The sequence below is a fragment of the Argopecten irradians genome, chromosome 14, assembly GCF_041381155.1.
Source record: "Argopecten irradians isolate NY chromosome 14, Ai_NY, whole genome shotgun sequence".
Classification (NCBI taxonomy): Eukaryota; Metazoa; Mollusca; class Bivalvia; order Pectinida; family Pectinidae; genus Argopecten; species Argopecten irradians.
In genome coordinates, this window is record NC_091147.1 from 21,580,940 (window position 1) to 21,861,854 (window position 280,915).

Here is a 280,915-nt window from a genome sequence, read left to right on the forward strand (position 1 = left end):
TCCATTGTGGTGACAGGGCAGAAAAAAATACAGTGCCGTCAAGAAAACCGATTTCGGCGGACTGCAGAATAAAATGGCTGATCTCGCTGGATTCCTTTGAAGTGTGGTCTTTTGTAGTTAAGTGACTGATAAAAAGTATCTTAAATTGGTGTAAATTTCATACGCGATTTTCTTAAACTCGTCTCGCAAAAATAGTTATATGTAAGACTCGTTTTTAGAAAATCATATATGAAATAAACACTCAGTTTTGATCCTATCTATAATGCCTTTACAAATTTAGTAAAATACGGTACTTTGTTTTCCTTTCCAAAATCTTCTATAAAGTTTTCTATTTCGACTTTTATATTTTGGATAATATCTATTTCGTTCCGATATAACAATTAGTTTCCATACTGGAGCATAATAATTATGCTCCAGTACGGAAACTAATTGTTATATCGGATTACACAATTATTGCGTTTTCGATCAGCAATGTGTCATAACTGTAGCAGCACTCATCTTTGAACATTTTATGAAGACAATCGTCGTAAGTGGGATCATTCTTGTCAAAACAGTTAGTATTGACTATGAAGGAGGACAAAGATACAGATTCAACGTATTTTAACAAACACTTAAGTCAAAAATGAAAACTGCATGGATGGCCATCATTTGCTTTCAAGTTCCAAATTTGATGCATTTCATAAAATAAATGTTAGCAGTCATTGTTTTCGTCAATGATACAGTGGAAACCATACTAAGCAGACGTGAAACGACCTCTCCGTATTGTTGTATGTCTATACAACCACGCCAGTCCGACGTGGATAGCCCACTTACATGGTCTGTGGATCTGACCAAGTCTGACGTTCCGTTATAACCCAGCCTGGTGTCACTGTAGGCGATAAGACAGAAGATAAGACAAAGAAATACAATAGATTCTCGTTATTGTCCTCCAGAGCATTGACAGGTATGTTTGTTTTTAACATTTTAGTTAAATCCTCTAATTGTATCGGTCATCGAGCCATTCTATTAGTTTTATTAATTCATCCTGTTCCAAGTTCCTGTTCTTACTTGTAACACACTGATTATACGTGTAACAGCAAACTTTGCAAGATTGTTAACAACGTAACTATTCAATACTGATATCTCATTGTTCGTGTCACAATAGATGACGCAATAAATTATATCAAGTTGCATGTAACACGATTCTAATTTTAGAATATTCCACAAGAAGATAACATGATAGCCGATTAAGCCACCTATTCAAAACAGTTTTAAAGATGACGTTTCAATATCACGTCAGAAATACAATAACACCGTTAAAATGTACGAATGTAATCACGGTTATTTTAACCTACTTACTACCAGTAAAAAAAATTCATGTAATTTTAATAATTCTAAAAAAAGTATTTCTTTCAACGAAATCGTCAATTATCTTCTTTGCTTTATGTTACTACATGTAATATTATGGGTGAAAGCAGGTTTGAATAAAACAATGACTTCTACAAAAATTTTGCATAATGATATTGATTTAGGATTTATTATGGCCAAATCATATTGAAATGTTTTTGATCAGTCAGGTTGTTGTAGCATTCTGTCACGGTATTTAAGATGTTTTAGTAAATCTCTCCTACTGTATCATTGGATATTACATGGCGTCACAATCGATACTATCCTCGACATCAGCCTCAGGTGTTCCGAAACGATCTCTACACACCTAGACTATCTCATAGTAAAACTGGAGGCAGTAGAACAGAACAGGTACTGTAGTCCTCTGATGAACATTAAAGGAGCCGTATAAAGGGACACTGTGGCTGACTGTGTGGGTTTGAAGTTGGATGTCGCTCTCTCTGCAGTTTTCGAAGAAAATCTTTGCAGGCCTGTGATTGGTTCAGATTTTCCCCACTGAGCTGCCTTCAGTTTTATGTGAGATTTCCCAGGAGTGTAGCGATCGTTAATGATCGGAACCCTTGGAATATCGAGGATGAATACCTATCCTGAAGTATCTGTACATTATATGTACATGTTCTGCCGTTGTATTGTCACTCTCTGAGATTCCTTGTATTTCTCATTTCTCCTTAACAATCACTTTATATCATATCTAATAAATAACATATGTATAAATGAAAAATCTTTAAAAAAAAGGTACATAGGGTAGTTTCGAATATCTAAAAATCATGCATGCTACTTACATAAAATTTTAACAAAGAAGAATTCGCGATTTGTTTGTATATTTTAACAGTAACTTGAAGTTTCTGGATAGGAATTTTGCGAAATTAACAATAAACCTTGAAATCACGAAAAGATTGTCTCTGACCCTCGATAATCCAGACACCTTCGTTCCCATCCTTAACCGTCCGATTAAGGCATTTTCCGGACTGCCGAATTCAGTGTTCTTAGTCAATTAAAATTCCTATACGAGCTACGCATCTTGACCTTGTACTGAAATAAATACGTCGTTGGTTATGTTTTTTTTTATATAAGTACGGTAAGAATATGAAATTTCTTTTTTTTAAATATGAAACCAAAAGCCATTTCTGTTTACGTATTATATTGGCCTATATAGCTACCAATCTTGATATGTCTTACGGCAAATGTTTCAAACTTTCTAACCAAGGATCTAATATCTGCGTCCTTGTACTACATTATTTGTATGTTAGATACCGAAAACGTCATTATCTATATTCGGTTACGTTCGACATTCTGTTCAATGCCTTCTATTCCAGGGTCACAAAAACTAGTTCACCATCGTAAGTAGGACATCATGCTGCGGTTCTCTGTACTTATGTCCCTTTGTGTGGCTGCTCTGGCTATGCCTGCAGACAAAGGTAAATGAGGTTAATAAAAAGGAGGACATCATAAATGTTATCTTCGATGTCGGTGTATACGACCTCGACATTTTTTATCACGCCCAGTGCATGTAATTGCATAGGGACCTCCTGAGCCGAGATAAGGGTTTTCATGAAAATAGCAACACAATCTTTGCTTTGAATTTGCGGGTTTTTTCATGGGTAAAAGAACATATTTTTAATAGATAGCGTAAACAATCCCACGCCAATTCATAAAAATAGATAACTCTGCATGTTTAGCTTTATCATTCCAAGGATAGTTTAATCATAACTCGGAATAGCAGATTAAGGTTTTAAATATGTACAGTGAAACGTTATTGATAAACTCGTAATTGGTGCGTTACTGAATACGTGTGAAAAGGCATTGAATGCAACCTCATTAAACCCCCCACGAAGTTAAATAGGTATACCGAAATAGTACTATCCGTCTGTTTGTAGACACAATTTTTATCCAGCAAACTCCTCCTAAACTACGGGTCAGATTTGATAAAATTTTGGACACAGAACCTGACCTTAAGGGCAATTGAGTAAGCTATATAGGGTTCTGTGATGCCCCTATTAATGATGTTATTGTTAGATTTGTGCAGCGTGAGCATTAGTCGTCCACTCTGGCGACAGTTCTGGTAGTTCACTTTAATTTTAGATCAGAGTAAATTTTGAAATTGAAATTTTACAATATATAAATTATATTTACTCATGTGTTACAATATGTCTGCCGTGACGGTTCCTAAGAAATACGTAGGGCGTTTCACCTTGTATTTTCTGTCTCGGGTCCTGGAAGGCTCAGACTATTGGTCTCATACAGAATGACTGAGGTTACAATAATAGTATGCTATTATTCCTATCATTTACAGCTCCTCTTAACCTCTTCAATTATCAGTGATTTCAGTGATTCTATTCAGATAGAATGCCTTAAATAATATGAAATAATAATGATATCAATTGTTTTGCAGGTGCCATCCGAAACTATGATCAACTAGTGAGTAACCTCCAGAACATCCTACATAATATTGGAGATTATTTCAAGAGACCACATGGTACGAATCAATTTCTTAGCTTATTTCATCACATTAAATCATTCTTGCACCATTCACTAATTTTTCATGGGATATTTCTCAGCCAATCCCTCTGACCAATTGCGCCAGATAACCCATCTGGATTGGAATTGTCATACCGTCATGATGGTATGCCGCGTCACAATGGCTTACACCGTCGACAAATCATCATCAGATTTGACCGTCAACGTACCACTGCATGATCATGCTATGTGGAAGCAAAATAGTGATACCCTTCTTGATGCGTGACAACTAAATGCCATCAATGTTGGCGAGCATCGGGGTAAACTTTTATGAATCACGTGGTTTTGATTCCGTTGTCACAAACCAATGCGGTGAAAGATAACACAACTGATCATGATAGTGTTCACCTACACATTTATGAATACCGCATTCGGCTCCATATTGATAGAACGGTGCTAAAATTGATAAAGATGTATGGAACGCTTTATTGGACCAAATTGAGTAAGACTGACATTTCAAACCATGAATCGAATTAAAAAATATATCAGATAAAGAAAAACTATATTATGTTATATATTTTCTACCTGCATGTAAGAGAAACTTAGATTGAAATTAAGTAAACTTGAGTCCTCAAAAAGAAAGAACGACATTTTCGGGACAGTGACGCTTATTGGGTTGAATACATTGATTATTAGTACTTTTTAAAGGTCTGACGTTACGGGGTGAGAGTGATCCGGTTCCCACGGCGGACGCAAGTCTTCTTCATCAAGTTGGCGACTTCTTCAAAGGAAGGTCGCTAAACTCAGGTAAGGTATCATACAATATGTTGTGGTAAACATAGTTTGTGTTCAAGATGTTAAATATATCTAAACTAACCATCGATTTCACATATAAATTACGTCATACAATATGTTTTGGTAAAGATTTTTAACCTGTTTGTTTCCATATACCTATATTTATGAGCTCTTCAACATATTGACACACTATCTTATCGCTTAGGCCTCTGTGCATTGCGTAATTGTCGAAACACTTTTAGAAGATATAAAATGGTATAGGAATATCCTTATGGCTTTGGCTTTTTAATGGGATTGGTGAAATAAAAAACAATCTACAGGGTTCGATGATCGTGTTTTACAAACCCTGTTAACTGTTTTGCACCATTTATAACTCACGGAAAGAACACATATTCGTTCATTGAGTTTATATTTTTGTATTAAAACTTCAGTAAAATCTATTCTATTTCTTTCTTCTGTTTTTTTTTTTTTTTTTTTGCTTAAAGACAATGCATTACGAAGTGAGACCGATCCCGTCCCGACAGCGAACACAAATCTTCTTCATCAGTTCGGCGATTTCTTCAAAGGAAAAAGATCCATGAACCGGGGTACAGTATATACTTTGATGTTTGTTGTTTATTTGTATTTGAAGATTATACCACATGAAATGTCTTGATGGCTTCACCATGGTTTTTGTAGCAAATATCTCAAAAACAAAGGGATTCAAGTGATACGGACTTTTTATAGCTATAACATCTTATTTGACATATTTACCTCAAGTATTTTTTTCTAATATATTTAGAGTTACGCGTATATTCAATTGAAACTTGAATCTGATCTGACAAATAGTTCATTAAATAAGCCCAAAAATCACCTAAAGAATAGAAAACATTTATTTTGCACTCTTACAGCACTAAGTTCGTTATAATTGATTTATGAGTCATATTCTTTTACTATCCGTTTGGTTTTTCAATTAAGTTGTGAATTTTCTGTTCGTATGTCAAGCTCTGTTAGGAAATATTAAATACCATATTTGATTTCAAAGAAAGTATTGTTAATTCGGTCGTTACATTGATACCGAACATTGATATCACTAACTCAAATAATATTTATTACATTTATACATTTTACAGGTATCTTAAATTATACACTATATACCGGTATGAACAGTACAAATCCCCTTCTCATACATGTGTTAATCAACGTTATGTGACGTTATATCACACAAAATATGTCATTTCGTACTTCAGTGTTTCGATCATTTATCATTTATATGCTATGTGGCCTCGATAATGTAGCCATATGCTTATTCGCACTATATGAACCGACGATGTTGCCATTATCAATACGATAAGCACAATATTGTGTTACAGGTAAATTTACAGGTAAATCATTACGTAGCGAAACCGACCCCGTCCCAACATCTGATGGTACACTTCTACATCAAGTGGGTGACTTCTTCAAGGGGAAAAAGTCACTCCACACAGGTACATATAGAGAGTGTAAAATGTAGTTTTACTTATATTTGGTTTCTAATAATTAATTTCATTGCTAGAAATAACAGACGCGTACCCAATATATTAGATTATTATCTACATGAATCTACAATCAATATTCAAAATCATTTTAAAGTTCACGTGTAATGAAGGTGATAATGTTATTCATTTATTATGGTAATGTGTCATGGTGGCCATACAGTTCTGTTCAAATATTGAACTGGTATCCCAATGGTTACATTTTCACATTATGTTGAAACTTTTGATGAACATTATTCCGTCTTTGCATATTACAGAGTGAGATCCCTTGCGGTAGGTATCCATTGTTACGTCATTATTTTGTGAGCGAAGTTCACGTCGTTTTCCCCTAAAAGTATAAAGTTGCGCTCGCAAACACATGACCTGACAATCAATACCTACCCACAAGTGCAGATAACTATTTAATATGTAAATACAGAATATTTCCCTTGAGAAACTTTGCAAGACTTTTAAAATAAATTCAACTTAATGTCTTGTACATGTACTTTTGTATGTTGTTTAGTTTGGTTAGTAATTGATGGTTTTTCTGCGATGATACCGTTATGACTTTGTTATGCTGTTTGATGATTTTTTTTTGCCGTAACCCGACATATGTTTATTAGGACAACGACTGAATTTTGATAGCAATATTAACTATTAATCGTTACTGTTTTTTTACACTATTTTCAGTCCACCAACAGCCGTTGAGTCCACAACTACTGAGCGACATTCTTCACGAACTAGGCGACTACTTCAAAGGAGGAAAACGAACCATATAAATCCACTGCTATCCTTTTTGCGTATATTTTCATATTAAACTTATTGACGAGTCTTAAATCTAATGACTTCTCTACTTTTTGTTTGAGATATATGCCCTTACTCATAAAGTGTTGATTTCCCTATGCAATTGATACTGCAGCGTCAATTCAAAATAATATGTTTTACAGTTTGTTTTTTTTAAGTTTTATGAGGTGTCCAAAATCCTGGAGTAGTCTTAATTAGTCCGAGTTATCTCCCTCTATATTACACTGAGTATAGCGGTAACGTGTTAAACAATAAGCTAATGCCAACACTAGGTCATTTAAGAAATAGTTTAAACCAACATGCTTTCGCGGCTTCTTCATTTCGTGATTTCCATTTCAAAACCATATTACGAAGATTAACATTGGCAAATATTAAACTTAAAGTACAATGGTTATCAATATAAATGATGTAGATATCCATTCACGAGATACGTTTTTACAAAGTTACTTGTGTTGGGAAATTGGTGAAAGTAAATCGCACTCTGAAAGATGGTTTGTAGTATGTCCATATATAAATCCATGGAAAGGCGACAGTGTGAATTCTCGAGTATGACTTTGGTGATAAAGTAGTTCACTTTTGGCTTGGACTTGAGTTATAGTTGCTTCAGTCTACTCTATCCAAGCATGACAGAACACGTTTTTTCTCTTAGATTTATGTACGATGTCATATTCAACACACTACGTTGGTGCAAACGATATTCGACACAGATTAAAAGTTGAAGTTTGAATTATGAAAAATCAAGAACTAAAACAAATGATATATTTGTTATTATATTATTTCGTTACTTAATGGTAGCACTAAAACCAAGACGTTACGGGTTTATTGTTGATAGTAAGCATGCTTGATACATATTATGATACGAATACAATTGTGTTATATGTGATATGCCACACAGTTTGTGCTATTGAAGTATTTCTGAAGAGTTATCAAAGAATCTACCATGAACAATAAAATGAAATGTATGTAATATTCATACATGTTGTATATAATAACTAATTGATTTAGATTTCAAAAATACTCGAACATTCGTTCAGAGGATTGGTATTAGAATATAAAAACGTTATTCGAATATTTCTTACAGAAGTCAGCGTTCCAACGTACAGTAACGTACTAAGCTATCTGATATACCCTTTTTATGGGTTTTTTTATGTTTATGCATTAAGCATAAAAAATTGACAACGCTAGTAGAATAGCATTCCTATTAATTGACGGCTCGTGATAGTTTTTATATCTAAAGTAATATTCAAATAGTCAAATGTTAAACCGACTGAATGTTCGAATAGTAAATTGGTGAAAATGGACATCCATAATACTTTTGCTCGTTTATTCTGTGGAATTATGTTTTCAGTCTAAATCTATTAACTATACTCAAGCATACAATATATCTGTAAAACATCATTTAGTTTGTTCAATGTAAATTAGTTTTATTCGTAATGTCGTTGTACATAAAACTATTAATGCGAAGTATATAATCCTAAAAGTCAAAATTTTACTTGAAACATTTTCGTACAATGACTCCAATAAAATTACTCTGTAGTTCAATGCTCTGACAATATCACCAAACATTCTTTTAAGAAATAAATACCATTTCATTACAGAATAATATCAAATTTGAATAGGTATGTTCAATCGTGTTATGTAGAATATTACGTATAGTATCCAACATCAAAGTATGTCCTCCATAAGAGTTGTCCTAACAACAAACGTAGGTAGAAAAAGCTCGTCCGTCGTAAGGCTGCTTTGAACATCTGCCAGGATCGTAAAGTTTTAAATCACACGTAACTATCCATCCACAGAACGCCACATAATTCCTTCAAGGGTCACTCTAAACCCCCGTTGCTATGGACGCTACCTGCCTAGTGACAAGTATGTAAGCTCTCACAACGGTTAAAACATTGCTCTCCTGAAACGCTGATGTTGGTTAAGTTTGTATAATATCACGATTAGATTAGATGACTCACATATGAAATACGGTTAATAACTTTTCAAGTAAGACATTTCCAAAACTCTAATAATACAAATAAATAATTGTTACCTGATATATTGGAATACACACGATTGAAAAAAAAATACATTAAATTATCAAACCTTAGATTAAAATGTATTCATACTTCTTTGGAAATTCAAATAGACTATACATTTACCCATGGAAGCTATACTTGTATATAACATATGCCTGCTACAAGTTAAATGAAATCATATGCCGTATATACAATAATGTATATACACTGTGATTTTATATAAAATTTATAATACAAATATTATATGGAAGAGCGTCATATTTGACCATGAATTTATATACTGTGAATTACTTTTATTTGCTAAAATGTCCATAAAACCTATTCTGTAGAAGTTTAAAGTTCAATGTCAATTTAATCCTGTCACATCGTCAAGGGTTATATATTCCCACGCGGGCCTCAACAATAGCGTGTTCGGACACTGTAGAAACCATTATTTAGATGTCGTTAATCCTTTATGCTCTTTCGCAGGGGTCATGATGCGCTAGCAAAAAGTCAGCTGTATAAATTAATACAGTAAATCAACAAGCTGATGGCCGTTACTACTAAAACAGTTTTTACTTAAGCCTTTGTTTTATCAGTCATAAATTACATTCACAGTCTGTTTAATGACTATTTAAACACGATAGTTAATCAAAGTTCCGTGTCCAGCGCAGCAACACACATTATCACCATAGCTTTCCGTATTCTAAAATAGCATTTGTCACTAAACGAGATTAGACTATTTATATATCGGACTTAAAAACATGTCGATTATTTGTATCCATCTCATGTGCTTCTTTTCTTTCATTCCATTTCATCCTAAATAGCGTTCATTGCTCGGTAATGAACAAAAGCTTAAAAATTCTCCTTCTGGTATGAAAATCGTTCCGTGTTATATTTCATCAAAGTCATTGTTCAGTGGCATTCCGCTTGGTGCACATGGCTGTAGTGTGCGGTAATTTGACCCATGTTGCATGTCCTCCAGACATATGTCTTCAGAATATCGTCAGCAAATTTTAGATATATAGCTCCTATATCACAGTATCTTGTGAATATACGCTTTGATTTCACCAGTGATAGTGCCCAACAGCTAAAAGATGTCAAAGGCAGGCTACCAAATTCCACATACATTTAACACGTTGAGGATAAATTTCCATTTCCTTAGTAAGCAAAGGTAGCAAATTCACTGTCTCCGGTCGGGGGTCGACTTCCAACTAAAAAAGATAAAAATAGAAAATAGCTAAATAAATCTAGTTATACATCTTGAATTAGCTAAGTATATTAATGTTCGCATCAGCAACTTGAGTAAGTTTCGTATAGTCTTCAAAATAATGATCAAGACAAAAAAGAAAAGGTGAAAATAAGATACCAAATCACCAATGGCACATATCATTTAAGAAGTCTTTGTTGACTTGCCTCCAGAAGATGGTGTCTGGTTAGCTTTCTTGTGATCATGTTCATGACCTTCGTTGATGAAAGCGATGTCCTGATTGGTCAATTTTGACCTACCTACGAGGTCATCGTCTGACGCATGTTCGTTTCCGGTCAGGAAGTACGTCCCAATAGGTCCAAACCCTCTTAGTTCTATACGCCCTCTATCTTCTAAGGTAAAGCCTTTTCCTTTCAGAAGCCTATAAAAAAATATATCACATCATTTAATACCATAGACAAGTGACTAAAGACTACAAACAAAATTTTAAAATGGTCTGCTGTTTCAACGTGTTGTTTGAAAACATAATTCTTTGGTTACAACATGAGCACACAGCATACACATACCGCAGCCTCCTAAAATACGCACTTATTTTAAAAAAGCAAATTCAAATTTCAAGTGCACATAAACGAGAGGCCGTGTTATCAAATATAAATTAATTTCTCTGGCTGTTGTTTTAAGTTACTTTTACTTAATTAATGAGGCAACCAAAATTTCTTGAAATCAAAATGAAGCAATATGCAAAAACTGATTATCTTATGTACAAAATAAGACTATTTAAAAAAAATTACCTGTAAGTCGACGGACTGATATGGATTTTCCCCGGTTCACCGTGACTTTCCATTTTAGAGGCCACTACCGCTGTTTCCCCCAAAACAATAAATCGTGGCAGTTTTGTGCCTACGACACCACAAACCATCGAACCAGTGTGAATACCAATTCTTATCTGTAATAAACCGAGATTAGGGATAAACCTGGACGACATTATATAAGAAAATAAGCGAACTCTTCTACACTTTGTTTTCTTTTCTCTTCTGTCATTTTCCCGATGATATGAAGTTATTTAACCATTAAATCTAGTATCAAAGACAATAATCATAGGAAAATGACATGTTTGGTAGGTTACAATTTAGTACAAATACTATAAAGAAATACACATTAACATGGTGCAAATGTCACCGAAAAGAATATTATGTGTTGCATGTATCTGAGTCGTGACACCTAGGTGTCTTTGACTCAATAGTTCAATGAGGGCGTCCTTTTTAGGATCATTCATATATATGTTTGTTCTGTCAGTTGATACTAATATAGAAATACTCTTGAATGATAAAGGAATCTGATCAAATTGACACTGTGTATATAATGAATTTGGCAAACAAATTGGTTTTAATTATGAGATTATTATTTGTCTTGACTTACATTGTTTAACTGTAAAATTGACATAGATTACAAAATGGAAATAAATAAATAAATAAATAAATAAATACAATAAATAGATAAATAAATAAATAATGCATTCTTTCAACTGCTAAATCCTTCATAAATCTAATGTAGATAAATCCAACAATTTTGTCAAGTAATACAAATATATACCAACAAATAGCTAAAACATACAAAGCACCAGTCACCTACCTGGATTTTAGCACCAGTCACCTACCTGGATTTTAGCACCAGTCACCTACCTGGATTTTGGCACCAGTCATAGGATTTGAAACCTCTTGTGATAGATACATCATTCCGAGTGCGGTGTTGGCGATCCTTTCGGCGTGGTTGTCGATCTTTTCCGGAACACCAGATATTACGAAGTAGGCGTCACCAATCGATTCCACCTTCAACATAGTTAAGTCATTTTGTAATAAACGACTGCAAAACAATATATAAATTATGTCGATCTTATTCATTAAATTAACACATAATATTACTTTCAAGTTATATCAAAGATATTGAGTTTGCTTTTGTTATTTCGTTTATTATAGATATAACACGAAGCGGTATACGATAAGAGTACTTCCTGATATCTCTGTGGTAAAGCTACACAACACAAGCATACAAAATGCATTCAAGTCGATCTCTCTGTAATCAATCTAATACATTGGAAGCGCGTCAATGTAAAAAAAAATGTCCGCCCGTTTTTTTTTTTTTATTTGTTTGGGTTTTTTTTTTGTCTTTATCGTCATAAACCCAAAATATATTGAAAAAAGGCTTATAATTTAATTCAGATACCCAATCAGGTACTAAATAGACATAAATTTATGTGATTTTACTGAAATTTACAATAAAACAAATTCAGTTGCGCCGTATTATAAATTATTTAATAATTCAGTTTGACCAATGCTATATACTTACTCTGTATGTATCGTGTACTTTGGTAACCTTGTCGAACCTTGTATACAGTGAGTTTAGGACCCCCACGACGTCCGAAGGTTTACAATTGGCCACTAGGTTCATAAACTGTACCACGTCACAGAACATGGCCGTCATCTCGGGGAAGTATTCTGGAATAATGAAATGGATATGGGCATCAGCTGATGATTCAATTTCATTTTTGTTTTGCAATTATCCGTGTGTCGTAGATACTGTAGTTAATTGAAGCCAGGTTAGAGCACGAGACATAAACGTCTTTTGTCTGCCATTGTTTTTATGATATATGTATATATATAACTATTATGACATAACTATAAACATGTAAATGTATGACTTCTTATGTTAAATACTGGAAACGTGTAAGCATATCTACCTGATACCATTATAAAATCAACTCCCAAGTCCCAATGAAGCTTTGAGGATTGCTTCAAATACATGAAACGTTGATTAAATAACTTTATCTTTAGACGAGGAAAATTACCGTAGGATAAATGAAATGAAAGTTTAAAATCATCACCACTGTAAAGTGAATGAAATGTCTTCTATATTTTAAAAGGTACTGCTATATGATATGAAGCAAGTACTAATGTATCAGTGTACCTCCATGGTAGGACTTCCCATCTCTGATCATGTTGGCCACCTGTCGAGGGAGGAAGGCGTGATACAGCGAATCGTTCCTTCGTTTCTCACTGTCTAGACTTTTCTGCAGACAGGCCAGTTTTTCTTTGTCTTCTATACTTAATGCCATCAACCGCTGCTGTTCGAGGAGTAGCGTTGTGTCCTGTTCTATCACAGTTGTCTGACCAGACGAAATTCTGTTGTTTCCAAGAATAGGTGTTTATGGATCGAAATATGAATACAAAATGTGTCCATCAGCAGACAATCATATGTTTAATTGGCAGTCCTATATTAATGTTTTTGATTGAGGCACGCTTAAATACTTTTTCTACATTAGCCAAAAGCGTCATTAATATTGAGCAACAAAATGTGATTTTGTATTGTTAGAATGTCTCAATATTAGAATGTATGTTTTATATGTAGCGCTCTTTCAAGGTGTTTGAGCTGTCTAGTCACACAATAAATCATGGTAACTTTTTGGAAATTATGGAAATTTCAATTTCTGTTTTTTGTCTTTCTTTTGATAAACTGAAGATGTATGGATATTTCAAATCAGCCATCTGTCACTTATGATTTGTTAAACTTTATGTTATTTTATTTATTCAAAGAATAAGCTTGGAACAAACATTCACACTTTTTCATGTCAACCAACTACTGACCTGTATGTAAGATCGGTCAACAGGAAGTCACGTGTTGCGTCCCAAATAGGTATGTCGGCCATTTTCATCTGACGTGTTTCAAGATCAGGCCATGATCGTACCACGGGGGAACAGATGAAGAAAAAGAAGTTCCTATCCATCAGCATAAACATCTGGCCTGTTGTATATCAAGTTGTTAATATCATTTGGGAATGTTGCAGGCAATCATTGCAAAGAAACAAAAATAAAAAAAAACTGAGAATAGAAATGAGCATTTACAAATATCAACAGAAAACACTTGTAACTAATTAAATATACAGCGATACCTTTCTATAAAAACACTGAAAATGAGACAAAAACAAAACGGTCACTATAGACAGTTTGTCCTTATAGATAGGTTGAGACTTTCGTTCCAGTCATTAGGTAAATGTAAGAGAAAAAAATGCACGACATACCTGTTATTGGATATAATCTTGTATGAACTTATATATAAATAGTAAAAGAGATATATTTGATAACAATATAAATACAAGAACAAACCTTTGACTTGGAATGGATCATATTGAACGAAATCTTTTGCAAGTCGATCCTTTTGTACTTCTAGGATAAACGGACACATTATAAAGTTTTTGATGTTTTCAAAAGTAAAGTCGGTGCATCTTGGATATTTGAGAGTAAAGAAGTCGGTGACTTTGGCCATTCTGCTCCTGATCGAAGGCATCATCTTCTGTAGCCTGACACCTGTCTGGTACAGTTTCATGTCAGAATCAAATATGAGATGGAAAGGAAAGACATCGATAAACATCTTTGGGTTGATTGCATTCTGGTGTGGATAGCTGGCCACAAAGCCCTTTGAGAAGAGACTGATCTTTGCAATCGCTTTCCATTTTGCCTTGGCGCTACGGTATTTGTTAAGGGGTAAGGCATCCTCTCCCTGTGTCCGGAGAATCTCCTCAATACGAGCACGTACAGCATCGACATCCTAAAAAGAGAGGAAATAAAAAAGAAAAGAATATAATTTATCAATAATTAATAAAGCTTTATTTTTATTTTCAAAACGTGTATTTCGGTTTCAATGGATTGGTATGGCTCTAATGAAATCCACTTCAATATACTCATTTTTTAAATGAAGAACAACATACAATAAATGGTAAAAAGAGATAAGCGTATTACCGTTTTCAGAATTTGTCGTTCTGCGTTCTTAGGTGTTTGTGCTACAAATGTTGGAGGGCCTTCTGTGTCTGGCTGTGCTTCCGGTTTTTTAGCAAGAATATTCATAATAACGTGCTCCCGGTATCCTCTTTCCTGCGCTACTGTCTCTGCTGTTACGGATATTACGGTAACTGTAAGCTGCATGCCATACTGGGACTTCGCTACAGCTGTGAAAAAACCTGAAATGCAGTGAAAAATATGATATGTAGTGAGATCGACATCCACCTCTATCTTATTTAATTATTTTGATGAATATTATGTCACACATTTTAAAATAAATGTTTGTAAAAAACAATGATCACAAATATTGGGGGTCCAAAGGCCCAATAAATGGCCACACCGCAATTATCAAATAAGGGCAAAAGAACACTTTTAACATCCTTTAAAATACTGACATGACCTTTTAGTTATAAAATTTGCAATAAGTTATTTTCTTGAAATGAAAAGTCTGATAATTATAGATAAATGCTTCAATGAATGAATAAATGAAAATATTTTTATTTATAATCAATTAATTGATAATTTTATCTAATTAACTTACTATTTCATTTTATATATTTATATTTGTATTAGTTAATCAATTCATATACAAGGCAAGGTAATTTGCAATCAATGTCTGCCAATATTGACCTGTGATGAAGCAGGTATATCCGGGTCGGACCGAGTAATAGTGAAGTGTCATCCTGTCCGAGACCGAGTCCGCCTCACACCGGAAACTGGGCATCACTTCCTCTTGATATTCCTCCTTTAAATACGTCTGCACGAAGTCGAGATTCTGGATAAATTCTAGCGTGTTGGCACCAAGGTTGCGGATTAATTCGTCATACGAGTTCTTTATCAGGTATTCCATAAAGTACTCCCCAACCAAAGTAAGGAATGGATCTCGTTTGAGACCTGTCAAGGAAATGAAAGGTGTAACACTCATATGTATATCTAGTTTGCATGTACATTATTTGGAAAACTGCATTTCTACTAACAAAGTCTAACGCGAAATATTATATGCTAGTTCACCAAATGGTAGATTTTTTTTGTTTAATGCAGAAATTTAATATTCGCTATCAATTGATATCTAAAGTATTTACATTGATATCTAAAGAATGTACGCATGTACATTGATATCTAGAGAATGTCACATCAGTAATGAGGTAGAAATAGTTCCCTCGATCAAGGATACTTTGTACAATTATTAGTGAACACTTTGATTTCACGTTTGAACTATCTTGCAACGCCACATGATATTTCATTTTATTTCGCGACAAGAAAGTAGTTTACAATTTTTAGTATAATGCCTTTAAGTATGTAAATATCAATCAACAATATCATCTCTGTTTTAATTTAGTCCCCTTAACTTACCCAGGATATTAACTGCGGCATTGATAAACTTTTGTGTGAGGCCGTCATCATGTTTTTCAGTGGATTGGAAGTCACCGCTGTGGTTTACTTCTCTCCTGAAACAACACGAGCACAATTTATGGTACATTTTATAAATAATATTCATACTTCTTTTAAAGTTCCAAATTTACTTTCATACTACCCTATAAATCACTGTGGTTGGAATAATTAACATTGCTTATAATGTAATACACTTTTCAAAAATTAAGAAAAACGTCCAGGAGTTATATTCCAAATGAAAACTAAAGAAAATATTTTCGATAAAGAGGCGTTTTCTACTTTGTTTTTAATTATCAATGCCTAGATGTATATAAATATGTATATATCATATTGTGTAATTTATCATATGTGGGTTTGAATTGGCAAAAGTAATTATTCAAATCGTTTATATCTTTTCTGAAGTACAATGTTTAAATTGATAATTACATGATCATATTTTAGATGCAACCCGTAAAAAATAATTTCAAGTTTTCAAAAAGGTAGAACTCAATAATACTATTATCAATTAAAAAAACTAACTTCTATTTTACTCTGCCTACAAATTCTTTATATTTGAGAAATTATTTAATCCATAAAAAACGTCCTTTTTACTTTGTTACCATATTGAATGCAACGTTGATTACATATTCGCAAAATTGTGGAATTGATATGTTATTACTAGATCGATTTTTTATCAAAATGATAGCTTAACCTTTGCCTGGACTACGGTGTGTGATCTAACGGTCCATATAGAATAGTTCCAATGTGTTTCTCATGAGCGATAGTTAATAGTCATATTTACATATTATGGCCAAGTTTCAAGAAACATTTCTTAACTTTAAATTCCCCATAGGAAAGCCTTTGATATTTTAAGGAAAGCTTTTTAAATTAAGATTTTATCTTAACTTTACTTATGCTCGCCTATGGGGGCGTGGGATTGATTAAAGGTAAGAAATGTTCGTGAAACTATTCTCATATTTTTATCCAATTGCCTGTTTGCGCAAAATGTTAGTTCAAGGTATACTCACAAAATAGATTTCCATTGCGCTTCACCATGTCTGTCTAAAACATAGCTTTTTAGTACCACGTTTAGATGTCCGTACTGAAATTAAATAAATAAAAATAAAAATAAAATAAATAATAAATATATATTTTAAAACAATTATCAATTCATCACATAACAACATGTTTTCAAAGTTAAATTCGTCAAAATAACGATTAAAATAATATATATTAAACGATCGTAGCCTTCACTAATAATAAAAAAGAAAACAGAAGTTTTTTTGTAATTTAAAAGCAATATTCCTTATACGACTTTTGCTGTTTCAACATGACGTCATAAAATAAACAATCCTGGTTCCTTAGCGACGCGAACATGTTTAGACTGATGCCAATTGATGCTCCAACATCAATGTAATAATTTTATATTGAGCAAACAATACAATTAGTGATAATCATTTTCATCATTTTCTCACAGCATTTATAAGAGAAAACATATTAACACTTGAGTTTATGATGATATAAAATATTTTCCATAGAAACGCCTGTAAGAATTAATTTTTTAAAGTGATTTTAGATCAATTTAAAACTAAAGATAATTTATTTCTGATCGTACTGAAACAGTTTTATACGAATTAAGGCTAATGTTACTAATACTTTACCATATTGATTAATTTGAGTCCTGCTTTATCCAAATCAGAAGCGTGTGTCGTCCATTATGTGTGATGTCTAGCCGTGCTCCTGTCCGTACGGTGTAATGTCCAATGTAACACTGACTTACGCCTCCATATGTGTTCCGACTCAGAACTTTATCGGAGACATTCCTCTCCTTGCCTTCCCGTGTCCCCAGTGAAAACCCAGTCACGTGACTGTTGCTGTGAGCCAAGGTATATAAGTTTTTTGTTAAGGGATATAAAATGCTGCGTTGATATTCCTACCTGATTTGAATCGCGTTGTATTCACACAGTATTGTCTAGTAATGTTCCCATCGCATATTATTATCTAGGTATAAAATTTGATATAAAATGTTATATTTCCTGTGTGATTTTCAATGAAAAACCAAACATAAACTTAAATCCGAACTAGAAGTTTACTGTAATTTAAGTCTTAAATTATCTTGTACATCAGTAAATAAAAGTAAATAAAAATTATTTTGTTTAGATTTCATTCATTGTAAATGTTTATTCCTAGTTTACGAATATTATCCTGTTTCAGATCATTTGACACTGGTAAACGGATAGAAATCTTATGAATCCATGTGTTACGTCAGAGAAAAGGTTTGTGGAAGCGTTCCAGATAAAGTTCTAAATGTCTTACTTATAATTTAATCTAAAGGTAGAGAGACTTGATCAAAGAACATGTTTTAAGATTTGATGCGAATAAGAGGTTGATTGGGGTATCACTTTCAAACAATCTAAAGGTATGACCTTTATTGTATTTCATTATTACTGGACATTTTATTGATTATATTTTAGTTGTTTGAATAAGGAGTCTATTACATGCGAGTCTATTACATTAACAAAAAAATTAACTTATGATTTTTTCGTCCACAACTTATATTAGTTTATTTATACAATGAAGGCGCTCCATTTGTTATCATTATTTAAGCGCCCTGGGCGCTAAATACGGCATGATATCGGTAGTTTTATTTTAGCGCTTTACGCGCTGTTTGTGAAGCGCTAATTCGTGTACATCGGTAGATATTGTAAAACGGTATTTCTAGTAATGTACCAGCAAATTACGCTAATTTATATCGGCGTTAATAACTTATAATTTACAGTTTTTCACATTTCCGCTAGACTTTGACTGTGCTAAAGTAAGTACGATTACTTAGTACAAGTATATTAATGTTCTTGTTTAACAAATATAGAACATATAACATATATATGACTCCTCGACTGTTAACAATGTCTGTGTTTGAAAGTGGATGCTTTATACCTTACAAGGTCATTCAAATCGATATATTAATGCATAGAATTGTAACCAGTATTATTAAAAACAAACTACAATTTTAATATTCATTTATACATCAGGTTAGAAAGGTATTCCGATATTCTGCGAATATATTTACTGCAAACTTGAACGCCATATCACGTTTTATATTGAATGCGTTGAGTCAGTAGGCGTATGATCGTAACTCTATTCAGATATTGATATCACATTGCATTGACACGAATCTCAAGCCTGTGAAAGCAACTTGGTGATATGATATGATATTAGATAACGCCAACGGAAAAGACAAATATCTGCTTGCAGGGGGAATTCAGTATGTTATTAATCATAGCAGCCACATGACGACTATAGGAACCATAGCTTTAACAATGGTTCGCCAAGGACATGTCCGTCATTTTCCTGCCGTAGTAACAACTGACTCTAGGTTAAGTATGTGCTGACATTAAATATAACTACGATAAGGTCACTGACATTTGTGACACGTTGTCATATATATGCTATAAATGAAACCCCTACCTAAGGATTAGCTTCAGTTGAAAGTTGTATTTTCAGACAAAACCTTCATAATGTACGTAATATTAATTACCATGTAAAAATGTGTCATTGCGATGACTAATTTGAGGCCCATTGGATAGTGCTTCCGTGATCAAATATACATGTGTACATTCTTTCTTTCGTAATTTGCAACAACCAATTAGTTTAGAGGAGGATACATTCGTGGTTTAATCCGAATGTTGTCACCTCGTTGTATTTTCCTGTTATGCAGTATTTCTATGAAGACAAATAAAAGGACAATACATTTTCTCACCTTTGATAAGACACTTCGACTTACAATGTACGATGTCGTTTTTCGTATTTAGTATTACAGTGTATTTATTTATGCATAGTAATACATATAGATTCAAATAGTCCTTACATGTGTAGTTTATCATGTATTGATATCTTATACTCCCTACATCCACGGAATAAAACGCATAATAAAGGCAAAATACTTTAATTATAGAGGCTTTTAAAGTTATTTTTTTTTGCTCTACTTCGAAGCCATTGCTTTGACCAAGCCCTATATAAAGCACGACAATTGTCGCTTTATCTCATTTAAATGTTTGTTAACTTGCATTGTCAGCAAGAATTATGTATAATATCACAAATTTTAGTATGTTTTATCGCAATGAGTGACATTTAATAAGAGCGTTTTAGATAAACAAATATTTAAACGATTACTATATAATAATATCATTCTGCATTAATTTTGTGTTTAGATTCACATCCTATTAAGAGCCAGTTTTATTTAAAGAGGAAAGCTATAGTACCAAGAGAACCCCCGACCAGCTGCAGTATCTGGCTATTGTGCTCTGTATGACACACAATGTGATATTTTTCAACGTATCATACCTTGAATTTATTTTAAATAATATTTCAAATCTTTATAATAATGATCAGTACAAAGGGATTTTGATTTACATTTTGGTATTTTCTACCAAAAATGAATACAAAATATTGTTGTCATTGATGTCTCAGACACTTTTGACAAATGACATGGATAAGAGGCAATATTGGAAACATATGAAATGTATGATTGTTACCTATGAATATAAATTATTGCAGTTTAGGTTAGTGCAAAGTTACAACAATTAGAGAACAAAGTAAATGGAAAACATAATTTATTTCATTGTAAAAATTCGATGTAGTTGAATTTATGTTTTGAAAATGATGTATACATATTTCATCGTTCCGACCTCTTACTAATTATCATATCAACTGATATACGCTGTTATGATTCACATTGTTACTCAATAGTCGGAGGCCTAAAACATACATAAAAAATATAAGAATGAAATCGCTATAAAGTAAAATTGCGTATTGATTAGAATATCATTGAAAATTCTAGATTCCCACAGTTAAAGTTACTATTTTCATACATGTGCATATTATATTTACAAACATATATTAAACCATTCATTCTACACACACATTCACTCAGTGACGGTCATTGCAAAGTCACGTGATCATTATATATCACACGACTTCCACATCTGGCCGCCATATTTGTAAGTTAAAAGGTCCCAAACGAAGGCCTATTAAATATATACACCACACAACTATATTTCAAAAATGCTTGTACACAGTAAGCAAAGACAAACCAGATTTAGTTATTTTTCACAAACCCTTTGTAAGAAATACAACTTTTTTTCTCTCTTGCAGAAGACCAATCTATAGCCTACTTATAAGATAAGAGGTTTTCCTTATTTGAAAGAAGCATAAAACTATACCGTGGTTTGCTCGGCCGGTGTACAAGTTACAAGATGCAGTTTAACAACCATATAAATGAGACAATGATTACAGTTCTGAGTCTAGTCCTAGGTACACTATTGTAAAAGTCCAGCTTTTCATATCATGTCTGTTATCTATACACAATGGGATGAGGGAAACACTTCAATATAAATATAAAAAGAAACAATCGGAAAACGCAACCTATTTAAATATTATATTTAGTAATTCATGATTGACTACATGATTGATTTGTGATTCTGGCGAGGTAACTCATAGTTTTTAATTCACATTTAAATGCTAGACTTATACAAACGTTTTCAAAATATTAAAATTTTCAAAATTTATGAACATGTTATGCCATCAGTTATGTAAATATAATTATATTTTAGTAATTGAGCTCGCCAATTAATTAATTAATTAATCGATCTAGCCCACCAAATTCCACAAACATCACTGAAAAATCACGCAATTCGAAATGATATCCTCCTATCCGTCATTGAGGTTTGCAATTTTTATTTTGGTATTCAATTTATTGTCTTAGTTGGCAGACACGTATAACACTGGCATTGTCATATTTATGTGTTTCTAACAAGAGGACGCTCAGCGTATCGTGGTTGGTGAGGTGACAGATTCCTGAACACATGCCTTCTCTGTATGGTTATACACGCCTACAGCACACCGCACTATGGCTACAGTTCGGTTGGAATAACAGACAGTATAAAGACGTGTTAATTCTTTTCCAGGAAATACGTTACTTCCATCGTCCTTGCCGATACAACTTGGGAATCTATCTTCACAAGGTTCGCATCCAGCACCGAAACACTGATTCTGGATGTACTCACCTGCAATGCAAAATTTACAGCGTCATGTGTTGATTAAACATTTTAAATTGTATATTGAAATATGTCAACTATATCTATTTATATCGATAGAAACACTGTAATATATATGCTAGTCAGCCAGAAATAGGTTGGAAATTATCGAAGAATTAAGACCATAAGAAGAGCAAAACAACTATTCAAATATCGATATATGTGTGTGTTGGGGAGTTAATTTCGTAAAACTAAACAAGTACCCTTTTGTAAATACACTATACCAAATTTTCGTGTTTCAATAAGTATACCGATACTTTATTGAAATAGAATAAAAATAAAAGATCAAGTAACATCTCAAAGTTATTGTTAAGTTGAGTTTACCCAGACAAAAAGTTAACGACACCTGTTTGCATTAATGTGTATCCGGTTAGAAACGTACATTTGCAAAATGCAATGACATGTTACTTACATGGTGCTCTTGGTTCGTATCTATCCTGGCAGGAGACTGTAGTAAATATCTGACAGCCCATACTGGAGGAGACGAAGAGTTTCGGGTATTTGCATTCTGCCAGGTAAGGCTGGACCATCCCGCGACTAACTCCCGGGTTACTGCAGTTGAAGTACCGGGCACAGTTTGTGGGATCAGGAATCAGGTCAAACGGCCTATCCGTACAGTGACTAGAGAGCAGGTCTAAGAAGGAATACGACGCGATTTAGTAAAACAGCAAGTTTAAGGGGAGATAATGAGATAATGCAACCTTTGGTATGGTTATTAAGAATTATTTTCTATGGTTAAAAGGTTAAATAAATTTTACTGAAGACACACTTCATGATAGTTTCTTTAACTGAAACCTCGTTAATAAAATAGTCTGGTATGTGTAGTTTCTATGATTTATGGAACAAGATAATGACTTCAAAACTGAAAGGTCTTGAAGAATGGAAGCAACAAAATCAAAGGAATTGGGATAGAGTAATGGTTATGATATGAACTTTTTGGAGACTAACTTTCACTGTTAAAATATATTACCAGTAGCTTATTAGTATATTATCAAACTGAATTGCTTAGAAATGTTAAATCAATAAATACATTATCATATTTACAAAAATCATCTTGTCCCTTCAAAAGCATTAACAATATATTACTGTCAACCTTTGAAACTTTTGTGGAATTAGAATTACTCTCCAAACTTACTCGGATTTATCTGGGGTGAACAACTTCTGATTGAATGATCGTACTGGGAGACCTGACAAGCCTCTACTGAAACTGTTCTGTTTTGGAAACATTGTATATAGAATTCTGATGACGGACGACCAGGGAAGGGGTTGTTACCATCCGGAAGTGAGACACAACTCGGAAGACGCTCCTCACAAGGCTGACATCCGGGGTAGTTCGGTGGACAATGGTTCTGGAGGTAGTCACCTAAACGAGAATATAAAGGTACGTGTCATCAAATTCTTCCAAGGAAAGTGAAATGTACTTTGTTTACTTGAGATAATAAATACAATGCTTGAAATAAAAACTTAGATAAATAGATAAAGACGTCGACAAGACAATAAAAAGATTTCCATTAAAAAAATCTGAAACTGTAGTTTTGTTTTCTTTGTCACCAAATTAAATTTAGCAAACCTCCAATCATCATTTTAACGATGGCACGATATCAGTAAATCAAAAACAGCGATAGCTAACTAATATATATGCCAAAACTTCTTTGACAATATGTAAATAACCCATTGATGATATTTGGTTTCTAGGTAGAAATCACTTACATGGAGCTTGTGGTATGAATTTGTCTTTGCAGTCGACTTCTGAGAAGTTGCGACACGTGTCGGTAGGACCGTCGAAGAGCTGTGGATATTTACATTCACGGAGGTATGACCCACCGATCGCTCGCCGACAGTCATAGTACTGGGCACACTGGTAAGGATGGGGCTGGATGGCATCCTTGTTGTTTAGGCAGTAAAGTTTTACCATAGCTGAAATAGGGAAAATGTAGTGAGTTAACACACGGTGAGAATTCGTTTAACGAGATAAGTGACTAGATCCGAACTGGAATTTGTATTTATTAAAAAGTATCACTTCTAAGTTTAAACTATGCACCTAATAAGTTAAATGAAACGAAACTATTCAGATGAAAACATCATTTAATATCGTTCATTTAACAAACTAAACCCGATTTAGACAATTTAAGATTTATAAATTTCAAAGACGGAAGTAGCACATTGCATTAATTTTGAAATCCTCATACTCAATGGGATCTTCCAACAACTGTTATCTGAAGAAGTTAAAACCGGTGGTGATTGTGAACTGAACGTAGAATCCAGTATTGACAATGATGAGTCTGGTAAAACCCGATATTAAAAAAATTAAGAATATTAGATTATGTCTTAATATCGAAAGAACCTCACCTTCTGTTACATCATTAACACATGCGCTCGTGCCTGGGTCAAACAGCCGTTCACATTTTTCTATTGATACTGTACGTTCTTGCAGACAGACGATGAAGAATTTGGTCATCGGACGACCAGGATACGGGTTGTTTCCATCCGGCAATCCAGCACAGCTGGGGATTCTTTCTTCACAAGGCTGACAATTTGGATCAGCAGGGTTACAGCGGTTTTGTAAGTAGTCACCTGTAAATAAAGTTTACAATATGATACGAAAATGTGCCATTCTGTAAAGTTTCATGTAATGGATGTAATATGCATGACTGGTTACGTTACAATCAATACATACAACAAGAAATAACATAACTTCATGAAAAGACAAAATCGAAAAAATAACGAAAAATTTTCTTCACGTTCTCAATTTCATATATTGGAAAACTGTACTTATTTTGGTGTTGATTTGCTAAAGAAAACATATTGGTCCGATAGCAAGCAAGACGGCAGTGTTGTTTTTTTTCTTCTAAAAAGTCGTTTAAAAAATAATGCAGTTGTATAGTTTGCACAAACAAATCAGTTTACAAAGATCCATGATAATTAAGTCCGTGCGACAAACGGAACAAGCTTTCATAAAAACTATTGTACATGTACTCGCTCACTGTGTAATGTTAAGCCACCTAATGCATCATGTTGATGCATCTGGAGGCCTAAACAATGTCAACAAACATTTCCTGTGTACTTGTAATTACAAATACACTTCTTTAATTACAAAAACCTTACATGGCAGTTTGATGTCTTTACGTGTGTCACAAATGACGTCGGTGAAATTCTGGCATGCAAGACTATTAGTTTCAAACTGCATAGGGTACGGGCATTCCCTGAGGAAGGTCTGAGCTCTGATACTGGCATTACCGCAATCGAAATACTGGGCGCAGTTCAGAGGATTGGCTTTAATGACACCTGGATTAGCGACACAAAATCCCCGAATAGCAGCTAAAAAAAACCAATTTTGTATTAAACATCATTATAATAGCTTCTGCTTTTGCACTTCGCTATACTACATGTATCATAAGTGTCGCGTTGAGTAGGCCAATCGTCTTTGGGCGCCGACGATGGTGTAGGAGCTTTTATATACGTTTTAGGACTGAATTGAAATAATTGTGATATTAAGATAAAATGGAATCTTTAAAATGCTTGATTTGCTGACGATATCACTAGAAATCGCTGTAAAAATAGTAATAGTGTCACAGTTAATTAAATGCAGTTCATTTACCATTATTTAAAAGAATAGTAAGAATATGAAATTACCTGCTGTAAGGGCGGTTGTACAATAACCAGTAGCGGGGTCGAAAAAGCCATCTGAGCATGATCGCACGGCAACAGTTCTGTTCCGGAAGCAAACGATGTAATAAGTAGAAAGTTCACGACCCGGGAAGGTATGATTACCGGCCTCTTTTCCAATACAGCTTGGCAGACGCTCTTCGCATGGACGACACCCTGGTTCTTGTGTTATAGCACATGTGTTCTGGTCGTATTCACCTGGAACGGTTGATAATAATCGTTATAATCACTTGTGACATATCACTATATATATTGCAAAATCTGTTTAGCTATCTATTTATCCTTCACCGTCTATGACTGGTGCGATTTAATTAAAACTATTGTCATGGAAAATTAAAGACAACGACATGCAGACATGAAGTGAAAATGACGTCACAAGAGCTTACTAATGATGGACTCTTCAGCACCTTTAATTATAATACTTCTATTATAAAAATAGTGCAATATTATTGTTGATGCAATTTCCTTTCGTCACATTTTATGGAACAACCATGTTTTAGTTTCGGAGCAGCTTAATGCAGACATTAAACTTATAATTCTAATGCGCTTAGCATTTTTAACAATGTTATAAATTTATAATATATCACTTATAAGTATAAAAGTCTTACTTACAAGGAGCTTGTGGTATAGGAGCGTCGCCGCAGTCGACCTTATCGAACTCGTCACATGACTGAGTCGCCGTACTGTACAGGAGTGGGTATTGACATTCCTGGACGTAATCGCCGTAAATACTCACTTCAGCGCTACAGTCAAAGTACTTTGCGCAACTTCCGGGATGTGGGACTTTGACGGTAGGATTGTAAGCACAGAATGGCCTGGGATTTGCTAAAGGACAAATCATAAACTTGGTATTTAGAAGAAGTATGAATGTTAAGGCTTAATTATTACCTGTTAAAGGGATTAATTAGTTTTGTTTAGTTTTATTATTGACGAAAGAAACTTAAAATATGATGTTATTATCTAATCTACTATGAAACAATTGGAATGATTCCTATGGAAACAAGAACGTCATCATATAGCCAACATATTCTTTTACGTAATATATACAGTAATTTTGATTCTTACTTGTGTCGATCTCAAATTGGCACATTTTTGAGATAGGGTCGAAGTATCCTTGCTCGCAGGTCCTGACAAATATCGTGCGGTTTTTGAAACAAGTAATGAAGTAAGGTGTGTTTTCACGGCCGGGGAACGTGTTGTTTCCGTCAGGGCGCCCAATACAGGGCGGAAGTCGTTCTGCGCATGGCACGCAAGCGGCAGATCCAGGTGTTGGCACACATTTGTTTTGAAGATATTCACCTGCGATTGTATACATGAATATAAGTCATGGATTGTACATAATGTTAGTAATTTTATTTCACAACTTTCGTGTTTTAGATGGATATTCATAGCAATGGGTTTTAACTATAACTAAAACATAATTACTTTATCAGCACGCTTCATACGACAATTACGATAATATATGCATCTCTAAACGAGTTATTTCATTGATTAAGTCTTTGAAAAACGAAATTTGTGTCACGTTATCTTCTAATGAATTAGAATATTCCTTATACATTTACTGAAACAAAATTCGTCAGACAAACTACAACTCAGTATATGGCATATATGAAATGCAGGCAAAAAGAGAAATTCTTACATTATTTCAATATTGCGACTACATGATCAATACAGAGACTGAACAAGCAATACTTTTAAAGGGTGTCATTAATACTTACATGGTTGGATAGGCTCAAATCGCGTATCGCAGTCGACGGTGCTGAAGTCCTGGCACGACTTAGTTGTCCTGGAGAACAGTAGAGGGTACTGACATTCGTGAAGGTTTCTACCATAGGCGCTTCCAGGCTTACTGCAGTCGTAATACTGGGAGCACAGCATCTCATTGGCTACCAAGTCGTTAGGTTTAATGGCACAATATGGCTCTGGGTCGGCTAGTAAAATCAAAAGTATGCTCAATCATCAAATACAAAATGCAATGTAAAAAAATCTGATTAATCTGAAATGGATATAAAAGAGTACTACTAAGTAGCACTGAATCTCTGCATCATTTCAAGTGATCAATTAACTTTTATTGATTCATAAACTTTTGGTGATCCATTAACTTTGAGTGATCCATGAAATTTTAATTATCCATCAACTTTACTGCAATGCCTCTGCACGCCTATATTACTACTATGAATCTGTTAGCAATTGATGTCATTCCTGAATCACGTTCCTCAATAATGTTCTAGACTATCTCACCGTATCATTGAATTTGATTATATCTTATACAAATAATATTTCATTGTATTTACTGAAATTGTATGCGAGTGTTCGTTATTTAAATTTCCGAAACTTGTATAAGGTTAATATAATGTATACCAACATTGCATTCAGAGAGGCTAAGCAGGATTATCATGCGTTTTAAAACAATGGGGGTGGTTAAGCAATCACTATAGCAAATTACCTGGATCGAACTTAAGAGTGCAAATCCGAGCGGCATCGTCATAGTAACCGTTGGCGCATGCCTCCTGACTTAGTGTTCTGTCATCCCTACACACTATATATTTTGTAAGCTGTCCGGGGAAGGGATTGTTTCCGTCCGGTAAACCAACACAAGATGGGAATGTTTCCTCGCAAATGGTACAACGGTTGCTAAGACAACGCATGTTAGCTTCGTATTCGCCTGGTCGAAGATATAAAAACACATTTATGTTGTCATTCATGTTGATTAAAAGAGGTTATTTTTATGTCTTTGTCAGATAATACTTGTATCTTAATTTTTGGTGGTTTTCTTTTGTATATTCTCGTAATAAAATTGTTCATAAATCATTACCATTATAACCCTTAGTATTTTCAAATGTGAAAGTGTCATAATAATTACCTTCATAAAATCCTTCCAATTTAACCACGTGGTATACTTACATGGTGCTTTTGGTACCGGTCTGGTGCCACAGTTTACATTGATGTATGGTCTACAGGCGTTCATCTGATCATCAAACAGTTCGGAGTAGGGACATTCCTGTTTGTAGTTACCGAAGTCGGTGTGGAGCTGTCTACAGTCGATGTACTGGGCACAGTTATCAGGGTGGGATGCCACCACGGTCGGGTTAGCCTTACAGTACGGACCAGGGTTCACTGATATATGTATAAAGGGGAAGTTTGTATGATATGTCTGTAAAACTTAAAATATGATAGTAGAGAACGAATACAAAATATTCTTCTTTATTTCGTAGCAGGATATTTTTATAACAAAAAACACAAACATAGATTTGCTTGAAATAGATATGGATATCTGACAGCTTACCATAAAGGGAATATTTTTAGCGAAAAAAATGAAACTTATATACTATTCTTGATCAATGGATATCTTTTTAAATGTCCCTTCATCTATAATTCTCTACAAAAATAAATGTAGATAAATTTGTATTTAATCATGTTTACTATTTATACTTACGTGGGTCTAAAATGACAGAACAGGACCCAATGATGGGGTCAAAATATGGCGCTGTCTCTGGGCATTTTTCAACGGCATACGTCCTTTCGTCAGCACATTGCACGAACCATTCTGGGCGGTTTGCAATGGCGTGTGGTCCATCTCTCTTTCCAACACAGCTAGGGTGTTCCTGCTCACATGGTGGACATGATCCGTTGGGTAGAGTACACTGTCTAGTCTTCTCGTAGTCACCTGTAGCAATGACCAGATTGTAGGATATGTTTATAAATACAACAAAACTTCAATCAATACATGAACTATACATGTGTCTTCACATCTTTTTCTGAATATGTTGATAATCAAACGAACACTTAAATGATGAATTACGAAAGGATTCACTGATAGACGAAATCTCCAAATAGCTTTCTAATGCATAGATACAGATTCAAATCCGTCATTTGATGCCAAGATATTTTAGGTAGATCTTTTGTAATTGACAGATGTCTTTCAAATAGACAAAGATTTGTATATTCCCAAATCAATATAGTTTTAAGATCGATGAAATTAGACACTTCCAAAGAATATATTCAATAATCTGACGCGTGGTCCATGTAATGTATTCATATTTCACCATGATTTAGAACATCGTTTTACCTTATGTACGTAGATGGTGAATTGGAAGTGATCCTACCTCAGAAGTTTTGAAAAAAAAACATACATGGGGAACACATGGTGCAAATATAATAATACAAATATCGTTTTTTACTTATGTACGTACATGGAGATTTGGGTTCCATCCGGCCTCCACATTTGACCTCCCTATACGGTTTACAGATACCGTCATTGCTGTCGAGAAGAGTTGGGTAAGCGCATTCTTCCTGGTAGTTCCCGAGTTGTGTGTTCTCATTAGCACAGCTGATATAGCGAGCGCAGCTGTCGGGGTGGGGGAAGATGGCGGTGGGATCTCTCTGACAGAATGTCGCTGGGTCAGCTATAGATAGAGAAAATGTTCATTGATAGAAATGCAATTAGTTGTATCATCAAAGTATATTATTTATAAAAGCTCATAGTACCATACAGATATGAAGCTACTCGAAAATATTTTTCGAAAAGTCAGTAATGATAAAATCAAAAACGCCAAATGATAAAAGAAAAATATGCAAGCAAAAATGTCAACAATGGTTTAACAAACAGATAATGAACGTGTTTACCTGTAATCGTACTTTCTCTTAACATGAACGACAATGTCCATAAAATCATGAAAAAACAATTATAAATAACAATTAATGGTAAAGAAATATTTCCCTTGTAGCAGTTGTTCACAGTTTTCAAAAATAATACATATTTACATTACTATTTCAGAGTGTGCCTTACAACATTGTGCCATGGAAAGCATTGTTTCCCCACGAACATGTAATGTGCACTTGTGTTACAACATATGCAAACGAAAGCAGTGCGGTACATCACTAAAGCAACAGTCAAGACAACAACAACTTAATGAAATCACCGTATAACAGACAATTCTTTTTTCTTATTGTAGTTACTAATGAAATATTAATCTGTGTATCTGTAATAGTTTGCATTGTTGTTATCATAAACATTTAATCCAATAACCTCTGTTTCAACACATAATTTGGGTTTTCGCTTGATTTCTTGGAATATTACTTTGAGACCGTTGATTAAAAACTGCATGTTAACTTCATAGCTGAATATTGACTAAATATTAAATATTTTCATTTTCAATTTTTCCATTTCTATTCTTTTTTGTTGGACATCAACTAAGATTAAATGTAGACAAGATAACCGGTACTTATGCAAAATAAAATAGTGTTATTATAGTCACAACCACGTCAAATATCTGTATCTTAGAATATGTGGGCCAGTTTAAAGTTAACTATGATACAGGTAAATTTGTCATATCTAATTACAGGTACTAAATACAATATAGAACTATTCTAAAGAATTTGTATCTGAATTGCTCACTACCTCATACCAACAGAAAGAACGACTATGTAAGTCTAAAAATGCTAATTACGAATTCAGCTGCGAATTATCCTGGGCATATGTACAATGCATATTTTATCAGATGGTTAAGACTTGTTCGAGAAAAACGTTTGATTAATATGAGTGTTTCTATAAAGCGGTATTATTATAAAGGTTGGACATGATAACAACAATACAACGATAATAAAAAAAACAATTATAAAGCACACTGAGCAGATGTGGTTAATGTATTTTGAAGATTAAAATGAATATATATAAATGTAAAAGACATTTTGGCACAAAATGCGTAATTACATTAAAATTGTACAACAATATAAGCTTCAAAGAAAGTAAAGCGACCAGTTTTCCCACATAACACACGTGTACAATATGATTACATTGCCAACATGAAATAAGCAACTTTATTCAGACTAATGAACTAAAGGAAGGATAAACTGTCAGAAGGATAGGGTAGACATTTTACGTAGATCCTGCTATATAAAGTCAAACACTGTGTATTTCGGCTTTTTATTCTTGTTAGAATGTTATCTGCTTTTTGTACTAATTTGTACAATTACATTTTTCCTATAATGTCCTATAGGGAGATATCGTCTTGTTTATTTTTGATGATTTGCTTTTACTTAAGTTAAATGGCGTTGTTGTTTAGGTCAGAAAGCAGAAACACAGTGCTTGTCTTGAAGCAAGAGGAGACTATGTTGTCATTAGTATGGAAAATCTACTGCTGTCTGTCGATCATTTCTAAATATATGTTAAACTTGTGTCAAATAGTAACCTAAAGCTTTACAATCGTCGATAAAGACACGTCACATTAAGACATACAGGGCGGTGCTAACAGTACAGACGCAGTGTATGCAGAGGTAGTATATGTGAATACCAAGCAACGCATGCGCAAGTGTAAATCTATCAAGCAAGCTAGGCGGGATATAGTGTCTGCTGCGTGACGTGCAGTTGGCTATACAGTATCTTACTGGGGTTAATTGGCGGAATACATCGTCCAGTCAAAGGGTTGTAGATCTGTGGCGTACAGGAGTACATCTTCATGAAGTTTCCTCCAGCACATTCGAAATATATGTCTTCAGTGCCAGGCAGGGCGTTGTTGCCTTGTAGTAGGCCAAAACATTCGGGTAAGGCACGACACAATCCAGTCGCAGGGTCAAATAAGGAAGTGCCACAGTCTCCTTCGAATGCGATTTCGCCATTTCTGCAAGTGATGTACAGTCGGTTGTTGTACGGTATAGCAAAGTTTCCGTCCCCAGCACATGACGGGAATCCGCACTGACCCGTGACGGGATCAAAGGGAAATGGAGCGCACGATTGGATGTATAGCAGAATACCATTCTCGCAGTTGTAGTAAACGACATTATTGTCGAGCATGGCATTGTTTCCGTTTGGTTTTCCTACACAGGATGGCGATGCCTGACAACTGGATGTGATTGGGTTGTATGGTAAAGGATCACATGTTCCACTTGAGACTCTAAGACCGCCTTCACATCGTATCCAGTCTGAGTCTGAGCCAGTGTAGGAAACATCTGTGCCTGATATCGGGTACGTCCCATCGGCGAGTTGACTGCAGTCCAGCGCTTTGCACTGTCTAGATTCCTGATCAAAGGTCGATGGTGTACATGAACCAGTCCTAAGATAGTACGAATTCCTACAGACGACAAACTCCGATAAAGACCCAGCAACGGCATTGTTACCGTTCGGCCGCCCGGTACAGCTCGGTAAGTTACACATACCGGTATCTAGGTTAAAGGTTTCTGGTGCGCAAGAGGCCGACTCAATGTAACGGCCATTTCTACAGGTGAAGAAATCACTTGGAGCCTCAAGCATGGGGAAGTTTCCGTCTAGTCCAGTACAATCTGGATGAGTCAAACATTCTCTGGTCTTTTCGTCAAAAGTGAAAGGAGCACACGACATCTTGTCCACGTATTTACCATTCTGACAAATAAAGAACTCGGTTTTCTGTCCCGGTATTATGTAGTTCCCGTCAAGCAGGGCAGCGCATGGTGACTGAACACAGACACGGTCCATTGGGTCAAAAGTGTCTGGTGCGCATGAACCTTTGCTGACATACTGTCTGTCCATGCACGTGAAATAGTCTGTATCTGTTCCTGCGATCGGATGGTTGCCGTTTTCATATCCACCACAGTTGTAAGGGGCAACACATTGTCGTGCAACTGGGTCGTATGACCCTAACGCCCCTCTACATTTGTCGATGCTGACAAACATGCCGCCGCTACATACAAAGTATTTATCCTCGGTGTTACTAACAGGGTGACGTCCATCTGTCCGCCCGACACACCCAGGGAACCGAATCTCGCAAGGCTCACAATCAGGCTCAGGGCAATACTGATTGTACATATAATCGCCTGTAAGAGCAAGCTTGTCAGTATGATACATCATACGAAACATCATATACATACGTAACTCAAAATGTAAATGATGGTATGAACATAGTAGGTATCGCATAGAGGGTATCGTGTATATCATATAAATTTAACGTTCTAATTTAGAAAAAAAATAATATCACATCCGACTAGAAACATCGTGTTATAACATTACATAGCCCATTAGCTGAACTATTCAAATACAGAACAAGAACCAACGCACTGGAGAGCTAAAACAAATGTTCATGTTTATGTAAAACATGCGAAATCATCGTAAACAAAAAAGTAAAATCTATCTTTTTATCGTGCAACTTCCAAAGACCGCCGATAAATTTTCAAACCACCAAGCTCTTGAATTTGCTACTTAAATGTCCAATCTGGTTATCTGCATTATTTATCGTTCAATATTTACCGCTTGCGATGAAACTTACATTCAAAAAGTAGAATAATCTGGTAAGATTTTTTGGGTTTTTTTTGTTTTGTTTTCAACTTTACTTTAACTTTGATCACTATTACTACTAAATGGTTTGAATTTTAAATTTCAGTTGCTTATACGTGGTAATGTATAATAGTATTTTATAATCATATTTCGTTCGAAAAAGAAATCTAACCCTGATCACTTATTCTGTAAACATATTAATCAACTTCCCTTTAAGACGTTATGTACAATTAAACTTACAGGGGTTCTTTGGTTCGAGTCTCCAACGGCAGTTTGCCTCTTTTGGGGGTACGCACTGCAAACGTACGATGTTGAAAAGCTCTGGATAGCGACATTCTCGTAGGTAGGGCCCGAATACAGGGTCTTCCAAGTTGTCACTACAGTTATAATAACGTGCACAGTCGGCCACGTGAGGGAACACTGTGGTCGGGTTCTTTCGGCAGAAGTCGTGCACGGAAGCTGAAGGAGGTAAATAATAATATAATTAATTGATATAACGTTTGGATTTGTTGCAAACATGCATTGCGGTAAAAATGTTTGTTTTTTAATCTTTTATTAATAATTTGATTCGTCTTGTAATATACAATGACAAACCTACTGTCGCGTTACGAGGTTGGCAATAAAAGTAAATTTTGATGATTTTTCAAGTTCCTTACCAGGGTCGAGTTGGGTAGTACATCGGCGGAGTGTTGGATGGATCGTAGACCCCGTACCGACAGATTCCGACAGACAGCGTCCGCTCTAACATACAGGAGATGTAGAATGAGGTCAGCTGGCGGTCAGGGAAGGTGTTATTACCGTCCGGCCGTCCGACACAGCTCGGGGACCTCTCCTCACATTCGAGTTGACACATAGGTCCATTGCACAGGTTCCTAGTGTTTTCATACTCACCTGAAAACATTAGAATGTTGAACTACCTGAATAATTACTTTTTTCTTGTATCTTTCTTTATTTTGGGAAGTAATTACAAAATAACCATGCGCAAGACATCAAAGCAAAATCTTTCGAAATCCAACCGAAATTAAGGAAAAAATGACTAAAGAAAAAGAAAAAAGTCATATAAAGCTATTTCAAAATTATAGAAACCATGTTTCTAAAAGGCATTCCGTGTAAACTTAAGATGCTGTGAATGTTCTTTTCTAAGAGGTCAGAAATAAAAATCACGCTACTTATATACTTACAATATAATGGCAATATGTTTGACATTGATAAACTATTCTTACATGGTGATTTTGGTTCATAGCGGCTCCCGCAGCTGACGTCGATGAAGTTACCACATTTACTTGTCCTGGTGGAAAAGAGCTGAGGGTACGGGCACTCATCCATCATACTGGCCAGCCCGCGGGTAGGGTCCACCTTACTACAGTCAATATAGCGAGCACAGTTGGTCATGTCGGGTAGCAAGGCGCGGGGGTTACTCACACAGTCTCCTCCGCTGGGCGGAACTCCACCGCCAGTTCCAGGGTTAGGGTATGGATTGACTGTAGACGAAACGATTTTTTGGGGTTTATTTTGGACATTTAGAGATGGAAAAGTTCCATAAACAAATATTTACAGTACAAATACACGGTATACGCCGATTGAGATTTCTTAAAGTGTTGGAAATCATACCTCTAATTCCAACAACAGTCACATCAAAAACTATTAAGGTAAGCCAACGGAATATTTTAGCAGGAACGAAAATATATGAATATTGTTCAGCATAAACACAGTAGAAATTGAATAAATTGTGTGTGCTAGCGAAACAACAGACATGTAGATTTTATCATATCTAAATATCATTATCATTTTTTTTTATATTTAAGTCAGCCTACCTGAGCCTCCGCCAGTCCCGGGGTTAGTAATGGTCGGATTTACAGGCCCAGTTCCACCACTGCACGATTTGGTCCTGGGATCAAAAACCGCTCCATTTGGACAGGTGGAAACAGAATCTACGGTTCTGGATTGGAAACATTCGATATAGGCTGGAGTTCCCTCCTTCCCTGGGTAGGGGTGAAGTCCGTCGGATAGTCCGGCACAGCTCGGGTAGACCTGCTCACACACGGGACAGTTGGCCCCGGAACACGAATATCTCTGGTAATCACCTTGATGAAGATAAAACAAGTTTAAGCTTATTAAATACGTAAATGAGTATGTATAAATACAGACTATACGCTTATTGAAAACTTGTAACTATTCTTCTTTCCTTTATTTATATCACAAATATTTTTTGTCATGGAAAAAAAAGAAACACATATTAATCGCTGTAATTTACCATCAAATTGTCTCATTAGTTACAGACGATATTAAATACAGCAACAGATAATTAGTTTCAAAATGGTAATGTTTACATTTGTTGATTGGCTGTGACCGGAAGCCGCACTGCACATCCCGGAAGTCCATACACATCGATTGTATTTCTGAGTAGTACATAGGGTAGGGACATTCGTCTTCGTACTTCAGGAAGTTGTTCCGCTGACTGGTTCGTGTACAGTCGTACACCATTGCACAGTTTGAGGGGTTGGGGATCTTTCCTCGGGGATTTTCTCTGCAGAATGCCTCTACAGATACTGTAATTCAAATGTAGATTATATCAAAGCGTACCATAGGTCATTGGAAAAAATAACCACACAACAAAAACAAAGGTAAACATATGATGGCACATAAATATAGATGATCCTATTAAAATTGATCAAAAGTGCACCGATATTTTGTTTCAGCCAAATTCAAACGAAAGCAATATGCTTGTAAAATTGATAATTCATGAATCTTTGTTTTAAATATTCCAGCCATAGAGAAAAACGACAACAGCATCACAAGAAATATTAACAATTTTGAGACAATGCGGTCCAAAGTTTCGAAATCTTTTTTTTTTTTTCTAACACAATGATGTATTTTCTGGTAAACTTTTAACAATGGTTCCTTACAAAACCTAAAATTTCACTATGAACTTCATAATAGACTATCGATATAGACAGTATACTTACAAGGATCGAGTTGAGTTGTACATCGTCCCTGAGTGGGGTCAAACAGTCCCCTAGAACATGTTTCCACTGATGTCGCCTTGCCATTTTGGCAGACCACGAAATAATTTGAAAGGAGTCGACTTGGATGAGGGTTGGGACCATCTTTCTTCCCAACACATCCGGGAATCTGATCCGTACATTTCTTACAATCCGGACCCGTACATTGGTATGCCTTATAGTCGCCTAGGAAACAGAAGTTTATAAATAGGTCATTTGAGAATTATTAGTGTTAAGAAATCGGATCATGCAATACCAGAGAGGATTCTGAATATATCTTAAATCAATAAACACAAGAAGGAGATAAACAGTGACGAAAGTTTTTTTTTTTTTTTATAACAGTAACGAAAGTTTTTTTTTATAAATAAATGATACAAAAACTTACTATAGCTAACAATGTGATACAAAAATAAGTCAATACCCTGTCATCTTGTCAAGAAGCTACTTACATGGTGATACTGGCTGTTTTCTGTTACCACATTGAACGTTTCGGTAGTCGAGACAATCAAAGGTTACCAAATCAAATAGTTGTGGGTGGGTACACTCCCGGAGGTAGGGCGTTGCTCCGGTAAACTGGCCTGTGTTCGGATTGGAACAATCGTAATACTGAGCACAGCTATCAGGGTTAGGGAGTCGTGCTGTAGGATGGTTTAGACAAAACGAGTCCACCAAATCTGAAACGAGGACGTTTAAAATTAATTTTATGGTATAAATAGGAAGAAAACACCATACAAATTTATAACGTACCACAAGTTAATGGTTTAGGTCCTAAATTTAAAGTTTAATGTTTATTTTTATTACAGAATTGAAAAATTGATATCAATATTTTATACAAATAAATCTTTTTGTACAACATTTTCACAACAATTATATCAACATATTCTGGTAATGGTTGCTGGCTTGGGCTGCGTGAGAGTAGAAGTACACCGGAGTACCCGGATGATATTCTCATGATCAGGTCGTATTACTAGTTAGCATACTCTTCTAATCCCCAAACAATGATAGCTGTTTTGACTGTTCTGCGGTACAATGTGTATTGGCTCAGCATGTAGATAGAGTGACCACTTCCTTATACTTATGGCCACTGTCCGGACGCACAAGACAGATTGATGACCATTTTATCACTGGCCGTCAATGTGTATATCGTTACCTGTCCATTCTACAGCAACATAACATACAACTGAAGACTGACACAGTTGTCCCCCTTTACACTTAGTATTGTTCAGAATCACTTTGACCATTTGGTGGCTTTTTGGATATGAATGTAACTACAATTTAGTGATAACAGTTTTGTTTTTAAGGCGTTGGGGGCATGCAATATCACTCTTAATTCTCTCTAGCTAATGTACAGTGTAACCGCGCTCAGTGGACGCTAACACGACCGACAAATACCATATATGGGTATTCTAGCCCAATATAAAACATGTTTTATACTTTTTCATCAGTGTAATTAATAACTTTCATAACATTATGACACTACGATTCAGGGCTTGTCTTGATGTCATTTTATTAAAAGTAGTCCTTCTTTTATGTTCAGCTAATTATAAAAAGCGGTCAACCGGCAAATAGCTCAGTCAAAACGGCAAAAAAAATTGAAATCCATGTCATATATATATAAACTAAGAGTGATATCTAACAAAAAAGAATTAAGTTCCCTATGTTATATATTTAATCTGTGATACTACAACACAAATATGACTTACATTTTCAGACATGTTATCTTCTAGGCTGTTGTAGTATAATTAATAGCAACGATCAAACATAATAATTTTACGCTTTTATCCCCGTTGCATTCAGAATCCTCGCAATCATTATCATCAGGTTAAATTTCCGACATAACATAATGAGGTTAAAAGCAGAATACCTATTTGGACAGCTACCAGCATAGCAACAATACTGTTTTGGAAAACACCTGTATAGTTATTTTGTTGAAATGTGCTTCCATATGCACAGTTTTTAGTATGATCTATTTACGCCGACATTGTCATCGCGCGACAGGCCGTGAGCAATGATAATGTGTATTATTTATACTGCGTACATGGCATGCACTTTATCATTAGTAAAACAGACACAACCTGATGATATTCCTAGAAATATGTTACCACAGTAATTCACGTAAGATGTTGTCTTGATACGGAAGTATAGAAACATTCCGAATAAATATTATGCTAGTTTTATCCTTTATTCTGCAGCAAGATTTTCGTTTCGAATTCATAAAATATATTGGTTATTATTATGATCAAAAGTCAATGGGGACGCATTATCGAGACACTTGGAGTCAGTACACTACGTCAAGCGTTTTTAAGTGTCCTAACACAGGAGAATTATATACATTATCTAACAGAACTGTATTTGGACGCTACATCAGAATATGAGCTCCGAGTGTGATCGTGTGGTGTAGTGGTTAAGCCGCTCGCTATTCATCTAGCCGGCCGAGGTACGGCACGGACGTGGAAAGATCAGGGGTCACCTGCACGATCACGTGGGTTTTCTCCGGGAACTCCTGTTTCCTTTCACACTAAGACCCCTCCCGCGCTTACTTGCGAGCCATCGAGAGTGATTTATATAAGTTGTATAACTTGTTTCTCAATGTAAAATAAATAAAGTTTATATATTGGAGCTCCGTGGAATTATGCATCATCTAATAATGTAGTTTAACTTAAATAGGCTAGTATATTTACCCCAAAAATAAGGAGTAATCTGACAAAATTGCAAAAGAATTTATTTATACACATTTTAAATCTAGAATATACTGTCTTACTATATTAAAAAGTCCCAAGAATTTTGAGAAGGGGAAAAGGCTAAAAATAGCCTCCAAAGATGACAATAGCATCCACTATTTTCCATAAAATGCAGCAAAACGGATAAGACGTTTATAAGTGTTTCTTATCAATAATAATTGCAAATCGTTATTTTTCTCTTGAAAACAATCTTTTTTAGTTCTTGCTTGGTTTTACTCGAAGCACAGTATAGACTTCATATTAGATTAATTAAAGATTTACAGCAGATGTCGCGATATGCGCATGCGCGTGCTTCCGGAAATCAAATCTCGATCATCCGTTTTCCATCGTCCTCCGTCGTCAGCAGTATGTAAACTTTTCACATTTTAAACCTCTTTTCTAAAGTTCTACTGGTGATATTGAGCTGAAAGTTGTCTGATATGATCCTTACATGGTCCAAACTAAACATTTTTTTCATGGGTCGATACTAAATCTAAGATGGCCGCCACGGCTGCCATTTTGAAAACACAATTTTGATATTTTTCAAGTTCTGGAAGTGCGATTTTGCTGAAAATTGCTTGAAATAATCCCGACATGCTTCTAACCAAGTGTTGTTATTTCATGGGTCAGTACGAAATCCATGGTGACTACAATAGACACCATATTGCATAACAAATTAAATAAAAAACATCTTCGTCAGTTCTACTGGAAGGGCAACCTAAGAAGTGTTGTTTTTTCATAGACACTCAAAATATCTCAAAGTGGTCGAAGTGCACTGTATGAATTCCGGAAATAAGCGATCGCCGAAGTGAGATATATTGTTGAAGAAAGTGACCTAATTGGATCAATACGATGTTTACTACATATTATCATTATTATGAAAATGGATGTGAAATGATTAAGACTAAATTATCTATGAAATAAACTGAAAATATTCTAACAACAATACTAATTAACACATAAAAATGGACCGAATCAGCACAGTCATCTTGCCTTGAGTCGGTTATCCCGCTAATTTTCATACAAGAATTACCCGTAGACCTTAACTCTAAGAAAATGTATGTATTTTCTCGCATTTGGACTATTTCTCGTTTCAAAACTGGTATTCAAAGATAAAAAATAGACATTTAAAAGTAGTGTGAGATGTGATTTAAATATCACCCTTCGACAAGTTAACGTATGGTTTATATATCAAGGATTTATAAGCTATTTACGTCCTCGACTTTATAGCACCTTCACTGTATGTTGATAGCGATTTTGGCAACAAACCATACAGTAGCCTGAGATTGATTGCGATTGTACTCAATCCAGGCATTTCTGCGAGTAACTTCACGCCCATTACGTTTGATTGTTTCCCCATACATCCATTATTAAAAAAAACCCAGTTCTGAATCCTTTTGTAATTCATCAGATATACTATTAGAATTTTATAAATAGTAAACTCGAATGAAAGTTTTGGTGTTTAGAGGTGGATTATGTGAGTTTAAGAATAGGATACCAATATTTATCATATCATACCGGTTGCAAATACAATATTGTATCTAAGACAAACCTACAAATCTGGGTTTTTTTTAATCGCTAGCTTCGGCGATCGCTATTTCCGGAACTCATACACACTCCGACCACGGTCTTGAAAGCAACATACGTGTTTGACCTGGCCTTTGAATAATTTTCAGACAGTTTTCAAAAGATTACTGAAGAAAAAAATAGTATGTCAATATCTTCATCCAGTCATGACACATATAACTTTATAACCATTTATAGCCAAAGTCAATACTGATACAATGATGTTCGGTTTTGAATTAGCACTAAAACAATAAAAAAATTAAAATGCCTTTTCATTAATTTAATAGATATTATACGTGTATTCAAAAATCATAAATAATGATCTTCTATGAATCGCTTTGGAGGATGTAGACACTTGCACGCTCTATCACTAATTTCCAAGTGAGCGACCTATGACTCACGAAACACAGAGGTTTGAGAATAATTTACAATTTATACATTAAGTATGCATTTTCACGAATGTCTCTGATGTGTGTGTTACACCAGAGATAAACGGCAATGCATGTGTCCCGCAATGAGCATAACATCTTTCATTTTCAGTCAGCCAATGAGATTAAAGCGATTACCTTATACAAAATCCAATTGAGGACATTTTTGTGTCATTTTTGTTTGAAACGAGGCTGCTATCCTCTTAGGGACGACACTTTGTTGTTTAGGATGATTTTGAACGACAAATGATCGATCTTTCCAACGGTAGTACTGCAACCGTTTTTCTGAAGACTGAATATCCGCTGAGAACCGAAAGCCTTTAAATCAACATGGTGGGGGAGATTTTTTGTCTCGGCGAACTTTCCCCCTTCTTGTACTACGTATGATATATCCATGTAGAATATGAGTTTTACCGAGTTTTGATCTACATCCTTAGACCTAAGACCTCTAAAATGGTCTATGAACACTCTGATTGGTGGGTTTTTTGGTTACCGATGGCTTAATGATCACTTTTCTGTTCGTACTTATTCTTGACTATCAAGTAGTCCACAAAGTACCAGACGTACATGTACACTGAAAGTATTTCTAAAAAAATCAGAATTCAGCAATAAAACTTATTTTTCATTTTTGAACCTTTGTTGAGTAGAATTTCAAATAATGACCGAGGGGGTCCTTAATTTTTATTTTAGATATGTCGTTTCTTCAACAAATGTCGTAATTTCGAATGTGCATAGTAATCAAAAGAAAAGCGTTTGTCAAAGAACGGCACCCTGAAATGCAGCGTTTGTGCAATGAAGTTCACAAAGGAATATTGACCGTCACGTGACCATGTATTATCCAATGAGAATAGTGGAAAATAGGAAGGTATTTAATATATATATATATTCTGTTAAATAAACATACATTTTGCACATATCCTGTTTTCTTTATATCCCTGGTTGTGATATGCACGATCTTGATCATAAAAGCCGACTCTTCAATCATTTCCCATCCTATGGCTCAGGATAAAATTAACTATAAGTAATTGTCCCAAACTCGGCTCCATTGTCCTGAATACTGGAATGCGTCATGTATATTAATTTTCGAAATTAATATTTAAAAAAACACAAACTCTACATACATATATATAATAAATGGTTATGAAAGCGCAATTCCGATTCGCTAAAATCTCGTAAACTCCTGTGAAGATGGAATCCAGCATATTTACGTTCAATGTTAAGCAAGCACTTTTATTTTTCTGTTCGTGTGCGTGTATGTGTTTTATTTTTCATTTTCCCGGTTTTTAGAAGTTTTGAGCTTTGTGTTAATGCCAATAATTTGTAAAGTATTAGCATTTAAGGGTTCATTTGCTATTTTGTTTACATTTTAGGTTTGAAATAATTATGAGAAAACGATAAATCTTTTAGTAACCGATATTTTGAATTACTTGATAAATTCGGTGTTAACTTAACACAAACCTTATAAGCTATACAGTTAGGAAAATACAAAACAGAAACATATAATACTTGCTAAGAATGAAAATTGAATAAAAATATGTCGAACCAAATCGTTAAGTAAAAGAAATTCAATACAAAGAAATTCCATACATTTATATTAGACAATAACATAGACATATGTATACCTACATATATTAGTGTTTTAATGGATCAATTGAAGTAAATTTAAACTCACTTCCTGGGTGTATATAACTTATTATAAAACTACCTGATTATTGAAGAAGATAACGTCAGAATGAGTTGTGAAGATACAACAGCCATGAGGCAACTCTTTGGTCACGTTAATGTATCTCCTATTCATGACGTCACGCAAATCTTTCATGACGTCAAGTAATTCTATAGTGACGTCATTTCTACTAAGCAGTAATATTTTGCGAGTCTTGTGACAAAACAAAGAGATATTGATAAAATTTCGTATACAATACAGCACAAATTTATGATGCATGTTATTACTGAACTACAACAACCTATATATGTGCCCTGAATATCCCTTACCTTACATGTATGTGTACATGACGGAAAAGTATGTGCTGTCAGAAAGATTAAGCCAAAATGTTGTTTTCTTTTTAAATTCGAGACATGTTATACACATTAAAATAATTAAAACATAAAATTTATAAATTACATCTTATAAAAATAAAACAGAACATATTTAAACAACGATAAATGTCCTTTAAAAGTGTTATTTGATCTTGCAAATAAAGTACGCAAAACCTAAAAACGGCAAGGAACGGCAACCACAGGCTTCCATACAATATTTCTATGGCTGTGACCAACAACTTTTTATTCAATGTTTACATTTCAAAACCGCTAGTAATAAACATATCGTGACACAATTTCATCAATGTATGATTTGATTTCGTTATTACCATTCACTGATTTAATTTAACAAACTTACTATATCTAAGTCAGTAGGCCCTAATCTATTTTGTTTTGATAGTGCTCAAGCGGCATCACTCGGTCGAAGCAGACGATTTTTTAAAAATTGTTTCCACTATAGAGTAATAATCACATTTTAAAGTCATAGCTGTCGTAATTGCACATATAAACAGTTAATACTGACTTACTATGATAATCAAGATGTGATTTATAGTGTTTAGTTGCATTACAATCGTTTCAAGAGACAGTGGCATGTCGTGTCGTCGTAACCGGAAGTTCACCATTTCACATGTATGGAGGACCATACACAACACGTAAAATAAGCGAAAATAGGCAAACTTTGACAATCAATCTGACAACTTTCCCATTATAGATTCTTTTGGGACTTTTTACATATAATTCAAAACACATTTTTCTTTCGATTGTACTAAAAATAAATTCTTTTGCAATTTTGCCGGATTAAAACCAGTATCTGGACTAGCCTAAAAAGCTATAAGTAAAAGAATAAACAAAAATCCAAAATTAGTACACAGTTGGTAATTCGGAATTTAATTCAGTTCATGTAAAAGCGGCCAATATCCAATAATAGAATTCGAAGGATTTGGTGTTTGCACTTTATGTATTGCATTCGGTATCCCTCTCTATCATTATAGAATCCACGTTAGATATCACAAAACAACTATATATATTGTTTTCCTGCTGGTATGAAGGTGTGTGGCTGAAGTTGGTTAATGTGTGTTTGTTAGTCATTGATAAAGGGGAAATGAATCACAGTAATTTTCCCCAATGCTTAGGACAAATTTTGGCGATTAGGAAGACAAGTTGCAGGTGGTAGACTGCCATTCACCTTAGGTCCGTACTAGAACCATCTCATCCTCGATACTCCAGGGGTTCCGATCACTTACGATCTCTACACCCCTGGACTATCTCATAGTGAAATCGAAGGCAGCTCAGCTGAAAATGTTTGACCAATCACTGGCTAGCAAAAATTTCCTTTGAAGACTACAGAGAGAGTGACGCTTAACATCAAAGCCACACAGTCAACCACAGTGTACCGTTATACGGCTCTTTTGATGTACATCAAATGACTAAATTACCTGTTCTATTATGTTGCCTCCAGTTTTACTACGAGATACTAGAACCATCTAGACTATGGTGTTAACAGTACAGCCTAAACATGTCAAAGAACCGATTGTATGTATTATGTATTGAAAACAATCAAACTGCAATATTCAGAAGAAAAATATCATAAATGATTTAATATCTTTTTCCATATATTTCAATGACGGGGACAATATTAATGTCAGATACTAAAAAGCATCAAATAAAAGCCTTAGACTTTTTTCTGGATGTCCCAACTGGAACAAAAAACATCGTCAACCAAATATAAACAAAACATTACATTTAATACAAAACGCATACAAAAATATTGCTATCATTGGACATGCCGAATTAATGGTCAAGTAGGCCTATAACTCACCACCTACTTGTTTAGGTATATGGCACATGTACTTTACTGAAAGCCTTACTGAGGCCAACAATATATTGACCTCACTAATAACTTGTTTGTTCTCGTATGCCGATGACGAACCAATTTTCGGGCACATGCGGTTTTCTTAAATGTCTTTCTATCAGATATGTACTATTATATACATATATCTATCTAATAGGTAATCAGGAGTTGTCTGATAGTACATTTATGAATTATAGATGTCATAGAATCTTATCTAATCTAAATTGCGATATTACTGGATTCAAGTTAACCTGTACATGTATTTGCACCCCGAAAATCATAAAGATACAATGTACTAGATGTGTGTACGTGTACCAAACACAATCCTGTACGATACATTATCTATACTTTAAAGAAAAGCTAAAGCTAGTTTGAAGTGATCATATTTATATAACATTAATTAATCAAAGTTGAGAACTAGCAATGAACACAGTATTTTTAGACCTGAAATCGACATAATATAGCTCATGTTTTTCACGGATATTTAACTGATATGAACGGGGTTTCAAAATTGATCTCTTATTATATGAGGACATTATAAAATACCATTTTCCTTATTTTGAGCATCTGAGCGTTATCATCTTGGTAATACGCCTGCAGTTCTTTCTGCTAATAACCCTAAAAATGGCCAGACGTAACCGGTCTGCCAACTCTATCCACAGCTTGAGATAGTAATATGTGGCAGATTGCAATTGCTTACTTTGTGTAGCATTATATTTTGTATGGTTTGTTTTAAAGCCAATATCGATTGTCATCGTCATTGCTTTTGTTACATTCTAATATTGATGTATTTTCAAAACAATAAAATTATAGATTGAAATAAAGCATAATATGACATTTATCAATTGTTTCAAATGTTTACTTTATTTATGGATGCTCTGAACTATCAGAAATCATGAAATATCTTAATCTTTAAATGGCAATTATCTTTAGTCGTCTCTCTGCTTTGTGGCAGGCGCATACATTATGAGACTTAAATAAGGCAAATGAAGAGTTGGCAAACTGGTCTTTAACGAGAATCTCAATGCTTCACTTGTGTCACTTATCATTAGTCAAATCCGTCCACGAATAGAATTGTGCATTATATTTCAATACGATGCATATTGTGATCACAAAGCATACTAATTTATGTCAAAATTATTTATTGATTTGTTCGTCGAAAATATAGGAGTGCACATGATACCGCTACCTGATTTCACTTTTAGTATATTTTTTTGTTTTATTAATATGTATCTTTTAACATAAACATAATTTCCAAACATTCTTATATTTCAATATATTTATAATTAATTCACAATTTCAAATCCATTGAGGATCACTTTTTCTATGAAATTGTAACAGGAGAGGAGAAAATGTAGCGGCCAGACCGGGATTCGAACCCGTAATGATCGACCCAGTCCAATCGCGCTACAAAATCATTACGTCGTTGCATTAGCCAATCAGAAGCGACGTTATAAGCAGCAACGTCAGTTTTATTACTTTTTAAGCAATGAAAATACTTAGCAACACTAACCGAACAAGATTATTTCAATTTATCCTTATACACAGAACAATGCATTAAATTGTAATACAAAACCAAATACGAAGCACTACTCGTGTATGACTACTATTGCCCTATGGCAATAGATAACGCCATGTATCTATATAAGTCTGTGTAATTAGCGTTCTAACGGCGTAGGTTAACAGGCCTCTGTCAGACCAGCGGTTTACATTAACTCGCCGACCCCGTAAACACGTGGCAGTATCAGACAGCGCGTATGGAAATGTGACATACCTTAACTGCTTCTGTTCGTGAATCGATTTGGCATTGATTGAAGAGAAAAAATGAATGATTGATGCGTTCACCATACAGAACATGGCTGATTTCAATCGTGGTATAATTACTGTATAATAGACAATACGGTGTTGTAATTTTTAAATATTAATTCTGTTCACGTTAACACCTAAACATTTTAAATATATTTCTTTTTAGAATACATTTGATAGACTTCAACAGCTAACGTAAAAAACGTCTATTAACTAGCATGCCATATTATAATTCTATAGAAGACATAATTATATAAGTATAATATATTTTGTCTAAATCCTTAATTTTTCTATTTAATAAAATATGTATTAAATTGAAATGAAATACAGAAAACTAAAGTGGACAAATCACCTCCATTTATCCTCATTTAATATTGATATTAAGATATTATGTATGATACAGGTATGCTGTGTAAAACGTTGTCATTATCAAGACTTTTTTCATTCCCCGATGTCAATTAGGTAAACACAATAGTTTTTGATTACACACAAACATTTTGATTGTAATTTTCTGTTCTTCATGTTTTCCTTATGTGGCCATAACATACCATGGTTAAATGCATTGATCGGACGAAGAACGACAGAAAGTAGAACAAGCAAATACACATTATAACAACAGAAAGACGTGTGATGATTGATTGACAGGTCCTCTCAATAATCATTAGACGACTTCAACGACAACACATAAAAATACCTGCAATTATTTTACTACAGAATTTTTTCCTGTACATAAATTTAGTTAGATTGTTAATTATTTTGAAGTTATAAGAATAATGCACGTGTAATTTCATTTTTGTCACCTTTGAAAACTATAAGGTTATTTCAAGTTTATCGGGCAGTTTTTTTTATATAACAAGTCTTACGCAGACTTCAGTCGAGTAATTCACAGGCATATGACAGCGTGTATCATTGGTCATAAAATAGCCCTAACAGCAGGGTTGTGTGGATCACAATGTGATATCACTAATGTGGCTAATGACCCTGGTAGGACTGTCCGTACCATGTCACAGATACATCGGTCCACTACCATCACAAGTACATTTCACTGTCGTGAGAATATACACTTCCATATATAGCAACACTGTGTACAGAGCTTGGCTCTCTGCAGGGCGACCACTTCTAGTAGTCTGTATTTAGCGTCTATTTTTGTATCTTATATTGTAAAATGAAAATATCTGGATGTGCTACGTATGTAGTGTCACTTTTGCCCATACGAACTTAAGACTTTTAAATGGTCAACTACAGATGTTAAAATCCGACATTTACATTTACAAGAATTAATGACGATTGTATCCCGACGAACACAACTATCTTTAAAAACCGTAGAACAATACATATGAATCTACTTTTTTCAGTTGCTACAAAACAATATCGGAACAATGACTGTATAATTATTTAATCGAATAAAAAAGAAAGATATTTTTAATTGTTTTTGTAATGAACATGTTTACCTTAGTGTGCTAGGTAAATAGTATAATCTAATAATTCTTGTGCTACATTTTTGTACTTTTGTTGTGGACATCACTGTTAAAGTGCGGTTTTTATAGGGAATTAATTGCATATTCAAAGGATTGTAAAAATAGACGGCATTTCTCTTTCAACATGGGTTAAATAACACAAAGAGTGAAGATTACCATGCAGACCATAGATACTGCTATGTCCTTCAGTACATCATTATTAATCCTATATAAAACGTATATAATGAATCACGGAACAATCGAGAATATATATGTAAAAAATAATTTTAAGAGAGCTACATGTAACTTAATTACAGTAAAATTAAAGTACGAATGCTTTTATATGAATACAAGTCGTCATCATAATAGACAGGGTGCACTTTAAGAAAGTTAAACTATGCTTGTGAGCTGACAATGTTAAACAGTAATTTTACCGTAATTGAAATATATCGAGGTTAGTGACATTCTATATTTCTGCTTCGATTTGTCATTGTTTTCATTATGTTTTTTTTTCATATTTTATAACTTTCTAAAATAATGATAAAATTCCATAAATTATGAATACCTGTGTTCATCAATCAAAAGTTCACATCACATTTCATGTGGATATGACTAGTCTTCAATTTCAGCAAAATATTAAAACCCTAGCGAAATAGAAAGACTTGATAATTATGTATGCCGTAAAGCTTACCTTTAAGTGGTGGACACGATGATTCTGGCCACCCACACGTCTTGTGTTTCATGTTAAACTCCAGTGAAGCGGGACACCTCTGGAGAAATATTTCCCTACTTCCAGGCGAAGATTTACATTGGACATAAGCTTGACAGTCCCATGGGACTTTTGCATAAGCGTCGTTGTCTCGACATAGTCCTCTGAGTGTGTCGTCATAGCGACCTTTTGGTAGAATTAGAGATTGTCCAAAGCACGTACTCACGAAAAAACTTAACAACACTAGTAATAATCCATAATTTGGGGCCATTCTGAAACAAATAAAAAATGAAAAGTTGTAAGTTTAAAACATACATCAATTATTAGTAATATGAATATTTCACTTTCCATATAAAAAGATTTATAACACTAACGCAAAACCAATGTACATGTAACAAGACTTGAGGTGAATAATTACTATTTCACTTGAGCACTTGTAGATAAATATTGAGAGTTAAATATGACATCAAACTTAGCAGTTGTCTGCTTCAGATACATTACCTGGTGCTACCAAACGTATTGAACTGATTAACTTATCACTTAAGAAGTGATGGTACTCATATGTTTCGTGAAAGCATTTTGCTATCTTATATTGGTAAATACTGAAAGTAAAAGACGATACATTAATAATATTTTAAGGAAATCAGGGATGAGTTTTTTATGGTTTCAGTCCCACCTTGTATGATGTCTTACGTATATTTAAAGATGGGGAAGGGAGGGTCATACTTAAGGTGAGTATTGATGGACTACTTTGGTCTGAACTAACCATATATGACGTAATTTAGGAGATGGCTTTAAATTCCCGGCAGCTTATAAAACCATAAAACCAGAATCTGGTTACTTTTGTCCATTTTTTTTATTTTAGATACACACTATCAGAATTGCCTTTAGTATAAACAACAGTATGTAAAAGCGACGTAATATGTTTTCAAATCACTGAAAACGTGTTATTGTAATTAGGAGACTAAAAGAAGTGGTTTAATAAATTATTAATTTGTTATTAGTATATTGGAAAGATGTTCCTCATTTAATTCATAAGATCAATACATAGTCACAATCATAATAGTTGATACATTATTGAACTTTTAGGACATATTGGGCAAACACGTGACATTAATACAGAGACCTATAATGCACATAGCAATTCAAGCGGTATATGGCTTTAACATTTAAAGTGAATATAATCAATTAAACACATGCCTTACGTTTTAAAGTCGTTAACAAAATTGCATTCGACTTACGTTCCTTGAAATGCACATTTTCTATAACTACATACATTATCAGGAAATGGAATATATAGGCAGTATTGGAGGTAATTGAATCATTAATGACGCGCCATTTCTATATCGACAACAAATGGTACGTCACATTTTCGGCGTTATCGCAAAAGACATAAGTAGTCTGATGCATTGTAGTAGACTAATAGTATTATGTCTGACTCCTTAACCAATAACCATAACGGTGAATGAGCATATGGTGTGTGATGTGGGTGATGACGTGGATAGTTACGTCACAAAACAAAGTAGGAAGTACACCTAGCCACAAATGATTGATAATCTATTACAACAACGATATAACTTGCTTAAATTAATTACTTAGAATAAAAGGTCGTTGAGTAAAAGATAGCTTATACGCGTTTCCTGTAATATCTCTCTAGCGAAAACATGTATTATCATTTTCAGGTGTTGACTCCACAAAAATAACTAATCATAGTATAATGTAAAGATAGATGAATGATATGCTTTAAAACGCTGACACGCACAGTACATTTCTTACTCATGTAATTGATTAACATTTCTTACCCTTTCTTTAGAATTTGGAGACAAAATTTAATTTCTAGGATAAAAATTCAAATGAACAATACGAATCACATTTCAAGTCATAAATTACAACCATACGCTGTTCCTGTCCAGCTATGTGAACTATGGTGCTGTCAACTCTATATAAATATATATATTACTGTTACACAAAGACCTATAAGCTAAAGTCTGGAACACAAAGGCTATGTAATTGAAATTTGACATCTTACATGTGTATACATAAAATAAAATTCAGCACATCAAAGAAAGACATTGGTAGTCTGTTTATAGTGGAGGTGTTATATGTCATAGAAATAATCATCAATCTTTTCAAATTTAACTTTCAACTTTCTGTACTATCAATTAGGTTAGTCTTTTAACAAAGGCTTACGCAATAAACTTGATAATAAAACATACATAATGACTTGTATTTATATCATGAACATCCTTACTTCTACCTGGTCGTAAATATATTTATTTCGTTTATTGTTTTTTTTATTCTTAGTGTTGTTTTTCTTTGATATGTATTGCTAAATGATATGTGTAAGGATTTGTACGGACAAATACACATTTATCTTCGCATTTTTGTTTAAAAAGCATGCAAACGTTAACGTCGCATATATTTACACGGAAACTTTACAATTAAGTCTTCCGCTGACTAGTAATTGGCTGGCTCACCTGAACGCAATTAAAATTTTCAAAACGCGAGCATTTCAAATGTGAAGAGAAAAATGATTGATTTACAATATTTATGCAGATTTCTATATGAGTATTCACTTTATAAATTCAAAGTGATTCTTTAATGAATGAGTAACGATAACTGAATTTTGATATTAATTGTATAGTATTGAATAGTACGGGCGGAAATACATTACTTATGCTATTTTTCATTTCTATAAAAGTTGCAAAGATTTACTGCACTTTCTTTTGCTTACAGTCTTTTACAAACTATGATAGTGTCACGATTTTGCCGTACAGTGCTATAATAACAAAGATTTGGTTCTTGAAATATTGAAAAACGTATCAGTTATATAATCTCTGAAAACAATATTCGCTATAATACAAAACAGCTTAAATTTAATGTTCTTGCTTTTATCTTCAATCGAGAAAATTATTTACCTGCGTAAATAATCGGCTATACGGTATTTGATTCTAAGCAAAAAAATAAGCTCTACAAGTTGACATTTTAGGTATATTTTAGTATATTAAATAATAAGCAACCGATTCAACTTCATTATCTTTTTGTATGTTAAATTAATCTTTTTTACCTGTTATATACCAAGTACGATAACATATTCGTATCTTGTTGTCTATAAATAAGATGTTAATACGAAATATAATAGTCTTTGTCATCGGTTAGTATTTTATATCTTAAGGTTAATAAAACGGCGTATTAATCTGTCCTGATGAGTGATTATATCAATATAAACGTCAATATCTCGCGGGAATTATAAACTGGATTGTAGTATATTGACCATGTTGATTATTATATGAAAGTGATGTCTCAATATGTAAATGATATGATGCGTTACTAAAGTCCATATGTCTGTTGCAATGTTTTGTTACATTCAAGATTGTGCGTCTATTTGTTTGACAGCCGAGGTTTTCTACAGGAAATAATGTTGCCTTTCAAGTACGACGTCTCGCTCCATATCAGCCAGACTTTATGTAGAATCTATTACTTCACTGCTTTGCAATAGTACACTATTGTTATTTTTTAACCATATGCAAAAGACAATATAAAAGTGTTAAATATAACACAATAATGAGAACTAATTATGGAATCTTATATTTCAAGTTCAAACACAAATGAGTTAATATGTTATTAGCATTAAACGAATTATACATAAACACATGGTATTATGCGTTATAACACATGTATGTATTCATGAAATATGACCTTTGATTGTCCTACTGGGTGGTTTATACAAGTTGAAACATAAAAGTTGCATTTGATATCAGAACTCTAGCCTACGCATAATCCATCTGATAAAAAAACATCATGTTGGCATAATGTATGATATGAAATATCGTGTACATATTCAAATATAAATTGTAATAAAGTAATACTTTTATATGCTAAATATCTTATCTCATAAACAGTCAGAAAATTGTCGACATGGTAAAAGTAAACATCCAACTAAAGGGTAACAATGGTCACAACTTTTTAGAATAGAAAGTTTAAAATATTTTCAAGGATTGATTTGAATATAAAAAAACTATATCGAGCTAAGATACAAGAATCAGAAGATACTCTAGATAAATCGCGAAGTAAGTCAATCCTTATTCATTATAAATCAGTACAACTCCAAGATTCTTAAGGGACTTAATGAAATTAATGCACTGTTACGACGTTTCAAACGGTGTCATTCATTTTGACGTGATGAGAAGGTAACATGGTGTTTAGCTAATGAAATGTTTGTTACAAGCAAGATTGAATTATCTAATGAAATGTTTGTTACAAGCAAGTTTGAATTACTTTGTTTTACGCCAGTGTAACACCCATGTATTTTTTATATAAGAACCAGATGCCGTAAATATAAAGGTAAATTGTCGTGTTCCAAGACCAAAGGGAATTAATACACCCCCTCTTGTCAGATTGAGGTCTCGAATACTTAAACCGTGAAAAAGGTGAAATTATAGAATGCTGAAAGCCTTAACCATTTCACCGCTGAAGCCAACTTAATCTGTGAAACCACTAAAATGAATTGAACATCGAATAGTTTGAAAGATCCATATTGTAAAGTAAGTCATCAATGTAGTTTTAAAATATCCTCCTCAGTCTATTTTTTATTTAACAACTACTCCCTCTTATGTTTAATGCGTAACGTAATTATATATATATCCCATTCTGTTAAAGCTATAACATCTATATTTCAATAATGATGAGTGTTCCGCAAAAATAATTCCTTTTTCTGACAAATTTATTGTAGATTTAATACCACATAATGTGTCACTTTTTTACCTAAATATATGATCACATGATTGATTACTAATTATAGGCACGACCGGATTGGTGTGTACAGAATAAGAAATAAACTTAATGGTGTATTGCGAACTCGCCCGCCCCCGAACGCTCGCTGTGAATGTCACTGTGAATGAAGTATTATTCAAATAAGCTGCATACACATATAAGTATATATCTTAAGTTAGCATTATAGAATACCTATTACGTCGTCTTTCGTATTTGAATATCAGAGTTACTTGCCCTTGTGGTTGGTTTTGATTAAAATGCGATTTGTTTGCGAGCTTAACTTCATTCCTATCAGAGAAAATGACGTGATTTTCATAAACAGGATAATGACGACAAAATGGATACCTATCCGCAAGGGATTTAGCTCTCTAGCATACGTTATAGCCATAATAGTATCAACACATTCATGCTATCAACATATTCCTACGCATGTTCATTTCCGTAACCATTTAATACAGTTAAAAATCAAAACATGCTGACAACACAGGCCTGGTGGTAATTTTGCCATTTAGAGCAAACGGTTTTTATCTCAGATGATACCAGAAGTGTCTAAAATATATAATATATCTAGAGAATTAGCATAAAAACTTAAATCATAGCATAAAACTGTCAATCATATCTCTTTGATCTTATAATACAAATCTGTTGTGGTTTTACATTTGCTTATTTACACATTTGCTTACCAGTGTATAACAATTATGTGAAACAATGTTCAATTGTATTTTTTCCTTACTTTCTATTGTTTTTGCACAAGAAGGCACTGAAATACACTTTTTTGTTTGTATTATTTATGTTTAATATCATTTTGACAGATGATTTCAAACGAAAGAAACGTGATATCAGCAAAAATCACACTTTGATATCATGACTGGTATATCTATTTGTTTAAACGTTTCGACCTCACACATCCAACCCACATGAAGTGAGGTTATACATAATGCTGGTTTTTTTTTACTTTTAGATTTTAATGATGGATCCTATTTAAAGCATTCTGATTTATTTGTTATGCATGATGATCTTTAGTACATCCCAAAATTGTTTTAATTTTTTGTCATTTCTAAATGGAACAATGTAAAAAAAAATTGTTTTATTTTTCATATAACCATTAATTAAGTGTATAATATTCTATAGCCATAATTCATCGGTCTCATTTGCAACATAATTTCTAATTTTATTCTGAAAGTTTTTGATCATCCCTTGATGCCTGTGTCGTTCTAATAAGCAATGATAAACTATATCCATATATGTAAAAACACAACTTTGCTTGATATACCATTTCTGAACATGGCATATAATTCTTGGTGTTAACACCTTTATCAATGAGAGGTTCCAACTGAAATAATGTCAATTCATGATTGATATTATACTACTTTTTCATATGTAGATATAAAAGATAGAAATATTCTACCCAAGGGTCAGAAAATATAATTATACGCGAGGCTTGCCGAGGGTTTTACAATATTCCGGGATCCCTAGGGTAGAATATTCCTTTATCATGCAACTGTCCTACATTCTGACCGATAACTACTGCCGGATAAACTTGTGCTTTATCCGTCAATACGAAATGCTTTATCCGTCAATACAATCACGTGAACTTGTTCCACTTCTAACGAAACCTTTTCTAACTTTAACTTTCAGGTGAATGAAACGTCATTCAGTCCCGCTAAAAAGTGACGTCACATTCACCGGAATTACGTCATTTTAACGATATTGAAACTTTCGTATATCGGCGTCATCTTTTTCTTGGCTCTTGGCAAAAGTATGTATTGTAAAGTAATTCTGTGATGGGTAATTATTGTTTTTTAGTACTTAGAAGTACTACTTAGTAGTAGAATAAGGCTTTATAATAAAGCATCATACGACACAGTAAATATAACGGGATAAACAAATACAAGGTATGAGAAAACAGTCTGTACACTCTAACTAGAGGAAGGGAAGCTACAGGAAATACACCTACTGTAAACAACAACAAGGTTGATTATGTAAATGTATATGTCAGCGTTGAAAACGTGACAAGATTTCTTAATTTGATTACATAGCACAATCTTATGTATTTGAAATCTGTTTTGTAAACAACAACTTGTAATATAAAATTCATCTATTTGTCTTACGCAACATTAGCATGTAAAATGGTAACAGTAGCCACCATTCACTATATGGCGGGCGCATATATTTTCACACACAATTAAGACAATAGATTCGGGGTCCGAGCGGCACTAAACAATTACATATATATAAGAATGTCAACAGCATAATAATTAAAGTACTGTTTTGGCGTTTTACATTAACCTCTTAAGAAATGTTTCAATTTAAACTAAAGCAGTTCATCAACATGTAAAATGAAAAGTACGAAACGGAAACTGAAAGTTTGGAAAACATATACAGTATAATAAAATAAATCTTTTTTGTTTGCTGTTGTTGTATTTTTTTTTTTTATTTTCAATTTGTCTATTCTTCCTATGCGCATTTTTGTAATATTTTACAAAACAGTGAAAACACCCCACTTTTACACACACCCTTCTGTGTACCACCATTGGTAGTCGCACCCTCAAAGACCAGTAATGTGTCTAATTGTCCATTCACACTTAGCCACATGTAGTGTCCTTCCTGACATTTACATACACACACATTCCAGAGTTATTATAGAACACTTAATACCTGCTTTTTCAATCGTATCGATTGATTAATTACCGATTATGTACACCACATAATTATATTTTGTAGAATATTACAAAATAATAAATAAGAAAAATAGACAAAACGGCAACAAATTCAACAAAACACAAACAAGCACATATGAAACAAACAAACAAACAACAAAATGCTTTATATGATACACTGTATACGTTTTCATAACTTTAGTTTCGTATTTTTCCTTTTATTTACATGTATTACCATACGAGTTTAAGTTGACGTTTTATGCTTTGGGAGTTCGCTGTAATTGTTTACACCTTGCATCAGATAAGATATGTACTTAATAGCATATATTGTTGACGTCAAAACAAGGGTGGCACCGTCTTGGACGTTGTTTTCTGTTTACATATGCACAGGTACTATAAAAGGAAAACATGTGTAAAGCATCAGGCTAAGGTAATGACTGCTAGTGAAGGTTGGGGACAATAATACCGGGCCGTATCTGACAATCCCTAGTCTGTCCAAACCACAAACCTGACTTGTAGGTTAGTATTTATTCCTCAAACACACTCGACATTTATTTGTTTGTCTATGACGCTCAGCCGATAGATGTCGATGACCTCTTTTAATATATATAATCATGTTGTAAATGTTTGTTTTTAAGTTTGTTTGATGAGCATTACGCTTTGGTTTTGATCTGATTGGTTTCCGCCATATTAACAGCCATTGGCATTTTAAGGACTGGCAAGTTCAGCAAGTGGAGAAACGCACCTGGGGCAAAAGCACCGAACAATGGCCAGTACCTGGCAACTGGGTTTCAAACTTTCAATCCAGAGGTTTTCGGCTTGTGGTAACATTTCGAGGCAGCTTAGTATTGTGAGGTTAAACTAATCAGAGATAAATACCACCATCAAACATCAATTACTCGTAATCCTATACGTATATACAATTATATACTCTAAATTCAATCTTACAATATTTACATGATGTATCTTCATTTTAATATTAGTTAATGATAATGCAATTATATTCATCACGAATGGTATTTCATTTCTACATTTAATTATTGTGCCGCTTCGAATGTAGAAAAGGGACAATCGCAAGAACAAGTATTATTTCCGCAATTAACCACTAATTTCAGTAATAACTGTCACTATAACAGTGTCGCAATAACCATGCGGAAGAACACAGATTTGTTCATTCAGATACGTGATAGGTTATTGTATAAAACAATGGATAAGTCGTGATGCGGTTTAGGATGGTTCGACCTGGCAGGAAAACCTTCCGCATATGTAATCAAACAGCCATTAAATTAGGTAGACCAGCAAATAGAGAGAGGGTGATTATATATGATAGAATTAACCTATTTGTAGACCGAGTCATAAATAACCTATATATTTCAAGTCTAGTTTTATAATGTGTTAAGATATACATTATGTTAATAGAAAATCGGTCTTTCATTGTGAATTGATCTACACAAAACACTAGGTGGTTCTACGTCTGTCACTCAGGACCGCAGTAGAGCGTTATGTGTAGGTCATTTGGACTTGACCTCTTTCAAACCGATGTACAGAGTAAGTCAATCAAAGCGAAAGAAGGAAATGCGTTTCTAATGCACAATAGGCGTACAGGTATAATTTGATTTGGAATAATTTGGCACTGTGCGGATTTGACTACTATAGACAGTTTCAATAGCATAAATTAGAAATTCTTAAAGGTTAGAGGCTTTCACTTACATTCTAAATTCAATGACACATATTATATGTTTTATTGTTTTTTCATTCTGGTTTTTTAACTAGATAATGAAGGTTGTATTGTATAATAGACTAAATTTACATTAACCCCGAGCGGTATGGCATTAACACACACGATCTTTGAGCAAGTAATGTGGAATACAATTAAAAAGTATAATAAGGTTAATGGATGGAACAATGAAAGCAAATCTTAATGGAAATGTAACATGATAAACATATCAGTATGATAAACACAGCCGGACTGGGATTTAACACTGAAATATTTTAAACTCATTACAATCACATATGATTCTGAATTAGTTTGTATTCACGATAAAAAGTCGTGATGCCCAGATATTAACAAATCATCCATGAAAATATAGATTTGAATGTAGAAGTTTTTGTCAATGATATTTTTAGGATAAAATCATCCATATTTTTTTTACATCACTGCAATGCTCCCATGAATTCTAAGTGTGGACACGTGCATACATTGATTGACAGAAATCCGCACAAATTAATTCATTGACGACTGTTCTTGGTGTAAAACCTTTATGCAAAACGTAATTGACTTTTGTAAATGTGTCAGTATAGGCCATAAGACAGTGACATGTGAAGAATTTATCTGCACGATTTTAAATTTCGCGAACGTTAAAATGTTAAAATCGATGTAAACGAACCCCATGACAAATAGAATATCATGCCTCTGTACATGTGTTGATGATGGTTATATCGATTATATCGGCCCCAATTAAGCTTTTGCTGCTAAATTTAATCATTTATATGCAGTGTAAGCCATTCTATCAAACCTATAGGTGACAGTCCATCAATCACTCCGTGTCTTTTACTTTAACACCAGGGGTCATACATGACAGTCAGCTTTTTTCGTATAATAAAATATTCCTGATATCGTTAAATATCCTTCGCATTTAGTTACTTGTTATGTAAAAGGTTTTTTTTTCTGCAGACAAATTCGCGCTGTGAAGTTTCCATCTTTAGCAAACACATAATATAGTTAACCTATCGCAATCTTCCGTATATAAATGATTAAACAAGTCAATGTGTAGTAATATTTCAAAAAAACAAACATATTGTACAGTTACATCGGTATGGTAATTAAACAGAAACTCCATTGATGAATGGAAGTAACACAAATATAAAGCGTATAGTGATAATGTGTATCTGTAATGAATTTACAAATATTGATTATGTGAGGCAGTAATCGAAATAAATATTCAAAAAATGTCTATCTTGTTCTGGACAAAAGGCTTTCTTTACGTTACTGTACACTTTGGTACCCATCAAATCACCAAAGACACATCTGCTAGGGAATGTCCATACAGAGGTCAGCTAAGGTCACATACCGATATGTAGAGGCTAGCTTACATGCGTGACGTAATGACTGGTATTTACAATAAATGTAAGTCATGATTTACACATTTGTGCATAGTAAATAGACAGTAGATGACCATTGGTCTCGGGGCATATAAAATATGTCTACACACCGCCGCGATATAGTTCCGACTTTTTACCTGGCCTAGTGATTATGTCCAAGGTAAGATTTGACCATTTGTTCCTAGAATTGACATATCACTGTACAGGTGCCATAAATCTGACTGACTACTTCAATACACATACAAATGACCATAACTGTTGGCCATTGAGTAAGACAGTCGTAGATAAAATCCAGCTACGACACTTCTCTTATTCGACAAATATGCGTAGTTCTATAGGAATACTTCCTTTATCTTTTTATAAATGATTTCTTAACTAGGTTTTTACATTTTTCTGTTCGTTTTTAATTTACTATTAATTTGTATCCGGTTCTGTATCGCCTCCATCACCACTGCCTTATCGGTTCAAATGGAATAGATAATATATTATCATAATATAGTATAGTATATATACAATCTAGATACAAAAAGAGTAACTTTTCAACTCCTTTATGACACATTTTACCCCGTTTTTAAAATATTGCTTATTGTGATTTAACGATTTAAGCACGTTACCTCAATCAACACCCTTTGTCTATAAATACAATATAACAGTAAAATAGAGGTTATAGTTTACAAAGAAGAACCATCATTCCGTATTCTAGTTCCCTGTATTTCACTTTGGAATAAAACATAATTATTATTCTAAAATCTGTCTATAATTATTGAAATATCTTCAATTACACCGCCTTACTGTTAGATAAAAAGGGACATGATAATTATATGTCTTTAATATATTTATATCTAATAGCGCACAGTCGTTAGAACCTCTGTTCCCATTTCGTATTCCGAATATTCCTTAGCCTACAGAGACTCTTTGTTCTTCTTTTGAAAAACCGATTGTTTTAATTATCATTATATACAGTATGAGACAATTCATCACTTTGAATATGAAAGCTGAATATATTACTGGAAAATTATTAATATACACTATCCACGATGTCTGTATGTCACCGGGGCGTTGACCATGTTGTTCGAAAGCGTCACGAGTTATAATACACACAATCGTATTCCATACTGACGAGTGCAATCATCCCAGAACTGATAATGAAAATCCATGTGTCCTGTATTACTGATTTGCTTTTTCTTGTATTGCCTTGATCATGAGGAGAAAAGTCCATTATTCCGTGTAAGTCGTTCATGTGAAATTCATTTTAACTTCATCTCTCTTATATAGTAATGTCACAAATAAAGATTTAGAAAGAACAAAAGTCGCATGGAATCCCCGCTCTAAAAGTTCCGTAAAGTAAGCAATCATTATCACATTGTAACTTCAAATGTCCAAAACCTAAATCCAAGACAGGATCGAACACCATCCGGAATCACAAATATAGTTTAGATATGCGTATGTCCATTATCGGAAAAAACAGTTATATAGATATGTTATTTTCCTCTGAAATTAAAATATAAAATACAAAGAAAAGCAAAAACAAACAGTATCCGAAAAATTAAAATTCTCACCCACCTGCCATCAATGACCATATAGTCCGTTTTGTTGTGTCCCTGAATTAGATGTTTGTGTTCCCGTTTACGACTCCGGTAGAGTTAGAGTGCTAGTTGATGTTAAGACAGAGATTCAATGGGGAATGTTCTCCTTACCTCTCACAAACGCCGTCACACGCACATACTTTGGTGACGTACAGCGCATGACATCCCCATCATGATCAGCTGTCAAGTCTTTGTCGCCGTAATGGTTTTACCTGTTCTGATATCTGAGTTACCTGGCCTGGTCAGGTGAGAAGGTGCGTGTATTGTAACGCATGCACTGCTGCAATAGGGACAAATTTCTTGTTATACAATAATTATATATACATGTTCATTTTGACAAAATATTTATCTATACAAACTAATATATTGTTAACAAATGAACGAATACAAAGTAAAAATACAAAGTCGGATTGACGATATATACATATATAGCGTGAAATCATTTATTTCCTTTGGGGTCAATTTTCATGGTAGACAATGTTTTACTATTTCGTTTGGATTTAAATTCGTGGGCAGACACGTGAAGAATGTTTTTTTTTAAAGTCCGCATGTTCACATTGCAATTTAAGCTTTATGCACGGCTTTGGATAAAACAGCAGTTATATCAAGATTGCCTTCCATTTCGAATCGATCATTATGATTGGTTAGAAAATATGTCTTCCTCTTATAACTGTCCTAATACTGTAAACATAACTTCGTACTGTATATTCATGTCCCTCTAAAGAGATCAAACTTCGTGGGGACGTTTTTTTTCAATGCGTTAGGTTTAAAACCACGAAAAGTAAGCCATACTACACATATAATGATTCCACAGTAGTTTAATCTGTCTGGTTCCAGTTTTACAAATATACCTTAACTTATATTCCTCATAAGACCTTAACTTCTGTTATAGTTTTATGGGAAATTTGAAGTTAAGGAATGTCCTTAAGGTTAGCAAACTGCCTTACTTATCTATAAGACATGTTACAATTTGGGATAGCTTATCGTATGTTTTCGTTAGAATGTATAGCATTATCATATAATTGAGTTCGCTTTGTTTCTTTCATACTGAATCCGACTTTCTTATTTGCCGATTCTTTTTCTTCAAAAAATCCGAGAATGACGCGAAACCACGACCTTGTAATGACGTCACCGAAGAGACGTCTACGTTGCGTACTACATTGGGAAAATAATTTCTTGGAAAATCAATGAAGTCGTACGTTTAAACGTATTCTATTTTATCAAGTAGTCTTAGAAGTTAATTGTAAGTATCATTGTCACCATTTTGTCATATGAAATAGATTTTTTTTTGCAAACTGTTATTAGAATCCACCACGCAGATTTACACAGTTTGCAAACAAAATTTCTTTCATACCCCGATGAACTTAAAAATAATGACATCAATGCTTAAATAAAAATGTAAAAAACAATTCTTGTTTCCCAATCAATGAAGATTTGTAGCTCTCGTAAAATGCGAAAGGCAACTAACAAATAAAAACGTAGAAGAAATTAAGAATATATAGTCAATTGATTCATAATGTTCGGAGATCGTGATATAAAGTCATCAGGGTCACTTCGTTCTTATCAATTGAACGTGTAGAAGGTATTGTATTGACTCTCTGCTACATTTTAAGATAAACCTCGTCTGCTGATTAAAGATATCCTTTTATTCATATCATTTATATGATATTCTAAGTTGTAGATTTGAATATGTTTTATTCCAGTGAAGGTAGTCAGTTAAGGAATCAGCACAAAGCATTCGTTTGCATCCAAGTTATGAAACACTTGACATATCCATTTCAACAACAATACATTATCATCACCTTCATGACATTGTATATCATGTAGGTCTCTCTGACGGTTTGGGGTCAACCCCACTTAGGCTAGCATGATTTTGATTTTTATTGTCTATTTGATAGTAAATTATAGTAATGCTATTATTATATGGTTGCAACTATTTTGCATTGGTGATAGAGCTACTTTCGCAACCATGAAAACCTCACAGCATTGAGAGTGTTATCGGTTCATAACGAACGATAATATTCCCATAGACAATAGTGTATGTCTCATACAAAAGCAATTGTTGTTCTACGAGATGGTTTGTGTTATTTAATGCTAGAATATTTTGATGGTTTGTTATTTGATAATTTTCCGCTAACGTCCAATAATCACCTGGTGGTATCAATGAAGATATTTTATGTGTAGTATTAATATGTAGTGTTTAAGATACAAGTTATTTTATGTAGTGTATGCTTTTTATATTACGAAATTATTGTTTTTATGTGTATTTTTTGTTGTTTTAAATTATATTTTAGCATACATAAATCGTGGCAACGAGTTCGCACTACTACTGAACAAACCAGTCATCAAGCTCTCTATGTGAAGCTTTCACCATCATTTTTTTACAAAATATACGTAGCCAAATAGTGTTTCCTCCTATTAAAATTAAAGTCAAAGGGGTCAATTGATATGTTAGGGAAATATTGAATTTTCAGAAATAATTTCAAACGAATTACGTCATCTTTAACGATCATGGGATGACGTACCAAGTGAAATTCGTGATTTCCAAACGCAGGGCTAATCATATTGCTTTAGTACATGATATTGTATGAACATTAATCTATATATACGATACATGAGTCATATACACTGTATTCCGATACATACATATGTTCCTACAACTATCAATCTACTTATATATCGAAAATCATGATTCATGAAATGCATAAAATATATATACCATATAGAATATTTCCGTCACTGAATAAATTTGGTTCTTGGGAAGAATTTAAATGTATTAAATTCTGCTCTCAATTTTCCTCATAAATAAATCCAAAGCGACTCTATCTTGTAATAACCTTTGATATGACTTATCTGACATGGCTGTCGTCTATAGACCATCGACAGTCACTGGATGTGTCAATTACGTTACCTCGTCTTGTCTACTCACTTCCGGGGCGTGACAATGGATGTCACGTGGTGTGTGCAACGTCATTGTGGTCTCATAGTAACAAATATGTGCCAAAAACAGCTCGTTCATAAAAAATACGGAAATGTAAATAAACAGTGACAGCGTGATTAACAAGGATTTGGTCATAAACAAACAATTACCTACTTGTATTTTTGTCTTAGACATGGCGATCATGACCTTTGCATCTAATGACGTCATGCAGCCATCAATTGAGGTTTTGACAGCTGGCATATATGGCCGTGTCTATCTATGATTATTTGTATTTCAAATAAGGCGACAAATAATTAATTATATGGCAACTATCACGCGCATAATTCTGATTGATTCGAACAGGTTTATGGTTTCTTTACAGCCGATGCCTGGATATTTACATTGAAGATGTTTTCATTTACTTAGCAGTGACATTTTCATACGATACCGAATTATTCTTAAACATGAAGAAAAGGACATTTAATTTGATTTCAAACTTCATAAACATATATACATACAGTGTTTATTTTATTATTAAATATATGAAATTCATATCAAACAATGATGAACTCTTTAATCATTCCATGTACATCCTCTGTGGCGTACACGAAAACATCAAATTGTAAATTTGAATGAAGTTCTGTAAGGAAGCTAAGTACAACCAATAAAGGATATCCATGTTTTTCTAATGAAGAGGTTATACAATTAGCCATGATATATTCATAGTCGCCATATTTGATGTATTGTAGACTCAAGTAACACACTAGTGTTCGCGGACAGAGGTGACAAATCAAAAGCTTGTGGCAGGTTTGCGGGCTGGGATCAAAGTATTCATAGAGTGGGTTCTGTGGAATATCAATGACAAATGTAAGACTTTATATGTTAATGTTCATTCATGTATTAGTGAGAACAAATGAAAACTAACCTACGCTCAATGGTCAGGTTTTAGACGGTGACATCTAATGAATAAGAGGGAAAGTAATAGTCGAAAGATGAAGAAAAATGACATAACACATATTTTCGGAGAATTTGTCTTTTAGTTGTGGAAAGCAATCCAGCGATTGTGATTATCAAACGTATGTGTTGAAATTTATATCGTATCTTTGATAGTTACTTCATGTACCTGACTAGCTCATTCTCGATACTCCAGAGGCTACTGTCACTATTGTGATATTTACTCCTAAACGTTATGTCCTACTTAAGTGATAGGCATTTCAAGAGAAACAAAATATAACCAATAGCATACTTTACTGCAGAAATAAAACTGTAAGGACGTCTAACTGTCAGTTAATACGTTGCTGTCATTGGTTATTGTACTTCAGTCAGGTAGCACTATAAAAGAGACAAGGGTTTTCTCCAACACAGGTTCCCAATGCATGAAGGTATCCAGAGGAGACTGTTCTAAAATGACCTCATTTGTTAACAGGACGTTAAATTACTCTGCAAACCGGCACTTCAATAAAGCTAGGCGTCATTTAAGCATATAGGACCATTTTCTTACCATTTTTGGGTCCCAACTGCCAATTGAAACACTAAAAGATGACCATTGTGTCATCATTTCTTTGATCATTTGGTGGCTTTATCATGTGTGTCTGTACTGATTTGGTAGCAATGCGTGCCCCTGACTAATCGAGGTGATGTCTCTCTGGTCTACAAACCGGTAGTAGTAGCTTATAGATAGCCACTTAGGCATTGTTGTTTACTTCTTCTTTATCTCTATACCTAATACAGCTTCATGGGATCCCTATAATTAAATACCGTTATATAGTCGGGCAAAGAAAACCAGTCTAAATGCGTTCATTGGCCTTCCAAAAGTTCTCACATATTAATACGACGGCCAAGTTCTGCTTAGTGTCCCAGTTCTGACCATTAAAGTAAAGAAAAGTTGAAAGCATTGAAAGCGAGGCTGCGTGGAAATGTAACCACGGACATAGTGAACCGGGAGGAACGTTTTAGAATTTTCATACTTTAAATTAATTTCTTCGCGCAGATGACGAGACGTTGTGTCCACTCAAACATAAAAACTCATTTAGATGAGAGAAAAGTTGAAACACTTATTTTAAGCAGCTACAATGGCTGATGATTACGCTCTCACCCACAAAAGCTCATTTGTTAAAAACAGTTCTCAAGACAAAAACAGTACCACAGGTACTAGTAAAATTTGGTCAGCCTAGGAACCCAACCTTTAGTGGCCCTTCAACGAAAAAACCTAAATTAGGTGATAAAACTAAGTCTGCTTCTAAAACAGATGATAGGGTAGGTGTGGGGTCTCCTTCTTGGTCTTGTTTGTAATTACTGCAAGAAAGTAGGGCATGTTATGTCTGAATGTTATTCTCTCCAGCGTAAGGAGCAAAGGCGTAAACAGTCAGTTTCCTTCTGTGTTAGCTATGTCAAAGCCTAGTCAGAAACTTAGTGATATTGTGGAAGATTCTAAAGTGTCTGTTGAGATTAAGAGCTTCAGAGTCTGATAGCGTCTTGGAGAAGTACTCTCCCTTCATTTCTGAAGGTTTTGTTTCACTTACTAGTGATATTACCAACTTGAAACCTGTGAAGATTTTGCGAGATACTGGGGCTTCTCATTCTTTGATATTAGATGGCGTAGTGCCTGTCTGAGGAGACCTCATGTGGTAGTAGTGTTTTTGCTTCAAGGTGTAGAGTTAGGTTTTGTTAATGTGCCTCTCCAATTGATGTTAATATTTAAAGTCAGACTTGGTTACTGGGCCTGTCACCATTGGTGTTAGACCGGAACTTCCCATAGAGGGCGTGTCGCTCATTTTAGGCAATGACTTGGCTAGAGAGAAAGTTAGGGTAGATCCCTTAGTGTCAGTTATTCCATTTTATTCCAGATAAAACAGATGATGCTGAGACTATTCAACAGGAAAAATTTCCTGGTATTTTCCCTTCTTGTGCTGTAACTCGTTCAATGAGTAAGAAGGTTTCTGATGTTGCAGTAGTTGAGGATCATTATAGTCCAGGGTTAGGTGACACTTTCTTGGCTCATGATATAGAGGATGTCGGGAGCAAGTGTGATCTTTTGAGCAATCATGTAGACTTTGATAGTGATAGAGTTGTTCCTAACAAGGGTACTTCTTTGTCTGACATGATGAGTAAATCATCTTTGTCTAGAGAGGAGCTTATAGTAGAACAGGAGAAAGATCCTGAAATCTCCTAATTGTGAAATCGGGCTTTGAGTGAGGAAGAGGCTGAGAAAGTCCCGGATTGTTACTTCCGTCAGTCAGGTGTGTTGATGCGCAAGTGGCGCCCCCTGATGTGTCTCCCGAGGAAGACTGGAAGGTTTGTTAATCAAATAGTTGGTCCCCCACCGAGGTATAGGCAAGATATTCTGAGTTGTCTCATGACGTACCTATGGCAGGGCATCTAGGTGTGACCAAGACTTATAACAGGATCTTAGATTCACTTCTTTTTTGGCCCAAGTTGAAACGGGGGGGGTGTGGCTGAATTTTTGTAGGTCTTGTCATACTTTTCAGGTTGGTAGGGAAACCTAATCAGAAAATCCCTGATTGCACCTTTGCACCCCAATCCAGCATTTGAGGAACCATTTAGTAGAGTCATTATAGACTGTGTAGGTCCTCAAACCCAAAACTAAGTCTGGGAATGAGTATCTTTTAACTATTATGTGTGCTTCCACACGCTTCCCTGAAGCCATTCCACTCAGGAATATTAAGGCCCCTAACATAGTCAAGGCTTTGGTTAAATTCTTTACATTGGTTGGTCTTCCAAAAGCTGTCCAATCGGACCAAGGTTCGAATTTCATGTCTGGTATTTTTCAACAAGTCATGTACCAGCTCCAGATCAAGCAGTATAAGTCTCTAGTGCTTATCATCCAGAGTCTCAGGGTGCTTTAGAAACGTTTTCATCAGACATTGAAGAATATGATGAAATCTTATTGTTTTGAAAACAAAAGAGATTGGGACGAAGGTATACACATGTTGTTGTTTGGCGTTAGAGAATCTGTACAAGAATCTCTTGGCTTCAGTCCCTTTGAACTTGTGTTTGGACATACTGTACGTGGTCCTTTGAAAATTTTGAAAGACAAAATTTTGGACGAAGATTCTAAAGTGAATCTCTTAGAGTATGTGTCTAACTTTAAGCAAAGGTTGACAAGGGCATGTGAACTGGCAAAAGAAAATTTGGCCGTTACTCAAACCAAAATGAAAACATGGTATGATAAAGATGCCCGTGCAAGAAGTTTTGATCCAGGTGACAAAATTTTGGCCCTATTACCAATACCGGGTCAGCCTTTGCAAGCTAGATATTTTGGACCTTATGTTGTTGAGAAAAAGGTCGATGATGTTAACTACATTGTACAAACTCCAGGGAGGCGCAAGAAAACTCAATTATGTCATGTTAATATGCTTAAGAAATATGTAGATAGAGAAGAGAGCAAGACCTCTCAACCTATTGCTACTTTGGCCTCTGTACCATCACAAAGTGAAAGTACAGCTGATATTTGTAAATTAGACTTAGATGGTGGTGTACAAGATGTAGGTTTAGACTGTGGTGTTAAGTTACGGAACTCAGATGTGCTCGCGAACTTGGACAAGAAACTGTGTCATCTATCAGAAAAGGAACGCAATGAACTTAAAGATTTGATACTTGAGTATAAACATTTGTTTCCGGATACACCAGGCAAAACAGATGCTATCTATCACGACGTGGATGTAGGCGATGCGCCACCTGTCAAGCGACATCCTTACCGTGTCAATCCTTTGAAAGAAGAACACTTAAAGAAAGAAATTCAATTACATGTTGGACAATGATATTATTGAACCAAGCAAAAGTGAATGGAGCTCTCCATGTGTGTTCTGGTGCCAAAGCCAGACAAGACATACCGGTTCTGTACTGACTTCAGAAAAGTAAACTCTGTCAGTAAAACAGACTCTTATCCAATTCCAAGGATTGACTCGTGTATTGACAAAGTGGCAAAGCCAAGTACGTAAGCAAGTTTGACCTGTTGAAAGGATATTGGCAGGTGCCATTAACAGAAAGAGCTAAAGAAGTGTCGGCATTTGTAACCTCACAAGGTTTGTACCAGTACAAAGTTATGCCGTTTGGTATGAAGAATGCCCCGGCAACATTTCAACGTCTTCTTAACAGCGTGATATCAGACCTGGAAGGCTGTGATGGATACATTGATGACGTCATCAACTACCACGACACGTGGGAAGACCATCTACGCGGGATTCGTGAATTCTTCGAAAGACTCACTACCATGAAATTGACTGTAAACTTATTGAAATGTGAATTTTGTCATGCAACTGTTGAATTTTTAGGCCATATTGTAGGACAGGGGCAGGTTAAACCTGTTCAGGCCAAAGTAGAATCAATTATAGATTTTCCAGCTCCTGGAGGCAAGAGAGAGCTGATGAGGTTTCTTGGTATGGCTGGATACTACAGAAAATTTTGTCAAAATTTCTCTGTTATAGCAGCTCCACTTACTGCTTTGTTAAAGAAAAATGTCAAATTTGTCTGGTCAGACGAATATAAGTCTGCCTTTGAGAAATTGAAAGCCATATTATCAAACTCACCAGTTCTGACTGCTCCAGATTTTAATAAACAGTTTAAATTGTTTGTTGACGCCAGCGATGTAGGTGTTGGTGCTGTTTTGATGCAAGAAGGTACTGAACAAATTGACCATCCAATTTGTTATTTCTCGAAAAAGTTTGACAAACACCAGAGAAATTATTCCACCATTGAGAAAGAATGTTTAGCATTGATTTTGGCCTTAAACCAATTTGATGTGTATCTATGCACTACAGTTGTGCCTGTGTTGGTCTTCACCGACCACAACCCTTTGACATTCATTGGGAAAATGAAAAACAAAAATCAAAGAATTCTCAGGTGGAGTTTGACTTTGCAAGAGTACAATCTTGACATCAAACATATCAAAGGGAAAGACAATATTCTAGCTGATGCTTTATCAAGGATTTAAATATTACTTGATATGTCAAGAAAGTTTCCTTTTCAAGAAAACTTTCTTTTCTTTAAGGAGGGGTGTGTTATGTATGACACTAAATACATGTAGTTATGAGATAAGGGAGATAACTCCTATAGCTTTTTTTATCAATACATCCTATGAAGGTCATATCATTGATTTAGGTTATAGAACTTTCTAGAATATAATCATGTATAAACAAATATGTTTGTAAACATGTTGATTTTAAGTAGAGATCTAGAATGATCTATTTCCAGAAAGTTATGTGTGTTTATTTGTTTACTGCTTTTAGTTAGATATTTCTAGGAGTAGAAGGTTCTCCAATATTCTTGAATTAGGGTTTAGCTATATATACTCCAGCTGTCCAAGGCTAATCAGAACTGTAATGAGACCTGTAATAAGACATACCAAGAATTGTACAGCGCCATATAAGATTCTATTGGGAGAGCTATTGTGACTTTATCTGTGGATTATTACAACACTTTGTGTGGATTTATTCATATTGCCTGGAACTTTACAAATCATCGGTGGACATTCAATTTCCTTGTGGATTTGTGATTATTGTTAATTTGAAACCTGGAAGGATCAAGGATTATACCAGGACATTCGCATACAGATAAGTAACACTTTAAATCATCGTACTAGTCTTGTACCACCACCAATTACTTTAGATATCGTAAACCATCTCTGTATAATATTGTATATATAATTAAATTGTGTTTTGAATTTAGCTGCTGGTTTCTCCTTTCTGTTATTCGTTAATGTAACAGAATTGGGGGCTCGTCCGGGATCGATATTCAATTTGTGAAATCTAACTTTGAAAAATTAATTAAGAAATTTTCAAAATTTGTGTACAAACTTTGAGTTTACATTTGAAACCAACAGCTAGATAAATATGACTACTATGCAGGTAGAACAGTTTGTTAAAGCGCCATCCCTGGAAGTTCTTTTGCAAGTTAGTAAGAAGGATTTACTGTTATTGGGTAAACATTTAGGCCTTACTATCAAAACTAATTTGAGGAAAGCTGAAATTAGGAATGTAATTATAAGATATTTTGTTGACAATGGCAAATTTGACTCTAGTGCATTAGATAGTATAGAGGAAACAGTCACTTCAGAAATCCAAATTAGACAAATGGAACTTGAACATGAAATGAAAATGAAACAAATAGAGAATGAAATGAAAATGAAACAAATAGAGAAAGAAATGAGAGAAAGAGAAATAGAAAAGGAGTTAAGAGAAAAAGAAATAGACAAAGAAAGAGAGTTAAGAGGAAAAGAAATTGAGAGAGATCAGATGTTAGAGCTAGAGAAGCAGAAAATTCAAGCTGAAACAGAACTTAGAATGAAAGAATTAGAGCTAGCTTCTCAAGACAGTTCAAGTAATCTAACTTTTAGGGGTTTACAAGGAAACAGAGGTTTTGATGTCAGTAGAAATATTAGGTTAGTTCCTCCTTTTCAAGAGAAAGAAGTTGACAAGTATTTTCTACATTTTGAGAAAATAGCTGATAGTATGAAATGGCCTGAAGATAAGCTTACAATGCTTCTTCAAAGTGTCTTGATAGGTAAAGCTAGAGACATTTATTCTTCTTTATCTGTAGATGACATTTCAAATTACCAAGTAGTCAAGAAAGCTATTTTGAAAGCTTATGAGTTAGTTCCTGAGGCTTACCGCCAGAAATTTCGAAACTCGAGAGAAAGAGAGATGAACAAACTCATGTAGAATTTGCCAGAGAAAAGGAACAATTATTTAATAGGTGGTGTGATTCTAAAGAAATTGATGAGGATTTCGGTAAATTGAGGCAATTATTGTTGATAGAGGAGTTTAAACGTTGTGTCCACACAAACATAAAAACTCATTTAGATGAGAGAAAAGTTGAAACACTTAGTGAAGCAGCTACAATGGCTGATGATTACGCTCTCACCCACAAATGCTCATTTGTTAAAAACAGTTCTCAAGACAAAAACAGTACCACAGGTACTAGTAAATTTGGTCAGCCTAGGAACCCAACCTTTAGTGGCCCTTCCAACGACAAACCTAAATTAGGTGATAAAACTAAGTCTGCTTCTAAAACAGATGATAGGGTAGGTGTGGGGTCTCCTTCTGGTCTTGTTTGTAATTACTGCAAGAAAGTAGGGCATGTTATGTCTGAATGTTATTCTCTCCAGCGTAAGGAGCAAAGGCGTAAACAGTCAGTTCCTTCTGTGTTAGCTATGTCAAAGCCTAGTCAGAAACTTAGTGATATTGTGGAAGATTCTAAAGTGTCTGTTGAGATTAAGAGCTCAGAGTCTGATAGCGTCTTGGAGAAGTACTCTCCCTTCATTTCTGAAGGTTTTGTTTCACTTACTAGTGATATTACCAACTTGAAACCTGTGAAGATTTTGCGAGATACTGGGGCTTCTCATTCTTTGATATTAGATGGCGTAGTGCCTTTGTCTGAGGAGACCTCATGTGGTAGTAGTGTTTTGCTTCAAGGTGTAGAGTTAGGTTTTGTTAATGTGCCTCTCCATTGTGTTTATTTAAAGTCAGACTTGGTTACTGGGCCTGTCACCATTGGTGTTAGACCGGAACTTCCCATAGAGGGCGTGTCGCTCATTTTAGGCAATGACATGGCTAGAGAGAAAGTTAGGGTAGATCCCTTAGTGTCCAGTATTCCAGATAAAACAGATGATGCTGAGACTATTCAACAGGAATTTCCTGGTATTTTCCCTTCTTGTGCTGTAACTCGTTCAATGAGTAAGAAGGTTTCTGATGTTGCAGTAGTTGAGGATCATTATAGTCCAGGGTTAGGTAACACTTTCTTGGCTCATGATATAGAGGATGTCGGGAGCAAGTGTGATCTTTTGAGCAATCATGTAGACTTTGATAGTGATAGAGTTGTTCCTAACAAGGGTACTTCTTTGTCTGACATGATGAGTAAATCATCTTTGTCTAGAGAGGAGCTTATAGTAGAACAGGAGAAAGATCCTGAAATCTCCTTATTGTGTAATCGGGCTTTGAGTGAGGAAGAGGCTGAGAAAGTCCCGGTTTGTTACTTCCGTCAGTCAGGTGTGTTGATGCGCAAGTGGCGCCCCCCTGATGTGTCTCCCGAGGAAGACTGGAAGGTTGTTAATCAAATAGTTGTCCCACCGAGGTATAGGCAAGATATTCTGAGTTTGTCTCATGACGTACCTATGGCAGGGCATCTAGGTGTGACCAAGACTTATAACAGGATCTTAGATCACTTCTTTTGGCCCAAGTTGAAACGGGATGTGGCTGATTTTTGTAGGTCTTGTCATACTTGTCAGGTGGTAGGGAAACCTAATCAGAAAATCCCTGTTGCACCTTTGCACCCCATTCCAGCATTTGAGGAACCATTTAGTAGAGTCATTATAGACTGTGTAGGTCCTCTACCCAAAACTAAGTCTGGGAATGAGTATCTTTTAACTATTATGTGTGCTTCCACACGCTTCCCTGAAGCCATTCCACTCAGGAATATTAAGGCCCCTAACATAGTCAAGGCTTTGGTTAAATTCTTTACATTGGTTGGTCTTCCAAAAGCTGTCCAATCGGACCAAGGTTCGAATTTCATGTCTGGTATTTTTCAACAAGTCATGTACCAGCTCCAGATCAAGCAGTATAAGTCTAGTGCTTATCATCCAGAGTCTCAGGGTGCTTTAGAACGTTTTCATCAGACATTGAAGAATATGATGAAATCTTATTGTTTTGAAAACAAAAGAGATTGGGACGAAGGTATACACATGTTGTTGTTTGGCGTTAGAGAATCTGTACAAGAATCTCTTGGCTTCAGTCCCTTTGAACTTGTGTTTGGACATACTGTACGTGGTCCTTTGAAAATTTTGAAAGACAAAATTTTGGACGAAGATTCTAAAGTGAATCTCTTAGAGTATGTGTCTAACTTTAAGCAAAGGTTGACAAGGGCATGTGAACTGGCAAAAGAAAATTTGGCCGTTACTCAAACCAAAATGAAAACATGGTATGATAAAGATGCCCGTGCAAGAAGTTTTGATCCAGGTGACAAAATTTTGGCCCTATTACCAATACCGGGTCAGCCTTTGCAAGCTAGATATTTTGGACCTTATGTTGTTGAGAAAAAGGTCGATGATGTTAACTACATTGTACAAACTCCAGGGAGGCGCAAGAAAACTCAATTATGTCATGTTAATATGCTTAAGAAATATGTAGATAGAGAAGAGAGCAAGACCTCTCAACCTATTGCTACTTTGGCCTCTGTACCATCACAAAGTGAAAGTACAGCTGATATTTGTAAATTAGACTTAGATGGTGGTGTACAAGATGTAGGTTTAGACTGTGGTGTTAAGTTACGGAACTCAGATGTGCTCGCGAACTTGGACAAGAAACTGTGTCATCTATCAGAAAAGGAACGCAATGAACTTAAAGATTTGATACTTGAGTATAAACATTTGTTTCCGGATACACCAGGCAAAACAGATGCTATCTATCACGACGTGGATGTAGGCGATGCGCCACCTGTCAAGCAACATCCTTACCGTGTCAATCCTTTGAAAGAAGAACACTTAAAGAAAGAAATTCAATACATGTTGGACAATGATATTATTGAACCAAGCAAAAGTGAATGGAGCTCTCCATGTGTTCTGGTGCCAAAGCCAGATAAGACATACCGGTTCTGTACTGACTTCAGAAAAGTAAACTCTGTCAGTAAAACAGACTCTTATCCAATTCCAAGGATTGACTCGTGTATTGACAAAGTTGGCAAAGCCAAGTACGTAAGCAAGTTTGACCTGTTGAAAGGATATTGGCAGGTGCCATTAACAGAAAGAGCTAAAGAAGTGTCGGCATTTGTAACCTCACAAGGTTTGTACCAGTACAAAGTTATGCCGTTTGGTATGAAGAATGCCCCGGCAACATTTCAACGTCTTCTTAACAGCGTGATATCAGACCTGGAAGGCTGTGATGGATACATTGATGACGTCATCAACTACCACGACACGTGGGAAGACCATCTACGCGGGATTCGTGAATTCTTCGAAAGACTCACTACCATGAAATTGACTGTAAACTTATTGAAATGTGAATTTTGTCATGCAACTGTTGAATTTTTAGGCCATATTGTAGGACAGGGGCAGGTTAAACCTGTTCAGGCCAAAGTAGAATCAATTATAGATTTTCCAGCTCCTGGAGGCAAGAGAGAGCTGATGAGGTTTCTTGGTATGGCTGGATACTACAGAAAATTTTGTCAAAATTTCTCTGTTATAGCAGCTCCACTTACTGCTTTGTTAAAGAAAAATGTCAAATTTGTCTGGTCAGACGAATGTAAGTCTGCCTTTGAGAAATTGAAAGCCATACTATCAAACTCACCAGTTCTGACTGCTCCAGATTTTAATAAACAGTTTAAACTGTTTGTTGACGCCAGCGATGTAGGTGTTGGTGCTGTTTTGATGCAAGAAGGTACTGAACAAATTGACCATCCAATTTGTTATTTCTCGAAAAAGTTTGACAAACACCAGAGAAATTATTCCACCATTGAGAAAGAATGTTTAGCATTGATTTTGGCCTTAAACCAATTTGATGTGTATCTATGCACTACAGTTGTGCCTGTGTTGGTCTTCACCGACCACAACCCTTTGACATTCATTGGGAAAATGAAAAACAAAAATCAAAGAATTCTCAGGTGGAGTTTGACTTTGCAAGAGTACAATCTTGACATCAAACATATCAAAGGGAAAGACAATATTCTAGCTGATGCTTTATCAAGGATTTAAATATTACTTGATATGTCAAGAAAGTTTCCTTTTCAAGAAAACTTTCTTTTCTTTAAGGAGGGGTGTGTTATGTATGACACTAAATACATGTAGTTATGAGATAAGGGAGATAACTCCTATAGCTTTTTTTATCAATACATCCTATAAAGGTCATATCATTGATTTAGGTTATAGAACTTTCTAGAATATAATCATGTATAAACAAATATGTTTGTAAACATGTTGATTTTAAGTAGAGATCTAGAATGATCTATTTCCAGAAAGTTATGTGTGTTTATTTGTTTACTGCTTTTAGTTAGATATTTCTAGGAGTAGAAGGTTCTCCAATATTCTTGAATTAGGGTTTAGCTATATATACTCCAGCTGTCCAAGGCTAATCAGAACTGTAATGAGACCTGTAATAAGACATACCAAGAATTGTACAGCGCCATATAAGATTCTATTGGGAGAGCTATTGTGACTTTATCTGTGGATTATTACAACACTTTGTGTGGATTTATTCATATTGCCTGGAACTTTACAAATCATCGGTGGACATTCAATTTCCTTGTGGATTTGTGATTATTGTTAATTTGAAACCTGGAAGGATCAAGGATTATACCAGGACATTCGCATACAGATAAGTAACACTTTAAATCATCGTACTAGTCTTGTACCATCACCAATTACTTTAGATATCGTAAACCATCTCTGTATAATATTGTATATATAATTAAATTGTGTTTTGAATTTAGCTGCTGGTTTCTCCTTTGTTATTCGTTAATGTAACACCAGCAAGCATTACATTACTAAATGTATCAAAACCAAACCATTAGAGTGCTCCTGAGAGCTGATTTTGTTAAAAAAAAGACCGATAAGAAAATTATTTCAAAATGATTTAATCGGAATTAAACTTTCGAAAGGTGGGGAGAGATAATCTTTATCTTTCGTACATGTATGCGCCAATGTTGGACCTACTTAACGTTTCTTTGAGAAATGTTGTAGCCAGGAGGTCCAGACGCTTGGACATTATTTATACACTAGACCTTCAGAATCCCGGGTTAATGACGATGTGTCAACTCGTGATAAAGTATAAATTACTGTTAATTTTATAAAAATCTCTCATGCATGTCCATGGAATTAATTTTCTCGGAATAATGAGTCTATGGGTATTGTGTCTAGAAGCATTAGAGAGGTGTAAGATTTATATGCCTTTTTTAATCTCTTTGTTTAACCATATCCACGATGACTGAGGTCACGTTCATGATGTTATCGTGTTCTTTTTACTACAATATTAATTAAACACGAATTTTAAATGGTAAATGACTTCGTATCCATGGTAACACTGCTGTATAGATTTGAATTAAAACAGCCTACCAAACCGATGGCAGAAAATATATACATGTAGTTTCATTTATTTTATCACGATTACGATTATTGTGAATTCCAAAACGTTTTCGTGCACATTTTTTTCGAATTACACTAAATCCTTCCAATACAGAACTTTCGGGTGAAAGCTTCATTACAGGTAAACATGAAGATTGGACAATAAAATAATCCTTATTATTTAATAGTGATCACTATGCCGTTTATTACTCAGGTGACTGAATTGTGATATTTCTTTCTTTTATCTTATAACCAGAAAAGATGAAAATTAAGATAAAACTACGTCGTCTTTGCCGATGACACCAATGTCTAACAGACCTTAGTTAACGTCATTCTGGACGTTACAGAAAATTAAAGAAAAGGCGAAAACAGTTTAATTCTACTGCCTTTTATATGCCTCTTCTTTGATTTCCTCTCGTTTGTGGGTAAAATGACGACTGTCACATGTACATGTCAGTCGCTATTCACTAGCATACAACTTATCTTTAAAACTAGTTTTAGATGATATTATTTTAGAAAATTGACTCTTCCTCTAGGTTCGTACTCCTGAGATAGATTTCTATTGCAATTACTGAAATTGTGGCTAATACAACTCAAACGTCCATAAGATAACTCAAACATAGCTGGTCATGTCAGTCTGTATGACAGTCAGTCAAATTAATTTTAACATTATTTTTTTTAACTTTTTAAATCTATCGCCTCCGGGATATCAACATATTTAACCCAGATTACTTTCAATGGCACGAACCAATCATATTCATGCTGTAATGTAGTATAGCGACGAGTTTTAATCAAGGTGTTCTCAATTATATACATAAACAATTAATAAAACTTTATGTTTTAATATTAATTTCCTCATTTTTGCCTGGTTGTGATATTATGCCATTTCTTTTCAATTTTTGGTTTCTCCAATCATCATTAAGTTAGACCCATTTGGATATCGCTAACAAGAAGAAAGTTGAATGTTTCATTTCTGATGTCCTATGAATTTAAAGGGTATTGGTATTTCGCTTGTAATTGTTAAATTTGTTTTCAGAACAATAACAACTCATAAAATATCAGCATATTAAGGAAGCACACAAATGACAGTATTCTACATAGATGACTAAACTGCCATGGGTTTGAAAGTTTTATATTCAATATCCGGCTGCAGATGTTTATATTATTACCTTTGTACATGATGAAATTTTGTATTTAACTGTGCTAGTCTGCAGATTAGAGTATAAACTTTAGGTGGAGCATTTTATATATGTCGGTCTGTACATTTTGTCACGATCTAGCGAAGGTCGAAGGACGCGTGACAATCTCTCCGGTTGTCATCATTACTGTTATAAAGTAGATAATGGCCGAGATTTTTATAGTTTAATAAATTAGTTATACGATGATTTCTGAAAACCAACATAAACTACCATAATAAGTGTGTTAAATATATAGTTATAAGGAAAAGTATGAAATTGCCTAAATGACTTTCTTGCTTCAAACCACATAAACATGATTAATATAATTGTCTGCCAGTCTATAACTGCACTCAATTATCCAACGTACAAAGTAAAGGCATATCTACTTTTGGTGCTTTCTGCATGTTAAGATATATGAATTTCCCCACCATATAAAATAATGAAAACCGTTACCCTAGTTCAAACTTCTGAAATCAATAGCTATAATGTATCACGTGCATCAGAGTTTGGTGGTGCAGAGGAAATCACTTGTATGATGGGCGAATCACACTTTTACATAATTTTAGGAATGTTTGAGGAATTTTTTATTAATTTGAAATATCTTGTTATAAAAGCATGTGCACTGTGGAACATTTGACTTACCCATGAACATATTTCAGTAGGTTTTTTTTCCATAAAAAGGCGTTGTAGTTTTCAAAAGTCCATATATATTAATTTTGTTGAGTTGACACAGATCGAGAATTTCAAAACCGAAAAACAGCAGAATTTTAGCTGATATCTTGTGCCGACAGATATTAGCTTACTTTTTGGAATCATAATCCTGAGCAAAGTATATTTTATGAGACAAAAATGAGGAAACTGATTTCCCGGTAAGATGGTATGAAGGGAAAATCGCTTAGAAAACTTTACATTGTATATTGTGTTACATAAATGTACTATTTCTAAGTGTCGCGTTGTGGAGTTGAGCGTGGAGAACACTTCCCAAAACTCAAGATCCCATCCATAAGAGAAATTTTCAAATGCCTCTATTGGATACTGATCCTCGCACCCATGCATTGTTTACCGATGTGCGTACTTCGTTTTATTGTCATTGGATTAGTGTCATAGTGTTCATCGGAAAGAGATCATATGGAAGAGATGACATTACAGACCTCAACTTTAACAATAATTATGCATATATAATATAAACCAGGTGTTTCGGCTTTATTCCAGACAAGTCACCTGCAGACAGATACGAATTTTTCATTATTTTAGTTTTACCATATATATGTAATTACTCTGACGCCTGGCAGCAGATAATTTTGATGTTATGAGTATTTGTCTTTGGGAACACTCATTCACAGTTGTAGACATTCGGGGATGGATGAGTAAACAGCACGACACTATAATTACCTATATCTAACTCAATAATTAGGAAAATGTTAAACACTACATATATATATTTCGAACTTGTCAGTGAATAAAGATTTAATTAATTAATTATAAAAAAAATGTATAATCGTAGAGACGTCTGTCTGAATAAAATGCAATCACAAAACATATATGGTTCGAAATAGAAATTAAATTGGCGAGTAGGACCACACCAAAGCACATAAACATTTTAAGATATACTGGGGTACTAGATTACTGTCATAGAGGGTTTACAATGCAATATATATATATATTATACAAAACACGCTCCATTTAGTTTAATACTAGCATTGTAGTCTACCCCAGAAAAGTCTACTGCCGCGGACATGCAGCGGGAGACTTCACAAAGGCAAGGTTCTATATGTTTAGACTAGTAATATTAGATGGAAATAGCGGTAAAATACGCATGGTCACTGCATTTGCTACGAGTATCCATGGCATTAGTATTGAAGTGATAGTCTAATCATGATCATTGCCATGGTATTTTTTTTTTCCATGACCACGAGAATAGTCCAAACAGGAACTAATGGCCATGGTGATTTATCAATTTGAAAATACTATCTAGCATCACATAATTTGTTAACACCAACATAACAATAATAATAAAAAATCAATAATTCCATTTTAGATAATTAATGGGTATTGGCCATTCAAAAAAATGATAATGGTGTGATTTGATGGGTTCATGGAAAATGAGGGGAAAGTTTCAAAGAAACTTGCTTTTGGTAATGGTAGCAGGACAGTTGGTACAGTTGAGAGTTCGGAAGTCCTGGATTCGAGCCCTGGTACGACCGCTATATATGCCTTCTCTTTTTAATCAATGTGCGAGTTTTAATTGAAAATAGTGTCATCCACAGAAGTGTTAATGAGTGGCAACAGACAAAGACACAGTGTAGTGAAGTATTTATTTTACCATGACCATCACAATCATTAAGCACTTAACATAACACATTAACGATTATACACCTGACCTAGTTGAGGGCCCGGGGCCACTATTATGCTGAAGCCTGATATTAAATTATTCAGACAATTGTAATACTGTTATCTAAATCGACAAGATCGCCTGTCTATCTCCGCCAGACATTTTTTTATTATTATGTCAAAACTACAACTTGCGTAATTTACATTGTTTTTATATATATTTTTTATATATACATGTAGCAGCTTTTTACAACGTGTAGTATGTCTAGCACCATGGGTAATTTACAGTATTACTTAAGTGAATACATTCCAACTGTTCACATTCATAATTATTGTATATGGCAAAGTATTCAAGTCAAAGTACAATAATTGTATTGAAAACATTATCGAGGAACTAAAAATGTCTTGTTTAACTGCGAAAGACGTGACGAGAATTATCTGGTACCAATTTATGGCAATTACATGTAGACTGGACGAGGCAGACTACATTAATAGTAATATCTTGTCTATTCCGTGCGAATTGTTTTCTCATATCAGTTTGAAGTAAAGAGATTATATTCCAGAATCATGTACGTTTGTCAATCAAAAGGATTGTAGGGTTTTTCTAGGTCAGGATGAGGTTTTAGACAGGCGTTCTCGTTTAACTATAATCCAAAAGACATATTTTGAAATTCCAATCATTCTGAATGAAATCCAAAATGACGGTCTACAAAATAAATCAATATAATCAGGCCTGTTGTAAGCAAATAAGACCCTAACCACATTAAACCTTCATTTCTTCGGTGGGTGCGGGTCTTACTTGCGGTCACATACTATAATAATGCTGGAACAGATCATCATGAAATCAGTTAGATATCTTAATAGTTTCATAAGAATGTGTCAAGTCTTAATGATATGGAAAACTTAACAACTAGATCAAATAACATTCTGATATAGTTTTGTGATAATAGCAATCTGATTAAAATCATATCTTCGATTACGCTCTGATACTCTACGCTCCAGTACGAAGCGTAGAATATCAGAGCGTAATCGAAGATATGGTTTTAATCAGATTGGTGATAAAGTGTGCCTACACGATTAAAACAGCAAAAATCATAATCATAAATGCTATCTATCAAATTCAAAGAACTCGTACACCAATACACGCACTCGACCATATATATACTTAGCATTAATCTAAGGATACAGTTGAAACTCCAGTTTGTGAAACGAAACCCTGGTTAATTATTGTACTTAATGGATATTGTATTGTCACATCAAAAGCGCAGCAAACGACTTCAGAGTAAAGTCAATCAAGGTCAATGACGAGACGGAGATACATACATGCCCCTACAATTTCACAAATGATCGTATGTATGATGAATATTAGTATAGCTCAACTCGAATTAACACCTTCCGTTCAAAACCATCCCGATGCACTATACTACATTAAGGGGACCCCTAGTACCTCATCTATGGAGCACATTCCGTGAACATCTGCATACTAACATAGATAGATGTGATGGTAATCTGGTAGCCTCCTGGGAAAGTAAACAGAGTTAATGCGACATATTTCAAAAGTACACTTTCAACTGTATAAAGCCTAGACTTCACATAATTTTAGGGTTTCAATAAATGTCCTTGTAAACCCGGTTAAATATCTTTAATGGCATATATAGCAGCTAGATAATGAACTGAATGGAATGGAGAGATATTTTCAATTCTGGAGACATTTATATAGTAAATAGTAATATAGTAAAATACAACATTGGTTTTGCGGGAGGGGAGGGGTAGTGAGGGCACTGGATTATTAGAAACCATATGATATTTCTTTCTTTTTTATGAAAAATGCAAACATTCAATATCTTTTCCAATTTACAAATATACTTGATCATTTGTCTTTTTTATCCATTTTACAAAATATCTAAATCTAAAATGTTTTCTTGATTTGATTGCATGAATAACATTTCATAATAAGAAATTACAAATAGGCATCAAACTGGAATCCTTCGTCATTGATACATCAATTAGATAAGCATGTTTATTGCACTGTGGAGGGGTAAGCATACCAGGTTCGCATCACCATAGCAACAGTGCCACACCATCACCACAACAGGTTGCTAGGATGATTGGTTACCATAGCAACTTGTCCATTGTTTCAAGAAATTAATAAATATTGTTGAAAATATAACAGTATTTGATCACATGGTAAAATGTCTTGTGTAGTCATACTCAATCGTTGGTATCACAGCTTGTACAAATTTCAAAAAGATCATTAAATATCTGAACAGGTGTCAAGGTTTTGTAACAGCTTTAGATTAAGGATTCCTAGAAGTAAATTATTTTCAGTTTGGACTTATTCACCTCAGATGACACATTACGGTTCTTCTAAATCAAAGCCTAGACCAGTCCATAATTGAAATTTCTGGGCTGAATAAGTTAACAACATCAAACATTTAGTGAAATGAGCATTTTCTTTCATATTTCAAACAATCAAGATATGACTTAATAATTTTAACTTGTTAATTGATCATCAATAATGAAAATTTCTCATTTAATCTATTATTTTTAATTTACTTATTTCTTACTACTGTATAAATGTGCACTGGAATTTTTCTCGAGTGCTTAATTTCAAAATTACCAAGAGTAAACATTTCACATCAGTGTTATTTTCGCCATATACGAATGCATATGACTTTGGGTTTTGGCAATATATTTTTATACCCGGGTATTCACAAAGTTTTACCTGTGATGGAAATTTTCACTGTGAAAAAATAATTACCTAATAAGCAAAATGTTCCCCTTTAGCGTAATTCTGCACTTACAGTAATTACTATTATAATTACCCAACCAGGTATAATGAAATATATATATATATTCAGCATAAGGATACACATGTACTCCTAAATCACCGCCACCTTCAGCAACCATCTGTATAATTTTCTTCATCACGTCAGCATGCCTAAAATGAAAACGAAAATTATTTTAAAGATAGCAGGAATAAACAAACTTTAGGTAATGAAACGACTGAAAATGTAGCACTCACAGTGGTTCGTGAAATTGTAACACTATTCTTAATGATCCTGACTGAACACTTACCGACAGGGATGTACAGAAGCCATTGGAGGACCAGGAAGGTGCGGATGGCTCTCCATGGTGACGGTCTTTTTAGCGTGATCCTGACTGAAGTCTTCATACATTTGATTAACACTCAATGGTTTTCTATTCTGTAATATAATCAAATGACCTATATATTATATAGTGAGAACAGTTTCTCACTTTCTTCATTGGTTGTCATGTGGCTGCTTACAAAATATAAATAAAATCTTTCATCCCTTTGAAAGTGAGACAGGTGAATTTTAACTATGACATGATGCTCTTAGTATGATGTCAACACAGGTATTATTGTAACATCATGGTCCTGAGTATTATTCATGGTGTCACACGATTGTTCTATGCATGTCTTATTCTGGGTAAGAGAGAGATATCCTATCCTCAACAGAAGTACGGCTATCTCTGTCCAGGTTGAGAGTAATCTCTATCTTGCATCAAATCTGGTACTATATATACCAAGAGAGACAACCCTAGCTACACCAGAAATACCACTACAATATACTGTCGTCATTTCGTATTGCGTACAGAACTCAAGTCACAAATGTCGTCATGAATATTATCACATTTTCCTGAACCGTCATTATTGGTGATGTAATGAAAAATATTTTGAGAAGATTTATATAGGTCTAGCCTACTACATATATCTGATCCTTTTATATGTATTAGTATATATCAAATTTGTTGTAATGAAATTATCTTAGAAATACTATTATACAATTTGTAAAAGGTAACGATTGACAGATTTAGAAAAAAAAAATAATGAATGGGCCAAAGTAGAAAAGACCAACAGATAGACAGCTCTAAGCTGACTGATTATTTTAAAAACTCATCTGATTTACCTCATCATAACCATATAGCCACAGTCGAGGTGTCTGGTAATATTTATCGTAAGTGATGTTAAGGTCGTATGTTCGTGTTTGTAAGATACCACTCTCTCCTCCCGTAGCCCCCTCTGAATCCTGTCTGTCATACGCCGTAGGATCTAATGTAGCCTGAAATCAATTTGATTCAATATTATTATAATTTTATGACAGAAAAACAAGTACAGTGGACCCTAAGTACTCTGAATACTGGTGTCCCCAGCCCAAATTGTTTGGACTTTTTTCCAGACTGCCTGATTCATAAAATTACCAAATTTGTTTAACACTTTAGTCCAGATTGAGAATCTACCATACTAACAGCATCCAGATTCTTGCAAGTTCCCTGTATCTTATTCAGGTGGTTTGGCAGGTAACCACATATTCACATCCAATTAGGATGGATATTAACCTCGCCCAGCTACCTGGGGGAAAGTCAGTTATTAATCGTGTTATAAATAAGTAATTGTGTTACATGTATGATAAGATTTCCCTTGTTTATTTGAAAGTCTTTAAACCAGCAAGAATTCTTATTGTGATTACACACAAGTAATATTTTACAGAGCTAAATCTCATTACTTAGAATTCAAAAGGACTTTTGATTACACTAAAATATTTACATTTACACAATTAGGGTTTTGGTCTCTTCAGAAACAAAATGATGTTAATCAAAAAAATAAAAAGAATTACATTATGATGTACAGATGAATTTGAATCCCCAGTATTTTTATTATTGTATAATCTATAATTTTGAATAATTATAAAACTCACATTATCTTTATCTTCTAACATTCCACTCTCTTCAAATGCTTCCATATCCATTGCTTCATCATCATCGTCATCATCGTCATCATCATCATCATCTCCTTGAGGTTGAGAACTTGATGAACTTTTACTTTCCTATAATTATTTTAGAAGGTATACAATTCTACATGACCTAGGCTATGCACATATTAGACTTGTACATTGTATACACTGATTCATCACGGGGGTAAGTGGCCATAAAAACACACCTTAATAAAATTAACTCTTGAAACATTTCAAAATTTGAACTGGAAGCTTGAATAAAAAGTAAATCAATATATATAGTTATGACTTTATTATTAAATATCAAAGAAACACAATTTAACAAAGCATGACAATTTATAATATTGACTTGTGCCCTATCTATCTGCGCCTCGAACTCACGATCTACGGCAGCAAATCACCTAGCCAAACATATCTGCGCCTTCTACCTCTGCGCCACATCCACATCCCCATAGATCGTGAGTTCGAGGCCCGGATAGGGCACCATTCAATAAATTGTCATGCTTTGTTAAATTGTGTTTCTTTGATATTTAATATTTACTAAACACAATGTATCATATGCACTACGTGTTGTTGATCCAAAGATTTAATTTGACAATTTCCACATTAATCATGTCAGCATATCAAACCGACTATCACTTTGTCATTGAAACATCCTTTTTTGAGGATGTGGATGTGGCGCAGTGGTAGAAGGCGCATATATGTTTGGTTAGGCGATTGGGTGCCGTAGATCGTAAGTTCGAGGCTTGGATAGAGCACGAGTCAATAAATTGTCATGCTTTGTTAAATTGTGTTTCTTTGATATTTTTTATTACTTTATTATTTAAACAATTAAATAAAAAAAAAATCGCTTTTTAAAAATCTAACAAAATAATTACAACTTAATTTCAACATAATATTCATTGTTATACATGTTTAAGTTTTAAGGAGATCGACTATTAATTGGTTAATACCTACTTTTGTATCTAACGTCATGTCTGACACAGCTTCTTGTATTGAAGTGGTGGCTGCATCTAGAAGTGAATAATAGCTTAATAGGAAATGTCATAATTACCATAAAGAAATGCATTTTAATTACACCTCCATTGGAATCTACATTAGTTTCAGCATGATAATTATATAACTCAAAATGTCTCTTTTTATGTATATTATATAGTTTTTCTTACATTACAAGCTGTACAGTTAGACCTCCTTAACTGAAAGTCATATGAAACATTTACCTTGTTCATTATTGGTTTGTTGGCCCCAATTATTTTTTTGCCATAATACATTATACATATATAATCAATTAAGAAATAATGGCCACTAAATCATAATGGTCTTATTTTTTCTATGTTAATATCTGTTGATAATGCACCATGTCTATGTATGATAATCTTACAATGATGAGTAACACTATATATACATACCACTACCAGGGAAGTGATAATCTTACAATGATGAGTAACACTATATATACATACCACTACCAGGGAAGTGATAAGTTACACTATGTATATGTACCACTACCAGGGAAGTGATGAGTTACACTATGTATATGTACCACTACCAGGGAAGTAATGAGTTACACTATGTATATGTACCACTACCAGGGAAGTGATGAGTTACACTATGTATATGTACCACTACCAGGGAAGTAATGAGTTACACTATGTATATGTACCACTACCAGGGAAGTAATGAGTTACACTATGTATATGTACCACTACCTGGGAAGTGATGAGTTACACTATGTATATATACCACTACCAGGGAAGTGATGAGTTACACTATGTATATATACCACTACCAGGGAAGTGATGAGTTACACTATATATATACCACTACCAGGGAAGTGATGAGTTACACTATGTATATATACCACTACCAGGGAAGTGATGAGTTACACTATATATACGTACCACTACCTGGGAAGTGTATGAGTAACACTATATATATACTACCACTACCGGAAGTGATGAGTTACACTATGTATATACGTACCACTACCTGGGAAGTGATGAGTTACACTATGTATACTACCACTACTGGGAAGTGATGAGTTAATATATACACTACGGGAAGTGATGAGTTACACTAATAATACCACTACTGGGAAGTGATGAGTTATAATATACGTACCACTACCTGGGAAGTGATGTTACTAGTATACACACAGGAATAATATACCACTACCAGGGAAGTGATGAGTTACACTATATATACATACCACTACCTGGGAAGTGATGAGTTATAATATACGTACCACTACCAGGGAAGTGATGAGTTACACTATGTATATGTACCACTACCAGGGAAGTGATGAGTTACACTATGTATATATACCACTACCAGGGAAGTGATGAGTAACACTTTATATATATACCACTACCAGGGAAGTGATGAGTTACACTATATATATATACCACTACCAGGAAAGTGATGAGTTACACTATGTATACATACCACTAACTGGGAAGTGATGAGTTATAATATACCTACCACTACCAGGGAAGTGATGAGTTACACTATGTATACATACCACTACCAGGGAAGTGATGAGTTACACTATGTATATATACCACTACCTGGGAAGTGATGAGTTACACTATGTATATGTACCACTACCTGGGAAGTGATGAGTTACACTATGTATACATACCACTACCTGGGAAGTGATGAGTTATAATATACCTACCACTACCTGGGAAGTAATGAGTTACACTATGTATATGTACCACTACCAGGGAAGTGATGAGTTACACTTATGTATATATACCACTACTGGGAAGTGATGAGTTACACTATGTATACATACCACTACCTGGGAAGTGATGAGTTACACTATTATATTACCACTACCAGGGAAGTGATGAGTTACACTATATATACATACCACTACCAGGGAAGTGATGAGTTACACTATGTATATATACCACTAACTGGGAAGTGATGAGTTATAATATACCTACCACTACCTGGGAAGTAATGAGTTACACTATGTATATGTACCACTACCAGGGAAGTGATGAGTTACACTATGTATACATACCACTACCAGGGAAGTGATGAGTTACACTATATATATATACCACTACCAGGGAAGTGATGAGTTACACTATGTATATATACCACTACCAGGGAAGTGATGAGTTACACTATGTATATATACCACTACCAGGGAAGTGATGAGTTACACTATGTATATATACCACTACCAGGGAAGTGATGAGTTACACTATGTATACATACCACTACCAGGGAAGTGATGAGTTACACTATGTATATGTACCACTACCAGGGAAGTGATGAGTTACACTATGTATACATACCACTACCAGGGAAGTGATGAGTTACACTATGTATATATACCACTACCAGGGAAGTGATGAGTTACACTATATATATATACCACTACCAGGGAAGTGATGAGTTACACTATGTATATATACCACTACCAGGGAAGTGATGAGTTACACTATGTATATATACCACTACCAGGGAAGTGATGAGTTACACTATATATATATACCACTACCAGGGAAGTGATGAGTTACACTATGTATATATACCACTACCAGGGAAGTGATGAGTTACACTATGTATATATACCACTACCAGGGAAGTGATGAGTTACACTATATATACATACCACTACCAGGGAAGTGATGAGTTACACTATATATACATACCACTACCAGGGAAGTGATGAGTTACACTATGTATACATACCACTACCAGGGAAGTGATGAGTTACACTAACTATTATACTACCACTACCAGGGAAGTGATGAGTTACACTATGTATACATACCACTACCAGGGAAGTGATGAGTTACACTATGTATACATACCACTACCAGGGAAGTGATGAGTTACACTATATATACATACCACTACCAGGGAAGTGATGAGTTACACTATGTATATGTACCACTACCAGGGAAGTGATGAGTTACACTATGTATACATACCACTACCTGGGAAGTGATGAGTTACATAATATATATACCACTACCTGGGAAGTGATGAGTTACACTATATATATATACCACTACCTGGGAAGTGATGAGTTACACTATGTATACATACCACTACCTGGGAAGTGATGAGTTACACTATGTATACATACCACTACCAGGGAAGTGATGAGTTACACTATGTATATGTACCACTACCAGGGAAGTGATGAGTTACACTATGTATACATACCACTACCAGGGAAGTGATGAGTTACACTATGTATACATACCACTACCAGGGAAGTGATGAGTTACACTATGTATATATACCACTACCTGGGAAGTGATGAGTTACATTATGTATACATACCACTACCAGGGAAGTGATGAGTTACACTATATATACATACCACTACCAGGGAAGTGATGAGTTATAATATACGTACCACTACCTGGGAAGTGATGAGTTACACTATATATATATACCACTACCTGGGAAGTGATGAGTTACATTATGTATACATACCACTACCTGGGAAGTGATGAGTTACACTATATATATATACCACTACCTGGGAAGTGATGAGTTACACTATGTATACATACCACTACCAGGGAAGTGATGAGTTACACTATGTATACATAACACTACCTGGGAAGTAATGAGTTACACTATGTATATGTACCACTACCAGGGAAGTGATGAGTTACACTATGTATACATACCACTACCAGGGAAGTGATGAGTTACATTATGTATACATACCACTACCAGGGAAGTGATGAGTTACACTATGTATACATACCACTACCTGGGAAGTGATGAGTTACACTATGTATACATACCACTACCAGGGAAGTGATGAGTTACACTATATATACCTACCACTACCTGGGAAGTGATGAGTTACACTATGTATATATACCACTACCAGGGAAGTGATGAGTTACACTATGTATATATACCACTACCAGGGAAGTGATGAGTTACACTATGTATATGTACCACTACCAGGGAAGTGATGAGTTACACTATGTATATATACCACTACCAGGAAGTGATGAGTTACACTATATATATATACCACTACCTGGGAAGTGATGAGTTACACTATGTATACATACCACTACCAGGGAAGTGATGAGTTACACTATATATATATACCACTACCAGGGAAGTGATGAGTTACACTATGTATATATACCACTACCTGGGAAGTGATGAGTTACACTATATATATATACCACTACCTGGGAAGTGATGAGTTACACTATATATACATACCACTACAGGGAAGTGATGAGTTAACTATATATTATACCACTACCTGGGAAGTGATGAGTTACACTATATATATATACCACTACCTGGGAAGTGATGAGTTACACTATATATATATACCACTACCTGGGAAGTGATGAGTTACACTATATATATATACCACTACCTGGGAAGTGATGAGTTACACTATATATATATACCACTACCTGGGAAGTGATGAGTTACACTATATATATATACCACTACCTGGGAAGTGATGAGTTACACTATGTATATATACCACTACCAGGGAAGTGATGAGTTACACTATGTATATATACCACTACCAGGGAAGTGATGAGTAACACTATTTATACATACCGCTACCTGGGAAGTGATGAGTTACACTATATATACATACCACTACCAGGGAAGTGATGAGTTACACTATGTATACATACCACTACCAGGGAAGTGATGAGTTACACTATGTATAATACCACTACCAGGGAAGTGATGAGAGTTACAAGTGATGTTATACTATAATAACACTACCTGGGAAGTGATGAGTTACACTATGTATATATACCACTACCTGGGAAGTGATGAGTTACACTATGTATATATACCACTACCTGGGAAGTGATGAGTTACACTATGTATATATACCACTACCTGGGAAGTGATGAGTTACATTATGTATACATACCACTACCAGGGAAGTGATGAGTTACACTATGTATACATAACACTACCTGGGAAGTGATGAGTTACACTATGTATATACGTACCACTACCTGGGAAGTGATGAGTTACACTATGTATATATACCACTACCTGGGAAGTGATGAGTTACACTATGTATATATACCACTACCTGGGAAGTGATGAGTTACACTATGTATATATACCACTACCAGGGAAGTGATGAATAACACTATATATACGTACCACTACCTGGGAAGTGATGAGTTACACTATGTATATATACCACTTCCAAAGAAGTGATGAGTTACACTATGTATACATACCACTACCAGGGAAGTGATGAGTTATAATATACGTACCACTACCAGGGAAGTGATGAGTTACACTATGTATACATACCACTACCAGGGAAGTGATGAGTTATAATATACGTACCACTACCAGGGAAGTGATGAGTTACACTATGTATACATACCACTACCAGGGAAGTGATGAGTTATAGTATATGTACCACTACCTGGGAAGTGATGAGTTACACTATGTATACATACCACTAACTGGGAAGTGATGAGTTATATTATACGTACCACTACCAGGGAAGTGATGAGTTATATTATACGTACCACTACCAGGGAAGTGATGGGTATCCACCCAGCCGCCATCATCATCGACCTCTATCACCTTCTCCTGCTCCTCTTGGTGATTGTCCACTTGTTTAACTCTTTTGTAGCATGGCACTGATAGTGAGGATTAAATCAATATAATAGCTATAAACCATCACATCACATAAATATTTTCCATTTATTCAGGAAATTATTTTATAAAATTCCACTGAAGCTTTTGTGAAATTGATTGAACTGAATTGATATCCTCCTTAAGATTCATTTCATTATCAGTTATGTTTGATATTTAAAGCTATCTCAATTGATCCTGATTATATGTGTCAAAAAATATTCAATTGTGATATACAAATATTAATATATATATGATACTGTAAAAACCTTTAATCTCTTTGCATCTGCAGACTTAACAAATAATTCACGAGCAGCATAATTGATAAATAATTGTCTAATTACAAATTTCACTCAAGTTTTTGAAAATAATTAAGGTTACACACAGTATCACATTTACATTATGTTTTGAGGATGTTACCAATTACAGCCCTGATCCAGCCACATGACTTTCGGTTAATCCCTGGGTCATGTGACTGAATCTCACTCCAGATTAGTCTGTAGATCTTAACTGACCACAATTAGAACTGATGAAGAAACAACCGGATGGTTGTCTATAGCTATCTCTGAATCATGAGAGGATTGCTTTGTTAAGAGACTTAACTTGTTTAGTTACATCTAATATCATATTTACCATTCCTAGTGATGAGAAACTGTTTGTCTTTTGGTAAGTATGGTTTGGTTTTGGACTCATCCCCAGCTGCCCACTGCCATGTGGGACAATGATGGACAATGTGTTCTCCAGCCGCTAGAAACTGAAGTATATGTCCACAATAATATACCATACACTTTCAGGCAATTAAAATTAACTATTTAACAGTTTATTCAAGAGGAATGAAAACAAATGGAAAATTATCTGTTGCATTTTTATGAAACAAGAAATTAATGAATAAATAAAACAAAAGCAATAATTCTCTAACTTTGATTTTGATTTCCATATGTAAATATGGATACTGATCAACTTTTTATAAAAACCATGTAATACTATTAGATCAACTTTTTATAAAAACCATGTAATACTATTAAAAATTAAACTATGATTTGAATTTCCACACAGTAATATCAATTTCAAACATTTAAAGGATATTTACATGTATGGTAGGCAATAGCTAGAACTTTAAGATAGCTATATTTGTATACTTGTGTATGTTAAATTTAAGCCATTCATGGGTTTCATAAAATAATGATAACCATATAAAGTTACATCATATTTCACATTTTTTAATCAACCCTACCTCTTCAGGTGTAATGACTCCTGTTTCTTTAAATTTTGATTCCTGTAAATCAATAAAAGTAAGTTCAAATTAGTTGTAAAACCTTACCAAAATTTGTATGTCTTAGGTTATGATCAATGGGACTAATTCATGTGCCACGTGATATACCTGATAATCACAATAATGTTTGTGTGGGACTATACTTAGTTATTATTCCTAATGGTGGTGGAATGACGTCAAAAAATGATATCCCGCTCTACATTTTAGCGGAAAGATCGCACCACTGGAAATACTAGTCCCGAACAAACGGGTATCACATACATGTGAATGAGTCTCATTGCAAAAAAAGAAAAAAAATAATGTAACACAAATGTAAATGTTTTAAGTTCACATGAATGTGCGTCATAATGTAAATAGTCTATTTCTTCTTACTTTTGTCTACAAATGCCCTTCCCTATATTCTGTCTTTGCATATTACAGAGTTAACTCCCTTGCAGGTAGGTATCGATTGTTACGTCGTTATTCTGTGAGCGCATTTCATGTCGTTTTCTCCGAAATGTATGACGTTATGCTTGCAAACACTTGACGTCACAATCACTACCTACCCGCAAGGGCAGATAACTCTGCAATATGCAAATACAGAATAGAATGTTTGTTATGGAATAAATATATGTTAATGGTACAGTGCATTGTGTGTCTTAAGCTTGGACTCTGCATCTCTTATAGGGTTGCTGTGGCTGAGTAGTTAAGATGTCCATTCATATTACCACAAGCCCACTACATCTGGATTTCAAATTTGAATCTTATGTGGGAGAGTGGCCAGGTACTGTTCACATGTTCAAGGTTTTTTTCTGTGGCTACCCAACTTGCAAATGTAGCAAAAAATAATTATAAGCTTGTCCTTAAATGACCCTGATGGCACTAGTACTTACAGCATGTTAATGCAATCCATAAATTAGTGAGTAACATGAAATATACTCGGACACAATTCTTATTGTAACAGAGTGCAGGATTTATGATAAATTTATAATTAGGGTAATCACTGCCTCCGCCAGGGATCAAACTCGGGCCTCTGGATTAATATACAATTGTAGCTAGTCGTACCCTCATGCGATTGAGCTAAAGATAAATTTTCTGCAGATGAATGGTAAATTGTGTCTAATTGACTAGGCCAAAAAAAAATTATATGCATGTTTCAGGTTACATGACTGAACAAGAGGCCCAAAGGGCCTTAACGGTCATCTGACTACCTTGGCAATAGTAAAATTAATTTCATATGGTGTCACTTTGTCAGGACCATGTCAGGATCATTTTCCATTTCCTTCAACAAATTTTATTTCAAACAAGAGGCCCAAGGGCCTTAACATGTAGGAAATTAATTAGATATAGTGTCATAGTAGCCTTCTTCAATTTGGGATCAACCAGAGATGTAACAATACTTTGTCGATCCATGTCAGGATCATCTCAGGCAAGTTTCAGCCAAATCACATAGGCAGAACTTGAGAAGAAGTTCAAAATGTGTTTTCAAGATGGCGGCTGTGGCGGCCATCTTGGATTTCGGATCGACCCGAAAAATAACAACACTTTGTCGGGACCATGTCAGGATCATTTCATGCAAGTTTCAGCCAAATCGAACCAGTAAAAACTTGAGAAGAAGTTCAAAATGTGTTTTCAATATGGCAGATGTGCCGGTCATCTTGGATTTCGGATTGACCCGAAAAATAACAACACTTTGTCGGGACCATGTCAGGATCATTTCATGCAAGTTTCAGCCAAATCGCACGAGTTGAACTTGAGAATAATTTCAAAATGTGTTTTCAAGATGGCGGCTGTGGCGGCCATCTTGGATTTCGGATCGACCCGAAAAATAACAACACTTTGTCGGGACCATGTCAGGATCATTTCATGCAAGTTTCAGCCAAATCGCACCGGTAGAACTTGAGAAGAAGTTCAAAATGTGTTTTCAAGATGGCGGCTGTGGCGGCCATCTTGGATTTCGGATCAACCCGAAAAATAACAACACTTTGTCGGGACCATGTCAGGATCATTTCATGCAAGTTTCAGCCAAATCGCACCAGTAGAACTTGAGAAAGTTCAAAATGTGTTTTCAAGATGGCACCTGTGGCGGCCATCTTGGATTTCGGATCGACCCGAATAATAACAACACTTTGTCGGGACCATGTCAGGATCATTTCATGCAAGTTTCAGCCAAATCGCACCGGTAGAACTTGAGAAGAAGTTTAAAATGTGTTTTCAAGATGGCGGCTGTGGCGGCCATCTTGGATTTCGGATCGACCCGAAAAATAACAACACTTTGTCGGGACCATGTCAGGATCATTTCATGCAAGTTTCAGCCAAATCGCACCGGTAGAACTTGAGAAGAAGTTCAAAAATGTGTTTTCAAGATGGCGCCTGTGGCGGCCATCTTGGATTTCGGATCGACCCGAAAAATAACAACACTTTGTCGGGACCATGTCAGGATCATTTCATGCAAGTTTCAGCCAAATCGCACCGGTAGAACTTGAGAAGAAGTTTAAAATGTGTTTTTCAAGATGGCGGCTGTGGCGGCCATCTTGGATTTCGGATCGACCCGAAAAATAACAACACTTTGTCGGGACCATGTCAGGATCATTTCATGCAAGTTTCAGCCAAATCGCACCGGTAGAACTTGAGAAGAAGTTCAAAATGTGTTTTCAAGATGGCGCCTGTGGCGGCCATCTTGGATTTCGGATCGACCCGAAAAATAACAACACTTTGTCGGGATCATGTCAGGATCATTTCATGCAAGTTTCAGCCAAATCGCACCGGTAGAACTTGAGAAGAAGTTCAAAATGTGTTTTCAAGATGGCGGCTGTGGCGGCCATCTTGGATTTCGGATCGACCCGAAAAATAACAACACTTTGTCGGGACCATCTCAGGATCATTTCAGGTAAGTTTCAGCTCAATCCCACTGGTCAAACTTGAGAAGAAGTTCAAAATGTGAAAAGTTAACGCACGGCGGACGGCGCACGGCGCACGGCGGACGGCGCACGGCGGACGGCGCACGACGACGGACGAAACATGATGACTATAGGTCATCCTGACCCTTCGGGTCAGATGACCTAAAAATATAGGGTAGGTCGGTCGGGATTTTTTTAAATTTTATTTTTTTATGTTATTTTTTTAGGAGGGGTGGGGGAGGAGTTGAGTGGCTTTATTACTACATTACAAAGTAATTTAATAATACATGTAATTTGTCATCCAGACTTTAGGCTAGCTAGAAGTCTTTTATTTCTCATTACCATATATTCGAAATCGAACTTCATCTGGATAAACTTAAAGCATGCGTAAAAATCTAAGTTGACAACTTCCCACACAACATTTTTGTTTTGAAAAAGTGTGATAAAATAGCTAGAGTCGGAAGTAAAAACAAGAGGCCCAGAGTGCCTGTATCGCTCACCTGCTTTTTTTTTGTTTTTTGTAATTATCACAAAGACTCTTACAGTGAGAAAAATTAGTAAAATTGACTCCAAAATTTGTTTAATATTGACACACAACCATATAATGATGCTATATAGATACCATACAAATATGATATCCAATACAAAGGTTCAGAGAGGAAGTAATTTATATGAAAATAGTAGCCTAATTGACCTTTTTGGCCCCGTGTCTAAGGTCCCAGGGAGTCAGCCGTAAACTTTGCCATTCCATTTAATTTTAAATCCCCATCCTATAAGGATGTTACTATTGCATTATGAGTGCTCTTCCATGCTGAGTTGCAGAGAAGAAGCCGTTCATATGATCACAGCAAAAATTGCTCCCTTTCGACCCCGCCCCTCCTATCATTTGTACAATTTTGAATCCTCACCCTATAAGGATGTTACCATTGCATTATGAGCGTAATGCCATGTTTAGTTGCAGAGAAAAAAGTTGTTTATATGGCAATAGCCAAATTGACCCCTTTTGACCCCACCCCTCAGGCCCCCGGGGGATCAGCCCCATCATTTGTACAATTTGTAATCCCCACCTTATAAGGATGCTACCATTGCATTATGAGCGTAATCCCATGTTTAGTTCCAGAGAAGAAGTCATTTATACGGAAATAGTCATATTGACCAATTTTGACCGCACCCCTCAGGCCCCCGGGGGTCAGCCATATCATTTGCACAATTTTGAATCCTCACCCTATAAGGGCGCTACCATTGCATTATGGGTGCTATATTTATATATCACATGCTTAGTTGCAGAGAAGAAGTCATTTATATGGAAATAGCCAAATTGATCCCTTTTGACCTCGTCCCTCAGGCCCCTAGTGGGGTCAGTCCCATCATTTGTACAATTTTGAATCCCCACCCTATAACGATGCTACCATTGCATTATGAGTGCTATCCCATGCTTAGTTTCAGAGAAGAAGTCGTTTATATGGAAATAGCCAAATTGACCCCTTTTGACCCCGCCCCTCAGGCCCCCTGGGGGCCAGCCCCATTATTTGTACAATTTTGAATCCCCACCCTATAAAGATGCTACCATTGCATTATGGATGCTATTCCAAGCTTAGTTTCAGAGAAGAAGTCGTTTATATGGAAATAGCCAAATTGACCCCTTTTGACCCCGCCCCTCAGGCCCCCAGGGGGTCAGCCCCATCATTTGTACCATTTTGAATCCCCACCCTATAAGGATGCTACAATTGCATTATGGATGCTATATTCCATGCTTAGTTTCAGAGAAGAAGTCGTTTAAATGGAAATAGCCAAATTGACCGCTTTTGACCCCGCCCCTCAGGCCCCCAGGGGGTCAGCCCCATCATTTGTACAATTTTGAATCATCACCCTATAAGGATCCTACCATCGTACCCTCATGCGATTGAGCTAAAGATAAATTTTCTGCAGATGAATGGTATATTGTGGCTAGTATTGACTAGAGTTGCATACTCCCCCTCCAGGAATGAACTCATCCACAAGTTTCCAAGGATTACAACGATTCCTTCATATAGGTACCGTTGAGTATAATTTCAGAGTTCCTACATGGACACCAATGTAACAGAGTGCAGGATATTTGATAAATGTAATCAATGCCAGGGATCAAACTCGGGACCTCTGGATTACTAGTCTGACACTCATCTGATGGAGCTAAAGAGAAGTTCCTTCTAGCTGAATGGTATATTGCAACAAAGCCGAACGGTATATTGCAGCTAGAACGTACCCGGGTTACATGTTTTTGATATAAAAATCTTTGTGGGAAGATGTAACTTAAATTGATTGTTTATGATGTGTTAATGTCTAATAATTGCCTGGATATAGCAATTAATCATCAGCTGAAGTCAAATGACCCAATAAAACAAGTATATTCATCTATTAAACAGGTTGGGGACACTCTCGTATATGCAGGATAGTCCTGCATTTGAGCGACAGTCCTGTATTTGAGGGATAATGTTACACAAATGCAGGATTCTGTGAAATGAAAATGAATAAAGGCAATACAACAGTTACACATTGTAGATGGTTAAACAGACAAACAATGTTTCGTTAAAAACAGATCTAGATAGTTCATTGCCTCATAGAAAAATAATCTTTATTAATATAACAATAAAGCTCAATATACCACATGATGATTCGATAATGAAACCACAGGAGTTTGACGTTCTGTCAATAATATATAGTATGCAAACTATACATAAATAATAACATAATGTATACTATTGACAGAACGTCAAACTCCTGTGATGAAACAATCGATTATTCAGATGATGTCAGTGATCAATCTACATGCGCATCCCGAGTCCTGGACTCACATAATTTTAAAAGGAACCATGAAATTTCTGGGAATGGGTATCTATAACACTGTGGGACCCATTATTTTTACAAAAAACCATTGAAAAGGACCCACGAAAAATAATCGTAGATTGAACACTGCTGATGTACATGTGAAAATTTCACGTCGTGTTAACTCAAATGTGATACTGCTGGAGTAAGATTATAATAGTTGATTGAACTAAGTATAATCACGTAAAAATAAATACATAACATCAGTCGTAATCATTTGACGGTGAGTCAAATTGTTGACAGTCACATCGAGCTTTTGCAAACATGAGTCTCGGGCATGTGTTTTTTCTTCGTCTTATATCATACTGTTACTATATTTTACCTTCAGTACTGGAGTAAGGTACTCGGCCATACCAAGGGCCGTGCCCTTCACAGCATTTATCATATTCTGCATCTTAAAAGATGTTGTTTTCACTTTTACTTTAAAAACAAATTCCCACCCACTACAGGAAGTGGATACCTTTTCGTACCTTACGATGTTAAATTTTGAAGAGTTCCAATAAATTCGAGTTACCTCCCCTTGAACACTCTGGCTCTCGAATTGTTATCCATGGAGGTCAAGGATTTATAAGAGAGAAGGATTCGTGACTGTTCTCTTTATATTACTAAACACCACGCGAGACGCCTATGAACCGGGAATAAAAAACCGTTTTTCTCAACAAATACTTGTCTTATCGAGTCAAACGAAACACCATTGTAAAGTTTATTAAATTTCACGACGTATATTACTTGCTTTAAAGACGGATTATTTAGAGGATATGTCTTAAATTTTCGTTAAAAATAATCGACAGCTCATGAAATGACGGCCCCGCTTCAGAAAGTAAGACGGTAACCCTCGCACCCGCAAGCTACATCAAAGGCTGCGCCGGCGGATATCAAAGGAAAATCAGTCGTCGCCCAACGTCACGGTCAGTGCACAAACACAAAAACACCTGCCTTGGACTTCCCCAAAAACCAATGTGACTTAATCCTTCTCATATACGTCCTTGATGGAGGTATAACATAAATCTGAGTGTATTTTTGTTATGTCCCCATATTATGGCATAACGTAAAATCATTAATATATTTGCTTATATTAATTTGTTTAAGTTATGGAGCTAGATCTATACATATGTAACAAACAGAAAATACTGATTTGTATACCTCCATAAATAATCCATACAATTAAATGATTCACTAGCTTATAGGCTAATGAAATAATCATTTCAAAATTCCGAATTTGTATTTGGACTTGTTTCTATAAAATCATCCTACTCCGTCAAATCTCTGTCCATCAGAAACTACTTTAAAAATTGCAACGCCATTTCCACTTTATAGACTGTTCAAGCCAAAGAAAAAGATTGTTGCAAGGATTTATAAGTGAGATGACATGTTGGATTGAATTATGTTTGGACACGCCAGAGTAATTTTAGTGTCTAAATGAGAAATAGACGTCACACACCAGCATGTACTTAGTGCAGAGTATGATTTTACCGACTTTTTATCTTGATCCACAAAGCGCGCTTTTGATGGTATATTAGGACACCCTGTTGGGTCAAAATACATCGTATATGTATATATAAACAGTTCCCTTTGATATCGTGAACACTCCAGTCGCTCAAGCTGTATCCAAATAGTGTGTGCTTCTCCACTCCATATCCCCTAAAGTTTTACCTATTTCAGAACAAAAATGCATTTTCAAAAATTTAGTACAATACAAAAGTATAGATATATAAATTAAATATATCCTTTTGTCCAGTCATGTACATGCATGCATCATGGCTTATTGTTTATGACATAATCCGCCTGATATCCAGTGATTTCGCCCGTGTAATATTTTTGCGTATGTCGCTAGTATAATATGACCTGGAGCGATTTTCATTGGCTGGAAATTGATTGTGACATCAGACAGTAACAATAAAATGACGTCAAAAAATGACGTGACGTCAGAATTACAAGGACTGCGTGACAAAATTGCAGATTTTGCTTGATTTTCGGACACCATTTTAACGTGAAATTCTTTGTTATGTAAGTATTTGTAGTTATGTGATAAAAAGTATCTTAAATCTGTTACCTGTAAGTGATCGAGATCGGGTTATCTCAGTCGAGGGCTAAGATTTTGTAACATAATCCCAACCGAGGCGATAGCCGAGGTTGGGATGTTACAAAATCTTAGCCCGAGACTGAGATATCCCGATCTCGATCACTTAAAGGTAATAGATTTTTTTTCTCGCGCCTCTAAGATATAACAAAACCCATCTATATACGCGTTCAGAGTGTAAAACTATCCCGTCTTGGGCCTCCTGGTTCAAAGCCGATTAACCATTTCATCTGCGCTTCGATTTCAGTCATTCCGCATAAAACTATAGTTCGGTTATATAAAAGAGAAAACGATGATCAATCGGTACATACTGTTTTCATGATTAAAAACAACAACCAAACAATGCATGGTAAATGACTGAATGCATATATTTCTAATAATATTGATTATCTGACGCTTGTGACGTCACCGGTTTGAGAGTTTGACGTCACATGCGCGGACTGTTACATGAATGGCGTAAAATTCCGCCAAAATTCGCGTAAAGGAGATTTCAGAAAAGATGGCGTGACGTCACAGAAAGTTTATATCCGGGTCCTCAAAGGTACAAACACAGTATGGCGACTAATAAAAACAATAACAGATACGTACATCCCTGCTATACAATCGATACGTTGACAAAAGTATACACTTTCATACTTGCAAATTCTGATTTCAGAATGTTTTTTGATTGTTTCAGAGGTTGACAGACATTTATATTTTCATATTTACAATTGTTTATTGCTAAATATATCTGTAGATTTAGTGTTGAAGCCAGCTTGCGAAGCGGTGCCGGGCCGTCACAAGTACCCGTTTTTTGTTCACACGTAGAAATCCAAGTAGTGAAAAAAGTTATGAATAGATAACTGATTTCAATGTATTTTGTTTCTGTTATACATGAAAAAGCTGTTCACAATACTATTTAATATAAATATAACGAATGTGAACCACCTGGCCAGACCACGGCCGCTCATGCATGGCTTCGCTGGTAGATCACCTCGGGCCACAGCCCATAGTTGGGAAATTAATAATATTAATACGTAATTACCAACACATATCTCAATAAGTACTTGTAAAAATATATATATTTCGTTATTTTCCATGTATATCCTGTTTTTAAAGGAATGGTATAAGCCACTGTGTTACACGTAAATGCAGATCTATATGTACATGTACGTGCACGTACATGTACAGTATGGCTGCCGTTATCTCGAAAAAATAAAATGGTGAAATCGTTCAATTTCATGCTGTAGAGAGTTTTTTTTTAATTTTTTGGTCACTTTTATTCCATGGGCTGCTATGTGAAGTCCCACATTGAAGTGATGTTACTTTTAAATAATTTGAATACATGTTAGATAGACTACAATATAGCTAGATCGTAGTACTGTAAATGCCGACCAGGACACATTGCGCACGGCTTCGAGAATCCTAAATTACTCGAAGTTTTGTTTTAAAATATTATAAAAAGCAACTATATACTGACTCATTTGTATGTCATTAACTAAATTCCAAAATTTCTGACGGAAAAAGTTATCCAGAATACGTAATTTTGTGACTCTGAAAAATGACGAAATTCGGGATCTCGGCAGTACTGTACGTAATGGCTGCCGTGCGCTTGGGGTAAATTTTAGTTTGGTTATAATCACACATCGTAAGGTGTTTACCAAGTAAGACTTAGACAACAGTAATCGCTTATTAAAATGTCAGTATGATATTTCGGGAAACTTGGAATTAAATTTATAATTTCAAGCTGATATTTTTAATATTCTGTCAATGTTTATACGTAGGTCTAATGGCGACCTTGTTTTTTTTCTCGTGGCGGTCGAAAATGGAGTATAAACAGAGTAAAAATATATGAATGCCAGATGTTTATATTTATATAATATTGTTAAATATTATTATTTACACTTTTAAAAATTTAAAATAACGCAATAGTTCTCGGATTGCCGTACTATTTATTACAATAAAATGTAAACAAACATCTCAAGCGGCTGTGTTCCCACATGTTTATGTGTACAGATAAACGGAGTTGTACCTTTGAGCGCCCGGATGTACCTTTGTGTGACGTCATCGCCATCTTTTTCTGAAATCTCCTAAAGGTACCAGACAGATCGGACGAGATAGAAAAATCTAGCACGGGTATCAAGTGAGATTTCCCTGTCCGAGGTGCGAGAAAAAAAGTATCTTAAATTTGTGTTCATTTCATATGAGATTTCATGAAACTCATCTCGAAGTTTGAACTTTTGCTCGCCAAGGCTCGCAAAAATAAAAAAAAACTTCTTAGACTCGTTTCATAAAATCTCATATGAAATTAACACTCATGTAATTAAGATCCTATATATAGCTTGTAAATTTCGGATAAAATGTACAAAAACAATATTATTCACATTTCAGGTGAAGACTCAACAAAATTCGGAAAATATTTCTGTCAGCAATTCAAATATCCATACAACTATGTAAACTAGTGTCTATAGCAAGTAATATCTGTTTGTTTGGCAGGAGTTTTTTTTTATTGGCATGAATAAGGCGCGTTTAAAATGATATATGACAAAAATATTTAGAAAATAAAAAGAACAAAACAAAAAAACTTAAACTGTGTAAATTCTACTTCAATTTATTTCAAAGCCATGAAAGTATTGATATATCAACGTAGAAATCAATGCATGTCAATATGACTTAATGTATTTCGTTTTTATGGTACACATGTCCGTACCTATTAACAATAATCATAAACTGTATGTGCCACTAAAATAGGATAAATTATCATTAATATATTAATATATCTGTATTTACATAAAATGGATCATATATTTCAATAAAAAATGTTATATTGTTGGCATATGAACAGCGAATTGCACCTATAAAATATATACGAACTGTGCATGTATATGAAATTGAAATTAAAATAACACAATACACGTGGCTAATACATCCTAATCTTAACAAAACTGGGAAGATGGTAATATAAAATGTCATCAAATTGGAAAAAAAAATCAATGATAAGTGTCTATAATACTATGGGGAAGGCAATATATTATTCAATAAATTAAAAACAAACAAAAATGCGTCTGAACCAAAATTCACATGCTGCTATATCAATAGCATGTACATATGTTTAAAATTAAAAAAAAAAAGATAAACATATAAGTATGTAACATATTGCTGTAATAAATGTTTCAGTAAAACATATCAATATCATGTATGTCAATTTGAATCATATATATACACATAATGTTATTTACATATAGATGAAAAATATGTACGATCGACAATGGACATACATATGTAAACAGACAGTTTTGTCACTTAGTTGACCTTGTCACTAAGTTGAAAGTCACAGGAATAAACGTCCACCAACGTTCAAGGTCACAGGAATAAACGTTTACCGACGTTCAAGGTCACATGAATAAACGTCCACCGACGTTCAAGGTCACATGAATAAACGTTTACCGACGTTCAAGGTCACATGAATAAACATCAACCAACGTAACAACATTCCACTTCAGAGAATGGTACACCAGGAATCATCTGAAAGACAAAAACCAACAATAATCAATCACAGCTGCCTGACGTAACCCTAGTTAATTGACATCATTTCTCGATATTTATATGCACATATAGACCATTCTAATCTACCATAGTTGCATAAGCTTTCTTTCGTTACGAAGGGAAGTAATTATGGTATATCAAAATGCATATAGACTGGTTTTTTTGTAATTTAAAAAAAAAAACTAAAATGATCAAATTGTAACGCGTATGGTACACTGGCATATATATATATCTATGTCCACATTATGTTATGTAATAATAAAATGTTTACATATTCTAGATATGTTGTTTACATTTAAATTAGTAGACAGTCTACATGTATTACGAAAAGGAATGCAATATGTACACACATATGGCATATAAACATTTCAGTTATATATAAATTACATAGGCCTATATTATTATACAATGTACTAAACTTACCTTGTTTAGGAGGTGGAGGAGGAGGCGGGGTGTAGGACCTGGCCTGGGGGACCGTCCTCTGGGGAGGGGGACTATAGGCTGAGGTAGAGTAGGAGTAGGTTGGACTATAACTAGATCCATAGATTCTCATTGAAGCACTGCTACTGGGACGAGTCCTGGCATCTCTCCAATCGTTAATACACCGACGAAGTTCCGATTCAATGTACGGATTTCCCCTTATTCGTAGCGATACTCCCATATTCTTCGACGAGAATTGTTTCGTAAACACTCTGTCGTCAAAATTCTGCGTCACAACTTTAACCTCATCGATTTTCCCTATTTCTTCCAGTTTTTTGTAGAGGTAAAGTCGTCGGTTGCCTCTAACGACAAACCAATGACCCATGTGGGACATGGCAACCAAAGGGCGCAATTGGTAGTGCTGTAGATCACCATTCAGCAGTTTTTTAAAAGTATCTTCGAGTGTGTGTCCATCAGAAAATCTACAACTCACGCTATCGTGCGTGAATCGTAGATCTGACGGTCTCATTTGCTGAACTACCATTGTCTCTTTGGTCCCAGTTCCTTATGCAAATGTCTGCTTTCAGTGTACACCTGTTTAACGTCAAACGTTCAATCGAGTGTCTAGTCCTTTGGTTCCGTTTGCAGTCACAACAACTGCAGGATTTTCTTGGAATTTTTGTAGTTTCTCTTCCTTTTGTATCCCACACTATTTGTTGAACACACGTTTACTATATCATCTTTTCCTTTCGTATTTGAAACTAAGAATAGATGTTTTTCCTTCGTAAACCAGCATTCCCCGCGTAAAATGCTTTATATAAAATTAAATTCTCAAAACAATAAGAAACATCTCTTACGTGAAGCTGTTTAAATAATGTTAAGCAAACAAACACAGCCTGAAGTGTTTATATATATACATGTGTATTCTCGAAAACGACTCCAACGTTATTCTTGTTAAATGCTGCTGTTTAGTTTCGGTTTCGTTTTTGGCAAATTTGATGGATTTGTGTTGTTTAATTAAAGTCATATTATTAATAACCATTGTCTTTTAGGAACTGTCTGGTGAAGTTGAGGTGTCGGAGAAAATCCTTCAACCTACGGAAGAGGCAACGGCCCAACTCGGGTTACGAATTTGCAAGGAAGTGATGCTAAGACACATACTTGTATGTGCATGTCACGAACAGATCAGAGTCAATAGTTTTTGTGATTGCTATACGAATTTTGATGCTTTCAAATAGAACGAGGTCGAATTTAGCCATTGAAATCGCATTGTATTTATAACTTTAATTCTGGAATATATATGGTTATTTTCAGAAAACATTGGACACCTGTATTTTCCAGAAACATCCTTGTTATATGTTATCAACACTATTACCTGTCCGTAGCCAGTATATGAAAGCGTTCAAGTGCACACTTAGTCAGGCCTTTTTCAGATAAGTGCTTCATATGGATTCATACAGTGTTGTCATAAATAGGCCTAATGCACAGTAATAAAATTCTGTTTTTATGGACATTGTCAAAACGTTTTACGGCTGACGCTGATAAATTAATAAGCTTTGATTAACCAAAATATACAAATAACAGCTTATTTATATATACAGTGGTGTTGTATCTGTCAATATTGCAGTTGAACGATGCCTCTCTACGGGTATTTATATAATAAGGTTCCCAACTTTAAAAAAAAAAAAAAAAAAAAAACATGTCATCATTAACTATAGCTGTGGAAATTGTCAAACAAAATAGTATGAATACTCCTAAATTATAAAAACGACATATCTGTTGTAGGTAACCGGCATTATTAAAAAAAAATGTTTCATGACGTCATCACTGATAACGATATGCATACATGTCGATCGGTTTTCAGAAAATGTCCGAGATATTCATAACAAAACACAAGTAGATTCCTCGAAAGTGAAAGTGAAAGTAGGTTTATTCGACAATATGTACATTAATTAAATGATCTTCACAACATCGTGCACGAGAAGTGGTAAGTAATTAGGAAGCTTTGTAAATTCTTCTTTATCCATAGCTTAATTTAGAGTATCAAGGGAATTTTAGAGAACAAATTTCTAATAAAATGTTTAAGTATTAACTGTGTTTTTGATTAGATTCTATGTCAAAAATCTCCATTTGATATATGCTCCAAAATATATAGTTGCATTATTAACTCATTTTTGAGGTAAGACCTACGTTAAAGTGGTTGTTTTTTATCGTGTATATTTCCTTCTACGAATGCGATATATAACTATATTGTCATCGTCAGCATTTTCTTCATACCACTCCACTTCTATTCCTGTGCACTGCTCTCCCAGATTTTCTGCATTGTATTTGTCTGTTGCACGATACCATCGTTCAAAACGACTATTTAGGTGTCTTTTAAATACTTTTATATCCTGCAATTTCACGACTACTGAATGTGTACACTGTCATTTAGAATTAAAAAAAAATTAACGGGGCCGCGGTGGCCGAGTGGTTAAGATGTCCCGACATATTACCACAAGCCCTCCACCTCTGGGATGCGGGTTCGAATCCCATGTGGGGCAGTTGCCAGGTACTGACCGCTGGCCTGTGGTTTTTCTCCGGGTACTCCGGCTTTCCTCCACCAACAAACCTGGCACGTCCTTACATGACCCTGGCTGTTAATAGGACGTAAAACTAAACAAACCAAAATTTAGAATTAAAACTGTCTACCACGACGATACACAACACTTTGAAACAGAACACCCAAGCTTGATTCAAAGAAGCGATATCATGCTGTTATGGTGCACTTGAACTTCAAAAAAGGTTCATGCTCAATGATTTTTGTTTATTATGTTAAATTTCAATATTAAAAATGGTCAATGGAATCATAATATAATAATTCTGGCCAACATGATCTCTAAATCCTTTTGTTGCTATTGCAAAACCGACGTAGAACTAACTGTTGGTCAGTGGTTTGTTATCGGGGTACTTCAGCTTTCCTTCATCAATAAAGTCTGGCATGTCATGCTAAGTTCAACCACTGGCGTTTGCCCCTTTGAGCAGTAAATTGCCTTCTTGGGGGATTTATGGTCCTATAGATCTCCCAGTACTGGAGACAAATTGTATAACGCGTGTAATTATTACTTGTGTAATACAATGACAGTATTACTTCTATGTGTATAGAGAACAAATGTATAGAGCGCCAAACGCCTATGGTTCAACGTGAACTTGCATTTAGGCATGGCGTAACGATACAGTTATTGCATACTTCTAAACGTTATGAATAGATATCGTTGTCGTGACAAAGTTGGCAGACAAACACGATTACATCATGATTGATAAAACATCACGACTATAAGTACAACTGACCAGCTTTATTTATATAGCTACTGACATATCTCGACTTTTCAAAACTAGCCGTTACTATTCTAAACAGGTATAACTACTTGATTCTGAGAAAATGAAAGTGAAAGTATACTCGTTGTACACGTACTGTATTGTAGATATGAAGTATTTTATCTGATATAATATCACTGGGAAATGGTCACCAAATGATATGGACAGTGCATGGTGAGTTCTAAGAGAATATTATCTTATTTGTTTATTTTCAAAACATTTGTGGACCAAGTTTCGGCCATATAATACGGATTTCTTCAATTCAATAAGGATTTCTTCAATAGTGTGTTCATTTCCTATTCATTTTGAAATATTCAGTTTATCCAGATAATTCGCATATTAGAATTTTGATAGTTATCTTCTGCAATCTCCTGCAAGTTTTTAATGATTTACGTAATAGTGAGTGAACTTTTGGAACCGAAATAAGTTAAAACAAAATTACATTCATAGGTATTCTGCTTAGGCTCTGGTGGTACATGTATTCCACTTCAGTAAGATAAGTCTATAAAGCAAGAAATTAGTTTTATTTATTCCCATAATTGACATTTTCTAGATTTTTAATTGATGAAACAACAGAAAAGCCAGGCAGACGCAAATATCATAGAGCTCTGTTAATAATCGTTAAAAATAAATCTATTACAATGAAAAAATGAAAAAAATGAAATCAGCATTTCGCTCTTTTTAAATGCAGGAAAAAATTATTTTGTTTCATTTTGCTTTGTATGTACATTGTGTTCCTGTCTACAGAACACATATGATGGTAGGAGGATGTTCAGCTGTGCCATCCTGTCCTCGGCGGCTGGTGGAGGTTTCGGTAAGTCGTCAACAGAAGGTATAGAAGATGTGGAGCCATACAGAAAACCACCAACTACTTCAAAACATACACCAGTACATAACGGTTCTAAACTTACCATTCTACCGTTGACTTCAAAAGCAACTTCCGAATACTGTGATAAAGTACTTGGTGTCATATCGATCGCCTTGGCTACTTCATGTGTTTTTCTCGCCATCTTAGTTTCCCTTCTGTTCATCAAGGTAGAGAGTGTTAAAGACGAATTAGGAGAGTTTACCAATAAAACAGACAGGAAGATATGTTTGCCTTGTGTGCAGTTGAATTCGTCTCAGCTTGGTTCCCTGGAGAAGGCCGCTCTGGAATCCCTAGATGTAGCGTTGGAAGATGACGGAGTGAAAGTCTGTTGTGCAAGTGACTCGGAACAAACAAAACATTTGTTGGAACTAGTAAGTAATTTACTTATATATTTCTAATGTTTACTGATTGCTAGTTATATAACGCTTTTCAGAGCAACATTTAAACGCAAATGTGTCGTAGTGAAGAAAGCTTATATCTGAACTTATTTTGCTTCTGAACCGTAAAAGCCACTTACTTTCTTTCAATATCTGAAATATGAAAAAAGATCGTATCAATATTAATAACTGTATATATATTAATATAATAAGACGTAAAAAGTTTATTTCAAGTCTATGATATGTGAACTGTTTTTGTTGTCTTTAAGGTGTACATAAACTCCAACCCAAGTTGTCAGAAAAGTAGGTATCACAAATACCCGGTAATATATGTTAAGATCAGTTCTCTCACTGAAACACATACTGTGAACCAACTTTCTTTCGCGGCTTTTAAATTTCACGATTTCCATTTCAAAACAAGTTCTAGAAGATAAATATTTTCGCGGATTTAACTATTGAATGAAAATTGCTATCAATATATAGCTGGTGTATTCATATTGATTCGCGGAGATAAACTTTCGCGAATTTACTTGGATCGCGAAATTCGTGAAAATTCGCGAAAATAAATCGCACGAGAAAGAACTCTGGTTTACAGTATCTCATAACAGCATACATGGTAATAATCATCGATATACTTATATAAAGACTGCGACATAAATAACATTTCACAAACACTTTGCATTAAACTAGCTCGTTAATTTAAACCAGTTTGGATATTTTAATGATTTATCTCTACATATGTATGTCTGGGTTTGTGACATTTAAAGACTGTATCTATCTGTATGATTATATTTAAAGATTTACATCAGACTGGGACACGTTGTAATAATTCCGCTGCTTTAACGACTACGTTTGGGGTGTCTGCTGCACACCTGCTTGCTGGTCTTCAAAGTACCAACCACCAGAGTGGTGAGTGTGTAACCAAAATAGTCCATATTGTTCTACAACAGACATTTGATTCTAGAATTACACATATATTCCACACCTGTATGTGTACTAAGTCAACATTGCACATATAGAGGGGACTAATTAATTAAATAATCAAAAGCCCGTGACTCTATAATCTTGTCTTGGGTAGAATTTCTACTTGAATAATTAGAATGATAAATCATCATATTGTATTTTGGCACCTATGCAAGGCGTCGAAAATCCTTTTTTCATATCGCAGAGTTGTCTCCCATAATGGTAGGTAGCTCTTATGACGTCATTACTTTGTGAGCAAATAATACGTCGTTTTATCTGAAAAAATACTGGTGAAAAATTGACGTAATGATATTTGCACATACGCTAAGGCAGACTCCTTTGTAATATGGAAATACAAATTACATACCGTTCCCATTCCCTGTATACAACTTTACCAGCCTTTGCAGCACCATGCTGCACAATATTCATTGAAACAGTAGAAAAGATTAAGAAAGAACACATACACGAAAAAGCCATGATTTCTTATGAGAGTTGCTACTGTTTCAGGAGCAACAGAAATAGTTGTTTTATGCTAAATTAAAAGGTTTGTTTATCATTTACTTACGTTATCATTTACTTATTAATAGATGATGTACAAGTGCAGAACTGGCACACAGATGGGATGACGTCATTTATCGAAGGTGTCAATCTGACTACTGACAGGCTTGTTATCGAAGACACTGGTCTTTACATGGTTTATAGTCAGATTTACTTCTCAAAGTACGTTCCAGTGACGGCCTTGAGATCCGCCACTCTTATTTACCATCTTGTCTACCGATTCAACACCATTTATCCGAATGGCGGGAACCAAGTCCTCATGAAGACGGTCAGGACAATGACCTTTGACCCAAGAATGACACACAGTGACCTGACAAGTTTTACGGCTGCTGCGATCCAGTTGATAGCTGGGGATCAAATATTCGTCAAGGTTTCAAACATATCACTGATGTCCATGAATGAAAAAGCTAATTTTCTTGGTGTTGTAAAATTACAATAATTAGTTTGTTTTTCTTTGTTTGTTACAAAATGTCTACAAATTTAGTTTGGAAGTTTTTATCTCATTTCTAAACAAAGAAAAATGTAAATAGAATTATCATTGCCTGTTTAATCAGTTAAATCGTACTTACATATTGCCAGTGCTTCCATTTATAAGTAGTTTCAAAAATTATTTCTACAATGTATAGATACATTGAATTGATATAACCAATAAAACGCGTAGGTACAATTTCGTGCGATCCTTAACACGGATCGCGGATCTCTGCAGTGTTACAACCTATGGCATTGTATCATTGGCACGTACTGCAAACCAACTTTCGTGTGTGATTTAATTTTTCGAATTTTCTTCACGAATTAAGTTGGCATCACTTACACGGATAGGAATTTACTTTCATTTTTTGCATCTGCGAATGTTAATATTCACCAACATGTTTTGGTAAGGAAATCGCAAAAAATAGTAGTGAAAAATGTTGGCTTACAGTTTTGATGGATATGACACGATGAAGAATTCGATACGGCGATATTCAATATTCGCTGGAACACGATATGACTTTTGCGGAAATAAAGGTTTTATTTGTATGCATATATACAAACCCGTGTGTTATAGTACTTTTTGTGTATCAAAGAAATTTCAAGCTTTTCTTGATAATAAACCAATTAATTCTGACACAGTTGATTTTGTAGTTACTCATTTTGGCTCCTAATGTTTGATGATACCGATTTCAAGCAACATCGACTTTTGATATATATTTTTTGCCTATCCACCAACTTTTGTAAGAATAACAAATACGTCCATCGTCTTCGATACTCAAGGCGTTACTATCATTTTCGTCGTGTATACATGATTATAACAGAAGTGATAATAACCCCGGGTGTATCGAGGATGTGTTTAACGTCTGGAAACAGGAATTCGTTTTGACCATCTGCACATGAATATTTAAACTTGCATTTTTAGGACCTATTGTCATCGTCCGCCGTGCGCCGTGCGTAAACTTTTCATTCAAACGACTTCTTCTCAATAACCGAAAGGCCCAGGGTACTGATATTTGGCCTGTAGCATGCTGGAATGAAGGGCTACCAAATTTGTTCAAATGAATGACCTTGACCTTCATTCAAGGTCGCAGGGTTCAAAAAGGCTAAAATATCAAACGACTTCTCAAGAACCAGAAGGCCCAGGGTACTGATAATGGGCCTGTAGCATGCTGAGATGAAGGGCTACCAAGTTTGTTCAAATGAATGACCTTGACTTTCATTCAAGGTCACAGGGGTCAAATAGGCTAAAACCGTTTAAATAACTTCTTGTGAATAACTAAGAGGCCTAGAGACCTGATATTGGGCCCCTGACATGCTGGGATGACGGGCTATAAAGTTTGTTCAAATGAATGACCTTGATCCTCATGCAAGGTCACAGGGGTCAAAAAGGCTAAAATATTTAAATGACTTCTTCTCAATAAACAGAATGCCAATGGTACAGATATTGGGCTTGTAGCATGCTGGGATAAATGGCTATCAAGTTTGTTCAAATGAATGACCCTTGACCTTCACTCAAGGTCACAGGGGTCAAATAGGCTAAAATCTTTCAACGACTTCTTCTCAAGAACCAGATGGCCCAGGGTATTGATATGGGCCTGTAGCATGCTGAGATGAAGGGCTACCAAGGTTGCTCAAATGAATGACCTTGACCTTCATTTAAGGTCACAGGGGTCAAATAGGCTAAAATCTTTCAACGACTTCTTCTCAAGAACCAGATGGCCCAGGGTATTGATATGGGCCTGTAGCATGCTGAGATGAAGGGCTACCAAGGTTGTTCAAATGAATGACCTTGACCTTCATTTAAGGTCACAGGGGTCAAAAGCTAAAATCCTTTAAACAACTTCTTGTGAATAACTAACAGGCCTTGAGACCTGATATTGGGCCCCTGACATGCTGGGATGAAGGGCTATCAAGTTTGTTCCAATGAATGACCTTGATCTTCATTCAAGGTCACAGGGGTCAAAAAAGCTAAAATCTTTCAACGACTTCTCCCCAAGAACCAGAAGACCCAGGGTACTGATATTAGTTCTGTGACATGCTAGGATAAAGGGCTACCAATCTGTTCAAATGAATGATCTTAACCTTCATTCAAGGTCACAGGGGTCAAATAGGCTAAATCTTTAAATGACTTCTTTTCAATAACCGAAAGGTTCACGTTCTCATATTATGCCTGCCACATGTTGAGATGAAGGGCTACCAAGTTTGTTCAAATAAATTACCTTGACCTTCATTCAAGGTCACAGGGTTCAAATAGGTTTAAATATTTAAACAACTTCTTCTCAAGAACCGAAAGGTCTAGGATGCTCATATTTGGACCTGCAGCATGCTTTGATGAAGGGCTACCAAGTTTGTTCAAATTAATTACCTTGACTGTCATTCAAGGTCACAGGGGTCAAACAGGCTAAAATCTTAAAATATTTTTGTGAATAACTAAGAGGCCTAGAGACCTGATATTGGGCCTGTGCCTTGCTAGGATGAAGGGCTACCATATTTGTTTTTGAAAAAATGACCTTGATCTTCATTCAAGGTCACAGGGGTCAAAATTGCTAAAACCTTTAAATGACTATGTTGTATTGTGCCAATAGTCAGATGACCGTTCAGGCCCATGGGCCTCTTGTTTCTTTTTGCATTGGTCCTTTATCTTCATGTCCAATCAAATAAGATACAAGTGTTTTCGAGTTACACATCCGAGCAGACGAAGAGCCAACCAGCTGTTAAATTTTCTATCCATTCTATATACTAATAGCAGTGAAACGAAAACACACTCGAGATAAAATACTTATGTAACAATTTCTGAGTATTTCTAACAACAAAAGTAATGAACATGTTTTACAATTCATCGACCATAACTATCGGTAATTCAGTTTACGCAAGGATAACTTTTCTCTCTTTTCTCACAGAGGTTTTTAAGGGCTAGATATATATCTCAGATGGTCATCTTATCTTGGTGAAATTGAGTATCTGTGAAAACGCAGCTAGAGGTAATTAATTATAGTATGTAAAGCAAACACAAAATAGCTAAACATGAGGGGGAAAAAACAACATGCATGCGAAAAGTTAAAAAGTGTTTTTTGATTAACTATAATCAGCGGACTTTTCATCACAACTTTATTGAACAAAACAAATATTATAATAATTTTATTTCGTAATGCTAGAGCAATACAAAAAAAGATAAGTTCATTTTTTCTAAAAATATTATTGTTGTATGCAAGGAATACTGTACCTACCAAATTTTATGATACTCGCTTAATTCATAAGTAACATAGGTTCGCATTGTGACTGAATTGATATGCTATCAACGTAAAGAGTTATTATGTAATTGTCGAACTCACTTGCAGAAAAATCGACACACATTTTGTTCTGTGTGTAAAACAAAATGCCTACATAGTTTAGCTTTCTTTACAAATTTCCATATGGTTTGAACATTGTCCTAGTCATAGTAATGAGTACATTAATTAATGGACGCAGGCAAGCATATGCCTCTATGTCCATATCTAAGTTATTAAGAGAATTTGATCTGATAATTTCAAATGTTTTATTTTGATTATCCTATTATGATATTGTGCCCAACAACAATATATGAAAAGTTCCTTATCCTTCACTTAGTTACATGTATTATTCTAGGAAAGCGTACGTGAACATAGTCCTATTCTTAATTCATTTTGAAAACTGCTTCTTCTATTATTATTTAGTACATAATTTGGTAAGTTATTTATAAAAAAAGTTATCACACAGTCCGCCTGATATCCAGTAAATGAGCCCGTATGCCTGTGCCAGACAGGGAATCTATTGTGACGTCATGACAGAAACATAGACGTCAAAAATGACCAGACGTCAGGACTTAAGAACGCCGTTACACAATCACGATCTTCGATCGATTTCTTTAAGTTGTGTTCATTTCATTGGATACTTGAAACTTGATACTATGAAACTAGTCTCGAAGTTTTAATGTTTGTCTTACACGGCTCGTAAAAACAATAGAAACCCATCTTAGATTCGTTTCATAAAACTTCATATATAATGTATTTTATGATAACTATTTACTAAACTAAAGGAATTGGCTGCGAACGAATTAATATATGTCGAAAATATACGAACACGTAAAATGTACATCAAGGTGTAGGTAATGGAGAACTAGCTAATTACATTGTACTTATTGTAACTGAGGTATCAAAACGGATGACATGGACGACACTCTACAACTAGAAAGCACGAGTAATGTTTAGTAGCTTTTTTTCATTGCGAAACAGCTTCATGTATACTTTAGATACATATTGGTGTCACAATGGAATTTGTTTTGATCCCAATTAATTAATTAGGGATTTCCATTGAGGATGGAAATCCCTATTGTTATTGTTCTGTTTTTTCTTCTTATTATTATTAGGGATTTCCATTGAGGATGGAAATCCCTATTGTTATTGTTCTGTTTTTTCTTCTTATTATTATTATTCTTTATTTTTCTTTTTTATTCTTATTTCCACAAATCTTGTTCGCAGGATATCTCAGGAACGAAATAAGGTACGACGCTCAACTTTGGACACGTTATGAATGTACATAAGATCTTGAAATGTACGTTCGATTTTTTACAAAAATGTTCAAGGTCAAGGTCATAGACGTAAAAAACAATTTTTTTGGAACGAAGTTTAAGCGCTCATAACTTCATTACCGTACGGTGTACATCGTTCACGTTTTGTTATTCAGATAGATCTTGACATTGCGCGTGCTTTTCCCATGCCATGTTATCAGAGATTATGTCAAGGTCAAGAGTTCGCTACGGGGTCAAACAAAGGTCAAAAACGAAATTCACCACAGAAAAGTTTTGAAAGTTGGATATGAAAGGGCATGCCCTCAGAAATATATAATGACAAGTTTTAAGGTCATGTGATCCAAAATGGCGGAGATATAGGCCTTTGAAAAAAGGCTATTTTGGCGTTTTCCCGCCAAAAATTTTTAAGGTTTCAGCGCCTTTAATACTTAACACACATGCTTGATTTTTTGTATAGACATAGCATGGACGAATGTCTACAGAACTTATGCTGTTTTATTGACCTTGACATTCATTCAAGGTCACAGGGTTCAAAAAGCTTTAAATCTTTAAACGACATCTTCGTAATAAATAAGAGGTGTAGAGCGCTGAAATTTGGAGACGTTATGTACGTACATGAGTTCTTAAAATGTACTCTCGATTTTGGAGGATAACGTTCAAGGTCAAGGTCACAGACGTAAAAAACTGCTTTTTTCGAACGAACTTTAAACGCTCATAATTTCATAACCGTACGCTACACAACATGTACGTTTCATTCTCCATGTAGATCACGATAATTCACGTTTTTTTTCTCATTACATGTTATCAGAAATTATGTCAAGGTCACGAGTTCACTAGGGGGTCAAATGAGGTCAAACAAAGGTCAAAAATGAACTTTACATAGAAATGTTTCGAAGGGCGCATATGAAAGAGCATGTTCTCAGGCACATAAAATGACCAAATTCAAGGTCATATGATCCAAAATGGCGGAGATATAGGACATCAAAAATCGAAATTTTAGTTTATATTTGCCCCTGCCCGAGACGTTTCAGCGCCTTAATACCTGTATGTACGGTGTTGATTTTTCATACCGCTGTTGTATGAACTTTTGTCTTCAAAAGTTATGGGTTTTAAAGGGATTATATAGAAAAATGGCGGAAATATAGCTCTCCAAATATGGCAATTTGTTTCATTTTCTTATTTTTTTTCCGTTATTTGTGAGCTCGTAGGGCCTTTATCATCTCATGTAGAGTGTTGATTTTTTGTAAATGTAAGCTTTAGCCTATTGTCTGTACAGGTTTTTAATTTCAAAGACATGAATTTGAAAATGGCGGAAATATAGACCTCCGAATATGGCGTTTCGTTCATTTTTTAACGTAAATTTTAGCGTATTTCATGAAAATTCAAAGGTGAAATGTTTTGAATTGGATGTGAAAGAGCATGCTTTCAGACACATAAAATGACCAAGTTCAAGGTCATAAGATTCAAAATGGCGGAGATATAGGACATCAAAAATCGAAATTTTAGTTTATATTTGTCCCTGCCCGAGACGTTTCAGCGCCTTTAAACCTGTATGTACAGTGTTGATTTTTCATACCTGTGTTGTATGAACTTTTGTCTTCAAAAGTTATTTATTTTTAAGGGGTTATATAGAAAAATGGCGGAAATATAGCTCTCCAAATATGGCAATTTGTTTCATTTTCTTATTTTTTTTCCGTTATTTGTGAGCTCGTAGGGCCTTTATCATCTCATGTAGAGTGTTGAATTTTTGTAAATGTAAGCTTTAGCCTATTGTCTGTACAGGTTTTTAATTTCAAAGACATGAATTTGAAAATGGCGGAAATATAGACCTCCGAATATGGCGTTTCGTTCATTTTTTAACGTAAATTTTAGCGTAATTCATGAAAATTCAAAGGTGAAATGTTTTGAATTGGATGTGAAAGATCATACTTTCAGACACATAAAATGACCAAGTTCAAGGTCATAAGATTCAAAATGGCGGAGATATAGGACATCGAAAATCGAAATTTTAGTTTATATTTGTCCTTGCCCGAGACGTTTCAGCGCCTTTAAACCTGTATGTACAGTGTTGATTTTTCATACCTATGTTGTATGAACTTTTGTCTTCAAAAGTTATTTATTTTTAAGGGGTTATATAGAAAAATGGCGGAAATATAGCTCTCCAAATATGGCAATTTGTTTCATTTTCTTATTTTTTTTCCGTTATTTGTGAGCTCGTAGGGCCTTTATCATCTCATGTAGAGTGTTGAATTTTTGTAAATGTTAGCTTTAGCCTATTGTCTGTACAGGTTTTTAATTTCAAAGTCATGAATTTGAATATGGCGGAAATATAGACCTCCGAATATGGCGTTTCGTTCATTTTTTAACGTAAATTTTAGCGTAATTCATGAAAATTCAAAGGTGAAATGTTTTGAATTGGATGTGAAAGATCATGCTTTCAGACACATAAAATGACCAATTTCAATGTCATATGATTCAAAATGGCGGAGGTATAGAACTTTCAGCGATTTTGAGGTGTGATTACATGATGTGGCATGTGGCCAAAGGGAGATAATCGGTATCTAATACTAAAACTCTAATCGTACTTGTTATTCCGCATTGGTCCAAGATCTTCATAAGATAAGGAGAATTTTTGCACTTTTAAAAAAACCTGAAATTCTAATGTTTTTACCTATTCATTATCAAAATTGATATTTTGAACCTAAATCTCAATCGGAATTTCCAAATTCATATCACGGTTATCAAGGAATAATTACCTGTCAGAAAACATTTTTAATTTTGAAATTCATAATAAGCCAGCCAATCAGCGGCCGGGTTAAAATTCTGTCCTGGGCTCAATCTTCGTTACACACGGGCCGTTTCGAAGGTATTTTTACATTTAGTTTTCAATACTTTTCGGGATGTTTTAAGTGCTACTGTAATAGGGAGGGTTTTCCACAAGAGACCCGGAGGGGCGATCCGACTGTAGCTCCCGTTATATGTATAAGTCCCAAATCGTGATCGTATAGTATTTTTAGTATACAACAGAGTCCACAGTCGTCACAAATCCTCTCCGGATCCCGTTTCCTCCACAGGTTACAGGCCTGTATCTCAACAGGTTCGATCTCTAGGATGTAGCGGAAGCACTGACACTAATCCAATAACTCAACTAGGTAAATACAGGTACAAATAACTATTTATTATATAAAAGACAAGTAGATTAATTATTACATAGAAGATTCACAATAGTGCCCGTTAAGACAGATAACAATAAGAGATATATAAGTGCCGAAGCAGTAACAATGTATCCAAGATTAACTATAGCCAAACTTTAGGCCTAATTAGCTAAGTCCTGTGTGATTACCACGTTCCCTAAACAAAGCCTAACACCCTACGGAGCCAACTAACCACCTACAAGTGTTCTTAACTCTAGAGGTATATAAAACCAACGGTGTAAACTAGGATACCTTAGGATGCCTAAGCCCTAAGCCCCTGACAACCCCTAATTATACACAAACCCTACGTTAGCTATAGATACACTCTAAGTAAAGACCCATCAGCCCCTTTTATAACAACTCATCAACCCAGTACCCCAAAGTGACCACTGATTGGTCAATGTCCGGACAGAGCACCATATTTAGGTGAAACCGTTGCTACAACAACCCACCTACACACTAATATATATCTTCCGCTTAAAACAGACAAGGCTCAACTGACTGATAAAAACCTCCCACGTGTACCACACGTGTACTCCGGCCAGCGGTCATCATCGGGGTGATCATGAGGACAACTAGGTTGATGAATGTGACTGCTAAACAGCAAACACACCCTAGATAAGACCTGTTCTCACGGTGTTCCCCTGAATTTGGGTCCAAGATACATAAACAGATCACTGAAGTGAAGACTTAGAAGAGTGCAATAACAAATATACATACTGTAGAAATAAATGCAACAATGATAGAAACCCGTTCTATCACACTACATATACACGTATATATGAACAATGTACACGTGTTTGCGTAAATACACGTACATGTGTAACTACACCGCATACATGGGAGGCCGTCCTTACGTGACCCCTAGCTGTTAATAGGACGTACATTTGAACAAACAAACAAACAATAAAAGTAATGCACAAACACAATAACTGACAGGTTTAAAAGCCTTTTATGTGTGTGGCAGAGCCGTCACCTGTGACACCGGATGTTCAAACACAACCGGTGCTATTTTGAGAAACTATCCGGCCGTTTTGAGATCACAGAACCAAATAAATTCCCATAGAGGACCGTGTTAACGTTTGCTACTATTCAGGTTAATTGAAGTTATCAAAATTCTTTACAAAATTTACATCTACATGTATTGTTCCGACCCACACATATATCCAATCAGCAGGCTCCTATATATTCACCTCTCTATGAAATCTTCTGCCCAAAGGGGGATTCCCCCTAAATCTGTTTTTCGGTTGAACCAGACTACTTTCGTAAGAAACGCTTTCTGATTAATATTGAGTGAGATCGCCCGTTCGTTCAAGCAATCGTCTGTTCGCTAACATTACTTATATCATTACATAGGTGGAAATCCCGTGTTTTGATCGCGATCAAATCTAGTTATTCTTTATTTTTCTTTTTTATTCTTATTTCCACAAATCTTGTTCGCAGGATATCTCAGGAACGAAATAAGGTACGACGCTCAACTTTGGACACGTTATGAATGTACATAAGATCTTGAAATGTACGTTCGATTTTTTACAAAAATGTTCAAGGTCAAGGTCACAGACGTAAAAAACAATTTTTTGGAACGAAGTTTAAGCGCTCATAACTTCATTACCGTACGGTGTACATCGTTCACGTTTTGTTATTCAGATAGATCTTGACATTGCGCGTGCTTTTCCCATGCCATGTTATCAGAGATTATGTCAAGGTCAAGAGTTCGCTACGGGGTCAAACAAAGGTCAAAAACGAAATTCACCACAGAAAAGTTTTGAAAGTTGGATATGAAAGGGCATGCCCTCAGAAATATATAATGACAAGTTTTAAGGTCATGTGATCCAAAATGGCGGAGATATAGGCCTTTGAAAAAAGGCTATTTTGGCGTTTTCCCGCCAAAAATTTTAAAGGTTTCAGCGCCTTTAATACTTAACACACATGCTTGATTTTTTGTATAGACATAGCATGGACGAATGTCTACAGAACTTATGCTGTTTTATTGACCTTGACATTCATTCAAGGTCACAGGGTTCAAAAAGCTTTAAATATTTAAACGACTTCTTCGTAATAAATAAGAGGTGTAGAGCGCTGAAATTTGGAGACGTTATGTACGTACATGAGTTCTTAAAATGTACTCTCGATTTTGGAGGATAACGTTCAAGGTCAAGGTCACAGACGTAAAAAACTGCTTTTTTCGAACGAACTTTAAACGCTCATAATTTCATAACCGTACGCTACACAACATGTACGTTTCATTCTCCATGTAGATCACGATAATTCACGTTTTTTTTCTCATTACTTGTTATCAGAAATTATGTCAAGGTCACGAGTTCACTAGGGGGTCAAATGAGGTCAAACAAAGGTCAAAAATGAACTTTACCATAGAAATGTTTCGAAGGGCGCATATGAAAGAGCATGTTCTCAGGCACATAAAATGACCAAATTCAAGGTCATATGATCCAAAATGGCGGAGATATAGGACATCAAAAATCGAAATTTTAGTTTATATTTGCCCCTGCCCGAGACGTTTCAGCGCCTTAATACCTGTATGTACGGTGTTGATTTTTCATACCTATGTTGTATGAACTTTTGTCTTCAAAAGTTATGGTTTTTAAGGGGATTATATAGAAAAATGGCGGAAATATAGCTCTCCAAATATGGCAATTTGTTTCTTTTTCTTATTTTTGTCCGTTATTTGTGAGCTCGTAGGGCCTTTATCATCTCATTTAGAGTGTTGATTTTTTGTAAATGTAAGCTTTAGCCTATTGTCTGTACAGGTTTTTAATTTCAAAGACATGAATATGAAAATGGCGGAAATATAGACCTCCGAATATGGCGTTTCGTTCATTTTTTAACGTAAATTTTACCGTAATTCATGAAAATTCAAAGGTGAAATGTTTTGAATTGGATGTGAAAGATCATGCTTTCAGACACATAAAATGACCAAGTTCAAGGTCATAAGATTCAAAATGCCGGAGATATAGGACATCGAAAAATCGAAATTTTAGTTTATATTTGTCCTTGCACGAGACGTTTCAGCGCCTTTAAACCTGTATGTACAGTGTTGATTTTTCATACCTATGTTGTATGAACTTTTGTCTTCAAAAGTTATTTATTTTTAAGGGGTTATATAGAAAAATGGCGGAAATATAGCTCTCCAAATATGGCAATTTGTTTCATTTTCTTATTTTTGTCCGTTATTTGTGAGCTCGTAGGGCCTTTATCATCTCATTTAGAGTGTTGATTTTTTGTAAATGTAAGCTTTAGCCTATTGTCTGTACAGGTTTTTAATTTCAAAGACATGAATTTGAAAATGGCGGAAATATAGACCTCCGAATATGGCGTTTCGTTCATTTTTTAACGTAAATTTTAGGGTAATTCATGAAAATTCAAAGGTGAAATGTTTTGAATTGGATGTGAAAGATCATGCTTTCAGACACATAAAATGACCAAGTTCAAGGTCATAAGATTCAAAATGGCGGAGATATAGGACATCGAAAATCGAAATTTTAGTTTTTATTTGTCTTGCACGAGACGTTTCAGCGCCTTTAAACCTGTATGTACAGTGTTGATTTTTCATACCTGTGTTGTATGAACTTTTGTCTTCAAAAGTTATTTATTTTTAAGGGGTTATATAGAAAAATGGCGGAAATATAGCTCTCCAAATATGGCAATTTGTTTCTTTTTCTTATTTTTGTCCGTTATTTGTGAGCTCGTAGGGCCTTTATCATCTCATTTAGAGTGTTGATTTTTTGTAAATGTAAGCTTTAGCCTATTGTCTGTACAGGTTTTTAATTTCAAAGACATGAATTTGAAAATGGCGGAAATATAGACCTCCGAATATGGCGTTTCGTTCATTTTTTAACGTAAATTTTAGGGTAATTCATGAAAATTCAAAGGTGAAATGTTTTGAATTGGATGTGAAAGATCATGCTTTCAGACACATAAAATGACCAAGTTCAAGGTCATAAGATTCAAAATGGCGGAGATATAGGACATCGAAAATCGAAATTTTAGTTTTTATTTGTCCTTGCACGAGACGTTTCAGCGCCTTTAAACCTGTATGTACAGTGTTGATTTTTCATACCTGTGTTGTATGAACTTTTGTCTTCAAAAGTTATTTATTTTTATAAGGGTTATATAGAAAAATGGCGGAAATATAGCTCTCCAAATATGGCAATTTGTTTCATTTTCTTATTTTTTTCCGTTATTTGTGAGCTCGTAGGGCCTTTATCATCTCATGTAGAGTGTTGAATTTTTGTAAATGTAAGCTTTAGCCTATTGTCTGTACAGGTTTTTAATTTCAAAGACATGAATTTGAAAATGGCGGAAATATAGACCTCCGAATATGGCGTTTCGTTCATTTTTTAACGTAAATTTTAGGGTAATTCATGAAAATTCAAAGGTGAAATGTTTTGAATTGGATGTGAAAGATCATGCTTTCAGACACATAAAATGACCAATTTCAATGTCATATGATTCAAAATGGCGGAGGTATAGAACTTTCAGCGATTTTGAGTTGTGATTACATGATGTGGCATGTGGCCAAAGGGAGATAATCGGTATCTAATACTAAAACTCTAATCGTACGTGTTATTCCGCATTGGTCCAAGATCTTCATCAGATAAGGAGAATTTTTGCACTTTTAAAAAACCTGAAATTCTAATGTTTTTACCTATTCATTATCAAAATTGATATTTTGAACCTAAATCTCAATCTGAATTTCCAAATTCATATCATGGTTATCAAGGAATAATTACCTGTCAGAAAACATTTTTAATTTTGAAATTCATAATTAGCCAGCCAATCAGCGGCTGGGTTAAAATTCTGTCCTGGGCTCAATCTTCGGTACACAAGGGCCGTTTCGAATGTATTTTTACATCTAGTTTTCAATACTTTTCGGGATGTTTTAAGTGCTACTGTAATAGGGAGGGTTTTCCACAAGAGACCAGGAGGGGCGATCCGACTGTATCTCCCGTTATATGTATAAGTCCCAAATCGTGATCGTATAGTATTTTTAGTATACAACAGAGTCCACAGTCGTCACAAATCCTCTACGGATCCTGTTTCCTCCACAGGTTACAGGCCTGTATCTCAACAGGTTCGATCTCTAGGATGTAGCGGAAGCACTGACACTAATCCAATAACTCAACTAGGTAAATACAGGTACAAATAACTATTTATTATATAAAAGACAAGTAGATTAAGTATTACATAGAAGATTCACAATAGTGCCCGTTAAGACAGATAACAATAAGAGATATAAGTGCCGAAGCAGTTACAATGTATCCAAGATTAACTATAGCCAAACTTTAGGCCTAATTAGCTAAGTCCTGTGTGATTACCACGTTCCCTAAACAAAGCCTAACACACCCTACGGAGCCAACTAGCTCTGCTCCCTACCTATTCCCTAAGTCAAGACCAAAGCTTCCTTAGAAGCAGCCCCTTTTATAACAACTCATCAACCCAGTACCCCAAAGTGACCACTGATTGGTCAATGTCCGGATGTCCGGACAGAGCACCATATTTAGGTGAAACCGTTGCTACAACAACCCACCTACACACTAAATATATCTTCCGCTTAAAACAGACAAGGCTCAACTGACTGATAAAAACCTCCCAAGTGTACCACACGTGTACTCCGGCCAGCGGTCATCATCGGGGTGATCATGAGGACAACTAGGTTGATGAATGTGACTGCTAAACAGCAAACACACCCTAGATAAGACCTGTTCTCACGGTGTTCCCCTGAATTTGGGTCAAATATACATAAACAGATCACTGAAGTGAAGACTTAGAAGAGTGCAATAACAAATATACATACTGTAGAAATAAATGCAACAATGATAGAAACCCGTTCTATCACACTACATATACACGTATATATGAACAATGTACACGTGTTTGCCTAAATACACGTACATGTGTAACTACACCGCATACATGGGAGGCCGTCCTTACGTGACCCTAGCTGTTAATAGGACGTACATTTGAACAAACAAACAATAAAAGTAATGCACAAACATAATAACTGACAGATTTAAAAACCTTTTATGTGTGTGGCAGAGCCGTCACCTGTGACACCGGATGTTCAAACACAACCGGTGCTATTTTGAGAAACTACCCGGCCGTTTTGAGATCACAGAACCAAATAAATTCCCATAGAGGACCGTGTTAACGTTTGCTACTATTCAGGTTAAATGAAGTTATCAAAATTCTTTACAAATTTTACATCTACATGTATTGTCCGACCCACACATAAACCATTAACTGGTGTACCCTGAATATATCCAATCAGCAGGCTCCTATATATTCACCTCTCTATGAAATCTTCTGCCCAAAGGGGGATTCCCCTAAATCTGTTTTTCGGTTGAACCAGACTGCTTTCGTAAGAAACGCTCTCTGATTAATATTGAGTGAGATCGTCCGTTCGTTCAAGCAATCGTGTGTTCGCTAACATTACTTGATCATCACATAGGTGGAAATCCCGTGTTTTGATCGCGATCAAATCTAGTTATTAATTGATATCATGTTGTTATCACGTCGTACATGATATACATGTAGCATATGATTTTCTCCAATTATAGATATTTAGCCTAAATTTGAAGAAAAATTCTTACGGACGAAAAATATTTACAAAAAATAAAAACAATAACGACTGACTAGCGTAAGCACTTTCGCTCCATCGAAAGAGCTCGTCAGATACATTGTACATACAAAAAACAAGAGAAAAGAAAGTAGATCTCCAATACAAAAGTAGAGTAAAAACCCCTAATCACTATCGATGTTAACTCGTGGGTTGGGTTTTCTAAAAAAAAAACCAGGTAACTGACCATTTTACGCATACTATGCGCATTTATTTGAATACTATTTGTAGGCAGTGTTTCAGATCCAACGTCCTTGTAACTTTACAACCGTTGGAGTAACCCACAAGCGACTTTTGAGTGACGTCCGTTCTTTTGGCTTCGTCCTATCACATCAGTTTCTCGTCTCTGAAATGTGTGCTGTAAATCCTTTCACGTGACGATGTATATTTTCAGTATGTGAACCCTATGTATACATGATTCAGACTATCATGACCTTTCACATGTCCATCTTAAATCATGTACATGCACGTAGGTCATTATTACACTTATATATAATTGGTATCGCGTCAATCCACGTCATGTATATTATTTATATTTTATATAATCTGTACCCATACGTACTAGTGTATACTACACGTTTTCATTATTGTCAATGGTAATTTTATTAATTTCATTAGTTGAGAGCTTTTTGTCATCTAATGGTAGTTTTCATGTAAAAGGAAAGTGAAAGTAGCTACATATTGCGTAGTTCAAAAGGCCAGATTGTTGATAACACCATGGCATAAATGATTCTCTGTCGAATAATGGCAAAGACCCAAATAACAATTCAAGAATATAATTAGCCCACCTTTTGTAAAGACACTCATATATCTATGTGTTACCCTCATAATAATATTTAAATATTGAATATAAGCCAAATGAGCCTCACTCTAGTTCCAGATATGCATTCTTGACATCGTAAATACTTGATGTCAGACAGAAAATATAACTTAAAATAATATACTTTTGTAAAACGGGAATTTGAATAACAATAGGCCCATTGGTTATTTTAGTTGGTACTTGAGCCCGAAATCATCAATGGTAACTGAACGTTCAAATTGTTTAGTGATTGTATTTGACAAAGGATATCAGTAAATAATATACAAATGTATATGACGTTTGTATCAATTAAATTTAGCCAGTTGACTGTAGGCCATTGTTAGGTCAGTATTCTTTGTTACTTAATTATATATCAATGTGGTTGTTAGTGCATAATTATATATACGTTAAAAAACGACACAACACATTTTAAATGTGATATTTACTTCCCGATTACTTAAAATATTCTAGGCAATAACGTAACGTGGTTTAAAAACATTCACAGTTGACGAGGTATACCTTGATATAATGCTTCCGCGTTCACAAGTGCTTCCTGTTTGCGGTATTTTTACATTGTTTACATAAACATAATTTAAATCGATATCTCATATTTTTAATAAAATGTTCATTATTATGAGTATACAAAATTATTCATGTTAAGCCAAACCACATTTAGGAACGTATATATAAATGCATAAAGATTATACAACAGAACCTTTTTTATGTATAATTATTTGAATTATTAATAAACTGTCTTTTATATTTATACCCGTAGGTAAATGTTTTGAAAAATGCAAAGTAACATCAAATGTGACATATGAATAAAATGATGACCCAATAAATATATACCTAGACTATAATACAAAATCCTACCTGTTTGATTTATGACATAGAAATGCCTAAACACACAGAAAGTCTCCAGCCAATTTCAGGTCTATTTATAGACAGGGGTTACCCACAGTTAACGGGACGATCTATATTCTTATGACGGACGGAGAAATGCCTAGTGTCTGTTGTATTATATAGGTACGTATGATTTAACTAAATGTAGACTTTATCATAATCTTTATATGATTTTGGTAAAGGCAATATTGTGTATTTTACCTCGTATTTTGTCGCTATTTCAATTAAAACATTAAATAGTGTAGCATACACTGTGGAAAAACGCATTTACCATAATCAAGCATACACTGTTGAAAAACGCATTTATCATAATCGTCTTTACAAAATGTGTATCAATTAACCTACATATGTTTGAATGTATCCATAGTATACCATAAATACATTACACGTATCTTGCAGAGTAAATATTGACATGATATGTTAAATATCTTCTTCAATATTATTTAATTTAAGTACTTCAAATAAAAGAGTGATTCCATGTATCAATAAGACTTTCTATTATCATTATATTTCATTCAACAAATATGTAATTATTCTGGTTTTCACAATACCTTTGTAATGGTATCTCAAATTGAACTCATTATTTTGTGGTCTGGTATCGCGATTCAGATGTAAAGTAATTTGAGCCGCAGTGACATACCGTTAAAGTGAACAGTCGGGCAAGGAAAGTTAAAGTTTGTAAAAATGGAGTGAATGTATCCGGTATAATTTCTTATGGAATAGAAAAATAAAATCCCCCGTCAAAACCTCTCTACATGCGAAGAAATTAATTTATAGTTTAGGAATCCTAAAACGTCCTCCCGACTGACTATGTCCATGGTTACATTTCCACACAGCCTCGCTTTTAAAGAGTTCTTTACCCGACTATTCACTTTAAGTGTCCCGTCATTCTGCCTATATTACCGTCTCCCAACCCATCAAAGCCTACCCCTACTCTACTCATGCTATGAAACCAATATGCCGCTGTGTTCTAGACATACGTATAGGTTATCTCCATAACTTTACACATTTTAAAGGTTTTAATCCGGGTTGCCGACATTTTGTTATAAATCTGGTTTTATCCACTGCTATTTTCAAAAGATAAGAAATGCACCAACTCAGAATCAGTCTATTCATCTGTATATGCATTTTGACACGATGATATCAAATAAAATTTTAAGGCAACAACAAACCATTCTTTTCTTATGGTAATAATCAAGAACAAATTGACATCATAATATCATGTCCTTTTAAAAAAATGTTTCTATATTTTAGTTTTATCTTATTTTCAAACTGAACAGGAAGAGTGTTTCTTAGAATAAAGATTATACATGTAGGATTTCCTGTTCTTATCAAACATACTAAACGGACTGAAATCGAGTATTTTTATAAAGTTCATAAAGACAAGTATGAATATATCATTCTTTGTAGGACTATTTGATTTGGTGTTTTGCACTAACAGGGGATATATTTCAGAATTTCTTCCTTGTACTTTTATCATACGTTTTCACTATGCGTAGTAAATTTTGACAAGGAGGAGTTATTTCCCGTTTAATATGTTTAGAACTACTGATACAGAAATAACATCGACATTAGATCAGCGGCTAGCAAAGGATAACGTAGAATTATTTTTTAAAGAAATTCCTAACAAAAACATTGATATATAATTGTGTTCTGATTATTGTTATTGTTTCAGATAAAAACAATATTACCTTACATGTATTCTTCTATTAAAAGGACCGATCAAACAAAATCAATGAATATTTCCATAGTTTTATAGTTTTAGTTTTAGTTGCAGGCACTTTCTATAAAGCAATCTTGGATAAAATGTTATAGTAATATAAGATAATTAAGAGATATTTGAGGTGGCATCACGCATTTAAAAAAACAACTTCAGATCATTAAATATAATACCTAGCCATGAAATACTTACGGGACACTTTTAATAAATGTGGATTAATATTATGTAAGACTGTAAGTGATAATTGGGTTGACCACTGTTGCGGCGGGACCGCAATGCCTCAACACATGAATCGTACACATTTGTCACACACACAGACAACGACACCTCATATGCACAAATGAAATATGTGTGGTATGTGGTGACAGCTTAATGTGTTTCATTTTATCATAGACACTTCAGCTTAAATACGGTTACAGTCACAATCGGTAAACATCCCAATCCTTAATATACATCACGATTGATGGGCGTACTATAAAAACAAATTCTTAGTAAGGTTTTGTTTTAACTAGTATTTACATGATTATGGAATCGAAGTATGAGTAATATCAATATACAACATTACGTTTTCGTTGTTCAATTGTTTGCAAATATTGTTTCACACAAAAATATTTTTGGTTTATAAAATTTAAAATATAAAGCATTAGCTATTTTCATTCAGTCAGTAATACAATTCTGAATCCTTCATATATCAAAAGCGGGAGAAATTGAGTTCTAGAACCATGACTTATCCGGACAGTTTATAATTGCTTTGAAGTATTATTAGTGCCGAAAACTAGGACACTGTATTTCCCAGTAGTACATAAATAACGAAAGTAGGACGATCAACAATTGTTTACATACATATGGTAATGTGTGTATACTAAAACATGCTCTACTGCACTGCAACCTAACTAATCAATCATGCAAAAATCTATGGGAACGATATTTCAACAGTGTAAACTGAACCGGCTAAACACCGGGATTAGAATTTGGAATTCAGACATGACGAGGATAATCTCTTTCCAACTAAATATGTATTTTGACTCACTTTGAAACCAAAATATCTTAATAGAATTTTATACTTTTGAAAATTCCAATAATTACAACAGAAATTTAATGAGTCAAAGTTCTATTTACCCGCGGTTATCTGACATACAGAAGACTACGCCGTATATGTTTTGATCAATTAAGATTTACGGTTTTAAGGTTTAAGGTTGCGTCCCATATAACTATGCCGTAGCCTGGTGACACGTGACTTTTCTGCACGATAACCAGCACCTCTCCTTGTCAAATTCTTCAAATTGATAAATTATAGTCAATATGCCACTCTTCCATAACATCAAAGGAAAATAATATGGTACGTAATAAGAATTGGCAGCCGAGTGGTTAAGATGTCCCGAATATTACCACAAGGCCTCCACCTCTGGTTTGGATTTGAATCCCAAGTGGAGCAGTCGCTGGGTACTTCAGTTTTCCTCCACCACCAAACCCAGCACATCCTTGTATGATCATGACTGTTAATATGACGTAAAACTAAACAAACCAAAACAAACAACAATGAAATAATGTTATTTTAGGAATTCTCAGTGGTATCATGTGAATGCGCAGAGGGAATTAGGCCTATGCTAATATGTTTACCATATTTTATATAACATCCAATTCACAAATTCAGCACTAAAATACATAAAAGAAAATTAACCCAGCCCCCTTTCAGCACTAAAAGGGGTGAACATTTTTATTTTGGTCTGTCCCTTACAGTGGATTTTGATTACAGTCCTCGAAATATTATGTGAGACAACTTAATTACTAAAAACCCCGCAGCAGTCATTTGTGTGTCAGCATTTTATGATGCATCCTTAGAAGGAAGCTTACTTACATCCATAATTATGGTTATTGCAAACAGTACATACTGATATCTTCCCGAACTATTAACCATCACCCGTGTCTCTGTGTATACACAAAGCACTATATTCAAATTCACCACACATTTAATTAAGATAAGAAGTCTAACAAGACCACACGGATATGCCCCCAAATAGGTCGAAAGTCTCCAATCCTTAGGTGTTACTATTTATAGTCGGAAGGTTTATCCACATCGTCCATAACGTTGATATATACAAACTGTGGTTATATCGTCACATTCAGGATGTGATCTCCACAAACTTTTGCATTGGTAAGTAGCCAGCGCTTCAGTTAATTTTATATATGTATAAATGAACAATATGATGTTATGTAAATATATTAAAGTCCAATGTTTTAAAATATAATAATAGTATCTGCATACGGTGAAAATTAATTACCGGTTATTGTATGCATTGGCTGTCGTTGTCAAATTCTTAAAATTGATAAATTATATTCAATATGCGGCTTTTATTAGCTGTTGATTTTAATTTTTATGTTTAGATTAGGAATTTTTAAAGGAAATAGCTTGTAAAATTGATCCTATCAAAGATTTTATTATAATACAAAATCAAGATGTATTTATTGTATAAAAGATCTGACATTCGTGGAGATAAAAGTTATAAATGAACTTGTCTCTTTTCTAGGACAAATCAATAAAAGGCTGATTCTTAAAATGCCGTCAAAACATTATGTTATGACTGATCACTAGCATTTATCTACGCTTGTATTTAACTTTATAACAATATCTCCATACACATTGAAGCTGTAAGAGATTCATTTATCATTATTGTATATACACATAAACAAAGTTAAACGGATGTTCAAAGAATAACTAGAAATGATAAAAAATACTTCAGAGTTCAGGGAAAACTTGACTAAACAACGTTATAAGAATTTCTTAATTTCTATAATTATTAGAGTGCTTAAACGGTAAATTGAGTTGACAGTCGGACAATTAATTAAGAATTATCAGATATGCAGAAAAATTTGTTAGGCAGAAAATTTTTTTTAATAAAGTTATTGACTTAAGTCAAGAAACTTACTTTTGATTAAGTCTGCATTTTTTCCGAGAAATCAGAACCTAGCTTTTGTAGATTTTGATTATAAAACCGTTTATTTGGTAGTATCAGCACGGACGTATACAAAAACATATTTTATTAATTTGTGTAAGAAATGATTCGCATTTATAGAAACATCGTCACTCTACGCATTTTAGTTAGAATTAATTTCAAACGATTATGACATAAAACCGGTTTTGGCAATAAGCCTAAGAAGTGTCTCTGGTCAACAGTGTCGTCTCACGATTATGTTTAATTTTACACAGTATTGACCATTATTTTTACAGCAGATATATCATTGAATTTTCTTATCCTAATGATAATAGAAGTGCGTTTATGAGGTCGGTAAGTGGATTTGTTGTTCAGTTTATACTTTGTGAAGTTTCAATTTCAAGTTTCAATATTGATTTTGTTAATGTGTATTTTTGATATGTTACGCATGTATTCTAATTATGGTTTTGAGATTTATACTTTTATTACTGTTCATGCTTATTCTGTCCATGGGAATATTAGTTCTTCAGGAATAGACACCTTATCAAAACCTATCTGGACGTAATGTGATTTAAACATACAAAAGTATACGAGGCTTGTCATGGTAAAAAATATCTCATAAATACTGTTATCTCACTTGATCAATAAATAGTTTATAGTACATAAAGAGTGGAGGTTATAAATAACTTTAATATGTATGGTATTTCAGTATCTTGTTGATAGTACAAAATGTATATCTAAATAACTAGTTTATCTTTCGATTGTGTACCTGGTATTATGGAAACTGTAACATACTAATCCTTATACTGGCAACGTCTTTATTTTGGCTCATTGCAATCCAATTTTAGTGCAAAAACTACGTTGAACAGATAAGTAAAATTATGAAAATTAGTAAAATGGAAGTGAATGACGCAATCTAAACCATTGTATATAAACAATATACAGAAAATACTATTAGCGGTATCATATATTAGCGCAGCATTTCAAGGCACTAAAATAATATAATCGTTACAACATTTACGTTAACAGTACGTCGGATCAATAAAGATGACTTCCTGGTTCTGATTTTTAAAAAACTGCAATGACACAATCCTGTTATCTCACCGCGTGAGTGTGCATTTAGTTGTGTTTGATGTCTTATATCAATAGATTGTGTAGCACTTCTCAATTTGCAGTATAAAACACAATACTTTTACATTTGTTTTGATAACACGGATATTTTATGGTAGTATCGTGTGTGATTTGATCGATTCATGAATTATAGGTTTGACAATTTATTGCTTGGCATTATAGGCACAGTTAACCAAATGCTAATTAACATAAACAGTTTCACCATAATAATTTAATCAACCTACTATACTGCTTTAATTAATACATAGGAAAGAGATAAAACCAAGATTATTTAAAAAAAGTTTTTTAGCTCTCTATTCAGCTTTTGTGCGCTGCACTTCGCATTTTGTAGACAATCTGGGGAAATATTTGTCGTCGACAACAGTGTAACGTCAAATGGCCTGTCATCTTAGGCACTCTAAAAGCTGCGACCTGATTGGTGTATTCCGTTCGGAAAGTCGTAAAGCGGTTTTCAGACAGCAATTGCGTCTTTCGTCGGTGTTCTCAGTAATACGGAAGTTACTTTCGTTTTAGTTTTATTACAGACCTCCAAGTGATGTACATATTTTACATAACAATACGTCATTGTTGACCGTGGTGTTTACGGATCTAAGTTAAGACAAAGGTACATATATTAATTATTTCTTATTTTTTATTATATATATTTGTGTGAAAAATCGTTTTCAATCGTGCGTCAACACAACTTTCCTTAACAATGTTTTTTTTTATATTTAATGTATTAAATTAAATGTGATATCAATTCCTGGTTTTATCATCTAATTTAGTGCCATACCGAATAGTGTTTTACAAAAGATTTACGAAAGACCAATGGCATTTTTGTTGGATTTCTTGGTAAACTACTTTCGGTTCTGTTTAGAACAGATCAGTGTATCAATCCTTATCAAGACATCTACAAGGATTTTTCTTAAGACATAGGTAAAAGAATTTTTGTTTGTGAGTGAAAACTCAAGAATAATGTATTTATCTACAAAACATATATATAAATATATATTACGGTAATTCAGGGATAACTGGTCACAAGTACTTTAGTTCACTTGTCATCTGATAAGACATATCATATCTAAACGGCCTTAAGTCTTCAATTTGATTGTAATATGATATTTTTTTATAGAATCGTGAAAGTTAATAGCTTGCCTTTAACACTATAGACTAATCATCATTTCCTGAACAATTTTAAGATAAGCTTACGTTTCCCGTCGTCATCCTAACCACCACGTAGGAATTGATCATAGCGATCACTGCGTCACGCAAAAATGAAAAAAGGAAATGGACCTTCTTGATTACATATTCACACATGAAACCATACATTCTTTGAATGTTGTAAAATCAACTATAATCGTTTGAAATAGACATTATTTTGTTTCGGAAAAGGAAATTTGGGTATTTCCGTTAAAGACCGATACAATACCAAAGATATTATTTCACGACGATGTTATAGCTTTCCATTGATTATTAGACGATAATGCTGTGCTTACAGACATTCCTGCAATTTACTTGTTGTAATTGTATTATATAGTACGTGCATGTATACTATGTAAAGTTGATACCGAGAATCCTTTTTTTTTTAATTTTCATACATTATTGCATCCATCTTCGTATACTTCGTTTGATCAAGTCGAGTAATATACTATACGTGACATTTATGAATCGTGAAAATGTTTTATATTAATAATATGCTCTTCAGATATCCTATTGTGTCGTTAGTATATGTCTTTTTCTTGTATTATTACGTCGATATCATATGACCGTGTTTGTTTATTGTGTGTCTTAATAAAGGAAGAGACTATCTTTAAAAATTGAAAATCTACTTTGTCTACACAGTTATGGTTATTTCTTTGTTTTCTGCATTTATTTAATTATCAATTTCTATTATTATTGTTAGTAATTTTATGTTCCTAAAATATTCACCGTTTCAATTTATTTCATTTCGGTTTACGAATATAAAATATACAACTTAAGTGGAAGTATCTGATATATACTATCGTGAAGCTCTTGAAATACCTAGTATACAGATTCGCGATGGAAAATGGTTGAATGTGTTCAAAAGGGAAGCAGTAAAGTTTTGGAAAATCTATGAATAAATTATTTTGCAATATACGATATTATACAGACTACATAGTGACGCGATGTTCACATCGGCTTCCTGGTTCACAAAGGTTGACGTGATCGCATTCAGATACATATGTGTATTGTCTTCCCGGTTAACATGTAAATCACAATTTACATTATCACGACTTATCGATAACTCCATGCTAGTATATACTAATAGCTTAGTTCAACGAGAAAAATCATCGACAAGCCGGTCGTACTCTTGGAGTTCGGGACTGAGAGATGAGGGTTGGTGTTGGAATCTTAGACTGGAGTATACCACATTTCACCATAATAAAAAACATATCAACAATAGAAATAAAAATGACATAAAAACAAACATTATTTTATTGGTTTCATGAAAATCCGAAACATTGACTACGTCTATTAATCATTGATACCCGTTATTGTACTACTCACATCACTCTAGACTTATAATTTAATATAATGTATTAATTGCAGAGCTCATTATAATTGCGGTTTTGTATTTTTGTTTGAAATACTTTATTAAATTAATTAATTTATATAAGCTTGAAAATACCAGTCATGCAATGAGAATACTTGCTGAATCATTATAGTATCTATACATATAGACATAGGCGTATAGATCAGCGCACCTCTTCATCAAGGACAGATAACACAAGTTTAGAGGCATACTTAGTAGTTTATCTCAGCGACATCATCGTTATCAAACGATTGTAATACAGCTAACACGTCAATACAGGTAGATAACCAGCTGACTGGTGAGCATCCTCTAGCCACTGATAAACGCACATATATAATACTGAAATCGTGTATGTGTTTACATAGTTTGTTTAGTAACCGAGTGCAATGTTTATATCGGAAAGTGTGAGCAACGTACACGTAAGTGGTTTAATAACTAATACTTTAGTATTCAATGTACTATTTTAAGAATTTCGTGCATAGTAATGGTTTAAAGTCATTTTGAACTTGAATTCCTACAATGGGCAATGGTCATTTCAGACTGTTTTTGATTTTTGGTGTAGGAAAGTCGAAATTCTCGGGGGGAAAAAGCCATCGATTGACATTCAGTTCCTTGTGATGCAACAGTTCCGTATTTCATATATAGCATTGCTTGAGTTTGTTATGTACAATTATATAATTCTTAGAAATGTGTTTATGACAGGTATTGTCGTTATGGTAATCTTTGTCAGATATTATATACGGTGACATTATATTCAAAGTTTCACAAATAGTTGTTGTTTCTATTTGTTCATATATGGCCTGCGTTAACCATTGTGCTCTTTTGTATTTAAGATGATTTATATAATACATACTTGATTTAAAGTAAAAAGCAATTCAATCAAATTCATATTGAATTGGTGTGGCACTTCGTATGAACTAATCCTGAGATAGCTATTAGCCCTTTGAACAGTATTTAATTGATTGAAATATATCATTTTGTTTATTGAATCGAGCCGTCGTAGCAGATTTGTCATTACTTTTAATACTGAATACTGTAAAAAGACTTTCTTTCACGTGCGATTTACTTTTTTAATTTACTTCATATGCCTATCTATATTTTCGTTACTTAACCAATGTCTACAAGAATTAACTTCCTATTTTTCAGTAACTATATTTGACCAGAAAACACGTGGTTATTCAATGGTAACATTTACCAAATAACACCGATTTTATTAACACCCCACAGAAAGACTATCAGAGGAAATAAGTGAATGAATATGTCCTGATAGAGAGTGAGAGAAAATTTAAAATAATCACAAGTTTGAAATAGAGCTTTTGTTAACTGTTCTTACCGCAACAAAGTGAGAAAAAGAACGATAAATAATAATTGGGGAGAATACAATCCAATGCCAAAACGAAAATAAAAAATAGCACAAATGAAAAACAAATGACCAAACGTGCGATGATGAAATTGTCCAGGTACGAAATATGACATAACACGGATAAATATTAATATTAACAACACTATTTAACAAATAATAACTGTTAATTTTCATTTATGTATTTATTTATTCATTTTTTCGTGCTTAAAACTTTCTATCTAATTGATTATTCCTTAGGTAAACTTTTTTTTGCATGCGTCCATGGTATGATTTTGACTATGATATGTAAGCATACATATATGCACATGTAGATGCATGACAAGCCAAGTCTAAATACAAAAGAAAAACTTCCGATCTAATATATGATTATTTCATCTTTCAGTAACGAAGAAATAAAGAAAGACCTGCTTTCCACAAATGCAACGCGGATCTACTTCCGGTCGTGGCACCACACAGTCACGTGAACCCGTTATTGAGAGCGACGACTGTTGCACTGCTTGCTGCTGTTGCTTCTGTTCAATATGGATTTATCTATTCTGTTGTCGCAGTATGAAAAGAACAACCCGGGTAAAGTTGTTATGGGCATACATGATGATACTTGGACTTATTACTGGAATTGTGACAGGCGTTGTGATATTTGGTAGTGTCGATACAGAAATGTCACTTTCTGACATGCGCATTGTCACTAAAAAACTATCACCTGCATTCTGTGATAACGTTGACATCGAAAACCAAGGCTATGATTCAACATTCGATGCATATTTCATGAAACACAAACCTGACATTCTTCCGGATATACGTGAAACATATAATGAGACATATAGTCAATTCATTGAAAAGAACTATTATGCTATGAAACATTTTTATCTTCTGGCAGGATCAAAAGTAAAAATAACAGGAACAGTCGACTCCTACATAGAACTAAACCTGATACAGGGACGAGGGAATTTAAACAAGTACCTCGATAGTGGTTTTGAATGTATTGACTGCATTCTTGACTCGAGGAGTTTGTTTAGATACCAAGATAACAATTTATTGCATTTCGACATCTTTTCAACCGAGGACTACTTTTTTGTATTTGTAAGTCGTACTGATGATGCTTGGATAGACTTACGCTTTAGTCTGCGTCGAACTGTATATGATACCAGCCAGTATCTAGACCAATGTACGGGGGAAACTTCTTGTGTGTTTGACTATAACATGGGAAATTCTGAAACACCTGTAGTTTTAATACACGCCAAACCAAGTCATAAAGACCATTTCGATGAAAACACCATTACTATACGCACTTCGTGTGTGGGAAGAAGCTGGCTTTTTGTCTTAATTTTCTTTGGACTGCCTGCGCTGCTGTCTATTATAATTAGTATTTTAATTGTGTATCGCTGTTCTGAACCACAACCAGAGCCATCAGTAACACAGAGAACCAGAGGTCCAGACGAGAGGACCCCGCTATTATGGGATACCGTTCATTCTCCAGCAGTTGTAGTTCTTCCACCGAAATATGAGGACATTTTTCAAGCAGATAATAGTCTCCCGTCCTACGAAGAGGCAACTGGAAGTAATACAAGTAGCATTGGTATCCAAACTAGTAATACTTCTGCTGCTACCATGCAACAATAGAATACATTATTTTGTGATATCAAAATAAATATTCTGTTTTATGTAAATAATCTCGTTTTCTGCATTTGCATATTACATAATTATATGTCCTTGTGGGTAGCTATTGATTGACGTCATGTGTTTGTCAGCGTAACGTTAGATACACTTTTTCACAGAAAACATTGTGAGCTTCGATGACGTCATACTAGATACCTGCCCGCAAGGGAGGTAACTATGTACTATGCAACGACAGAATGACTATAATATTGAATTTGATAAAAATAAAATGTTAGGAATGACGTGCAAATCTTGTTCAGTTTATTTATTTAATTTAAGCTTCATTAAGTCATTACCTATAGATGAACGCCAGCATATCTTAGTTGTACGGAATTTTGTTATGTGAATAAACCTAGATCTGTTGGTTTATTTATTGTTTTTTCTTTACAGACTCTGGATAATCTGGATTAATACATTCATATATCCAATACAAGGGATAATTCTAGTTTTGTATATTTTTTTTTACTTACTACATATACAGAGGTTCCAATACAAGTATCAATGTTAAGATATTTATACGTTTTTACAGGATTGTTATTTCCAGTTTGTAGTTTTAAAGATTTTTTTTCAGAAATTACGAGATTTGAATATTTTTATCAAAAAGGGATATTTTCTATAAAACAGTAAATATCCCGATTTTTTGATAATTTTTCAAATCTCGTATTTGAAAAAAATCACATGACTGTTATATATATTCATCAGTCCATCCACCAAATACAAAAAATATATGACAAGTCAACATCCATTTTCATTGAGTTGGGCCCCTGTGATAAATGCTTGTGATCTTCGCTAATGATTATTTTCTAATTGAACGTTGACAAAGATAATCAGCGAACATCAACGTTTATTCTAGATTGTGACGATTTGTTCCAATATCTCAAACAAACAATATTATAATTTTGTCTTGGTGTTACAGCAGGTTTTTCTGAAAGCTGACAATGTATGTTAAAACGCATTTAAGACGGGTTAAAATATACTATGTTAACTTTAAAATAAACAACATCGTTATATATGGAATATACACGATTCAGTAGTGATTATACGTGTTGTGCAATGTTTATCAATGTCGTTTCAACCTCGTGATGGTCTAGAACAATATGTCAACATCCGATAACAAAACCTCTGATGATCTATTGTGTATCACGGGGTGTCTCGGGATGTACACACACACTACACCCTATTTAACTATACATTTGTGAGTCACCGCTTTTTCGGACAAGGACAGACCCCATTGCTTACCTACTTGGGACTCACTGACTGTACGTATATACATATGTACATGTAGTGTAAATCCATCATCGGACACCTACGGTGGATTGCACTGCGCAATACTACATTATAGTGAAGCATAGTGTAGTGGATATCCGACGATGCTGTATTTCATTAAAAGAAACTTAATGAGTTAATAAAGAGGTTAGGTGAATTGAATATGTCCTCATTTATTTCATCCACAATATGTATAGTCTTTTTAACTCCGGTGGCTGGAATCTGATTATGGCATTCCATAATGACCACGGCCCTGCAGTTTGACGAACATCCCTTAACTTATAGCAAGGACGTAGATGAGAAGGAAATCCTTCTCCTTGATAAATCCTTGCATTTAGGAATTAGCTTAAAATTCTCCATAAGAAAGCATTTCAGGAGTTAAGAAATTTTAAAATAATGGAGCCTTTCTTAAAAGGGTTTTACATATTTCAAAAACCACTTACTCAGATGGGTAATATGTTAAGCGTCCATTTTTAGTACCATCCATTACTTAAAGGCATTCCTTAGCTTAAAATGTCCCATAAGAAAGCCTATCAGACGTTAGTAGTGAAATTATTTCCTTAAGAAACTTTCCTTAACATCCTAAAACTGTGCCCTGAGCGAGATTTGACAGATGGTTAGTGACAAAAGTATTATTATATCCATGCATACGCATGGAAGTCACATGTTCGATAATGCAGGTATATTGGTTTTTTTTTTAATTCTTTCTATCATATTCATTCATTTTTCGGCATAAACAAAATCCCTACTGTTCGTTGGAAACAAAGAACGGTTGATCAGATAACATAGTCTATTGTCCAAAATTACACTTCATTTAATGTGTTGTTTAGCTAATTATTTGACAACAAACAGTTTTATAGATTGATTTTTTTTTTGTGGAAATGACTTCTACATTGTATTTAAACTACATTTAAAAAAGAATGTAGATACATACGTTGAGGAAAATTGCAGACATCATTTCAAGACTATTGTTTTCAAATGAGAAAGTGAAATTACTGTTTCGAATTTGGTGGTTTTTGGGGGGGATTTGTCATTGTCTTTGTATCTAGATGATGGGCGAAGGAATACTTTTAAGGCTAGTGAAATTTCTTTGGACCAATTCACCTGGCTTTATAAATAACGTCTCACATAGAGATTGAACAGTGTTTTGATTACGTTAAAGGTGTTATGAACGCAATGGGATATACAGACAAATTCAATGTAGCGCGTTAGCGCTACATGTAGGATATGTCTGTATCCCATTGAGTTCATATCACCTTTAACGCAATCAAAACACTGTTCAATCTTTATATTTACATAAATAAGTCTACTTTTACGTCAATTTAAAACAGTGATGGTTGCTAAGTTGGGTAACTACGGTAGTCAGGATGACCGAAGATATAGTTCCGATTGTTGAATGTTATAGCTGTGCAGTTTGATTTGAAATATAACAATGACACCTTTAAATTATTTTTAAATTATATAATTTTTTTTCGATTTTTTTTATCAATAATGTCCATTTTGAGTAAAAATTGAGATAACCGAGGCGATACGACTACGGTATATTATCGTTGTCAGGGTAGTGATGCAGTCCGAAGTGGAGCGAGCCGCCATATTTGTTTTTCAACCGAGGATCAAATGGTACGACTGTTGAGCTGCTGAATGTTTGTTATGTATGTATCGGTCTACGTACGCGATATAGAATAAATTCTTCATAGTCACGACTTTTACAGTATTTTATTGTACGGATGATAGACAAGTGTTTGCATGGTGGGTGACTAACGTAACTAAGGAATTCCTCGAACATTCCTGAGGAAAGCCCCCGGTTGTAGCCTCGACCAGCGATTCTTTTTGTTGTTTATTACCGTTACAATGCTTGAACACATATTCTGTTTTGATGTCAATACATTTTAATTGGATCTAATAACAACTCTTTATTATTATTTTGAATCCGACAACGAGGAAACTTTGTTTACACTTCATAAAGTAGGCCAACCGAGTAGGCTAATGACGAGCAAGGGTCAGTCTTGAGACAAATAGAAGACCGAAATCTTTTTTTAGTTTATTTAAGGATTAACTTGAATAGATTTTTTATGTTATGGAGATATAACACAAAAATCTGAGTGTACTTTAAGCGGTTTATGATGAGAGTACACTCAGATTTTTGTGTTATATCTCCATAACATAAAAAATCTATTCAAATTAATCCTTATAATTCAATTAACTAAAGATAATCTCTTCAATATTCAAAATTCATTATGGGACTCTTTTGTCTATGAAATCATTACGCCGTCATCTCAGCCAATCAGAAGCAACGTTATAAACGGCGACGCCATTTTTTCCTTTATGGGCTGATAAAGTAAATTTTTAAGCCAATGAAAATGCTCGTAACGAGCAAAATTGAATTATTATTAATTCAAAGCAAATCTGTAATCTGTGAAAAGGTAAAATGTAAATTCAGTAATTAAAGTTTATTTAAATTATCATTTGACGCAAAATCTTACCGAAGCGTGAACTAGAAGTAGCCGATCCTACTCTGGGTTTGTATTCATACGTCGTTGCGTTTACGCTAATTTGATCGCAACTCCCCCTCCTGCTGACTATATAGGGGGATATGTAAATATATAGTCATAAATCCCTTTACATCTCCAGCCCTAATACGTCTCTGTTGTAAATTAAACAAATAATATATGGCTAGTATTCGATTTGTGAGTTACCAATCAAAACCTCAAGACAAGTAATATAAACAGATCATGAAATTAAAACTGAAGGTATCTTTATGTGGAATATCCAGTGAAAATCTAGAGTTAAGCACGTGAATTTTTTTTTTTTTTTTTTTTTTACAATTATCTTCAAAAAGTGTATCAATTTGGGTAGCGTCACATTAAACCCTAAAAATGATTGTGATGTCAATATTTTTTGGGGAAAAAGTGGATACTTATCATATTCAATTTAAAATTACATGTTTGTCATGTGTATTAAGTTTTATTATCTACATCGACTCGTCATCGTGGCGATCATAGCATATGATGCGGCAATCTGCACTTGTGGTAGTTCAAAAACGTGATCATTTGCATGCTGGTTCATGAGATTTTCGCCTATGCATTCTTAGCTTTTTTCAGTTACATGCCTCCAAAAAAAGACCATGCACTGGTCGAAACCTTACTATGGTAAAGTCATGTTGAAAGAGGAAACTAATCATACCCTAGTAATAGCGATCTGTAAATTAATCAGATAGCCGTAAAAACCTTAGAAAATATTCTTTTGGCTGAAATGATAAGGCCTAAAGATTTATGTCTATCTGTCAAAACGGGAAACATTGGAACGAAGACAGTAAAATTCGCCGAGATAAAGTGATAAAGTAGATAAAGTAGTCTGGAAAATTAATTATAAGCATTGAAGTCACTATTTTTTAATTTCATCGGGGTATGAAATAAATTTTGTTTGCAAACTTTTGTGAGAATCCGCCATGCGGATTCACACAGTTTGCAGACAAAATTTCTTTCATTTAAGCATTGATGTCACTATTTTTTAATTTTATCGGGTGTGAAAAAAAAATTGTTTGCAAACTGTGTGAATCCGCGTAGCACAAAAGTTTGCAAACATTTTTTTCCATAACCCGATTAAATTAAAAAATAGTGACATCAGTACTTATAATTAATTTTATACTCTATTTGATAAAATGAAGTATGTTTAAATGTACCATTATAGCGGTTTTTCAAGGGATTCTTTTTTCCAAAACAATACGCAACGTCAATATCTCTATTGTGACGTTACAATAACGTCGGGGTTTCGCGCCATTCTCGGAATTTTTTTTTCATATAATGGTATGCAAAAATAATATTGGCCAATCAGAAAGCCGGATTTGGTATGAAAACAACGAAAAATTAATTATATCCCGATGAAATTAAAAAAAATAGTGACTTCAATGCTTAATTGAAGTCTCATTTTTTTAATTTTATCGCATTCAACAAAGGCATATTTTTCCAGGAATTATTTTTGTGCTAACAACAAATTAAATATCGTGATTAATGCGTATAACTCTACTCATGTGTGAATGAATGCACATTAATTGTTTTCGACATACATGTATATTAAACTGGTAAAATGGTAAAACTTACAATTAAAAATGTTTAAGGTACACTGCATAGATCAATTGTAGTCCTAAATAAAATGATTTACTACACTTTGGTTAAACATCCTTCCGGAAAATAACAGGCCTAATGTAGCATATGTGACCGCAAATAATGACTGTACTGTATATTTTGTGAAGGTCGACAGGCCTACGGTTCAGCATTTGCGTGTGTGTGTGTGTGTGTGTGTGTGTGTTTGTTTTCGCCTTGCTGCCTGGTAGGTTTAAGATAATGAAAATGACACAAAACAGAAAAAGACACAACTATGGCCTTATGTAGCTTGTACGTAGCATTTATATTATAAACATTACTATACTTTATGACAGTACTATATGTTTCATACAGTATATAATTAAAAATGACATTGTTTTAGCTAAAACAAAAATAAACATATATTGAAACATATATGTAAATGGTATGTGTTTTTCATGGATTAAAATACAGTCACAAAGACACAAAAAATCTGACCATTCAAGCGTCGAAAATTAAAACGTCTACAGCAGTCGCGTATAACCCGCTTGGCCCCCCTGAAAAAAAATACGGATCACCGGCAATAGACTTGTCATTTAGATGTCTCCGGATAGACGTCCTTGACCTTTCGATCAAAATACACCACCAATGTTACGTTACAAGCATGAGGAAACCAGGAACTGGGTAGGCCTAGTAACCAGCATGTCGATCTACACGTAAAGCAAGTTTTAATGACAACATCAAGGTAACTAGCTCGTTATATTCGATTTCAATAAACAGACAGGGATAAAAAACACATATGCATGCCCTGGGACCGAGTGTCACGCGACATAACACAGGATTATGAGTCGTCCTGACCGTGTGTGTTTGTATTTGATCGCAAATCGGATATATAAGCTTTGTTGTCATGGATATTTAAAGAAAGGTAAAATTACCATGACAGTATGTACTATTGAGATGTGATAATCTAGTTTTATAGATCGATCTTTGAACACTTAAATGTGACCGCCAAAGTATTTACAGATTTATGAATGTCCGGACAGAGGTAACGTTATATCATTGAAAACACCTGTTTTTGTCAGTCACAAGTCATCACATATGTAAATTATCTGAAATATGTTTCTTGCCATATGTATTGAGATTATTGACGTTAATTTTGATGTAAGTATATTATTTTCAAAAATGAAGCTACCCCGAGATACTCTGGGCCTGACACTAATCCCTATTGAGATTCCTCCTCTAGACTCTTTGTGTTACATGGAGACAACCGTTGAAATATGCCATCTAGGCCTACCTGTTGCACAGGGGCACGTAAATGCTGTTAACATATATAATATTTTGATCATGTGTGCATTGTATCCTATTAGAATATGACGTACATGTATATCTACTAGGTGTAATCATTGATGAATATGTTGCGTGCCCCTGTGTCACGTCATCCGGTTAGGCCTAAGTCCAAAAATGACCGACTATCATGTCCCGTACTGTAGCATGCATGTTTCTGTTAACTTACTGACAACACACACAATCGCTAAATGATTATAGAACTCTGAATGATAGACACAAATTTATGATTTCAAACATGCTGTCGAACATGAAAACCACATATTATAGTTAACGTACGATAGCCTACCATCTGAGTGAGAACAGTCCTCCGCTTCGCTTCTAAACAAGAATCACGTTTAAATACGTACAATCCTGTATCACAACAAAGGTCGGACACTCGTATCGAAATCATGTTCGCTGGATCCCATATGAACAACTGTGAAAAATGTTGATACAACAAAACAAGCTCCAAAAACAAAACATCGTCTGATCATGGTGATCGAGAGCGACTCGGAGTAGCCTTGACCGCCAATATATGAATGGAATTCCGACGAAAGTTGTGACGTAACGTAAGATGCAGTGCTTTGACTGAAGTGACAAAACAGTGAAAATTACCGCTACGTTTCTTCAAATGACAACAATGTTGTAGTTAGAACTGAAATACATGTGCCACACAAATTCAATCTTTCCTCTTTGATTGTTTTTTGTTTTGTACATTGGCGCTATATATTTCGCGGATGTACGCAAATGTGTACCATGTGATCGGGTATAGGAAAAAAGTCGGTCAGGCCACGAAATATTTTTCAGAGAATTATACATTCACCCAGATAAGATACAACAAAAGGATCTTATTTTGTCCGCAAACTTTCAATTTGCCAAAAACGGGTATGCTTTTCAAGGATATCTTATTGTTTTAGCAGAAAATTATGTAATAAAAAAAAACGGAAAAAATGAAGTAAAATGATGGACGGGCAGGTATTTTAACGGAAATTTGGTAATGATATGAGAGAAAAAGACTCTTTCATATGTACACATGGAGGATAGGGGATATTCCACCCTCGGGGTCAGAAAATGTGGTAAAACCCTCGGCAAGCCTCGGGTTTTACCACATTTGCTGACCCCTCGGGTGGAATACCCCTATCCTCCATGTGTACATATGAAAGAGTCTTATAATATTCGGACATTTGAAGAGACATCTATCAGACGTCCGAATATAAAAGAGTCTAGAGGAAGAATCTCAATAGGGATTGGGCCTGACACCAGACTAATATATATAATTAGACATTATGACAGATAGATGTCTGGTGTAGGGCCAGAGCGCAGTGCTTTATCAAAAGGTGGAACTCGCCGACATCATTTGGTATCGGGCCAGGTCATCTCCGATTGAGACATTACCACAGGGAAGGATCACTTAACTTGATCTTTTCAACAAATGAATAATTAATCTACCCATAGCAATCCATTTGATCATGGATGAATGTTATATTTTAAATCGCCTCTAATCTCAATGGATTGCTATATTTGGGTGGATAAATTATTCATTTGTTGAAAAGATCAAGGTAAGTGGGGCTTCTAGATAGGAGGTCAGCTGAATTAGAGATGACCTGACCGGATACCGAACGGTGTCAGCGAGTTCCACCTTTTGATATAGCGCTGCGCTCTGGCCCTACACCAGACATCTATCTGTCATAATGTCTAAGTCTGGTGTCTGGGCCAGAGTATCCTGGGCTCAAATGAAGCATACCTGATGATTTTTACTCATAAATCACAGGGGCCTGTAACTACTGTTTATATCATTATACATATTTTCAGTCACTGTGTACTTTATATCCCAATAGCATTAAACGTACCCAGTGACTGAAAATATATATTATAATATAAACAGTAGATATGGCCCCTGTGGACTTCCCTTGTATTGGGATATAATTGGGAAAATGGCAACGACAAGGAGAGAAAAATTTTAAGTTGCGAAAAAGGAACTACAGTGTTGCCCAAGGATTTATATGTGTGAAGGATTTGTCATTCTAGATTTTGGACGAATCTGTCACTATGGCTTTTGTGTTTGTGGATAGAGTGTGATGTTGGGCAAGACTGATTTTCTTTTGATATCTGTCAGCGCAACCTTTTCACTTCTTACCGTCTTACTTTCTGAAGAGAACTGTCATTTCATGATCATGAGCTGTCATATTTTTTAATGAAAATTTAAGAAATTTGTCCTAGAAATCATCTGATATCATGAAATCTATTAAGCTTTACACTGGTGTTTCTTTTGACTTGATAATACAAGTATTTGTTGAAAAAACTGGTTTGTATTCCCAGTTTGTGTCTCGCGTAGTGTTTAGTAGTGTAATTTTAAAGAGATAGTGACAAATCATTCTCACTTATAAATCATTGGTGTTGAAACAATTGAATGTGCATGCATGATAAATCATTTATGTGTTGAAAAGACCAAGATAAGTCAGTGGCGATTCCTGGTGTAATATTTTTTAAGCAGTCTGAATATGAGATGACCTGGCCCGACAACAATTGATGTCAGCGAGTTCAACCTAGAAACGTCTAAGTCTGGTATCAGAGCCAGAGTACCACGATCTAGGGCTAAAGATTAGAAATTTCTTCTATTGAATTAAGCAAAAGTTAATCTTAGGCCTTTGGTCTGTTGTATTGCATTAACATTCCTCTAACACCTACACATATATAAATTATATTATATATTTCTTGAAAATTGATTGAAAAGATAACATATTACCGTAGATATACTGCGGTGTATAAGTCAATCACGACTTTTTACCCTGAAAATCGGGAGTGCGACCTATACACCAGTGTGACTTATCCGTGGACGAAAACCAAAATCTAACGATGTTTTTGCATTAAAACGTCATGATTCGGTACATGTAATTTAAAAACACTAGATTATAATTATTAGTGTAATTATCAGATTTCAGCTGAGAAATCTTCTGTATCAAAATTGCTTGGTCCCTATGGTCTGGTTGGAAGTCTAAAAAAGTACATTATTTCAATGATGTTGCATTTCTTTAGACATGTCACATTATAATTTAGTTATTATGATTATCTTTCAGCTCCACAATTATGAGATAACATCATGCCCAGACGTATCAGACTAGGGTCATCCCGGCCGCGGGTGCGGTACGACTCACCCGACGACTGTTGTACAGGCTGCTGTCTAACATGTTGCTGTTGTTGCTGTTGGAGTCGGTCGATGGTTCAGAGAAAGTCGCGGATCAAAATGTTATGGATGTATTTCCTTATAACTGGGCTGATTGTAGGAATAACAGTAGGAGTTGTCTTCTATGGCAGTGTGTTTACAGATTTCACTGCCACGGACATGAGAGTAATCGATCGAAAAATCTCACACGCGTTCTGTGACAGTATTAACATAGACACAGCTAATGTAAAAAGTAATTTTGCTCCTTTTTCAGCATATCTTGTAGATGGCCCAGTAGAAATAGATCCTATACGTAAGGAAAAAGATGCTTTAGAATTGACATTTGATATTCAAGAACGTTGGTCCTATGCTACACGTCAGTTCCATCTACTATCAGGGTCATCTGCTAAATTGTTTTGTCCAGAAGTTACTGGTACAATGGATGTGGTGATTATGAAAGGTCGTAGCAATTATACAAGGTTCATGGAAGACTCGCCTAATTATCACTGTATTGGGTGTGAGTTTGCACGTGTGCAGTACAGTATCAGACATTCCGGGCCAACTACTTGGACATTTCCAAATACTGATGAGTATTTTTTTGTTTTTGTAGGCCATGAAGCATTATGGGCAGACTGTAAATTAGATTTAACTAGAAGTGTATACAAGACTGATACAACAGCATCGTGCTACAAGGTGACTACATGTGAGTTTAGTCTTAGTCTGCAAGAAAGCAATCCACCAAAACAGGTAATAGTGAAACTAGAGCCTGACAAAGATTCAACAAGTAGTCGGTACATGTACTCAACTACTTCTATACAGTCTACCTGTGTGGCTAGATTGTGGGTCTACATACTCATCTTCTTATGTTGTCCAGCTATGCTTTGTATTATCTTCAGTGTACTTATCTACAAGTGCTGTTCAGATCCAGAGGAAGAAGAAGATGATAACGATGATGATATTTCAGACGAACGATCGCCATTGCTCTGGGACAATGCTCCTAATTATTCTGCAGTGGTAACAGAACCGCCAAAGTATGAGGACATCATAGGGGACAACCGGTTGCCTAGTTACGAGGAAGCTGTTGCATCAGGAAGTACTATAGCTAGTAACATTACTTCTGCAGGTGGAAATAGATCGGGACATTATCAGAGTAACACTGGGCAGGAAAGTCGGACAAATGACCTGGACAATGTTAATATAATTGATCTTGATTCAGCCATCCCTGCTCCAAACAACAATATTGTGAACACTTCAGTTAACACACAAGAACATTCCGAGTCACAGAACAGTTTCACCGGAGTGCCAGGTAGTGTTAATCTCGACCAGACTAGTCGTGTTCTTGTAATGAATCTGTCCAGTGATTCTACCACAAATGAATCGTCCGGTGGTGATGACATTGAATCTTCCAGCAGCGACAACGAAACAGATGATAGCGATAGTGATTAAGATAAAACTTAGAAAATAATCCTGCAGAAGATGAAAGTGATTGTCTGAAACACTTTTTTTTAGACAAGTTACATGTACCATGCTTTGACATATAGTAATTCTAATATTCATACACCAGTTATTATATAAGAATAACAAAATGTATAGGGAAAGTGAAGATTATTCCATTTTATATCCTTAGTACATAAAAAATTGGGTATTTCCATAACATCTGCAGTGCCTCGATTTACTCTTGCATTGTGTTAAATATTTTGTTCAAATATATATTATATATATACATGTAATTATAACACTTTGTATGTCAGAGTATACTTAATGGGCCATTTAGTTACTTAAAACAGTGGAAAGATGGGTACTCATGATTATAATTTATTAAAATAGTTAAGTTGAAGTACTGTATAAAACTATTGGGTTATTGAATACTGTTGATATAGACACATGTCCAATATATGTAATATTTATATTTGGTTATCATAGACATAGTGCTATTGATTTATGATAATTATATTGATAATTGAAAATTGTAAGGCCAATAATGAAATATTGTTTGGAATTGACTGAATTTCATCAATCCAAAATTGTTATCTAGACAATTGAAAGACAAAATTTTATTTTTGCATTGAAAAATGTTGAATTCAAAATCTAGCTGGTAACAAAAGGACATTAAATCACTGGTCAACTGGCATGGTGACTGTAGATCTAGATATCAAATATTTGTTTAATATAATTTTCTCTGCCTACTGACCCATTTTCAATATTGTTGGCTGGCCCAATATTTAAAGATGGCCTGATATGAAATTGATTTAGTTTTGATTATAAAGCTATTGACACCATTCTTACCTTTAGTCTGTACCTTGTACAAGTCAAGGGAGGTAATTCAACCAACTTGAAGACATTCAATATATTTTTTAGTGTACACCTATATATAGAGTCATATTGACATTGATTTGTATTTAGTGCTGTAATTACTGAAATAATAGAAGTTTTTGTTTGGTTTTATATTGTTTTATTTAAAAATTTTGAACAGAACCAATTTCAGAATACAAGTCATATATATATATTCAGGATAAACTATCATGAATGTTTTCATCTGTAAACTTTCTGTTGACATTATTTGTTACTATATTTTTTACTCCTGTTTCCAGACTCTGGTAACTCAACATTCCCCCTGAAAATTCATAATGAACTTTTCCAGCCATAGAATCAGAAGAGTTCAAATGTATCTTCAGGGGGAAATCTGTTAAACTGTAATTTATCATGTTTATGTATTGAATATAATCTAATATATTAAGCGGAAATCTATTATACCAGAACAATAGTATTGTGAGAGTTCATTATGTACACTAGGTCATACAAGTAATATGAGACATTTCTCCCCTCCATGAAGTGTAAGGGGCCCATCGGCCCAGGAATAAGGGGTCGTGTAGAGTTAACTATATATATCCCACTGCATCACTGTATGGAGGCAGGGGCAATTTCAGACATACAAATTATATGAAATTACTCTAAACTTGAATGCATAGAGTCAATATATTCTTAATGCTGCTCAAATAAAATACATATATGTATTGAACCATGTATATATATATATGCTGTTTTGAACTTCTTTATTTAGGCAAGTGTTGATAGGTTTAAACTTATCTGGCATTTATTCCTGTTGGCTTTTTGTGAAGTATAGAACAAAGTAGTAGAGAACATAATGCTTTATGTGTAGAAGAAAGAAAAAAACAAAACTTCCTACCTCTAAATACATTGTTTATGTAAGGATGTCAACATTAATTGAATCATTAACATTTGATTAAAAAAGAAAATAACCAATGAAATTTATGATTTTTAAATTGCATTTTTTAACTAATATTAAAAAATAGATTCAGCAAAATTAGTCATAACTAGGTACAGACTAAAAAAAAGAAATAACAGAATCAGGAAACCAGTAGTTTTCATTAAGAAAACATTCCAACATTGTATATATCTGCAGATTCAAAGCCAACACAGAAAAATTGCCATGTAATGACCATATAGGCTGCTACTTATCTTTTTGTACTACAAAATATTTCTCCATACCCATACCCCAACTTGCCCTATAACTAAATGACTGTGTCAGGCAAAAAATCATACTTTAAAAGTAAACCAAAATTTCGCTGCTACTAAATTTCACAATTTCCATTTTAAAACAAGTGTGCGATAATAAATATTCGCGGATTTACAAATTGATTGAACATAAAAATCAATGTAAGTGATCATGCATAGATGTTAAATCTCGGAGATAAATTTTTGTGAAGTTAAATCACACATGAAAGAATGTTCGTTTTCAGTATATTTCTATCACAAATATTGCTCAACTGTCAGTCTCTGCATATACCATTCTCTGCATGTACACCAGTCGCTACATACACCATTATTTGCATACACTATTCTCTGTATACAGTCTGTGCCTATACCAGTCTCTGCGCTTCAGGGTATTAGTGTAAAGGCCTAGGTCAGATTTATTACATTATGTTTTATGATATTTTATATCTGACTGAACTGTATATGATTGAGTTATGATTTCCAGGTATTATTGATCAGTTTGATATCAATATTATATATAATTATCAGTCCATAAAGTCTTTCATTATCAATGTACATTTCCATTCATATTTTGTTTTAATAAAAATGTCTTTGTTTAAATTGTTGTTGATATTGGTGTTTAAAGTCATTATGGCCCTTTTATCATGCTTCATCTATCGTCGTGCACCATCTGCCATCTGTAAACCTTTCATTCAAATAACTTTTTATCAATAAACAAAAGTCCAATGTATTTGTATTAGGCCTTTATGCTGACCGTTATACAGACCTAATGTTGGGCCTGTAGCATGCTTGAATGAAGGGTTAACAAGTTTGTTCAAATGAATGACATTGACTGTGTGCATCATTAAATGCCATATGGGTCAAATAGGCTAAGTCAATTAATAATGTAAAGACTTATCAATAACTGATGAAAGATATAGTATTAAGCTGGAAGGAAGGGCTTCCTTATTTTTAAAGGCAACAGAGGTCAAATATGTGAAAAATCTTAAACTTAGATATATTTTTTTAAATGGCCTTGACCTACTTTCAAGGTCACAGTGGAAAATTTATCAGAAACAAACAATGGCTGCTGAAGTTAGAAGAGTTCTTAGTGTACAATGTGTTAATTGTTAGTAGTAGAAAAAGTGAGAGTCTTCAGCTCATTTGATTCTTTTGCAGACTTTTTCCCATAACTGTATAATTTTACCTTGCTGTATTGTGCCAAACGGCAGATGTCCATTAGGCCCAATGGGCCTCTTGTTCAGTCCCCTGACCAGGATCCAAATGGTCTAAATCACCTAAATCACCGTCATTCGTGCGCAAAGTTATTATAAATGTTATCGGGTTATATATCAGGCTGACCTAGGGCCATAGTTGCGCATATACCATATTTGGACCGATTGGTTAACAATATGGCCAATAGGCTGCCATCTTGAATTTTAATAAATGAATTTACCGCAATTTCTCATAAAGTACTGAAGCGATCTCAAATTTTATATGTAGTATGTAGTCAAAGTTTGGAAAGCAGATAAAAGATTCCTCTTCCCATTGTCAGACATAGATCATTCTTTGGTGAGTGCTAAGATCCCTCTGGGATCTCTTGTATATGAATGAGACTGGTCTGAAGCATTTGGACAAAGGTGCAGGGATTCAAAACGTTTAAAATTCTACTCCTTATCGATTGTTGTATTAAAACCAAATAAGTGTAAACACCATCTGACACGGAAAATTATATATTTTATATATATGAGGATTGTTCGACCGCTGGTGACAGAGTAGCTGAGCTCAAATGGGGAACTGTGCTGAAAGTTTGCTTTAAAATCACGTTCCTGACAATTTCATGGATTTGAACCAAAATTATTGTAAAACATTATTGGGAAAGGAAAATCATATCATGTTCCATATTGTAATTAACACAAACGTAGAATATCGGAGTTCGACAGTTTCTGACCAGGCGGCGTGTAAAGGTTTAGCCTATTTGACTCCTTTGACCTTCAATAGATTTTCAAGATAAATGTTCATACCTTTTGGTATGTTGGCCAACAAGAGGCCAGTGAACCCAAATAATTACATTTATTAACTGAAGGATTTGTCAATTTATTTGGTAGCTTTTTTTTCGACCTGGATCATGTTGAGAGCCTTACATGAATAGCTATCAAGTGTTTCAAAAGAATGAGATTGACATTATCTCAGGGGCAAAATAATTGCTAATTAATTAACAGGCATACAAACGTATACATGTAGATGACTGCCAACATTTATATTCTGATATACTATCATACATTCAAATCAATCACTTATGCATACTTAATTTCATTAATTGGAGGTTTGGGATACATTCTTCAGGGGCGTAGCTAGAGTCTTTTACATGTGCAAGCCCAGGCGAGGGGTCTGGGGGCCGCCTAGGCCCCCAGCGGGTCCAGGGCAGCGCCCTGGTTAGGGGGTTCAGGGGGGCGAAGCCCCCCCGACGGAAAATCGTTTTAAGGAAATGTTTAGCACCGAAAATGATATTTGATTATGCTTGGTATTGCTAAACTATATTTATTAAAATCAAAGGTATAGGACTGTTTTCTACCTGTACCTGATAATTATGTGTTAATGTTTAGTACTTAAAAGTATATGAAAATCTCATGATAAGTCCTGCATGTATCTTGAGTGACTCTAATGGGATTTGATGATAGATTGACGAAACTTTCTTACGTTATCGAATTTTATTATGTGTAAAAATCGAATTATACATATATGTGAAAAAATGAATGAATATAAAAACAGCGCCTCATATTGTAAGGCATAAAAGTCGCACTGATTGAAAAAATAGTATTTTGTCTTCTTAAAGTCTTTCTTGACGGGAAGTTTTAAATTAAATTCTCTATACAATGTATCGCTCCAACAAGAGTATGTGTCAGTAGATTGTGCATTTACTAAATAGAATCTTTTCCGCTTAGCCTGCCTATATTATAAGTTTTTTTGTCTAATATATAGACTTTATATTTGGCAAAAAATAAATAAAAAGCCTAATAATATAAGCAGGTTTTAGCGGACTATCTAAGTAGAATCTACTCTGTGTCACTATAATTTGCGAGGTGTCACTTTCGATATTTCATCTGTCGTCCTTTGACTTTGCGTGTCTTTCGTTTTGATATTGAACAAGCCATCTTGTGTCTTAGAAGATTCATATTAACGCATAACGTATTTTTCAGTATTATTAATTTTAGATAAATCATCTACGTAAACGTTTAGGTTATTTTACTTTGATTTTAATTTACATTCAAGACTTTGACGGATCTACATAGATGTTTTAACTTTACAAGACAATGAGTAACCCATACTAGGATTTTTTATGTGCAAGCCCGGGCTTTTTTTTAAAGAGCAAGCTACGCCCCTGTTCTTTTTGATTTTATACAGTAACTGTACTATTTTTGTATATTTCGTTGCATTATGTACCCATTCATTGATTCTTTAAAAAAAATTTCTTATTTTTTTCTTATTTTCTTATTTAGAGTGTATAGTCAACTTTGTAATCCTTTATGCCATTTCTACAATTCCAGAGAGGCCATCTGAAGGTCAATAGTATTGAGATAGACCGACACACCATCCCGAAATCACAACATCTGATGTTAACATTTCTTCAATACATCCTGGAATGTTTTTAAGATATGAAGAGAACTAATGTTCAGAGTATTTCTGACAATACCACGTTCAAAAAATAAATGAACAATATCTTTAGTTCAGTTTGTTTGCATTTTGCAAAAGAGACCTTTACCATTTGACTTACCTGGGATCAGTTTCAAGGGGTTTCAAGGAATTCCCTAACTTCAAGTTCTCCATATGAAAGCATCACTTATTTAACGAAATGCTCATTAAGTTAAGATTTTTTTCCTTTTTGGTTCTGTAATGCTTTTCTATGGAAATAATTTTTTTTTTCAACGTAAATTACCCTGTCAAAGTAAAATTACGGAGTGAATTTTCGACCTACAAATTGTACTGAATATATTTTCATTATAAATAATGAAAAGATATTCAGCAAACGTTGCAGCAAGAATAGGAACAAAATTCGGGTCGCAAATTCTTTCAACAATTTTACTTTGACAGGATAATTTACTTTAAAACGATAATATGTTTGAAGAATTTTTATGAAGTTAAAGAATTCTTTTAAGTTAAGGAATGTTCGTGAAACTAAGCCCAACTCAATTCTTTATTTTTTTTATAAATACAATGTTTACACTCCCATTGAAACCCCATACCTATACGTATAGTCAGGCGTCTCTGGCCGTCAAGACTATCTGGCTTGGCAGTTTAATTTGATTTGCTGACCGACTACCCTCATGTAGTTCATGCTAAGTAACATTCTCTTTAGATCTATCACCTCACTTCATCTACATATAACTGATTTTGGATTATAATTCTTAATTTATAATTTAAATTATAATTTAAGAATGACCGCGGGTACTTTTCCCATTCGGGTCATGGCTTCACAATATCACCGGGCTAGGTTAAACCAAAGGTTATTTATCATCCTGATATATTTCACAATTTTATAATATGAGAGGTCTCACTCAACGACTCCACAAAATTGCATTTTATCTGCTGGGTACGAGTCACTGGATCCCGTTATTTATTGCTTTCATTTCATCAATCTGCGTGATTTTAAGGAAGAGTCAGGCAGACCCTGTAAATAACAAAGACCAACACTACAAGACCACACTGTCTAGGATGTGCAATGTAGTGTGGGCTGATACCGTAGGAAACCGACCATGTTCCACAATAAATTTTGGGAATTGAAACTAAAATAATCACATATCTCACCATTCCAGACTTTGTATACGGACCTCTTGACCCCATTTAGACATTAATTTTACCAGATAAACAACACCTGTCCATATGATTATGATTAAGGACATCAATTCAAATAGAGATTAGTAACTTGGTTTATATTTTTGATTACATTGGTTACCACAAATGGTAACCCATTTCTAAATGATCTATGACGCCAATATCTCCATATAAACACATAACATTCAAATATCATTTAGGGCAGTAAATTACCAGTAAATTTAAATATTTCAAATGTATTTCAGTATTGTTAGTTGAAATGTCCATGTTACGATATCATTTTAAGATAAACAATATGCTTATTAGTAGTCTGATATGTCATTAAATCGGTGGCTTTCCACGTACGTTCGTACGTGTGTCATGTGCATATGATCTGACTCCACGTGATGTGTACACACATGTTTACCTACCAGATGAGATATTGCCACATATGTGTGTATATATATAGTGTTTGATATGGCACTGTTTATCAGTATATGTTACAGGACTTTAACACTTCACATTTACACAACTTTGATTAGGTCAGTGACAAACACCTAAGGTAGGTCCATATTTTATATATTTTCGCCAATTTCGTTAAAAACATTATGTTTAAGCAATTTAAAATCAATAATGTTTTTTATCCGCGAAAGTTGATCATTTAAAACTGATTTGAAAGGGAAATCGCGAAATAAAGTAACCAAGAAGGAAAGATGCTTAACAATATTTGAAGCTCAGATTTATTTTGTAATCTATGAAGTTGTTAAATTTTGTGAGCACGTCCACAATTAAGCTGTTTAACACTTTCTACAATTACATTCCTAAAAAATACTATTTCTCCATCGAAATGTGATAAATTAATGTTGTAACACGTCGACATTTTCATTGCTAGATAGGCTAAATATGATTTTATCCTGATTGGCTTATGGATCTATCGGACTGAACGTACCCTTAGGATCAGCTATAAGGTCATGCTGGTATGACATCCCCTTTTGTAATATACGATACATTCACGTATGGTAAGAAATTATGTTCTTGGGGACTGTGGTATCATTGCAGTTTGGTCTTTGTAGTTCAGTGACCATGACTCTTGTTCATTTCGAAGTATGTCAAAGTATCTGTTATCTTGACAGCTAAAAGTTCCTGAACACCACACTCCATCCGGACATGTTCTAATGGCAGCACACAAACTGATCATAGTCCTCTAAAACGCAATCCTAATCTACCATGTAGGTTACATACCCCAGTAGGCGCGTTATCTTTCAAAACGCAGCGCATAATTTGATTAAACGTGATAGTTGTCGTTTTATTTCCTCTTTCTTTTTCGTTGCAATGCTTACAATTTCACTGGTACTATCACATGATGTATTTACTTGTCTTATCCTTATTTAATCTATTATGAGTTGACTTAGAATGACTCGTGATTGCAATATTACCTATGTATCTATGATTTTGTTTAAACCAATATAACTGATGAAATTATCTACTCCTTCATATAAGAATCTAAAACTTTAGAATGTATATACGAAAGAACATATAATTTCCAATATTGGTAGATTACACTCTTTTACTGAACGGCACTATTGGTTTCCTCTGTACCTTAAATACGGTGTTATATTTCCTCAACTGTTACTGATCGTTTCCCGTTCTCTACAGGTGAATCATGGTGCATGGTGGCGGTTCCTGTTCCGGTGGTGGTTTCAGTGGTGGCGGATTCAGCGGTGGCACATACATATCTACCAATAATTACTATGGCAACAGCCGTGGAAACGAAGACTGCGCCAAATGCATATTATGCATGTGTCGTGGCGTTGCAATATGTGTCTGCTGCAAGGGCCAAAGTCATTTTAACACGATAAAGATATTCTGGGCGTGGCTTGTGGTGTTGTTCCTTATAACAGGACTGTCAGTAGGCTTGGGTAGATTTGGTCCTACGGATATCCCTATAAGTCCATCTGATATGATGATAATGAAGCGAGGGATCGATCCTAATTTCTGCGACAGTGTTGACGTCCGATCCATAATTCCCGTCAGCACATATCTTCTCTCTGACACCCCGACAATTGCACCAAATCGCATTAAATATACATTTAACAAGACCGCTTATATAAATGACGACCAATATGAATACTGGGGATTTTACCTCATCGCCGGCTCTGAAATAACGATTAATTCCTGTGCTGACTCCTATGGGGACCTCTACATAGTCAAAGGAAATCACCAGTTTGGAAAATGGAAGGAGGACAATTACGATTCTGAAAACAACAAGAAACATCAATCCATAGGCGGCTGTACATATCCTTTTTACACCAGGTCCGTGGTCTCCTATCGGGCTACCGAAACCGACGAATATTTTTTCGTCTTTGCTAATCATGGCTACACAACGTTAGGTGTCCAAGTGTCGTTCCAGCTTGACCGTGCAGTATATGATGTTACCAATGAAACCCGTCTGTGTGCAAACGTAAATTTCTGTTCAGTTGATTTTTCCAATGGCAACCACGGGGACACCATTGTTGTGTACGTACCTCCCTACGATGCGTTCGACTCCTACGTCACGACAGCCTGCTCTCCTCTCATTTATGTCTATATCTTAATATTCTTAGTGCTACCGCTAACAATTGGCAGTATATTTACTACCATAGTTTTACATAGAAAGAGAAGAGCAGACGATACTCCTGGCAGAAGTCTGACTGGAGGAGAAAATAGGGCGTTTTCAACAAATACATCTCCGCCTCCATATCAGACGATGCGTTCTGAACCTGTCCGTGACACGAAAATGACGCCGCCCACCTACGGTTTCCAGGACGACGGAATGGCCGTCAAACCCCCTACTTATGAAGAAGCTGTGGCACGAACCGGGGACTTAAACAAATGAAGATGAACTTTGTGATTATCTGTGTGATATTTAGATTGCAGTTTATATTTTGGAAGAGGTGTAATTACAAGCCAGATTAATCTTCCAATATATTTACAGTATCAATGACATTGTGGTCATATCGTTATCAGGACAGACAGTGCATTAAAACAATATTATCTAGTCACTGACATATACGGACTGAAACGATTTTTATTGCGATTGGTTTTGTCATATTGCATCGGATGTTGACATCACAGACAATCATATATTGCCATGGTTCCGTTTCTCCATACGGTACTAGTTTTGTCACGATAATGTGAACTGAAAGTGGTTAAAAGGTGCAATAATCACTATCATATTTCTCACATCTTGTAACCATCTTTCATTACAAACATATAAATGTATATATGGTATATGTAGTCATATTTTTTGTCTTTTTGAGCTTTGATTAGATTGACGTCTTATGCATCTTATCTATCAGAGTTACTTCCCTTCCTTTGACTTTGTCAGTATTCACGAAGAGACATGAAGGAAGATAACTAATGCATCGATCCGAATTAGGATAAATTGATGCTGCAATAGATTTGAAAACAGTAGCTGTTTTAATCTGTACCACCATGGTACGCTTATAGGTACACTTATTTTGTTTTATAAAATAAAACAAAATAATTGTGTAATAATGTGTCAATTACTATTATTATTGTAGTGATATTTTGAAAAATTCAAATAAAATTGGAACCTATCTAGCAAAAACATCCATTTATTTCTTAGTTTTGTGCTAATGCTATAATTAATGTTACACGTAGTTATTATAATGATATATTTGTGTTTCACAAGGAAACACATTAAATGTATATTGAAATTTAGTGTGTCTTGTAGCTATCCACCATGCCATATTTCTAAGATAATGTGTCATTTATTAACAGTTCAGACTATGTAATTGTATGGAAATGAAATCTGAGCAGCAATAAGGAGGCTTTCACGACGAGAAAACGTTGATGCTTTGAATCAATATACACCAGCCAACACTTCTTTTGTTATGCTAACATGACAATTGATAAAAGAAATAAACTACAGCTACATATAATTGTATAATCCACTTTTTATATATTAAATTGGTCTGTTTTCTGTATGTGTTACGTTGTGTATCTTGGGGATTTAAAAACAAGATATTTGGCCCCGATTTCTCGAAACAAACTTATGTCAAAAACTGACTTTTAAAAGTCATACATTTTCATAGGAGTTACATATGGAGAAGAACTTAGTTTTGACTTAAGTCTGTAATTTTGTTTCGAAAAATAGGGGCCTTCTCTAGTAAAAAATTATTACTCTTATGTGAATGACACTGTTTATAGATACTATTAAACCTTTAATCAAAATTTAACACAATTTACAATTTTAATGATAAAAGTAATTATAATTTACGGATCGCCAGCTCTCAATCAAACCGCACGTGGCTTTGTATTTTGTATTGTGTGTGCTACGATGTTTGCTCCGACATTGAATAGAAACACGTGCGTTTGTGTGCACGAGGCGTGGCTATATTACACCTGGCGATCGGTCAATACACCTAACCTGACACGCATATGATGATTTGCTTTAAGTCAATTTTCCTTCAAAATGTACATTTACATATATTCTAAGTTTTGTATTAATTAGTTTTTAGACCAACGAACAACATATAATTGAACCATAATTGTTTACATATTGTGCAAAGTTTTATCACACAGTTTTATTCTGAAAGCCAGATTTAGTGTACTTTTTTCAATTATGAATTATGATCTTAATATAAAATAATACAAGAGACATTACAGTCAAACAACAATGAACAGTGAAATGCAATTGTCATTATGCTGCAGAATATAAACTAAAGACAAATGACAACAGTAATATTTGGAGATTTCAAACTTGTGTAACGGATATACGTAGACATTAAGCAACTCGTACACCAAAACTATGACAACAAAAAAAAACAAAGCAACAAACAGAAAAAATAATGAAACAAAATAAAATATACAGCTTAAAAAAAGGTTTATGTAGGATTAAAAATTTAATCTACAAGAACAGAAATTGCGGTAAAAAGCATTTAAGCGCATTAAGCCATTAAGTGTTTTTTTCTCAAGAAGATCGAAATGTTGAAGATATGACAACTCCAGATTTGCTATAGGTCATTTAGCTGTTAGATCGGTAACACAAATCAAAATTGAATTCAAAATGATAACAGTAATTACTCATACTCATATATAAATAAATAAAAGTTAGAAATAAAGAAAACTGAATTACGCAAAAAAAAAAATGAATTCAAAAGTAACTGTTAACAATAGGGATAGGACTAAATCTCCATCTCCTACTACAATTACATCTGTGTTCTTTGCAGAAAAGCAAAAATTCATAAGGAAGAAAAAAGCTGTTGAAAATACAAACAACCGGAGTTCAAATTTGGTGTAATGACCCTAAGAATTTACACAGGTTAGTAAACTAACAATAGTGACATTTTCCCATGAAAAATAATTAAGAAAAAATATGCACGCTCTGTTAACCCTATAAGATTACCGTATAGACAGAGAATATCAAAAATTACATTGCAACCGAGAAATGTATTACAAAGTGTAGTACAATTTGTTTAATGATAGAAATCTGCTGACAGACTACTCCCCAGTTCCCCTTAGCCAGAAGAGCTATGTTTTATTTATATCTATGACACAGCCTAGTACAAATAGATTGCTATACGTGTGTTTATACCCCAAACAATACCATCTATGACTGTGTGTGTATTGTGGTTTACCTTGTAGAGAAGGACGGGTGTGTGGTGACCTATATTTGTAGTTATGATACAGACATAGAATGAATGAAGACGACATATACCGTATAATATAGCATATAATACAGGTACGTAGTAATGCTGATCACACTCTGGTTGATTTATATTTAGTATGTCACCATCTGATCATGGCTGAAGATTTAAGAATTGATATCAGCCGGGAAGTGGTCGAACAGGTCGATAGTACCGCTATATTTGACTATAGCTAGATCAGACTATCATGCCAAATCTGCAGGATTACTGTTATATATTGATAATTGTACACGTCATGGTGATGCAGACCAGATACACATGATTTACATCAATAACGTTTGTCAGATTATATTGAATGATTTTAAATTATTATAAGTAATTAAAGATATTTTAGGTTATTTTATTTCAATAATTTATTTTTAGTTTTATTTTCTGGTGCAAGCGACGTACCTTTATGTTCTGCAATAAACGGTTGTCGGTATAGTATAACCAATGATTTATTTCAAAACATTTGTATATTGAATTTGACACCAGTACATTTCTTTTTAAATACAACGGTGACACAAACACACAATATTAAAGATTCGAGAAATAACGAGTTTTCTCCCTTTCATCTTGAATATTATACACTAATATCCAATGGACATACATTTGTACGTAAATTGCTGGAACACTGTAAGGAGTTAATTGTTAATAATAAATATAACAAGTTTTTGTGTGATGTAATCAATATTATTTTGCTCTTTGGAATATAAATTTAGTTTTGAGCGATTCATTTTACCAGAAAACTATTGAGATTTTAATACTGATTGTTTCAATTTCAATCAATTGTAATATATAATGTTGTCTGTTTGAATTATTTCAAAATTTGTATCAGGTGGATTATGCACAATTATAATACTGTATATTACCATTCCTTTCACGACAGATTGATCATGGTGCATGGTGGCGGATCTTGTTCCAGTGGAGGAGGAGGAGGTGGAGGATACAGCCACAGTAGTAACCATACATATGTCCATATATCTACATCAAACAACAGTCGAGGACATAGAGTGAATGGACACAGACAAGAGTTCACCTGTAATGACTGTAAGGGAATCTTCATATGCCTGGGCCTCTGTTGTGGATGCAGAGGCAAGAATCACGTCCAACGGATGTTTCGAATATGGGCCTGGCTTTTCATTATAGCCCTCGTGACAGGCTTGGCTGTTGGATTTGGTGGGTTTGGGCCAAAATCTGTCCCTGCAAGTCCGACTGATATGATTCCGATTACCAATGGCATCCATTCCTCATTTTGTCACGGTGTTGATATTGACACGACTATTCCTGTGAGCGTTTTCCTTCTACTGTCGACACCTGCTGTGTCGGCGACAAAGGTGAAATATGTCACCACTCAGACTGCATTAATAGCGGAGGACAGATACGAATATTGGGGATTCTATCTTCTATCAGGGTCGAAAATTGAACTGGAGGTTTGTGGTGATAGGGATGGTGACATGTACATCATCAAAGGAGATGGAAACTTTGATTCGTGGAAAGAGGATAATTACAATGTAGGAACATACAAAAAGACTGTCAGAACAAGAGCTTGTGTATCGCCTCATCACGATGCCACGAAAATACCGTTCAGCGTTACCGTAACGGGGGAATACTATTTAGTGCTGACCAACCATAATTACAAGCCTCTAAGTGCCAGCATCACGTTCTTGTTGGATCGTACAGTGTATGATTTAGGACAGAACACAAAGTTCTGCAGCAACACAACTCATTGTCATGTTGACCTCGCGGGAGAAAATGAAAGTAAATCAATTGTTGTGTATGTACCAGAGACTGATGATTTCGATTTCAATGTAAAAACAGCTTGTTTACGACGAAATGAAGTTTTTATTTACATATTTCTACTCATTCCTCTTGTAATCGGTTTTCTGGCTACTGGGTATTTTGTTTGCATCAAATGTCGACTCAATGTTTTGTCAAGGGCGAGAAGTCAACAGGAGAGTCATATCCGCGCATCTTGCCCATCAGCTAAAGGCTACCAGGCGATTCCAAATGTCGTCAGAAATGAACCATCGGCTCCCCCGTTAGACGATGTGGACCCTCCCTCGTATGATGAAGCTGTCAAGTATCAAAAACGTTGAACCGAAATGACATTGGTGGTTGAGTGTTACATATAAGTCCTTCACTTCGGTGTTGTGAATTCAAATCCTTTGATTGTGGCAGTGGTCAGGTTCTGATCGCAGGTCGATGGTTTTTTTCCGGGTACACCCCCCATCCTTCAATACCTCACCAACAGCTCTGTTCCGATGAGAACTTATCACCAACGAATCTGTGCTGTTCCATGTTTGCATCAGCAATGTGTATGTCAATATAGTCTTATAGATATATGTATCCTCGTTCCCATTGCGTAAATCTTTCGGTTACAAGTATGTCCGACAAGTTCCTGCAATACATGAAATCCATCCCCTGCTCTGTATGATACATGTGTCGTATTTTGTATCACACCGTTAAACTGTTAGTTTTTCAGTATCACGTTCAGTTACCGATTCTCAGCTATGTAAGAAATCAAAACACAGTATATATTCGGTTAAATGATACTACAACTTTCGATTGCGACACAAATAATATAACTAAAGCAAATTATATTAGAGGACCTAGATGTAAGTCCATGTGGGGTCTTACAGTGGCAGGGAACCAGAGTGCCCGTAGAAAATCCTGACCTTTTCAGTTTTTGCCAGGGATCGAACTAATGTCAATAGTTAAAAGGCGAATGACTTACATAGATACATAGATTTATTCTGACAACATACATTTAAACAAGTAGAGGATTTTTTATAATCCTATAATAGTCATGCAGCTCTAAGAACACGAATTTATTTTGTGAGTGTATAAATACTTTTGAGGCTTATTTTTCCAATGTGAATCGAGTTCATATTAAAATTTAATTGTTCTGGAGTGAACGACATTTGATTGGGAGACTGTTCCAAGTATTCACAACTCTCTGGGTGAACGAGTGTTTTCTCACTCACATCATTGAATGTTCTTTGTTCACTTTCAAAACCTGTCCGCGGGTACTTGATCCTTGGTTGATTGAAAACAAATCTGCGACTTCCTTGTCTTATTTTCCAGAAAGTATTTTGTACTTGACTACTACATCACCTAATCATCTGAAACGGAGCATAGTATATGTTCGGTTACATTATAAGTATATTTCTGTTAATATGTCCTTTTAGTACGACAATCTTAGTCCTTTATTAAACTTTGAAAGTGCAACATAGTTTATGGGACAACCTTATGTAAAAGGAATGTTCGTCACTGATAAACAGTCAATGCATTATGTACATGTACCTACATACCTTTGTTTGTTGCCATATGATATGTAATACTTTTCTACGTTCCAATATTGTTTTTATGTTTCCATTTTTTCGTTTTACTTTAAAAGCCGTATACGACAGTGTCTAACAATACTAATCACTTTAAAGGCATTTTCTATTTTGCTGTTGTTAGGAGGGAGTTACAGAGCTTAGTTTTCGTTCAATAAAATGGAAGAAAATATATATGTTTATCGTTATTTTCCTCATAAATAAAACTTGTGATCACTATGATTGTGTGTACCATTGTTCATTAAGATAGACACCTGCTTAAATAGCCAAATTTAACCTTTTGTGGTCCTCTATAAACGTCCATCAATAAAATTGAAAATGTTTTGATACTGTATATACAACCATATCTTACGTAGACCGTCCCTTCTATGACGTCATACGTTTGTTACGTCGCTATCCGAATCCCGGCAAACGTATTTTATTTCCCCGTACCCATCTATTACAACCCGCTTCTCAAATCGGCATTCGAGCAAGTATTTCGTCTAGAACGTTTTCCAGTGTTAACTTGAAGTGTATCAATCTAAAGGTGTGCCAATCGGTAAAGTCTAACAAGGGTAAATGAATAATACAAAACGTTGAAAAGTGCTACGTATTCGCCTATTTTTTAACATTTTCAGGCTAAAATTTAAGGGGTATTAGAAAGCAAATCGGTCATAATTTGAAAAATAATGCGGTGAGGTATACTTTTTATTGGCTTTTCGTATTGCAAATAAGCCAATCTTCATGGAAATTCTAAAAAATCGATTTTTCTTGAGATCATTTTTTCAAAAGAAAAGAAAACATGACTATTTTTATGCAATTTTTCACTAAAATTGGGTCCGAACTTAATTTTAAAATAACGATAATTCATATCTTTAAGCAACCCTGGAAGAAAAGTTAACCCGGTGACATATGATTTTTATGCGGATATTGTGATCAGGGTACACTTAAAATCAAAATATCAAAAAAATGAACGAAATCTATGAGAGGAAACCAGAAGGGACGGTCTACCTTAATTCTTTACATATATGCAATAGCTTGCATTACTTTTCTAAGATAAATAAAACATTTGAATCTGCAAGCATTCTACTGTCATTTTAATTAACTATATACAAAGTTTATTATGAAGTATAACAATGTTTCTTGTCTAATTGTGGACTCTATTGAATCGTTGATCTAGTACGTGATCTAGACGTAATTTGAACTAATTGCATCATATCTAGTGACGTTTTGCTTTAGGTATATCTTGATATTAAAGGGTTTGGGGGCGGATTGCCTCGACAATTTGACAATTTTGTCCATACTGCAAGAGTAAAGTTTATCTCGGTAAATGAATGTGAAGTACCCGATTAAGCATATCGTACCAAAGTGACTCTTGCAAGGTCGGATGGTCTAAATATTTGTCATTTATTAGAAAATTACGAAAGGATTTGCATTTGCAATCCCTCGCAATAATTTCAATTAAATGTTTGCGGAACGTTATACCCATAGCCTCGCATTGAGACACTTTGTTCGATTAATACACCGTTTCCCGGTGAGGTACATATCGAAAAGTAACGAAACTGGTTTTTTTTTTTTTTTTTTACTTTCAACCCTTAACCATTTTATTTATGGAGGATTATGACATACTAAGGTGCCATAGTAAAATAAGCGGGTATTAATTATGCTGTCATGTAATATTATTGAGGCGAATAATGAATACAATATACTTAATGAAATTATTTATGAAATAAATTAGAGAATTCCAGATTTCGAATTTGAATATGATGAACTCTCAGATGACTTTGCAAAGGATTGTGCGTATCTCCTCAATAAGTCAGCAAAAATCTACTCTCGCGGTGCGAAACTCGAGTGACGTGAACTTTATTAACTACCATGTAAAGTAATATATATGTAGTAGTGCAATTTTATCGCTGACTGAACTTTGATGAAATTTCAATGTAAATAAGTCCGTTCCAATAAACTTTCATTTTCTTTCTCTGTACTGTATACATTTTGAGGGATAACGAATGGGGATGATGATGATGATATAGAAGTAATGATATAGGTTTACACTTGACTATTTGGTGGTCTCTTGATAACTGCATGGTTATACCCTTGTAGTCCACAATTTGAAAATATATGTTTAATGTAACCATTTTAAAGGCCCATTACCTTTCCGGAGCAAAATATATAGATTTCTTAAAAACATTATTAACCTCAGAAAATATATACCGATGGCCTAAGATGAGGTTACAACACCAAACACGTGCAAGATTTCCTGCGTAATATATGATAACAATGGAGAGTCATTTCGCTGTTTTACCGTCTGCCGCAGTGATAGCCAACTACCGCGCGGTATTTAGGACGACGGGGGGAAACATAAGACGACCCGCGTTATGAAAATTAACATTTTATTTATTTTAATTAAATTGTTTAGGAGGTGATAATAAGTGTAGTATTAACGTTAAGTTAATAACTTTTGCAACTCTACAAAATTATCGATCTCGTTTTACATTCCCATTTTAAAAATCAAAAACCGTTTCGGAAAGGTAGTGGGCCTTTAAAGCTTTTACATCTAGTGCTAGACTATATTTTGAGTATTATTCAAAAGTGGCCGTATACAAATATTCCCTGAACTTATTACATGGAACAACATTTTTAAACGTACGATCTTGTACATTGAATGAGTAAATGTAAACAAGCGAGAACTGTTAAACCCGGCGGATTACAAAGTGGCAGTTACCGATGCGTAAAACTTTAGGTGTATTACATTATTTGATATATATACACATATATACGTCTATGCTGTGCACTTCTAAAGTCATACAGCCATAAAAATGGAAAAACCAGCTACAGGATAGTTTAACTTCATAGTATTTAATAATTCGTCGTTCCAAGAACCAGATAGGTGACCCATAACTCTTTCTATAGTGCTATGGAGATCTGGATCATGTTTACATTGAATACTTATACAAACTATTGACTCCTTGTATGTGTGTATAAGTAATGTATATTGTATGTGGGCAAGGCCGTAATTTTAGTGGACTACTAGTGTATATATAGCATAGGAAGTCTAGTGAATGACGGCATATAATAATACACGGAAGTAATATTGTTCCAAAGAAATTTGTTTATGATTACGATTTTATATTGCCTGAATACTGGATGCTGTGATAAAGGTATGATCTGAATATACAGCGGATGGTTATCCTCATAGGCGCAGGTAAGTTGTCGTATTGACATATATTGTAAATAGTATAAGAAATTACTCTTACAATTAAGGTTGAATAGGCTTTGATATTATCAAATTGCAGATTTCAGAAATACCAGAAACATATATAGAGGTCCCCCGACGCGTGACTGTTGTTTATCATGTTTATCAATCTCGAATCTTTAGCGAGTGTCTTTTAAAAATTGAAAATTAACTAACGAGAGTTTAGATAAACATGATAAACCACAGTCACTCGTTAGGGAACTTATTTATCCCATAACTTTAACTCTATATTTTTACCTTGGAGAGCATTTTTACGTCTTCATTCATACAAAATGTGTTTCGTCATGAAATATAGTGCCTAAATAGAGAGTCAATATTTTATTGTTTAATACTTTGAACAAACAACTACCTCTTATTTAGTAAATACATCGCTATATAAAAGATATTGTGCTATTAAAAGTAGCCTGAAATTGAGAGCCCGTCGGAATCAAGAGATCTTGGAAATGACCAATCAGAGGCGCCGTAGGTGTGTATTGCTAACCAATTGCTATGGAATTCATTGGTTTTCCATAGTGAAGCATGCATTGTTATGGGATACATGGAGTTAACCCATGGGATGGAAAGTAATGTGTTGCAGATATCTATAGAACATGTGCTGCCAGTTTAATTTTTTGTTGAATACGATTATTGAGTAATACATTTTGTATCACCAATGGTTCGGATTTTATAAGGCACATAACGAAATATAGCAAGTTTATCAACTTTTTATTTTTCAATTAGATACTGTGCGGCACAGGAATGTACACAATTTTTTTTGTAAATAACGAGTTTCCTCCCTTTATCTTGAGTTAGGAAGTATATCCACTCACATTTTTGTTCTGTGCAATGCTATTAAAAGCGCAGGTTCACATATAAGCGTATGGATTTTGCATCTTTATGACTACGATTATTGACTCTACCTTAACGATTATTGATTGTGATACTTCTATATAAAATACTTTTATATATTTACCTGCAAAACATTTTTATCAGTAATGATATTTACATATGCAGCAATGTGTATAATTTGATTCTTTTCATTCACAACAGAGTAACCATGGTGCACGGTGGGGGATCCTGCTCTGGAGGAGGAGGAGGAGGCAGTAGTGTCTACTCCTATGGATCTGGGACAGACTGTGATTGTGACGACTGGATTGATGTCTTACTCTGTCTTGGTCTTTGTTGTGGATGCAAAGGCAAGAATCACGTCCACAGAATATTTCGCATTTGGACTTGGATTTTTATCTTTGCGTTTATATCGAGTATGTCTGTTGCATTTGGTGGGTTTGGTCCGACGAATGTCCCAGCCAGTCCATCTGACATGATCCCGATAACACGAGGCCTTCATTTCTCATTTTGTGAAGGTGTTGCCATTGATACGACTATCCCCATCAGCACATACCTGCTACCGTCGTCAACTTTGGCGTCGACAAAAGCCAATTATTCCATAAACCAGACGGCGCTGGTAGGCGTTGATAGGTATGAATATTGGGGATTTTACCTGCTGTCCGGCTCCACCATAGAACTACATGTTTGTGGTGATAACCGTGGCGACATGTATATCATCCAAGGCGAGGGCCACTTTGGTTCTTGGAAGGAGGACAACTACGACACATGGACCTATATAAAGACTGTAAAGACAAGACCATGTTTTCGAAATCAAGACGCCACCAAATTACAGTATAACATTACATCAACTGACGAGTACTATTTCGTGTTGACCAACCACAATCACTGGCCATTAAGTGCAAGGATTACATTCATGCTGAATCGTACAGTGTATGACTTGAAACATAGCACGAGGATCTGCAATAACTCAAAGCACTGTCATATTGATTTCTCAGAGGAGAACAAGAGTAAAACAATTATTGTGTATGTACCAGAATCTGATGATTTCGATTTCAATATCAAAACGGCTTGTTTACGACGAACTGAAGTTTTCATTTACATATTCATGGTCATTCCTCTTGTGATGGGCTTCCTTGCAACGGGATACTTTGTTTGCATCAGATGTCGAGCTAACTTATTGGCAAAATCAACGGGTCAACAAAATAGTCGTGCTCTCACATCCTTCCCGCCTTCACGCGGATATCGGACGATAAGGAATGACGTCAGACTTGAACCATCAGCTCCCCCGTCCGGAAATATATCGGCGGACCCGCCTTCGTATAATGAAGCCACGAAGCGGAGCACTATCACTGGGCTGTTCAGTTAACCTTTCTCTTCGCGGATTAAAACCTTGTTTCGTGTCAAATCTCCAGACTGGTAAAGGTCTGATATATTATATGTAGGATCTTTAATTAGTGTTCATTTCAAATGAGATTTATGAAGAAATTTGTGTTTTTGCTAGCTTTGGCGTCCAAACATCAAAACTTCGTGTCTCTTTACTAGGCTTTTGTACATATATCACTTTGCAATTTGTGTCGTTTCTGTAAAAGTATATTTGTTCACATAGAACAACGTGTGCATCACATTTTCAACATCAATGAATTTCATTGAGATTCGAACACGTATTTTGTTTTGTCTACCAACAAGTCGTTAGTCGTCCACAATCACTTCAGAGAGTCGGTTTTATTTCGCATTGACCTACTGGGGATTAGTCGACATTACATTTCACATTGCATCCAATCCTCGTCTTATATTGTCTGGCAAGTATAATTAGGTCAGATATGTTCAATTGGTTCCAACAATGTCCTCGTTAGTGCAACACGTATTATAAAGGCATTAAGATCAAGTTGGAGGGAATGAAAATATAAACAAATAAGAAAAGCAAGTTTAATTTTTTTATTATGCCATAGATAATGTATAAATGAAAACAAATCAAATACAAAAACAAAATCATCAAAAACCTAACCTAAAATCTCTCAGGTGACCATTCTAAATCCAATTAAAAATGCACGACGTTTTTTCCCATGTAAAACTATAGAAATTACAATCCTCTCTGTCAACCCTGAATAGAGTATTTAGAATTACAGTATCTTTTACGCTCCATTTTAAAACGTGAAATAACGAAAATTTTCCAACATAAAGTATTCTAGTTCGAGCTCATTGGTAAAATATCCATTTGGAATTACTTTAGAAAAAATAAACATCATTCTTATGTAGTTGCATTCGAAATTTGTAAAAACGCTTTTCACATAAATTAAAGTCATTCTTGCCTTGCCATTCACAACATGATCACTAATTTGTTATCGATTCTGCCATGAACTACACTTTTGAATTATAGGTAATAATCTTGGATACGTCCAATTAACAGATAATCCTCCTTTGGATTTTACATTGTTAGCTCCCTTACGGATAGGTATTCATAGTGACGTCATTATTTGTGAGCCCAACTTACGTCGTTTTCTCAGAAAAGTATGACGTTACTCACGTAAACACATGGCGTACCAATAAAAACCTACCCACAGGGGCAAATAACTCGGTAATAAGCAAATACAAAATTATTTCCCCACCACAACTTGACCACTCGACACGTGTCACGACATATTCTACAAGAAAAATGTGACAATAATTATGTATAAGAGCTAACAATATTGACGCGTAGAGATCTGAAATAGTTTGAGATCTACTTTATACGCCGATTAACATTTCCGGAATTGTTTTAGACAACGTTACTTAAGCAAAGATAAGTGTACTTAATAGTCAATTAAACATCACATTCAGCTTTATATGTTTAGATAGATTCATATATCTTGATATAAACAATTCGCATATAAAATTTGAACTATATTCGGGAATGTACATTGGTATAACCATGGTATTAGTAACCAATTAAGCTTACAAAAAAAGAACAAAAAAATACACGAAGCATAGGAATACAACCTGATATATTCAAGGAAGCACAGATTTAAAAAAAAATATAATAGATCTAACAAGTAATATCTTATAGCAACAGGTAATATATGTCCATTGCCATTTTTGTGAGTTATCTATTACAGATTTATCACACAACGTGGAACACTCGCGTTAAAAAGTATTTTCTGTTTTTATGTCGTTGTGATATAAAGGTCAAACAGTACCCACGTTTTCTTCATGTTTACATCTAAAATAATCCTGGACCGAAAAATATCTGAACAATTTCATCAATTTACATGCATCATTCTTGAAACAGGACTATTGTTTTTCATGTAACTACTAATGGACTTTTAGTATGTGAAAAACATGTTATAATGAAGTAAAAATAACAAAGTAGTTTGCAATGGAATATAAAACAGATATCACCGAGCGTTCCACATGAAAAAAAAACTTAGTAATAATTATATTATGACATTGAGATAAATTGAGGGTGAAATTACATTACTAGTGTTAAATATATCATATAGAAGAATAACTGTTTCAATATCATAACTACATCATAAATTTACATCATACATTAAGATAATGAAATTGTAAAAAAGAGAGATTGATTGGTTTTGGTAATAAAGGATACATAACACACACAATGCCGTAAAACAATAGCTAATTATGCACACTATGTATTCAATTTAATGAACTTCATCACGTTACATTCTCACACACGGAAAACAACTCTAAATCATAAACCATAGATTTTACGTTATAATGCAATGCTATTGGTTTACGTGTAAAACATTAAATTCAACAATTACTACAAACTTATAATATATCATTTCTTAACTTAAACTCTGCTTTATTATTCTAAAGTCATTATCAACGTTGTAGAATCTGACTCTTGAGTATTACATTTTCTGGATTACAATAGAGATTATTCATTCCATATATAGGGGCAATTAATGAGATACCAATTTATAGTACAGAAAATTATCCATGTTACTTCAATTATAATTATACGAGTTGATTTAAGAAGATTTGTAATTTAACATAGGAAGAGTTTATAAATATTACATAGTCTCGACGACATATTGTAGCATCATTAATGAAGAAAATAAAAATTAAAAATTACGTCTTTACCATGGAATCGATCAGATATTTGATACGTAATTCATGGTCTGCGTATTATGAAGGAAATAACAAATTCCTCTTATTCCGTCTTTGCATATTACAGAGTTAGCTCCCTTGTGGGTAGGTATCCATTGTGACGTCATTATTTTGTGGGCGCAATTCACGTCGTTTTCTCCGAAAAATATGACGTTACGCTCACACACACATGACGTCACAATCAATACCTATCCGCAAGAACAGATATGTAATGTGCAAATGCAGAATTTTGTATCGTGCCAACACACATATCGTATCCTTATATGAATCTGCAAGACATAACAAGCAGGTACAAATCAACACAAAAAGACTTACGACGTATTTCAACAAAAAACAAAACATTAAATGAATAGTCTAATAATGTGATATGGATATTCAGTAAAATCTCAAAACATTATGATTGGTTTCCAGATTGAGGGAATTTTTATAGATAGATAAATATATACACATCAAAAGTAAAAACAAATGTTCAAAAGTGACCACTATATCTATGTGGTTAAGTGGTTAAATATTAAAATGGCGGCAATGGGTTATGTTAAAAATCACAATTAAATGCGTAAAATATTTCAAAGTAAATATAAATTCTGAAGTAACTGAATAAACATACTTCTATAAACGTAAGTAATATATTGAATGGATGTGTCAAATTAAATAAGAATACACATAGACACGTCATAATTGCAACCATTGAAAGACATGACGCCTATCTATCAAAAGGTGTAGGAGTTCAAACATTGTATACTTCGATATGTTCAACTACTCGGAGAGTTACTAACAGTTGTATAGGACGTGTCGCCATTTTCTTCTGGTGCAAAATGGCGTAAATGTAAACATATAATTACAAGATTACCAAAACAAGAACAGAAAGCTACGTAAATACATAACGAAAGCACACAATACAACCAATTATGGGTTAAAAAAACCTGCTGTACCAACAGTTAAGCCTCGTTTTCGTCCATCAAAGTTTGGATAAATTTATCATTCGACTCTTGACGAAATTGATCGAAACTTTACAGAACAGTAAATACGTGCAAGAAAAAAATGAAACAGAAAATCAAAGCATGTAGTCTGACAATCAAGTAAATGGCACAGATATGTTACAAACTAACGCATGCGTGTAATGTTTCAAAAAGATAAAGTAATACGTATTTGACTCTGTTGTTACCAAGAGGTTACCGAATTATACGACAACCCTGACGTTTTTGCAAACACGCCAGTTTGGTATAGGAATAAGACACATTTAGTACAATATACAACAAATCGAAATATGGTAATACTATTACAAATTGCATTAAAGCTCCATCACCATAAAACATCCATAAACTGCAAGCTAAGTTCACATAAGCAAACCACAATTAATGTAAAACATGTCATTTCAAAGATCTCCTACAGAAATACAAAAATTAAACAATTACATCTACATGCATCATATATCAGGTGAAAATTATATCGTCTGCATTGCCTTCTGACGTAAGTGAACAACAAAAAAGTGTGTGAATTTCCATGCTGTAGTTTACACATAAAACATTTTAAAATTTTAAAATATTAAAAACAAAATCAATGAAGTTTCAGTTGTAATACGATATTCAAAAGTTACATAAATAATTTAGATTCCATCTCCAACATATGTATACCAAAACATAATTATGGTTAGAAGTAGACAACGTCCTAATTTTGAGTAACTTATTCATCAAGTGAATTTTATGCAAACACAAAAATTATTATAAAGGAATAACGTCATCTTGTGAATCGATGTTGACAAATGTTTCAATCAGATGAAAATAAAATGCATGCATAATATGGGATATCTGATGAACCTTGGGAGAAAATTCGTAATTAATATAAATTAAATAAGGGTATTTCTATGCTGAAGTGTACAATGACTTACATTCGAAGAATTTTAAATGATTCAATGTTGTCCCCATCTGGAGCTAGTAATTTAGCGATGAATGTGTGTAACAACTTAATACTTGGAGAATGTCTTCAAAAACAAACATTTATCACAAAGAAACAGTCAACGTCTGATTTTTAAAAGAAACATAATTCTAAAAAAGTCAAATATTAATCTGCATCATAGAAATGAATGTGGCAGAAGATTTTGTCCTCCTATAAGTTAGACAATAAATAGCAGGGAACATAGTACGTTTTACACGCCTCGTATGGATTGCTAATATTAGCCGCGTTGTATGAAGTAAGGAAGACTCAAGTCTACATTAGATAAGAGATCGAAAGTAGTCAGCTGAATATGTAAATATCTTCAGCCAGTTTGCCAAAATCATCTTTCCGGCAAAATGACTTATCTGCACTAGTGAGTAGCTTGCAAAGTTCCATCACTTGGTCGGCGAAATGATATGAATGATTTAATCATATATCTAGTCCAACAATAGAAAGGCTTTTGAATGACATATTTTCACCTGTAATTTAATGCTACCTACCGGTATCTCTTTGTAACAGTACGTTTTGCATTTCAAGGATAAATATGGTTCAATGGTTACACTTTTTCGAAACATATGTCAATTCTAATACACACCAATCATAACAAATTGGTATCCAAGGCGTCAGGGTAGTGTTCAAACTATACACCTGTGAATCATGTATTTCCTTTATAAGCTAGCTGCATTGTATCCAAGTACACTTTTATAAAGTAACCCACATAATTCTTATCAACAGTAAAATTGGGGCTTCAATAAACTACTTCACAACATCCCATATGATCTATCATTTCACACTTTATAACTACTGCAATGCATCAAATATATAATTTTGGTGAAAAAAAAGCGAGAAAACATCACATTACAAAAATCGAATTTCCATGCTGCCACGTTTTCTTGTTTCATTTAAAGATGCTCCACCACCGACGAATGGTATTTTTCTCAATCAAATTCAGGCGCAGACCCATTCGTATTTGTCTACAGTTATAAAAGTTACTTACTTTACACCATAATCACCAATGAACTGCTTTAGCTTCTTATTTTAATTCATTATTAAAAATAAATTGCATTCCGAAAAAAAATCAATGTCACTAAACCCCTATATGGATTTAAGCACTGATTGTACTTGCACCAAAAGCAAAACACATTTTATATGCACTTTTGTGTTAATTAGACACATATACACGATCAAACATCAATTATTGTTCTAATGGAGGTATCATTTATGCTATATCGGCGGTGGAGCATATTTAATTTCACGTATCTTAAACCGATCCCATAATGTTTTGACCATCCTAAACATTTTAACTGCAAATAAGACCCATTCGTCCTTACTGGAAGGCACCATCAAAGGTCACCATCAAAGGTCCCCATCAAATTAATTCAATCAAAAATAAATTGTTTTTCACTCTCCAATACAACGATTTCGTGGTTTAGTATCCATATTATGCCCAGTAATTTTTTTTAGATCAACAATATCATGACCACGCTTATCAATGCAGTTTAAACACGTTATCATGTCTAACGAAAAACAATGCATTTCTTTAGTTTGTGAAGTAACAGTGACTGATGTTCAGTATCTAATCTTTTAAAGTTTCAGATCAACATTAATACAAGTATGTATATGTACACAATATATGCAGTTCTAACATTGATATGCTATGCATATGTAAGTTATAGACTGTTACCTACATAATGTCATAATGTTTCTAGTATCATTACTCTAAAATCACCATTTCCGGTCACGTGTCTCTTTCAAGATCGCTCATCCTCAGCTTCCGTTTTCCTGAAGGATAGTCGCTGTACTCATTGTCCACAGTAAACGGCACATCGTCAGTTTGACGGGCGTACCGATAGTATCTCCACCGTAAAACCACAGTGCGCCGAAACCGGATCACCAGGGCAACAATTGCAATAAGTACAATTGTAACTATAGCGAATATAATTCCATTTCTGACCCTATTGGACACTGCGGTATGGTCAACACAAGGGAGGACACTGTCGTCCAACTCTAGCACACTTCTATTGTCCAGTTCTGGCGGACTAGCACACATTAAATCGGCTGTTTTCCACGACCTATTCCAGTAATGTGGCTTAGAAAGCCATTTCATAGAACAGTCACAGTGAAATGAGTTGTTCACTATACTAAGAAACTTCAAATTTTCCCAGCTTCCAAGACTTTCAGGGAAGGCAGTTAAGCTGCAGTTACCAAGAAAGAGCGTGTGTAACAATTTCTGATTGGCGAACAAACCATCCGGAAGATTTTTTAGTCTAGGGTTGTCGTTCAATAATACATTTATTAGACTTTTTGACTTTCGGAATACACCAGGCTCTATATCAGAAAGGGCACGGTCATACGTCATGTGAAAATATCTCAATCCGGATAGACCTATCATAGCATCAGACGGTATGGAATCAATGCTGTTTCGACTGATAAGAAGACTTAAAAGGCGATTCAGATCATTCAATGGTGGAAATTCGGTCAACTGATTGTTTTCTAAATACAGTTGATTGATCTTCAAACCCTTTCCTGTTGCGTTGCTAAGGAAGGCTTTGTCACTGATGATATTAATCTGGTTATTCGACAGGTGTAGGGACTTAAGGGAAGAACAGTGTGCGAAGTCAAAGGCGTTCAACGTCTTGATACGATTGCCTGTCAGTACGAGATTCGTTAAACTTGGAAAATTTTTCAGAGCTATATCTGTCACAAATCTCAGTCTGTTGTACCCCAAGTCCAGGATTGTTACACTAGGAAGAGGTCCAAAGCTAGCCGAAAATAAATGAGTTATCTTATTGTATGACAAATCGATGTCAATCAAATTGGACATATTCCAGACGGAATGTGCATCTAATGTAGATATATCATTATGTGACAGCACAAGTCCTTGTAATTCTGGTAGGTCCGCGAAGGTTCCATGCCTTATAAACACGATTGAATTCCGGGTTAAACTAATGTGCTGAAGTTTACCCATTCCTCGAAAAGTGTTATTTTGTATTATTTCAACACCGCTACTTGTAATCACAAATTGTTTCAAACTTTCAAAAATATGTAACTTTGAATTGAGCACCGTTATATTGTTTCCAACGATATACAGTTCTTGTATTGAAGACGCGTTTGGAAACGTGTCCGGAAAATCTGTAACATCGGAACAATTATTAATCGTACCGGTGGTAAGATTGCACGAGCAGCTTCCGTCACAACTAAGCACCACACCGGAAGAAAGGCCGAAAACGGTTGCTAGGCACAGAAGCAGGAACGAAGTTGCCATCTTACTTTTGGATCTGAAAACAATAATGCATCGAATATAAATATATAAGGAAAAAGAAAACAAAATTGCACCACTATCATTAACGTATAATTAATGTTTTTCTAATTATCATCGACTAAGCCATGGTTAAACGATAAAGATAATATCCTGAATGGTATAGACTAATTATTTTTTATGTTTAAAAACAACTGTTTCACTTGAATACCTTAAACATTGCAGTGCGTTGTAACAATTAAAATCTACCGACGGTATGAAGTGGTAAATGTTATACAATATATATACTTATAGAAGGTTTGTATGGAGTGTGATTAATTAAATCTTTGTTATCAAAACCAACTAAGGTCGATCCTATCTAACCTCGGGAGGCGTTGGTACATAATATAATGTATGTTAACTTTTAAAGATGCTCCACCGCTGACAAACGGTATTTTTTCACTATCAAAAACAGGAGCAGACGATTAAGTATTTTCTTCAGTTACAAAAGTTACTTACTTTACACCAATACCACAATTGAAAAGTTTGAGCTTCTAATTTTACTTCAAGTAAAAATTACAAAAAAAAAATTAATTGCATCCCGAAAAAATTCCGTGGCACTATATCCGATATGGAATGATGTACTGATTGCGGATGCACCAACGGAAAATAAATTATTTTTTATTATTTTTTCTCTGATAATTTGACATATATATATATACACGATTTCAAACCAATAATTGTTCAAATGATGAATATCATTTATACTCTGTCGGCGGTGGAGCATCTTTAAATTTTCTTGTGATATGCAAACAACTTAGTGCTTGTCATCTAATTGTTGTATAGCTATACAAATTCATTTAGCTTTCAATTCAATACAATGTTTTCCAAATCAGGCTAGCAAGGATTGCCCTTTAGTCTACATATGCCGATAATAAGTAGCTTTATGTTTGTCATATGGATGTCTCTAGTTTAATTTGCATCATCCACTTAATTCATTCACACCTGAAATAATGTAATGGATTCGTCTCGTCTTTGATTTATAAGAGCCTAAATGTGTTTTCATGGGTGAATGAGTTAATATAATAATACGATATTAGAAGACCATTTTATTTGTTGATAGGAAGGATAGGGATATTCTACCCGAAGGTCACATGTTGTAAAATGGCTACTGGCTAGCAGATTGTTTTACAACATTTTGATATCCACATATGAAAGAGTATTTTTCTCTCATACCTCGACGTTTCATTGCAATTTGACAACTGTAATATACCACCATTTTGAAAAAAGTTCAAACAAAACGCGACTTCAATTCAATACATGGAAATTTTCAACGCAAATCCTGTCGTTTGCATCTTTTATTGTAAAACAAAACTAGTTTAAAAAAAATGTTTTTTTGATAAAAATGGTAACAGTTTACCAAGACGATTGTAAATTTGTTGACACTGTGACGTCACGAGGCTGTATTGTATTGGTAGCTATGTTACACAGCCTCAGGCGACATGAATGTATTGGACGAGACAGTATTCCACCCGTAAATATGAGAGAATAAGTAATGTACAAACACAGTACTGTCTTATCACGTTTTGATACATGTACGTATTATTTTATGGCCAAATGATAGTTCAGTAAAACTGGATTTTATCCCAATATAATTGCAAAGTTTTTTTTTTTTTTTTTTTTTGGGGGGGGGGGGGGGAGGGGGCGGAGGAGGTCCATACAGATCAGAAATCACAAATATGTTAAAATTGTTCTTTTTGGTTTTTTTTTAAATATTTTGTCTGTCTGTCTTTTCTAAGGTTGAACCCGGTAAAACAAGCGCTCCTTGTACATGCTATTAACACTAATCAACATAGTGGCGTGGTTATTAGATGACGGGAATATATACCAAACCTTGTGGAACTAAAATGTACATTTTTTGCATATTTGCCTTCAGGATCCACTATGGTGAAAAGTAAAATTTTTCTAATGACAAACCTTTTTTTCAATATTATAAAGTGCTTTTGGAAATGAGAGTAAATACTTAAGTTGAAAACAGAATAAAAACAATATGGTGGTATGCTTGATTTTGCGCTATTATGAATCAAAGATATATATTTGAGCTAATTGTGATTCTATTGGCATTTCACAGTTTTGAGCATACACACGACAAACTAAAGCAATATATTGCAAATTTGTTATCTAAAGAGTATGAAATTTCGTGAAATTTACAATATCAATGTTTTCTGCAAGAAATAATAAAATCAAATGGTCAACCACTTATTTTTAGCCAGAATATATTATTTATGTCTATATTAACCCTATCACCTAAATTTTGAAGACGAAATTCACAGATTCAATGCTAAACAGAAAAAGTTCTAATATTTTGCAGTTCAAAACAAGTTGCTGTTTCTGGAATCATCATAAAAATTGGGGGTCAATGTTCTTGATTTTTGTCCCAACACAAAATTTGTTACTTTGCAACATTTATCAATACAAATTAAACTTATTTTTAACCTCAGTAGAATGTAAACAAGAGCTGTTGGAGAACAGCAAAGCTCGCCTATTCTGAAGAAGCTGATGTTCAAGTATTTACTATTTAAACATGGAAATATGACAAATTAACAGACTCAAAATTCCCCTAAAGGGCCCCAAATTGGTTGTATTATCACGTTCAGCATCCATACACATTCTGAAAATAAAATCATAAACATTTATGATGACTTAAGCTTAAACAATAGACAAAATAAGAAACTTGCTCAAAAACTTTAACATGGAAATATGACAAATTAACAGACTCAAAAAAACCTAAAGGGCCCCATCACGTTCAGCATCCATACATTTATGATGACTTAAGCTTAAACAATTGACGAAACAGAAACTTGCTCAAAAACTTTAACGTGAAATGGGACGCCAACGCTGACGCCGACGCCGGGGTGACAACATTAGCTCCCCCTATTCTATGAATAGGCGAGCTAAAAATAAATCTAAAAGGTCATGATTTCACAATTAAATGTGTAATACATTCATTACAGTGATCTTTAAAAAAGAATTATAGCAAAATGAACTTGATACAACTGTAGTCGCACAGGCGAATGAAGTGAATATATTGAGGTGAAAAAGGGTGTAATTTTCTAACAGGCCAGCCCAATCAATATTATTAAACTTGTCACAAAACCTATCATACTCCCCAAACATATAACCAATTTTTTTTGTTTTATTTTTATTTTTGATATTTCTATGTAAAATATTACGACCAATATCTAGAAAAGTATATATAGGACAGTGATTCACCAACAACTTTTTCGATTATAGCTAAAATACTAGTCATAAGTACAAAATAAAATGTAGATCTAAAAGGGAGGGTGAGCTTTAAGTAAAATGAGTAGGTTTGTCAGCGATTTGATTGAGAAGATATCTATACATCATGTCTAAAATACGGTTAGGATTTACCTGCCAGGAAACAGGGGGAACTATAATATGCCACTTGATGATAAGATGTCTATTTTTTTAAGTTTTTTGTTGCTACTGGCCATGAACTGCATATACATTTGAACACATATTTATATATTTTTGTATTGACTGACTTATCGAACCTATATATTAATTATACCACAGGGGTCTGAGAATTAGTTTATATCAATATAGACCCATCAGAATGCACATAGACCATTTTAGGGTTCTAGATTAAAAAAATCGGTTAAAACAATGTTCTGTATTTTATTACACAGGTTTAGTGTCTCCTTTCCAACGGTAGTAACCGTTTTTATGAAGACTTGCATGAGATGTGATTTAAGTCGCTAGTGTGGGGTAGAAATTTTGTCTTGGGGAGCTTTCCACCCTTTTCGTTTATAGTACATGTACAATATATATTCTAATATGATTTCACCGATTTTTTTAATCTAGAACCCTAAAATGTCTAAAATGGTCTATGGGCACTCTGGTGGGTCCATTTTTATATAAACTCTAACTAATTCTCAGACCCCTGTGAATTATACATGTAATGGACTACATATTATATATATCCTTAGGCATCAGTACATTTGTATGTACAGGTCGCGGTGTAAACTGACACATTCAGCTATGTGTGCAATTGTTTGGCATTAGGTATTTGTTGACATCTGATTATATATACAAGAGGCCCAGAGGGCCTGTATAGCTCACCTGGTTTGTAATGCCAAGTAATGTTCTGAATACAGGTTCATTGTTTCTTTTCTGAAGGAATTTTGATATTAACCTCTAAATCCCCTATTAGGCCCCCACCCCTCCTGCCCCCAGGGGGTCAGAGCCAAAATTTATACAAGTTCTGTTCCCCTTCCCCCAAGGATGTTTGCGGCCAAATTTGGTCATAATCCAAGCAAAACTCTAGGACAATTTATTTTAGCAATTTATAGGATTTACCTCTATTTCCCCTATTGGGCCCCACCCGTCCTGCCCCTGGGGGGCCAGAGCCAAAACTTTTACAAGTTCTGTTCCCCTTCCCCAAGGATGTTTGTGGCCAAATTTGGTTACAATCCATACAGAACTCTATGACTAGTAGCGATTTAAAGAATTTACCTCTATTTCCCCTATTGGGCCCCGCCCCTCCTGCCCCCCGGGACCAGAACCAAAATTTATACAAACTCAGTTCTTATTCTCCCAAGGATATTCTGGCCAAATTTGGTTACATTCCATGCGGAAAACTCTGTGACTAGTAGCGATTTAAAGGATTTACCTCTATTTTCCCCTATTAGGCTCCGCCCCTCCAGCCCCCGGGGGGCCAGAGCCAAAATTTATACAAGTTTCTGTTCCCCTTCCCCCAAGGATGTTTGTGGCCAATTTGGTTCCAATTCCTGCAGAACTCTATGACTAGTAGCGATTTAAAGGATTTACCTCTATTTCCCCTATTGGGCCCCGCCCCTCCTGCCCCGCGGGGGGGTCAGAGCCAAAAATTTATAACAGTTCTGTTCCCCTTCCCCCAAGGATGTTTGTGGCCAAATTTGGTTCCAATCCATGCAGAACTCTATGACTAGTAGCGATTTAAAGGATTTACCTCTATTTCCCCTATTGGGCCCCGCCCCTCCTGCCCCCGGGGAGGCCAGAGCCAAAATTTATACAAGTTCTGTTCCCCTTCCCCAAAGGATGTTTGTGGCCAAATTTGGGTACATTCCATTCACAACTCTATGACTAGTAGCGATTTAAAGGATTTACCTCTATTTCCCCTATTGGGCCCCGCCCCTCCTGCCCCTAGGTGATCAGAGCCAAAATTTATACAAGTACTGTTCCCCTTCCCCCAGGATGTTTGTGGCTGATTTTGGTTACATTCCATGCCAAACTCTAGGACAAGTAGCGATTTAAAGGATTTACCTCTATTTCCCCTATTGGGCCCCGCCCCCCTCCTGCCCCTGGGGGATCAGAGCCAAAATTTATACAAGTTCTGTTCCCCTTCCCCGAAGGATGTTTGTGGCTGATTTTGGTTACAATCCATGCCAAACTCTAGGACAAGTAGCAATTTAAAGGATTTACCTCTATTTCCCCTATTGGGCCCCGCCCCTCCTGCCCCTGGGGGGTCAGAGCCAAAATTTATACAAGTTCTGTTCCCCCTCCCCCAAGGATGTTTGTGGCCAAATTTGGTTACAATCCATGCAGAACTCTAGGACAAGTAGCGATTTATAGGAAATGTTGACGGACGGACGGACGGACGACGGACGACGGACGACGGACGCCGCGCCATGACATAAGCTCACCGGCCCTTCGGGCCAGGTGAGCTAAAAACACTAATAAACGTATCGTTGTAAAATAAATTCCCTTTTGTGCGCGAAACCATATATATTATTGTAATGCAAAGAGCTCTGTTATATGTATGTCTGTATTTAGGCCGCTGTATTGAATTATTCAGAAAATCAATACCAATGACACAATATGTTATACATTGAAGAAGTGTTCCTATATATAGTCATCCATCAAAACAGCACCAGATCTAACAGATTCCTGTTCTGGTCGAAAAGACACACGAAACCAGTATGCCATGGCCATAGCATATATCAATTATACTAGTACACATTTACTTCACACACCTGTCTTACCTGTACACACCTGTAAACTAATTAGCTGGATAAGGATTTTTAGCGATTAATCAGGCCAGCAGATGTTGTGTAACGTGGTATCTGCTGGTTAATGATGCTGAAGACGTGTCCTGGTTCCTGGTCTCTTCATCGCGAAATACTACAACGCAGTCATGCCTGGATTTGGAGTCAATCAATAAAATGGCGACATCTTCCGGTGATAGAGAAAGAGGCCCACAAAGGGAAATTCATACGAGAGATTGGCCACTCCGCCATTTTTACAATCGGCAGTTTGTTAGGGGTAAAACCATGACATTAACGTTCACTAATTTTCAGATGGTTTAAGTACGATTTTGTAAAGAAAAATGATATGTTAACGTAATATATATATAAATACACTTCCGGTTTTGATCGATTGTCTGATTTTCGAAAAAGAAACATAAAGGGTGAAATTACTTCTTTTCAATTTCCATGCATTCAAAAATCATATTAAATCATATCATTAGAGAACACTGGTCCTATCAAGCCATGATATACATGTACACCGTTCAAACTTTGTTTTGATGCAAAATATCATGTTTAAAAGAATACACTTAAAAGTTCCCTCTGCCGCTAACACAGACAAAGGGGTTTCCTGGTCTCTATATATGCCTAGTATACAACCACATTCGAAATAATGTGTCGTACATGTATCACGGGGATCTGGGAATTCGTTACATTTTTATAATTTTGGACCCACCAGAGTGCCCATAGACCAGTTTAGACGTTTTAGGGGTCTATGTCAAAAATCGGTAAAAAATCATACTCTACATTCACTGCACACACTGGTGACCGTTATATATAGCTTTGGCTTATGTTGCTATTTTATGATTAGTACGAAGGGATTCCATTGGTACCCAGATAATCATCTGTACCTACTATATCTGGATATCATTTCGGATATTTGTGAAAGCAACTAATTTTAAATATGCTCCACCGCCGACAGAGCATAAATGATAATCATCATTTGAACAATAATTGGTGTTTAACCGTGTATATATATGCCTTATTAACACAAAAATTACATAAAATAATTTATTTCGCCTTTGGTGCATGCGCAATCATTACTTCATTCTATATAAGATATAGTGCCAAGGAATTTTTTCCGGATGCAATTAATTATTTTTCTATTCTTAATTTGAAGTAAAATTAGAAGCGCAAACTTTTTAATGGTGGTAATGGTTGTAAAGTAAGTAACTTTTGTAACTGGAGAAAACTACTAAATCGTCTGCTCCTGTTTTTGATAGTGAAAAAATACCATTTGTCGGCGGTGGAGCATCTTTAACTCACAAATATAGAAATATAGAAAAATATCGCCGAGATGACCGTAATATCTGACATCTTTTCAAAACTGACTGACCGTAATATATTTTTTGGATGACCGTAATATAAGTCAAAAGTTTTGATGAAATATGAAAACTTATCCAGGTTCACGTAAACAGTAATGTATGGTTCAATAACGTAGTCGTACGGTTAATTTTCTGAATATACATAAACAAATGTATATGTAAGTGCATAAGTACATGTAATAATCTTTGTGCATATGTATTGTACTATTATATAGCTTTTATTTCACAAAGAAACTTAACATTAGTAGATATGTGTAAATTATATGTAATTACATGAAATTGATCAATATGCATTTTCACACTGACCTTCACAGTGTGTTGAAATGTTAAAAGAACAAGCATATTACCTGGTTCTACTTTGTACATGTAGTAGCACAGGGACTTGACACGAATCTCATATGTACTTAAGATCGATATTAGACCCTGTATAAGTAAGTGATATGTTATATGTGATATTTATCACTTCTTTGGTATATTTGAACATAAATAAGTTGATAATATCTGTATAAATTTCACTTGTTTAATTTGCGTGACACTGGTTTGGGTATAGTTATCACGTACATACATGTAATGTACATGTTTACTTTGTATGTAATATTTTAATTAAGTTAGACGTATGGAAATACGATTTGGTACGGAAGCCGATTGGGCTCACTTTGGTAGAAGAAAAAAAATCGCGTAATAGTACGCGAAACTTTCGCGTTATTACGCGGAACTTTTCGCGTCATTACGCGAAACTTTTGGCGTTATTACGCGAAACTATCGCGTTATTATGCGAAACTTTATATATATATATATTTTTTTTTTACCGGGGCAGTATAACACCTATATACACATTAAGCGAATCAAAGGCATCTAATTTGTATTAGATAAGATTTTTTTCTGAAAAATGTCAATAGGATTATTTGAGGAGCTTGTTAGTAAGAAAAAGGATGGCCATAAGACACTACCCTGATGAACTCAATGTTTTGGATAATGGAATTTAAAGGTTAAAGATGCTCCACCGCCGACAGAGAATAAATGATATTCTTCATTTGAACAATAATTGGTGTTTAATCGTGTGTATATATATAGCTAATTAAAACAAAAAAATAATATGAAAAAAAAACTATTTCGCCTTTGGTGGATGCGCAATCAGTACTTCATTCCATATAAGACATAGTGACACGAAATTTTTTCGTAATGCAATTAATTATTTTTCATATTTTTAATTTGAAGTAAAATTAGAAGCTCAAACTTTTCAATGGTGGTAATGGTGTAAAGTACATTGTAAGTAACTTTTGTAACTGAAGAAAAATACTAAATCGTCTTCTGTTTTTGATAGTGAAGAAATTACACTTGTCAGCGATGGAGCATCTTTAATTGAACGAGGCAACCCTCTCCATATCAATATAAGACTCTTTCATATGTGGATATGAAGGATAGGGATATTCTACCCGAGGGTCACAAAATGTAGTAAAACCCGAGGCTTGCCGAGGGTTTTGCAACATTTTGTGATCCCGAGGGTAGAATATCCCTATCCTTCATATCCACTTATGAAAGAGTATTTTTCTTTCATACCACGACGTTTTACTGCAATTTTACAACAATAATATACCGCCATTTTGAAATAAATTCGAAGAAATCTACGACTGGAAGTCAATTTTCATACATGAAAAATTACGTGATATTTTCAACAAAAATTCCGTTGCTTGCATCTTTTATAGTAAAACCAGTCAATATTGTGAAAAAAAATGTTAAAATTTTATCGAGGAAATAGAGATTTTGTTGACGCCGTGACGTCACGAGGCTTTATTGCATGGGTAGCCATGCAATACAGCCTCAGGCGGCATGAGTGTATTGCCCTAGACCAGCCAGTATTACACGTGTAGGTATGAAAGAAATATATATATATATATATATATATATATAATAGCCATCTCCTATTTTCAGTCAGGCGGATAAGGCCAGTCTTAATCAATTGTTCGCTTCCCCTTTATCGACCCATACCAGACAGTATTGTGTAGGTAGCCTAGATAGGTAATTTTTAGACAAAAATTCCCAAATTCTTTACAAAACTGAAGTTATACAAGTATGAAATGTAATATTTTCTTTCATACCTACACGTGTAATACTGGCTGGTCTAGGGCAATACACTCATGTCGCCTGAGGCTGTATTGCATGGCTACCCATGCAATAAAGCCTCGTGACGTCACGGCGTCAACAAAATCTCTATTTCCTCGATAACATTTTAACATTTTTTTCACAAAATTGACTGGTTTTACTCGGGATCACAAAATGTTGCAAAACCCTCGGCAAGCCTCGGGTTTTACTACATTTTGTGACCCTCGGGTAGAATATCCCTATCCTTCATATCCACATATGAAAGAGTCTTATAAAATTCGAAGTATTTTGAAAGTAAACAAAAGTAACAATATCAGAAATGAAAAAAAATGGTATGGAAAATGCTAATACGATATTGTGGGTAGGGGTGTTGTTGCATTGGTGGGTAGGTCCTTCTAAGCCTAATGTATGACATTTAACAACAGTGTCGTCGATGTAAGCATACACTACCACTGTGACCGTCTGCACTTGTCAAGTGAGAGGTTAACAGTATAACCATGGCGAGGTTTTCAACGTTCCTGTTCACTTTTTCCACGTTTACGTTGCTACGATCACATGCTCAATCCACAGAAAAGGTAAGGCAATGGAATAAAAAAAATATGGAATATTATTTCTCAAATAACAGAAGATTGATGAATCATTTTAAACATTATATACTCTTAGCTATTGGATGTTGTGATTGTGATCTTCTATGTTATGAAGTTCTATATAACTTACCTGTGTGTCCTATAATAAAAAGTGATTGCTGAAGCAGAAATACATGCATAATATTTTGAAATTATTTGGACGAAATGGATTGCATGATTTACACAAGCTAGATTGTCGTCAAACGAGTTAACACTAGTATTAAACAAACATAATGCAGGTCAAGGTCAACATGGACCTGATCGGTGTGTATACTTGTGTAAAATCAAATCCTGTCGAACTAACGCTGATAGTACACGCTATAGACACAAAAGAGTAAACATAAGAACAGGTAATTTGATGATAGAAAATTTCCGGATCTTGTGGAGTTTCGTCTGCAATATATATGTTTTGCCAAAATACATGTATGCACAAGCTACACAACTATTTACGAGTCATTGGTAGTGATACGTGTACATAGCCCTGATGCACATTTGTGACTAACTTGGTTCTATATGTGGCTGCACCACAGAAACTTGTTTTATAGGAGTGCAAAATAAAGTGAGTTTAAACAGGGGAAGTACGTGTTCAGTTTGCTGTCGTTGGTTTTCTACGGATACAAAGGAGGCCGAGTTGTACCACGCTGTTGTAAAAGTTGTCGGTGTCGCCTTTTAGGGTCATGAACTTTGGCCAAGATCTGATATCATTATATCCTTTCTACTATGAAGTTGTAACACACAAATTAGAATGTACTCGAAATAAAACGTCTTATAATCCCATCAAATTAAATATATTCAAATTTCTTTATATATATATATATATATATATATATATATATGTTTTTTTTTATATATTTGGTCCTATCTACATCTACATCTCTGTTATTGTACTGACCACCTTCATCTAGCTGAAGTTTTAGTCAATTGGAGTGAGTGTTAAAAAGTTTAATAGGTAGAAAGGGTTGCTGATTTGAAGGCTGTAGTTGAAGTGTTTGAGAGATTTTGTGGTTGTAAGCAATACCAATCTGTTATGGTTATAGGAAAAAATGAATATTTACGTGTTTGTGTTCTACATGAAGGTGTCTGATGCAATGTGTACAGAAGTGATTGTCTTGTGTTGCGTACTGGAGGAACAAGTAGGTCTTTTCTAGTTTTCTTGTTCTAGAGAGCGCCAGTTTCGATTTTGTATCATGTCACCAACACTGGAGGTGTTTCTGTGTTTGTTGGTGACAAATCTTTATCATTTCAATTTTACTGATGTCTGATATTTATTATAAGGGTCCCATACTGAGCAGGCATACTCTAGTGATGGTCTAACGAGGGTCTTAGATGTAGAGCCGATCTTAAGGTTTCTACGGAGAAAGCCCAGGGTGGAGCTGGCTTTTCTACAGATGTTACATTTGTCTGGGTGGAATGACATTTCCCAAGATGTCTCCCATTCGGCAAGTTTATTAAGGTCTTCTCGTAGACATGTCGCATCATGTGGGGATTTTATTTCCATGTATGTAATGGTGTCATCTGCAAAAAGACGTACAGTGGAATTAAGGCCAATTGGAATGTCATTGATGTAAAATAAAAATAGGGAAGGACCCAAGACTGAACCTTGCCGGACTCCAGACTTGACATCTACGTAACCAGATCTTTCACCTTCTACTATAACAGCCTGTTTTCTATTATTTATAAACTGTCAATCCAGGTGTTAACCTTGTCATTGATGCCATAGTACCTCAGCTTGTGACAAAGTAGAAAATGACTTGTGAGTTTCTGCACGGTTCATGATATTTATACTAACCACGATATGCTCCGACATCTTACTACATTTGTACATATACAGGCAAGTTATATAGGTCTGTAGTTTTCAGGGTTGATCTTATTGCCTTTTTAATGAATTAGGGCGACATGCGCTAGACTCTAGTCAGTATGAAGATACCCAGATATAAGAGATTGGATGAAAAAAATGAGATTTAAGGAGCAATTCCTGGTGCCAAGTGCTTTTAAAAAGTATCCTTAGCTCGTCAGGGCCAGCGGCTTTACTTGGGTTTAGGTTATTTAGAATTTCATAATTCCTTCAGGTATAATCAGGATTTCAGGCATGATGGGAAAATGTGGTGAAGTTAGAATATTACATTTGTTAGGAAGTTCTTCCGCTGAAAATTTAGTTCCAGGACTGAAAACCGATTGGAATTGGAGGTTAAGTGCTTGGAACCCCTTGAGCTGTAGCAGTTATTAATTTGCCTTCAGATTTCAGGGAAGATATGCCAATGTAATCTGTTTTTTTTTTGTAAGACCAAAACCTTTTAGAAGCACTGTATGCGTTATCATTTTCATGTGGTATAATATTCACGTAGGTTTGAATCACCAGGTTTTTTTAAAAACATTTTTCTATGTAACAGGCGATCCCACTACCTGAGTATATCTCATTATTAACCCATGGGTTGTTATGTTTAAAATGATAGAGAATATACGGTAAGAATGTGATATTGTTATCCATCGTTCAATGATAAATACGTGAAGAGATGTAACGTTATAAAGTGTACATTTTAATGCCCTTTTCTGCCTTTCCGAAACCGAAACAAAAAGGTTTCTTAAAAACAATCATAACCAAATAAAATTTATATCGAAGACCTTCCTGAAACCGAAACAAAAAGGTTTCTTAAAAACAATCATAACCAAATAAAATTTATATCGAAGACCTAAAATGAGGTTACAACATCATAGACAAGATTTCCTAGTAAAACATATGTAAAGAGTTGTTATTTTTGTTACAGCCATCTCTGGCCATTCCGACTTATAGAGTCACAACTATTCTGGTAAGTTTAAGTCACCATATATATACATTTAATATTAGTACTCATATTGCAAATGATTTGTACAGTACCATTTCTGTCGAGTATTGTATACTCCGCTAGTTTGATTTAAAAGCATACAGAGAAATGACCTCTATTTCCTAGTTAAACTGATATTAAATTAATGTCAATAGATCGGCATTCTTTGTTTGCCAGAATGATACACTTTAGCCCATCTAACGGGATCTAGAACTGGCCAGTCATCATCTGAGGACCACGGTGGATTGCACTTCTATATACATATTACACGATAAGTCGCGAATTAAACGTGGGGCTCGGACGATTGCCCATCATTATAATGTAAAAAAACCTTTTCTGTTGGTTTCATTAAAGTGATATGATTACATTAATTTAAACACTGGTGTCATTTCTTTTTCATTTTGGTAGGAAAATGGGTTTGTAGGCACTACGATTCTTACGAAATCGACACGATAGAGTTATAAAGCCAATTGCCATCATAATCTGTGTCCCTTTGTTCTCGACATCTGAATCAATTTTGAAATTGCAATCGAATAATTACTATAAGCCAAAATATGATTAATGCAGTAAACCAATTAATTGCCTTAATTGCCGCGTATGCTGTTTTCACCATATTCCCTAACACATGAATTCGTAATGAAAGGTATCATTCTTACTGACAATCGTGTATCCATGTATTGTTTCAAATAATTGTTCGCAAAGTGTTTGGATTCGTGTTCGAGCTCTCTCGCGATATAACACGAAAATTGCTTATCAGGAAAATAAAGTGTTTGATTCAATTGACTTTTTTCTGTTAATCTTTATATTACAGCACGAACCTTACCTGATGACGGATCCTCAAGCGACGGAGAATTCCACCAATTACGTTGGCATCGTCAAGGACATTCTGGACAGAATTGGCGTGATACTCAATGTCAACTTCGACTTAGTACATGTGCAAGACAACAAGTTTGGTCATAGACTCAATGGTACCGGTGATTGGACTGGTATGATTGGGGAACTTGTACGTAAAGTAAGTAGAAAAGGTGATTTTTCTTATCTAAGTATTAAAACGCAATAATAGTTCGTATGCCAGGCCACATGCGTGCCTATACCGCATATTCGGTTATTTTCGAGGACCAAAATTTTCTCGATTTGATCTAAAAACGAGAAAATCCAATTTTAGCGGTTTTAAATTTTCGTAATATGGTTTTAAGGGTAGATGTCGTTCAACCATTTCTCAATATTTCGCGGATGACATTTTCGCGATCCTAGCAATGTCCTACGGCATCGCGAAAATATCATGCCCACGGAAAGAGCCAGCTATATACGGTATGTGTGTTACAATGTAGTTGATTTATGTTTTCTTTAAAAGTTTCAATGTAAGGCTATAAACTATTGGATGACATTACTAATAACCAACATGTGGAGCTAAACTGTAGGATGAGTCAAAAGTACCTGGTACACGTATGCAGCAGGTTCAACATTAGTCTGCAGTATGTTCAGGTAAAATCATATTTCCTCCCACAATTCACTGATTTGTCACCAGTTCTAGCCATGGGCGATTTCTCTGTCAACCCCTAGGGTATGACAGATTGCGAGCGCTGACCTTTTGAACCTGAAAACAATTACGTGCCGTCATGACTTCATGTAGTGTGACCGTGGCGTGCATTGTTGAAGACAACGGAACCATGTTCATGTCGTGGTGAAAATGCTTCTTTTGGGCTACTATCTCTTCCTTTTCTTTTGTATATGGGAGAACAAGAATTATTACCTACCTATGAGGGTGTGACAACAAAATTACAACCCTCGGGGAAATTCCTGAATGTCAAACCCTCGGCAAGCCTCGGGTTGGACGTTCATGAATTACCCCTTTGGTTGTGATTTCGTTATCACACCCTCTAGATAGGGAAAGATTGTATTAGTCATTGCCGAACATTGCTCTTTTTCAATAGGAAGCCGATATCGCCGCAGCTGCCTTGACAGTATCAGCCGAACGCGCCAAGAGTGTTCAGTTTTCACAGGCGTTTGCAACAACAGGAATAAGCGTCTTGTTGAAGAAGCCAAAACCACATCAACCGTCCCCGAACTCTGCCATACTTCCGTTCCGACCCTTCACAGTGGGGATTTGGATATCAATTATAGTAGCATACGTCGTGGTTTCCTTGGCGCTGTATGGGATTTGCAGGTAGGACCACATGGCATAGTAGTTTATTTGAGCATGTGTAAACCCGTTCTTCCGTCCGTAAAGATGAACATCTAAGTAAAATAATGTAGCCTTTTGGCTTGCAATCTAGTGTCTTTTCAAGTGACAACTCCCTGGGTCGTTTTCTTTTGTACAGAGCCGCTTGTGGATCAAGATTTTATAAGAAAATAATTCTGTTCTTCCATTTTGAGGGAGTATTCATCACATGTAAATCAAAATATTGGGCCACTGGGACTAACTTTTGGGGCTTTTCGAGTACTTTTACTTATATCGCGTAAAAAAAACATAACGTCAATGGGCTTTCTCGTTATTTATTGAAAAGGACACGGGCAATTCTGCTGCAAATATAGCAGAATATTCATCTGCCGTGGTCTTGACATTCAATTTTACTTAATTAGTTGCTGTGTTTGAATTGTTTAGGTTCAACCCAGAAGAAAGCCTTGCTGACAGTCGGGAGCATAACATTACGTGTTGTAGCGCTTTCTTCGTGACCTTCAATATGTTTTTATTGCATGGTAAGTTAATTTGCTTGATTGTGACGATTTAACGTAACATACCGTGCGTTCCTTTATATCTATCTTTATTTTCCATCTAAATAGCAATAGCAAATACCTACCAAAAGTCAGTCTCATTGAAGACAAATCACGATCTATGTTCGCTATGGTATTAATTTATAGTATCTTTCCTCAAAGATCGTACTCGTCTTTATTCCAGGTCACCAAATGACCCCTTCCTCACACGCCGGTCGGACCTTGCTGTGTTTCTGGCGCATTTTCTGTTTAGTTACAATCGTATTGTATGCTTCCAGCCTCACGTCCATTTTATTTCTTAAATCTCCGGATGTTGACGAGCCGCTACCATTTTACACCTTTGAACAAATGGTTAAACAATCTAAAGTACAATACGGTACTACTGGGTATGGATCAACAAGACACTACTTCAAGATATCCTCTGGTATAATTGAGCACCAAATAAATGAGTACTGGGAGAGTCACCCTGAGGTTTTAGTGTCGACACTAGAAGCAGGGGTATCTAAGGTCAAGGATGGCAATGGCGACTACGCTCTTGTGTTAGAGAGTGAATTCGCATACTACACGGCGGCGAGAACATGCGGCTTAGCAGTGACCGGCAAAACACACGCGGAACGTTCATATGCTTTTGCTTGTGGACCAGACAGTAACATTTGTCGTAAGCTAGATCATGCTCTGATCGAAATGAAGGAAACCGGAGAGTTGCTACAGATCACAGATAAATGGATGAGTGGACCATGCGGACGCTATGTAGAGCTGTCATCGCCTGGACGCTACGTCCCCCCGACGGCCGACGAGTACCTGGACGTTCAACACATGGATACGACACGATTTACATTGCCATTGGTCGCCATGTCGTGCGGAGTGGTAATAAGCATTCTGGTGACTGGAATAGAGAAACGTTGGGCAAGGTCAAAAGGGGTAAGTCGAAATTGTCAGGCTTGTGTGGAATCATGTCGGGGTATGAAATCGAATGTCTCTGAATATTGTTTTTGTATTGTTATATTAACGATGTGTTTTGTCTTTTGTATGTTAAAGAATGCCAAAATAGGATTCTGAGTTTGTCATTCGCTCTGAAACAGCCTCGCCCTCCGATATCCGATATAGCTACATGCATTATAAACTAGCTCTGTACAAGAGCTTTTTCTACCTAGTGCAACTACTTTTTGGGTCCCAATTGACCAATTTCAAAACAATGTGTGACCCGACGTCTTGGGTCTATTATCCTTTCGGTTATCTAAAATAATAATCTCGTAGTTTTGTCTGGTGTTTCAGATTACCCGGGGTACTCGTTTGCCTGAGGCAGAAGATAAGCAAGGCTTTAGTGACAGCAACGACATCGATCTGTGATATTTGACCACGTAACATCTGAAATAAAGGAAACAAAATTTGACGTTTACGTGGACACATAGCTATTTACCCTGTCAGCAGTCGTCATATCGTGCGGAGTGGCTACCACCATACCGATGACTGGGACACGCTCTTTAACTTAGGGTAACATGTGCTAAATCACAGTAATTTGGAACAGCTAGATAATGGCATCCTCGATTCTCCAGGGGTTCCGATCATTTACGATCTCTACACCCCTGAACTATCTCATAGTAAAACAGGAGGCAACAGAACAGGTAATTTAGTCCCTTGATGCATAACAAAAGAGTCGTATAACGGTACACTGCGATTGACTGTGTGGCTTTGAAGTTGGACGTCGCTCTCTCTGGAGCCTTCAAAGGAAATTTTTGCTGACCTGTGATTGGTTCAGATATTTTCCTCTGAGCTGCCTTCAGTTTTACTATGAGATAGTCCAGTGGTGTAGAGATCGTAAGTGATCAGAACCCCTGATGAGACCATACATGCGACATGAATTTGCACCAGGCTTTGGATGATGCCGGTGGTGGCCCATGTGACGTTATCAAATAGAAAACAATTCAGATAGTAAATCACCGTTAATAACTGTGTTTATCGACTTTAACCCCCAATATATGCAAAATTAGCTTAAGTTAGCAACGCTTTTATTGGGTGAAGACGTGGACTTAGGATTATAACGATGCCCTATCAACTTGTAGCCTAACCAAACCATGTTCTATACAATGAAAATGATCTATCGGAGTCGATCTTGAGAATGACGTTTTCTGGTTCAATTTATAAATGACAAACGTACATAGCCTGACTTCGGCACGACCGGTATTACGGCTATGCTACGTTTCTTCAAACATCAAAGTAGTCTAGCGACACGCTGAACAGAACATTCTTCCTACGATGAAAGTACGGCAAACCATGCTGGTAACCCGATATTGTACCGATATCTTAAGGACGGATTCTCTTTCTGAATGCAATTACACGCTGGTAGATTGAATCAAGTTTGTATCCCACTGTCGCCACGATTATCACGACATCGTCACGGCTAACACAACTTTATTTTATATGGACTCTCATATCTTATATCTTATTAATCGTTGCTTTTAGATGGAAATACGTTCACAATCGATAATCAAGGTTTTCTTCTCCTTCACGAAAGAAAATTTCAGTCTTAGTGAGTCACCCCTTTCGATCTTACTTCAATGGGTCAATGTTGCTTTGACCACGCTATTGTCTCCCTCTCATAGTTGTTGTGACTACTGATGATACATGCAGATGATTGGTGGCAGCACAATCTGCAGTGATTCTACAGCAGTAATGACAACGTTCAATAGCCGTATAGGACCACGTCGTGAGAGCGTTAATGGTCCTCTTGACCGTAGTAGATATACACTAAAACTTAATAATAATTTTATTTTGTTAAAATGAAAAGTCGGACAAAGGACCGATAAAAACAGTAAAATGATGTTGATATATCCAGTATATTTTTTTTATGAAATAGGAAAATAAGACTTCCCATCAAAATCGCTCTGCATGCGAAGAAATCGATTTATATTAAAGGAATCCTAAACGTCCTCCCGGCTGGCTATGTCCGCGTTGACATTTCCATGCAGCCTCGTTTTTTATTTTTAGAACTGTGCTTAATGTACACGGGGCTTTTCCATAATTATAATGGTCAAAACTGGACAACGTAAGCAGAACTTTACCGTCGCTTTGTTATATAAGGGCTTTTGGGAGGCCAATGGACGCATTTAGACTGGTTTTACTGCCCGACTATTCACTGTAAGGTCGTTAACAAAGAAAACTATATCCGGGAACATTAAGAATCTTACAAACAAAACACACTAATAATACACATCCAGAATGGCTTAACAAAACGTGAAGGAGATCAAGAAAAGAAACAAAGAGAAAACAAGGGGAACAGTTAGGATTTATCTACATAATCCGTGGACCGCCATGGAACAGACGGAATATCCGTCTGGAGAAAAGAATGGAGTGATTTGTAAGCGATTGTCCGTATGAAAATTTGTGGAAGAGATTTGGAACAATGTTTAAGGACATACAATATGATAACCAGCACATTTATACGCAACTATGACTGCGTCTATTACCTAACTATGCAAACCTATTACTATGAATTTGCAAATTAATCACACAAAATAACCTGTTCGAAACCAATTTTGTGCTGAAATCTGATTGTGTTTATAGCTTACAGTGTATCTTTATGTGATTTGTAGGAATAAGCATTTGTAATTGTTATAGGTAATATTTCGTATAATCGTTAGGTATTTAGCATAATAAAAACAACAATAACTAGTGCATTTGTTGGAAAAATATATGTATTATAATAGTGTACATCAAACAGGTTACAAACAGGGACAGATTATTATTATATATTCTTTAACAAATTATGCCAAAATGAATGTTACTTCATAAAATACATCGTAAATAGTATTGATCAATTCTGATTGCATATGCATCCATACAAAACATCTAACAGTAAATGCTAAAATAAATGTTACTTAAAAAAGACACTGTAAAAAATATTGATGAATTCTGATTGCATATTTTTATTATTTAGGAGGAACTAAAAAAACGGTATTAATTTCAACTCAAAGATTTTTATCAGGATTATGTATCAGCAAGGAAATGAAAACAAAATGAATATGGTGCATGAATCTGAGAAATTGTTAGTAATTGCCAACTTTGCTAGCCAAGAGTATTCAGTCCGATGCCCTACAGGGAGAGAGAGCATCGGCTGAATACCCTAGGATATTGAAGTTGACTAATTGCATATGACCAAAAATTATTTGTATTCTGTTTTACACTTGATTGTTATTTTATATAAGATTGTATCAAATAAACACGAAACATAACAACCAGTACATCTCACATAAAACTACCCATAATACCCTAATTATGCACTAAGCTGAATGTGCTTCACTAAATATAGTTTATACTACAAATGGTTTATTCAAAACATTTTATGAAGGACAGTACATTTGTGTATTTATACACTGAAACAATAAAATAAATCCGCGAATTTCTAAGAGCTTACTATTATAGGATTATAAAAAATCCTCTACTTGTTTACATGTATGTTGTCAGAATAAATCTATGTGTATATCTATATGTACATTATGTAGTCCAGTTTATTTTGACATTCAATATATATATACAATTTTTTTGTGTACATCAGTGTGGAAATGAAATACAAAGACTTGAGATCAATCAGTTTGGGAGATGGCACTTGGGTTAAACGAAGTTGAAGGGTGAGAAGGCATTCAGATTGTGATCCATCAGATATACTTTTCTTTCTTTCAATCAGTACAGATTTAATCAAGGGAAGTAACTCTGATAGATTTAATCAAGGGAAGTAACTCTGATTATATCTAGTGCTACATAGTTTTATTCTTTTGCATTAAAACCTGTTGCAATGCCGGGTACTTGGCAATTTGGCAACCTGTATGTCTCTCGTATGAATACCCCATCCTCATTTTTACAATCTTAATTAACCTTGATTTGTTGTTTATAAAAATATGATTGAACTCTTCACTACAAACTATTAAACCGGTATAAATGTATACAACAAAATAAGAATAACCAATGAGTAATATAATTTTAGAAAAAAAAAGTAATTGTTATCCATTTGAGAAATGCTACATCCACATACTATCTTTGAATAACAATAAATTAAATATACATTACACATATATACTTTGTATGTCTATGCAGATGACATGTATATTTTTTACAAAATCAGGCAAAAGGGAAAATATTTGTTTCATGTATGGTGTCCAAAAATTCATGAAAATGGTTTAAAGTCATTTTTTAAAAATTGTGAAAAATAAAATAAGAACTGTTTGATTTTAAGAAAAATAGCATATTATTTCTGGAACAAAATATTTCTATTATATCAGGGTTCTCGTTAAAAGCCGGTTGCCGGCAAAAACAGCCGTGTATTTCCTTGTTTACAACCGGCTATTTTTGTCAGAAATAAGTATTGGCCCCATGGGGGCTTGTGGCCCTCAACCACCTATTATAAATTTTCAACCATCTATTCAAAAACTTAGTGAGAACCCTGATATGTGTCCTGATAATTTTTAACTTTCACTGTTCACAACACAACACAACACAACAAAGATATAATACATCTACTTGAGTATGATTTTACAATATTACAAATAACCAGAATTAGTAACATTTTTATAATAAATAATAAGTGGGCTGCTCCATACTGATTGTGAATTCATCAATTATTTTTTATTCAACTGGATTACACCTTTACTCAAAATTTATAAATTATACACCTTACTTCATAAAAATATATCATACATCATTTCTGACATTAACACTGGGACTCATTGTTACAAAATACAGATGGATTGAGTAAGCAAAGATAGATTAACATACAGTACATGATTATAATGGTATAAGGAAAATGTGTCTCCCAATGACATTGTAACTGACATTAACATTTAGGAAATGGATTTCAGAAAATTGTTAATACTATCTTGTGTACAAAGAAAAGCAACAAAAAATATATAAGAAACAAACAAAACAGTATGAATATTAAGTGACATCATATCTAATGATATGATTCATAATTAATAATAAAGAAAATACCCAAGTGTACCTGTAACACAAATTGAATTATATATAAATACATTCAGTGTACTATTTTTGTCTTTGATTTGTTTTTTGTGTTTTGATCTTTTCTTTTTCTTCCAATATTCTATATTCACAGGATTCACAAATAAAACAAAAAATACCTATCTGAAACTAGATACAAAATCAAACATATAACATACACAGTTGGAAATGTTTAAAAACATTATAAAGCTAATCTTTTTTCTTTGACCTTGTGTTATAATTATGCGTGACGAGTTTGGTTGTCGTCGTTTCCGTGGTGACTGTTTTCTGTACTTCTGCATAGCAAAGGTCGAGGTATGACTGGACTAGCATAGCCACAGGGATAACAACCCAGAGCATGTTAAAGAAGACGAGGTAAACCCAGAGAAGGAGGAAGCTGTCTGTACGCAGATTGGGGCTGTCCTGTAGCCATTCTGGGCAAAATGTGATCCAACCTAGAAAATGATTTATGGAATAATGACAAAAAGAGACCTAGTTTTTTATATCCAAGAAATCATTTCAAGGTAAAAATTCTACTTACTGAACAAAATAATAAGCTGTATAACAAACAAAATATCAAAATTAGGATCAAGGTGAAAGGCAAAATATAACTTAATGAATACTAATAGCAAAGTTTTCAAACGCATTTATAAGAGGAAATCTGGAACAGAGAACCACTATTATTTAAGTATGATTTGATCAAATTAAAAAATGATATTAAAAAGTATGCATTTTTGCTTAATCTGATAATTTTACCTTTTTATGGCAATTTGTGTATAACTGTAAACAATTAGATTTTAGAATACACTAGAGTATACCTACCTCCATACAATTCACAAACACACAAAACGATCTGTACAAAGTGACGATATGGTCGGTCTTTCACAATAGCATAGCACAGCAGTAAGGCAAGTGGTCCAGCGATTGCCACAGTAAGAATCTCCAAGGATACTATGGTAGGATCAGACACTCCCCAGCGCTTGTCTGCTTTTGCATATTCTTTCCCTTTAAAATAAGATAATGATTAAGTCGTGAATAATGCTCATATGACCATACAAAGATTTATTTTTCTTTTGTCCACTCAACTTATGTCAATTAAGTCCTCACTATATATATATATATGTGTAGCAAAATGTCATGAAGATAAATTTAAAGTATTTTAACATGTTAAATTGGTTTAGACCAATCATTCCGAACAAAAAATATCATACCGGAATATTTGTAAAATTATGGTCATTGTTGGTATTATTAATTAAAGACATCTAGTTTGAAAGTCATGAACCATGACCTTTAGAATAGAAGATTTTACATCATAAATTGTGAAATTAGGAACCTAATAAAGTTATTTTTTTCTTAAATGAAATTAATTTGATTATTTGTGTACATGTATGATTCTATTTTCTTATTTTAAAATTTCATATCTAAATAATTAAACTGGTGATCTGAAGTATCAGTTGAATTTTAAGAGTTAGCTAGTACACATGTACTTACAAATTGTTGCCAAGAAATGGTCAGTGTGATTAACCGTCCCTCTCAATGAAAAACAGACAAATGCTCCCTCCTGAAATAATGTAAAATGTAATATGTAAATTGACCCTTCAGACTTCTGCGAGTAACAGCTATCCTATAGGATTTTAATCATTTTGGACGAACCAACTGTTATATCGAGGCATTCAGATCAGCACTGGAAACGCGGGGCTAAACGACCTCCTGCGCTCTCTCTGACCCGCTGCAAGATTACCAGTTTTGGGATATTATAGCTGCGTAATCCATACAGAAACAGACCCTTATTATTATTTCTTTTTCATCATTGGGACGATCTTAATCTGGATTTATTGCAAAACAATCAATTACTCTTTCTTATCAGAATCATTTGATATCACTAGTCCTTTAAGACAACATTAAAACGTTGTGCACGGAATAAGTGTGTTACTGATCAACCTAATTACTGTTAGCCTAGCCCACCATGTGATTTTTTTCGCCTAACCAGAAGCAGAGATTTAAATATCATATATGCCAGAACTGGTAAATAAACGCAACGCCCCGGGGTCCCAGTTACTTTTAATACATGAGTATGAAGGCCGTCGTAACAAAAACATAGATTCAATGTAAATGTAGGCAATCAAGTTAAAGATCTCACCAGTATAAAATGAGTAAGTGCATTGTAAACAAGCCAAGTTAGCGTCCATTGTTGACCCCGTGTTTTACCGAAATTAAACCCAGCTATGATCCCGATTAGTCCTAATGTTGCCGCAAATGATAATGACAAAAATGTGACATTAGACAGGAGCGACTGTAACTCAAAATCGTTGCCCATGATTTATGACACTCGGGTTTGCAACACCTCCGGCCTCCGCGTACTGTAAACAACTTTTGTGTCCCGCCAAAAACAATCTAGGTCTTTGTGATGTTTGAACAGATGATCATATACTCAAGCGAAAGTTTCGTATCTATTATAACAAAGTTTCGAAGACATTATGAAATGAACTAAATATAAATGTAGAAACAGTATTATGAAATATTTGGCAATATTAGAGCTAACAGTCAAGTTAAGGTGGCAAAATGTTTGAAAAACAAAATATTACGGAAAATATGTCATGTCATTTTTGATTGGTCGATTTGTTTAAAAAAATATTGATGATATTTACTTATTTTACCAGTTGTAAATAAGTATATGAAGCATATTTTCAGTTAAATACTATTCTTTTCTTCCGGAATATGTATTTTCAAATCCAAAAGGTATAATATTTTTTCTATGGCGTATATTGCGAGGTCATAATTTTAGCCAATCAGAAAGCTCGTACTAAAACCTGCTTGACTCAAAAAGAAGGCCGGCATTTTGGGGAAATAGAAATTTTAACTTGAGTCAAGAACACTAAGAACAACAAGCAGCCCTTAGCACAATGACGACGGAAGTAGGTGTTAAGGGGAGGACACACCTGTTTAAAAATAAGGGCAAAGATGCTGATGTAAGTTTCATTTCATTTCGAGTCGATCTCGAAGTGAATTCATAAGATTCTGCCATGTGGTCGATTGTTCGAGATTTTCGTCACAGTCGATTCCAATGAAAAAGAAAAGTTGACAAATAATCTAAAGCAGCAGAGTATTTATTTCATAGATAACCGTTACGGACATAGATGATTAACAAATTACATATTCGATATATCAATAACAGTATCTAACTGATGTAATTTGAGTACACGGTGTATGTAAATTCTACACTCCTTGATTCTAAATGAAGGACACTCGACATAATTTTTCATTGATCGACCAGAGTTCTTTTGTTTTCCAAATTATAATTTAAACTTATACAAGACACGTATATAATGATTGTGGTATATATCGCCTTGCTGCATCATACATATTATTACAGTTACAAATGTCAGAAATTATTTCATTAAAAACTTCTTAGTTATTCAACATACAATGAAAAAGGAAATTGAGCTCAGCATTGATGTGAATTAAGTTTTTCTGAGGATCTAATTCAGCTGTTATTTATTACGTCAAATTTTATGTGAACCGAAGTATCATATTTTAAGCATAAATGCTGTATGGTGTCTGTTTTTATTTGCAGGAAATGCGAAGACGAAGAACTGAAGTGACTGTTGAACTAAGAAAGGTATTCCAAGCTGCAATGTAGTAGATCATTGTTAACTTTAGTAAACATTAAATGCTTTGAAATGTTTTGGTTCATAAAAACGAAATAGAAACAATGTTTGTGATTGCTCAAATTGATTCAACTCCAACATAATACCAAACTGGATATATTGTCTATATAAAGCCAAATAGAAAATATTCTTGTTTCCAATAGCACCCTTAAAAAATGAAGGGTAGGTACTTAAGGATTTTTTCATTTTTAAATTTTTTTTCTCAATATCCCAGTTTCTTGCAGTTAAAAAACTGAAGTAGACTTCTGTCAACCTTACATAAACCATGTATTTGATTCCCAGCAGATTATTGGTTTCTTAGATTTACAGAATTTGTACCAAATTTCCTGATTTTGTGAAAAACCAAACAAAATTTAGGTTGTTATTTGTTTGCTTGAGGACAAAACTGATAAAAAGTTTTTGAGTAGGCTCTGATTTAATAGGGTTGGTCGGGTTACCGAAAACACCAATAGTTTTTTGAATGGCCTAAGTTAATTTGATTGTTTTACAGAACAAACGAGACCATTATGTTCTAAAGAGACGAAATGTTCCTGCTCAAGATAGTACTGACTCTGAAGATACCGAGAAACCAACACATGATTCCCTACAGGCTATAGTGGCAAATGCTTCCAGTCCAGAACCAACAGTCCAACTAACAGCTGTTCAAGCCGCCAGGTAAAGTGACTAAAGTCTGGAAAAAATATCAAGCAACTCTTGCAAAACACCAAATCTATAATTTATTTAATAAATCAAAGAGAGATATTGTGTCAGGGTTCACACAGGCTTGAAAAGGCCTTGAATTTTGAGTGTCTGCCTTGAAAGGCCTTGAAATTGATATATGGCCTTGAAAGGCCTTGAAAAATTGTCGTATAGCCTTGAAAACATGATTTTAGGCCTTGAAACTACTTAATCTATCACAGACATCTTCTAATTTTGGTGGTTAATTGCAGAAAAATTGTTAAAAATTTTCTTAACCCTTAACACGCTTATCACGGCATATTGACAACAAAATGAAAATGACGTTTGTGGAGTCTCTAGAATGTACCACCTGTTATCGGTAATATGATACTCGGAACACATCTGGTTTTATCACTATCAAATAAAAGAAGGATCAGGGTCTTCTGTGAGTTTGTTATTTATGAAGGGTTAAGTAATAATAAGATATAGACAGATCACTGAGCTGGATCAGTCAGCATCACTAGCCAGCCACAAAAACATGGCGGGGAGCCTGGCTATCGTCAGAAGGTGAGGACAATAATGATGACTGCATTTTGATATCATATTAAATTCTGACAGTGAATTGGATTAGTTTAATGGTTTTCTTTAGATATTGTTCAAGGCAATTCATAGTTAAAGATCGGCAATTTGAGATGGTAAAATCATAGTTGAATATCGGTATTTTGAGACAATACAATCTCCAAAAGATCGGGACCTTCTTACAGATGTTGGGATAGGGTGAGAGAGGGATGGTTATGAGTTAGATATAGCGATGTATGGGAAAGTTAGGGGAATTGAAGCATCTGTAATGCCAAGCTTGTTCAAGCAAATTGAAGTTATAACGGAAGACTAAGAGCATGGCTTTCTAGTTTTTATTTGACAATGATGTAATGGTTAGATTGAAATTTCTCAAATTATTTGTTCTCTTAAAACTGTCTGCAAATTCGTCAGATATCATCAATATAAAGGATTAATGTGAGAAGAATGAAAGAAACATTTTTATTTTCTTGTCAATATGAAATTCTTATGCTTATAATATGGCTATAAGGGCCTTGAATTTTATCATCAAAAGCCTTGAAAAGGCCTTGAAAAGCCTTGAATTTCATATCTTGATTTCTGTATGAACCTTGTGTATGCTAATTTGAATACACTCATTGATAGTTTTACAATGGCGCCTTGTCTATATACGTGTACATCAGATGTGCGTATATCATTGCAATATGGGAGTTTTGAGATCCCAAAATGATGTGGGTTAAGTATGATTGAACATTGACTAGTCCCACCTTCGCGTGGTGACGTCCCATAAATTGCGTCAAATGATGACGTCATAATCACTGGATGGTGGGACAAATTGATGGTAAATTGTACTTTACCCACATCATTTTAGGATCTCGAAACGTATGTATTGTTTGCCTGTACATGTGATATCTATGATACTAAATGCTGATTTTCATGATGATTGATCATGGATTAATCCTACAAAAACATTTTCATATGGATACAGAGGCAAAGTTTTGCCAGCTGCATCCATCATTTTACTAAAAATATAATGATATTGTTATTTTGAAATCAAAACTATATTATGTATTATCCAGGATAAAGAAGTGAAGCCACATATTGTCATTCAGAACCACACCTTAACAATCATAACTTGATTAAAATTTTTTCAGGGTTATTAATCTGTACATTTTTCATTTTGCAATACATGTAAATTAAGCCATTGGCATTAGATGGTGGTGCTGTATACATTAACGTCACATACAGAAAATAAAAATGATCCTTGATTTTGTATTAAGTATTTTGTACTATATATTTGTACACAATCTTGAAGCTAAAACTTTGTATTTCCTTCCTTACAGAAAACTTCTATCCAGTGACCGGAATCCACCAATTGATGACTTGATTTCGTCAGGAATTCTACCAACACTTGTTGATTGTTTAGTAAAAGATGACAAGTAAGAAAAGTTTCAGTTTGAATAAATTGTCAAATCTTTTAATGCATAAATTTAAAGTTTTAATTAGTGTATTTGTTTATGCTGTTTATAGCATTGAAGCAAGATTATTTCAAATCTGATGGCTATCACATTTCAGTTGTCCAAATTGGCAGATATTAATTTAGAAAGAGAGTAATGTTATCATTTATTTTTATCAGGTATTTAGTATATCAATTATTTTCTGTCTAATTACATGATAAAGTTCATTCATTGTTTATTTTGTAGCCCTTCCCTACAATTTGAAGCTGCATGGGCTCTTACGAATATTGCATCAGGAAGTTCAGAGCAAACACAAGCTGTTGTTAATGCAGGTAATGTGCCATTATATGGAAATGTTAAATATTTGGAAAATTAACTTTATGTATAATTCAACGAATACACTTGGTCATGATAGCTACAAGGCAAAACTACCTGATCTGTTGAATAACCGACTATAACCGTCTAGTCACTGCGAAAATCACAATTTGCAATGTTTAATACTGAGACAATACCTTAAATGTATCCCTTATCCATGGCTGTGCTTAATTAGTATTTTAATGAATTTTAATTTGTTGGTAAAACAAGAACTATGTCTGAGGAAAGTCCAGAATCGTGTTGAGTAGATCTTTTAACAAACTGAGTATCTTTGCTAAATATTCTAGCCATGAAACTAGAAAAATGAAACATAAAATAGCAATTCAATACAGGGGTTTTGAGATCCGAAAACAATGCGGGTAAAGTACAATTTACCTACGATAAGTCCCACCTTTCAGTGATTATGACGTCACAAAACATGCAGCAAATGATGACATCATAATCACCGGATAGTGGAACTAATCAATGGTAAATTGTATTTACTCGCATCGTTTTGGGATATCGAAACCCCTGTATTAGATTGGTTTTCATTCTTAAACACAATTCAAAGTATTTAGTAAAATTTTCTGATTGTTTTGATAATTGTAATGAAGAAAATCTGTTTGTATGCATTGATTAGAATATCATTAATGGTTTTAATGTTTTATGAATATTTTAGGTGCTGTGCCGTACTTTTTACGACTCCTCGAATCACCACATCAGAATGTCTGTGAACAAGCAGTGTGGGCTCTCGGCAATATCATAGGTATAAAATACGATGCTCTCTCTCTCTATATATATAATATATAAACCAATACTTTATAGTCCAAAAAAGTGAAAAGATTATATCAGATTAGCTTACAAGTCAAGTAATACCTCATTGGCTAAGTAACAATTTTATCAGATAAAATTAAGAGCCAATGTTAATTACATGTTAGAAATTGTTAATTTCCGCTGTGTATTTCAAATGACTAAAAGTTAGTTTCTATGATTATTGTGTTATTCTATTGTGATTAGGTGATGGTCCCCGGTGTCGAGACTATGTGATACATCTAGGAGCAGTCAAGCCTCTATTATCCTTTATCAACCCAAACATCCCTCTTCCGTTCCTCCGAAATGTTGCCTGGGTTATTGTTAACCTTTGTCGTAATAAGGAGCCACCCCCACCCCTGGATACCATTCAGGAAATTCTTCCGGCTCTCACACAGCTCATACACCACACAGATATCAATGTAAGTAACAAATAATGGATGTGTTCTATAAGTGGTGTTTGAGTTTATTATTTTGTCGTGATATATTACAGAGTTGTCTCCCTTGTGGGAGGGTATCACTTGACACATTTTTTTGTGAGCAATACTTGTGTTGTTTTCTACAAAAAATATGATGATTTGCTGGCAAACATATTGTGTTACAATCAATACCTACCTGTAATATGGATAAACAGAACATTTTCTTGATTAAAAGTAAAGTTGATCACTCAATTTTTTTTCACACCTTTAAAGTAAACCAAGCAGGTACTACCCATTAAAGATATTTTCAAAGAGTGTTTCGTGGTAACAATTCTTATGAATTGAGTTACAGCTTGGCTGAATACATTACTTAAAAGTACCTTTTAAGTACCTGATAAAAAATCTGTGCATGAAATGTTATAATAAATATTTTACTTTTTGCTTTGATCCTATCAATGATATCTCTGTGTGTAGATTCTTGTGGACACGGTGTGGGCCCTGTCCTACCTGACAGATGGTGGTAATGAACAGATACAGATGGTTATTGACTCCGAGGTGGTTCCCTTCCTTGTGCCCCTTTTAAGTCACCCAGATGTTAAGGTTCAGGTAAGTCTTCATCTAAATCCTTAAATTATCAGTACAGAAGTTAAACAATGCTGTGATTCCTTTTAAATGTGAAAAATCTACATCATATCTATTCTGTTAATAATGCTTTTGATATCCATGGGCTGTAATCAAATCACAATTATATTTTATGGTACTTTGTATTTGTAGAAATAAAAAAAAAACTTTTCAGATAATATGATGTGTTCCACTAGGGCTGTTATGGGTGCTAAATTTTGTCCTCGGGTATCCAAATTTTAGTTCCTGACCTGTACACGGGTACTCAACATATTCATATATGAAAGGATCAACTTTGTGAGTTCATGGTACATTTACCGAGGTTGTTTGTGCGATCTTTAGATGGTGCAAACTAGGTACTTGGGTACTCGTAACAGCCCTAGTTCCTTAAATGTCTTGTGAATTCTAACTGTTAATGCACACATATATTTATCACTGAATAAGTGTGACATTTTCTGTTACATCACAACTGTAAAGTGTAGGTTGAAAGTGAAACTTTCTTTGTTATAGACTGCTGCATTGAGAGCTGTTGGAAACATTGTGACAGGGACAGACGATGAAACGCAGGTCGTTTTAAATTGTGATGCTCTCTCTCATTTCCCAGCTCTCCTAACACATCCAAAGGAAAAGATTAACAAGGTAAGATTTCTTCTTAGTGAAAGTTTGAAAACCTTTAACATCACCACACATTAAATTAAAAAATATTTCTTACATCTTGGAAGAACTTGTCTTTCAAATTTTCAGACTTTGATTATCAAGTTCTCTTTCTGTTTCAAATGCAATAACTTAAGATTTCCAGATCTTATGAATTTAAAAGAATGAATTTAAATGCTGTTTATCAGTCATGAAAACTGAAGTTTTTAATAAAATTCTATACCATAATAAATAATAGTGCAGATTTAAATTTTTGATGCAAATTTTGCAGAATTGTGCTGGTTGAAAGAAATTATCAAAATATACTAAAAGATATCATTAATTATTCTAAATAAAGATTTTATGGGTAGAAATCATATCTTCTATCTAGATTGAAAATGTCAACAATTTAGCAATTTGATACATGTATATTGATGTTTTGTTGATTTGCAGGAATCAGTTTGGTTTAATAGCAATTTGATACATGTATATTGATGTTTTGTTGATTTGCAGGAATCAGTTTGGTTAGCAATTTGATACATGTATATTGATGTTTTGTTGATTTGCAGGAATCAGTTTGGTTTTTATCAAACATCACGGCTGGAAACCAGCAACAGGTTCAGGCAGTCATAGATGCTGGACTCATCCCACTTATAATACATCATCTAGTCAGGGTAGGTAACTCATGTCCTATGACTTTAGGGGAATCAATTTAATAAAAAAAAAATGTTTTAATGCATTTGAAAAGGTATTGATAACAGACAAGTCATAATGATTTAAAAAGAAATATTAAATTAAATATTCTGTTTGCTTTTACAGGGTGACTTTCAGACTAAGAAAGAGGCCGCTTGGGCAATAAGTAACCTCACTATCAGTGGGCGTAAAGAACAGGTAAGTGAGAGCAAAACAAACTGTCATTGAAATCACTTTTAATTAGTAAAATTTCAAAGAATAACTAGAAATTATTTTATGATGCAGATGTAAAGAAAATTTTAAGACAATCCAAAAATTTGTTTGATAAAAAGTGAACATTGAACATATTTCATCTTATTTTAATATAAGGTAATCTTTATTTTTCTTTTCTTTTTTAGAATTTTTTATGATATTTTAATGGATACGAACAGAATTCTATTTTATGATTTGATGAAAAAGTAAAAGGGCATCATTGAAGATGCATGCTGCTAAAGGTATAATTAATACATATCTGAAAAAACTGTTAAAAAGGCTTGTTTTAATACTATTATGCTGATAAACAAAAAAACCTGATTAATTCATTATGTTGATATAACATTTTGGCATATGCATTATTAAAAATTATGACAGTTTGTTACCTAGTTTCTAAAAAATTTCACTCTTGGCTAAATATAGTTTTGTACATTCCAGAAACTGATTTATTCTATAAAAAGCTATATTTTAGTACAATCAAGAGTTTTCCTGTCATAACCGTCCTTCTGGTTGTTTTTTTCCCCTAAAAAGTTGACAATTTATTTCCCATACTCCACCAAATGAAAATATAGTTTCAGCAACTATATGATATAAACAAACTTTTAAGACCATACCTTGTCCAAGCCTGCTGCTTTCAATTTTCAGTGCTTCAGGAAATAGTTTTTTTTTTTTTTTTTTTTATAACTATGTATGAAGTAATAGCATTATAATGTAAGCTTTGTTATAAATTGGTGTAAGTCATGAAAAATAATCATTTGATAGTGACTGGAAGAATTTTTGATGGTAATATCTTTGCTTTCTTCCATTTCTTCAATTTAATAAGCTGACTTAAACATTAAAACAAAAACATTCTTTTGAATATAAATATAGTTTGCAAAAGGATTGGTATATTTGATTGGGGAGAAAAAGAAAATATTGCCTTGGGTGCGTGACAAAATATGAGTTTTTGATAGTGTTAAAAATGGGAAATTAGCCTTTATATACAATTTATTTCCATGCTTCTGGTGATGCTATCAATGCTTCGATACAGCCTCAGTCCAGATTTCAGTAATGAATTAAGTGATCAATGTACATGTGTGCTTGGAAAGGGGAGTGGAATTATGAAGAGTAAAAGGCTTGTACATATATGAGTAAGGGAAAGTTTTTCTTCAAATTGAAAAAGGAATGTTCATCATATGCCAACCATAAAATACCTGATAAATATGTTTCAAATCAAGTGTATTACGGCATGATGTGTAAGAAAGTTTACATGTACTGCATCTTGTTTAACCAAGTATTGCTGTCAAAGGCAGTGATATGATTAGATTCACTTTGAATGGTGATCTATATAATGAATTTTATGAATTCATTTCAAAACCACAAAGTGGTGTCCTATTCAAGCGCCAGTGGTTTTGTCTTTTTTTAGGCTACTTAAGAAGTAGTCGATAGTATTTTTTTTATTACTGCGGTGTTGTTTATTGAAACTATGTACATGTACTTGTGATATTTTTCAGCAAGAGTGCCAATCTCAAAAATTAGTTTTACCTTGGGTGTGAAATCAGTCTCACTCGACAAATGACATGATATTCAGTTCTTGTGAATATGATGTAGAACCTTTGGGAATAAGAAGTGATTTCTGATTGTTGGATTTAAATTATATCCATGAGATCGGTGGTGGTGCTCTGAATGCTGTGTGACAGCTTGCTACAATGGGTAGATTTTCAACATCAGCTCCTAGCAGTGGTGGTTTTTAGAATTGCCAACTGTATGGAGAAGTAGAGCCTGATTGCCTCGGCTTTTTTTTATTTAAAAAAAAAATTGACCTTCAAGGCATTTTGTTCAATCTTAATAGAGGGTACATGCCTCACACAAGTAATACTTTCTGATATGGTTGTAATGGAATTGTCCATTTTACCATTTATGCATTTGATGTACAACAAGTTAGTGCTAATGGAGCACGCTGTACACCGGTACTAAGTGTACACTGTAATTATGTTCACATTTGACCAATTGGAGCTACATTGCCAAACCCCCATGTACGTGTGCAATAAGTAAATGTGTATTTTGTGAATGTATAAATGGTTTTATATTGCGTCAATGACATGGCAAGTCAGCCGAGTGTGTTATGTATGATGCGGGAACTGTATGTGCTAAATACTGAAGTTGTTATGGGTGTGTTATGACTTTGTGAGTTAGTTTTGAGAAAAATGTGAGCATTTGATATTCAGAGAGTGATATGATGTATGCTATATTTACTGAATGAATCTCTAGAGTGTGATGATATTTGAATTGATGTGGCAGTTAATGACAATTACAATATTGATAATTAATTTGCTTGAATCCTTAAGTATTAATTTTTAGATTTTAACTTACCTATACAACGCTGATATATGTGCAAATATAAGTATGTGTGGATAAGTCATTATCAAAACGGAAAGACTCATTGCTCAAATGACATTGACAGCAACAGAAAAAACAGAATCTTCCATATTTATTTGTGAATTTGTGTGAACATATATTATAGTTTACTGCAATTTTCCACATGTGTATTTCTGATATAGGGAAATCCATAGTTTCCTCCCACTTGAACACCAATACCTTATGCTGAATTTGTCACAAAGTCACAAACCACAAAGTAAATCATTCCTGCTGTTCAATGCAACCAATGACGTCTCCAGTGACACTTTTCTCAATATTCCCTCAGATTCGACATATAAAGATTGTATCTTCTAGTCTGTAATTTTACTATTGTGTGTCGATATTTTTTTTTCATTTTCACTTGACGGTATTATCCGGATGTGGTCCCAGGCCAGTCATGTCCGCGTTTCACATTGATATAGATATAACGGGCCTGACTTACTGACTTGATGTGCTGGACAAGACAATTAACGGACCTTTGACATTCATTTAACAGGTTTCCTGACAGTTGTATGAACTAGGATTGGTAATAAGCAGTTAGCTATGGATACAGAGCAGTATTTATGTACCTGTTTGTATTCTTTGTCTTCTGGTTAAATCTGTCCTACATTTACGAGTCAATTAATATTTCTTACCATGATATCAAGATATATCACAAATTTTCTCTCAACCTTCTACAAATCTGTACCCTTAATACATTTTATTGTGTAAAAGATAAGTTCGAGTTCTTTTCTATGATAACACATAGATATTGATATTTCTGAATAGTAAATACATGATGATGTATGCTTGTGTATCAAAGTAGTATTTATTATTATCAAAGCATTAACTTCATTATGTTTTCTTTTTTAAATATCTAAGGAAAGGTATTCAGTTTGATGAAGCCCATGTACAAATAACCCATGAACTGAATCACGAGTTTGTTGTATCAACAGAATAGCTTTTACATTGTAAAATAACTTTCCCCCATTATACATTATGATGAGATATTCAGAATAAATATAACTTTAAAATGTTCATTTTAAACTCTATAAATTGCATTTTTACATTATTTGGTTATTTTGTTATTGAAGTCATTATTTTTTTTACCTCCGAGAAATATCTTATTGGCATGAGCAGCATGGAAATCAGTATATCATTAATACTAGTTGTGTGTATATCTGTATTTGGATCGTTGTGTATCCCTACCTATGTTGACTACTCTGTCGAATTCTCTATCATTGTACCTGTGTCTTTGTAAGCTGAAAGCGGGATAGTTTATAATTAATCACAACTAGCTGGCAAAATATAACAGCACTTTGAAGTGTTTTGCAATTAGTTCATGGAATGTTTCACTAAAACGTATCTGCTAAGTATGTATATAGATTCATCAGCTCAATAGTAAGCTGAACTGAAAACCAACAGCTTTATTTTTGTACACACCTCAATACCCCTGTCCTGTATAGCAAATGGCAATTCAACTTGGTATTTTATATACACCATGATATCTGTAATGCTTGTGCGGCTGCCTAAAGTTTCTTCCACACGCGCAATGCGTTGATGTAAATTTTGGGTTTGTAAACTACCCGTCCAAATTTTAAGGCATGAACAACCCGCTCTTTCATTGAAATTTCTTTGTCTCTGAAATATTTTTCTTAAATACACAATCATTTGCTGTAATTTAGCTCGTATTAAAATATTTGATAAAAATGTGACAACTTGCTTTTGTCACTGTATTATAGTTATAATGTCAAACTGTTTTTCCTCACTTAATTTATTTATTTTCTACTTTTAACAGTTCACAGGTTTGCCATGTCATTGAGGTTTACTAACTGTGTTAATTGTTAATGCTATGATGTTATTATCTCCCCTTTTTCTAAGAGATTTCTTTCTAGAGGCTGCTGGGGTTTTGCAGATTCAGTTGCCTCCCTTGTTCATATCATAGGACATACAAAACTCGAAGCTTTTACTTGATCCATAGGTTTATTTACTATATTAATAATTTGTATATATTGTACTATAACTTGTAGTGATATAAGTATATTATACGGGCCATTTTAACAAATATGCTAAAAAAAGTTGCGCTATGGGTAATTTCTATAAAATACATTAAGACAATCGGGTCTGAATGCGTTGACGCTTTTGATGTTAATTAGGAAACTAGTCTTTGTGATAAAAGTAAGAATTGTTCTGAAATTGCTGTCACTGCCGAATAATTCTGTACAATGTTAAGATGGCCCATAATGTATCAGTCTACACAGAGTGTCTTGTTGTTACTAAGAAATGTCAGCAGTACCGTTCAAGTAGGGAGAAAATAGAAAAAATACAAACACGTGTACTGCACGTTATACATAAACACTATTGATATTTTATGCAATTTTGATCTTATATCTTGTCTAAAATGAATCTATCTGATGAATTTAATAGATTCTGTTCCGAGATTGCCTACCTTTGGTGATATGCTACTATGATAGGTACGTGATACTGGTGACATAGCGTCTTTATGATCAATAAACTAGTGACAAAGGCTTTCCGCATCCCGGAGCCTTTGTCACTAATAACTTAATTCTGTCGTTGGTTGTTTGTTTTCAAACAGTTCACATTCCAGAGCTTTCGACACTTCATTAAAAAAAAAAAAAAAAAAAAAAAACCCGTGTATATTAATTATGCTTCCCCCCTCCATTTTGAAGAATACATGAATAGAACAACATACATGTAATACAATATTCAACATGACATAAATTGTACGAAGAACATTATAACAATGACCTGACAACTATTTGGGTACCTGTACATATAACTATTTTAGTAATATTTGTTGTGCATTTATAGTACAAAGTAATTAAGAGAAAAGGAAACAACAGAAATAATGATTATAAATGAAAACACCCCAAAATTTTTAAACATTCAGTATGTATATATACACAATGAACCCAATCAATTTACTACATATAGAATCTACACGTAGAAAGAATAGTCATACTTAGACCTGACAATCATTTGAAAAATCATTTAAAAGATGTTCTACCGCCGACAAAGCATACAACAGACTCGCCATTTGAACATTCAACAAAAACTGGCGTTAAATCGTATATATATATATGGTGTCTGCGCAATCAGTACTTCATAATTATTCCATATAGGACATATTACAACGGAATTTTTTCAAGGTGCAATTTTAAAAGTATTTTGAATGTTTTTATCTTGGAAGTAAAATTAGAAGCTCAAACTTTTCAATGGTGGTAATGGTGTAAAGTAAGTAACTTTTGTAACTGAAGAAAAATAATAAATCGTATGTTCCTGTCTTTGATAGTGAAAAAAATACCATTTGTCAGCGGTGGAGAATCTTTAATTAAAGTTAAATACTAATTCGTCTGCTTCTGTTTTTGATAGAGAAAATATACATTTTGTCAGAGGTGGGGCATCTGTAACATTTTTATACATATTTGACAGAATCGTGGCAAAATTCTACTAAGGTATTTCAAATTTCAGAGCGTCCGTCACTACAATTATCAAGCACTGAATGTGAGACAAAGGCATTACTTTGTTTCTTTCACAAACATCTTCATTGACGGGTCCTCTACACCACAGATCATAAGACAACACAACAACGGTTAATTGTCATTGTTTTCATCATATATCAGCTATCGGTTTATTCTCATAAGTCGAAAATGGATATGGATACACACTTTTACATAAAATCAACAAATATCAAAATGAAAAAATATACTATATAAAAAGGAATATTAAATTCAACAATTCAAACGTATCCAGAATACATGGCGAAATACGAATTCAGTAGAAAGAGTACTAAATTCATTGAATATTCACCAAAAGTATCCAGAAGCAATAATAATGCGGATTCCATAGATGCATTTTATAAAACGTCTATATCAACAAATGCCATCCGAGTTTCCAAAGCTATAACCAAGTTTCCTATAGACAGAACGGTAAAATAGCCGATGTTTTCAAATTGTCCTAGATGATGTAATGATAACGTTTGTGATGCAAGAATCGAATTGAAATCCTCCAAAGTATTCTGAATTGTCTCGATATATATACAGAAATGAAAAATAAACCAATATCAAACATAGTTACTTAGTAGCAATGACAATGATACGTACAAAAATATGTGACTTAAAGAATAGGTTTCAAAACAAAAACACCACTTAATTAAGTGTCCTGAATACACGGTTAGAATATTATCTAGATTAAACCATTTTTATGCAAAAGTCCAGTTATGTACATTTACGTGTGTCTGCTACAGGTTAGCTTTTCATAGTACTTAAATTGATTTTGTTATACTCCACAAACATGTTACGTTTAGATAGTAAGCATGAGCTTTGTGGTAATACTAAGTATATCGAGCAACCTATTAAAAGATATTTCTGTCTCCGAATCATTTAAAATCTAACCATGACTTCATTGCTAGCATGCAAGTTAGAAAGAATATTAAATGCAATCAAAACTTAACACATGCATGTTTACATTCTCTGAAATAAGGATTACCACTAAAATGTATATTAACTTTTTTAAAGCTTTACAAAATAGAACAAATAACTATTATGTACTATAAAGTTAGAACATGTACAGTGTCTGTTAGCATTTCGTTCTACTTAGATCAAATGTTAAATTAAAAAGGAATGAACAGCACCTTTGACTTCGTTGCATCATACGTGCAAACACAGCTGCTTTTTATCATAGAATTTCAAGTGTTTTCTAATAAAATTATAATTGTTTTGTAGCATTTAGATTTGTAAAAGGAAAATAGAAATGAATGGATAACAAGAAAATGTGTTATATGCATCTGTTATTTCTTCTGAAGTTTTAAGAACTCTTATATACCTGTCTTTTAACAGGGGAATGGCATGCAGATCTAAAACTTAAAAGAAATGTTTATTGGTATCGGACAGTAACATCGTTATATATGTGTAGTTTAAACTAACACAGACTTTCTATTGTGATTTATTAAAGTACATCAGATAGTAGCACAGTTTCTCGTCTCCAAGACACGCCCGTGATGTTCGGGGACAGAATGGTTAGTGTAGGGAAGCGAATTAATACTCGAACTCTCAAATTATGACGAATAGCGCAGAAGATTACACTAATTATCTTACAAAACACTGAAATAATATCCAATAAATGTATAGATGAGTGGTCGTCATGAAAACCTATAAGGACCGAAAAGACCTATAAGATTGTATTTCAAAGGATTGAACTAAAACAAACATCACGTTCTTATAAAGTGGAAACACGGGTTAGCTCATTAACCACCGTTAATCTCAATTCTATATGCCTAGTAGAGCCGCTTTCGTCAGTTCATCACTTAGATAAGAACTTATTTGATAACTGTTTCTCCAAATGTTAAATAATACAAAGGATGACTAGTGGATGTTAGGGAATATTTCTAATAAACTCACTATCGGTGTCAATAACAATATTTCAAATATGTTTCCTTTCTGACAATGTTCCAATTGTACTCAGCATGAAGGGGATGGGACGACTGGTTTGTCAGGGTGCAAGAAGGTTAAGTAGGGTTTCTGTAAATACCTTGGTATATATTTTATTCATCTGCGAGTTGTGTCCGTTATAAACATACAAATGTTTCTCAATGAGAAACGTATTCTTTATCCAACGATACAGGTGCTATAAGTTTAGACAAAATCTTAATGTTCCTTAATAAGACAAAAAAATAATAATATGTCTGTTTAGGGTTACATAGCCAAAAAAGTAGGGTCGGTAGGCCGGCATGTTTTTTTTTTAATGTCTTAAACTCAAAAATAATGGCCGGAACCGTAGTCTGAGATCGAAATCCCGACTTTTAATTTTCTTTCGTAGAAAAGTGTGAAAAAAATAGGGTCGGGGAAAAAAATTAGAGTCGGTCGGGTAACCCTAAACAGACTTTTTTTTCTTTTGCCTAAAATCTGTAATACTTACGCTATTTTGTGATTTCACCTGGTTACAATATTCATTCGGCCACAACATGGAGTCAGGTAAAAACGGATTAATTGGCTTATCTATCTCCATCAATCTTGTGACGATCGTAGGAGACCAATGGATGATAGCATTACCCTACTGCCAATATGAATTGATGTAATCTCCGACGATAGCGTGTGACACCATTGTTTCAATATGACAACTTTATTTAGTCGAATTAAGATGATGACTTAATGTGATTACGAATTAAATATGAGTAAAATTTGTTGTTAAGAGGCATTCCATGTTTTTGAGCTCAATTTCCGTTCTCCTTAATCATATACACTGTATCTATTTTTTTGTATTTGTCTTGGGTTGTATAAGTGATGAGCTCTGTATTACTGTCAACTCTATCAAGTAACTCAATTAATAAGGTGATATGAGCCTCTTATATAAACAAGGCATGTGCCGCGTAGATGATCATAGCAGGAATTAATTTATGGGCTTGTACATTACAAAGGTCACCAGGAGTTTAGTATAATGATTACCATCATTATGGTATAAGCTATTGATGAAAAGAAGCAAACTAACTCGTAATAAAAATATATTAGTATGGAGATAATGTATTCTTCTATCACACCCATGTGGTGAGCGATTGTTGTTATCATCAGTGAAGCCCATTACACAAGGAATCATACATGTAGAATAAACAAAAGAAAATTTTACGAAAAATCAATCGTCAATAGCATCTTCCCCTATAGTCCGCTAAATCTGCCTGTAATATAAGGCTTTTTTATAAGATTTATATCTGCCATTATATAAAGTCTATGTATAAGGGAAAAATAAATAAATGATAAAAAAGAAATAAAAATATAGAAAAAAAAGCCAGAAAAAATATGCAATGCTGTTCAGAAACTGACGTTTGCTATTGAATATAGGAGACGGTTTGTAACTTAAAAAGTACTTTCTATTATCAAAACCAACTATAATACACAATGGGTTCCCTCAAATTCACATGATGGAATAAACAGCGAAATAATGTAGATATTACGGCCTGTAAGTGATAGTTTGGCACCAGAAGGAAAATGGGCGTGGTTCACATCGCTAGCAAACAATAATGGGATTGTAACTGTCTAATAACTAGCGTTGCATATTTATCTCAGAAACAGATTATGGTAGTAAAACATCGCGATAAATTCGACGTTAAAATAGTTAGGATACACTTTTTCTTGTGTAATGACAAATGAACATGCATTCATCAAATAAAATGCAAATAAAAATGTCCAACTTAGCTCTATAGAACATGCTTTACTGACATCCAAATGTATCTATTATGTGGGATTTTTATTTTGTCTTTCCTTTTTATCTTTTGTTTAGACAGATTATTTAAGCCATTTATTTTGACGTTAATCATTAAGCTATAAAAATGGTATAATGCACATGAATACAGATTCGATATTTTCTCTTTTATCATTATTTACTATTACTATTAATTTCATTCTTTAAAGTTGTTGTCTTGTTTCAACTTTGAAATGTTAATATTGCCAGCAAATTATCAATTGAATATGTGGAAAGATTAGATAATTATTTGCAGATATTGGTCTGATAAGAACTTCAAGAAATGGCCTTCCTGGGTCCGTGTTTGACAATGGGCGCTTCTAACTAATTAGTTGAAAACCTCACATTTATTTTTTATCTCAACGTTCTATCAGTTCATTTATCTTTTAAGTGGACTTTGTGTCTTGTTGCCTTCTGCTCTTTGGATTTTGTAAGATTGGTTATTTAATTTTATAGTTTACATACATTTAATACCACCTGAGTAGAATCTAAATGTAATTCTACCAAGGCGGTATAACACCAAACGGACCTCAACAAACATCTATCATTGATAACTGTACTGGGTAATTATTTATGTTTTACGGCTAACGTAACGTTTGAAATAAACAGGAAAGACAATTTTGCAATTATACTACATATCACACGTAACCAATCGTTAATATTTAGTGTATACGATAAAAGTAGTAGATAAGATGAATGAATTATCTTTATTTCCTCCATTATATATGGGGATTAATTTATATAAAATTATCAAACATTGGGTTTTTTTTTCCGAGAAGTATATCACTTCATTCAATGTAAATTAACTTCATGGTGTTTACCCATTGCTACAACTAAATACAATAAGTAAAATTTTGTTTCCAATATATTTCAATTACCATTTGTTTGTATCTTAGTACCGATGTAAAATAAATTTCTTTGGTCGGCGACGTTTTGTTGCATACCATTTTTCGTCTTTGTTCTAAATTCTTTACGAAAATACTTGTATCAGAAATAAAGGTTACCTGGTATTTTGGACCTTTTCTTTTATACTCCATGAAATTTCGCTGTCGTGATTTCCACCACTCGAATAGCAAAATAGGCTCTGTGTGCGAAAACAGATGAGCAGGTATTTTGGTCATTTGATGTACATCAAATTAATTTACATGCCTCTATTGGATTCTTTTCGTGTACATCAAATGTCACATTAGGTCGCGTACAGAGCCACGACTACTGAATTATAGAGGGTGAGTCGTGGTTCACCATCCCATCAAATGTTTTATAACATAATTCGCCTGATATCCAGTGATTTCACCCGTGTAATATTATTGCATTTGTCACTAGCGTAATATGAGCGATTTTCATTGGCTGAAAATCCATCGTGATTTCATTCAGAAAGAATAAAATATCACCAGGAAAAATGACGTGACTTCAGGATTACGAGGGCCGCCTCCGATGGGTTTCGGAATAGATTTCGACGTGCAATTCTTTGTTTAGTAGGTTTTTATAGTTATGTGATAAAAGTATCTTAAATTTGTGTTCATGTCATATGAGATTGTAAGAAACTCGTCTCGAAGTTTTAAGTTATGCTCGGCAAGGCTCGCAAAAATAAAAACGTCTTAGACTCTTTTCATAGAACCTCATATGAAATGAACACTCATGTAAGATTCTATATATTTGATATATCTAACTACCCTAGTATGAAACATTCATACACACTTTAGTGAACTGTCAGCAAGTTCATGAAAACTTTCACTATTTACAGAAAGTGTTGATACTCCTGAGCCGAAACCATATTTCTGATTACATATTAAAAAGTAACTTTTCTCTAGCTGCTGACATTTTTACTTCTGCTTGTCATTTTAACATTTGTCATGAACATTTTAATTATTATTTTAACAATAGAAATCTACAAATTCTTGTTTGATCATCAAGGATGATTACGTTGTAATTAGTTGTTCCACTTTAACCAGGAGAGGCGAACCACAGAACCAGACGACATACTCCGTTTTATTATGTCATGAAACCGTCAACAAATAATTCCCTCAATTCTTTCTTGGGCAACACTAACAATCATATATCCCCACCCAATGAAACCAGATGCATATCTAAAAACTATAGGATAATGAAATGGTCAGCTCATTTTCTTTTTTGCTAGAAATAAAATCGAGTCTCCATCATTGAATAGAAATAGTAATTAAATGATGATATGTCTTTGAGTGAAGAAACAGTAATATGATTCGATTAGGCACTGTTTCTAGCGTACCAGCTCAGGAACTGTCATTTTAGGGCAACAAGTCTGTGCAAATGTTAAATACGCAAAAATGTCAGATAATGCAGCTGTTATGATTCCATTCAATGTGTCACAAAGCTACGTTAAATAATACATTAATTAAAATTGAAATTAAAACTTATATGACTATATATGTGTATTACACTCAAAATCATTTCCGCTGATACAAAAAAAAATGGCTTTTATGTCTATCGACCTGTACGCACAATTGTCGAGAAGTCATATCGGCCATAAAACACGCGAAAATAAAAGACACAACAAAAATATGTTTCTGTGCAGTATTACTATAAAAACTTTCCTAAAACAAAACTTTATCAATACTATGTGGTCATGACCCAGGGAAATGGTTATACATATATCAAACTTTGTCCTTCCTTCTTACCCTTCTGTAACTACGCACCGTGTAAACAAACGAGAGTAACATCAACATTATTACACTGTTCCGTCACTCCTGGTGATGCAAATTTATTTAGATGAGGATTACCCTACTGCGAATCGCTTTGATTGCTCAGCCGGATCCGTAACCCCTATCCCAGCCGGTATATTAGTTGCTCCTCAGCAGCGTGCCGACACACCTCTCATTCTCGCAGTACCTGGACAAGAAACCGGACGGTGGGTGGCACGTTCGCTCAAGTAGAGTAGGTAAGTACGTACCTCTAAATCTCCGGAATGTAGTTTGAGGATAAACTTTTTTAATATCTTGTTAGTTTTTTAACATCTATCAGATAAGACAATTCGTATGAACCAAAAGAAAAACAAATCGCATCATTTATTTAAATTGCAAGTTTATCATTATTTCATTTCAGTTCCGTAATCAATCAGTATCCTAATTGCTTTTAGAAAAAATAGCTGATTCATGATATTGGATAAAAATGTTTGCTTATACACTAATGATATCGGTAGTTTACTGTTTTCCAATATTTTTCATGTGTTCCATTTTCAGTTCATTTCTATTGCGATGTATTTTGATATTGTAATGACTATGTATTCTAGCGGGAAGTCCGCCTACATTAATTATCGTTTAATCTTTTCCCTAACAATATCATATCTTTATAAATAATGAAATTGATATTTATGTAGTTTATCCCCTACATGACCTACAGTTTATCTGCTGTAAAGACATATCATAGACACTAATATAACAGTCGTTTGACTGGTTCAATATCTGTTATTATCATTGTCCTGCTGTAAACCTAATTCGTTCACGTGTACTGTTATTAACCTCCGTAAACGTAATTTGAAACGCGAACGAAAGGTGGTTTACATTATTAACCGTTCTGGACATTTGATGTCTACTACTTCCTGCACGAGTGTGCAATGTTTTATAGCTAGAACTACGTGATGTGTTGTGTCTCCTTGTGATAATGGTATCTCACTTAAGCATACTGTTAATTTCATAAGCAGAGTATATCCTAGATAACTTGTATATTATACTCACTTTTTCCCCTTTTAGTATACTTTCGAGTTGCTTATTTGTAAGACCTTCATGCAATTTTATTTCAAATATGGTCATCCGTACAGTGGATCGAATCTGGATCGAATTTGTTGTGTCAACTGCATATGCTGTATGTTAAAAACCGACAGGATGTCTGAATTTTGAGTTTAAAGTTATTTGTGGAGTCTTAGTCACTTTGGTTTATTTTACTTTGGTATAATATACTTTATTAACGGCATGGTTGAAAAAGTGCAAATTCTAAATTCTTATATAATGCGATATTGAAAAGTATAAATGTCCAATTACAAACCTTCCCAACAACAATACGATAAACTCTTTGCTCTCATTTCGATCCAATTAAATCTTGAGGTCTTTCGCGTCACTGGCAATCTTGTGTGCATAATCTTTTAATCATTGACATGTTTGATAACATACAAAATCTTCTCCATATTTGTATCCCGTGTCCAAAACACACATGGAGTAGTTGCCAGGAACCGGTAACACATACATGCGTGTTTCCGGGTCAATCATTGTTTAAACTACCATAAATAACACATATACCGTTTTTCCCTTTCATGTCCTATTAACAACCATGGCTGTTTAAGAATGTGCCAGATTAAGGAGATGGAGTGAGAACGGAGTACTCAAATAAAGCCACCGACATACAGTCTGTATTTGGTAACTGTCTCACGTTAGATTCGAACTCGAAACCGAGAGGTGGTGGTCGGCTAGAAATAATACCAATCAACAAACACTGAACCAAATCTGGGATATGGATATTATGAATTTGAAAGAGATCAACTTATGAAACAATTAGAACACGTCATTACGTTTCATTAAAAACAGCTGTAAACTCCTTACCGTTAAATGTTCACCTTTTCAGTGCTTTTATAACTTAATATATCCCCTTACTGTCGGCAATATGGTAATCAGCAAAAGCCTTCATGACGAGTATCTTGGCACCATTATATGGTACGCTTTTTGGACTGTATATACATATGTTTCTTTATTAAAGATGCACCGCCGACAAATGTTATTTTTTCACTATCAAAAACAGGATCAGACGATCAAGTATTTTTCTTCAGTTATAAACGTTAATTACTTTTCGCCATTACCACCATTGAAAAGTTTGAGATTCTCATTTTATTTTAAGTTAAAAATATAAAAAATAATTAATTGCATCCCGAAAAAAATCCGTGGCTCTATATCCTATATGGAATGAAGTACTGATTGCCCATGCACCAAAGGCAAAATATTTTTTTTTCATTATTTCTTGTGTTAATTAGACATATATAGGGATTGGATTTCGTTTTTATGTTAACCATGCTTGTATGGAGCAATTCCTCTAAGAATATATTCTATGGGGCGCGTTAGCGCCCCATATTGAATATATTCTTAGAGGAATTGCTCCATACAAGCATGGTTAACATAAAAACGAAATCCAATCCCTATATTTGCACTCACACGACTTTTTATTTATTTTTTATGCAATAAAATCGTCATTTGAAAGTGACGTAATTATTCAATAAAAGTCGGTCAAAAGTGGGAGGAGCTTACTCATTTGAACAGCGAATGGTGACGCTTCACGTAAGGTAGAATTATTCATCCGCGACGACAAAAAAGTTCAATATTTTAGTGTAAAATAAACATGACAAACAAAGTAAATTTCAGAGATAATTTTATTTAATCAGATCAGAACTTTAAATATATATTCAATTTTGCTAAAAGTTAAATATATAGCGTAATAACATAAAGAATTTGTACACGGCCACATGTGTGAACTCGGTGACCGTTATTGTGCAGCGAGGCGAAGCTGACGCACGCTTACACACTTTAGTTTGCCGAAGTTGGCAAAACACCGATTTTCAAGTAGCTCAGTGTGTTTGAGATGTCGTCTGACTTGACAGTATTACATCCTTGGGAGCCATGTGATTATTATATATCGATAGATGAAACAAATTCACTTGTGTTCGATGGATACAATGTATTTGTGGTGACGCGGAACTGTCAACACGTGGATTATTAGCGGTGCATGTTTTATAAATCACATGATTAAATACTCAAAGAACAAAGACAAGAGGATATGTTTATAACTGACCTCTATCAGAGGGTCTCACACCCGTCCACCCCAAAGGCTCGATCGTAGGACGAACATAGGCACAGAGGTAATGTTTACATTTGACACCCATCATTTTTAACAAAAATGAAAGCACGTCGCCCCGGTCGGGATATTTTTCCGTTTCTTTATACAATTGTTAATTTAAAAATTGTTTGAATCATATATAAATATAAAACATGTATATATTGTTTAGATTTTTCCAAAATTCTATGAAAAACAATAATATACACGTAATGTTGCGTCAAAATGTAAACAAAGCCATGTGTTTCTTATTAAAAAAAGTAGTCCTTTTACGTTGCACAGAACATTTCCTTACGCAAGTTCAAAGTTCAATGTTACCATGCAGTTATGGTAAACAAAATCGGCTAGTATTAGCGTATAGTGACCATTTCTTGTGTTAATTAGACATATATATACATGATTAAACACCTGTTATTGTTCAAATGATGAACATCATGTATGCTCTGTCGGTGGTGGAGCATCATTAAGGATATCTATTCGATGGAGATATTTTTGTAAAGCTGTTGCATTTTTAGTTTCGATAAAGGTATAACATTTTGAAATGCGATGTGGCCAAACAGGGGCAACTACTTATTCAAATGAGTACATTATTTGCAAATAAAGAACATGAATATTTGTATTCCTTTTAATTATAGGAAGTACATTTATATTTTCCATAAAGATATCCGATTGATTCCAATACTTTCTGTTTTCTTCCAATCGGTTCATTCCCTTCTCAAAAGTCTATCTCCAAGCTTTTAATGGTAGTATCTTATTCTTGTGATCAGTCTGCCTCTGTTGTGTTTACTTCAGTTGAAATTCAGGCCTCCTATGATATCCCTTCACTTTTGACGTTATTTTCAGCATTTGCTCCTGTGAGCGTAGTATTGTGATCTAATGTACTGATTTGTAATAAGCAAGTTCTTCTAATATAAACTTAATTTCTTTTTACATCGATTACGAAACAAGGTATTCAACGTATGCATATCTCTCTCGATGGTCCGGATGTAAGCGCGCGAAGGGCCTTGTTCCTGTTCGTAAACCTAGCATGTAGGGAGTTGGCCATGTAGTGTGTAATTGGTTCTATTCGCGAGGAATTATTTTTTTCGCTGTATTTGCAGCCAGGGTGATTCCCGCGAACATAACTACCCTCGAATAAAATGGAAAGAACAGTTTAGCTTATTCTGTTTAAAAATGCGACGGCGCGAACAGTTCTCATCGCGTATTAGTATCCAAGAGAAAATGTATTTTTCTCCTCGCGAGTGTTAACTATATACAGTAGAACCCACATAATTTGAAAACGGTTATGTTTAAATACTGCTTAATTTGAAATGAAGTATAATCCCTGTTCACACATATTCCTTGAATTTTTCCTTAGTTATATTGAAATTTTGATACAATGAAGAGATTTTTCATTCCCCTGGGACTTCGTTATAGCTGGTTTCCACTAGTATTTTACTAGTGAGGTAGTATCAGCATTATAACGTGGACATCGACCTCGGTTTCCCCAGATGACATAACATTAAGATACCGCAGCCTCCCTTAACCACCACTCAATTAGCACCGATATTATTAAGCTGGAATATCTAACTGATTAAGGAAGGTAATCAGATTGCAGCGTCAATTTAAATATTTTTCTCGGTCAAATACTTGATCTGTATAGAATCATGTGAATATATTTTGAGAATACGTAGTGTGTAGTGATGGAGTAGTATTTTGAGGCGGAGGTAGTTAACATACGCCACACAACCGTCCAAAACATCAACGCAATCTGTCAGGACTTTACGTTATTTCTATATATAAATCTTTTTCATTGACGTACACACCTTAATCATGTCTACAAACAGTGAAATGTTGTAGCATTGAAGATTGGGATGTTAAAAATATCTTCCTGTAGAAATATACATCGACCTTTTCAAATGATAATGATGGTTTTTCTGTGAAGTTTACAGATTGAAAATAAGGCCGATTTGTTTATATAAGTGACACCTGTGGTAGGACGATATAGACAATTAATGTTGGGATATGATATTAATAGTTCCGTTATGGGATTCTGCTACATACAAATGTCAAATATTGTTAAAAATATAATTGGTTCCAGATCTGACTTCGCGTGCAAATTATATGGTTGTAATGGAAAAGGGTTTGGTAGCATACTGAAACAATCCATGGTGTTTGAAGACACTTTAAAGATTTTTGGCACTGGAATGTTTATGTTGCAACCGAAAATAAACCCTGCACAGAACATCTTATGTTAACTGCTGTCAATAACTTTAAAGGTGAACAAATCTTTAAATTTAATCAGAAATAGTTGTGTTTCGTTGAGAAAAAATAAAAGGCATGCCTTCGAGCAAGCTAACAATACTCAAAGACGTTATTACCCCAATATTCATTTCAACTTCGTTAAACTGTGCTTGCACATATTACATACAAGAGGGGTTCTTGAAATGCAGTTTTTGACATGTATTGCTAATTGCCCTTTGTAAGATTAGACGTAGAGGGAAGAGGAAAGAATGGCATGTTCTGTACTTTGGTGAAGCATGGGAAATGCTTGACATTACGCTAATTGAAGGGGTCGAGATAATTCTTTTTTTATTATCAAAATCAAGCATTACAGGAAAAAATTTATACGAAGTAAGAACCCCATCAATATAATAAATGAAATGTCTTTTTGTCAAATCTGTAATCTTTTACTCCAAAGCACACATGAATGTAGGAACTTTTCGAAGTTAACTTTCACATTTTCGCTAATAGTCTTTTTATAAGTGATTTTTTACCTCATAATATTTGAAATCAATTAATATTTTTGCGTAAATGATATTTTTGTGATTTCGGAGGTATGGCTATGACCGCGATAATTTGTTCCGCGAAATATATTAGAAATGTTTTAATTTATAATTATATTTTATGCCAACGAGGCATATCTAATATTTGAAATTTAAAAATTAACTTTGTCCCGCAAAATTAACAAGATATACGGTAATTGACCTTCATTATCGCTTCTACTAATATATACTGCTGCACAGTTTTAAATGATTTTAAGTATGCTTTGTTATTTATACATATATCGCGTTCAATCGTGTTAACAACAAAATTCATTGCTCGATAATTGAGCTAGTTGTATAGAATGCTACATACAACATACAATGCAATACGATGCACATATATATTTCAAACTTACATTTCCGAAACACCAGAGAGATATGTATTTTTCGATTAACCTTCTGTATTACTTAACGGTGATGACAAAAACCTAACTTGTTTCTTTGACTCGCATATTAGCCTTGTTTTCAGAAAACATAAAAGTATCATCAGTAAGAGTACAAAAAACGGCTGTCGGAACCAAAGGCAATTTCCGTTTTGATTTATCTCTGCCGAGACCGTTATGTAGGACAAAAACTCAGACATATTGGCTAGGAACATTTGAAATACGTATTTTGTAGTCAGAAAACGAAAAATGTAAACTCGTTGGAGAACTCTTGCATATTTTTTCTTAGAGATGATTGTAAATGCAGACCAACAAATGTGAAAATTTGAACATCCACTGACACATTTCTCTGTACTCCTCACTGCCATTCAGCTGTTACGTGGCTAACACACAAAAAGCGTTTGATAGGAGTGATGACCGATTGAGACACGCGCTCATGCACGCGATGGATGTGCAATAAAAGAGCTACGAAATATTGCAGAGATAAGAAACCGAAGTTCAGCTGTCTGTTTGTGAATGCGTTTACCTTATTTCTGACGTCGCATTTTTTCAGAGGTCATTGTACACATTGTTAACTACTCTGACGGTCAGTGTTGGAATACCGAACTAGATTCGGTATCAGCTGTGTCAGTGAATGGCATTGTTACGCTGATTTTATTCCGACAAATTGTGGTGCGATGTAACGTTCGTAAATGTCGGCAATTAACAACAAGAGAGACAGGGTAATCTTTAGTGAGATGTCATGACAACCCAATTTTCTGTGCACGGGAGAGAAAGAAATAGCTTCCAAGCGATGAAATAGCCAATAGTTTTGCTCATACGCGGTTGTAGGGGAAAACAAAAATCCCAGGAAAGTATGGTTAATTTCAAACGCAGCATTACATACATTGCCACTTATTATGTTTCATATTAGTGAACACAACACCCTTACTTTCATTGCTGTGTTAAACACAAAAATCCGAACCAAATATATTCCTTTTAACTTAGGAAAACTCACCATGATAACAATCTCATCACTATTTATTAAATTGTTTCACCCGATACTTCCATGGCCATGACCAATAATTTGTATATTCAAGGAACCATTGAGGGAACGATCGCATGGTGGTCAAGTCACTTCATTTCACCTAGTCGATCTGGGTTCGATTTACGGCACTGGCGTGTAAAGGTCAGAGATTGTGCCTGCACTATAACGTACCGGTATTCTCCAACTCCAACAAAAAAAAACACCTGGCACACATATATCTTGGTCATCGAAAGAGATGCGTTCCAATACGTTGCATAATTAGTTTCATAGTTGTTTTTGCTATCAAAATCGCGATAACGGTTAATTATTGATTCAATTATATATAGCATATGGCTATGGTAGTAAGAAATTGCCAACCGATGAAGAAACAATAACAATGTCATCACATGTCCATAGGTAACGCATTTTTAGGTATTAGACTAAAACTACATTCGTTGTCAGTCAGTGTATACTTTTCACGGAAATATGACAAAAGCAGCGAAGCGATGCTTTACAGAAGATGGGTTGTATTATTAATGTAATTTTGCTTTTAGAAACGCTAATTATTGAATGACGAAGTTTAACAATATACAGCTTGCAAAATTCTTGATCTCTTCACATGCAATTACACGCATGACCTATATTACATTATGAACTTCAGATGCAAAATGCAAAAGAAAAAAAAACAATAGCCGAGATAACGCAGGTCTATACGTTACAGAAACACAATTCATAAATGAAGGAGTTTTGAATTCCAATAAAACAACAGGTCTTTAGATTTGATATTTTATAAGCAAGTATAATGCCATTTATCTATGCTATAACAATTGTGAATCACAAAATAACTTGAACTCATTGCCAACAATTTCGATAAGTTTCCCACTCTAAACAGCCACATTCGGGGAAAACATCCAAACTATCTATAAAGAATAGTTTATAAAGCCATAGGCGATAGATACGTAGACCTCCCATTGATCGGATCTTTCTGGTGATTCCACTTTCTATTTATATAGATTCAGTTATAATGGTAAACAGATACCATGAGGTTAGGCACGTAGCAGCCGAGGAGGTGTTGAGAGACTTAAACCGGGTTCTATAATTATATCCACTTTACATATTTATCACTTGTTAAATTCATGAACATATCGAGTGTGCCGCGGAAACGTGTTTTCTATGACCCAATAAGTCATCTTAATCTTTTGCAATCACCGGGACTTGTTAGAGTTTGAGCTCCTTCTGGAACGGTTCACATCATTAACACGAAAGCGAGACAGAACTCGGCTAATTGAAATTCCAGATTGTTGTAATCAAGCGGAAAATGTTTTCTCTGAAAATAGATAAACATTTCTATCAATAACCCAAAATATTATTTCAGATATCTATACTACCTTGGCCATAGATTATACTCCTATCAAGTTAAACAGAAATGTAGGTTAGAGAACAATTAGGGTATTTTAGATAGATAAATTCTAAAATATATAGATATACCAGCGTTAGGGCCTGGCCTCTGAACCCGTGGACTCTTTGGTAACAGTAGACACATCGATAACTATTCTTAAAATATTCCAATGATAAAGCCAAAATTTATATGTTTACTTTTAGATTAAAACAATACATATTGCTATACCATGATATACGTAACTAATATGTTTACTGCTTACACTCAATAGCTATAGGAGATCAAGGGCATTCGAAAAACGTACTAATAACCCATTTAGATATATTGTGAGCCAAAACGACCGGTTACAGTATAGATCTAGTACTTGATACGTTTCATTTCAGAACTTGTGATTTCCTACATGAATCAAGATTTAAAATTCTGGAAACACTATAACGGGAAAACCATTCTTCATTATTATATATAAATGTAATTCAAGTTCAAAATTATCTCATCAATAATTTGTTTAGTGCTCGAGATCCTTAAGAGGCCCATTTATACGGTTAAGTATAAATATTACATGGATTTAGCAGAAATAGGTCATCTGGAACTCTATTCATTATAATGATGTTTGATATCTACATAACGGTTTGATTTGTGGTAACCTCCTGCGTATTTCACATCCTACCAAAAATTGTGATTCGATAGTAAGAACACAATTCATTTTTCACCGAATAAATATCTTTCATACACATACATACAACAAGACACTATCAAATAGTACTACTGCGTAGCATTGGGGTCGGTACTGATAACGTATATACCGAATGTTGCTGGTTTGATGTTCGTGGTTCACCAATCACGAAAACGACGCAAATGTCTACATAACGAATATGTCATTTTATACAGTATATAATGATTTAATGCCAAGATAAGTGCGTAATACTGCATAATGTATTAGACCCTCTGTTAAAGATGCTCCACCGCTGACAAATGGTATTTTTTCACTATTAAAAACAGGAACAGACGATTAAATATTTTTCTTCAGTTACAAAAGTTACTTACTTTACACCATTACCACCATTGAAAAGTTTGAGCTTCTAATTTTACTTCAAGTTAAAAATATGAAAAATAATTAATTGCATCCCGAAAAAAATCCGTGTCACTATATCCTATATGGAAGGAAGTACTGATTGCGCATGCCTCAAAGGCGAAATGGAGCATTCTATATTATTTTTTGTGTTAATTAGATATATATATACATGATCAAACAACAATTATTGTTCAACTAATGAATATCATTTATGCTTTGTCGGCGGTGGAGCATCTTTAAGGAGATTTTGAATGCTATTTGAATGCGAATGGAAAGCGTAATACATCTAACACAACTAAATTACATCCTTATTACCAATCTACATTACTAGCACTATGAATGGTACATAAGATGAACTTAAAGTTCTTGTAACGATGATGTCAAAATGAAAACATGTCGGTAAAACGTATAATAGAAAAAAATGATGGGATTTTAACGAGGTTCAAAAGTTTTGTACTGAGTAGTCCATTTCCGTGGTATTCCGGGGTTCCACTGATGACGTTTTACAAACTAAAAGCTGTGCTGTGTAATGTAAGCATTAATTTAGTATTACTAGCGTTAAAGTATATATAACTTTGTCTAACACTAAGATAGCCACGTGGTTTAAAGTTCACGTCCCTCGATTTCACGTTCCAACAAGACTGTTGAACGCCCCCGTGTTCGTAAAACATAACACAACCTTGACGCTAGATAGTGTATCGATGGCTCTGCACGTCAGTATGGAAGACAACTGATGGACGTAACATCACAATTGTGAAACATTTACGATAAATTTTCAATCTATTAGTTTAGTAGACAAGAGTATTAATTAGAGTTAGTAACTGGTAGTACTGATGTTGGTTTTTAAACTGACTGTATCTGTTTTAGATCAATTAATTACTTTTAATCACCATAACATAGATTAGGTCTATAAGGAATATTTTACTCCTACGTTTGCTATTAATGGTGATATGAGATGGAGTGCAATAACTTTCTCTTTAAAACACAAACAACCTTAAAGGGACAATTCAGTCTAAGAGAACATTAAAATTTGTACATATATCGGAAAAAACTAGTTCTAATGGAAATTAGATCAGTCGGTTTTACTGTGATATGCATGAAATGCCCATGGTGGTGACATGTGTGTGAAATGTTCAAACTCGCTCGCTGTCCGCCATTACACACTGTGGTCAAACTTCTTGTATGCCGAACCCTGTCCCTTGCTCGTAGAGTAATGCAATTTTTGTCTAGAACTGCTCAAATCGCTCTGACGGTAGTGTGTTTACCTTGTTAGGTGAATTGTCTTGCCTAAAAAACATTTTATCACCTTCTCAGTGGTTATGTAGTTCATTTGTTTAACGTGCGTGCCTTTGACTCGGGTATGGGTACAGCGTCCATATTGTACCTGCTTAATCGTATTGATCAACGATTTGGTATTTGAACGATATTAATTAAAATACTTAACAATGTCGAGGAATTTGTCAATGTTTTACGTTATGTATTTCATAAGAAATGTAGAACAATACATTTATGCTATATTTGGCTTCTTGGTTATGTAAAAGAATTAGCCTGAGTGAATTGTCTCTTTAAGTGGAATGGAATTCCCAGAAGCTCGGAGATATAGTCATATGTTTATTGTATTGGAATCATGTTTACATGATCTCTTATTCAGCTACATAATTGTTTATACAACAGTTTTCTAAACAATTTTCAATTCGCTTTAAAGATAAATTGTTGTTTATACAATAGTGAACGAAACAGATTCCGCATTTACACTGAGAAACCGTTTTAATGTAATTATTTGCTAAACATTTTGACGGAAATATTTCACTTTACTTCGGAATAACAATCTACTAGGGGCGGTTTGTTTGTAACTGGGTTGTGTCTTCCGTATTTCCTCTTCACTCGTTTAAATAATTGATGTTTCATTGATAACAACACAGTAACAACCACTATGTACAGCGGTGATAAACAGCTAGCAGTTGTGTTTCCTAAATATTTAACATGGAAATCCACTTCCTCGGTAAGATCGTTCGTTGGGATAATTTAGCTTCGGTGTAAGCACGTTGTAAACTCACGAGTGTTCATCATGTTGTGAAATGCACGGAATGCACGGGAATTTTAGTGGTTAATTTTCTCTGTTCAATTATTTCTGTCAATGAGGTTTAACAAGAGGATAAAAAACGGCACCATGGGTCTGTTTCAATTGTAGTTATCGCCTGTCATATATTGGTGTGTAGCCATCTCTATTCCACTATAATTATATGATAAATCTACCTATCATGCACTGCGCATCTTCATTCACTGCAGTTATCTCCAAAAGAAATTTAAATAATCAGATAAGTTATTTTGAGTGTTTGTATTTATCCTATTTTCAATAGCTATAGAATACGCTATTTGATAAAGCCCCCATAAATCACTTGCAATGACGCAATATCAAGAAGCATCTGATTGTGATATGTGGTGCAGACTGGATTCCTGCGCCAAAACTCAAGATTACAAACAAGCATTTGAGTTCTCATGACAGTTAAAATGATAAAAGATGTTAAGAATTTCAGAATAGTAAAAGTTTTCTGCAGAACTTGCAATTCTAAAACGAGTTTTGTTGTGGCGCTTAGGAGCTCTTCATAATGCATACTGCTTTTATCAGACCAAAGCCGGAAAATTGGAAATATTAATTTTGCCGGTCGTGGCTATTGTAATTCTTTTTACTTAAGCAATGGGAACGACACAAAATGTAGTTTTTTATTTAAAAACATGAAGATGATGGTAATGACGATGATAATAATAGTTCAATAGACACCTTAATCATGTAAATTCATTTAGTTTAATCATATTGGTTTACACGTAATGTAAAGTTACAGAGCTATTTAAGGTCTACATGTAAAACTTAAAATCTAATATCACATATAAAATAGCTAGATATCAATTGCTTCATCGAAATTCAAAAGCGAAACGATTCTGTGAATATACGTTTCTTATGAAAATACATAACTTGCATTGGTATGCTTTTTTCGCTATGTGCTTACCACTTAACAAACACGTATTCTTGTATCCATGGTATTTAAAATCGTTACTTAGATACCATCATTCGACATGGCATTTGTTGTGAAATTCAAAGTACTACATTCCAAAAACCCGTGTTTTCTCGTCATGCTGCGAGACCTACATGGAAACTCTACATGTATCCACGTCAAATCTCGCGTTAACTCGTCACCAACTGACACGAGAAAGCCAACGTTTACGCGCTGTTGTTGTTGGTAATACTGAACGCGATGAAGGAAGCGGTGACAGTTATTGCCGAGTCGACGCCCAGAACGAGGTTAGCGCAGACATTGTACGAACTTACAATCTAAAAACGTTTATCGTAGCTTCTATAACGGAGCTACAGAAGCGATTTGGCGATATTTCAGATGGCTAAGGAGATTATGACGCGATATTGTGTAAGAATGGTCCATGTTTCGACAGCGTATTGCAGATTGAGGTAGATGAACGATGACGTCAATGCGGATATGTCGTTTGTAATGGTGTATACATGCATCATACTTATTTGACGTCACTTTGTGGTATAATTAGAGCTTGTTGGACTTGGTGTAGCAATGTTAAGGCTAAAATGATCCCCAAAATAGAACAATGGTGCACTGTATATCTAAGAGTATTACATAATATGAACACACACACTTAATTTACATAAATAATCATATTATATGAAAATATCGATATCTAAATAAAAAGCCGCTTCCATAATAAACATTTGAAATTAGATTCAAGCTAGCTGCAATATTGTAGTTTAAGGAGTTCTAGAACAATGGTGCACTGTATATCTAAGAGTATTACGTAATATGAGCACACAGACTTAATTTACATAAATAATCATATTATATGAAAATATCGATATCTAAATAAAAAGCCGCTTCCATAATAAACATTTGAAATTAGATTCAAGCTAGCTACAATATTGCAGTTTTAAGGAGTTCTGGATATAACGATGTCTTCTTCCGGCTGAAGAAAAAAGAAACGCAATAGGTCGGGCACAAATATTCGTTTTACATCCAAACATGTGTAGGTGATACAATAACATGCTATATACATGAATGATTATGTTAAAATTTACATCGTTAGAACTGTTATAAAGTCATACATATGTAGTGACCTAAGTGTAAAATATAGTATCTTATCAAATAAATAATGCTGAAAGCTAAGTTAATTCATCTCTATCTTTAGCATAAAGAGCTAAGTATATTCATCCCTAGTTTTAGCACGAAGCGCTTTTTTAGTTCATTCATTCCTCTCTTTAGCATAAAGATCCTAGTACATTCATCCCTATACTAAGCATACAGAGCTAGGTACATTTATCCCTGGTTTTATCATAAAGAGCTAAATACATTCTCCCTATCTTTAGAGTAGCAAACGAAGCAATTCATCCCTTGCTTCAACCTAAAGAATCATTTCTTATACAGATAATGACAATTAAACCTGATCGAAAATCAACGTATGAAGCCGAATGTTATGAATTAGAACTCTGACCCTTGCATACTGAATTTTCGCGAGCATTATTACATGGACAGGTAGAATATCGGTACATTTTCTACTGTCTGTTTAGTTCAACTAAAGTATAACATCATGTCTAAATAACATACACATGTCTTACTTACAAATTCTTAACATTTTTTTGTACTTACATTGATATTATGCTATACCTTACGTATTTCAAGGTTATAAAATTGCGAACCATCACATAATGATTATAGCAAATTGAGAGAAATATTTAGGTAATGTTTTACAAACGAACTTCTTTAAATACGATGTAGCTTACACTATATAGAGGTGCCATTATAAATTACGATGAAGACAAATTGGAAACTGATCAAGTATCATTCCCAGATTACATTCCTGTAATATTAAAAAATAAAGCACAAGATCACCTGAGGAACGCATTAAAGATATTATATTATTACAACGCTCAGCTCAATTTGGCATTCCTGTAAGGTTATTTCAAATAGGAATTTTACATCTTTCAACACCCGGTCTCGTCTTCATCATCATTATCGTCAGCGTCATTAATCAACCTCATTTTCCACTACTTAATTTCTGTGTAAGATAAACCAGCTGGTCACACACCTACATCAGGTATAGAATCCATCAGCATACACTCTACCGACCTTGATTTTGTTTTATTAATTCTATACAGTATAATTAACGAAACTGCTAGTACATTCTTTCGTAATTAAAAAAAAGAATTATCCTTACTGTATCAATGTTTATTCTTATAAATTGAAACAAATTGTACATGCCAGACACTTGCTACATTTCTTTTTGTTTCATACGAAAACATATAAAAGCAATGTTTGTCATAGTAACATGTCACGATTACTATATCGGCAACTCAAAAATCGAAGACCCGTACATTTGTTCTGATATCCACTAACCCGATTTTGTTCTTAAAACTGACAATGCCAGTCAAAACGTATCCATTTGAGATCACAAAATATAATAATAATATCGGAAAACTGATAAATAGAAATCCGAAAATGGTTGACCTCGACATTGGGATGTCCAATAAACGATTAATTTTGTAATTTAATTGAATACGTTTTAACTTGCATTGTTAGGTTTATGTCTAAGTATATTCCTCTGACAATAGGACACTTACACATCACACAGGACATATACAATCACCTAAAGAGTCTTCACAGACACTCATTATAAATTCAGATTGTTTACATTGTAATTCTGACAAACATAACAGATTAACAGATGATCTAGCAGAATCAACTCCATCTTGATAGTAAGCCCCATAACCCACGTCACACCATTAGTAAGACTGTGTTTATGTACACTCAGAGAACAGTATAGACAGCTTGCCAATACTAGTGACTTTGCGAAACATATTTTTAATTGTCATGCCTGATAAGTTTTGTGTTTTATTTTTATTTCATTTTTTCCGAACCTTTTCCTTTGATTGCTGTGAGGTTACTGGCAGACTGCAGAATCTAATCTCTCTAGATCTATCTGTGGAGAAGTTTGTTTATTTTTTACGCGAAGTTTAATTTTTTATTCCTCAGAACTGCAGAAGACATTTCCGTGTTTCTATACGATATGCATGTGATTCTAGTATTTTAATCTTCTCCCGTATGTCAGAAAACCTGAGGTAGAAGTTTTTCTTTCCTTTTCTTTCAAGCACAGCTGCTGTGAGGAATCAAGTTATCAAAACAGACGAGTTCGATCTGCTGCTATTTTCTCTCCCTGCGCTAGTGAGTGGAGACTACAGGCCGACAGTTCAGGAGTCAGCCAGTTAAACATTCTACACACATATACACACAACACATAGTATATATACAACCGCGGTAAAACATGAAAGATAAACATTTACTTCTTCATCATATGATATTAGTTTCAAATAAGAATCATCTAGTTCTCAATATGGAAACTACACCCTCGCCCCTGTAAATCTAACTGACCCTCTATGTTTTTCTAGTCCTATGGAGTCAGTAACCGCAGTAGCCGATGATATACATAATCTAAATCAGTATCTCATGTAAACTTCAATGACTTCGTCATTGCATTATGTGATTTACGACAACAATGTCACCAATATAAGAAAAAAAATATAACATGAAGCAAACAAAAAAATAAAATAAACAAAAGAAATGGATGGGAAAGATGAATTGACGAAAGTTATAGTACGGATTCCGTCTTGAGTAAGTCGTTAGGATTATTGCCTATAGCTAAACGTTCTAACGTCCTTGCAATAACTGTACTTTCAAAATTACATAGGTTCATCAAATGATGATAGAATTACACCGTGTGTTATTTTTATTATTTGACATCCCCTAACAAAAGCCTTGTGATGTTTGTTTTTCTCTTTGAGGAAGACATTGTGTGCTGTTTCCTAGCCGAGACACACCACGGTGATAGTTTCTATTCATACCCAGTATTACGACTAGTTTGCCCGTTGTCAGTATAATGTGCCCAGATGAGATGTGCTGTTTTTGTTAAGGCAATGAACTATACTGTTGGGAAAAAAAAAAACAAAAAATAAAAACAAACAAAAAAACCCACCAAAAACAAAACAAAAAACACCTCAACTCTCACCCCTCCCCTCTCCCCAAGAAAAATAACCATCAATAAAAAAATGAATAAGACGCCAACATGAGATGTGTTAATCTCATAATTTGTATACTATAACGACAATTTATTTAGTGTCATTCTTTTTCAGATTCAAAACATGGACAGCTTAATTGACGCACTCGACAGTGAAAAGTGGAAGGAAGTTAAAGAGGCGGATTTAGGAGAAGGTAAAATAAGCTTCAATATGTTTTGTGGTTTAACGATGTAATTTGATTCAGGCATGTGTGACCAGATGTAATGCAAGAAATGTGTCGTTTTCGTTCTTATAAAAAATCCCGAGGTAATTATTTGGTGTGTAACGTACATGCAATGCTAAATGTATACACTGTTTATTACTAGTATTACGACTTCTCGACTTCTTCAATATGAAGCATATAAACCATGAAACACAGATAGGGTTCATCAGGGTGGTGTCCTTTGACCATTATTTTTTTATAATTAATATGACGTTCTCATTATGCGCTTTTGCCTGTAACTTCATATCCTGGTTCAAACAATATAACACCATCATAATTCTAACAAAGGTTTCATAATAAACGAATATATGATTCAAAAGATGAAGAAATAGGTTCAAAAGGATGCTTTCTTTTAAAACAATGTTTCTGTTAATTATGAAATTGATTATGCATTTCCATTTCTCGTTAACAACAAACTTTCAGATTAATCTTATAAATGGAACAATTAGTGACCAGCTGCATTATGCAAAAAAAGAGACAAAAACAATCACTTTGTTAGAAAAGGATGTGCAAGGCAATGCAATGAAAGGTACTTAAAGATAATTTTACAATTCTAAAAAAATGATGGCAGGTTTTCGATCACATGGGCATAAACCTTGATGGGAACATATACAGTTTATGTCTGTTATTCACCATCAGAAAAAGGAAAGGCACATCCTGTAGGATTTGTATACGTTTTATTAAAGACTCCCATAAGAATGCATCTGTTCATGTTATTCGACATCATATATGCACTTATAATCCACGATCAATCTTTCATCACATGTGCTTGATTTATCGTCGAAACTTCGTAATCGACTAATGCCAACCCAACAAAGAAACCTGTGAAAGTTATTCATATATCTCGTTTAATTTCATGGTATGTTCTCTGTAGTCCTAGTATGCAAAGTGTGGAGACATATGATCACTTAAAATGTCATTATTCAGTGCTATCCGCTACTGTGAATGATGATTTATTGACTTAGAAGCCTAAGCAGGAATTATCTGGAATCTATTTTGACTTTATATCAGTTCTATAAATAAATTGTATATTTCCCTGTAATGCGTTTTCGTCAATTCGATACATTCCTACAAGTTGCAACTCCTGTAGTCTATAATTGATTGCTGAATTTACGATTTTGTTATAACGATGGGCGTTTGTGAGAAGGGCCCTAGACAACATCTTTCCAACAGAGAGAAAGTAGACATCTGTATGTTATCAGGGAGAACATTTTGTAGTTAGTAATTATACACAATTACACAAAAGACGATAGATATAAAATAAATTATGAGGTATAAAATGTGGATATTTTATTCATTCAACGCCGATTCATCAACGCCACCGAAACATTAACTAACTAAACATGGAATCCATGTTCACAGCTTCGCATTATTCCAAGTTTTAGATTATTTGCTTTAGATAGTGTTGATAGATCTCTTTTATTGTAAATTGTATTGAATACAATATATATATGATATATGGTATTTCTAAAAGTCTGTTTGTATTCGGAATAATTCTATATATTCTCTAATACGGTATATATTTTGCAGTCTGCTATCTTTGATACTTTGGTTGTTTGTTAGTTAATCTTTCTAACGTCCGATCGACAATTTATGCCATTAAGGATGGTCTTACTTGAATCCTATGCGTTTCTAATAATGCTTACATGTGCGTTTTCATATACTGTGGTACGTTTGAGATTTGCCGCTTTGTGATAGCGGAACTGTTACGTTTATAATTTATAGTACTATTACACCGCAGCACATCCCACCCCACCGGTCAAATTATCTACGAAAAGTATGACGTTACGCTCGTTTCAAGGGCAATGTCAGATCGTTATTCAAAATGGACAGAAAAGATGGAATACCAAATTTAGTCGTCTTTTTACGAACATTTTACCTGGATTGGTCTTCAATATATTTTAGTTGCGGTGGCTACGAGCGGACATTAAATAAATAAAATTATTGTGTTCAAATAAAATAATATTGCGTGCAACTGAATATGATTGCATGAGAACGAATTATTATTGTGGCATGGGAATGAAAAAACTATTCCTTGGGAAAGAAATATAAATATGTGAGAACGTTTTAAATTATTTCGCTCGATGGCAATAATTTTATTGATTTCATGTCCGCTTCAAGTCACCGTACAAAACAAACAAGAGTGATTTCTACATATACCTAGTAATCGACCATACTTCATCATATTGATGATCATGTCGATTTTGTTGAGGGTGTGGCTATTTACAGAAAAAGAGATGAAAATTTTAAACTAGAGATGAAAGATGAGTTTTGAAGCAGTCTAGGGACTTTGAGGTTAGAAGATGTGGATGAAGAGGCGTGCGCATGTGCGATGGTGCTGGACGTTGCTTTTCATCAGCTCTAGATTATTTTGGATTTTACCATGGAATTCAGCGATTTCACTCACGAAACTTGTACTGGTGGATTGCAGGACATTAATGAACGGGTAGCCTCTGTAACTTCACATTATCTCAATTCTGCATTGTTCACTCTTGCCTTCATATATGTGCTATAAATAGATTTTTACCTGTCTGCTCAGGAAAGGTGGACTTATGGACAAAATGTTTCGTCACGGTCTACTGCGCTAGAGTTATACTCGATCGTTTACAATGGGTAACAAATCGAAAAAACGAAAGAAGACAAAAAACAATACTAGTTACACCAGTGACAGTAGTGTAGACACTCTCTCGGTCAGTACGATTTTGAAGGAAGCAAATGAGGTTTTGCACCCACAAGGCACTAACCCTGATACATGTACCATTCCAGCCCCCTGTGCGTCAACTCCGTCAGCATCGTCTTCTCCAGTAGCACCGTTACCTGGCAGCGCTGATTTACGTGCAATTCACTCAAAGTTAGATTTTCTTGTAACAAAAATCCAAAAGCTTGATGTAATTGAACAACAAGTAAAGAACATTGATACGACACTATCACAGACTATTAGAAGAGTAAATGTTTTTGAAAATAAAATGACAGAATTTGAGGAAGCAGTTGCACTTATTGATCGCCGATGTGAGTCTATTGAGAGCGAGAGCAAGAAAATTGAAACAGATCATCTATCCAAAAGGCTGCAGCGAGATGAAATAGACCTAATTAATCATAGGATGACAAAGCTTAAGGATGAGCGAGACAAGCTGTCTGAAACTGTCACTGACTTGCAATGTCGTTCTATGAAAAATAATTTGGTTTTCACGGGACTAGGTGGAGAGTCAAGGGACGAGATGACTGAACACAAGCTTCGTGACTTTCTTGATAAAGAATTGGACATCCGTGACAAAATTGAGTTTGGAAAATGTGCATAGGCTTGGTAGGCATATCAGTCGCAGACACCGACCGATCGTTGCCAGATTTATATACTATCAGGACCTCTTGAGGGCCAAAAGAAGCTCATATAAACTTGGAGGAACACGGTATGGGATACATGAACAGTTTCCATCGGATGTCGAAGAACGGCGTAGAAAGTTGTATCCGGTCATGAAACGCATTAAGGAGTCTGATCAGCGAGCTACTGTGAGGCTTGTTAGGGACAAGCTGTATGTGAACGGTAAACTACATGAGACCTAGACAGTCAGTAACCACGAAAGACATCGCGCTTCTGAAGTTGATGACGCGGTAGCTACGAGCAATACCGGAAGTGCTCCCGCGAGTTCTACAGAAGCTAGGGCGGATCCACATCCATAGGGAATCGCGGAGAGTGGCGTACCACCATGCCATGATAACCTTAAATTAAAGTTATCATATGGAATGTCGGAAAGGGACTCATGAGTAAATTAGGCAATAAAGACTTCTTTAATGTCATAGAACATTATGATATTATTTGTCTAAGCGAATGCTGGATATCTGAAAAAGATGATTTCGAATTGCACGGATATTGTAAATCGGTATACCCGAGGAAAAGTGGTATTGGTGGCGGTGTAGTGATATTCTACAAATCATGTTTATCAAATAGGATATCTGTCGTAGAAAACATTTATGATAGTATAAATAAAGATCAAAATTGACGATAACACGATTGATAGATACATCGTGTTTTGTTATTTCCCTCCCGAAAACAGTGTATTTTATGAAAATGATGAAGTAAGAGATATTGATATATTTCAAACCCTGCAAGATAAGATATAGTGATCTTGGCAAAGTTTATATTACTGGGAATCTCAATGCACGAACTGGTTTTAGACTTGATATGATAGCAAATGATACTTTAGCTATAAATACTAACCAATCCGCTGATTATGTTTCTGATGATATATGCGATATTACTGAACGTAAAAATATGGATAAAACAGTTAATTCTTTCGGTAGAAAAATTATTGTCATTCTGTAAAAATACTGGTTTTAGAATAATGAATGGACGACGACATCCTTGTGACAGAGAGGGAAGTGTAACATTTTTTATTACGAATGTTACTAGTCTTATTGATTATTTACTTATGGAGACTAATAACTTTCATGACACAGTAGAGTTTAAGTCTGAAAATTTTGAACCTGTCTCCGATGACGCACCTATATCTTTTACGTTGAGAATAGAACAAATCTCTGAAGTAAGACAAATTAAAGATAAAATTCATACTAGATGTGTATGTGAAAATATACGGTGGATGGATGGAAATATAAATGAGATAAGACAAAATCTTATGGAAAATGTGAATTCATTAAATGATTCACTTAGACCTTCATTGACAAACCCGGTTGATATTGAAAAATGTATTGAACGAGTTGGTTCTATTCTACGTGATATATGTTTACCGTTGTGTGATGTTTTTACTTGTAATTTATATAAATCTGATGAATGTCAAAGGAAGAAATCAGCATTGAAAGAAGATAAACCCTGGCTCAATGATATTAGTAAGCAAAAGTACAACGAATACAAAAGAGTCTTGTATAATTTTAATAATGAGAAAAATAACAGTAATCATAAAACGCTTGCAGAGAAAAAGACCGCTTATAAAAAGTATGAAGTAAGACTTAAAAGAGAATATCAACGACATGAAGGTGATATGATGGAATATTTAAGAAAACATAATCCAAAAATTTTTTACAATTTTTTCTGCAAAAGTAAATCAAAGACATCTGATAAACTTTCAATTGATGATTTCTTCCTCCACTACAACAATCTTGCGAGCCAATGTAACCTAGATGGGGATCAATGTACCAACAATACTAATGATTTTATTGATAACAATTTGTCCTGTGTGTTTAATGAATTAGATAAGGATATTACTGATCAAGAGGTATTATTTTCTATACGCAAAATAAAAAAAAAGAGTTGTGGTGTCAACAAAATACTTAATGAACTTTTCCTTGATTGTAAGGACATACTTGCTCCATTTTTGGTCAAGCTTTTCAATGCCATTTTTCATTCGGGCATATTTCCAGATGCCTGGTCTACTGGTGCTATCACACCAGTTTTTAAGAAAGGTGATAATGAAAATATTAATAACTACAGAGGAATAACTCTTGTTAGCTGTATGGGTAAACTTTTTACATCCATATTGAATGAACGTTTAGTAAAGTGGAGTACTGAAAATGATATTATAACAGATGCTCAATTTGGCTTCAAACCGGGCTATTCAACGATAGATGCAATATATGTACTTCAAACCTTAATCAACAAGTATTTAAGTAAAAAGAGAGGGATATTGTATTGTTGTTTTGTGGATTATAAGAAGTCATTCGATCTTATTGATAGATCGCAGTTATGGAGTAAATTGATAAGTAATTGAGCTCAGTCTTGAATGGTATGGGGAAAGAAAACAGTGTTTGCAGGTGTCAGTTCTACAGTAAAGAATTTGATATACAAGTGTATGGGGGTGTCTGGTAGGGCGTAACTGTGGGGTCAAATATTATTCTTTGTTTATAGCTAATATACCGTTTGTGATTTTGTATAACGTAGTTAGGCGTGCATTTTTTTCGTCTATCCACTAAGCTGGGCCACTCATGTTTTCGTGACGTTTTCTGTACACTTTCAGGTTTTATGACGTATCATGTTTTGATGACGTTTTCTGTACACTTTCAGGTTTTGTGACGTATCATGTTTTGATGACGTTTTCTGTACACTTTCAGGTTTTGTGACGTATCAGTTTATGACGTTTTTTCAATCTAAGTTTTCGTTTTCTGTACACTTTCAGGTTTTGTGACGTATCATGTTTTGATGACGTTTTCTGTACACTTTCAGGTTTTGTGACGTATCATGTTTTGATGACGTTTTCTGTACACTTTCAGGTTTTGTGACGTATCATGTTTTGATGACGTTTTCTGTACACTTTCAGGTTTTGTGACGTATCATGTTTTGATGACGTTTTCTGTACACTTTCAGGTTTTGTGACGTATCATGTTTTGATGACGTTTTCTGTACACTTTCAGGTTTTGTGACGTATCATGTTTTGATGACGTTTTTCTGTACACTTTCAGGTTTTGTGACGTATCATGTTTTGATGACGTTTTCTGTACACTTTCAGGTTTTGTGACGTATCATGTTTTGATGACGTTTTCTGTACACTTTCAGGTTTTGTGACATATCATGTTTTGATGACGTTTTCTGTACACTTTCAGGTTTTGTGACGTATCATGTTTTGATGACGTTTTCTGTACACTTTCAGGTTTTGTGGACGTATCATGTTTTGATGACGTTTTCTGTACACTTTCAGGTTTTGTGACGTATCATGTTTTGATGACGTTTTCTGTACACTTTCAGGTTTTGTGACATATCATGTTTTGATGACGTTTTCTGTACACTTTCAGGTTTTGTTATCATGTTTTATGACGTTTTCTTACACTTTCAGGTTTTTGTGACATATCATGTTTTGATGACGTTTTCTGTACACTTTCAGGTTTTGTGACGTATCATGTTTTTGATGACGTTTTTCTGTACACTTTCAGGTTTTTGTGACATATCATGTTTTGATGACGTTTTCTGTACACTTTCAGGTTTTGTGACATATCATGTTTTGATGACGTTTTTCTGTACACTTTCAGGTTTTGTGACATATCATGTTTTGATGACGTTTTTCTGTACACTTTCAGGTTTTGTGACGTATCATGTTTTGATTATGACGTTTTCTGTACACTTTCAGGTTTTGTGACATATCATGTTTTGATGACGTTTTCTGTACACTTTCAGGTTTTGTGACATATCATGTTTTGATGACGTTTTCTGTACACTTTCAGGTTTTGTGACATATCATGTTTTGATGACGTTTTCTGTACACTTTCAGGTTTTGTGACATATCATGTTTTGATGACGTTTTCTGTACACTTTCAGGTTTTGTGACATATCATGTTTTGATGACGTTTTCTGTACACTTTCAGGTTTTGTGACGTATCATGTTTTGATGACGTTTTTCTGTACACTTTCAGGTTTTGTGACATATCATGTTTTGATGACGTTTTCTGTACACTTTCAGGTTTTGTGACATATCATGTTTTGATGACGTTTTTCTGTACACTTTCAGGTTTTGTGACATATATGTTTTGATGACGTTTTCTGTACACTTTCAGGTTTTGTGACGTATTATGTTTTGATGATTTTTCTGTACACTTTCAGGTTTTGTGACATATCATGTTTTGATGACGTTTTCTGTACACTTTCAGGTTTTGTGACATATCATGTTTTGATGACGTTTTCTGTACACTTTCAGGTTTTGTGACATATCATGTTTTGATGACGTTTTCTGTACACTTTCAGGTTTTATGACGTATCATGTTTTATCATTATGTTTGTGTGACTATCATGTTTTGATGACGTTTTCTGTACACTTTCAGGTTTTGTGACGTATCATGTTTTGATGACGTTTTCTGTACACTTTCAGGTTTTGTGACATATCATGTTTTGATGACGTTTTCTGTACACTTTCAGGTTTTGTGACGTATCATGTTTTTGATGACGTTTTCTGTACACTTTCAGGTTTTGTGACGTATCATGTTTTGATGACGTTTTCTGTACACTTTCAGGTTTTGTTTCAGGTTTTGTGACTGTACACTTTCAGGTTTTGATGACATATCATTTTTTGTGACGTTTTCTGTACACTTTCAGGTTTTGTGACATATCATGTTTTGATGACGTTTTCTGTACACTTTCAGGTTTTGTGACTATCATGTTTTGATGACGTTTCTGTACACTTTCATATCATTTTGATGACGTTTTTCTGTACACTTTCAGGTTTTGTGACGTATCATGTTTTGATGACGTTTTTCTGTATACACTTTCAGGTTTTGTGACATATCATGTTTTGATGACGTTTTTCTGTACACTTTCAGGTTTTGTGACATATCATGTTTTGATGACGTTTTCTGTACACTTTCAGGTTTTGTGACATATCATGTTTTGATGACGTTTTCTGTACACTTTCAGGTTTTGTGACATATCATGTTTTGATGACGTTTTCTGTACACTTTCAGGTTTTGTGACATATCATGTTTTGATGACGTTTTCTGTACACTTTCAGGTTTTGTGACATATCATGTTTTGATGACGTTTTCTGTACACTTTCAGGTTTTGTGTGACTATATTATGTGTTTTGATGACGTTTTTCTGTACACTTTCAGGTTTTGTGACGTTTTTGATGACGTTTTCTGTACACTTTCAGGTTTGTGATGTTTTGATGACGTTTTTCTGTACACTTTCAGGTTTTGTGACATATCATGTTTTGATGACGTTTTTCTGTACACTTTCAGGTTTTGTGACGTATCATGTTTTGATGACGTTTTTCTGTACACTTTCAGGTTTTGTGACATATCATGTTTTGATGACGTTTTCTGTACACTTTCAGGTTTTCTGACGTATCATGTTTTTGATGACGTTTTCTGTACACTTTCAGGTTTTGTGACGTATCATGTTTTTGATGACGTTTTCTGTACACTTTCAGGTTTTGTGACGTATCATGTTTTGATGACGTTTTTCTGTACACTTTCAGGTTTTGTGACGTATTATGTTTTGATGACGTTTTCTGTACACTTTCAGGTTTTGTGACGTATCATGTTTTTGATGACGTTTTTCTGTACACTTTCAGGTTTTGTGACGGTTTTTGTGACGTATCATGTTTTGATGACGTTTTCTGTACACTTTCAGGTTTTGTGACGTATCATGTTTTGATGACGTTTTCTGTACACTTTCAGGTTTTGTGACGTATCATGTTTTTGATGACGTTTTTTCTGTACACTTTCAGGTTTTGTGATCGTATCATGTTTTGATGACGTTTTTCTGTACACTTTCACTGACGTATCATGTTTTGATGACGTTTTTCTGTACACTTTCATGTTTTGTGACGTATCATGTTGAACAGGAACCACAAACGGGTTGACAACACCAACCTTACAATGTTAGTAGCAGAGGAAGAAGGGGATGGAAAAAACGTGACCTTAGCTGGCACGAAGGCCAATAAAGATCCTCTAAAAAATATCGGACAATGTGACCTTAAACTTGACCCGGAAGGCAAATTCATAATTGGCATCAACCTTGACGGGGACTGTGTCAGATTTGTAAATAGATAAGCACATTCTATTAACTGTAATGTATTTTTACTTCATTACGTTTATTTATTTTACGATGTTTTTAAAGTGTTTTCTGCGATCTTTTGTTTTGAGATAATATGGTGTCCAGGTGTTTGTATATGAAGAAACATGAGCATAAGAACTCATATAAAACTGCAGTTTATGACTTCGCTAGTGTTACAATACAATAAACTATTGTTCATAAGTAAATTGTATGGCACTTTTTTGTTTCACTTTTGATATTTCATACTATTCTGAATTTGCATATTACAAAGCCATAGATCCGCCCTTTTTCGTGGATATTTAATCGTTTTTTTTATTCAGAAATTTAGGAGCGTAAAGTTCTTATTAAAAACTACATATTTTCTACGAAAATAATCAATAATAAACATTTAATATCTACAAAAAAATAATTGATCGTAACGGCGGATATTGCGTTTTCTATCTTGTAATTTCTTGTAAGTCATATTTATAAGCTATGGTTCCATCAATGGTTTACGACATTTAGTCGCATCCTGATACAACTATACTCTTAAATCAAAATACTGCATTATGTCTACTTAATATGTTATCATCAGTATCAAAAATATTACTTCTTTAGCATTCCCTTATTCTGTATTTGCATATAACAAAGTTATCTGCCCTTGTGGGTTGGCACTGATTGTGCCGTTATGTGATTGAAAACAACGCGAGTTTCGCTCACAAAATAATGACATCACAACGGGTACTTTCCTGCAATATTCAATGACAAATTAGGCATTCTTACCGCCTCAAAAAATCATTAACAAAGTATATGTTGTTCGAGGAGTACGCTTCTCTGTCTAGGATAAGACGTGACTCTCATTCCATCATTATTAATATCCATAGTGGATATTATTGGTGAATGGTACGAAACACGAGTATGCTAATTTGATAATAATCAGTTACTGAGATATCTTAGATAGATGAATTGCATGTTGATTCCAATAACGTTGGTCATATTATGTTTCCCGGCGTCAGCCTAATGTTACAGTGCTGGTGGTTTTGTGGGTTTTTTTTTGTTTGTTTTACGTTCTATTAACAGCCAGTGTCATGGAAGGACGTGCCAGGTTTGTTGAAGGAAGTAAGCCGGAGTACCCGGAGAAAAACCACCGACCAGCGGTCAGTACCTGGCAACTGCCCCACATGGGATTCGAACCCGCATTCAGTGCAGTGGATATCACTACGTCTCACGGCAAAACAGAGAATTGATTGAAATGAGCCTCGACCAAATATCGCTCAAGATAACACTAGAAATTGAAAAAATACACAGTGATCAGTGTTGTAACTTCATTCTAGGTCATGAGTATAAATGTCATGATGTTACCAACAATACTGTTATTAATAATAAAACTTTCATTTTTTATGAAACTTATTTGACCTTTAAACATTTCTAATGGCAAATCTCTCACTTCCTAGTCAGTATGCATGATCAACTCAATGTATCATTTTACACGCCACTGGGCAGTCATTTCTGAAGGTTGATTGATCTTCATGTAAATTGCAACTGTAGAACGACCAAATAAAGCCAAGCTTTCTTATGTAGTCGTCTGTTGAAATTTCCTTAAGATGTTCCCGAAATGGTTTATTTATAACATTTATAACATCCGCATATCTATGTTTACGACTTAAGGTGAAGTTTCAGACAGACACAAGTAAGTCACCCTGTGTAGATCTGTCTACTTAACAAGTCAAGGTTCATTTCTATATCTCAGATTTAATTTATTGTTATTGTTCAGGAAGTGACGGTAAATGTAGTATTAACAATAATCGAATAAGTTCTACAAAATGAGCAAACTCGTGTTATAGTTATATATACAATGTAAACAACAACAGCCGTAACGATTAGGCATACAGTTATATTTACAATGTAAACAACAACAACAGCCTTTACGATTAGGCATACAGTTATATCTACAATGTAAACAACAGCAACAGCCGTTACGATTAGGCATACAGTTATATCTGCAATGTAAACAACACTTTTAAAGCGAATAATCGAGCAAAGAAAATCAGTCTAAATGCGTTATTGATCTAAAAGTCGTTTCGTACTATAACGATAGCCACGTTCTGCTTGCTTGTCCAGTTTTGATCTATTCGGGCGATTTTCACTAGATATTATATTTTATCACTTACACAATTTTCATACTGACTTTCACATTCCTTTTACCGATTATTCACTTTAAGAATCCATTTTTATCAGTACACTAGCTAAAGGGTACTACCTTATCAATATCCTACACTGCTAAGAAAAAGTCCTTTCATATAATTATGCATCACTAGAGGGCTTTGTACATGTACTAATACGTTGAAGCAGAGACATACGAATTATCTCCCTTAACAGGACATGGTTCGCGTTGAAACAGAATGTTATGTGGATAAGCTGAGAATTGTAACATTTAAAGCAATTAACATTACTAAAACGCAATCACGTCATTTGGTAATGAATTAACAAAGCATTTAAGTAAAACATTTCATGCTAGTTGTTGTGAAATAAACCAATTTCGATGATTAAAAATGCGCATCGATATGTTAAAGGCCCTCTACCTTTCCGAAACGGCTTTTATCAAATAGAAGACAAACACAAAATTGATATTTACCAAGACTTAATTTTAATTGAAAATATCCAATCAATATTCAATCAATAACAACCTTCATTATAATACTTAGCCTGCAATGGGAATATTAAACTATATTTGTATATATTTTTTAACCTAATAGGAATGGCAGAAGTTGGCCAAAGCTTCAACATGAGAATTAAAAACAGCTAATATTAAAATGGAAACTGGGAACAGGAAATTCCACAAAATAGAAGCTGTTTATATAATAGACTTACAAATTCTATATCAGCATTTTCTGTTGCTCCAAGTGAAACACCGCCAAATGGAATTTACACGGAACAATTAATTTCACGACAAAGTTCAGATAATTCTTGCTACCGCAATATGTCCCAAACAATCTGTGATGCCCTGGAATAACTTCCACTGCACTCTGGGAAATCATGCTGAAGCCTCGACGAAGGATCTTCACACAGGAAGTGATGAGCTGAAACATACAAATTAAAAACCGACAGCAGAAACGAAAGATATCAATCAGCACACTAGCAATAGAAAAATGGGTGGGAAGGGTGGGTTTTTTGGCAAACAAATCTATGGGAGCAAATATTGTGCACCTTCCCTGTACGTAAAACTAGATTAAAAAGGATTTTATTCACCTCCCAACAGGAGAGTTCCACTGCTATAGAAGGACAGGGGGCGTAACTCTTTTGTCTTCATCTGATAACTGAACTAATTGAGAGACCATTAGTTCTATTATCAAATAGAAGACAAACACAAAATTGATATTTACCAAGACTTAATTTTAATTGAAAATATCCAATCAATATTCAATCAATAACAACCTTCATTATAATACTTAGCCTGCAATGGGAATATTAAACTATATTTGTATATATTTTTTAACCTAATAGGAATGGCAGAAGTTGGCCAAAGCTTCAACATGAGAATTAAAAACAGCTAATATTAAAATGGAAACTGGGAACAGGAAATTCCACAAAATAGAAGCTGTTGTATATAATAGACTTACAAATTCTATATCAGCATTTTCTGTTGCTCCAAGTGAAACACCGCCAAATGGAATTTACACGGAACAATTAATTTCACGACAAAGTTCAGATAATTCTTGCTACCGCAATATGTCCCAAACAATCTGTGATGCCCTGGAATAACTTCCACTGCACTCTGGGAAATCATGCTGAAGCCTCGACGAAGGATCTTCACACAGGAAGTGATGAGCTGAAACATACAAATTAAAAACCGACAGCAGAAACGCAAGATATCAATCAGCACACTAGCAATAGAAAAATGGGTGGGAAGGGTGGGTTTTTTGGCAAACAAATCTATGGGAGCAAATATTGTGCACCTTCCCTGTACGTAAACTAGATTAAAAAGGATTTTATTCACCTCCCAACAGGAGAGTTCCACTGCTATAGAAGGACAGGGGGCGTAACTCTTTTGTCTTCATCTGATAAACTGAACTAATTGAGAGACCATTAGTTCTTATTATCAAATAGAAGACAAACACAAAATTGATATTTACCAAGACTTAATTTTAATTGAAAATATCCAATCAATATTCAATCAATAACAACCTTCATTATAATACTTAGCCTGCAATGGGAATATTAAACTATATTTGTATATATTTTTTAACCTAATAGGAATGGCAGAAGTTGGCCAAAGCTTCAACATGAGAATTAAAAACAGCTAATATTAAAATGGAAACTGGGAACAGGAAATTCCACAAAATAGAAGCTGTTGTATATAATAGACTTACAAATTCTATATCAGCATTTTCTGTTGCTCCAAGTGAAACACCGCCAAATGACAACATTAGATGTTGTCACCGCCAACAGAAATGCGTTACAGTCAGGACAATTCCAAGAAAAAATGGCCAAATATAAATAAATTTGCTGCGTAAAGCCATATCAAAAATGGCATATAAAATGCTAAAATAACAAGATGCACCATACAAATAAGTGCCAAGCCATATCAAAAATGGCATATAAAATGCTAAAATAACAAGATGCACCATACAAATAAGTGCCAAAATAACAAATATGAGGAAGAGCAGATGTCAAAATGAGCCAATTGCTCTGCTGGAAGCGTAACCAAACAAATGTACGCACAAAAATTATGCAAATCGCATAAAAGAGGACACCGACCCAACCAAAATTTGGGCGTTTTAGGGCGACCACAAATAAAACCAGCAATATCAAACTCTTCCTCCAAAATATACAAATCAATGCAGCATAGCAAAACAAAATCAATCAATAAATTTTGTATTCATTTTTTTTTTTTTTTTTTTTTTTTTTTTTTTTTTGGATTTATGATTGTCCTGACTGCAAGCACCAACTTAACGAAACGTGCACCAAACAATTACCAACTACATTTGCTTAAAACTAAAGCAACCAGGCCCAAGTGCCTAATTCGCCAAAAGGAGAAGAAACTCTTTCTGTGCTAGTTACAAATGCTGCAAACGATACAAAAAACAGATTACTATCCGACTCAAGTGAACACCATCCGAAAACAAAACTTAGTTCTTATCAGTTATTTCTGGATGTCTCAATGTAACAACCACCTCACCTACCATTGCAAGACCCTATCTGGCTAATGATTCTCACTGGAATCAGTTTAACTGTAAATTAACTTCACCCCGCCAATTAATGTGCGGTAAAATGGCTGACACACCAGTCTATTGGTAGGGAACATATCCTGAAAATTCGTCAACAATCCTTAATATCAGCCTATGCCTTAACTCGCATGAATTAACCTGTGCTACATCATTCACCCCACAATGTATAACTAAATGGGCTGGTGGTTCAACAATTGTAAAAGGCGAGCTGAAAATAATACCGACTACAAACCACTGATAATATCTGTATTAACTTAACTAACAACTCTGGTGATCATGAGATAGGAAGACGGCTATCAACTCTATCATATAGTCTTAACATGAATTACAGACATCTGTTTGTTTTTGACCAGACTTATTACCTACTACTCCAGAATTTCCATACATATAGAAGCCACAACTCCTGGTCCACCTGATACCATGGCAATGAATTGTGACGAACCTTTTTAAGGCGAAACTGTTCGTCATAAGATTTCCATGTCAGTCCCCCAGTTCTCCTGGCCCCTAACTTAACTGTATGCATATACTTTAACAACCCAGAAATATCCTCAGGATGGGCAGATATATAGACAGAAATGAAAATAGTAAAAGCATCCGTCCACATATCAATGTCATTTATCTTCACACTCTTTTGTTTTTCTTACATTACCAACTGCCCGTTAACAACAGAAAAATGTTTATCTTCAACAATTGGGGCAGGTTTTGACAAAAGCTGCCCAAGGCCAACAAATTCCCTAATGATTATCTTTTGTCTTATAGTGCATGATACTGAAACACCCAAATCGTCATAAACGCTTTGAACCTGATGTAGGATTGGGTTAAAATGGCTTACATTTCATGCCAAAGATTGTAATGAATTCTGAATTACTAGTACCTTCAGGCCGGGGAGTTGTGCAAACCAGCTCAGTTGCCTGATGGACTGCTTCCACTAGCTGTTGGGCAACCCTGGCAGACACCTGCTCAAAACAGACTCTAGCTGATCTGCTGATAAAGGACCATGGACCGGTTCCCTGTTACCCTTTGACTTTTAAACATATCTTATTGTCATAAATGTACAAATGGATTAGGCAGTTATTTCAACTTAAGAAGCCTTCTTCAATCAACATAAAATATTTACAGGTGATGACATACATACTATAGGTATAAATAATAATTACGGGTATATTTGTCAGAGTATATAACAACAAGATATATACTATGTATTATAATATTATGTAGAATTCCAAATCTTCTGCTGGACTTTATAAATGAATGCACAAGTTCAAATACATGACAGTTTACTTCCAAAGCCAAGTTTCCATTTCCATAAAGTAATAAATTTAAATTTACTTGTATATCTAAATCATTTAAAACTTGGAGCATTTCTGTATGGGCAGCAGCATAATTTGACATACAAAAAAGAAATGGTTAGCATTTTCACAAGTGTAGCCACAATTTATACAAATAGAATTTGGTGCCAAATTTACACGAAAAAGGTCATCGTTTAGAGAACTACACTGATGACTTAATTTAGTATGTATAATATTAAATTTTCTTTCTCCATAATTAAAATAACATGGTAGACTCATAGATATAGACTGAGAAAGAGCTAGTTTAAAGGAAGAAAAAGGTAAAGATTTAACTTTAACATCTAAGTTGTTCGAGCTTCTTTAAGTAGTGGGAAAGAAAGATTTTGTTGTAGTGGAGTCGATAATTGGAATTTGGAAACTTTCACAATTTCTTAAAGTATAAGGATTATGATAGCCTAGTAGGAGGTAATAAGTTATTTATCTTATAAAGTAACTGTAGTTTTCTTTTAGCTCTTCTGTCTGAAAGGGGTTCCAAATTTGTTTCAAAATATAATGATTCATTTCTAGTATAACACGGTAATCCGCTAATAATTAGCCTGAGAACATCCGTCCCAAACTTCACATGCATATTCAAGAACAGGTAAAACAAAAGACTTATAAATTCTTAAAAGAGCATCATGCTTTAACATATATTTGATTTTCCTTAGGATATTATTATTATTATTATTATTTTTTTTTTTTTTTTTTTATAACTGATTTATAAATTTCATTGATGTGATCAGACCATTTAGCATTTGAATTAAAATGACCTCAAAATGTCTATGAAAACTACTAAAATCTAAAATGTTCCATCAAAAATTAAGTCCAAATATTTGTCAATGTTATCAAAATTTGATATAAAAATTACCTCAGTTTTATTAGGATTAAAAGAAACAAGCCACGTTTTGCCCATCGATTTGATTTATCTAAATCCCTATGTAAATCTGTTTCTAATTCACGACATGAAGATGATGACTTTATAAGGGTAGTGTCATCAGCGAATGAACGTGTTGTTGATTGAAGTTCATCAGCTAAATCATTTATATGAATAAGGAAAAGAAGTGGTCCAAGAATTGAGCCTTGAGGGACATCTTCTCATATCATACCAATATAAGAAGAAGAATTGTTTATAAATACGTTTTGATGTCTTTCTCTTAAGTAATTTTCTAACCAGGACAATAGGTTACCCAATCGAAATACCATATGATTTTAATTTAATTATAAGACCTTTGTGCCAGACTCTGTCAAAGGCTTTAGAAATGTCACAGAATATCATACAAATACCGGGTATGAGATTTAGACAAATGTTATGGTATATTTATTTCAATTAATTGGTATACTATTGAATGACCAGGCATAAATCCGTCTTGAAACTGGTAAAATAAATTATTATCATTATTAAATAATTATGCACGTGCTTAAACATTACCCTTTTAAACACTTTCCCAACTGTGAACAGTAGAAAGGAGAGAAATGGGACGATAGTTTGATATAGAATGTCTATCTCCTTTTTTAAAGAGAGGCATAACTTTAGCCATTTTCCATTCATTTGGAAATATACAGGTAGATGAAAGAACCTTAAGAGGTTTACAAACTGTATCAGCCATGTATTTAAGTCTATGGTGACTTATACCATCTTCACCTGAAGCTTTTCCAAGCTTTAAATTAATTAAAACATCACAAATTTCATTAGAAGTAACAAGTAGATTATTTAAAACACTATTAGTTTTCAACTGTAAAATAGGCACTTGCTATCGTCAATATTAGTAAACCTACAGAAATATTCATTTAATAGATTTGCCTTGTCTTTATCATCTACAATGTTACCCCCACTAGCTACTGCTGGAGCTGTAACACTCGAAGTACTGGGACCATTCTCACTCCGACTGGCTGCTGCACTCAACGACATGGAACCATTCTTGTTCCTTACATAGGGGCTGGTAGAGAGCCTCGAGGGTCGCTTTCCCTTACCCCGCACGACTGAAACTCAAATAAGGACATATAGAACACATGTCGACATTATCCGACATACAAACATGCCCCTACATCCTCGGTAACTCGGCATTGGACATTTACCTATCAGCGTTAGCATATATAACGCCCGGGGCACCGAGGATGACAACACTTACACATGATCAAAGGGCAGCAACTCCCATCAACGACAATACCAAAGTCCAAACACAACTTAAACGAATTAAATATCGCCACTTACATTAAAAATAATGACGACTTACAGTCTGAAAATATATCATGATACGAATAAAAATAGTAATACTCAAAATCAATACCTAATTCATGTCTCCGCTAATGCTAACTCCGTTTGCTATGAACTAGAAGTGCAAGATTAATTCTACAATAAAATAAAAATACCGAAATAAATTCCGGTATGGGATAATGCAGTAAAATTCCGGCAAAATATTAGCGACGATGCCAGGAACAAGACATTTCTTTTTAAACGGTGTTAACAACTGGAACCGGGACGAACACGTGTTCGATGGTAGGAAGGCCATGGCCGCACCATGCGGTACGGCTGACCACACGATATATCAAAATCGAACGACATCCGCTTCAATAGATTATACAAACCAATTCTGTATAACAGACACACAAAGAATGTCCGTATGAACACTAAATTACTGCTGGCACCACAAAACTTCAACAAGCGTTTTTTTTTGGCAAACAAATCTATGGGAGCAAATATTGTGCACCTTCCCTGTACGTAAACTAGATTAAAAAGGATTTTATTCACCTCCCAACAGGAGAGTTCCACTGCTATAGAAGGACAGGGGGCGTAACTCTTTTGTCTTCATCTGATAAACTGAACTAATTGAGAGACCATTAGTTCTTATTAATTTTTAAAATGGGAAAGTAAAACGAGATCGATATTTTTGTATAGTCTCTAAAGTTATTAACTTACCGTTAATACTACACGTGTCATCACATTCTGAACAATTTGATTAAAATAAATAAAATGTTAATTTTCATAACGCGGGTCGTCTTATGTTCCCGCCGTCGTCCTAAATACCGCGCGGTAGTTGACTATCACTGCGCCAGACGGCAAAACAGCGAAATAACTCTCCACTGTTATCAAACATTACGCAGGAAATCTTGCATATGTTTGGTGTTGTAACCTCATCTTAGGCCATTGGTATATATTTTCTGATGTTATTAATGTTTTTAAGAAACCTTTGTTTTCCTCCGGAAAGGTAGTGGGCCTTTAAATGTCATGCCATTTTTACTAATTCAGCAATGTGAATTAAACCTATATATAGCGATAATGATTGTTTAATGTCCATTGAGATCTAGCATGACAACTTAGACGATTATAGAAACCAAAATAATTAAACATCCTGTGAGAGGCTATATGTTGTAAGAGGGAAGAACCCAGGGTCCCACCCCTGGCATCCCTCTAATTTGCTGGTGAATAAAATCAATTTTGAAACCTTAAAAAAATAAATCATCAAAATAAAATTTTTAATGTATTTTATAATTCATAATTGTGCAAGTTGTTGCAACATACAGTCTAATGTTAGTAAGGACTTCAACAGTTGTAAAATATGTAATTATTTAGACTGTGCAAGTGACGGTGATGGGGGTCGTTCCTTTATTCTGTATATATGGGGTATATAACGAAGAATATGTTACTTCGGCTATACGGCTTTAAATACATATTCACTACAGATATGACGGCTCATTATACTAAAACCGTATCAACGGAAAATGGAACACTAACGGAATTAACTTATACCAAAATAGTACACTAACGGGATTAACTTATACCAAATGGAACACTGCAGGGATTAACATATATTAAAAAGGAACCTAAAAGGGATTAACTTATACACAATGGAATTCTACAGGGATTAAATTATACCAAGATTGAACACTAAAGGGATCAACTTTTACCACAATGGAACACTAAAGGGATTAAATTATACCAAAATTGAGCACTACAGGGATTAACTTTTACCACAATGGAACACTAAAGGGATTAACTTATACCACAATGTAACACTAAAGGGATTAACTTATACCAAAATGGAACACTAAAAGATTAACGTATACCACAATGGAACACTAGAGGGATTAAATTATATCACAATGGAACACTACAGAGATTAGCATATACTACAATGGAACACTACAGAGATTAGCATATACTACAATAGAACACTACAGAGATTAACTTATACCAAAATTGAACACTACAGGGATTAACTTATACCAGAATTGAACACTACAGGGATTAACTTATACCAAAATGGAACACTAAAGGGATTAACTTTATACCAAAATGGAACACTACATAAATTAACTTATACCAAAATGGAACACTACAGGGATTAACTTATACCAAAATGGAACACTACAGGGATTAACTTATACCACAATGGAATACTACAGGGATTAACTTAAGCTAAAATGGCACAATGCCTCAATGCTTTTTCTAGCACACGTAAGTTAAGAATTCAAGTACAAATCCGTACAAATCCGGGATGGGATGATGGATCCATCGAACTGTAAACATTGTGTTGTTTACAAGGCATCCGCTGAAAAGAGTGAAAAACTAATAAATCGATAGATAAGCTGACACATATTGAGTGTCGTACAATTTATCAAGATGAAACACCTGAGTAAATGAACATCTCATTGAATTTGTTTCCAGTTCAATCCTTTGTACTTCTAGAGGAGAAACCCTGTACATCTCTATATCACTGTATAATGTACTTCGCACCACCATTTTCCTTACGTAAACGTGCTACTCTCAACTCATTTAACTTGAACTCTTGACTATTGGCTATTCGGTCAAGTCGGAAATACATATCGGGGAAAAGGAAACAGAACAAAGCATAACCTTTTTATGGATTTGTAAAAACATTGTTATTATACTGGCCATTCTGTCAAGCCGGAAATACATATCGGGGAAAAAGGAAACAAGACACAATATGATCTTTTTCTGGATTAGTAAAATCAATGTGATTATAGTGTAAGACATCTTTCCACTAACTGAATATCCTCCGATGACACGGAATGTTTCTAGACGGTTTATTGCAATATTATATTGAAGCAGCGATGTGTTATGGCTCTCTTTCTTTTTTGTTATAATGAAAATTCACACATAAGTCCTTTGATATAGCTAAAGATTATGGTTTTCCATTGTTTTTTGGAATATGGAAAATAAATCTCAAGTAATTAGTCGTGACGATCCGTTGGAGCACCTGCTACGAGCAATGAAATATCGATATTACAATAAAATAACAGATATTTATATTTAAAGGCGCGTGAGTGTATGTGTGAGAGAGAGTGAGGCGGTGTGTGTGTATGTCTGTTTACTTTGCTGGTATGTGCATCTGTGCCATCTTAATATAAGTAAAAAAAACGTTTGAAAAATAAAATATAAAAGAAGATAAATAAATTACAGATATTGATATCACGATTGTTTTCTTATTACACCAGTTAAACGTATGTTCTTTAATGATTACGCTCTATTTTAGATTAGATTTTTACCTTATAAAATCGACCTTATGTTGTGTATAGAAAGACTTGTAAGCCATCTTCACAATTAAGATCACATCTTCAAATGCAACAGCTCCGTAACACTATTGCTTCGAATCATTTGTAAAACTATCAAAACACACATTTAGTACCCAGTTTGGTTATTCATTTTAGATTTCATGAACCTAGCCTTAAACGTTTAAAAAGTGAAAGCTTTTGCGAGCAAAGTAAAAGCGTATGATGAGTGTCATAACATCAAGAACAAAACTTATACCACACCTTCCTCGAAATATGGGCGTTTCTTTCTGAACTCCACCTGAAATTAAACTGAAAAATCATGCGAATTGACTGTTGTGCTCTATTGTTTCCTGTATCCTTCTTATACGAGCAGAATCCGACACAAGCATTGACGTTTTAATAAGCATCTGATGGCATTTCTTTGACATTGTGTACGACATATATTGGGTGTTCTAGCAAATACCATGATGCACGTTAGCGCCATCGTGATATATATTCTAGAGCATGCACCCGATGTATGTTACAGACATATGCATGTCATCAAAATGCTTCTTATATTTTAAAAAAGAAAACAGGTATGAAAGGTGTGGAAATTGTAATAAAACGTAGAGATAAAAATACTCTTTGATATGTGATAGGAATCATACAGATTACTTAACCATGGTCACATGTAGAAAACAAGGACAGGAAGCAATCAAGCATTGTAATGGATTCTGAAACCGTGGCAACAATTTTTGTAACTACTAAACCGTGACTCGGATTACAAAAACGGTACAAACTATACTGGAGTTGTTATTATAAATGTCACGATCTCAATCTTTGTACATTGATTAGTTATTCGAGGTTGGGGGCAGATAATCCACACAGTACCTTCGTTGGTTATACACTATTGATGTTTCAACAGACAAACATTGATCATGTATATATATATATATAGGATCCAGTAAAAAGTACAAAGAGTTTAGCATCTGTTATATAAATATTATGTTCAGAATCGAACGCTGACAATAAAAATTCTGTGCTTGTCCTTATGAATCGTGTCAATCATACTAGCAGGTTAGAACAGAGATATAATTAACAAGGGGAAATTATTTGTTTCGTATCAAAAGTTTGTCGTATCAATCTGATTCGTAATAAACATGTTTTTACTCTATAAAGTATTTATGCTGATAAAATAGAACAAAAAATATATAATTTGTGTATGTGTACTAACGTTGACTTAATACATCTTTGAAGAAAGTATATTTGGATATTCTAACATTATTACAATATTATTTTTTATTTCTTTGTTTTCATGCTAAATCTGACTTTCCAATAGGCCGATTTGTTTTCTCCATGCCTCTATGAAGACAAATTCCGAGAATGGCGCTACAATCACAATGTCATCGTGGCATCACAATAAAAAAATATCGACGTTGTGTAATTATTTGGGAAAATGATCCTTTGAAAATCAATGGAACCGTATGTTTAAACTATTTTATTTTAATCAAGTAGTTTGCAAAATTAATTATAGACATCGATGTCACCATGCTTTAATCTTAACGTGTTATTAAAACAAAGATGTTTGCAAAATTTATGAGAATCTGCCACGGATTCACACAATGTACACACAATTGTATTTCATTTACTGATGAAATTAAAATTTAGTGACATCAATTCTTAAATGGTGAGAAGAAACGTTCATCGTTTCATTGGAGGTATTGATTGGAAGCTGGAAACTATCAACACATACGAAGCTTTCATTACTAAATTGTTATACAGCTGTTACCAATTGTTTATTCTATTAGTGAAAATAGGAGTTTTGATCAATTTACTTTTCAGTCCACTTTAAAGGATTATTAATGCCCCATTTGACGGAAATGAATCTAAAGAAATCGTTCAAGAAGATGAGAGGTGCAGTTAACGTACCATCTATGAAGACAGTAATCCTTGGGTTTGTGGTGTCAGCAATGGTACTATGTCATCTCTCAAACCGGTCACAGACATGTGGTTAGTATCGTTTTGAGCTTCAGTATTTACAAAAATCGTTTGTTTTCATTCATTGTTGTTTAAATAGCTACTAAAAAGCAAAGAACTAATTGTTTTAAGCATTGATGCTACTATTTTTGAACTTCATAGGCGTATGAATGAAATTTTGTTTGCGAACTGTGTGAATCCGCGTAGCGGATTCTAACAAATGTTTGCAAACAAAATTTATTTCATAACCCTATGAAGTAAAAAAATAGTTTCATCAATGTTTATAATTAATTTTTCAGACTACTTGATAACATAGAGTTCTTTAAACCTACGGATTTTTTTAAATTTTCCAATGAATTATTTTTTCTGAATCAATACGTCGACGTCTCTATTATGATGTCATGATTACGTCGAATTGATTTAGTATGAAAACAAATAAAAAATAATTATTAAAGAATGAATGTAAAGGGAAAACACCGACATGGATATTTCGAAATTCTTATCATTATACCTATAAGGAATTCAGTTCTTCATATAAATATTAAAATATTTTTATATTGATTTAATTATTTACATTATTGTGATTTTGACCTATTTATAGTTATAATCACTATTTTGCCACTGGTGGTGGAATAAAATTGCATTGTGGATTTTTAAGACTTCTTCAGACCATGGATATCAAAGTAGTGTTATAAATTGTATTCATACTTATCTAAGACGTTTGACCATTTGAAAAATTAACCTTTTAATTCTACCAAATATCAGGAAATACTCCTTTATCTATCTTGGTGATAGCTTTGTCTACATATTGTTTATTGATAGTTATATTGTTATTGTCTGTGAAATGTACTTCCTCTATTTATTTCAACCAGAAACGAGAAGGGTGTCCGAAGAAACTGCATCTGATGGTCAGACGACTCTTTATCAACCTTCTGAGCAGGCACTTACCCGTTTAATTAGGCTACAGAATGGTTGCCAATCTGAACAGGATAAAGGGTTCACACTTACACACAACCAAACTAGAATAAGGTATGACTATTCTCGGACAGCTAACCTTTCTGTTTGTAGTGTTCCAAAGGCCGGAAGCACTTTAGTAACATTGGTCCTTCTTGCTTTGGAGCTGCCAAAGGGGACCGATGTCAGAAGGATATTTCAAACGAAACGAAGCCTAGTGCACGCGCAGTCGACAGGCTATCTTCGCAAAACCGTAGAAGATGAATCTCGACCTACTAGAAACGTCATAGTAGCAAGAGACCCCTACCGGCGTTTGTTTTCTGCTTATGTTGACAAGCAGATATTGAGGCTACCAATTCGTGATGCAAATAATTCCAGTAAACTGTTATGTGGGAATCATTTAACCTTCGAACAATATCTACACTTCATCGTTTCTAGTGGATTTAAAGGAAGATTTGTTGATCGCCATGTTGCCCCGGTAACGCTTCTATGCAAGGCATGTGAAAAGAAATACCAATATGTCGCAAAACAAGAAACACTGTCTGCGGATCTGATGTTTCTTCTGAAAAATATCACAAACGTCCCAGAAGATACTAGAGAAGCTATCTGGAGTCTTTTGAATAGAGAAGTCGACGAGAAAACTATCAAGGGTGTTGTGGAAACAGTGGTAGCAAGGGCAGCTGATGTTTGCAGCAATATGCCGGAGTTCACTTCATCATTGTGGTCAGTGTTTCAACTACAAGGTATCTTACGTACTGATGCAGTATTTCCTCTTGAGTATTTTAAACGACTAAGGATCATTGATGGTGCTGCTGTTACAGACATTATTCTAAAAACTATTTCCTCTTATCCTTTATCCAATGCGGAGAGAAGACGGCAGAGGAACGAAGCCGTGGTGAAAGCATACGCTGGTGTATCACCTTTAACAATACGTGGCATACAGAATATGTTCTTCAAAGATTTTCTCCTGTTTGGGTATGATATATATCCGCCATCTTAACATTTGGACTTATGACAACACGATAGTACAGTTACTCAGGGAAAAATTGGAAAACAAGCAATTAATTATGAGCATAAAATTGATATAATTTAAGTAAAATCCTGCAGATATATAACACTTGATTCGACATCATGTTTCATTTCCTCATAAATAATACCTTATGCGAAGCATCAACATTTGAAAAGTATGCTAAGTTGAATGTAATTATTTCTTCACTGCAAAATTTAAGGAAATACTCCCCTTTAATGAGGAGAAGAATTCATAACACAAAAAAAAAAAATACTTGTGACCATACAGTATAACCTCGTGACGTCACAACCTCAACCAAAGATTTTATTTTAAGAAACTGGGCTGGTATTACTATAAAGAATGGAGAAACAGGATCTGCGTTAAAATATTATGCAATTTCTTTATAATATTTACGGAGAATTGCTTTGCAGTCGTAGTTCTTTTTCGAACTTATTTAACCATGTTAAGAAATGATTTTGTTACTCTTTTGAAGAATTCTCTATTCTTTATATCCTGAGAGTCTTATAGAATAACACCATAACTGGGGTAGTGCTAGCGTCTTTATAAACGTAGCATGTAGCGTCTAGTGATTTTCAAAAAGTTTGTGTGAGATATTAATTGTATGGCCGTCGATAACAGAGTTTAAAATTATCTCCGGGCCGCTTAATGTATGTCTTGGATACGGAAGCGATATAGAAAACTAGATTCTTTATAGCCACAACTTTCATCCCCTCGTACGTAAGACAGACCAGTGTTAATGGTTTGTATGGAGTGTGTATTTCGAATGCAAAGACGGAGGCTTAAACCGATGATACAGTTTCAGATAATGCTTTATCTGGAAATATGTATGTAATCTGTTTGTACTTACACAACTTAGCCTAGGTTCGATGGAAAACGTGCGTAGCCCGAAAAGATCCCAGAATCGTTCTCCAGTCAAATATCCTATATATTGGGGTAAGTCGGGTGCATGACCCAGTACTGACTAGTTGATATTCTCGACAAGCCATTCATTCTGTTGTATGTTACTGTATTCTTGTACCAATACACGGAAATATCAAATTCTAATAATAACTATTCATTATTATTTTGAAATCCGCCAATGTACGACGAGGAAACTAAATTTAGACTTGTAATTCCGGTCCACTACGATCTCTTGGGGCCGACTTGATTTGGATACACCTTTCACACTTTTGCACCATCTTAGCCTCCGAATCAAGTCCTGTGGTGTAAAAGAACTGACGATGGATTGACATCGATATGTTGTAGCTTGTTCCCTACACCTAACAGGTCAAAGTTTGCCGCTGATGAGGTAATTAGACCTCCACATGCTTATCATATGATTTTCATGCATATTTTGTCGTATAAATAATACAAATATGCCTACAGTACAGTCTCAGTTCCATACTTTCACTTTACATATATATAACATTACAGCGTTAATCTGTAGATATTTTAGTATCACGGAAGAACAAAAATGTAAATACAATTTTCCACTTTATTTTGCATGATCGTATAGAAGTTTTGATATATTTAGTATAGCGTGAACATATATTTCTTCGCTCACGTGCATTATATCATTCATGCCGCCATATGCATGTTGGTTTCCCTTCTAAACCGCCTGCACTGCCACCGAAGGAAGTGCAGTCAGTGTACACCGAGCGTCCGAACCAAGTCGGCTCTTCGTCACACTCGAATACAAGATCTAACATGCCTCAATGTTTAGCCAATCAGCGTGTCACCTACGAAATCTTCGATGTGGTTAATAATACGTCCGGAATGTTCCGACTCTAAGCCAGGGGTCATGCTGAGGTAATATTGTTCGATCTTGTATTGCAGCGTAACGTAGAGCATCGTAGTGGATCGGATTTTTTCCCCTAGTTTTACATGAAACCAAAGCAAGCTCATGTTAAGGTAAACTGTAAACTTAGTAAATGTATTTAGATTATCATACGACGCAAAATCTTGCGACATCATAGTCCTACCACACTAATTTGAACGCAACTCTCTTTCATTGGCTATTTATATATTATTGCCTTCTTTTGAGGGCACTATGGTCTCATAGTGTTGTCTTGTGATGGCATAGTACCCGAGCCGGCCGGAGGCTCGGGTACTATGCCATCACAAGACAACACTATGAGACCAAAGTGCCCTCAAAAGAAGGCAATTATGTTTTTAGTATATAATGAATTGAAAAAATGATAGGAAAAACTATTATCTACGATCACCAATAACAATTTATTCAAACGAGTGCGGCCACGTCTAACGTTTAGAAATGTCATGGTCGGAGGCGTCAAAATACATTTTTCCAGACAGAAATCTTTGAAAATACTCACTGCATATTTCGTTGCCTGCTCAGTTCAATTCGTTATTTTGTTCTTTTGTAAATTTGTCAGCATTCAAGTTTCCAAACCGTGACATTCATGTTTTGCAAAACATTTTCTTCAATATGACGTTCGTAACATAAAGCGCGCCAAACTATAGTCCTAAGGTATCCATAGTCCCGAGACTATGGTCAAATGGTGCCCTAGGGCTGAGCCAATGAAAACGCGAGAAAATTTCACGTTATGTACTAAATAGTAGCATATGTTTAGATATTTTATCATGTAGCAAATATGTCTAATTAAAAGTTCAACGGAAATACGATTACGATAATACACAGGCATTACATGTGTGATTGTTCCGGTTAATTACAGGAGACAAACATATTATCACTAATGAGATAAATTATCGTGTAATACCTGTTGTAATAACAGATATGATAACGTCAACATCCTCGTGGTTATACAGGTACATGTGTTATTAAGGATATGATCCATACTTACACAGAACTAGCTAGAGACTGGTTGCAATTTTCTGCTTATATTTGAATGTCTATCTAATCATCTTGTTAGCTGTATATATTCCAGCTGGTCAAGGCTTATCAGAACTGTAATGAGACCTGTAATTAGACATATTAAGAATTGTACAGTGCCATATTAGATTCTATTGGGAGAGCTATTGTGAATTTATCTGTGGATTATAACAACACTTTGTGTGGATTTATTCATATTGCCTGGAACTTAACAAATTATCAGTGGACATTCATTTTTCGTCGTTGAATTGTGAACATTGTTAATTAGGAACCTGGAAGGATTAAGTATTATACCAGGACATTCACATACAGATAAGTAATACTTTAAATCCTCGTAGTACTCTTGTACCACCAACAATTACTTTAGATATTGTAAACCATCTCTGTATAATATTGTATATATAATTAAATTTTGTTTTGAACGGGTCAGCCTTATCTTGTAGATAAGACTGACCCGTTGTGAACCCTGATATTGATATTGATAGAGTGGTTTATTAATTGTTTTTTCACGTATCGGGTACTAAACAATGCAATATATAGCATTTATCCTTTCGGTGATAAAATTGTGATTCATATGATACGAAAAATGACTTTGCTCACTGGCTAACTATCTGTTAAACCCCGTACAACAAAGGCTACAATGTTCTAGCTGAACCTTCCGAGTTATATTTGTAACGCTTTCAGGTCCAACGCCTTTGATGATCCTTTATATTCAGCAGAATCGAGGAAAACTATAAAAAAATATTCCAAAAATGGCCAAATTTTCACCTTGGCCTAATTTATGCATAGCTGGGAAGATTACCTTGGTGATTCGACCTGTAACAATATAACACGACCTTTATAATTGAATGAGGAATGTACATGTACTAAACATTTCAACTTTATTCCGTAACATTTAATCGCATATCGGTGGAGTTTGGAGTAATAAAGACCCAACCCATACATATTCCTTTTTTTAAATGCGTTAAGGCTAGATGCTTAATTGCATGTTCTTAGTCTTTGATTTTAAGTGAGGTACTATTCATAACCGACTTGATATCATCTGAAAATCGATAATTGTGTTTTGCTTTGCAGTAGTGTTTAACTTCAATATTAATAAAATGCACAGATTCGTTCTAAATTTCTTAATCATATATGTATGATGGGACATATCGCACAAACAAACGTATCCTTTAACAACTCTTTTTGAAAACATACTAACTCTGCACATATTTAAGCTTAAGTATATATACTGCAATCTCTGTCTACAATGCATTATGATAGAGAAGTCATGCCATTGTGTGTCAAGGGCATCAGATGGTATTTAATGACAACTTTAAATATACCTGCTGTATATAGCCCGGTCGCCTATATAAAAAATATTCATTAGGCCATCCTCTTCCAGAAATAATGTTTTTTTATTTGGTTTCCATGTGGAGGGGTCACGGACAAAGTCCTTAATGTTTCTTCTTCAATATCTATCAAATCTCTAATCTATTAGATGGATAATTTTTATCGGTCCATTTGGGATTTTGTTTTCGGAAGGCCAGATAGATTTAAGGTCAAAGTTCATTGGCAGTTTTAAAAGTAAATAGACTAATATGTCAGGAAAAATATACTCGCTGAATATTGAATTTAAAGAGTGTCAACTTACATATAAAACATGATCCACCTATTTCAAAACAATTATGGTGTCATTTTTTACTACGTGGAGGGGTCAAGGTCAAAAGCCAAGTGGTTTGTTTGACGTAGCATTAACTATTTAATGGCGGAAATCGATATTGTGTTGACTTTCAAAGTAATTAATTCCCTTTCTCTTCCTTAGTATCTGCCACATTTCTACTTCATTCAGTGGATAATTTTTATCGGTTCGTAATGTGAATTTTTAGCGAAAGGTCATTGGCAGGTATGTAAAAAATACACTAAAACGTCAGGGAATGAGTTTATCATATATTCTGAATATGTGCGAAATTTTATTTAACATAATATTCATTATCCATTATTATATATTCCAATGTACAATATATTGGGCAGTTCACTACAATGATTAGTTTACGTATAGAATTATCTCCGTACAACAAACAATCACAATAACTTATAATATATCAAAGGGTAATAAATAATACAGAAATACATGTATACTACAGTGTATAACGAACTACCATTCCTCATATCGAATTAATGGTGATATAAGTGAAACGTGAGACGGCTAATGCCATAAAACGTATATGTGGGTGGTGTTTATTTAATCCTAAAGCTTCGTACAGGTATACAGATTTTTTTTCGTAGATCCTTTCAAACATCAGATACCATTATATATTGAAATATCGGATGTCTCTGGAGTCTGGAACTAATATCATAGGCCTGTTGATACTTCCTTTGAAGATTACCAGAGAGTCACTCCCAACTCTAAAGCAATATAAGGTACCTTTATTCGATTCGTTTGATGTACATTAAAGGGCCAAACCTGTATTATCTGATATCATATACAGTCGTTTTCCTATGGCATACTCCAGAGGTGGAAATAACGACAATGATAGTTATTCCTAGTATATCGAGGATTAGACGGTTCCTACTCTCGGTCTCTATATAAAAGGCCAAATTATAAGATCATGCAATCTTTAAATATACATATAGTACTTTCGTATTGTCAAATGATGGTATTTAACAAGTTTGCCATCAAATTTCATATTTCATGCACGAGTGTGGCTTTTGTGTTTTATTGGTTTAACGTCCTATGAACAGTCAGGTTCATGTAAGGACGTACCAGGTTTGTTTATGGAGGAAAGCCCGAGTACCCGGAGAAAAACTACCGACCAAAGGTCAGTACCTGACAACTGCCCCACATAGGATTCGAACTGGCGACCCAAAGGTGGAGGGCTTGTGGTAATATGTCGAGACATCTTGACCACTCGGCCACCGCGACCCCATATCCACGATTGTAAGAGTGTATTTAATGTACAACTGTTATTTATCCAAATATAAGTATTCCATGAGTATTTACACGACTCAGACATGATGTTTCCGACACTCGTGACGGTCATAAGACTTCAGAGACTGCTTATCAGGTCACCACAAACGAGACAATGCTTCTATCAGACCCATGTCAAACGTTATATAGGCACCTGACATGGTTGATCAAAAGGTTGTGTGATCTGAATCATTCTTCAACAAAAGTTTCCAGAAAAGTTAATTATTACAGTTTTACAGTCGTCTTATTTCGATTTTTGTTTTGTTTATTAAGCATTATTATATGATACATACAACTTTTATCACTAATTATGCGTACTGAGTAGCGACGGTATTTTTGGTAGTGTTTCTATAGTACCGGTTATGTTTCCATTGGATAATCGACGGCAACTTTGTATAAAAATAGTTCTATAAATAAGTGGGAACTACTTCATATTGATTTTTCAGATGTTTTCAGTGACCAATAACTTTAATACTTATTATCGATTTATGGGTACACATATGTGACTGGTGATTCAGCACAAAACGGATAATGATGTGCTAAAATGTCAATTTAGTCATTTTTTCCTTAAAATTAAATCCGTCTGGCAAAAATACAGCTTGTTTCTTAGATCCTTCTAAACAATAGAAAACATCATGGATTAAAATATCTAATGTCACTGTTAATAAATCAGTTGCCTTCAATAAATATATACTAGACAAATATGTTTATGTTGGTTTTCCTCTATTTATGTTACTCAAAAGGTCAACAATGCTCAAATTGCATCCTTAATGAAGCGCGAATCACTCTTAAATAGCTTGACCATTCCATCCTCGACATGACAAGAGAACAACTGCAGTTACATCCACCCCTAGACTTTGTCAAGGCGAAACAAAAGGTAACCGAAAACTAAATGGATAGACAGCTGTATATATATGATTAGGACTAATAATAGTAACCCAAATGTCATGACCAATTAATATTTACTTTTGGCGTTTCATTACTGTATCTTTGCTTTTATTTTGATTGGGATCATTTTTTTTTATATTTTCGTAGTAAAGATAAGTTTTGAAAATTATGATGAGAAATATAATTTGCATAGCTTAATATTGTCCAAAAATGGCAGAGCGCGAACAATTATCCCCGCGAATTAGCTAGTATTTTTAAAAAAGAAATTAAAACAGCAAATATGTGACACCGTCATATTGATGATGCATCTGGTTTAATGACAGATAGAAAATGAAATGACTACACAAAAATGCAACTTCAATTTAAACAGTCCATTCCAACAATGTCAATTCACTAATTTTGTAATTTTGATAAAATGTTTAATTGTGTCTGCTGAAGATGTTGCGTATTTCCCTTCGGAATGCCTTTAGCCTCCATGCGTAAAATATTGGATTAAATATGGCATTGGAACCTGCTAGAAAGCTTATGCATATTTTAACAAATCGACTCAATGTCACTAGTGATAGTCCTTCTATAAACTTTGTCACCACGAATGGACCAGTTAGGAAGAAAAGCGCGATGGCTATAGATCCTATAGTAATAGTAATGTCACGTTCATTGATCCTGAAGGTTTGTTGTACTCTGTCCGTGGAGGTTGATGGCACCCTGGAATCTGTATCCCCGACATCTCGTACGCTTATACTGATAATAGCTGGCTGATTGGTCGAAGCATTTATTCTTCGAAGATGTCTTCTTAACTGTACACTAAACCGAATGCAAATTGAGATAGTTAAAATCAGTATTGGTAAATTCACTATCGATCCACTTAACATGAAATATTTTCCGTTAGGAAACGCTTCGATTCCACAGTATTCAATTGTGTCTACCCGAAGGAAACAAGCAGCGATAATAGCAATATATAGATTAACCGTTACCCAAGATCCAATAATAAGAATATATTTCATTTTCTTTCTCAATAATCGGAATTTGACTTTCCTAACAACAGCTAAATAACGTTCATAACATAGCCAAAACGTATGCAAGAGTGAGAGTAATATTCCAGAATACACGAAGTGAAGTGTGAGACAACAAAACACGGGACTAGTCGCCAGAGAATGCACCAAATTAGTAAGTAGATAAAGCACGGACGTTATCCCAACGATGATGTCACTGACCGACAGCCACATGATGAATTCAGTGCGGTGATTTTTCCTCAGGTTTGATTTCCACATCAACACAACAAGGACGAAGCAATTGGGAACAAGCACAAGAACGGCCCATAGCGACATGCAAACAACCTTTGCTACAAAAAAAGCAGTGGAGTTATCCATCTTTTTAGTTTCATAAGTGAAAGTTATATTTAGAACTTCCATCTTCCACTGTTAGTTGTCGGAAATTGGCAGAACTTCTTGTAGACAATCTGTAATGTTAAAAAAAAATTGTTTATTTTATCTGCTTTAAACGGTTTCATTGACGTTTTAATCTTTGAGCAAGCTTGTGTGAGAACAGATAGCAAAATCAATTTATTAAAGAGAAATGATAATACATTATTATTACTCCGCATTATCATTTTTTATCCAAATTTTCCAAAAGTATTTTAATTTAATTTTATATAATCAAAGAAATCTGAATATGCTATTTGGTAGTGCTATAAAGCAAACTATTTTTGAGACGACGTAATGTTGCGTTTCATAACTATAACGACTTTGCCAAGGTGATTCAATCATCTTAGCTTTTACTTTACACCTATTTCAAACATGCTCTCGACAATTTTGTTTTAAGATAATCCAATCGCACACTAAATCAGTTGGATTACAATATGTCGTAATAAAAATATGATTATAGTATGACATATGTAATTCTAATTTGCAAAACATGAAGTTTAAAATAAAGCAGGTCAACGAATAAAAGACCTAAAATAAAAATATATATAAATATTCTCCCCTCCAAACAAAAATAAAATAAAACAAACAAATACCCCCCCTAAAAAAAAAAAAAAAAAAAAAACACTTTAAAATCGTTCAATGCATTAAATTCCAATATGTCAAATTATGGATGCGGTAGTCATTGTACACTGTAATTCGCCGAAACTAACCTCTAAATGAATAGCCCTTTGTTCAAATCAACTATCCGTGCCATAATGATGTGTATATAAATGAAACGTTTAATGCATTCAGTCATAGGCATATCAATGTTTTGTTTTATTTTGTGCAAAATGCGTTATTTGATACCACATAAATGCCTAAGTTCAATCACTCTGTTAGGTTTACGGCGATCGTCCAAACATTATAGTGTACGGGCCAGATAGTCTTAATTCGTTGTAATTATTTCGATAATTACATCATATCAACACTTCTGGAGTCAAGAAATTGTAATTAAGCTAAAAGGGTGATTGCTTATCGTGTTTTTTTGTCTTTGATGTATTGGCTTTGAATACGCAGTTCAATCTTTAGGTTTCTTTGTTTAAAATGAAATTTTACGCTTAAGTTTGATGGCGATAAAATACATACGCTTATAGTATATATGGTAAAAGTTTTTAACAACTATGCATTTTTTCTATTTTCAATGCTATCCAAATTCGTGCAGATCAAAGAAATTTATTTCCTAATATATTGTTGTGAATATTAATTGATTATTCGTCGAGATATAATTGCAGGCAAAACTTAAACTTCATTAATTGCGATTGTATACTAGTGTTTTTCATTAATTTCTTATAAAGAATTACATTCTCTCCAGATACTACTAAGACATGCAACGACTTACCTTATAATATATGGCGGTGCCCTTAATACGAAGACGAGAGAGAACGCACTCCCAGCTTAAGCAAACGTACACCTCTTATAATCACGGGCTTTTGACAGATTTCTATCATCTGAATACAAATTATATCTAAAATCGGACACACAAAACAACCAATTATCTCCGATGATTTGTTGCTCTGGTTACCTGAGTAACTGGTAAATAGATGTGTAATCCAGTTTCAATTATCCCCACGGCACCATCTTTTACCGTGCTCAACACAATGATTTATGCTCAATGTTCATCAGAAATCTTGTTACCATACAAGGAATAGAGGCTCAATCGACTTTGCTGTCTTTCTTTTCAACGATTTTACATTTAAGTATTGCTTGTGTCTGTTTCTCTCAACTTTGATTTGGGTGATTATTTAAAGTTCTCCTTCTTGTGATCAAACAGTCCGTTTCTGCCCGACGATGGATGGATTTATTTCTATGTTGTCAAATAGTCGTGTCTTTCACAATTGCCCGGATAGAAAGATACTGAAGACAACAAAAATGAGATGATTATCGATTGATTATAAATTGAGACACACCAATGTCTATATGAATGCTAGTTTATGCTTCTGCTTAGTGCTCAGCATTAAGGGAATGGGGCGACTGGTTCATCCGTTATAAGTATGATAAGTATAATGAGACCGGGTGGTGTGTGTTGCTTGGTGTCGTCGGCGGCAGTTTTCTAATGATATAGCACTTTAAAAAGTGCAATAGTTCACTATTCAAGAAGACATAACACGATTATACCGCAGTCTTTCAAATAACGCACCACACACTTCATAGACACTACACATCGCCCACATGGGAGGCCGTCCTTGTATGACCCTGGTTGTTAAAAGGACGTTAATTATTCAAACAAAATAAACAAACAAACGTAGGGTACGCTACTTATTAAAAAAAGTTACAAAAGCTCGTAACTAACGAGCTCGAAATAAATTCCATATCCTTTACACAGAGTTGAGTGACATATTTCAACCAAAAATAATCAAATCTAAAAGAATATCAAATCAGGCTTTGCTGACATATGTAAATAAAGTGAATTGAAGTTATATCTACACTAATAAATAGGTGCTCTTTAAAATCAAAGTTAATGTGCGATAAATCACATTAAGGTTTCTCTTAAGGCAAGGTATAACACTGTTCAAAGGACAATTATGAATATCGAGTGAAGTTTTTATGCTAATGATGGGAAAGCGTGAATGATCCAGAAACTGACATTCTTCCGGTTTCAACAGCGGTTAATTATGGAATCAGCCACCGGAGTACAGCAGTATGACGTCATTCGATTGTTGGTGACCTGACAAGGAGAAAAAAGTAGTCCCGGCATAAGTTTAAAATCTCTACCAATCAAAAGACCGTAATGCCATATTGCACTATTGGAATATTAATACAACACCCAGCACATTTACACAATGGACTGAGATAACACGAAATAATGTGGTAGAAGTGTATGTAAACAAAGTAAGTACTGTATAACATGGGATATTCGTTGGTACTTCTATTTGTATTTTAGAACTTCTGATTCATTTCTTCGGTAGATTCTCTGGTGGTTAACAAAAAAGTATATAATTGACGATTCGTTGTTTTATTTTCGTGGTGTCATAGCAATCACAAAAACGACAACCCTTTATCATATAGTAAACATCACAATAGCACAAAGAAAAGGTGTCAGGAACTTAGCGACAAAACTATCCATAGAATTGTAGACTACAGAATAAAGCGGGGTCAATACTGTCAGGTTTCTTTACTAGTTATATTCGCGAAGGTAAAATTTTGCGGTTATGTATAAGAGACATATTTGCGAAGGTTAACGCCGATCGCCGATTCCTATACTTCGCGAACATATTATAATAATGTTCCTATGTACATTTAGGTCAATACATTTCTGAACATTTCGCTGATGTTTCGAATTCGCTGATTTCAGAGGAAACGCGAATACAGTGAAAATAAACCGATACATCTTCGGATGGTGATGTCTCAAAACGAAAATTTGAATCATGGGTAGGGCAACGCTGGAAATTCCTAACAGATTAAAACAGATGCACTGTATTGTCAATTTTGTCTTTCGTATATCCTATGGATCTAATAGCTAAAGGTTGTTTTGTTTTCTTTTCAAAACATTCAATGTCGACAATAAAACTGTCTCAGGCATCATATATTATAAAATCGATATTTGCTTTTGTGCGAAGGACGTTAGATACCCTTAAAACAACAGTAATCATAAACAATTTTTACCTATTGGAACAAAATATATCTAACGGTGAATTGACTGGCTACCGAGATTTATCTCATGTAGCTTAGAGATATCGGCCTCGGTGTCTCCCACGTCAAACGCGCTGTGTCCCTTGCTATACAATACTAGTGACAGCTTTCCATGATGCTAATGACATTTATACTCTTACAACAGAATATCTACCATCTACCAAGACATTGATCTTGACCTACTTTTAAAAAATTTAACCATTTTAAGAGCTTTACAAATAACATGACACTTAGGAGTCCATTATGTAACTTGCTGCCCATCATAATGGGGCCACTGTCCATTATTCCACAAAAAAATGGACAGTCGAGAGAATAATGGACAGTCTATTTTCAACACAGGAAAAAACCGCTGCTGTAAGGAAAACCAAACAAGTTTATTGGACCAACCAAAATTTTACAATTATGTTCACTTCTCCATCGAAATTATTACTTCCCTTCCTAACTGTTAATGTTATGAAAAAAACATAATTAGAGTCTTGCATTATTATTTGTTACATATTTTTAAAACTTGTAATTGACGAGGAATAGAAATTCTAGATTCTTGACTGAGGTGGGATAATATGCAGTCTTTTAGCGCAGATATCTCACAACCATTATAACATATAACCTGATGATTATGGTTAAACATAACATAATAATCATAGAAGAGCGAAACCTGTTTAATCCGACACCTGTTTTCCCTACATCCTATCTGTAACTGTTCCGTATTCAACAATAGCAACAATAGTATACACCAATATCTGACTTTCCTACACCCTAAATAATCTGACCAAACAAGTTTTTCCCACGTGATGTCGGATTATACAGGTTTAACAGTATACCAGTGCAATATCAATCAAATATAGCTATTTTATCATATGTATAACATGCGCATGGTCATTTTTTAAAAAAAGAGTAAATTTAAATTGTAGGGAAAACTCACCTTGCTTGTATGTACTTGATGTAAAGTTGGATAATGCGCATGTCCTTGTGCGAAAATAGGTCACTTCAAACAGGCAAACAATTACTCAAGTTAGAACGCTATATCTTCTGAATCACAGCTGCGTACATCCCTAAATGATGTCCGGGTAAGGAATATATCACTATCCGACATGTTCAAAACACTGTTGTACTTCTAAAGGTGTAAAACTAAATGATTGTGCATGCATCTCAACATTGTTAGTCCATTATTGGTCACAGGTGAGTGAACACCTGTGCAATACCTGAAGTGGGATGTCCCATTTCTCTAACAGGGTACACAAGGTAATGGGTAGTGGTATGATTGGTTTTTAGTAGGATAAATTCCTCAAACTGTCCATTATTAGAAAGAATGGATTGTAACTCGCCCTGCGGGCTCGGTACTTTCCATTCTCTCTAATAATGGACAGGTTTTCGGAAATTATCCATTACTGAAAGACGCACATGTTGAATGGATATGAATTGTAAGGGATGGTCTATTTACATATGAAATGCAGGATTTCCGGATTACAATTATTCCATCGAAAACTACCCTGATTTTAATTATTTTACAGCATTAATGAGTATCATGTCTGTTTTAATGAAGTGTATTGAAATCGCATACATGTATAATGATATATCTATACATGAGGTAAAGAGGTAAATATGTTTCTATTACATTCAATGATTTCTCATGATAAAGGGAAGCCAACAATAGTTTTATTCTCTAAAGAAGAGATGAAACAATAAAAGCAAATGCAGAAAACAAAAATCAATAGTACTTTCCGGAGAAGCCTTTCACATAAATCAGAATGGCCGCAAAAGAAAATTTAATCAAGTCGTCTGTCTTATTTCCGAAGTAATTGTTCCACTTGTAACACTTTATCGCCGTTCAGTCAGTGCTTGTCCTAGTATGAGATCGTTCTGTCAGTAGCCTCGTAATCTTTATTTAA

At 34.6% G+C, this 280,915-nt stretch overlaps 17 protein-coding genes and 1 long non-coding RNA gene across 30 annotated transcripts; 11 read left to right on the plus strand and 7 right to left on the minus strand.

Moving 5' to 3' along the window:
• The first annotated feature begins 802 nt into the window (after positions 1-802).
• On the plus strand, positions 803-6,968 carry LOC138307863 (uncharacterized). Of its 2 annotated transcripts, XM_069248780.1 has the most exons (7): positions 803-943; positions 2,703-2,804; positions 3,779-3,862; positions 4,552-4,650; positions 5,124-5,225; positions 6,003-6,104; positions 6,822-6,968. In XM_069248780.1, the coding sequence occupies exons 2-7, from the start codon at positions 2,741-2,743 to the stop codon at positions 6,908-6,910; spliced, it is 540 nt and encodes a 179-aa protein (XP_069104881.1). In that variant the 5' UTR covers positions 803-943; positions 2,703-2,740; the 3' UTR covers positions 6,911-6,968. The 2 variants fall into 2 exon arrangements, with proteins under 2 accessions (XP_069104881.1, XP_069104882.1); XM_069248781.1 differs by lacking the exon at positions 5,124-5,225.
• Positions 6,969-8,150: 1,182 nt separating this feature from the next.
• Positions 8,151-15,859, minus strand: LOC138308242 (guanylate cyclase soluble subunit beta-2-like). Its single transcript, XM_069249230.1, has 10 exons — positions 15,608-15,859; positions 14,939-15,156; positions 14,306-14,747; positions 13,787-13,943; positions 13,110-13,324; positions 12,492-12,640; positions 11,828-11,974; positions 10,937-11,091; positions 10,445-10,566; positions 8,151-10,149 (listed from the first exon to the last, which is right to left on the minus strand). The coding sequence occupies exons 1-10, from the start codon at positions 15,825-15,827 to the stop codon at positions 10,097-10,099; spliced, it is 1,878 nt and encodes a 625-aa protein (XP_069105331.1). The 5' UTR covers positions 15,828-15,859; the 3' UTR covers positions 8,151-10,096.
• Positions 15,860-20,944: 5,085 nt separating this feature from the next.
• On the minus strand, positions 20,945-62,249 carry LOC138307312 (uncharacterized). The gene is given in 25 exon segments (XM_069247983.1): positions 20,945-22,413; positions 22,856-23,077; positions 23,579-23,806; positions 24,154-24,360; positions 24,793-25,017; positions 25,549-25,761; positions 26,077-26,307; positions 26,722-26,934; positions 27,175-27,408; positions 27,828-28,040; positions 28,556-28,774; positions 29,014-29,226; positions 29,546-29,776; positions 30,303-30,515; positions 32,497-33,897; positions 34,595-34,813; positions 35,011-35,047; positions 35,049-35,245; positions 35,578-35,835; positions 36,169-36,438; positions 36,685-36,903; positions 37,321-37,542; positions 37,806-38,030; positions 49,914-50,203; positions 62,030-62,249. Coding segments are annotated over 25 exon segments (6,459 nt in total). The 5' UTR covers positions 62,047-62,249; the 3' UTR covers positions 20,945-22,171.
• LOC138307314 (lymphotoxin-alpha-like) lies at positions 57,815-113,215 on the plus strand. Of its 6 annotated transcripts, none has more exons than XM_069247987.1 (6): positions 79,000-79,034; positions 110,090-110,156; positions 110,378-110,581; positions 110,857-110,890; positions 111,386-111,496; positions 112,138-113,215. In XM_069247987.1, the coding sequence occupies exons 1-6, from the start codon at positions 79,015-79,017 to the stop codon at positions 112,545-112,547; spliced, it is 846 nt and encodes a 281-aa protein (XP_069104088.1). In that variant the 5' UTR covers positions 79,000-79,014; the 3' UTR covers positions 112,548-113,215. The 6 variants fall into 6 exon arrangements, with proteins under 6 accessions (XP_069104087.1, XP_069104088.1, XP_069104086.1 ...); XM_069247990.1 differs by lacking the exon at positions 79,000-79,034 and adding an exon at positions 107,929-107,972; XM_069247989.1 differs by lacking the exon at positions 79,000-79,034 and adding an exon at positions 109,369-109,516.
• LOC138307315 (ubiquitin-like-conjugating enzyme ATG3) lies at positions 81,515-100,451 on the minus strand. The gene is made up of 10 exons (XM_069247991.1): positions 100,283-100,451; positions 94,181-94,222; positions 93,580-93,700; positions 92,838-92,951; positions 87,262-87,317; positions 86,269-86,397; positions 85,480-85,632; positions 84,626-84,753; positions 84,420-84,488; positions 81,515-83,809 (listed from the first exon to the last, which is right to left on the minus strand). The coding sequence occupies exons 1-10, from the start codon at positions 100,352-100,354 to the stop codon at positions 83,728-83,730; spliced, it is 966 nt and encodes a 321-aa protein (XP_069104092.1). The 5' UTR covers positions 100,355-100,451; the 3' UTR covers positions 81,515-83,727.
• Positions 104,605-106,895, minus strand: LOC138307316 (uncharacterized). Its single transcript, XM_069247992.1, has 2 exons — positions 105,989-106,895; positions 104,605-105,544 (listed from the first exon to the last, which is right to left on the minus strand). Exons 1-2 carry the CDS (start codon positions 106,527-106,529, stop codon positions 105,519-105,521), a joined length of 567 nt encoding a protein of 188 aa, XP_069104093.1. The 5' UTR covers positions 106,530-106,895; the 3' UTR covers positions 104,605-105,518.
• Positions 113,216-128,758: 15,543 nt separating the features above from the next.
• On the plus strand, positions 128,759-140,236 carry LOC138306978 (uncharacterized). Of its 4 annotated transcripts, none has more exons than XM_069247584.1 (2): positions 128,759-128,781; positions 138,721-140,236. In XM_069247584.1, the coding sequence occupies exon 2, from the start codon at positions 138,756-138,758 to the stop codon at positions 139,956-139,958; it is 1,203 nt and encodes a 400-aa protein (XP_069103685.1). In that variant the 5' UTR covers positions 128,759-128,781; positions 138,721-138,755; the 3' UTR covers positions 139,959-140,236. The 4 variants fall into 4 exon arrangements, with proteins under 4 accessions (XP_069103685.1, XP_069103682.1, XP_069103684.1 ...); XM_069247581.1 differs by lacking the exon at positions 128,759-128,781 and adding an exon at positions 132,451-132,533; XM_069247583.1 differs by lacking the exon at positions 128,759-128,781 and adding an exon at positions 134,686-135,046.
• A 5,692-nt stretch (positions 140,237-145,928) lies between these two features.
• Positions 145,929-153,947, plus strand: LOC138306882 (uncharacterized). Of its 2 annotated transcripts, none has more exons than XM_069247400.1 (2): positions 145,929-146,087; positions 149,746-153,947. In XM_069247400.1, exon 2 carries the CDS (start codon positions 149,769-149,771, stop codon positions 151,275-151,277), a length of 1,509 nt encoding a protein of 502 aa, XP_069103501.1. In that variant the 5' UTR covers positions 145,929-146,087; positions 149,746-149,768; the 3' UTR covers positions 151,278-153,947. The 2 variants fall into 2 exon arrangements, with proteins under 2 accessions (XP_069103501.1, XP_069103502.1); XM_069247401.1 differs by lacking the exon at positions 145,929-146,087 and adding an exon at positions 146,124-146,267.
• Positions 153,948-158,553: 4,606 nt separating this feature from the next.
• LOC138307644 (uncharacterized) lies at positions 158,554-162,123 on the plus strand. 2 transcript variants are annotated; one of them, XM_069248458.1, is made up of 2 exons: positions 158,554-158,700; positions 159,795-162,123. In XM_069248458.1, the coding sequence occupies exon 2, from the start codon at positions 159,802-159,804 to the stop codon at positions 161,011-161,013; it is 1,212 nt and encodes a 403-aa protein (XP_069104559.1). In that variant the 5' UTR covers positions 158,554-158,700; positions 159,795-159,801; the 3' UTR covers positions 161,014-162,123. The 2 variants fall into 2 exon arrangements, with proteins under 2 accessions (XP_069104559.1, XP_069104560.1); XM_069248459.1 differs by lacking the exon at positions 158,554-158,700 and adding an exon at positions 159,029-159,157.
• Positions 162,124-163,751: 1,628 nt separating this feature from the next.
• On the plus strand, positions 163,752-167,664 carry LOC138307539 (uncharacterized). Its single transcript, XM_069248341.1, has 2 exons — positions 163,752-163,884; positions 164,718-167,664. The coding sequence occupies exon 2, from the start codon at positions 164,725-164,727 to the stop codon at positions 165,925-165,927; it is 1,203 nt and encodes a 400-aa protein (XP_069104442.1). The 5' UTR covers positions 163,752-163,884; positions 164,718-164,724; the 3' UTR covers positions 165,928-167,664.
• Positions 167,665-169,959: 2,295 nt separating this feature from the next.
• Positions 169,960-173,524, plus strand: LOC138307901 (uncharacterized). Its single transcript, XM_069248829.1, has 2 exons — positions 169,960-170,353; positions 171,434-173,524. The coding sequence occupies exon 2, from the start codon at positions 171,441-171,443 to the stop codon at positions 172,596-172,598; it is 1,158 nt and encodes a 385-aa protein (XP_069104930.1). The 5' UTR covers positions 169,960-170,353; positions 171,434-171,440; the 3' UTR covers positions 172,599-173,524.
• LOC138307900 (leucine-rich repeat-containing protein 15-like) lies at positions 173,154-186,771 on the minus strand. 2 transcript variants are annotated; one of them, XM_069248828.1, is made up of 2 exons: positions 186,570-186,771; positions 173,154-180,555 (listed from the first exon to the last, which is right to left on the minus strand). In XM_069248828.1, exon 2 carries the CDS (start codon positions 180,540-180,542, stop codon positions 179,016-179,018), a length of 1,527 nt encoding a protein of 508 aa, XP_069104929.1. In that variant the 5' UTR covers positions 180,543-180,555; positions 186,570-186,771; the 3' UTR covers positions 173,154-179,015. The 2 variants fall into 2 exon arrangements, with proteins under 2 accessions (XP_069104929.1, XP_069104927.1); XM_069248826.1 differs by having other exon boundaries at positions 186,560-186,771.
• A 3,657-nt stretch (positions 186,772-190,428) lies between these two features.
• On the plus strand, positions 190,429-201,300 carry LOC138307299 (glutamate receptor U1-like). The gene is made up of 7 exons (XM_069247954.1): positions 190,429-190,604; positions 193,421-193,462; positions 194,289-194,489; positions 195,412-195,644; positions 196,083-196,177; positions 196,377-197,113; positions 197,468-201,300. Exons 1-7 carry the CDS (start codon positions 190,527-190,529, stop codon positions 197,540-197,542), a joined length of 1,461 nt encoding a protein of 486 aa, XP_069104055.1. The 5' UTR covers positions 190,429-190,526; the 3' UTR covers positions 197,543-201,300.
• Positions 201,301-201,428: 128 nt separating this feature from the next.
• Positions 201,429-204,616, minus strand: LOC138307300 (emopamil-binding protein-like). Its single transcript, XM_069247955.1, has 4 exons — positions 204,321-204,616; positions 203,672-203,741; positions 203,003-203,185; positions 201,429-202,635 (listed from the first exon to the last, which is right to left on the minus strand). The coding sequence occupies exons 1-4, from the start codon at positions 204,495-204,497 to the stop codon at positions 202,391-202,393; spliced, it is 675 nt and encodes a 224-aa protein (XP_069104056.1). The 5' UTR covers positions 204,498-204,616; the 3' UTR covers positions 201,429-202,390.
• A 351-nt stretch (positions 204,617-204,967) lies between these two features.
• LOC138307098 (importin subunit alpha-4-like) lies at positions 204,968-212,275 on the plus strand. Its single transcript, XM_069247729.1, has 11 exons — positions 204,968-205,149; positions 205,755-205,799; positions 206,339-206,502; positions 208,404-208,499; positions 208,764-208,849; positions 209,551-209,637; positions 209,889-210,103; positions 210,575-210,706; positions 211,232-211,360; positions 211,924-212,028; positions 212,174-212,275. Exons 1-11 carry the CDS (start codon positions 205,084-205,086, stop codon positions 212,273-212,275), a joined length of 1,227 nt encoding a protein of 408 aa, XP_069103830.1. The 5' UTR covers positions 204,968-205,083.
• A 12,428-nt stretch (positions 212,276-224,703) lies between these two features.
• LOC138307454 (uncharacterized) lies at positions 224,704-251,452 on the plus strand. Its single transcript, XM_069248214.1, has 4 exons — positions 224,704-224,843; positions 241,639-241,717; positions 247,800-247,817; positions 251,058-251,452. Exons 2-4 carry the CDS (start codon positions 241,648-241,650, stop codon positions 251,270-251,272), a joined length of 303 nt encoding a protein of 100 aa, XP_069104315.1. The 5' UTR covers positions 224,704-224,843; positions 241,639-241,647; the 3' UTR covers positions 251,273-251,452.
• Positions 251,453-256,126: 4,674 nt separating this feature from the next.
• LOC138307760 (uncharacterized) lies at positions 256,127-260,668 on the minus strand. The gene is made up of 2 exons (XR_011206040.1): positions 260,398-260,668; positions 256,127-259,791 (listed from the first exon to the last, which is right to left on the minus strand). It is a non-coding gene; the product is annotated as an uncharacterized lncRNA (long non-coding RNA).
• A 5,457-nt stretch (positions 260,669-266,125) lies between these two features.
• Positions 266,126-267,349, plus strand: LOC138307099 (uncharacterized). The gene has a single exon (XM_069247730.1). It carries the CDS (start codon positions 266,126-266,128, stop codon positions 267,233-267,235), a length of 1,110 nt encoding a protein of 369 aa, XP_069103831.1. The 3' UTR covers positions 267,236-267,349.
• The last annotated feature ends 13,566 nt before the right edge of the window (positions 267,350-280,915 follow it).

Bases quoted from the DNA above. Each gene is read 5' to 3' on its own strand.
- LOC138307863 (XM_069248780.1), top strand. From the start codon at position 2,741: ATGCTGCGGTTCTCTGTACTTATGTCCCTTTGTGTGGCTGCTCTGGCT. The intron at 2,805-3,778 runs GTAAATGAGGTT...ATTGTTTTGCAG, and splicing joins GGCTATGCCTGCAGACAAAG to GTGCCATCCGAAACTATGAT. The intron at 4,651-5,123 runs GTAAGGTATCAT...TTTTGCTTAAAG, and splicing joins AGGAAGGTCGCTAAACTCAG to ACAATGCATTACGAAGTGAG.
- LOC138308242 (XM_069249230.1), bottom strand. From the start codon at position 15,827: ATGGAATACCTGATAAAGAACTCGTATGACGAATTAATCCGCAACCTT. The intron at 13,325-13,786 runs GTCAGTAGTTGG...TGGAAACAACAG, and splicing joins TTGACCGATCTTACATACAG to AATTTCGTCTGGTCAGACAA. The intron at 11,975-12,491 runs GTAAGTATATAG...ACTATGTTGAAG, and splicing joins AAGTACACGATACATACAGA to GTGGAATCGATTGGTGACGC.
- LOC138307315 (XM_069247991.1), bottom strand. From the start codon at position 100,354: ATGCAGAATATGATAAATGCTGTGAAGGGCACGGCCCTTGGTATGGCC. The intron at 86,398-87,261 runs GTAGGTATTAAC...AAATAATTATAG, and splicing joins ACATGACGTTAGATACAAAA to GAAAGTAAAAGTTCATCAAG. The intron at 85,633-86,268 runs GTGAGTTTTATA...AATTGATTTCAG, and splicing joins TGTTAGAAGATAAAGATAAT to GCTACATTAGATCCTACGGC.
- LOC138307316 (XM_069247992.1), bottom strand. From the start codon at position 106,529: ATGGTAGTTCAGCAAATGAGACCGTCAGATCTACGATTCACGCACGAT. The intron at 105,545-105,988 runs GTAAGTTTAGTA...TTTGTCTTTCAG, and splicing joins TCCTCCACCTCCTAAACAAG to ATGATTCCTGGTGTACCATT.
- LOC138307314 (XM_069247984.1), top strand. The intron at 110,582-110,856 runs GTAAGTAATTTA...GTTGTCTTTAAG, and splicing joins CAAAACATTTGTTGGAACTA to GTGTACATAAACTCCAACCC. The intron at 110,891-111,385 runs GTAGGTATCACA...TTATATTTAAAG, and splicing joins CAACCCAAGTTGTCAGAAAA to ATTTACATCAGACTGGGACA.
- LOC138306978 (XM_069247584.1), top strand. From the start codon at position 138,756: ATGCAACGCGGATCTACTTCCGGTCGTGGCACCACACAGTCACGTGAA.
- LOC138306882 (XM_069247400.1), top strand. From the start codon at position 149,769: ATGCCCAGACGTATCAGACTAGGGTCATCCCGGCCGCGGGTGCGGTAC.
- LOC138307644 (XM_069248458.1), top strand. From the start codon at position 159,802: ATGGTGCATGGTGGCGGTTCCTGTTCCGGTGGTGGTTTCAGTGGTGGC.
- LOC138307539 (XM_069248341.1), top strand. From the start codon at position 164,725: ATGGTGCATGGTGGCGGATCTTGTTCCAGTGGAGGAGGAGGAGGTGGA.
- LOC138307901 (XM_069248829.1), top strand. From the start codon at position 171,441: ATGGTGCACGGTGGGGGATCCTGCTCTGGAGGAGGAGGAGGAGGCAGT.
- LOC138307900 (XM_069248828.1), bottom strand. From the start codon at position 180,542: ATGGCAACTTCGTTCCTGCTTCTGTGCCTAGCAACCGTTTTCGGCCTT.
- LOC138307299 (XM_069247954.1), top strand. From the start codon at position 190,527: ATGGCGAGGTTTTCAACGTTCCTGTTCACTTTTTCCACGTTTACGTTG. The intron at 193,463-194,288 runs GTAAGTTTAAGT...TTTATATTACAG, and splicing joins ATAGAGTCACAACTATTCTG to CACGAACCTTACCTGATGAC. The intron at 197,114-197,467 runs GTAAGTCGAAAT...CTGGTGTTTCAG, and splicing joins GTTGGGCAAGGTCAAAAGGG to ATTACCCGGGGTACTCGTTT.
- LOC138307300 (XM_069247955.1), bottom strand. From the start codon at position 204,497: ATGGGCAACGATTTTGAGTTACAGTCGCTCCTGTCTAATGTCACATTT. The intron at 203,186-203,671 runs GTAAGTACATGT...CTTATTTTAAAG, and splicing joins CCATTTCTTGGCAACAATTT to GGAAAGAATATGCAAAAGCA. The intron at 202,636-203,002 runs GTAGGTATACTC...ATCATTTTCTAG, and splicing joins TGTTTGTGAATTGTATGGAG to GTTGGATCACATTTTGCCCA.
- LOC138307098 (XM_069247729.1), top strand. From the start codon at position 205,084: ATGACGACGGAAGTAGGTGTTAAGGGGAGGACACACCTGTTTAAAAAT. The intron at 209,638-209,888 runs GTATAAAATACG...TATTGTGATTAG, and splicing joins GGCTCTCGGCAATATCATAG to GTGATGGTCCCCGGTGTCGA. The intron at 211,361-211,923 runs GTAAGATTTCTT...GTTGATTTGCAG, and splicing joins CAAAGGAAAAGATTAACAAG to GAATCAGTTTGGTTTTTATC.
- LOC138307454 (XM_069248214.1), top strand. From the start codon at position 241,648: ATGGACAGCTTAATTGACGCACTCGACAGTGAAAAGTGGAAGGAAGTT.
- LOC138307099 (XM_069247730.1), top strand. From the start codon at position 266,126: ATGTACTTCCTCTATTTATTTCAACCAGAAACGAGAAGGGTGTCCGAA.